Consider the following 287629-nt stretch of genomic DNA (forward strand, 5'->3'; position numbering starts at 1 on the left):
GCCCACCTCATAAGGTTGTTATGAGGATGAAGTGAGATATTGCCAATAATTTAGCATGAACCTGGCTCACAGAACACTCAACATTAAGTCAGCAGCTGTAATTAGCGTTTTCAGTGGTGTTTCCCAGCAAGTGATTGTCTGCCGGGATGGGTGCAGTTCTTGTAGACACCAGGAGATGGCGCCACGACCCCAAAAAAGCCTATTCCTGACCTGCTGCTTTCCGTAAGGGCTCGGGAAGGGTGGGACGGCTTCTCGGCTATCCTCCAGTTAGACCCCCTGCCTTCCCCGCTGCAGAGGGTAGAGGTACCCGCACTCCCCTCAGTTCCAAGAAAGAGGGGGCCTGGTCACCTTGGGAATGTCAGTGGAGCCTCAGTTTTTCATATGTAGTGTGAAAGAGCATCGCCTTCCAAGACAGCCTGGGCCAAGTTGAAGAAATGATCAGGTTGGACCAGATAAAAGATTTCCAGAACAAATGAGCATCCCAGAGCAGAGGGCCTGCGGCTGGACTTCGGAGCGCGGCCGGGCCTGGTGCTGAGGCTGGAGGATGACGCATATGAGCGCTATTCACTTCCTTTCTGGATATGAGAGAGAGCCCGGCTGCCAGCGCAGAGAACCCAGGACCGGGCTGGTAATTCTGAGTCCAGCCAGCAGACGGAGACAGAGAGCCGCCGGGGCCTCGCACCGGCCTCCTCGCAGCCGCGAGCTCGCCCTCCTGCGAACCAGCCTGGTTTGGCAGGGATCCCTGGGCAGGAGTTGACTTGTCCCGTGTCCCTTCGCTTTGAAAAAGACTTGCCCTACTCCCTCCTGCCGAGTTTCTTGGGAACAACGCGTGGGGTGAGGGAAGGGTCAGACTCAACCCTAACTCTGCATCTCCCGCTGAGCCCCACCTTCCCCGGGCCTCCGTAACCTGGATGGGGTCTGCTGGCCCCTCTAATCCTAGCAGCTCAGACTTCACGGAATGGGGTGGTGTTATTTCCCCAAGGGTAAGGATCCTCTCCCTAACCCGCCACTGGCCCCGGCCTGGATGGCCAGCTGGACCTCCGGAAGCAGGGGAGTGCCCACCCCATAGCACCCTGGCCAGTTCCTGGCATCCTCCTGGACAGGCTCCCGGAGTCCTACAAAGGCCCTCAGACAAAGTTCTGGGCCAGGCTTTGCCTGTGCCCTGGGCCCGCAGCCGGCTGGCTCTAGGCTCTGCGAGTCCCTGGCACTCCCTGTGGGACTTTGTCTACAGGCCCCGGACCAATGTATCCAGGGCCACCTTCGCTGGGGGAGTGGGTGGGACAGGCAGCTCCCAGAGCCTGGGCAATCTCTCTTCCCTCCTGCCCAAGGCCCTGCTGTCCTCCAGTGACCTTCCCCCAATCTGAGGCTTGCTCAGATGGCGCCCTTTCTCACTTGCCTTCTCTTCCTGGCTGCAAATCCAAGTCCTTGGCTTCTTCAGAGACCTGCTCATGTTCTACCACCCATTTATGCATCCATTCATTCATTTGGCAAATAAGTATTGAGCACCTACTACACTCCAGGCCCTTGCTAGATGCTGGGGTCCTGGCAATAACAAGGTAAACGGTTCCAGCGCTTCCTGCACTTTATATTCCAGGGAGGCACTAAGGAGGAGACTAGTAAAACCCATACCTAAAATTTGATTTCATCTTGTGATAAATGGGGGAAGCAAATCAGTTGTTTCTCCAGGAGGCTCCATCCTTAGGGATATTTGCCCTGAACTGTGGGGGGAGGGACTTTGTTTGGGCCCTGCCCCCGCCCCTCCCAGGGCCTGGCATCCAGGCACAGTAGGTGCTCAGCAAATGTTTGTTGAATGAATGGGCGGATCATTACTTCACAGTCAGGGGCCATCCAGTGAGGATGGCCTTCCTCCCCACTCTCCCTCCCAGCCAACGCAGGATGCTTAGGTAATGTGGGGGATGTGCAGACCCTGAGGCTTCGAGGACCCCACCCTTACCCCCAGCCTCTATGGCTCCTTGCCCAGCTCCTTACTGCTCGGCGTCCCTACCTCGGGCCTGTCGGAACCTCTCAACCCATGAGTGGGTTCGCCCATGACCTCTCGTCTATTCTCCGGCATTACTACCTTTTGGGTGCCTCCTGTATGCTGGCCCTAGGCTCAGGAGGAGCTGGGGACCTGAAGAGGACTGAGAGGGGTCCTCGCCCTCAAGGAACACGCAGGCCAGACAGTGCTGGCACAATGCGGTGCGTGCCGTGACGGGGCGGGTGTGGGCCTAGAGGCGGCAGGCCCAGCCTGGGGCACCTCCTCAGAGACGCCTTCTCTGTCCGCCTTGCAGAGGAGTCCCCACCCTTCCAGCTAGGTGCTGTCACAGCCCCCCTTTTTGGCTTCGAAACGCTTTTTACTGTCTGCAGTTTCGTTGTTAGTTTGGTCCTTTTCTGAGTGTTTTACTGAGTGCCTACTATGTGCCAGGCAATACGCTAGCCCCTGGGGATACAGAAGTGAAAGAACGAATTTCCTGCCTCCCTGAAGCTTATGGCCTAGGGTGGCAGTGGTGGTCGGGAGACAGACAATGCAGACCAAGCAAGCAAACATGTGGTGCACAGACACATATTATGGAGGAAGAGAAAGCAGGCGAAGGGAGATGTGGGTGAGGGAGGGGTAGTATGTGAGGTAGGGTGGTCAGGGAAGGTGACACCTGAGTAGAGAGGCAAGGGGGATGAGGTGAGTTGTGCAGCTGTCTGGGGAGAAGTGTTTTAGGCAGAGGGAATAGTGAGTGCAAAGGCCCTGAGGCAGGAGCATGCCGGGTGTGTTAGAGGAACAGCGATGAGGCCAGAGATGAGGCCAGCGTGGCTGGAATGGAGGTCAGAAAGGTGTCAGGGGCCAGGTCATGGAGGGCCTTGCAGCATGGCACACACTTGGCTTAACTGTTTGTGATGTGCCAGCCTTTGGAGGATTTGGAGCAGAGGGTTTCACAGGGTTCCTTTGGCTGCCATGTTGGGAAGGTTGGTAGTGGGGCTGGGTGGAAGCAGCAGGACTGGCTAGGAGGCCCCAGTGCTATTCCAGGTGAGAGGTGCTGGCGGCTCGGGCCAGGGTGGTGGCAGTGGAGTTGAGGGGAAGTGGCCAAGTTGGAACGTACTTTGAAAGGAAGCCCCGTAGCATTTGTCGAGGCATGTGGAGTGTGAGAGACAGAGGCAAGGATGATGCTTAGGTTTTCGGCCGGAGCTGAGGGGAGGTAACACTTGCTGTGATGAGGGTGAGGAGGTCAGTTTTGGTTGGGATGGGTGGTCGGGAACTCTGCCCCTGCCCCTATCCAGCTCGCCCTCAGGTGGGTGGCGGGGGTGCTGGGGAGAGAAAAGAGAAGTCACTTGGAGCAACAGGGAGAGGCTGAAGATTATTCTTTTCCCGGAGGGAGGCTGGGGAATGTAGTGCATTTTGGTTGCTGGGTGGGGGGACACGGACCCTGTTTTCTCTCAAAAGACAAAAGTAGCTGCGAGGAATAATGGCAGTAACCCCCTCTCCGAGTCCATGGCATGCACGGCACTCCCCCACGCACAGCTCGCCCGTGGCCTGGGACAGGCCTTCGCGCCATTTGAATGAGTGAGGTTCAGGAAGGGGTGTAGCTGTCTGTGGCCACCCAGTCAGGGAGCAGCAGAGGCTGGACTGGAACCCAGGTCTCCTGGTCTGCTCGTGCCCACTGCGGCAGGCTCCCAGGACTGCCAAGGATGGGAGCAGATCCTGGTCGGGGACTAGGTGCTGAGCACCAGCTGGCCCAGATTAAAGGGAGAGATGGCTGTATCTCCCTCCCTTCTCCCTCCTTTCTTTCTTCCTCTCCATGTGTATTTACTGAGCCACACTGTGTGTTAGTGCTGAGGGTACACTGAACACCACAGACCTTGCCTTCAAGGGGCTCACAGTCCACTTCAGTGGACAGGGATGGAAGGATCCATTCCCCGAGTAAGCCACTCATTACAACGGGAATAGCCATGGCTTGTTAGTGCATCTGTGTGCCGGGCATTGAGCTCCTTCCATCTGCACCCCAGCCCCTCAACGGGAGGTGCCCGTGAGCATCCTCACTGAGTAGGTGAGGTGGTGAAGAGCTCGGAAAGATGGTCCAACTATGACTTGAGGCCATGGGTCCTGAGGATGGGGAGTGTGGAAGCAAAGTCCTGCCACCTCCGCTCCCCCCACGGTCCCTACTGGTTGGCTGTTGCCACCCATCCCTGCCTACACGTAGCAGAGGGCAGAAGGGAGAGGGCAGGACAGCAGGGAAACCACGTCCCTTTGTGCCCTTCAGGAAGACCTGGGTGCCTGCAATAGCGGGGTCTCTCATATCTGGGCTTTCTGGGAATGTCCTAGGGATTGATGGGCAGTGAAAGGGTGTGGCCAGAGTGCCCTCTCAACTGCCCAGCTGTGTCCACAGGGTCAGACCTCTTGGGACCTTAAGCAAGTGGTTTATGCTTTTAGAGCCTCAAATGGTTGCAGGATTGTTTTGAGGATGAAATTTCACACATGGAAATCACTTAGTGTGGATTCTGGCACATGGTAGGTGCACAGTTATAGCAGAAATGTCGCCATGGTTGCTGCAACCTCAGCTCTCGCTGTGGCCCGGCTTGAAGAGGGAGGAGACACCGCTCAGACATTGCACCTCTGGTGACTGCAGCTCTGCACAGCTGAGACACCCTATGTAGGTCAGCAAATCCTCTCTTCTCTTCTCTTACCCTGTTCCTTAGGAATGGGGTCCCTGTCTGTGTGTGTATCGGTGGAAAGAAGGTCAGGGAGGGCTTCCTGGAGGACGGGGCATTTAACCAAGAATTTGAGGATTGAGTTGGAGTTCATTGAGCACAGCAGGATCAAAGGCCTGACCGGGCAGAAGGCGGAACACCTGCAAAGACCCGGAGGCGGGAAGGAGCTGGGTGTAGCAAACAGCCCCTGGGGGCTGCAGTGGAAGGAGAGAGGTGGAAGGTGACTTTCCCGTGGTAGGGCCTACATCTTAGCTGAGCACTCTTCTCTGTGGGACTGGGCCTGCTCGCCCTCCCCCCTTCCTCCCAGCTTCTGGTCTCCCTACATCCACACGGGTGGGGCCCTTTATTATCTCCCTGGGAGGTCTCACAGCCAAGAAGTTCTCCGTGCCTAGCCCAGGTACGACACTGTCAGATACTGTCAATCTTTTTCTTCAGAGCTAGGGTCCTGGGGCCGGGCGACGGCTTCAAGGTGGTGGGCTTTGACTAGCATGGGGGACGGTTACTTGGGAAATGGTTCCCACAGCCCAGAGCACCCTATATCTCTCTGCCTAGGGTGACCGTCCCCTGGCCTGGGTATGGTGCCGGGACTATCAGTCCTTGACTGGGGCCACTCTTCACCGCCCCAACTCCGCATCTTTTCTCTTGGTCCTTCCCTTCTGTACTCCCTGCCCCCTTCCAGCTCAGCCTCTATTCCTCCTTCTCCCTCCATATCCCAAGTCCGTCTGTCTCCGTGGTAGGTTGGCATGCCTCTGTCTCTCTCTGTGACCCATCATCGTCATCTTGGCTGCCCCCTGCATTCCGCGCTCCTTGCCTGTCAGGGGCTCGGCTCCCTGGGTGGGTAGGGGTGTGCAGGGCAACGAGTCGGACCGCCGCAGCCCGCAGGAGGAGGGCCGGGACGCCCCTTCCTTCACCTGGAGGGGGCGAGCAGACCCCGAGGGCTTGGGGCCTGGGACCCGAGGGTCCTGCCAAGGGGGGCCCGGTTAGAGGGCAGCTGGGGCCAGCGGGGCTTTGAGGGGGCGGAACCTCTGGGCGCTCCCTTCCCCCACTTTCTTAAAGGGCCGGCCGCGCCGTCCGGGCCGGGTGGGCTCGCGCGGTCCGGCCCTCGGTGCGGAGGCGTGGCGGGCCAGCTGGCTGGGGCGGCCGCGGTGGCCTCCCGCTCCACTCCCGCCGCCCGCCGCCCGCAGTCCCCCCGCCCTTCCCCGCCCTTCCCGCTCCTCCCTCCCGCCCGCTCGCCTGCCGGCCCTCCCTCCTGCCGTCAGTCCCCCCACTCCGCTCGGCTTCTCCGCGGCGCGGCGCGGCTCAGACACCTGAAGGGACAGAGGCGGGCGCGGGAGCCCCGACAGGCAGCAGCGGAGGAGCGTGGCGGTCAGCCCGACGCATGGCCCCCCCGTGAGGGGCTGGACCCACCGACCCGGACCAGGAGCGGTGAGTGGGGCTGCGGGGCCGCCTCGTCCCCAGGCCCCGGGAGCTGCCGGACCCCGCCCCTCCCCGAAGCCGGGCCGGGGGCCGGGAGGGAGTGCTGGGGGGCGAGCGAGCTGGGTGGCGGGGCGCCGCCCTGCGCCCTCCGTGCCAGCCAGGGTCTGCTAACAAAGCTGTGTTTCCAGATCAATTCCGTGGCGGCTGGAGCATCTGAAGGATATGGTTGTCATGGAGATGGGGCCGAAAGAGGAAGCTCGGGGATGGCCGGGTCTGGACCGGGGAGTGGGGCCACTGCCAGAGAGCCCCGGGCCGGCCTGCAGGGAGGGCGGGGGCGGACTGGCCCAATTGTCTCCTGGGCTCCCCCTCCGGATCCCCCTTTTGTATAATCTAAGTGCACATGTGTGCGTTGATGGGGTGTCAGTGGGCGCTGCTGTGGCCGGGGACCCGGAGTGTGGAGTGCTGGGCCTGCCAGCAGCCACCTTTACTGTGGAGAAGCTTCACGGATTTATTTCTGTTTCCAGTTCCCCAACTTTGACAGCCTGGCTTGGCGGCGGGCCTCACCAGCTCGGAGCTCTGCCGCTAGAGCAGGGGCTTGCGTGGGGGCGTGGCAGGCAGTGGGCATGGCCGTGGAGCACATAATGGCTGTGGCAGCCGCAGGGAGGGAGGGGTCCTTGGAACCTGCTGCTGGGGCTGGGGTGTGGCAGGGCGCCCAGATGTGGGGACCACCCTGTGCAGCTGGCCCCCACTGGGAGGAAGTATTCGGACTCTTGCTGTCCCTGGAGGATCTGGGAGCTGCCTGAGTCAGAATCCGGGGTATTGTCTCTGCACAGGCCCTGGGGGGGGGGGCACCACCTCAGTCCACCCCTTCATCTTGGGGCCAACTTGGGGGGCACCTGGAAGAACCAGGGGCTGAAGGCCCAGACAAAATGGGAGTGGGTCTGAGATTTTTGGCAGGTTCAAGATAAGCCAGGCTGAGCTTGAGAGGTGGGTGAATGGGGAGCAGGCCAGAGAGCTCAGGGTTTGGCCGGGGCGATGGGCAGCCTGGGCCTGGGGAGAGGCCTGTGAGCTTTCCTGGGGTCCCCAGCTCTTTCTTCCAGACATTGGAAACAAAAGCTGCTTAATGGGAGGGGTACTCAGGCAGCTTGAGGGAGAGTGGATAAAGGGCATTTGGACCTCTTCCAAGGCCAAATCGTGTCCCTGGGCAGATGCAGTCATTCCTCCACCCCTTCCCCTGGGAGGTTAGGAGCCCTACCCCCTAGAGGAGCTACATATTCTGCGACCTGTGACCACTGAATGGGAAAAGGGGCCGGCTGCCCTCTCCCCGCCACCCTGCATCTCTGGAGGACAGGCCTCCCTTCCAAGAGCTCCCCTTTCCCCTGTATACAGTGGGAAGCAGGGGCTTTTGAATGGAGCTATTGCAGTTTGGTCCTGGTAGAAACATGGCAGGTCCCCAGGCTGTAGCCTGAACCAGAGGGCTCCCCCAAACTGGGGTGAGTAGGTGGGTGCTGGCCCAGCTAAAGGTAGAAGAATGACTAGAATATTCTTGGAAGGCCTCCCTGCTGGCGCCTCTTGCAGGGGCTGAAGCCTCAGTCCTTGGGTGACTTGTACCTTGTAGTCCCAGGAGACAGAGGGGTTTTCCTCCTGCCACTTGTCCTGCTGTGACAGTGACGGGCCATGCATTCCCCAAGCTGACCTGACCCGCAGAGTTTCCTGGAGGGAGGGCACAAAGCCAGCTGGAAAGGAGGACTTCCTGCTCATGACAGGCCTGAGAGAGAGGGGTGGGGGCCAGTACCTCACCCAGCTTTCCCATCCATCGAGTACAACCACGGTGCTAAGTGCTTTCATACACACAGCCGCTTGTGAAGGAGGTGTGTCTGTTTTTTCCATTTTGTGAAAGAGAGCACCAAGGGTCAGGAGAAGTCGCTTGTTCCAAGTCACCTGTGTAGTCGGTGGCAGAATCAGGATTTGCACCTGAGCAGAACAGTCTGAGCTTGGGCCTATGTGCCCAGTCTCATTTTCTTCTTCGCAGATGCAAGTATGGAGGGAGGTGGGACTGAGCGAGCGCCTTTCCTCCCGGAGCACGGGGTGACCTTGCGGGAAACTGAGGCACTGAGTGAGGTTTAGAGAGGTGGGATGGAGACGTTCTCGTTCTGGATGTCGGCGTGCAGGAGAAAGACACTACTTCTCTCGACAGACGATCCTCTAGACATCCTTTGCCAGATGGTCTTTTCCAGGGAAATCTGTTTTGAGTGGCATCTTATGTCTGAGACTCCATATTTAGCCTGGCTTCTCACACGGGAGGATACACTCAGGCTGTCGCCCCTTGAGGGGTGTGGGGGGAGGGCTTGGCTTGGGTGGACCTGATTCCTTGTCACAGCTCAGGCGGAGGTGGGGCATGGCCCATGTTGCTCCCAGCCCTGCCCTGGCTGAGGGCTGCCCTGCTGGTCTCCCCAGGGACCTGTCTGTTCCCTGCAGAGCCCTTGTCTCCTGAGGGTGTTTGCTCACAGCTGAGTGCGCTTCCTTGAGGCCTGGACCCTCATTAGGTGGTGAGCCACCCCAGGGCCATGTCTGCCTGGCCCCTGGTGACTCCAGTGCCCAGCCCAGCCTGGACAAGGGCTGCAGCCCAGCTTGTGGGCTTCCCCCCACCACTGCTGCCCTGTCGCGTCAGGCCCTGAGCTCCACTCTTTGGAGTGTCCCCCTTCATCCCCTTCCTTCCCCCCCTTTTTAAATTTTTTTTATTTTTTTAATTTTTTTTATTTCAATCATTGCCTTCCCCCCTTTTATCACGTCAAACCTGATAGTACAATGAACCCCCACCTATGTACCCTTTACCAAGAGAACCAGGTTTGCCAACTGTTGACATTTTGCCCACATTTTTTCTTTCTCTTTGAACCTTTTGACAGTAAGCTGCAGATATCATAACAGTTCACCTATAATACTTCAGTGTGAATTTCCTGAGACAAGGACATTTTTCTACATGACTGTACTATTAACATACCCAAGAAATTAATGACACAATTTAACCTAATATGTAATTCATATTCAAATTTTTCTAGTTGTCTCCATAATGTCCTTTATAGCTGTTTAAATTTTTTTTTGATCAAGCATCACACATTACATTCAGTTATGTCTTTTCAGTCTCCTTTAATCTGGAATAATTCTCCTGTTTTTTAAAAAAGTCCTTATGACACTGCCAGTCTTAGAGAGTCCTGCCCAGTCCCCTTTAGAAGGTTCCACATTCCCAATTTGTAGTACTGCTTCCTCATGAGTAGATTCAGGTTAAACAGTTGTTTTGCAAGAACATCCCATAGGTGATGTGTGCTTTTCAGTGTGTCCCATCAGGGGCACATGTCACTAGCTTGTCCCGTAATCGGTGGTGGCGAGTTACGTCACCCGGCTCAGGAGGCCCTTTGTTCAGCCCCATTCCCGCCTCCTCACTGCCTCCGGGAGCTTCGTCCACCTGGCCATCCACGCACCTGGGCAGCAAAACCAACGGAACCTCCACTTTGGAACATACGTTGGAGAAGGGCGATTATGACACTGATGGGGCCTTCAAGGGGTTCACAGCCTCAGGGGTGAGGATAGGGTGAGCCACAGCTCAGGGGAGGTGCTGTCAGAGCGGGGGAGGGGCCCCGGGAAAGTCCTGAGGGGTACAAGGAGGGGAGATAGGAGCCGGGGGGCGTGACAGGAAGAAAGGGGGTGGGACCCGGACCGCAGATGCCCACCTGGAACCACGGAAGGCTTTTAAAGGGGGGAGTGATGGGGCAGATGTGGGTGCTGAAGAAGTCGCTTTGAGGAGGATGGGGTGGGACTGGCCAGCACACTTGCATTCGGGCTGCTGTGGGAGGCGTACAGAGGGGGCGCAGTCAGCGCTGTGGGGGCCCTGCTGCGACTGGGGCGAGGCAGGCGGTGTGGAGTAGGGGGCGCTATATGGGCAGGCTGGACGAACCGGCTCTGGGGTCCGACTGGAGGTGGGGAGGGCTGCTATGTGATGGCTTGAGAAGGTGGTGGAGAATGTGGTTTGAGGTATGTGAGGGCTGAGGTTCTTTCCAGGTCAGAGGAACAGTATGTGGGAAGCTCATTTCCCCAGGTCTTGGTGGTTACCTGTGGTCAACCGCTTAAAGCTCATTTCGGGATGAGGGCAGAGGGAAGGTCATGCCTAACCCACAGCAGGGAATGAATGGACCGGGGGCGGGGGGGGGGGCGCTCACAGGCACCAGCAGGGGAGGGACTTTGAGAAGGGGTCAGGGGCTGGCTCAGAGGCAGCTGCCACCATCCGTCCCTCGCATGCCCCCCAACTCTCTTCCCTTATTTTGTTTCTTCATAGTTGCTTGGTAGAACCCCAACCCTGGTCAGACCCATCGCCCGGCCTGCTCCACATCTGACCTATGCAGCTGGATGGGGCTGGGAAAAGCCTCTCCCCCATCTGGCCTCACTTTAAGGTCAAAACCGTGAACTTCAGGTGGGTTTTCAGTCCTGTCCTGCAGGTCCACCCTGGGTCCCGAGCCCTGCCCCTCCCTCTGCCTGATGACTACTTCACGCTTTCTCTTCCACCCTCGGCCCAAGTGCCCCTTCCCCAGTCCCCCTCACCGCTGCTGACACTGCTTCCTACCTCTTTGAGAAAACAGAGGCAGCCCTGGCTGGTGTGATTGAGTGGCAGGCTGTGAAGCAAAGAGTCACCAGTTTGATTCCCCGTCAGGGCACAAGCCTGGGTTGCAGGCCAGGTCCCCAGTGGGGGGCACATGAGAGGCAACCACACATTGATGTTTCTCTCCCTTTCTCCCTCCCTTCCCCTCTCTCTAAAAATAAATAAATAAAATGTTTTTTTTTTTAAAAAGGAAGAACTTCTGTTCCCCATTTACAGTGAAACTCCCCAGGACGCTTGTCTAGACTCAGTGTCTCCATGTCCCTGCCCCCAACTCTCTCAACTTCCCTCCAGTTGAGCTTTGCCTCCCGTCCCCTTCACTGACTGCTCTTCTCAAGGTCACCAATGACCAATTCTCAGCCCTCATCGGTGGCATTTGACACATCGAATCTCTCCCTCTTCCTTGAAAGATTCCTTGAGCTCCAGGATAGCCATATTCCTGTTTTCCTTCCACCTCACCAGTAGCTCCTCTCCTTCCCCTTCTCCCCTGCCCCCACCTCTTAATTTTGGAGGGCCCAGGACTCCGCCCTGGCCTGGCCGCTCTTCCTTGCCTGCCTTCACTCCTGTGCCCACGTCCTCCGGGCCCCAGCTTTAAGCACCACCTGCATGCTTCCAGCTCCCAAATTTATACCCCGAATTTTGACCTCTCTTCTGAGCTCCAGTAGCCTACCCAGCATCCCAACAGCCTTGTCTACTAGACACCTCAAACGTAGCTGGTCCAAAGCTGGGCCCCCAGTCTCCCTCGCCAACCTGCTCCACCTCACCTTCCCTGTCTCAGGAGTGGCAGCTCAGTCCTTTGAGGTGCTCAGCGCCCAAATGTTGGTGTCGGTCCGACTCTCTCTCCTACCCCTGGGCCGCCCATCAAAGGGTGGGGATTTTACCAGCAACCAAATCTCCCATCATGGGGCTATGGCTGAATAGGAGAGACAGGGAGGCGGTAGTGGAATGGCCCAGTGCTCACCTTTCACACCTGTGAGCTCTGTACCGTGAGATCCTGGTCCTCAACTGGCCCCAAGGGGACTACAACCTTTGTCAGACCCCTGCCGAAGTCCTAAAATGGAGAGGAGAGGATGGGGGTGGGGGGGGGAGAGGAAGAGAGGAGGGAAGGGGAGGAGGTCACAAGGGATGAGGCAGGGAGGGTTTTCTTGGGGTGGAGTGGACAGAAGATGGGGGGATGTAGAGAATACAGTGTCAGTGAAAGTTGGGCAAAGAGAAGGGAGGGCAAAATTCCTTAGTTTACCTCTCCTGGCTGTTGACCCCGATGGGGAGGCGGGGAGGCAGGGAGGCCGCTCAGAGATTGAGCCTCTGTGTTCGGCATCCTTCCCCGCACAGGCGTCTTAGCTGAGCAGGGTCGGCTGGGAGGACTTGCACTTGGTCCGCCCATTATAGAGCTCTTGGGGTTCAACTCTGAATCTGCAGGCTCATGGGTCAAATGAGGCTCAGGAAGCAGAGTGAGCCCCAGGTGTGTTTTCTGGAGCTCCAGGAAGATGAAACTGCCACTTCTTCTGAACAGCCTAGTTTTTTGTGGTCCCAGATGACGGAGGGCTCACCCCATAGGGAAGTCAGCTGGGGGCAGGGTCACCAGTTATAAACATGACATGGGATTTGACAGCAGACATTTTGAATTTTAGCAGTGCTGAGGGCTCTCCAAACCAGAATGCAGATGTATGCAAATGTTAAGCAAATGAGGGTGCCAAGTGGCTCCGGGAAGAAGAGAAGCAAGCAGGGAGATGTCAAAGGATGACCTTTGAGGAGCTGGGCCCAGGGCCTCCTCAAAGTCCCAGCAGGCTGCAGGGCATATGCAGATAAGATGCAAATGTGCAACCGGAGCCCAGCCACCTCTGCCTGCCCAATCATGAGGAAGAGGAGGCCTTCAGATCCCCAGGACCCAAAGCAAAGCTGGTTCTCTAGAGACCAAAATGAGAGGAGGAAGGCGTGCTGGTGCTGGGTTCATTAAGAACTCCAGACTGGTAGCACGTGAAGGGGATAGATGCCTTTTAAGGATGCCCCAGGCACTTGGCTGTTGACCCCGCACGTAGTGTGGCTCTTGTGTTTTGAGACAGAACTCTAGGAGGGTGCCTGGCCAGGAGTGGGGGTGTTGGCGGGGCCAGGACTGTAGAGTCCCCACCTACCTCAGGAAAAGGTGGGGTGCTCTCTGGACCACACTCCTGGGCTACCCCAGGAGCGTCTGCTGCCTCTGCCTGCAGGCTGGGCCTCTGAGGTCCCTGCTCTGGCGGGCTGCCAAGAACGCACGTCCGCTGGGGTCCAGTGGGCGCTGCCCGTGTTGCTCTCCTGGGCATTTCACACCCAGCGTGGGCAGCCAGCCCGTTCCCCTGCAGACCCGAGATGGGGTTCTGGGGCGCAGCAGCTGCTGCCCTTCCCCGAGCACCTGGGGCCAGCTCTGAGCTGAGCACTGCACCTGTGGGGCGCCTTTGTCCTCACTGCAGCCCTGCGTGGCAGATGCTGTTCGCACTCCCATTTTGCAGGGGAGGACGCTGAGGCTCAGAGAGGTGGGCCACTGTCCCCGAGGTGACACAGCTGGTGGGCAGCAGAGCTGGGGTTGGAAGCCAGTCCTCCAGACTGCGCAGCCGGGGCGCTGACCACTGCCCTGACAGTCCCAGTCTAAGACACTTGTTGCTGCACGAGGCGGTCCAAGCTGGGAAGGCCAAGCGAGTTAGGGAGGGTTGGGGTCACCTCGGGGAAACGGAGGCAAGGCAGTTCCTGGGGCTCCTGGGTGGACGCCCCCTCTGTGTTATCCTGGCACCTCCCTGCCCTGGGCTATAGAGTGAGGGGTGCAGGCCCAGGTCCGTCTTTGTCTAGGGAGGGTGCTGAGAGCTCCGGGTGACAGGCAGGTCCTGCCTTCCAGACCTCTTGGCTGGCAGAGGCAGGTGGGGGGAGCAGGGGGAGCCGTGTGATCCAGCGACCCCCCTGAGTCCCTGCTGCCCACGCTGCCAGTGGCCCAGCCGGTGCCTGGGAGTCCCAGCGGGCCCACGGATGTGGAGGCACACCTGGCTAAGGTGTGCTCTGAGCACCTATTGTGCGCCAGCCCTCTTCATTGATCATCTTATTTAACTGCCCACGTGTGTACTTGTGTGTTCGTGTGTGTGTGAAGAACCCCAGCCCATGTGCTAAAACTTGGGTGCGCAAGGGAGTCAGTACAGTAGGAACTGAGGGGGGGTAGTGGGACTAATGGAGTATTCAAGGGGGTTCCCAGTGGGCAGAGGACAGGTCTGAGAGTGAAAGGTTTTTAGCTCCCCCCGAAGCAGCCCTCATGATACTTTCTCTGAGTGTTCAGTACCACAGGCAGAGGGTCCTCGGGGACTTTCCAGGTTGGGGTTCGTGCCCAGAGCCTAAGGATGGGCGCTGGAGGTCCATGCGCCTCTCAGAAATACTCAAAATGTTGTACACACATGGGAGAGTGGGGTGGGACCCACAGCTGCATCAGATGCTCACAGAGGTCTTGGACATCGTTAGAGGTCTCTGATGTGCACGGGGTATACATGAGGGCTTTCTCCCGCCCAAGCTCCCCCCGCACCCTGGGGGCAGAACCAGAGAGTCTTGGCTCTCCTGCTGCTCCCGGGACAGCGGTGGTCTCCGCTGCGCCTCTGCACTGACGCTCCACACCGGTTTCCTCTGCTCGCGGCCTCCTTGACATGCCCTGCCCAAGCTCTGAGGCCCCACGACTCTCCCACAGCCTCTTAGATTTTGCCTGTCCTGGGTCCTTTGTCCTAACTCTGCCTCCTGGGCCCCCATTGCCACCAAGTGGCCCTGCACGGCCCCATCTCCTCCCAAACCCACCCAGCCACCCGATGCCACAGGGTCCGGCTGTGGTCAGTGTGAATGTCCGTCTTCCCACTGCCCACCCCAGCCTGAGGCACTGGGTTGTCCCTTCCCTGCCCCTGGCTCCTCCCAGAGCAGAGTGGTTCCATACCAGTTGTCCAGCGGTGTAGGTCCGGCTGCCCTGCACCCTGCCCCTAGGCTGGTGGGCTCCTCATCTCCGCCTCACCATGCAGGAACACTGCCTCCTGAGGGGCTGCCCTCCATGTGTGTTTGTGTGGTGCACGTGTGTGCATGTGTGTGCCCACACACACCTGTGCTGGACGCTCTCTCACAGACATGCACTCGGGCACCTGCACCCTCTGTCTCACAGAGCAAGCTGGGCCCTGGAGCCCTCCCTTGTCTGGCCCCCCTTCCAGTCCTTCCCTGGGGCTCCTCACAGCCCCTGGCTTGGATCCCAGCCTGGAAGGCACCATACGAGGTTATCCCTGTGATAGTCCAGCGTTGTTCCAAGCAGAACGCCCGCCTCTCCACCTTCCAGTTCTGTGACCCTGAGCACGTTCCTCAGCCTCTCTCCGCGGAGGATGATTATCACCTCCAGTTATTGAGAACCGCCCGCTGTTCGCCAGGTGCTGTGCTGGGCTCCGGGGGAGACCACAGCAAATGTGACATAGTCCCCACCCTCACTGAACTCACATCCTGGTGAGGGGGGAAGTAAGGAAACACATAGAAAAGGAGGTTCTGGTTCTGCTGAGTGATGCTGAGCAGATATGCTGCTCCGTGGAGGAGGGTGAGAGAGTGCCGGGTGGTCGCAGACAGCTTCTCCGAGGAGGCAGTGTTGGAGCGGAGCCCTGAGAGACAGGAGGCAGTCATTTAAAGATGTAGGGGAGAGCATTCTAGGCCAAGGGTACAGCTGGTGCAAAGGCCCTGCGGTGGGAATGAGCTCAGGGAGCAGAAAGAAGGCCACGTGGCTGGCGGGATGGGGTGGGGAGAGGGTAGTGAACCAGTTCAGGCAGGGCCTTTTCAGGCATGCCGAGGAGACCGGGTTCTAACTGAAGGGCAGTGGGAGCCGTTGGAGGGTTATGAGCGAGGGAGCGATGTGATGTGATTTGTTTCCACGACTCCCTCCAGCCGCCCCAGGGAGAGTGGGGAGGGGCGCGGGGTTGCCTCAGGAGCAGCTGAGACTTGGAAAGCTGGCTGGCTCGGCGTTGAGCCCTGGCCCAGCCAGTGCTCCACTATCAGCACGGACCCCATTTTGGTTGGTGCTGGAAAAGAGGCTGCTGCACCCAAGGCCACCCTAAGGGCCGTGGCTAGTGGGAGCCCCTGCTTGCAACAGGGCTTGATTCAGGCTGAGGGAGGATGCAGGGGATCTAGCTACTGCCAGCCTGTCACATGCAGGCAGCTCCTTGGGTTCGTGCCCTGTGGCCCCGCTGTGCCCACTTCCCCCGGCTCTTGCCAGCAGGGCTACAGGTAGGCAGGGTCGCTGCTTTGGGTGGACTCTTCAGTGGAAGATTTGAGGCCTTGACCTTGTGGGAGTGTCTTATGTGGCCCTAGGAAACTGGGGGCTCATCCTGTACCTCTAGCCCACCCAGGTGCGGAGGGAGGCTACTCTGAGTTCTAAGAAGCAGCCACTCACTATGTGACCTCAGGCAAAGCCTTTTCTGGTTCTGTGCCTTACTCTCTCCATCTGTCAAATGTGGTGGTGGAAAGAGTGGACCATAGCTGCCTTCCTTTCTCCTTGACCTCTGTAATGTGTTCTTCCTTGGATCGCAGCTCTCCCAACATTTATGACCTTAAGTCCTCCCACCAGCCCTGGGAAAGGAGGTGACGCCCCCATTATGGAGATGGGTCCACCAAGGCCAGAAGGGGCAGTGAGCCCCCAGGCACAGGGTGGTTCAGAGTGAGGACTTGGGGCATTTTTTCACACCTCTGCCCTGAAGCCCCCCTTTAAGTGCCCATCACTTGGGCTCATTAAGAGAAGGGGTTCCTGGCTCAGCTATTTCTAGGCTTAGATGGCCCTCAGCCCAGGCAGGGATTCTGGGCCCCCCGCCCAGAGTGGAGCTCAATGCTGCTCCTTGTCCGCTTGCCCCCAGAAGCCAAGGACACGGCCCAGTCCTGGGTGTTGGCAGAACCTCCATCCCCGTCCCAGCTGCGGGAGGACATGGCAGGGCAGGTAAGGCTGCAGCCAGCCAGAGGTAGCTGCTGACAGTTGTGGGGTGATGTGGGGGCCTCCCAAGAGGTCCTTTATTTGTCCATAACCCTGGCTTTGAGGCTGGTGCAGACTGAGCATCAGGTGCAGCCGCTTACACTCCCAAATATCAGGCCTTGCTGGGAGCTCTGGGAGAGCCCTGGCCAGAGAGGAGGCGCCCCTCCCTACAGGGCTCGGCCTCCACGTGAGGCTTCCCGATGGAATGGGGTGAAGCCCTGTGCCCCAGATCCTGTGCTCATCCAGGCCCCTGGGCTGTAAAGCCGGCCGGAGGAGCGGCGCTCAGGCAGCAGGCCAGAAGGCCCCACTCCGGGCCCCCGCCCCCCCTTGCTTTCTCAGCGCTGCCCCACCCCCAAGGAGGCTGGCTGAGGAGATGACCCGTTCTCTCCCCTCCCCTGAGCACCCCGCCCGCCCGCCCGCCCGCCCGCCTGTGGGAACACAGTGGAACAGCAACTGGGGCAGCAGGGATTTAGGGCAGGCCAGAAAGGGCCCCTCGCTGGGGCCAAGCCCCTTGGGGCTCCCGTGTCCTAGGATCGGGGCCCAGATATTCTAGAGCTTGGCTCTGCAGACTGTTTTTTTAAAAAAATTCTATGAAGGTTTTTCTTTTTTTTTTTTTCTTTTTTAAGTAAAATCCATGCTCACACAGTCTTCAGAACCCTAGGAGGTGGCATCAGGGTGAGCAGGCTGGAGCCCCAGACCCCAGTCCTGCCCTCTCCTCTTTCACTTCGTGTTTGACGACGAAGGTTAAATGAATGTGAAGTGTCCTGTGGTGTCGGGGCACCCGCAGCACCCGGAGGTGATTCCCTTTCCTCTCCAGGCTCCTGTTCTCTGAGTGGGAAGTTTCTCCTACTCTGTCCGGTCCCCATAATTCTGGTTCTGGAGGTCTGGGGGGAGGGCTTCATACCGTGTAACTGAAGTCCCTCGGGTGACACTCCTGACCAGGCAGGGAAGGCAGTATGGGTCTCACTAAGCCCTGTGTTGGCACCTGCAGCTCAGTCTGTTGCAGCCTGGGAGCCTGCCTGTCCCTCTCCTCCTGCAGCCTCTCCCGAGTCCCTGGAACGCTTTCTCCAGAGGAGCGTGGAGGTACTGTGGGGGGGGGCGCTAAGGCCTGAAAAGGGGAGGCAGGAAGTTGTTTGCGGGGGCTGCTCTGTGTCCCTGGTGGCATAGGTATTGGAGGTACAGTAGGGGGTGGGGGTGAGCATCGCCTGGCATGGGTGGGGCTGGGGCACCGTGGGATGAGGGGAGAACGGACCATCACATCTGCCCTCCCACCTGGGATCAGTTTGGGCAGGAAGCCCCTGGGAAATATGGGCTGGTTCCACTTTATTTTAAAGGGGACATGGCAGGTAAAATGGGTCTCCTGATTTTACAGAAGAGAAACAGGCCTGGAGCAGGGCAGAGGGGAGTGGGCCTGGCCTGGGTTGGGTGGGAGGAGCCCTGACCTGGATCCACGAAGAGTCCCACAGTGAGCTGGGCAGAGCAGGGCTTCCCCCTTGTACGCTCTCCCCAGAGCACCCCATGGCGGACTCCTCCTGAGTCCCTCCTCAGGGCTCCGTGAGCTCTGCAGAGCCGCCGTGTGGAAGGGACCCCCAGGCCCCTCGTCCTCTCTCCTAGCAGCGCTGGGGCTTCCGGCCGGCGCCAGGCAGCAGAGGCAGCTGCGCTCTCAGCGAGGCTCCGTGGTGGCGCTGCACCCGCCCAGCACCCTGGACAGCACCTCACGCTGGTTCTCGTGAGGGCTCACTTGGGCTTCTCTGGGGTGGCCTCCGTTCTGATAAAGCTGCGCTCAGTTGACTTCCTTGCCTCCTCTTTTCACCGCTGCTCTAAAGGCAGCCCCAAGCCCAACTCCCTCCGTGTTCCCTGGAGCCAGGGCGAGGCAACATGCAAAGAGGCGAAGAGGCTGGCTGCTGCCGGCCTGGGCTCTGTCTCCATCACTCCCTGAGGGTGAGGAGGAGTTCTGGACCCTTCCCTAGTTCCTTCCAACCAGGGTCTTCCTCAGAGGGCTTTGGCGCGTCCTGGAGAGCACAACAGAGACACAGGAGGGACCAGGGAAGGCGGGACTGGGGCCCATGGAGTGGTAGAGGGTGGGGGAGAGGAGAGTGGGGCTGGTTTGAGCAGGGCGCTGGGGACACCGTGGCATGAACCCAGACCCCGCCAAGAGGGCCCTCGAAGGTCATCTCAGTCATCCTTCTGTCCCCAGGCAGGCTGCCTGGTGCTGGGTCCACTGGGTGTTAGGCCCCCAAGCACCTGCCTTGTCTGATTCACCCCTTCCTCTCGCCATCTGCTGCCAGGTCTAGTGGAGTCCCAGGAGCAGCCGGCACGGGGTGGAAGCAGCGCCTGCCATGGAGGAGGATAAGCTCCCATCTGGACTGCCTGAGGAAGATGGCGCCACCTGGGACCCCAGCCCGGAGCCTGGGGAGGAGTCCGGGGTCCAGAATGGAGCGGCGGCCAGTGTGGACCTGAATGGCAGCCGCAGCAGCCCAGGGCATGAGCTAAGGGGCACCCTGGCAGACACCGAGGAGCCCATAAAGAGCCCGGACGTGGCCCTCCATCGCCTCAGCCTCGGCCTCTCTCTCACTAATGGCCTAGCCCTGGGGCCAGACTCGGACATTCTCGAAGATTCCACAGAGCCCAGGCCCTGGAGGGCTGGCGGGCTGGCAGAAGGAGACAACGCCCCCGGGAGCCTTTGTCCGGACACGGAGGACCCTCAGCTAGAGTAAGTCGGTGTCTCAGGGTAGGAGCTCGCCACTTTCGATTGCTCCATGCTGTGTGGCCTGGGTCTAGCCACTTAAGTCTCTTTGGTTCTTGTTTTTCTCGTCCATAAAATGGGAATTTCATGTCCCCCTTTTGCCGAGCTCCTGGGCGTTCTGGGAAAACAGAGCCTTGAGACTTCAGAGGCGGACAGGCCTGTTGTGCCCCCACCCCCTGCCCCCCCAACCATCATGGGCCATTTCTATGTGCGGCCGGGGGGCCATACTCCCTCCGCCCCAGGCTGGACGTTAGAGTTACAAAATGCCTCGAAGTAGAAGGTCATCTGGTCCATCCCTGCACTCCCTGCAGATGAGGCTCTCCCGACTCTGCAGAGGACCTCAACAGAGCAGGCTTCGTAGGTTCCTCCCAGTCAGCCACCCCTGGCCTCAGTGCCATCCGAGAGTCCTACCAGGAATCTTACTTCAGCCCTACTTGTTGGAGTTAGGGCCCCTCTTCTGTTATCCTCAGCAGGAAGTGGGGAGACCTGGTATCGTGGAGATGCTAGTTGGACGTGGAGGGTGGGGATGGGCCAGGGGAATGTCTAGAGGACCCCACGGTGGGCTGCAAAAGGACAGTATAGAAGTCTCAGTGTGCAAGTGTGTGGGAGGTGTGTGAGTGTGTGCATGGAGAGCATGCGTGTGCCTGGCTGTGCGTTGGTGCGTGTGCAGGGCTGTGTAAGCATACTGGTGCATATGAGTCTGCATGGTTGTGGGTGGAAGGTGTTTGTGTGTGGTTGGCCTGTGTGTGCCTGGGACTCCATGGGGAGGAATGTGGTGAGTGGGTTCGGTTGCCCATGTGTGCTGGCTAGGCCGTGGCCATAACAGCATTTCTATCCAGGCAGGACCCAGGGCATCGGCCGGCTGGCAGTGGTGTGCCGCGGGGGCTGGGCTTCTGGGTGCACACTGTTTGCTTGTGGGCCTCGCGTGTATGTAGGTTGGCTGACGGCGGGAGCACGCGGAAGTTCCGAGGTTGGGCTGATGGTCTTCAAGCCCCTGCCAGAACCACCCTTCAGTTCTGCTCAGGTGCATGAGAGGGTGGCAGATGGTGGGTGGGGGAGCCATTCATGGCTCTGACAGTAAATAAGGTGAGTGGCCGCCAAGGGCAGGCTCTGTGTCATTGCTCAGGTGTCTTCAGGACCCAGCCCAGGCAGAGGTGCCTCTGCTGGCAGGTTTAGGTGTCTGTTCTCCAACCCTTCTCTTCCTTCCCCTCCTACTGGAGGTCAGTAAGAGGCCACTCTACCCCAGGCCCCTGCCGGGCATCCTGCCACCTTTCAGATTTCTGAGTGCTTCCCCACTTCCTTCTCTGGCCCCTCGGGGGCCTAGTGAGCCTGCAGTGTCGGATCCTGCTGGGACGGGGATGAAAGACAGCTCTCAGGTCAGTATTTTTCTGCAGGGAATACACTGGGACCAAACCTTAGACACTGGGGGTCCAAGGAGGTGTTTGAGGGGACGGAGCACTTCCCAGTCCTCCAAGTGCCGCTCAGTTTCTGCTGGGCAGCAGGGGCTGAGGTGGAAGCTGGGATCTCACGGGAGAGAGGGCTGCGCTTCCTTGCAAATGATGGGCTGTGATTTATCAGGAACGGGCTGGGCTCAGCCTGCTTCTTTCTTTTTGTGTCTACTTGCCGCCTCTGTGTTTCTTTCTGTCTTTGTCTGCAGCTCTGCTACTCTCCGTCTCCCCTCCTCCGTCTCCCTGCCCTCTGCGTCTTGTTTCTCTTTTCTCTCCCTCTCTCCTTGTCTCTGTTTTTGTCTCTTTCTCGTTTCTTTTCTCTGGGCCTCACTCTCCTTCAGTCTCTCTCCTCTCCCTTCCCTGACCTCCCTGCTCACCTGAGCATCTCTCCAGGATGCCTCCATTCACCTGCGTGTGAAGCTTTGTTCTAGGTGCTGGAAATACTTTAGTGAACAGAACATACAAAATTTTCTACTCTCATGGAGCTTGTGGTCTAGTGTGGAGACAGATAATAAATCACAAAATTATAAATTATTGCATTAAAGTATGTTAGAAGGGGGTATGTGCTTTGGAAATACGAAGTAGGGAATGGGGCTGAGTGCCTGGGGGCAGGTCCCAGTCATCAGTGGGGTGGTCAGGGCAGGCCTCGCGGAGGAGAAATGAGGAAGGAGGCTTTGGCCTGAGGGCAGAGCTCTCTGGCAGGGGGAGCAGCTGGCACAAAGGCTTCTCCCGGGGCAGCCCAGCGCTCTGCAAGGATGGTGGGCCATGTGGTGGGCTGTGTGGGGCTACCAGCAGCTGCTCATTCACCCGGTGCCCCATGCAGCAAGGTTTGCCAAGTACCTACTGTGTGCTGGGTGCATCTGGCCTTGTGTGGGGGTCGTTGGGTGGGGCTGGGGCACAGATGGTAAACAGGGGAACAGTCAGAAGCCTTCATCCTGACAGGGGCTGGGAGGATGGAAAGAGCTACCCTGAGGATGGAGAGGAAGGAGAGGGGCCAGTGCGGTGGGCGGTGTGGACCCGCCCCCCTCAATCTCTCTGAGGAGGTGGCATTAAGGCAAAGCCTGAGAGCCGAGATGTGGTCGGCCAACCTAAGACCCTCCTGGGGTATAAGGACAACAAAATTATGACCCTTTGTGACTCTCGCTGTGATGGGAGAGCAGCCCTGTGGGCCAGGCTAGAGGACGAGGACTCACATTCATCCACTGATGCCTGCTGTGGGCCAGGCGGGGGTTGGGCTCTGCGGGGGGGCCTGACGGTCCTTATCACTGCTGCACCCCAGTAATCAGTCAGCATCTGGTAGTGCTGGCTGAAAAAAGGAACAGGCCACAAGCCATACCCACTCCCCACCCCCAGGGAGTCACGGCACCTGTGAACCGGGCCACCCTGGCAGAATGCTGACTGGCCCTTGCATCCTGCAGGCTGGATGGTCCCGGGGAGCCAGATGTCCGGGACGGCTTCAGCGCCACGTTTGAGAAGATCGTGGAGTCGGAGCTGCTGCGGGGCACCCAGTACAGCAGCCTCGACTCCCTAGATGTGTTGAGCCTCACAGACGAGAGTGACAGCTGCGTCAGCTTCGAGGCGCCCCTCACACCCCTCATCCAGCAGCGGGCCCGTGACAGCCCTGAGCCAGGGGCTTCCCTGGGCACTGGCAGCGTGGGGCCCGAGGGGGACGTGGGAGCAGCTGGCGGTGATGGGGAGCTGGGCAGCCCCCTGCGGCGATCCATCTCCAGCAGCCGCTCGGAGAACGTCCTGAGCCGCCTGTCTCTCACCGCCGTGCCCAATGGCTTCCATGAAGATGGACCCCAGGGCCCAGGTGGGGATGAGGAAGAGGAAGAGGAGGAGGACACGGATAAGTTGCTGAACTCGGCCAGGTGAGGATGGGCCCAGGCCGGGAGCTGGGAGGACCATTGAGCAGATGGGGAAACAGACCCAGAGGGGGCAAAGCAAGTGAGGGCTGCCTAGTGGCCACACAGCCCTCTCCAAGGTCATCGTGTCCTCTCTGTGCACCCAGACTCCCCACCGCAGTTCCGAGGGCCCGTTCTGCCCTTCTAGGCCTGTCTAGCCCTCTGGGGCCGGTGAGTTCTGCTGTGGCTTTGGGGGGCAGCTAATGATCTCACTTGAGGGACTTGATCCCGTCCTGGTGCAGTGGAGTGTCCTTCCCTGCTCTGGCCCATGTGGATTTCGGAGCCCTGGGGAGACCTTCCAGCACCTCCCCAGGGCCTCTGCCCCAGGGCCACTGAGCCCCACCTCTCCGCCCCGCCCTCCCTCTGCAGTGACCCCAGCTTAAAGGATGGCCTGTCTGATTCGGACTCGGAGCTGAGCAGCTCGGAGGGGCTGGAGCCTGGCAGCACAGACGCACTGGCCAATGGGTGCCAGGGCGTCAGTGAGGCTGCTCGCCGGCTGGCTCGCCGCCTTTACCACCTCGAGGGCTTCCAGCGCTGTGACGTCGCCCGGCAGCTGGGCAAGAAGTGAGTTTTCTCTCCCACACCACCCCATGCAAACCCGGTGTCTTCCTCAGCCTGAAGGGGGTGTAGGTGACTTCTTTTAGTGACTATTAGCAGTGCAGTGTCTATTAGAAGGTGACTATTCTACTAGTCACCTTCTATTAGGGGTGCCTGGTGGCTGGAGGGCCCCCAGCAGTCCCTGAGAGCTCCTCTTCCTGCCACTGTCCTCATTCCTCACCCTGCCCCACATCTGTTTCCTTTCTGGGCTGCCTGGGAGAGGCCCGCACGCTCAGGGAGGGGGGCGGTGGCAGCTCGGCCCCTCGGGGCTGGGGGACTGGCACGTGGCATGTGGTTGCGGGGCCATGAAGGATGGTAGTGAGGACAGAAGCAGGCCTAGCTCACAAGCCTAAGGGGGACAGGTCAGACCCGAGACCCCCAAGTGTGAGCTACCTGGGGGCTTAGGCCGGGGGGTTGGCGCTGCTCCTCGGTCCCTCACTGCTCCCTTTGTCCAGCTTCCTATACCTTCCACGGCCGCCACGTGGCTCCTGCCCTTGTCCTCCTGGCCCCAGCTCAGAAATCACCACAACTAGCTCCCCTTCCTGAGAGTCTGTGACCCCTGACCTGATGACACACTTCAGAAGCTTTCCTTGTGGTTGCTCCCCACCCTCCCTTGTCTCTTCAGCCCCTCCCTCGGAGAGTCTCCCCATGGCACGTAACTGTGCTGAAGTCTTCCCTCAGTGGGTCTTCTTCCTCCGGCTTCTTCACAGCCAAACATCTCAGGATTCTGTGCCCTGGGTGGCCTCTGCCCCCTCCCCTTCTCCACATTCAGCCCAGGGCTGGCTTTTCTTCCCGCCCGATCCCTTCAGAAGCCCCTCCCACTGTGTTACTAGCTGCCTGGGCCCCGAATCTGGTGGCTGTCACCTGACCTTACCTTCCACGGTGCTGACACACTGGCTGCTCCTTTCTTTCTCTCTAATTACGCTTTTTACTATGGAACTTGCAAACATGTGGAAAAGCGGAGAAAATGTATTGAACATTTATGTACCTATTCCTCAGATTCAAAGTTATCGACCATTTTTTATTCTTGTTTCCTCTACCCCGTGAGACAGTTCCCTGCCATTTGCTGGAATATCTTAAAGCTTATGCCCTGGCCAGTGTGGCCGGGGCGGGCAGGTCTGGGTGGGTGGGTCAGGGTACCGGGTACCACTGCCCACGTGCCCCTGTTGTTTGCTGTGCCCCGCTTCTCATGGACACCCCGTGCTCTCCTGGCAGCAACGAGTTCAGCAGGCTGGTGGCCGGGGAGTACCTCAGCTTCTTCGACTTCTCGGGCCTGACTCTGGACCGAGCGCTCAGGTCAGTGGGGCTGGGGCAGGGCAGTGCCCACAGGTGGGACGGGCTGCACGTCTGGATTCTCATGCCAGCTCCGTCATAAAGTTGCTGTGCAACCTTGGGCCAGTGTCTTGACTGCTCTGAGGGAGGCTGGGGAAGGGCCATCCGAGCGGCAGCCCTCCAGCGACTCCGGGAGTGCCCGCTACGTGGCGGGTGCTGAGGCCTGTGAACGCAGCGTTGCCTCGTGACTCTTTAGGAGAGGAAAGAAGGCGCCACGCCCCACCCCCCAGCCCCTGCTTCTGACCTTCCCAGAGCTGTTGATGGAGATTTGATCTCAGGTCTCGCTGGTGCTTGGGCCCAGGGAGGAGCCCTCAGGAGGGCCCACGGTGGGAGGACGCAGCCCAGTGCCCAGCAGGGCGGTGGGGTGGCCGAGGCAGCAGGGCGACACCAGGCCGGAGCCCGCAGGGGAGGGGCAGTGGTCTCTGAGCTAAGGGCTGGGTGGCCCTGCGTGTTAGACCTTCACATCATATCTCATGTGTCTCTTACACTTTTGAAATAAATGTATTTTCCATCCTTTTTTCTCTGCTCGGTTGAGCTATTTTCTGTTGTCCTGCTCAGAGTCCACTTACCCTGTTTCTGTCTCTGCCAGGGCGTTAAACCCACTTACTGGATTTTTACTTTCTGCTATTATATTTTTCAGTTCTAGAATTTTTATCTTATTAAAAATATTTCTGCCCTGGCTGGCGTAGCTCAGTGGATTGAGCACGGGCTGGGAACCAAAGTGTCCCAGGTTCTATTCCCAGCCAGGGTACATTCCTGGGTTGTAGGCCATAACCCCCAGCAACTGCACATTGATGTTTCTCTCTCTCTCTCTCTCTCTCTCTCTCTCTCTCTCTCTCTCTCTCTCTCTTTCCCTTCCCTCTCTAAAATAAATGAATAAATAAAATCTTTAAAAAAATATTTCTTATAGATGCTAATTCTCTGGGGAACCCCCCCTTTTCACTTGGTTTCTCCATTTCTCCTCTCTTTTCTTGACATATTAGTCATGGTTATTTCAAAGGCCTTGTCTGCCCATCCCAATGTCTGTATCATCTGTATCTGGTTTTTTTTTAGATTTTTATTTATTTATTTTTAGAGAGAAGGGAAGGGAAGGAAAAAGAGAGGGAGAGAAACATCAATGTGTGGATGCCTCTCATGAGTCCTCTAACGGGGACCTGACCTGCAACCCAGACATATGCCCTGACTGGGAATTGAACTGGTGACCTTTGCTTCTCAGTCTGGTGCTCAGTCCACTGAGCCACACCAACCAGGGCTTGTATCTGTTTCTATTGTCTATTTTTTCCTTTTGACTCCATCAACAAGGGTCTCTTTGTATGCTCAGCAGCGTTTTGATCAGATGCTGTGCATTTTGTATGAATTACAGCGGCTCCAGAACACCATGTATCTTTAGGGAGCATCTGCCCTGCCATTCGCCGGGCAGTTAAGGGAGGCAGGGGAGGCGGTCCTCGTCCACCCAGGGCTGAGCCGAGAATTGGTTTAGAGTTCAGCCCACCCCAGAGGGAAGGTCCCATCAGGCTTTCCACAGGGACCCTGTGTGTTCACGGGGGCCTCTCCTTTGGGTGGGTCATGAATCCAATTTTATCTCCTCAATATGGCAAGACTGTCAAAAACCCAAATCCCTCTGCTTCTCAGAGGCTTTTTGCTCCGCTCTTTGCACCCTGCCCCGCACATTCCAGAAGCTGGAAAATCCCTCAGAGGAAAACCGGCTGTGCGTTTGCAGCCCCTTGCGTCTCTGGGTTTGTCCCTTCAGCTCTGGGAAGCTACCAAATGCTCTGCCTGCCGCCTGCGCCCATGATCGCCAGCCCACCTCTCCTCTCCAGAGCCTGGGTCCTTTGCTCTTTGTCATGGTAGCGGCTTTCTCAGAGCTCCAGAGAGATGTGTCCCGTCGGGTCTCCCCATCAGTCTCAGTGGACATGCTGGTCTCCGAGAGCCTTGCCAGCCGGAGCTGAGGCTGAAGTTTGCGTGGGAATGGGGAGGACTGGTTGGGGGGAGGTGCTGGGTGCATCAGCATGTGACCAGAGGCTGGGCACTGGGCTGCAGGACCTTGTATGTCAGCCTAATAGATGGAGGCACTGGGGAGCCACAGCAGGTGCCAGGTGTAAATCAGGATTTGGGAGGCAGTGCCAATAGCTGCATGCAGGCGGCTTTTGATCCAGAGGAGCCAGGCTTCTGAAGAGGGTCAGATGGGAGAAGACAAGGCCTGGGTTTGGTGGCAGTTGTCCTGGCTTAGGCCTTAGTGAAGACCCCCAGGGAAGGGGTGTTGAGCTGGGAGTAGGGGCTGGGAGGAGTTTTAGAAAGTCCTGGTGTGGGAAGAGGGGGCAAGCGGAGCTGGGGACCAGTGGAGGGGAGGAGAACAGGGAGAGGAGGAGAACCAGGTGGCAGAGGGAGAGTTTTTGTGCAGCAGCTGATGGACTGGGGTGGTAGTGTGCTCGGCAGTTTCAGATGCCTTGGGGAGCCTCAGAGGGTAAGGGCTGGCTGAGACGGGGCTCACGGGTCCCGGTTTCCCCGAGGAGCAGCACCAGTGAGGATAAAGCAAAGTGGGCATTGCAGAGACCACGTGGACCGTTGCTAAGTTAGTAACAAATCGGCTTCAGGAACCAGGACAGACAGAGACCTAAAGTGCCTTGGCTTGCAGCTTCCCCCAGGTGAGCTGCCTCTTCCAGGTCCCCTGATTTGGGGGTCAGCTGCCAGGGACCCTGAGAGCTGGTGACCTTTGAATTGTGCCTTGGGAGGGACTCAGAGCTGCCAAGCGGGGGAGGAAGGCCTTCCAGGCAGGGCCCAGCAGGCTCAGAGGCAGCGGGCAGTGCAGGCGCCTGTCCTGTCCAGGGTGTGGATCCTGTGTGGAGAGGCAGCGGGTGGGTGTGAAGCTGCAGGGATAGGAGGGAGGTGGGGTCGCAGGGAAGGCCTGGATGTGAGGAGCGTGGACCTTGTTCTGAGGGCTCTGGGGAGCCAGCGGCAGATTTTAAGCAGGGGTGAGTTGGATGTGTGTTTAGAAAGACCGCCCGGCGTCCGCAGGGAGGATATGCTGGGGCTGTGCTGGGCGCACTTACCTAGAGGAAGAGGAGGAGGAGGAAGGACTGAGACTGGGAGTGAAGAACTTCTTGGGGACAGCTCAGACCCGGGGTGGGGGAGCAGTGAGGCAGGCAGGGCGGGGGCTGGGCTGGGGGGGTGCAGCACATGGAGTGGGGGGCGGGTCTGGGCAGGGCAGAGCAGTCCGAGGGGCAGGTGTGGCCAGCTGGGCCCAGGCTTCAAGGAGGCAGCGAGGAGTGGGCACTTGCCCCGAAGGAGAGCTGACCCGCCCTGCGGCGGGGTTCTGTGTTTGTTCCTTGCACTCCGCCCCTGCCTGCTTCCGAAGGGCCCTGGAGCGTGAGGAGGGCGGAAACTCCAGAAGCTGTCCTGGGCGCTGGGGTGCCTCCCTGGGCTCGGGTGCTGGGGTGCTAGAGCGCTGGCCCACTCGGGCAGGTGTGTTTGTGTGTATCTGTGCGCGCAAGTGTGTGCATGGGTATAGAGGAGGACCCAGACTGACTCGGGGGCTCTGGGAGACCCTCAGCATCCCTGAATTGCCCCCCAGAACCTTCCTGAAGGCCTTCCCGCTGATGGGGGAGACGCAGGAGCGAGAGCGGGTCCTCACTCACTTCTCTCGGCGGTACTGCCAGTGCAACCCCGACGACAGCACCTCGGAAGGTATGGCCCCACTCTGCTGCTCCCCACCCCCCAAGCCAGGCCCTGGCTTCTTCCTGCCCTGGCGCACCCACCACCCTGCCCTGCCCAGTAAACATCGAGCGAATGAACCACGGTGCACAGGATGGGCACTGCCCGCTGGGCAAGAGACCTGCAGATGCCGTGCCCGTTGTCATTCCCGGGCCTGAGAACCCTCCAGCCTAGAGGTTCAGCCCTGAATCTCAGGTCTTCATTCTCGCTGGTCCCTGTGGCAGTGCCGAGTCTCGGTGTGGTGGGAGTCCTGCTGTGGGGGTCTGGGTTGGAGCCCTCTTAGGGGAGGGCCCTGCTGTAAGGATGGACCTGAGTCCCAGGAACACGGGGACTAGGCCAGTTACTGGATGTGCCATACATAGGCCACGGCAGGGGCATGGCCCGGGAACTAGAGCCATCCCTGGGAATTTGGCCACAGGAGGCAGAGTTTGGGCGGGAGCAGGCCCAGGGGGTCAGGTCTCCTTTGAGGGAGGGGTTGTCCCTGACCTTGGGCAGGGAAGCAACTGCAGCGCTGCAGCAGGGGTGGGGCAGGGAGCGTCATGCAGGCCCTGGGTCCAGAGACACATTTGGCAGGCGGCTGGCCACTTCCAGTCTCCAGGACCTTCAGGCTGGCTCTGTCAGGAGACCAGGAGGTGGCGGGCGGGGGTGGGAGCGAGCTGGTCCTCACACTGAGGGAGCCACCATCTCTGATTCAGATGGCATCCACACGCTCACCTGTGCCCTGATGCTGCTCAACACGGACCTGCACGGACACGTAAGTTGGGGAGGTCGGGAGGGGGGGGTGTCCTCTTGCTGACTCACCCGGACTGTCCAGGGCTCAGCCTTCTCTCCAGCCCCTTCCTGAGACCTGCCTAGTACTCCCGCGTCCATCAGCCGGGCAGTGCGGCCTCTAGACCTGGCCCTGCCCTAGTTCACCCCCCGAGGGGGCCCTTGGGCCCCCTCAAGCAGCTCCTACCAGTCAAATGGCAGTGTTCCCCAAGGGACATTCTTGTCACCCTGCCCCCAGCAGGCGAACAGTGAAGTGACGATGGGCTCCGGGTGGGCTATGAGGCTGTGCTGGCCCGGGCCTCGGGCTGTCTCAGTGCTGCTCTGACTCAATAACTCGTTTTTCCTCCGTCTGCTCCGGGGACCCCTCTCTGGGCTCTCTTGCCTGCCCTCAGGTGGTAAGTGTGGCTGCTGGTGTGCATGTCCTGTGGGCATCGACTCTCATCTCCATGTGTCCCTTCTGTGCCCCCACCACTATGCTGGCCTCACCCATCCATCACTGCCCTGTCATGGCTCACCCCGGGTGGTCAGAGTCCCCTGCTGGGTTGGGGATATTTGAGTGACTTATGGGGACAATGGGCCATCATGTCTGGTTCCGGAGTCAATCCAGAAAGCCCAGGGCACATAGGGTGGAAGGAAGGACTGGGACAGACCCGACTTCAGATCCTACTCTTGCCTCCATGCGGTAGCTCTGTGACCCTGGACGGGACGCAGGCCCTCTCTGGGTCTCAGGTTCTGCTTCTGTGAGGTGGCGGTGATGGTTCCCCCACATCGCCCCGGGGGGGCCGAGAGGTAATACCCGCAACACCAAGTGTCAGGGTCTGGCACCCAGTAAGGGTTTAGTTATGAATAATATTGTTCTGTGAGAATAACAATAGTATTCATGATCACTGTTAATGTTTAAATGATGGAGAACCTGAAGCCCCAGCCTACAGGTCCCTCCTGCAGGGTCAAGAACGTGAAGGCCACAGTCTGTCTTATGGGAGCCCAGCATGCGCTGGGGCACCTGGCTGGCAGACGCTGAGGGCCTCGGTGACCTTGGTAGGAAGAGAAGCTGTGTGACAACTTGGGTTAGTCCGCCTGCGCCCACGGCCTGAGTGTGGGTGGGAGGGAGGATGTGCGTATTCCATTGGAATGTCACCAGAGCTAACGCCTGTTAACCAGCTAATGTTCCCCCAAGACTGGCTTGCTCTGTTTTTCCATGGAGAGCAGCTGTGGCTTGCACACCTTAAAAGGGGCATTAGGCACACCCCACCTATCCTTGGCAGGCCTGAGAGCAACCTCGGGACCCCATCACTGCTGTGCCACGGCCTGGATGCCCTCTCCATGGCCCAGGGCTGCTAAGGATGCAGCAGCCACTATTCAATGGACTCCCGGGTCAGCAACACCCCTGATGGGCGTAGCTGCCTGACCCCACATTGATGCCTTCAGCTGAAGAGAAGCATCAATGCGTTCACAGATCAGAGTGGGTGGGTGGGGTGGGACTGTTCGTATTCATAGTCACCAGACAGTGAGGATCTGCCTTTCTCTCCAGAGGTGGCATTGCTCAATGGTCAGGAGCAAGGGTTGCCGGCTTCTCCACAGGACAGCTGTGTGGCCTGGGGCAAGCTACTTAACTTTCGAGGCCTCAGTTTCCCCCACTGTAAAATTCCTGTGAGGCTTAAGGAGACCGTGCTAGTGAAGCCTTTAGCCCAGGGCCTGGTGGTTGCCGTTACTGTGAGCTCTGCACAGGGCCCCATGGGAGCAGTGGCCCCTGCCCGGTGCTTCCCCCCTCTCTTTCCTGCCTCGCGGCTGCTCCTCAAACACCCCAGGCTTTGTGTGGGTCTGTGGCCAGGCTGGCCATGACTCTTTTCTGCTGGGAGACAGAGGCTGTGGGAGGGTCTGAGGGTCAAGGGCAGGCTAGGAGGCCCTGTGGATCCAAATGGGGTAGGGGGCAGAGGAGACGGGCACTTGGAGGTCCCACGTCATCCCCCTCCCTTTGGCTTTGGAATGACCCAGGTACTGGTCTCCGTTTTTTCTTTCTGGGTACATGTCTTTTTGCCTGTTGTTATTATTAGTTTTTAAATCAGATAACTTACCTGGTCTGATTCACTTCTTGGTAATTTGTTGTCTTGCTTTTCTGTCCAGAGAGAGAGCGGTTTTAGCAGGTGTTTCACGTGGACTAGAAAGAAAGTGTGTTCTGCAGTCGTTGGTGGGAATGTCCTATGCACGTCAATGCAGTCGAGCCTTGTAATTGTGTTGCAAACATCTTATATCTCCTTAGTGATTGTTTTTATTGTGGTAAAATGTACATAACACAAAACTTACCATTTTGACCATTTTAAAGTATATAATTCAGTAGAATTAAGCACGTTCACATGATGTGCAACCGTTACTATTCTCTGGTTCCAGACCTTTTCGTCACCCTGAGAGGAAGCCCCACACCCATTAGCAGTTGCTCCCCGTTCTCTCCTCCCTCCAGCCCCGGGAAACCACTAGTCCGCCGTCTGTCCCCAGGGCTTGCCCAGTCTGGGTATCTCGTGTAAACGGAACCACACAACATGCAGCCCTTCGTGTCTGATTTCTTGTAGTCAGCAGAATGTTTTCAAGGTTACATGAAAAAGTTCTGGAGATTATTTGCACAACAGTGTAAATAACCTTATCACTACTGAACCATACACTTAAAAATGGTTAAAATGTAAGTTCTGTACATTTTGTTGTAGCATGTGTTGGCAGCTCGTTCCTTTCTACGGCCGAATAATATTCCACCGCAAAGACGTACCATATCTTGTTTACCCAGTCATCTGTTGCTGGGTATGTGGGCTGTCTCTACCTTTAGGCTATTGTGAATAGTGTTATGAACATTTAAGAACAATTTTTTTGTTTGTATACCTGTTTTCAATTCCTAGGAGTACATGAGTTTTGTCAAAGGGTAATTTCGTATTTAACTTTTGGAAGAATAGAGACACTGTTTTCCATAGTGGCTGAACCGTTTTAAATGCCCACCAGTAATGTATGAGAGTTTCAATTTCTGCAAATTCTCACCAACACTGATTCCCTCCCCACCCCACACAAAAAATTATTGGTGTCCTAGTGGTAAGTTTTGGTTTTGATTCTCATTTCCCTAATGACTGATGATGTTGAGCATTTAAAAAAATATTTTATTTATTTATTTATTTTTAGAGAGAGGGGAGAGAGGGAGAAAGAGAAGGAGAGAAACATCAATGTGTGGTTGCCTCTCACATGGCCCCCACTGGGGGACTTGGCCTGAAACCCAGGCATGTGCCCTGACTGGGAATTGAACCGGCAACCCTTTGGTTCGCAGCCCGCACTCAATCCACTGAGCTACACTGGCCAGGGCATTGAGCATTTTTTTTTTATGTGCTCTTTGTCAATTTTGTATAGTTTCTTTGGAGTAATGTCTATTCAAAGCCTTTGCTTATCTTTTTGATTTGTAAAATTTTATTTTAAAAATTGTGGTAAAAATACCCATAACATAAAAATTTACCATTTTAACCATTTTTAAATGTATGGTTCGATAGTGTTAAGGCTATTTATGTTGTTATACAAACAATCTCTGGAACTCTTTCATATTTCCTGAACTGAAACTCTATACTCATGTTACTTTTAAATTTTTGAGAAACTGCCATACTGTTTTCCAGCAACTGATCTATATCCCATTCCCACCAGCAATGCACAAGGGTCACGATTTCTCCACATCCCTGCCAAGTTGTGACTTTTCTGTATTTTGATAGCAGTCATCCTAAATGGTGTGAAGTGCTATCTCGTTGTGGTTTGGATCTGCATTTCCCTAATAACTAGTGATGTTAAACATCTTTTCATGTGTTTGTTGACCATTTATGTATCTTTTTTAAACAAATGTCTGTTCAAGTCTTGTGTCCAGTTTTAATTGGGTTGTTAGTGTTTTGTTGTTTAGTTGTGAGAGTTCTTTATCTATTTTGGATTTGCAAGTTTTCCCCCATTCTGTGGATTTGCAAGTTTTCCCCCATTCTGTGGGTTTGCAAGTTTTCCCCCATTCTTTTTACTCTCTTGATAGTATCTTTGAACTTTAAAAAAATATTTTATTTATTTTTAGAGGGAGGGGAAGGGAGGGAGAAAGAGAGGGAGAGAAGCATTAATGTGTGAGAAGGTTGCTCCTCACACGCCCCCAACAGGGGACCTGCCTTGCCAACAGGGAATCCTACTGGAGACCTTTCAGTTCGCAGGCTGGTACCCAATCCACTGAGCCACACCAGTCAGGGCTGACTGTGCCTTTTGATAAACAAAAGTTTTAGATTTTTATGAAGTCCCATTTATCAGTTTTTTTCCTGTTTCTTGATTTTGGTGTTATGTTTAAGAAACCATTGCTAAATCCAAGGTCATGAAGATGTACCCCTAGTCTTCTAAGAGTTTTATAGCTTTAGCTATTATGTTTAGATCTTTGATCCATTTTGAGTTAATTTTTGTACATCGTGTGAAGGAGTGTCCTCCTTCATAATTCTGCTTGTGGACATCAGTTGTCCCATCACCACTTGTTGAAGAGGCTACTCTTTCCCCACGGGATGGTCTTGGCACAGTTGTCAAAAGTCAACACAAAAGTGGGTTTATTTATAGACTCTTAGTTCTGTTCCATTGACCTATATGTCTGTTGTTATGCCATTGCCCCTCTGCGTTGATCACTCTGGCTTTGTAGTGAGTTTTAAAATCAGAAAGTGTGGGTCTTCTAACTTTGTTCTTTTCCGAGATTATTTTGGGATCCCTTGCAATTCCGTATGAATTTGATGATAAGCTTTTTTATTTCTACAAATATAAAAAGGCCACTGGAATCTTGATAGAAATTGCATTAAATCTATAGGTCAGTTTGGGGAGTTTTACTGTTTTAGTTATATGAAGCCTCCCAATCCATGATCACAAATTGTGTTTCTGTTTATTCAGATCTTCAGTTTCTTTCAGCAGGCCTTTGTAGTTTTCAGTCTTCCCCTCCCGTGGTTAAATTCATTCCTAAGTATTTTATTCTTCTTGATGCTATTGTAAAGGGAATTGTTTTCTTTCACTCGATGATAGTTCATTACTAACATATAGAAATACAATTAATGTTTTTAAAAAAGATTTATTTATGTATTTTTAAAGATAGGGGAAGGGAAGGAGAAAGAGAGGGGGAGAAACATCCATGTGTGGTTGCCTCTCATGCACCCCCTACTGGGGACCAGGCCCACATCTCGGGCATGTGCCCTGACTGGGAATCAAACTGGCAACTCTTTGGTTTGCAGGCCCGCGCTCAGTCCATTGAGCTACACCAACCAGGGCAGAAATACAATTAATTTTTGTGTTGATCTTATACCCTGCAACGTTGCTGAATTTGTTTATTAGCTCTAAAGTTTTTCTTTAGATTCTTTAGAATTTTCTAGTATAAGATCATATTATCTGTGAATGAAGATTTATTAATTTATTTTTCCTAATTGCTCTGGCTAGAACTTCCAGTACAGTATTGAATAGAAATGGAAAAGTGAGGGTCCTGCCTTGCCCCCGATCTTAGGGGAAAAGCTTTCAGTCTTGTACCGTGAGTACCAGGTTAGCTGTGGGTTTTTCATATGTGCCTTTTGTCGTGTTGAGGAAGTTCTCTTCTCTTCCTAGTTTGTTCAGTGTTGTTATCATGAAAGGGTGTTGGATTTTGTCAAATGCTTCTTCTGCCTCAGTTGAGATGATCATCCATTCTGCCCCACCCCATTCTACTAATGCAGTGTATTACGTTCGTAGGTTTTGTGCACTGAACCACACTTGCATTCCTGGGCTATATTTCACTTGGTCACATCCTTTTAATATGCTGCTGGATTCTGTTTGCTAGTATTTTGTTGAAGATTTTTGCATTTATAGTCATAAGAGATATTGTTTTGTAGTCTTTTTCTGTGACGTCTTCGTCAAGTTTTAGTGTCAGGGTAGTGCTGGCCTTATGGAAGAGTCAGGAAGTGTTCTCTTCTCTTTAGTTTTTTTGAAGAGTTGGAGAAGTATTGGTGTTCATTTTTCTTTAAATGTTCGGTGAAATTCACCAGTGAAGCGATCTGGTCCTGAGCTTTTCTTTGTTGTGAAGTTTTGATCATTGATTCGATCTCTTTACTCGTTACAGGCCTATTCAGATGTCCTGTTTCTTTTAGAGCCAGTTTTGGTAGTTTGTGTGTTTGTAGGAATTTGTCCATTTTATCTAGGTCCTCCAGCTTATTGGCCCTAAGGAATTGTTAACTAATTAATTGTTTAGTATTCTTGTTCTTCCTGTTACCAAGAAAGCAGTGTTAAAATCTCCAACCAAGATTGTGAACGTATCTTTCTCCTTTTGGGTCTATCAATTTTTTTGACTCTGTTATTAGTGGCACATGAATTTGGGATGCTTCATCTTCTGGTGAAGTGACCCTTTACCATTATTCATCGTCTCTGTCTCTAGCAGTATTTCCTGTCTTCAAATCTATTTTGTCAGATATTAGCGTATTTATACTGAAGTTTTTGTTAGTGCTTGCATTTACATATTTTTCTATCCTTTGCTTGCAAGATTTGTGTTTCATTATATTTGTTTATTTAATTTTTATTTCTTTATTTTTAGAGGGGGAAGGGAGGGAGAAAGAGAGGGAGAGAAACATCCATATGTGCTTGACCCTTGAGCGCCCCCTACTGGGGATCCAGCCCACAACCCAGGTATGTGCCCTGACTGGGAATCGAACCTACAACCCTTTGGTTCACGGGCCGGCACTCAATCCACTGAGCCACACCAGCCAGGGCATGTGTTCCATTATATTTAAGATGTATCTCTTGTATCATACACTTAAAAAAAATCAGGTCTGATAATCTTTGCCTTTTAATTTGACCATGTAATGAATTACCAATGTATTTGAGTTTAAATGTACCAGGTTACTATATGTTTTCTCTCTCTTTTTTTAATCCTCACCTGAGGATGTTTTTATTGACTTTTGTGAGAGAAGAAGGGACAGAGAGAGAAGCATCGATTGGCTGCCTCCTATATGTGCCTGAACGGGGACCACGGACGGAACCCACGACCTAGATATGTGCCCTGACTGGGAATCGAACCCCCAACCCTTTGATGTCTGGGATGGCGCTCCAGCCAACTGAGCCACACCAGCAATGGCAAAATACCCTTAAAGCCCTTTACCTCCTTTTATTGCCCTTTCAACTTTTATACTACTGTCATCACACATTTAACTGTTATATATTTCTATATATTTTATTCCTTAGAAAACGTTATTATTATCACTTTCCACAATCGATATTTATTCATTTAGATCTGGCCACCCTTTTTGTTGTTCTTTATTTCTTTCTGCTTTTCCTTGCTTCCCTCTAAGATAATTTTTCTTCTGTCTAAAGAACTGCCTTTACTATTTTCTTTCTTAATTTCACTTTTTGGAAGTATGACTGGGATGTTTCCCAGGGCCCCTCGTCCTTGGTGAATCCTGAACTCCAGTTTTTGTCTCCCAGTCCTGTGAGACTCTGCTCAGCCTTTTAGCCACTGCGTGTGAATTGGCAGGCGCTTCAAGGAGGAAAGCTGCTCCTTGCTGGGCTCGCCTCGCCATAGTTCCCTCCTTTGCAGGATCTTTACCCTTGAAGTCCTCACTGCTTTTATATTCCCCCCAATGCCTTCACCCAGATGTTTTATTAATATTTTGACCAGCAATTGTTTCTCCTGGGAGGGTTCGTCTGCAACAAGTTAGTTGTTGTTACTAGGACGGGAAGGCTTGCCTGGTTATTTCCTGATTCCACGCTCCTGCCTGACGGCTGAGGAAGGTTCGCTGTCTGTGGAACTCAGACAATATTATCAATGTTGTCCTATACTTTTTAATCATGGACGCACACATAAGTGGCTATATATGCACATATACACACATGTACACACATGTACATGTAAAGTATACACATAAACATGCAAAATACACTATATCAAGGTGCAGATAGGGTGTAGAAAATTCTTGCTTGTCAGCTACATGTAAAGCCTTGTGTCATTGTTTTCTGAATAGTTTTCTGTGGCGTATGAATGTCCCATATGACGTTAATAGAGTCTGTGCTAAAATGGTGCCTACATCAATAAATGTGGGGAATTGTCCATGGAATCCTCTCCTTGGAGACATCTAACACATTTAAGCATGTTAAAAACTCTGAGACATGTAAAAAACCTCATTTGATTATGAAATCCCTTTTGAGGGGAAGAGCTATTCCATTGGTAGGTACCTCTTGGGAGACACTGCCGTATAGCAAACCTAAACCCACAAGGTCCTATACCAGCGAGTGTCTGGTGTCCAAGGGTCCTTGTCCTCACAAAATGAAGTGTCATCCAGTGTTTCCTCAAATGTGGACACAGCAAGGAGAGTCTAAAAGTATCAGATGTTTGGGGGCTGGAGCCCCTTTGCTACTTAGTGGGTAAAAAGAAGGCAGAACTTGGGGTGCACTTATTCCCAGCTTTTCGTCTGCTTGTACCTCCTGGAGGAAAACCGTTTGCTGAGGTTCCCGTGCTCCCAGCCGAGCTCAGCATGGGGTATAGATGGTGGGAATTGATTTTTGGTTTTCATAAGACCAAACTCCCCCTCACTTCACCTACCTCTTGGAGGTCTTGCCGCCCCTCTGTGCAGGTGAGAGGGTGAGACAGTTGTGACGGAATACAGAGCTTCTGCTCAGGAGCCAAGAGGCCTGGGTTCAAGTCCTGGTGCTGTGTGACCTTGGGAGAGTTAACCGTGGAGTAGCGGGTGAGAGCATGGGCTTCGGTGTCAGACACACTCAGCCCTCCCACTTCCTTGCTGTGTGATCACGGGCACATCACCTTCCTGCACCTCAGTTTCCTTACCTGTCAAACGGGGATAGTAATAACAACCACCTCACCTCCTCCTTGTTGTGAGAAGGAAACAAGATAATGCATGTCAAGTTCAGTAGCTGGAACATAGCAAGCACCTGGCAAATGTCAACTATTATAATGCTTCATTCAGTCTGACTTCTTCATCTGGGCTTGGGGAGAACCTCAACCTCTCATGACGCTTCAGGGTCGAATAGAATCTTGAATGTGAAAGAGAGTTTCGTAAACTCTTGGAGACAAAGGAAGTCCTGCCCTTGGTGCCGCCTCATCCCTTCTGGCTGGGCAGGGCAGGAGTGGGACCACGCCAGCCTCCACCCCTGCCCTCAGGCAGAACCATTTCTCCATTACAGAACATCGGCAAGAAGATGTCCTGCCAGCAGTTCATTGCCAACTTGGACCAGCTGAATGATGGCCAAGACTTTTCCAAAGACCTGCTGAAGGTATAACCTGCTAAGGGTCCCCGTGCCCCCAGCTGTACCGGGGTGGATGGAGAGGAGAGAGGCCCCTGCCCCACTAAATCCTGATATTTCAGATTCTTAATACTGGAGTCAGGGCCACTATGACTTTGGGACAGAGTTCGAGGCCACACAACTCAGTGTTTGACTGTTAAGTGTTCCTCAAGCCAGGCAGAGCGGTAGGCTTTGTGAGATTTGTTTTTAGTGCTACATCATCGTTATTGCTGTCATGGTAACCACTGATACTGCCACCAATGGCCACAGCTGCCATGGCCATCACCATGACCTTTACCACCACCACCACCAACTTCACCACAGAGAAAAGCCCACTCATTCCTTCAACGTCACCAGGAATTAAGGGAACCTAGTTTTCTTTTGAGGCTGACGCTCAGGGTAGAACTCTGGCCTCTCAGTTCTTGGCCTTTAAGGAAGAAAAGCAGGGTTTTTTTGGGGGGGGGATAGAAGATGAGTTCAGTTTTAGATAGTGGGCTTGAAGGGCCTGGTGATGCCATCTGGGCAGTTGGATAGTGACTCTGGAGGTTAAAAAATAGAAGATTGTCTCCATCACTCTCTTACCATAATACTTTTTCTCGCCATCAGGAAGCACTTGTTAAGAATGTATGTGTGAGATAAAATAATCCCAGTCCTGCCTCCCACTTACCCACTTCTCCCCGTCTGCTCATGTACCCACCTACCCAGCCTCCCATGCACCCGTCCTTTCATCCACTCACCCACCAACTCATTCATTCACCAGTCACCCGCAGAGACATCCCCTGCACCCTTAAATACTGCCCCCCACACTCCACACCCAGTCATCCATCCACCATCCACCCATTTCCCCATCCACCCACCTACACAGCAACCCATCTACCTACTCATACTCCAGTCTGTCCACCCAGCCATCCACCCAGTCATCCACCCCAACCCCATTCACTTGCCCATCCAACAAACAAGTATGAGTCGAACATCTACTTTATCCCACTGGCTTAAAAGTGCTCCCTCACTGCATCCACATTGCTAGAGGTAGATGGAGATATCTTTGATTTTTTTCACCAGAACTCCTCTCTTTCTTTTTGCCCCTCTCCCAGACCCTTTACAACTCCATCAAGAATGAAAAGCTGGAGTGGGCCATGTGAGTAGTGCCCATGGCACAGGTATGGGGAGAGTGAGTCACTGGGAGGGGGAGGGGGAGTGACTGGGGGTGCAGAGAAGTCATTCCTGCCACTCTCCATGGTGCTGATTTCTCCCAACTCAGGGCCACATTGACACCAGTCCCGCTGGCCAAGCACCTGGTGTTGAGTTCCCTTTTGGGTTTCCGTTTTCTGTCCTGATAAAAAGCATGCAGTGTTTACATTGCTATGGAATAGATTGAACTGTGACTTTAGTTCTGTGATGGCCACACTGGTTTTCTGTACTGGGGATACTGCCACTATTTTTAAATGATAACTCTTTCCCCTTTGGGAAGTAGGGAGTCAGGAGGCATGAGTTTCCTTATGACCCCAAGAATATGACCATATTTAGGTGGCAACTGTTCTTGGCAGTGGGGAGGGGCACTGGCCCCTAGCTTCTTCCCCTGTGAAGGCAGTGGGTTCTGGAGGTGCCCAGCCATTTGGAAAGGGGTATGGTGACCCTGCTAGTTGGTGAGACTGAGAGGCTCTGGGGAGAGCGGCTGCCCTGCGCTGCTGTGCTCCCCAGGGCAGCCTGGGTCTTTGGATCTGTGTAGAGGCCCAAGGCAGGGATTGTTAGGAATCTCAACCCCATGGGAAAGAGCTGGCATTCTCCTGCCGAGGGTCAGTGGGGATCCTCATCTGCTGGCTGCCCTCCCTCAGTGTCTGGGGCTTGGGCAGCCGCTTCCGTCTGCCCATAAGTTCCTGATCTCTGGAGCTGGGTTTTTAGGGTTGAAGGCAGGAGAAGGAAGATCAGGAATGAGGTCTGGAGACAGTAAGGTCTTCAACTTTGTGATCAAGGGTGAGGATTAGAGCTTGGAGGTCAAAAATCAAAGATCAGAGGTCAGAGGTCAGAACTGAAGACTTGAGGAGAGGAGACGAAGGTCTGGATCTGTGATCTGGAACTGGAACCTCCTCTTCTCTGCTCTTCACCCCAACTGGCTCCCAGAGGAGAGGTTGGGGGGAGAGGGCATGTCGACGAGGGGCTGAGGCCTCCCTGGAGGTGGTTGCTCAGGCCCAGTGCTTTCCCAGTGATGAGGATGAACTGAGGAAATCCCTGTCAGAGCTGGTGGATGACAAGTTTGGGACTGGCACGAAGAAGGTGACGCGGATCCTGGATGGTGGCAACCCCTTCCTGGATGTCCCACAGGCTCTCAGCGCTACCACCTACAAGCACGGTGTGCTGACTCGGAAGACTCACGCCGACATGGATGGCAAGAGGAGTGGGTGTCAGGCACGGGGAGAGGCATGGGGAGGGGTGCTAGTCCAGATGGGTTCCGCCCCCTCTGCTGCTCCTCCAGGGATGCACACACCCGTAGACGTGTGGGGGAAGCAGGGGAGGAGGAGATATCGGGGTGGGTGGTTGTGGCCACACTACCTGTGCCTCGTCCTCAGCGCCCCGTGGGAGGCGTGGCTGGAAGAAATTCTATGCGGTGCTCAAAGGGACCATCCTGTACCTGCAGAAGGTGAGAGACTGCCTCAGTGTCCTTACCCATGAAGGGCCAGTCATTCCCCCATCCAGCCTCTGACTTGTGGTGCGCAGAGGGTCCTGGGCAGGACTTGGGGCATATAGGCAGGTAGGTGCTGGGTCTTCCCCAGTCAGGGGACTGGCTTGAGCTCAGAGAGGAGTCCTGTAAGTGCCCAGGGACTCAGAGGATACCCAGAGTAAGGGCTGTTCAGGCTTCTGGGATAAACTGGGGTGCAGGGAGGAGTGCCGGGAGTGATTCTAGTTGGGGTTGGCATGGCATCACAGAGGCAGGCATTGAAAATGGAGGAAGCTACATGGACAGAGGGAGGGGAGGGGGCTGGGGGGGTGGAGGAAATGTGTGTCTGTGAGCCAGAGCCTGGTCATGACAGAAGCTGGCCATCCCCCACCCCACCTGTTCAGGATGAGTACAGGCCTGACAAAGCTCTGTCTGAGGGTGACCTGAAGAATGCCATTCGCGTGCACCATGCTCTGGCCACCAGGGCCTCCGACTACAGCAAGAAGTCCAACGTGCTCAAACTGAAGACAGCCGACTGGAGAGTCTTCCTGTTCCAGGCACCGTAAGTAGGAGAGGGAGCCCCTCGCACCCCCCTGGACTCAGGCCTGCAGCCTGGAGCCTGCACTGCACCCCTCTTCTCATGTGCTTCCGCTTCAGGGCGGGTGCCTTCAGCTCCCCCTCCATGAGCTCGTCTGCTCGGCACAAACCTACAGCAGGGTCCCCCCAAGTCATGGTTTCCAAGTGTGGTCTCCTCAGCGTCTCCTGGAAACTCGTTAGAAATGTGGTTTCTCTGCCCACCCCCTCCCCAAGACCTGCTGAATCAGAATCTCTGGGAGATGGGCCAGCGATTGGGCTTTAATGAGTCCCCAGGTGATCCTGATGCACGCGAACTCCCCCCATATGGGGTGATGGAGTCAAGGAACCATCCTTCACTTCCAGTCGGGGTTGGGGGAAGGGGTGGGAAAGACTCACCCTACAGTTTCTCTGTCCCAAACCCCATCTTTCTATGACTTCACGTTTCACACGGAAGAGGCTAGTGGACGAGCTCTCAGGATGGGCGAGTGTGTGCCCGGCTGGGTCGTGAGGACCGCCAGCTGCCTCTAATGACCCCCCCGGGCCAGCTGGCTCTAGGATCCTTCAGCTCCACGGCCATTAGCTCTGGACCTGGCAGCTTTATTTTCACCTGAAAATCCAGGTTTTCCTGGGAGCTGGGACAGAGGGGAGCTTCTTCCACCATGTGACCAGGCCCGCCCCCCATCACCCCACCTTCCTCCCTCCCTCCTTTGCCCGCAAACACGGAGGTATTTGTGCTCTCTGTGAGCCAGGCTAGTGCTGGGTGCTGGGTGCTGGGTCAGGAAGACAGAGTTCTATTTTGAGAAACTGGTGTCCCTTCCCCTCCCGTCCTGTTCCCAGAAGCAAAGAAGAAATGCTGTCCTGGATCCTGAGGATCAACCTGGTGGCCGCCATCTTCTCAGCGCCAGCCTTCCCAGCGGCTGTCAGCTCCATGAAGAAGTTCTGCCGGCCCCTGCTGCCCTCCTGCAGCACTCGCCTCTGCCAGGTACACGCGCCTGGGTCTCAATGCCGCCGCCTCCCCAGGATGCCTCCCCTGTGCCGGGCCCCCTCATTCTATGGCCCTCCCCTCAGCTCCCGCACATTGCCCCGCTCAGAGACAAGGCGAACAGGCAGCTATTCTCTCCGGCCCCGCTGCGCCCCACCCCCCGCTGCACCCCACCCCCACTTACAGACCGGAAGACCGAGGCCACGCACAACGCCGGCCCGGCTGCGCCGTGGTGGGCAGCAGGGGTGCGCTTCCAGCCAGTGGCGGTGTGTCCTGTGGGGGGATTGCGGTCTGCGGGCAGCACGTGTGTTCGGGCACGAAGGCGAGAAAATTGGCGAGTCCTAGACAGCCAGGGATAGGGAGGCTCTGCTGGCCCTTCGCCCAGTCATCCACTCTTAAACGTTTTATTTGTAATTCTAAAAAAGCTCCAACACATCCATACTCCAATTTTTTAGTTTTTTTGTTTGTTTGTTTGTTTTTTGCAGGGGAGGTAAGTGGAGGACCACTGCTAGAGAGCGCAGGGGGAGCTCCTTCCTGCCTTTGCCAGCGGCAGGCCCTTTTCCTACTGGGCCCTTGTCCTGGGTCTCTCCGCGGAGCTCCTTGGGCTGCTGCTTATGCCCAGAGTCCCTATACATGCCCATCAGTGCACACACATCCATGCCACACACGTGTTCATGCACGTGCACATACATGCACACAGCCCACTGCCCACGTAGCACGAAGCTGGTGGGAGGGTGCAGGCCCTTGTCTGTGTGCCAGTGTCTCTGCCTGTCTTTCATTGTCTTCCCAGGTCTGTGACCATCACATGTGTCTGGCATGAGTGTAATGGAATGTGTGCATTGTATGGAGCCAGCGGTAGCCGAGACTGGGCTGCCCTTGGCTCGGAGTGTTTGTGTGCATGTGGGAGTCCGTACGAGCCGGCGGTGTGTCTGGGTGATTGTGTGTCTGTGTCGGGGAGTGTCCATGTGCACATACAAGCTGTGGGTCTCTCTTCCCCCAAGCCCGCTGGGAGGTGTTTAGGAGAGCTGATGCCACCGAGAGCAAGGAGGAAGGAGGAAGGTGGAGCGCTCCTTCGAGTCTGGAGTCTGGCCCTACCCCACGTATTGATGGCCCTGGCCAGGCCTGAGTTTCCCTGTGGCGACGCAGGTCCTGACAGGACAGGATAAATGCATCCCTATGACATCCCAAGAGTGGACCTCACAGCCCAGGACCTGTCTTTGCAGGAGGAGCAGCTGCGTTCGCATGAGAATAAGCTGAGGCAGGTGACCGCAGAACTGGCTGAGCACAGGAGTCACCCGGTGGAGAGGGGCCACAAGTCCAAGGAGGCGGAGGAGAGCCGGCTGAAGGAGCACTATCTCACGTTTGAGGTGGGCCCTCTGGGGGACAGACTGTGAAGGACAGGGCTGGGCCTAGAGGAGGCCAGGTTCCCCTGTTTCACCTCCCACCACCACCATCATTCCTGAGCCAGTAGCTCCTACTTTGGGGGTTCCCCACTTTGGGGGCTCCCCTGAGGCAATCTTAGACCATGCATAGCCTCCTGTGGCTCAGTCTGCACAATCCAGATGTCATTTGTCAATCACACAACTGTGCCCTCGCTTGTGTTTCTCATAGAGTACCAGCTGGGCTCCACCAGACACCCTCTCCCCACTCACCAGCCCTCCCAGCCCCACTCGCCTCCACTGCCCCGCAGGCCCAGCTTCTCGGGAAGCTTTCCCAAATAAGCTACGGGACTTGCAAGCCCTGTCCACGTGACTTTCCCTGCTCTGTCTCATTTTCCTCGTTCCCATGTTTCTTAAGCAGAAAACTTCATCTCTCCTTCTAAGCTCTCCCTTCATTCCGTCTTGTCTCTCTCTGCTCACTACCCGGACTTTGCCTCACGATGCTTTGCAGATGCGGCTGTCCGAGTGTCACCTTTGATGGGTGAAGGATAGGGGTTGGCTTGGGGGAGGAAGGCAGGAGCCGCTTGTCTATTTTGGACTGGCCTTTGGACAGCCCTGCACATGGGAGTGGACAGACAGACAGGGAAGCCCCCGGAGCAGGAAGTCAGCAGTCTGTCTCTGGATTCCCACACTGGTTTTCTGTCGAGGTGTAGGGGAGAGGGGAGAGCTCCCAGGCTAGATCCTGGCCTTTTGAAAAACATGAAGCTTTGTAGTTTTCGGAAGTCTTCTCAGATCCACTCTGTCTGCAACCAAAATGACGATGGCAAACGCTGCAGTGGACTGATCTCTGGTGAACTGCCAGGCGCAATTCTTACCACTTGTCTTGCATTGATGGATTTAATTCTCATATGAGTGCTGTAAAATGAGTTTCCATTTTACAGATGGGGAAACTGAGGCTTGGAGCAGTCAGATCACTTGCCTGAGGTGCACAGTTAAGAAGTTCAGGAGCCAGGATCCTCACCCAGGCGATAGATGGGCAGATTGCAGCCGTACTGCCCTGGCCCTTCTCACGGCTGCCTGGCTTGACGGGGTGGGGGGTGGGGGTGGGGAGGTGAAGCCTAGCAATGAAGGGTCTTTCTTTCCATGTGCCTGAGCTGGGCAAGAATAGTTTCCTGTCTCTTCCTCTCTACTTCTTCCAGGACCCCAGGCTCCCTCGACTGCAGGGAGGGCCTGAAGTTCAGGGTCAAGGCCCTTATACCCTGTCCAACCTCCTCCTACATGTTTCCTAAGTCACAAGCCATTTAACAGCCTGTGAATTTTCCTCTCTCTCCGTGCCTGCACCAACGCCGGACATTATTGGGTGTTTTAATCTTCGCCAATCTGATAGGTTTAACAAGTCTTGTCTTACTGCTATTTTAATTTGGATTAAACAATTTTAATTGTGATAAAATACACATAGCATAAAATGTACCATTTTAATCATTTTAAAGTGTGTGGTCCAGTAATGCTGCCTGTTCACACCATGGTGCAACCAACCTCCAGAACTTTTTCATCTTCCCAGACTGAAACTCTGCCCCTGTTAAGCCACTCCCCAACCCGCCCCTGCTCCCACCCCCACCCAGCCCCTGGCAACCACGATTCTACTTTCTATCTCTATGAACTTGATGACTTCAAATAAGTACCTCTGAAAAGTGGAATCACACAGAACTGGGGGTTTTGTGACATTACTTAGTGTAATGTCCTCAAGGTTTATTCATGTTGTAGCTCATGTGAGAATTTCCTTCCTTTTTAAGGCCGAGTAATATTCCATTGTGTCTATACACCACATTGTGTTTACCCATTCATCTGCTAGACATTTGGGTTGCTACCGCCTTTTGGCTATTAGGAATAATGCTGCTATGAACATGGCTATGCAAATGTTTCTTTGAAACCCTGCTTTCAATTTTGGGGGCTATATTCCCAGAAGTAGTATTGCTGGATCATATAGCAGTGCTATTCTCTGATTTTTCAGAACTAGCCACACTGTTGTCCACAGTGGCTAGACACCACTTTACGTTCCCGTGAGCAGTGCGAGAGGGTTCCAATTTCTCCACGCCCTCACCAACACTTGGTATTTTGTGTTTTTTTTCCTTTATAGATTTTATTTATTTATTTCTAGAGAGAGGGGAAGGGAGGGAAAAAGGGAGAGAAACATCAATGTGTGGTTGCCTCTTGTGCGCCCCCAGTGGGGACCTTGGCCCACACCCAGGCATGTGTCCTGACTGGGAATCAAACCAGTGACCCTTTGGTTTGTAGGCCAGCACTCAATCCACTGAGCCACACAAGCCAGGGTTTTTTTTTCTTTTATACTAGCCATCTCTAGTGGGTGTGAGGTATCTCATTATGGTTTTGATCTTCATTTCCCTGATGATGAGTGATGATGAACATCCTTCATGGGCTTGTTGGCCATTTGTGTATCTTCTTTAGAGAAATGTCTGTTCAGGCTCCTTGTCCATTTTTTGAGTAGGAGGTTTTTTTTTTTTTAAGATATTATTTATTTATTTTTAGAGAGGGAAGGGAGGGAGGGGGGAGAGAGAGAGAGAGACAGACAGACATCAATGTGCGGTTGCTGGGGGTTATGGCCTGCAACCCAGGAATGTACCCTGGCTGGGAATTGAACCTGGGACACTTTGGTTCCCAGCCCGCGCTCAATCCACTGAGCTACACCAGCCAGGGCTAGGAGTTTTTTTTAAAGATTGTGTGTATTTATTTTGAGAGAGAGGGGAAGGGAGAGAGAAAGACAAGGAGAGAAACATCGATGTGAGAGAGAAATGTCTATCAGTTGCCTCTCAAATGTGCCCCTGCTGGGGACTGAACCTGCAGCCTGGGCATGTGCCCTGAGAGGACTTGAACCAGTGACTTTTCACTTTGCAGGAGGACACCCAGCAAACTGAGCCACACTGGTCAGGGCAGGAGGGTTTTTTTTTTTTTTTTAAGTACATTCTGGATACTAGACTTTTAGCAGATAATGATTTGCAAATATTTTTCTCCCATTCTTTAGATTGCTTTTTTTACTCTATTGATTGTGTCCTTTGATACACAAAATTTAAATTTTATTTATTTATTTATTTATGAATGAGAGGGGAAGGGAGGGAGAAAGAGAGGGAGAGAAACATTGATGTGTGAGAGATACATCAATTACCTGCAACCGGGGACCTGGCCCACAGCCCAGGCATGTGCCCTTGACTGGGAATGGGACTGGCGACCCTTTGGTTTGCAGGCTGGTGCTCAATCCCCTGAGCTACCCTAGCCAGGGCAAAAGTTTAAATTTTTGATGTAATCCTATTTCTTTTTATTTTTGTTGCCTGTACTTGCCTATTTTTTTTTATTGGATTGTTTTTCTCCTTTTTATTGAGTTGTGAGAGTCCTCTGAATCTTAAGGAAATTAGTCTTTTGTCATCTAAGATACAAATAGTTTTTCACATTTTATTGTCTTTTGACTTTGTTTCTGGCCTTTCTCTTCTCTTTTCCCAGAAAAGCCGTTATGAGACCTACATCCACCTCCTGGCTATGAAAATCAAAGTAGGCTCAGATGACCTGGAGCGGATTGAGGCCCGGCTGGCCGCCCTGGAAGGGGACGACCCTTCCCTCCGAAAGACACACTCAAGCCCTGCCCTCAGCCAGGGCCACGGAACTATAACAGGCAGCAAAGCCACAAAGGATACCAGTGGAACTGATACTTAGTCGGCATGGATGGGCAGGCCCCAGAGGCAGGCAAATGCCCTGGAGGGGTCAGAGAGCACAATTCCAGCCAGGGGCTGCTCAGAGCAGCTCCATGCAGTAGACCGGCAGCCAGAGGGGTGTGGAGAGCCCTGTGGGCTGAAGAGATGGAGATGTCCTTCATGGCATTGGTTTTGCATCCTGGGGCTTCTCTGGACCTCAGACCCTCTTGCTGGCCCTTGAATCCCTGTTCACCATGGAGCCCAGTTGTATAGGCCAGTTGTGTGCATGCTCTAGACACCATCTCACTGGTGAAGCGGAGAGGACAGTGGACTTCCCAGGCCCTCGCCTTCTTAGGAGTTCTTCCCTCATCTCCCTTGTTTCTGAGGGCAGGTCTTGACTCCAGGTCTCAGCTTGGACTCCCACCCTTTCTCCTCCTCCTTCCTCTGAACTGACCAGCAGTAGGTCTGCAGACCACCAGCACTGTCTGCTCTCCCTCCACTCAGCAACCTCTGGAATCACACCTGTTCTCCCTGTCTCACATCGCAGTGACCCAGGACCCTCCGTGCCAAGCTGTCGCTGCCCATGCGTGCGTCCGCCTCACCTTCCATCCATTGAGGCCACTACTGCTTTCTTTTATATGAACAGAAATGTGTATATATATATATATATAGGAATTATATATATATGGACTCCCTTTAAAGATGGTTTTGGAGCTGTGATATCAGTTGGAGGATGAAATAAGGTGAAGGAAGAGCCTCTCAGGGCTGCGACCTGGCCGTCTCGTGGCCCTGGCACCCTGGGAGGGAAGGCAGAGATAGTGCTGACCTCCTCTCCATTTTTCCCCTCTTCCGGCTGACCTGTGACTTACGTTGCTCTTACAGTTGATGTTTTGGAATAAATAGTGTGTGTGTGCGCCACCCCATCTGTCCCGCAAGCATCATGGTGTGAGTGGGATAGGACCGGGGCTCTGTTTATTTTCTGGTCTTCATGTTGGTGCTGCCGGGTCTCTGAGCCCCAGAGGTGGCCTCTTGTTCAGATCTACTGTTACAGGAACAAGAGACGCTCTGCCTTGCAAACAGCCACCTGTCAACAAGCCCAAAGATGTTTGTTTGGTCAGGGAAGGTTATGGAAGCCCTTAATCCTTGGTCTTGGGAAAAGGTGAAATGACAAGTTGCTGCTTGTTTTTTAGGTCAATATTTCTTTCGTTCTTCTAGTGACTTTGAAATGCTAGCTAAGAACATGTCTGGGAAGAAAGAGAAACTTGCCACACGATGATCACAGACCAGCACCCGTTAAACCCTGCATCCCTCAGACCGTTGGTGGGGTGAAGGCACCCTCGGTGCGGCTGTGATGAGCGGGTCCTTTCTGTTTCCTAAATAGAGCACCATAGTTTGGCCAGCAATTTGACCTCACCAGTAACATGCTTAGTTAATAAGTCAACTTGCGACTAAGTACTCAGCATTTACAAGCCCACTCACATTTGATGCAGGGGATATGTGAGTCTATGGAGAGATGCAGTGATTTAAATCCAGATTACTTAATTTGGATCCATTGAAGTATATTTGATATTTGAACCATCTGGCCCCTTCATTTTGCTGAGGGGAATTAAAAGGTCATTTAAGTGAAATTGAAAGAGCCGTGTGGCAACATAAAGAACTGTCTGTACTTTCTCCATGCTGTCTCAAAGTTCATTTGATTTCTGGGGTCAGCTTCCCATTGTCCATCTCCTGAGGGCAGGTGAGTGGGAGCAGAAAAATAAGCCCTGTCCGCTGCAGGCAGTTGTGCCTCCCATCAGCGAAAAAAAAAATTTTAGTTCACTTTCTTAATTGTATCATTATTTATTGTAAATTATATACATGTACTACTGTACTAAAATATTATGTACATTATAAAACATACACAAAAATAGAAATTTAAAAAAGATGAGATGAAAATAAATCTAAATCAAAGTTCTAATATTTTTTTCCTGCATTCTAATGGACCATTATGTTCACCCCGCAACCTCTGCCCCTAAAGTAATGCCCATTTTCCAGGACTGTCCAAATCCAGGGCCTGGAGGACCCCAGGTGAGATGTTGTGAGTGGTTGCGCCACCTATTGGTCCTGGGAAGTAGCTGCAGCTCAGGGATTCCTGGGGGCTGGCTCCTTGAGACAGCTGAGAATTCGTCCTCTCATTCAATGAAGGTCACCTGTGCTGCGCATGGTGCTGGGGATGCTGTGGGGAGAAAAGGGCTGACCAGCTGTCTGTCCACATGGGGCTCACAGTCTAGAGGGGAGGAAGATAGGCAGTCACAATCACCATGTGGGACTCTGGGAGGGCTGGGGAGACAAGCCGAAAACAATCTGGCAGAGAGGAAAAAGAATTGGAGGAGTGGCGAAGAAGACTGACTCAGGAAGTCGCAGGAATGTCCTAAGTGCTCCTGGGGACAGAGTAGTAGTAAGGAAGTCATTTAACCGGAATACACCGCTTCCTGACAGGCTATACTAAAGATGCCCCAGTGCAGAAATCTGAGAGGCAGAGTGGAGATGGGCCTCTCTGGCCACACCTGCTCCCAGGTCCCTTTCACACCGGTGAAATGAATGAGTGGCTGCAATGATGAGAAAAGAGTCAAGGTTCTGACCTTAGACCCCCAGCAGGCATCCTCGAATCCAGAGCAGATAATGAAGGCACCAAATGGGGACAGTGAAGGCCAATGAGTTTACCAGTTATTCAGTTACTTAGAGGACGGTGGGTCGGTGGGTTCATTGGAATCTTGGAGGTGGTTTCTGGGAAAGTTTAGAAGGTAACAGCAACTATGCCCTCAGAAGGGGTAACTGAGGACACTAAGCGTAGTCATGAAAAGGTCAATGGGTTCACCGAGAGTTCATTCTTAATTAGTTGGGGTCATGAAAAGGCCAATGGGTTCACCAAGAGTTCATTCTTAATTAGTTGGGGGTCACACAGAGGTCAACAGGTTCATTGGAGTTCATAGAGGTGGTTTCTGACTAAAGTTCAGAAAGTAACAGCAACTACCTCTCAGAAAGGTTAAATGAGGACACTAAGAGGGGTCATGGAGAGGTCAATGGGTTCACCAAGAGTTCATTCCTAATTACTTGGGGTCATGAAAAGGTCATGGGTTCATCAAAAGGTCATTCGTAATTACTTGGGGTCACATAGAGGAATCACTGGCTTTTAGGATATTTAAAAGCCAACAGCAAACTCAGAGCCAGTAGAGGGGTCTGGATGAAAACATCGACTGGGGGTCAGCGATCTGCAGGTTTATGTAGCACTTAGTTCATTATTTTCATTTGTTTCTTTGTAATGTGTTTTTTCTTCCAGTGACCCACCATAAATACAATGACATTTTAATTTTTCTCCTTAACCTCCCTTTCAACCAGTGTTTGCCATTCTGTGTGATTTAAGAATGCAAGACACAGGATGTCCTCATCACCATCACCAGATGAGCTATTAACAGGCACCTACGGGCATACCTCATTTCACATTGCTTTACTGTGTTTCACAGATGTTGTGTGTTTTAGAAATTGAAGCCAAGACCTTCCAGCAGCAAAAAGTTTGTGACTTTATTGCAAAATTCGCTTTACTGCAGTGGTCTGGACTGAGCCTGCTGTATCTTTCAGGTATGCCTGTATCATGTGCCAGAGCTACACTGGGTGCTTTATGTATAAAACTTCCACAACAACCCTTTGAAGTAGGTATTAGCATCACCATTTCAGTTGAGGAAACTGCAGCCTAGAGAAATCACACAGCTAATGAGGGGTGGAGGTAGAATTTGAACTCAGGCTCTATTGATACCTAAGTGCTTTCGATCCTAAATCTCTCTGTCCCTCCCACCTGTAGGTCTCAAAACTGACCAGACACACCCTGGGGGCATTTGAGGACACACATCCGCAAGTCAAACCCCTGAGCAATTTGTGTAGACTTCCTTATGTTTGGCTGGAACCTAATGGCTCCTGGTGCTGGGCAATGTTTTAATAAATTAATCAATGAGGCTGAAGGCTTCTTAACCCTGGACCTCCCTCTGCCTTCTCCACGCCTGAAATCATGTACTCTTCATCAGAGACTGCGGGTTCAGACAAGCCCTGGCTCTGAGGGGTCGAGAGTCGGGAAAAGTGTAACACCCTGTGGGCTTACAAGCTGCAGCAGCTGTGGTCTTCCTGGCGGCTGAAGGTTCCTATTATCCACCTTGCGTGTCCAGACATTGCCTGTGACAGGCCTGAGGCCCCAAGGGTCATCTTGCCTCAGCAGCCCCAGTGCCAACCCCACAATCCTTCCCTCCTCACCTACCTAGGCCCAGAAATAGTTGCCTCAGTCAGCTCCTGCAGCTCCAGGGCAGGAACTGGGCCAGGGTTCTGAGGCTGAGCTTGAAGCAGACTAATTTGCGTCAGCCCCTTGGCCAGGATCCCCAGCAGCCAGAGGGGATACCTTGTGAATGTTCCTGGAAGAGGGAGGAGGGTTGGAGCCTGTCCTGGGAACTGGAGCCAGGGAGATTGGAGGGAGTGTCTTTTCCTCCCAGGGATTACCCTGGCCCTCTCCAACTTCCACCCCAACATCCATCCATCTCTACCCCGGGTCTTCATCCTCTGTCTGCCCTCCTCGCCAGGGGGCTAGGCACACACAGTCAAACATGAATTATTTCTGATTTTATTTATAATATAAAAATGTTCAAGTGTCAACAGTCAGGTGTTTGGACAATTCAGGACAGGGTTCTCATTTGTTTGGGATATCTTTTAAACAATTACCTTTTGACAAATTAGCAGTGGACCCAGTTTGGGGGAGGGTGGGGAGGACGAGGCTGGAGAGGGAGTGGAAGTCATAGGTGGGTTGGAGGCTGGGAGTCGGGCTGAGAAGGAAATGGTGATACTTTATTGCTAAAAGGGGGATCAAATAGACTGTCCAGTGGCTCTTCTCGGTCCCAGCGTGACCATGCATCCAATCTAAAGAATCTGAAATGCAAAGGACATGCAGGCGTAAAATAGAAAAGACGACCTGTAAACGAAGGTGCTGCAGAGGACGAGGGCGTCCTGGAGGCCATGGGGGAGGAGGAGCCTCGAACAAAGGGGCCCTGGCAGAGCTGCCCCCTCCCTGGGGCGGGGACTGTTGGGAAGACCTGGTGGTTCTCAGTGCCCCTTCCCTTAGCAGCTGTGAGGAGTGGGGAGGCCCCCTCCCCATTCAGGTTGCTGTCGCTGGGCCTTAGTCTCCCTCTGGACGTGACATGACCCAACTCTAGCTCCAAGCCTAGGATCCCTAGCCTTTCCTTAGGGGACCCAGGACTCAATATCTTGCAAAGGGGCAAAGGGTCAATCCATCACTGTCCCGCCCCTCAACCCCGCAGCCTCTTCTCTGCCCCTTTTCTGTCACCCCCACCAGCTTGGGATCCTACATTCCCCCCCACCCCCACCCCGCAACCCAGACTTTTCTCCAGGAGCTCCAGATTAGCGTACAGCAAAAGGCACCACAATATAGGTTTCTATTAAAGAGTCAAAAAATTGGCCCATCTCTCTTTTTTTTTGTTGTTTCTTTTTTTTTTCCGAAGCTGTAAATCAGGATGTTACATATAAATAGTTTCCCTATAAAAACGTCTTTGCCGTTAGCTAGTATTATAAGACAATTTTTGCTAAAATGAAAATAAAACATTTTGTTATACCTTTTTCCTTTTATAGAAAATAAAAATATTTTTATTTCTTTTTCTCCTCCTTTCTCCAGTCGGTAGTCTCCCTTCTCCTTAAAGACGGGGGAGGGGGGAGGGCGGGCCCTAGAGGGGCGCCGAGTCCTGCTTGGCCCGCGCGGGCGGCCCGCGGCTGTGTCTGCTGCTGGCCTGGGTGCTGTGGCTTTCCAGGGAGTAGTAAGTCCTGCTGTCCGCCGCCCCGCACAGCGGCGGCGAGTCCGAGCGCAGCGCCTCGTGCGCCGTGCGCAGGCCGAGGAAAGGCGTGCTCTCTGCTGCCAGCGCCCCGTCCGCGTCGTCCTCGTCGTCGTCCGAAGCTGACACCGAGCCGCCTCCAGAACCGCTGCTCAGAGACAGCGAGTCCCGCGCCGCGCGTGCGCGCTGCGCCGCCAGCCCGTTGAGGCGCGAGCGGCGCCAGCGCCGGGGCCCCGCCGACGTCCTGCGAGACGCACCGCGAGCGCGCGGTGGTGGCGGCGGTGGGGGCACGCACTCCTGCGTGGTCTCGTACTCGTCGTCCTCCGGGATGCGGAAGGGGCTGGCGGGCAGGCTGCCCAGGCTGCCGCCTAGAGCGCAGGCGCCGCGCCGCGGCCCTGGCCCCACCGCGGGGTAGTAGTAGCTGTCGTAGCTGCGCTGCATGTCGACACTGGACCCAGGCTCGGGGCCGGGGGGCGCCGGGTGCCGCAGGAGCGGCTGCTGCTCCGCCAGGCGGTAACTGATAGGCGCGGCCGGCGGCAGCGACACAGCGTGCGCGGAGTTGGGGGACGTGATCTCAAAAGTCGGCACCTGCGTGGCCAGCGAGTAGTGGAAGTCCACCGGAGAGAGGCGTGCGGGTGTGGTCAGGGCCGACACATACCTGTGGGAGAGGCAGAGGTGTGGGCTGGGGGCCTGGGCGAACACAGATCACGAACGCCTGCCAGAGCTATGGTGGTAATCCTCAGTGACCTTAAGCAATTTCCTTAACTTTTCCGAGCCTCAGTTTCCTTATCTGTTAAGCGGGGATAAACCAGGAGTCTGTACATGTATCAGTGGGATATTATAGCCCAATACCTACCTGACCCTCAGTAAACTTCCATGAATGGTCCTTTGCTGTGCGGATGCCCAGTCATCGGTATTCCTGAACGGTTATCCTCCCTCAGGCTCAGGCTGGGGCATTTGACAACTTGTAGAATCTCATCTAATACACTAATTCTGTAAGATCCTATGTTATCCCATATGGCATGTGAGGAGACTGAGACCCAGAAATTGAAGTCACTAAAGGTTCACACGGCCAGGGAAGTAGTTGAGGTGGCATTTGAACAGAGGGTAGGCAGGAACCAGGATTCATACTGCCCAATTCCAGAAGTCACTAACGCCATTTAGCTTCCCGTGTGACTTGGACTCACTGTTCCTGCAGGAACAATCCATCCCATGGCTGATGGCGTCAGTAGGGGAAATATTTTTTCTTATATTGAAGCTAAAAGCTGCCTCAGGGAAGTGACTGTTAACACCTCAGATAGGATCCTTAGCCCAGGGCTGATGGTTACCAAGATACCACTTACCGAAGTCTCCCTGCTCCGGGCTAAAGACCACCTCCAAAAGTTGTCCCTTGCTAATATCTCCCAATCTGGGTCCTAGGTACTTGTCCCTTTTCTTACTCCACACTCCCCTTGCTTGAAATCCATTAGCCTCTTGCTCAACATTTGTCCACTTCAGTACAGGGACCACCCACCTCCACGCCTCTCTTCCAAACTCTAGAGCCAGCACCTCATGCTCTGCGGAGTCCCCATTACTCTCTTTCTGAATTACCTGACTTGCCTCTCTTCCTTCCATCACATGCACATCCAATTAACCACCAAGTTGTACCATTCTCCCTGTCCTGGAGCCACCTTCTGCCCTACACCACCCTATCCTGGGCCTAGTTGTTTACTCTGGTCATCTCCCCCCACTGCAGGGTCTCTCCTCCTTTACTCCATCCAGTCCCCAGAGCAACCATTTAAAGTCACAGCTCTGTTTACCCACCCAAGGCACCCACTCCCCACATCTCCCCAAACGGAAGCCCAGGTCCATCAGCCATCCATCTGGCCCCAGCCTGCAGGTCCAGCCCAGCTCCTCTCCCCACAGCTCACTCTGCTCCAGGCATCTCGCTCACCAGCCATGTCCTGGAGGGCCTCTGCTAGAATAGCTGAAGATGTTCCCCGTGTGCTCTCCCCACTTCTCTACCTCCCAACCGCGAGGGAGCCCTTTTGCTACCGAAAACAATGGCTATACCTAGTGACCACCCACTCCACGCCAGTAGGAGGCAAAGAGCTCTGTGCAAGTGATCTCGGGTGGCTGTCATCAGAGCCATGATGACAGGCATTGTTCTCCCTGCTCTACAGCTGAGGAAACAAAGGCACAGAGGTGATCGACCCTCCCCGAATCACACAGGTGGTGGAACTGGGTTTGAAAAGGTTGGTCTTGGAAAACCTGGCTGCTTCCCAGAGCCTACACAGTCCACTGGTTGCTCTGCCTGGGTTGGGTGTCCTATGCTTAGCACTTGCCACATAGGCGGCTGTGAGCTTCAGGGGTTTGTGCCTGTGGCCAGGAGCTCCCTGGGAGCAAGAACCAGGTGGATCCCCCGGTAGGCCTGCCCGGCATGGGGACAGCATGGAGTTGGCTGAGTTGAGAGTAGATCATCTGCTCTTCTCTCTCCACTCTGGCCTGGAACTCCTGGCACTCTGCTCTCTTCCCACCAAACCTACTTGCCAAAGGTCACTTGAAGGCTGAGCAAGGAAGGGGCCTGGCCCTTGTGACTTCTGGCTTGGGGTCAGGGAAGGGGGGAGTTGCCTGGTCCTCACTGCACCGATTGCTTGGGAACCCAATGGTGTCTTGACCCACAGGCCCTTGTTGATACTGCTGGGGCCCGCAGTCATTCTTGGCTCACAACCTCTCCTCCCACCCTCCAGTTTGCTCAATCTTGGTGTCTTTCTGTTCCTGCTGGGACATGGGGCCCCTAGGCAACAGCAGGATGAGGCAGCCCTATGTCCTGGTTTGTTTAGGAGAGCCCCTCTTTGTTCCTGATGTTTCAGCCCCCTTCTACTCTGAAAAAAGTGTCCTAGTAGGACAATTAAATGAGGTGGTCACTGCACACCAGGGCCCACTGGCCCAGTCGTAGACTCAGTCTGTCATTAACACGGTGAAGACCCTGAGCAGATCTTTTCGAGCTCTTGTTTGTGCACCTACAACATGGGATGTCTCTGAGGAAGGGTTCTCCCTGGGACAGTGGGGCCAGCTCTCCAGCCAAGGTGGGGCACAGGCCGTGGGGTGGGCACTGACCTCTCGCTGTGTGGAGAGTCGCGCAGGGAGTCTATGGAGTCGTGGTAAGGGGGCACGGTGGTCCTGCGCTGCTCCTCCAGGCTGTAGGCTGCCGCCCGCCGTGCTCGGGCCTCCACACATGCTGGGCTGTTGCACTTGCTGGTGCCCACTGATGACAGCATGATGCCCGACTGGGAGTCGGAGGTTAGGCTCTCAGAACGCTCCAGGCTCCATGTGTGGCTCTCATGCCTGAAAAGGCCAGGAGAGGGTGAGGTGGAGGGTCCAGAAGGGGCAGGCCGCATAGCAGGTGTGGTCCTAGGCCCACTCCCTCCCTGGTTCTTCATCCCATCTCAGCCTCCCTCAGCTCACGGCCCTTCTCCACTCGGGGCCGATGTGTGGTATCACAACTGCCCAGCCCCCACACAGGGAGAATGAGGGCTGGGTCCTGTGGATGGGTGAACTGCAGCATGCACACACCTCTTCCTTCCTCCCTGTACCCCTGTATCTCACCACCCAGCCGTGGCTCTCCCACGCCCACGGTCCTTAGCCATCTATCTCAGGAGCCCAGCCCCAGGGGCTAGGACATGGGAGCCTGCCCAGGGCACACTGGTCCCCAGGGAAGAAAGGGGCCAACTGTGTTATTTCTGAGCTGTGTGAGTCTTTGTGCTTCTGTGGACAAGCCTTCCCAGCTCTGGAGAGAAGGATGCTAAGGTGGACTAGATTCCTGTGGGCAGATCCAGGGCAGGGCATTAAAAAGCTTTGGGCGGTTGGGTGAGTTGGTTAACCTGGCAGTTGGGTTTGGGTGAGTTGGCACTTTCTGCCAGAGAAAATGGTGCTAATGGGGCTCAAACAAAACCAATCATTAGGTGGGAGCGCAGTGATGCCATTGTTCCTCTGGGGGGCTGGTTTGGATGGAAAAGCGAATCTGGTCCCCTGAGCATCTGGACAAATGTTTGCCAGTGGGTTCTGATTTGGAGGACGCCACCTCAATCCTCCCACCCAGAGGGACCCTCAATACAGAGCCTGGCTGGGGATTTCTGTGTGTGTCCCCAGGCAGGTGTGTGATGCATGTGTCCTCGCTGTCTGTGGGTGCACGTCTGTTTAGGGACCTTGGTGGTGCCCACCTGTGGCTGGAAGTGGGTGTGGCCGTGGAGCAGTGGTGAGACGGAGAGCAGGAGTGGCTCCCGGAGAAGGTGGTCTCAGTCTCCCTGCGGATGACGTGGTCTGTGGCTGGCACGTTCTTGGAGATATACTGGAACAGAGAATTGGGCAGGAGGTAGTGACAGGTGAAGGAGTCGGCCCTCCCTTCTGGTGGGAACGGGGGAGCGAGGCACTAAGCTCCAGGTTGGTGGGTGGGAGACCAGTGACTTGGTGTCGGGGCAGCGATGGCCCCTGCAAGTCACCCCTCAACGCCTTTCCTTAAAGAAGTCGGCAAAGAGGGGCCAGTCATCCCGGTGAGGCTAGCAAGCAAGGCCGAGCACAGGAGGGGCTGTCTGGCCGCTGCCCTGGCCCGTCCTGTAGGGGCACGAGAAGGCTGACCACACAGCGAGGGCTCAGAGGGGAACCTGGGAACACCACTCACATCTGCCATCTGGATTTCCTCTGGGTCCAGCCGGGGGTGGCTGGGCCCATTGGCCAGGCTCCGGTTCTGATGGGCTGGACACATGTTCTGCCGGAGGTGACTGTGCATCTGCTTCCGCTGTTTTCTGCACAGGGGAAGGGCGCGTTAACCTGGCATGCCCCCACACGGCGCGTGGACGCCCCTAGCTGCCCCGCCAGGGGAACTAGTCTCCGTCTGCACTGCCGTGGCAGCCACCTGCTCGGGCTGCCCTCAGCCAGGGCCCCTCCAGTCTGCCCCCACACCATCACCACCAGCTTGAATTCGGCAGGACCTGAGTGTAGTGGTAACGAGTTTTAGCTCCGCTGAGAGAGCAGAGCTCCACTACTTTTTAGGTGTGTAATGCTGGGCAAGTTACTTAAATTCTCCATGTTTCACTTTCCTTATCTATAACATGGGGTGATCGTTTAGCCATCCTGCATACCACTAAGGATTAAGAGTAGATAAAATATTTAAGCACAGTGCTGGCCTACTCATTCACTCATCCATTCATTTGGTATTTATTGGCTTTTTACTATGTGCCAGACGCTGTTTGGGAGGAGAGGGGACAGACATGGTCCCTGTTCTCGGGGGAGCTTGCAGGTCAGCAGGGAGGCCGACGACAAGCACATAAACAAATGCATGAACGAGATACTCTCAGCCAAGTGCTGTGAGGAAAATGACAGAGTGCTGTGGCCAGGAGCCGAGGCCTGGGTGGGGTTACGTTGCTTCGGTATATATTAAGTGCTCATTAGCTTCATTTTATAATCAGCGGGTCTTAATCACGTCACTCCCCTGTTTAAAGCCCTTCCTTGGTCCTTAGTTCCTATTTCTCTCCCCAGCCCCGTCTCTCCCTGGCCTCTTCCCACCCCAGCTTGCTGCAAGCTTGGGGGGCTTGTTTCTGATCCTCTACCGGGCCCGCCCTCTCTGGCCTCCGGGCCTTTGCACATACTATTATATCAGCAGGAACACATTCTCTGCCTCTTCACTTGCTAACTCCCGTTCATCTCTCAGGCCCAGCCTAAATGCTCCTCCTCAGGGAAACCCTTCCTGCCCTCCAGCTGAGTTTGGGTGCACCTGAGCTGTGTCCTGTGACCCTGGACCTCATGCTTAGGGCACTGGCCATGGAGCAGGACCTGGTGTCCAGCAGGCATTGAATGAAAGTTTCTTGAGAAATGAGTAAGTACAGTGGGGGTTGGAATAAGGGACCTTGCTTTTTAATTCTTGGCCTCAATTTTCCTCCTTGGGCCCAGTGCCCCCTCCCTGAGCCCCAACTCCCTCCATTCCTCTTCTCTGACCTTTTTGGTCCTGGGCTCACCCAGCACAAGGCTAGCAGGGCCTTTGATTTCACATAGGTATAACAGGGTTCACGACCCGGGGCCTCAGTCCCCCAAATAGTGGCTATGCCCAGACTCTTGCTCTCCAGACAAGAATGTGACAAACCTACTATTTTCCCGCACTACATCACTCTAATCAGCTTTGTTGGCTCCCCACGTCCTGCAGGATGAATCCAGCATCCCTAGCTCGGCATTCAAGGCCCGATGGTGCCATCTGGGTTCCTGGGTTCCTGCTTGTGCTCCAGGAGTGTAGCTGACCCTCTCCCAGAACTGCCCAGCCCCCTTTCTGCCCTTTTCTTCCTCTTGCCCTAAGGTTCTACCCTACCTTTCCTCGGCCCAGGGTGGCCCAACCCCACCTTCTGTGTTCTTGCCTGGATCGTTTCCAGGTGGGACCAGTGCCTTGCGAGGTCTCTTTCCCCTGGGAACGTAGTCTGCCTCTCTGCACTCCCCGCCTGCTGTGCTCCCAGGGGGCGCTCCCTGGAGGGGGAAGATGCTCCCTCACAGCACCCTCCGTGGGACATGCTAGGTCCTGGCCATTTCACAGGAGAACTCAGAGAGATTGATCCACCAGTTTGCTCGGGGTTGCACAGGGAACGACAGAGCCGGACTCAAACCCAGATCTGTCTTCTCACGATGCCTGTGCTCAGGACCCTTCCTGTTCAGTCCCCCGAGGCCCGTCTCCCCCACCCTGTGTTCCCGCCCCTTGGCCTAGCCCTTTGGCCCCACAGGAACTGCCCAGGGCAGCAGGGGATATGAAGGTGTTGTGTGTGGGGGGGAAGGCCAGGCACCGTGGGTGGCGGCGGCGGTGAGAACAGCCTGTCCTTACACAGTCTTTGTAAGGCCCACCCCTGGCGTGGCCTGTCCTGGCCTGAGCGCCTGCCACTCACTTGGTCTTGCAGTAGGCGACCACGCAGACGATGCCCACAACCAGCAGAGCCACGCAGATGCCAGTGATGGTCAGAACCCTCTTCTGGTACAGCTCCTCGGCCTCTGCAGGGGCATGAGATGTGAGGGGGCCGGGCAGGAGGTGACGGTGGCGCAGAGACACCCCCTGCCCCCAAAGCCTTGGGCTTTTTCCAGCTCAGGTTCCGCCCCGTACCTCTCTCTCCTTCCCTCCCCAGCAGTCCCCTCCCTCCCGCCTGCTCCTGGATTGCCTTCTGCTCCCCCGAACTTTACCCACCCGTGGATCTGGGCACAAGTGACTATGCCCACGTTCACCTTCCCAAACCCCATGCCCTGCCCAGGGCACAGTGAGTGGAAAATGCAGGGCGATGGGGTGGGGGGCATGGAGGCAAATTTCCCAGGGCCATAGAGGAGGGCAATACAGCTTGGCCGGCAACCCTGGCCTGTCCCACTATGGCCTCGTGGCTGCAAAGAACCTTGAGGGGCTGGGGGAGCTGCTCTTTATGGTGGTGAACATGGCAACCCCAGGCAGAGGCCTGGTTTGCTACTGCAGCTTCTCTGAGAAGGTGGAGAGTAGCTTGCTCTGGGCTGGTGACGGGACATCTGACCCAGAGGCTGGATAGAGCAGACCAGGGCTGTGGGGAAAGGCCTTTGTTTGCCCCTGCAGCCTTGTCAGGGCTGCGGCCCCGGCCGACGCCTGCCCTCCCTGTCTCTGGCCGTGAGAAGCCCACCAGTGGCAGCACAGCCCTTGTGCTCCAGGTACAGCCCCACCCTTTCTGAGGAGCAGAGCTAGGCTGGGCCTCAAAGCCCTCAAAAAGACCCAACTGGCCCCTCCACCTCCCACTTCTTGGTAGAGCACCTTCTACCCTTCTAGAACAGAGAAAGCAGGAGAGAGGAAAGGAAAGAGGTGACAGTACCAGGCACAGTCAAGGCATACACCCCAGACACCCCGCCGCCTGCCTGCCCGGCCTGCTGGCTGCCCCTTCCACATCGCTCCTCTCCCGCCAGCATGGGGTGAGTGAAAGCTGGACCGCAGTGCCTTGGTGGAGCCCTGGGAAATGTCTCCAAACCCTCAGGCTTGCTGCACACACTATGGCAAAGGTACCTCCACCAGCAAACACCTGGGGGAACAAAGGCCCAGGCAAACATACCTACAGGACTGTGCCTACCTGACACACAGGCAGACGCCCTTCACAAAGATGCACCCACACACACACATCCAGAGAAGCACATGTGCACACGCATGCACAGGTACATGTGGTCCTGTCCACTGACACGCAGTCATGTGGCCTCTTGGACAAACAGCTCTCCACCCCAGACCCCTCCCAGCGTTCTGTGGCCCTCCTGCTTCCAGTTCTCTTCCCTGTCTACCCCTCAGTCCTGTCCTGCCAGACATGTGTCTCCATCGCTCCTCTGAGGCCACTCTGCTTGCGGTCCCTGACAGCCTCTCGGCTGACTGCCGCAGCTGGGCCCACTCCTGTTCTCACCTGGGTTCCCTCCCCTTCACTGGCGGACAGCTGTCTCAGTTGCCGCTCCCTCCTCTCCTGTGCGGGCTGCAAGGCAGAAGGGCCCGGAGCTCTCAGGCTTCTTTTTCTCCACCTGCCCTCTTTCCCTTTGTGATCTCACCCAGACTCAGACTTTAAATGCCACCTGTCTGCGGCTGACTCAGATTTACATCTCCCGCTGACTTCTCTCTGAGCCCCAGACTCCCACACCCGAGGGCCACGCCCGGCACACACACTGGCCCCGCTTCCAACCCTGCTCCCTGCTCTTCTCATCCCCTCAGTGGCAGCCCCACCTTTCTCGTTACTCAGGCCCCTCCCTTCCCTTCCTTCCCACCTACCCTGCTACCTGATCCATCAGCTCCACCTCTCAAGTAGATCTTGGAGCTGACCACTTCTCATCATTTCCACCGCTTCCAACTTAGTCCAAGAGGATGCCGTCTCTCATTGGGACAGCTGCTCACTTTCTGACTGGTTTCTCTGCTCCCACGCCTCCCCACCCTGAACACCGACCCAGTCTGTTCTCCAGCCAAAAGCCATATTGATTTACAACCATAAAGCAGATCATTTTACTTCCTGCTTAAAAACTTAACAATGGCTTCCACTGCAGCTTGAATACAACTCAAAGCCTCACCATGGTCTGTGAGGCCCCAGATTACCCAGCTGCACCATTCCTCTTGGATCTCACCTACAGTCCTCTTCCCCAGGTGTCCTGTGCTCCAGAGTCTCGGGCAATCTTTCCGCCCATTGAATGAGGAGAGCCCGCCCCAGCTCCACTGTCCTGACCGTGCCCCTGCCTCAAACACTCCCCTCCGCTGTCTGTGGGGCTGGCTACTTCTCAGGTCACTGAACGGCATCTCATTGGACAAGCCTTCCCTGACTACTTGGCTAAACCAGCTCCTAGCCCAGCTGGGCGCTATCCCATTACCTTCTTTTATTTTCTGTATAGCACTTACCACAGCCTCATGGCTTTCCAGTTTGTTTTATTGTCTGTCTCACCCTGTGAATCTGAGCACCAGGAGGATAGGGACTCTGTGTGCTGGATCGCCAGACTGGTGAATTCAGGGTTCAGCAGATGTTTGTTGACTTGGAGAGTTAATGGATGTGCAGACCACCATGACGGACAGACACATTTACACAGGCTCACACTCACCTCCGCACCCTCACAGTTCCACTGGCACAACGCTCCACCCTTGCCTGAAGCACTCCACGGCACCCCTCTGTGCCCTCCCATCCTGCCCCGAGAGACCTGACAGGTGTAAACACTTCCACCTCCATGACACACACACGTGCGCACACTTACAGGTTCACCCCTGCGGGCCCTGCTGCCACCACACCGACACCACCCAGACTCAGCCTCTCTGCTCATCCTCCCTGTCACAGGCAATGGGCAGACACACTCTCACGAACAGACTTGGCTTCAGCTTCTACTGAGAACAGCTGATAGGGGCTGGGTGCCGGGGACACTGGGGTCTCCCCAAACCTGCCGCAAGAACAGCTTTCTCACAGCTGTGGGCTCCACACCATGTCTGAGGCCTGACACTGCGGAAGCCTTGGTCCCTCCAAGCCCCCTCATCTTCCCTGCTGTAAAACATCTGGACACCTGAGGCACGGTGGAACCCCCAGCGCAAGCCAGAGAGCTGGACAGACTGACCCGTCCAAGCCCTTCCCACCGAGGTGTCTTCCAGGGGCCAGAGGGCAGGAGTGGGAGGGAGGCGAGGTTCTCCACTGAGTGGGGGTGGGGAGGTAGGGGGACAGGCACCGGAGGCTGACCCACCCTAGACCCTCGTTTACAGACGAACACACGTGCCATCGTGGGGACAGATCACGGAGGGAGTGACAGCCTCAAGCAGATGGCAAAGGCTGACCAACCCAGGGCAGGGGGCAGAGACAGTGTTCTCAGCCACCAGCCTGGCGCAGGATGAAAAGCAATGGAGATGGAAATGGGAGAAGGAAGGGAAATTGAAGTTAAGTGGGTAAAGTGCTGCCGCTCTGCACAACTCTCTAAGCCAGCGTGCCGTGGCTTCCAGGCACTGACTCTCCCAGAGGACAACCCGTGGGCTGCACACGGCTCAGGAGGCCCCCCCCCGCCCCCCAGGAGACCTCCTGGCGATCAGCCCCGGGCAAGGGGGCGCTACCATACACTGGGGCACAGTGTGACTCCCAGGGTGCCCTGCTTTTCATGAGCTTCTCTTGTCTCTCCCAAATCGAAGTAGTTTATGATTGGACACCTTGATGGGGCCAGGGGAGACTTTTGGAACTGTCCCTTTTCCATGGTTGGGAAAGGAAGCCACACACTAGCACACATGGCGTCAGAGGTTGTGGAGAGGGGCGGAGTGGACGGATGGCACTTAGTGACAAATGAAGGCTCCGTACCCTTTAGTTCAAATCCAAGGTGCTCTGGCAGTGCAGAAGAGAGGAGGGTCAGAGAGGGGAAGGGATGGAGGGAGAGATACAGAGAGAGATGGGGAAGGGTGAGGGCGGGAGAGAGAGAGAGACAAACGTTGGTCAGGACTCTTCAGACACCAGCAGCCAGCCTGTGAGGTGAAAGCAGGTTAGTGGTGTCCCCTCCCAGCTTCCTGAGCCCCTTCCCTGGCACCCTGTCCCCAAGAGCCCCTGAAAGGGGTGGAGAGAGGAAATGTTAGGATCGGCAGGCAGGGCAGGTTCTTTAGAGATGAGCTGTGGGGTTAGTACCTGGTGGAGGCAGAGGCGTAAGAGTCAGTTGGCATATGTCCCCAGGGAGGAAAGGTGAGTGGGGGTGGGGGGTCTGACGAGTCCCCATTCTCCCCCTCCCAGCTTCAGCACCAGGCCTTCAGCACTCTCACGCCCCTCCTGGGAGCAGCTTACTCAGTCCCCAGTTCACTCGTGGAGCTCGCTTTTCTGTTCAGAAGTGGGTGTGGGGCTCAGACTGGCCCCTTGCCCCTGTCCTGCCCTCACAGGCACAGCTGGCCTGCCCATCTACCAGGAGCCCGGGCATGGAGACTTGGAGTTTGTGGGGAGCAGGAGTGGGGAGAGGAGGAAGCTCCAGTCGGCAGGTCACTTCTCCACTGGACACCCCCAACACCCTGGAAGCCCTCAGGCACTGGGCCTCAAGGTCTGTGCCTGATTTCACAACTTAGCAAAGCAAACTGCAACTCTGAGAGACAGAGAGAGGGAGAGACAAGTGGGTTCACTTGTGGAACACCTGTGCTCCTTAAGTGGTGGGCCAACAGCACTCTTTAAAGTGGGATGATGTTGCAAATGTGTGAGGTATGTGCCCATGCCATCCAAGGGTCAGGGGAGAGGGTCATGGCCAAGGGTGTGACCCCAAGCACACCCTGTCTACCTAGCTCTCAGTCTCTTATCTGTTAAAGGGGGTTTGGCCTGACCATGGCCGCCTTGGGCAGTTTGCGACCTGGCTGTGCTTCAGAATCATCCAGACCAATCAAGTCGGAGTCTGGGGTGAGAGCCCAGAAATCTCAACAGCATTTTTGAAATTCTTGCCTACCATTCTCATGTAGTAGCCAGCTCCTCAGTGCAGGCCCTGAGGCTCAGATTTGCCCCCAATTTGCTGTGTGGATGTGGGCAAGTCATAATCTTTGCTTGCTCGTAGGTCTAAAGTGCCTGCACACAGTGAGGGGTTGGGTGTGAGCGGGTCAGGAGAGCGTGAGGCCCTGCACAGGAGCAGGGCCCTCGCCATGGCCTCCCCACATGCATGCAGTGAGCTCAGCTAGATCGGGGGCTGGGGAGCTTGTGTCCTGATGTTTTCATTCCCTGGGAGGAAGGGGGTCACTGGGACATCAGCAGCAAGTCCTGTGCATTGTCTGTCCTTGGGTCTCTTTCTACTTCTTCACAGGGATTCCAGAGGGTTCTGCAGTAGGAAAAGTACAGGAGAGCAGGGTGGCTCTGAGCCAGGGACCAAGGTGGCTTAGACTGAAAGAGGCTCAAGGGCGATCCTGGGCTCTGATCCCCAGTTCCATGATCCCTAAGAGACCACACCCTTGAAGCATGTGCCCCAGCCCTTCTGTGTCCTCCTGTTAAATGCAAGATTGGGAATGACTTCGGATGTGGCTTCTTTGCAGTATTACTGCTTGGACTACAAGTCACCATAGGCACAGTGAGTCCACTCCTCTCCCTGTGCTAAGTAGACAGTACAGCCTTGACAGATTGGAGCCCTCAGGGGCGATGTTCCCTGAGTAATGAAACCTCTGGTCCGAGGGACCCTCCAGGTCATTTGGGAGAGTTTGCACTGTTCGGCTACCCAGCCATGCCTGCTAAAACAGAACAGCCTAGCTTGACCATAGCACCTGGGACACTAAGAAGACTGTAGTTCAGAGAGCTTGTCTGGGCCCCCTTTTGATTATTGTCGTATTAGATGAGGTGGCTGAGGCCCAGTGGTGCTAGAACACTTTCCTAAGGTCACACAGCAAATTAGGAGGCAGAAGGGAGGCTAGAGGCCAGGTCTTGGGTCTCCTGTGGCTAAACCACGGCTATTTCTGCCCATTGGGTCTCTGGGCAGGCCTGACTGGCTAGTCCTAAGGGACAAGGACCATCCGGAGAAGTGAGCAGGGCTCGCAAGGCTGGAAGTCAGCCTCCAGGGGACTGGTGCTGGCCCTCCTGCCTAAACCGCACTCAGACAGCCACGGCAGGCTCTCTGCCGAGCGCTTCCTGTGCATCGCTTCATTTCACCCTCACAGCAACCCTACAGGCAGGAGTGTTATTAGCCCCACTTTACAGATGTGAATGCAAAGGTTGTTTTTGCATCTGTAAAATATGACACTAGTTCTGGGGTTAAGTGAGGCTCCAAAACTAGTAAGCTCAGAAGCTGGCATTTTTACTCAGACCTATCTGAGTCCAAAGCCTGCACACGTAAGCTAGCATCTCCCACCACCTTTTTAATAACGACCTACAGAGCTCTGCATGAAGCACTCTGGGCAAAGTGCTTGAAGAGTCTAACTCCTTTACCCAAGGCTAATAAGGTAACAGCAGAGATCCTGATGACATTAGGCAGGAAGGCTTAGGACTGCATTTGCGGGCTCTTTTCTGAGCTCCTGGGGCCCTGCTAACCCTCCCAGCAGATCTGAGCTGAAAGCTGAAGCAGCCCAGCTGGCAGAGAAGCCTGGCCAGTGGCCGAGTTCCGGAGGCTCTGCTGCTCTGATTCAGGATGAGCTGGGACTCCCTGTCCAGAACAGTCCCACAGGCCAGGGGGGCTCTGGACCTGAAGGTGAAAAGGAATAGGCCCTCACTGCCTCTCTCTCCGGGTCTGCCTGGCTGCTCTGCCACATCCTGAGGCCGCTCCTGACATAGGGTCCTCCAGTGGGGCTGGATCTGACTTCAATTCTTCCTGGAGCCTGTGCTCTGGAGAATTCTGGAGGGCCACATGCCCTGTCCACGGGCTCTGCTCTTATCCCCACAGCCTTCCTCTCTGGCCTCCAACGGGAAGAGCCTGGGGAGAGTGCTGCCTCCCACACTAGGAAGATAGTTGACCATCTGGGCCACCGAGCCCTCATCTCCTTGGGGCCTCTACTTTCCTCACTAAGTCTTGGCTTCCAGGCTCTGAGAAGGGGAGGGAGAGGGGAATATTTTCTAGGCTTTTTGCTGTGGTCTGAGCAGCCTTTTTTTCCCAAGGGCTACTTCAATGGCCCCATGGGTCCTGCCCTCGGTCTCTTCTGCAGCTCCAGCTGTGCAAACCCAGGGCCCATCATTGTGGTTCCTATGTCCTCATGGGATCCAGCTGTCCTTCCTGGAGAGGAGGGGGTTGGAGGGAGGGCACACAGGGGCCTGGTGCACTAGGAGGATGTCCTGCCTTACAGGCCTCAAACAGTCCACGGCAGGCCTGTGGCTTTTGCTCTGCTCCACCCCCACCTGGTGGCACTTGAAGGGAATTGCTCCTAGCTCCAAGTAAAAGCACAATTATGGCCTCATCCTTCTGTTGCAGGGCTCACTGTCCCCGCCCCAGCAAACTGTGGACACCAGAAAGCTCCAACCTTAGAAGTGGAAGAACGGAAAGGAATATGCACCTGGATGGGGACTCAGGGCACAGAGAGCCTGCAAGGTGTCACCAGTTACCGCTCAGTCCTTCTACCTTTTGGCATCGGCAGCAATCCCTCCACCCCAGTAAATGTCTCCCATCTCTGGCCACCACGGAAACCATGGCCATGGGACCTGTTCTCCCTCAACCCCCATTCTCCTCCCCCCATCACCTGAAAGCAGACCAGACCAACTCTGGCCTGACCTGACAGGCTTTCCGAGAACTCATTTCCCTCAAGCACACCAGCCACACACGCACACACTCCTTCCCGGCCACATCGGCAGCTGCCATCCTCAAACAGGCCTTCAGAGGCAGGTGAGGGCTCTGCCTGACCCCAGAAGCTGTGAGGAGGCCTGAGCGGCTCCGGCCAGCTGCATGGAGCATTTGGTGTTACTGAGTCCAGGTGGCACAGTGACGTAGGAGGGGAGGGTGGCAGGGGCGTATGGGCCTCCTCCGCACAGGCTTCTGGCGAGTGCTGAGGACTGAGAGGAGCCCAGGACACCCCTGTGTCCCCTGCTAGTCTAGCTAAGCAAGGCCCCCTCCCTCCCACGGGGGAGACTGTCCGTCACCAGGGAAGAAAAGAAATAGAAGAAAGAGACATACTGGAGAAGTTGACCATTGCGAACTGCTGACACCTGTCCCCGGTGTATCCCACAGGACACCTACCAAAAGAAAGAAAACCAGAAAGAGAGAGCCAGGATAGCAAGACACAGGCATCGCAACACCCTGGCACCGGCTCCTGCCGGTGCCAGCTGGGTCCCTTGCCAACGTTACCATTTGTACTGGCCTTGCCACTCTGCCCCTTACCTGCAGCCCTGAACTTTAAACCCGAGGATTAGGCCAAAAATGAAAAACAAAGCAAAACAAAACAAAACAAAACAAAACAAAACAAAAAGAACTAACAAACCAAAATACAGAAAGGAAAAGAGAAACAAAACGAAACAGCCAAAGATCAAAACAACCAACACCCCTGGCCCTACGCCCTACGTCGGGGTTGGGGGCGGGGACTGCACCCGGAAGCTTTCTAAGGAGCGGGGACGTGTGTTTGTATCTTCAAACATACTTTGCTTAGGATCTGGCATGTACAATCGCAAAGGCAGTTTCTCCAAACATCTCTGTCCGAAGAATCCGTTTGGACATCTGGAGAAGGAAAAGGGGAAAAATCACAGAACAAACTGGCATCATCCGCGAGGCTCAGGTTAGAAATCAAAGTGCACAGTGATGAATGAGAAAACCAAGTCGGGCGCTGGGGCACACTCATCGCGGAAGGGGCTGGAGTCAGGGCTGGGTGGAGGGCTCGGAAATCTCCTTCAAAATCTCTCTAGTAGATGTGGCTCCATGGGTGGTGGGGAGGGGGTGGGGCGGGCAGGAGGATGATATAGGGAAGCAGGGTAGGGAAGTGGGGAACTTACTGCCTAATCGTCCTAATGGCCCTTGGGATTTCCCTTCTGACCTGCCTGGGCCCCAGGAAGCCAGAACTGCAGCCCCCTGGTGTCAGGCAGTCAGCAGGCAGGGTGCTGGGGTCTTCTGGAACACCAGGTGCTGGGGGGCCACTCCTTCTAGGCCCTACCAAAGGGTTCTCTCTAGGGCTCTGGGCAGGCCTTCTGATCCATGAAACAGCTCCCAGAAAGCTCAGAGGAGAACTCCGGAATGCTGTTCCTGGACAGCAGGCCCCTGACACACGGGGACTTGGCAATTCTCGTCTGTCCTCGAGAAGAGGGTTCTATGGCCAAATAAGCTTAGGAAACCCATTCCCAGGCTTCCTTGCAGAGTTGCAGTGCCCACTGGCACATGAAAAGTTTTGTAGGAGGAAAGAGCTGAACTTTCCAGGATGTCCCAAATTTATTTGGCCATGGAAGTCTTTTTTGGAGGAACCCTTGTACCACAGGTTGTTGGAAGGCTGTCCTAGAGCAATATACGTGGGAAAAGCTCAGTGGGGTGCAGGGGCAGCTACAGAAGGGCCGGAGTTGCCAGCATCCCAAAGCTGGCCTGCTGAGGCCGGGCAGGACAGCCGGCCACAGAACTACTGTGGGAGCTGGAGTGGGCTCTCCAGGGACCCTGGGGCCCGGCCCACATCAGGAGCCTCCTGGCTGCCTGGCACCCCTGCCTTTCCCCCAGGACCTGCTCCTCCATCCCTGCGTGGCTCTGGCTGGGGCTCACTCTCTCGTGTTGCCTCCTCTACAGCTGCAAAGCACCAACCACTTCCATCTCCCTGAACTTGTCCTTCCCTCTGGGGACACGTCCTTCTGCTCTTCGGCTGCCACTCTCCCCTCAAGTGAGTCCCTGTCTCGTGGATTTCTGGGAGACATGTCCAGCCCTGTACTCTCTTCTGGACCCCAGCAAGGTCAGATACCCCAGGGAAGCTTACAGACAGGGCCAGACCGACCCCCTTCCCCTGCTCAGAGATGCATCTATGCTGCCTCTGCCTCTTCTTCCTTAGGAAATCGGGCCAGCCCACCACCAGTGTCCCCTCAGTAACAGGTCACTGTTCAGCATTAATCAAGAGGTGAGTGTACTCAACCTCTTAGTGTTCCAGTGTATACAAAGAGGTTCGGTAGCCTCTTAAGCTTATAGGAGGTGGTAGCCACTGGCTGTGACAGACACTCATGAAAACCCTGTGGCCTCTAACCCAGCCAGGAGGGTTGGGAGGGGTCAGTGAGCCAGTAGCTGGAGTTTCTCTGGGCCTTGACCTCATCTCCCTCGGGGCAGCGGGGGAGGCTGGACCAGAGGTGGCAGTGTGTGTGCAGGTATGCCTGGCCCATGGGCGGGGGGAATGGCTGGGAAGTGTGTCTGGTGAAGGTGGGAGGGCAGCTACAAGTGAAACTGATGCACACTCATCCTGCTGAAAGGGTGGCTCGGAAGAGCAGGCCGCCACCTCTTCAATACACCCTGTCTGATCCCTGGCCCTTGTCCGCCATCATCCCCGCCTGGGAAAATGGAGGTCTTGGCTGAGGCTGAGGCTTCCCAACCAGCTCCAGTCAGGCTCAGCTCTTCTTCCTCACTTGGGTTGGGGACTGAAGGAGAAGAAGTGATTTTTGAAGCAGCAGTACCTTTGAGGGTGGAGGATAAACACCCAATAACTTGCCAAAATGACTCTTGGAATCACAAAGGAACAAGAAAGAGAGAGGTTTCATTGTGTCTCATGTCTGAGATTAGCCCGGCTCTTGGAGACGGGAAAACCTATGCCTGTGTGTGTGTGTGTGTGTGTGTGTGTGAGAGAGAGAGAGAGAGAGAGAGAGAGAGAGAGAAGGACAATGGGGGCGTGCAGGAGGAAACTAAGGGGAAATTTACTGCCACTGCACCAATGCTGACAGTCCAGGAGGCTGTCCCATGGGTCTTGGAGACCCACGGTAACTAAGCACACCCCTGTGTCCCTGATCCCACACTTGCCCTGGACTAACCTAACAGAATCCTCCTATCTTCACGGCCACTGTGTCACACAACTCGAGCTGGTGCTGTGGACATGGTCTACAGCACGAACATGCCCCTGGAGTTGTGCCTTCCTGCCCTGGGAAAATACATTCTCCACTGGCTGACCAAAAGAAAAGGCGGTGGGGGATGGGCGCAGCGCGGGTGCGGGGAGGACCCATACCCGTGCTGCTCTGTGGGCACTGGCTCCTTCCCGGGGCTCCCGGACACTCCTGTTCTCTCCTTAGCCTTGCTCGTTGAGGATGAACCACCTCCACGAGGCTGGGCTTCCCTAGAGAGGGTTCTGGGGCTGGGCCTACGGCCTCTCTACCCTGCACCCAGGACCAGGTAGCACAGTACTCTGTGTGAGTGGCTGGCAGGCAGCTCCCGCCTGGATAGAGATTAACTGGCACAGGGGCACAGGGGACAGATTAGAAGGAGTGGCAGGTAACAGCCTTCCCAGCCCTTCCCTCCGAGTCATTGGCTGTGACAGTGGGAAGGCCTGTGCCCAGGGCTGGAGAAGAGCAGGGATGTGGGGGGGCAGAGAGGAGAGCCCACGGGCTGCATCTGGGGCGACAGTGAGGTTGGGACTCTGCCTCCCTGTTTTCCCACCCCACCTCCCGGGCCTCAGTTTCTCCCTTTGGTAGCCTGGGGATAATGCCATGTGTGCTGCCCTCACCCGGGGGAGGGGGAGGATGAAGGATGAGGGTGTGCCCCGGGCACTGGAGGGAGCGAAGGGTCTCTGGCCTCATGAGGGGTGGGGTGGCGATGTGGGGGGGATGAGCAGGCACATGGGTATGGGATGGGGGAGTCACCTGAAATGGGGCGAGGGGAGCGGAAGGAATGGGGGGATGAGCGGATGGGAAAGGGCGGCATGCCGCTGGTATGTGCACAGGGCTGGAGAGAGAGTCTTGTTCTGTCATCATCCCCTGAACCAGTCCCCAAGAGTCACGCACCAACCGTGCTCTACAAAAACACGGAGAGAAGAGGAGAAAGCAGCAAGAGGAAGTGCAGAGGCCCCTGTCTGGCCCAGACAGGAGACAGTCCCCTTGATTTGGACCCCCATTTCCAAATCCCCCTAAGTTTGCTTCTTAAAAACAAAATGCAGTATCAGTGACACTGTTTCTTTTGGCTCTGAATTCCAGAAAAACGGAGGGGCGGAGTGTGCCTGCTCTCCAACACTCCCTGCGGGCTCTGGACCAATACACAACAACAAGTGTCAGAAAACCAGGAAGGAAAACTGAGTTTTATAGAAACTGGAATGAAACTGACCAGTCTAGTTTCATTATCCAAGCTAAGCGGAAATGCAAAAAAATCAAAATAAAAAGTAAACAAACAGCACAAATGGTAAGACGTGAGTCCCGTTTCCTGAGTTCTCTCCTTTTTATTCCATTCAGGTGTCATCAGGAACCCCAAGAGGCCTGCCCCCCTTCCCCCCAGCTCACCCGCCCCCAGATGGCCTCTGGGCTCTGCCCGGCCCCCCGCCCCCTGTCCTTCTCCAGCACAGCTCTGAGGACCTGCCTTCCTGGTCGCAGCCCCCTCCAGGGATGCCCTTCTCCCCTGAGGGCTCAGGGAGTCGGGGAAGTGGGTTTCAGAGTGGGCTGAGATGAGGAGGTGGTGGTTCTGGGTACCGAGTTCAAGTGCTAAGCAGTGACCCCAGGTGCCCTATTAGGGAGGGGAGACGGGACACTACCTTAGCAATAGCTCAGGTTCCTGCCCTCTATTCCTCTCAGTGGAGCTGGGTGGGACCCAGGGTATCCTAAGGGTGTAGCCTCCATGGCAGGGCCCTCTGGGAGCCCATTAGCTCATCACTCTCTTTCCCATGCTAAACTGGCTAGCACCGGAGTCCTGGGCCCCCGAGGCCCTGGCACCTTCCTGGGTGGCTGCAGCCTTCCCTGTCTGGAGCCAGGATGGACTTCGGTGGCATTGCTGGATCCTTTTAAGATTCCAGGGTCCAAAGGGCTAGGGAGAGGAGAAGCCTGGTGCACGTGTGTTGGGGGTGGGGCAAGCAGGGAGTACAAGGCTGAGCTGTCTCTATGAGGTGTTCCAGAACCCTTTGAGTTTTATAAGTCTATCCCAAAGAGCTCAGAGATTATCAAAGCTAGAATGTTCCCCAGGGTCCGCAGCACTAATGTGGCAGCCTCTTAGAGGCAGAAAGAGGGAAAAGGATGAGGGACTGAGTCTGGGGTGAGAACTTCCCTGGGGGACCTGCTGTTGCTGTTGCGACTGTCCCCTGAGAATGAGGAAGGGGGAGGCGGGAAGGGGATGGCAGCAGGAGAAGGGTGGGGCTGGGAGGAAGCCAGCAAAGGAGGCCACCGAGGGCAAGAGACACAGACCTGCCCGGCAGTCCGGCTGGCCCAGCGCTGCGGGGACAGTGTGAGGGAGGCGTGGCCCCTCACTACCACTCTGTGTGCTCGGGTGGTTTTTAAAAGTCCTGGGCTAAGTCTGTAGTTAGGAGGGAGAGCAGGGTTCAAGAGCCAAGGAGTGCTGAACCTGACCTTGTCCTTGGGGAGGGCAAATGCCTCTCTCTGAACCTCCATCGATATGCTGGTGGCCTTTGCCCAGATGCCATGGGAATGGGGCAGCTTTGGCACCTTGCCAGACCCTAGGCTTGGGCTACTTTGAAAGCCCAAAGTTGTTAACTAGACCTCCCTCCCACTCCTCCTAGGGATCCTGCCAGAAGCTGGGCTAACCTCACCAAGCGCCCCTCCCCCTCCTCGTTCACTACCGGAGAACCCGTCAAGGGGCACTGTGGGCCCAGGTCCCCAGAAGGAGTGGCTGGCCTGAACAAGCCCTCTCTGACGACCAGGCTCCCACCTGTCCTGTCTGCAAGCGGAGCAGGTGGTTCTGAGCTCCTGGGAGGTCCTACTGGGGCAGCCCTGCCAGGCTGGAGAGCAGACTCTGACCTCTGGGGAGGCAGTGAAGCCCCAGCTTGAGCTTCTCTTCAACCCTGACCTCTCCCATTGGGTCACATCCAGAGCGGTGTCCCCGCTGGTACCCTTTCCCCCCATAGAGAGGGGCTAGGGACTGGAGTGGCGCAGACAGCACCCAGGGCGTATCTGTGGACGCTGGGGTCCTGCCGGGCAGGGAGAGCTGCCAGGCCCTGAGCAAGCACCGGAGTCAGAGCCCTCTTCTCCCCTCAACGCCCCAAGGGCACGCCCTCAGCTACCACGAGCTCCGGACCGGTGCTCTGCCTGACCCTGCCAGGCTCCTCCCTGCTGGGGAAGACACACCCTGGGAGACGTTCATCAGAACTACGTTTGGAGAGTTGCTGAGAGATGGGGAAGAGAGAGAAAGAGAGAGAACAAATCCAATGCCCAGGTCATAGACTGGCCTCCCCATCTCCCAAAAAGGTGTTGGTGAGACGGGGGACACTGGGAGAAGGGGCGGGTGGGGCCGGGAAGCTGGGGCTGCAGAAGCCTTGAGCCCTTTGGAGCTTACAGCTCCCTGTGTGCCAGGAAGTGGGACACACCTCCCTGTCTACACCCCTTGGGGACCCTTTGTTAGTGGCTTGAGGCCCACATTTCCTAGAGCCCTCCACTTCTGCCCCAGCCTCTCACTCTGCTTTCGCCCCCACGCCCACCCCCACTGGTCACTTACTTGCAGGAGAGCTGGTTGATGCCCTCGATGTAGTAGCAGACGCCTCCATTGACACAATAGGACTTGGCCGTCTCGTTGCACTTCCGGGCGTGCCCCGACCAGGATGACAGAGTGGTGCTCACTGGAGGTATGAGAGACATGTACCGGTGACCCACTGGGACTACCTCTGGGCCCCAGGAGCCACCTCCTTCCCGGCCCCTCACTGCCCATCTCAAAGCTGGAAGCTCAGAGACTGCGGGGATGGCTGGGTCGGGAAGGTCCGGTGGTCCCTCTCAGTCACCGACAAGGCAAAGGGGAGGCCACCTGGAGCTCTGGCTGTCTGCCCAGCATCACCCTGCACCCCTACTCTGGGCAAACCTCTGAAGGCCAGAAAGGTTTTACGGTTTTGGAGGTGGTGATAAGCTAGCAAAAACTGTTCCCTCTATTGGAATAAGGCCACCGCTGCCTCCCCCCTGCCTGCCTTCCTGGGGGCTCCACTGAGGCGGGTGAGATGCCATGTCTTCCCGGGGAGCGAAGTCACGGGGAGAAGACGCCCACATCCATCCGCACTGCTCGGGCTCCCACAAGCTACACTTTGAGGGGAAGGGCGTCCTCTGGACACTGTCATTTTCTAACGTCTAAGGAGATGTGGGGAGACCCTAGCTTCCATTTCTTGCCCCTTTGTCAGGAGGGGCGAGGACAAGCCTCCTGGGAATGTTACAAAAGTCACTATGCCCATCCCCACAAGCACCAGGGTCCTCTTCAGGTCTGCCCTCACCAGGTGGCCCCTCCTTCCCCACCCGGTTAGCTGTGGCCTCCGGAGGAGCCTCTGGGCCGTGGACAGCGCAGCCCAGGAGCCCCGGGCTTCAGGTTGCGGAGAGAAGACTGGCTGGGGAGGGGCTGGGGGCCAGCTGGCATGTGAACGCTGGGTGACAGTGAGGCTGGGCTTTGAGGCTGCTAACCCAGGCTGCACGTCTGATTGATCAGCTTCATTTGAAAAATGAAAATAACTCAAGTCCTGCTTCCCCATGGGATGGCATCCAGAAAGCTGATTCCAAGTGAAAATTCTTGCCCCAAACGTCAGTTTTCATCTGTAAGCTAACCTCCTAGGTGGCATATGTGGGTTGGGCAGCCGGAACCGGGTCCCTGCTCCCGCCCCAGCCTCTGGCTCTGGGGACTTCTCACTCTCACCCAGCAGCCGCTCCTCACTGAGGTGAACCTGCCCACCTCGGCCGGTCCTGTCTCCTCAGGGGTGCTGAGTGTCTCCCACCTCCCGTAGCAATGCGGGGTGAGGAGGAGGAGGAGAAGGAGGGCCGGCGCTCGGCGCCCTCGTGTTTAGACATGTGGGGAGACAGATGGAGCGCGGGGACTGGGAGTGTATACACAGCTTTGCCTCTGTATATGTCTGAGGAGCTCGCTGATAAAGCCCAGCGGGAAGGGCCAGCTCCCACCTTCCCCTCCACGTCGCGCCTGCTGCTGGCCTGGCATCCCAAGCCCCACCCCTGCCGAGGGCTCCTGCCTACGCTCAGCCCCACGCCCAGCTGGGACCCACGTGCAGGCTGGGAGAGGAGGCCTCCCGCTGCCTCTGGCCCACTTCTGGGTCAGTGAGACCTGGGGCACTAAGAAAGGGGTAGACGAGGGAAACAGCTGAGGTGACCACGCCTGGGAGTTATAAAATCCCGTTGCTGGAATGCCCTGGAGGTTGTCCTGCCCTTTGGTAACATTTCTAAGGAAGGAGGGAGGGAAGTGCCTGTCCAGAGTCACGACGCGTGCTGTGACAAGGCTTCGGGACTCCTGACTCCCGGCTGAGCATTCTGGCCAGCCACCAGTCCCTGTGGAGGACCACGTCAGCAGCCAGATTGCCATAAGCAGATGGATGCAAACCGATGTGGGCCACAGGCCTGGGTCCTCTTGTGAGCCCTGGCTAAGCCAGAGAAGTCTTGTCCCGGACCTGCCACGCCCAGCCGGGCCTCCCCTACAGCCGTGGGTGGCGAAGCCTGCCCATTGCTGCGCTGAGTGAGCAGCACGCAGCAGTGAGGATGGTGGCAGGGACCACAGCTGCACGCATGGGTCTGTCCACATGTGTGTCTGTGCTTATCAAGGCCCTGGGAGGCAGGGGACCACTCCTGAAGGGAGGCAGGGTCCCAGATGGGAGGCACTGGCCTGGGCTGCCAGGACTGCATTGTTATGCGGACTAGTCTGGGGCCCAGAAAGGCAAAAGGGGAGGCCAGTGGGGGGAGCCAGTCACAGAGGGTGGTGGGGGAAATGACGCAGGCCTTTCTATTTCAGAAGGGAGTACCCTGAGGCCACCCCCTGTGATGGCAGGGCCTTCCTGAGCGCTCCTGGTTCAACTCTGCTGCAGGTGAAGGCTCACACCAGGGAGAGCTCCACGCCAAAGATGTGTGCGCGCGCTGCTCCAGCACATATGTTCTCCCGTGTTTGGGGAGGTGAAGATGACATATGGGTTCCAAGTTGCAGAATCTGGCCACTCCCTTGACACCTCCTCTGGGATGGCTCCCAGCCACCCCAGGCTCAGCTGCCAGTCATCTGCCCAGCCAGTGACTGCGCAGCACGAACCCAAGACCTAGAGGGGATCTTTGATTCTCTTCCTCCTCTGTTTCCCCCAGCCGCCTGTCACCAAGGCTGTCACCAAGGGCTGCCCTTCTCCCTCCTCACGAGGGCCGTCCACATCTCACGCCTGCCTCTTCAGCCCCGGCGGCCACGGCCCTCCTTGTGCACGGCCACAGCAGCCTCCGCACTGGTCTTTCTGCCCTCACTCTTGTGTTCATCTCTAACCTTTTTGCTTCGCAGCTGCCAAAGTGGTTTTTAAAATTCTGAGCAAATGCTTCCATTATCAAAACCCACCAATGGCTTCCATTTGCATTCAGAATACAGTCCCCCAGTTTCCCCAGGTCTGCTCTGGGCCTCCTCACCTCTCCGGCTTCGTGTTCTGTCCCTCTCTTGCAGTGTATTCAGATGCTACTGGCCTCGTCCGGCTCGGCTAGCAAGCCAGGTGCCTTCAAAATACCAGCACTTCATCTCTGGGCAACCGAGTGTGAGGACCCAAGGCTTGCCGACAGCCACACGAGAGAGTTTATAAGTGATCCTGGCCCCCTGGTCCCGACCCCAAACGCCCAGGACGAGCCCCAGTGCTCTGATGCAAGCTTTGTGAGGGGCCCTGAGCTTCAGAAATCAGCTAAGCTGTGCCAGAACCTTAAAACAACAATGACAACAACACCCCAACAACAGTACACCCTGAGAAATAATAAATGCTGTTTTAAGTCATGAAAAAAAAGTCAGTATCTCAGAGAGGTTGCTCAGGACCCTCCTTACTCCTCTCGGCTTTGTATATGTGTGCTGGTAGTACTTATTCTGACATAATTAACTGACTAATGTGCAATTACCGGCTATTTAAAGCTCAGCCACTCCACCAGAACGTAGCCTCCGTTCCCATTCGGGCAGGGGCCCTGCCTGTCTTGTGTGACACTGAACCTTGGCTGAGGAGGACGTATCTTTTCTGTAGGTTAAACCATTGTTTCCTACTAAGTGCAAATATTCCTGGGAGGCCGTTAGGGAAATGCAAATCAAAACGACAGTGAGGCACCACTTCCCCCCAACTTGGGCGGCTCTAACAGGGGAGATGGATAGTAGCAAGTGGCGGTGAAGACGAGGCGCGATCGGAAGCGGCGGCATGCGCTGCCGATGGCGATGTAAAAGGGCGCGGCCACTTTGGAACACAGTCTGGCAGCTCCTCACAAACTTAAACATGGAGGCGCCGTGTGGGCCAGCAATTCTCCAAGGTATATGCCTACAACAAAGGAAAACCTATGTCCGAATAAAGACACCTACCCGGAAGACAGGCAGCATTATGCATAGTAGCCCGAACGCGGAGACAGACTTGAATGACTCACTGATGAAAGGATAAGCAGAATATGGTATATTCGTATTATGGAACATTATTCAGCTATAAAAAGGAAAGAAATACTGATGCATGCTACAACATGGATGAAACTTGAAACCATTATATTATGTGGAAGAATCTAGTCACAAAAGGCTACATGGTGTACGATTCTATTTATATAAAGTCTGCAGTGCAGGTAAATCCATAGAGGCGGGAAGCAGATGAGTGGGTGCCAGAAACTAGGGGGAGGGGGAAAGGGCGGTGACTTTTAATGAATAGAGGGTTTCTTTTTGAGGTGATGAAAATGTTTTGGAATTAGTGGTGATGGTTATACAATTTTGTGAATATACTAAAAACACTGAATTCTGTGCTTTAGAAAAGGTGAATTTTATAGTATGTCAATTAGACCTCAAAAAACTGACTCAGAAAAATGCCCGGGTAGGGCAAACCCCGAAAGCCTCCACCAACCATTAGTGTCGGTGCGGCAAGGTGCCCGGGGCCCGGGAGAGAGGGCAGGCCAGGAGGGAGCGGATGCTGCGGACGCGCCCTCCCTGCTGCCAGCTGCTTCTCCTCCACTCGTGAAGAAACCTCTGATTATCTTTCAGGGCTCAGATCCAGGGTCTAATCGTCTGTAAGGACCCCCCGCACTTGCCCAGATGCCCTCTTTCCCGTTGGTAGGTTGCCCATCCTTCCTCTTCAGTGTGTTGGCACAGGCAGACGCTTTGAGTTAAGATTTAGCTTATTGCCATTTAAGGGACTTTTTGGGGAGCCCAGACTGTGATTCCCCAGAGCTCAGGACAGGGTCTTGCTGAGGAGGGCCATGCTGAATGCGTGCATGAGAGCGCAAGCATGCATGTGTGCGTATGTGATTGAACAGTTGGCCTTTTTAAGTCCCCAGGTAAGGGACAGACCCAGAATCCTCTCCGGGACTTCCATGGTTCTGTGATACCCCAGGTCACACCTGATTGCCCTCTGGGTTTTAGGGTGAAACCAGGCCCAGCCTGACATCCTGGGGCTGGTACAGCCACCTGGAGATGAGGAAGCTTGTTTTTCTAACTCAGAAGTGGGTTGGACCAAGCAGACTGTTTTGTGAAAAGCACCACAAACTTCTTGCCTGCTCCTCATCCCAGCCAACTCGGGAATGTGTCTCTTGTGAGCTGGCAGAGCTGTGACTGCAAGAGGTGCACTGTGATTTGGGGGAGTAGCACTGGGGTCCATGGGAACAGAGGTACAAGAGGCAAAAGCCACCGCGATGCCCCCTGAGCAGCCACTGCCCCTCACCAGCGCTCCTGTGCCCTCTCCTGGCCTCCCCGCCCCAGCAGTCCTGGCTTCCCTGGGGCTCAGGCGGGCCAAGTCAACCCACCTCAGGATGAGTCAGAAGGGGGCAGGCACAGATGCCCGCTATCCACCCTCCGCCCCCCTCCCCAGGGTGTGGCTGCTGCAGGTCCTCTGGGTTCCACGGCAAAGCAGGGAGCCCGGGCATCTCTGCCTGGGAAGGCATCCCCAGGGGGCTCTGGTCCCCTTCGGTGACCCTGTCTGCCTCCCCACATCAAGGTTAGGATCTAGCCTGCTGCGGACTGGACAGGGCAACAGAGGAGGCATGGTGTGGGGTGGTGCTGTGTGTGTGGTGGCGGCCAGGTGCACAGGATGTCAGCCTCAACATCAAACACAGAACCCCAGAGGTTTCTCCATGAGCAAGGCGGCAGGGACTTGGAGATCACCCAGCTGAGCCTCAGATGGGAAAACTGACTAGGGAGGTGGAGTCACTTGTCCTGGGCTGCACCTGGGATGAGACCAAAGCTCTGACTCTTTCCACCACTGCCCTGCTGCTCTCCGGCCAGGCTGGAGGGACAAGGGGCCAGGAGCCACGTGGGAAATCCTCAGGGCCCAGCCTCAAGCTCTGCTGTCTGGTTCCCTGACTGATCAGAACACGGGCTGCAGAGGGCTGACAGGAGCCTGCGTGTGGGGTGAGGTGCAGCTTATCTGAGGGATCTCACAACAGTCCCCAGGCTTAGGCCCCAAGACTTGTGCAGGAGAGAGGGCACTCCTGTGGTTTTCTGCACGGCAGCCCTTTCCTCCTCCCCTGCTAACAGCACGCATCTAAGGAAGGGCCCCCTCCTCTCCCCCCGCCACACTGTGGTTCTGGCCGGGCCACGCTCTGCCTCTCTATACCTGCTCTGCATGCTCCCAGGCCTGGCAAAAGTGGCACCTCACCCCCTAAGCACAGTGACTGGGCCAAGGGGGACACACCACCTAAGCAGAAGCTGTCGGGACCCACCCTTGTGACTGTGGGAATGGACATGGAGACAAAGCTATTCCTTCCCCTGGGTGGCGAGTTGGGATGAGTCCACCTGGCGCTGTCTGAGGCCATGGCCTCTGCTTCCCAATCCATTCCCCAAACACTGGGGAGCCCACTTGCCAGCAGGAGGAAATGAGGTCAATGTGCAGCGGGAGGGAGTGGCAAGGGTGATGAGAACTACCCTGAGTTCTCATCACGTCTGGAGCCATGTCTCGGCACCTCAGTTTTATAACCCCTTGAATTCCTTCAGGTGGTTTTAAGTTGGGTTCTTGTCAGTTCCAACCAAGAAAGTCTTGAATAATGAAATAGGACACCTCCAACCCAAAGCAGGCCTGAGGCTGTCTGCCTGCTCTGGCTGAGGTAGCAGGTGTTGGTGCCCCGGTGAGCCCATTTTCCCAGGCTTGGGACAGGTTGGGAGGGGCAGGGGGCCCAGGCACCCCCACTACAACCATGCCCAGGCTGGGGCATGTGGGAGTCAGTCGAAGGCCTTGGAGCAGGTTCTCAGTCCTTTTATATAATATTTCCCAGGTGCCTGCCATCAGCCAGGCACGGTGCTAGGCCCAGAGGCCAGAGCAGTAAACAGCCCCACAAAGCCCCCTGGAGCACGTGGGCTCAGTGTTTGCCAACTACTTTTACATCACGAAGCTCTATCATTTACTAGCTCTTTGATTTTGGCCAGAATATTTAGTGTCTCGTGGCCTTGAGTAAGGGCTCAGGAGACAATGGGGAGCCTGGCACAGAGCACACACTTGGGAACTGTAGCTGTTATCGAAACTCCGGGGAGAAGGCATCATCCCGTTTTCTGAGCTCTTGGCTCGTGGATCCACTGGGGCAGGCATGCCCACATAGAAAGCTCAGCAACGGTGTGAGACTTGAAGATTCTAGTCAAAGGCTAGAGTTTGAGAGACACACGAGACGATGGTTGGCCAAGACATGGCCCAGGAGTGGGGCCCAGGCTGGGAGTGGTCCGAGAGCAAGGCCTCCTGGGAGAGATGACACGGAGGAGAGAGAATGATGGATGCAAGGGCCGGGCTGCAGTTAGGACTGGAAAGATCATATGGGCCTTCCCTTGAGAGCTGGGCCCAGGGACAAAGTCTTTGTTCTGTGGCTCCAGGGTGGGTGCGTGGCAAGAAGAAAGGGTCCTGAGACACCTTTGCTCTGGTTCAGGTGTCGGGAGAACACCTGGGCCAAGGCTGCTCCTGAGGTGGGGTGGGGACGGAAGGAACAGGCGTGAGAAGGATTCAGCGAGCAGCCTGACCTGGATCTACCAGAAACAGCAGCAAGGGAGACGGAGGAGCCCGAGAGGCTGGCGGCGCAGGGGATCCCTCACAAGGCGGGACGGATGAGGTCTGCGCCAGGTTTTCCTCTGAGGGCGGGGCCCAGGGCAGCCAGGTTCCAAGTTCTCTTTGGACCGTGCTGGGTGTAGACAGCCCTGGAAGGCCACATGGTGGAAACACAGGGGCGAGGACACATACGGGACGGGACTCTGTAACCGGGGCAGGACTGGGAAGCAAACCAAATAACCAGGGAGCCAAATGGTTTGCTAGGTCGGTGGGTGTCAGGAGGAGGGGAGAGCTCTGCGGGGTTTGCTGGAGTAGAAGGGTGCAGCCTGAGGAGAGGTAGTTCTGGTGATGCACCCCCGCGCAAGGGCCACAGTGAGGGCCACAGAGGGCGGCCCAGCAGGAGGCAGCGTCCACGCTCAAGCTGGAGAGGGGATGCTAAGGGTGCCTTGAGCTCTCGACCTCTCAAGTTTTCAAGGGAGAGGATTCCATGTGGGGGAGGGGCCTGACGCCCCTGCGCAGAGGCTGTCCCCAGGGCCAAAGGCACCCGAGCCTCCCGCCATGGCCCCGTGGAGACAGCTGCCTGTGCTCGGGTGCCCGGCAAAGCCACAGGCAGCAGGCAGCCAGCTCGCACACACCCTGGGCCTGCCTCTCCCCGGAGCCGGACCTGGCAGCCCGGCCTCCCATAATTGCCTTCTAAAAATATCCTTCCCCCACCCCCACCTCTTGATTTCAAAATATTTAGTTTTTAGGGTATTTAAAATGAGAGCTGGCGGCTCTTCCAGGCCCAGATAACAAAGCTAAACATTTATGCTTCGACTGCATTTCTCTGAATCGGCCCAGATCTCGGGGCTTGATATGGCAGCAGCAGGAGGGAGGGGAGTCAAGTGCAAGACGGATCATGTGCTGGCCTCCCCAGGGATGGGGGCACCCGCCTGCCCCACGGAACCCCTAGAGGACCCCTCCCTTTGCTGGGGGACTACCTACCGCTGTTGACGTAGAGGCGGCCTCGGGCTGTGTCCTTCCCCAGGATGTTCTCAGCCTCGCAGACGTACTCCCCTGCGTCTTCCACCTTCACCTTGTTGAACTGTAGTCGTGAGTTCTTTCTGGTTAGGGGGGTAATAAGAGGGGGAGAGGTGTGAGCCAGGGCCCAGGCTGGCGGTGACTCCCCAGTGGTCACCCGGAGGTCACCTCCCCCTGCAGAGCCACAGTGGCTGTGCGGCCGCGATGGGAAGCAGAGTCTGGGGTCCGGGTGGAGCGTGGATCCCCTGGAGGTGGAAGGAGATCCGGGCACTTGGGAGAACACAGGGCAGGGCTGGTGGCTGCACACGTGTCCTGAATCCAAGAACCTCCCCATCGTGTGTCCAGTGCCGGCCCTTCTTTGTAGTTAGGATTTTCTGGGGGAGGAAAGCAGGGCCCCTTAGGAAGTCACATGGCCACCCCCCTCTTCTTTTAATGCCCCTCCCCCCAGTCCCAGTGTCCTTCCCCCAACTGGAACAGGTCAGCCACGGGCTCACCAGCTCCCTCGGCCTTCCCGTAGAAGTGGCAGCCTGTCGCTCTATAGGCAAGGCCTATTGCCAGGTACCTGGGGATGGGGGCTCCCCCAGGACTAGCAGGTTCCCATGACAACTGTGTTCAGCCTCCCAGTTCTAACCTGTGGCTCTCCCCTAACATCACATTAGCCCTGCCACTAAGGGGTGTGCCTTGGCTTCTCCAAGGGGTTTTTACTCCATTCATTCATTCATTCATTCATTCATCATTCAGGGAATGTTCACTGAGTGCCTTCTGAGTGCCAGGAGCTTGGGTAGATTAGGGAACACAGAGACCCTATCCTCGTGGCCTGACTTGACCATCACGGTCCATCTGGGGGTCGACAGGACAGCACAGATGGGAAAACTGACTCCTAGAGGAGCTTCTAGACTTGCCCAAGAGCACCTGTCTGGCAAGGCAAAGGAAGAGGTGGACAAGGAGCTGCAGTTGGTGAGGACATGGACTCTCTCCCAGAGCCTGACACAGGGCTGGCCCCTCTGTGGAGCACTCCGCACTCGGTTTCCGCAAGCCAAGAGACGTGGGGGCCTGGCCTGGGCAGGGACCCTGGGGCCCTGGCCTGGGTTCTCCTCTTTTCTGAAGACCCTGCCAAACCTCTCCTTCCTTCCCAGAGTCTTTCTGCACCTGCCCCAAGGAGCCCAGGCTCTGCAGGGTCTGGTCACACCTCCCACTGCCCGCTCTGCCCCCGTGCTCTCCAGGGACTGGCCACTGCTCCAGATAAAGCCCCGGACCCCAGCCTGGCCCCCAGGGGGAAACAAGAAGTAGCATGAAATTTTCTTTCCATGATGTAATCTTCTCCTCTTTTGAATCTGTTAAAACACCAGATTCCCAGAATATGTGTAGCGGGTTGGAGGGGTGGTAGAACGGAGGTAGGGTAGCAGAGCTGCCGCTGCCTGGAGCCCAGGGTGTTGAGCAGAGCTAGGCAGGCGATGAGGTGAGGAGGACAGGGGAGCTGAGTAGAGAGGCTGGGTGGCGGGGAGGAGACGGCAAACTGACTCACATCTCTACGAGGACTGTATGTGGGTACCTGTCTCCTGGGTTCCACCTCTGCCTCTGGGAGAGGGCCTCTTCCCAGACCTCCTCACTCCAATACCCCCCAAACAAGCATCCATAAGGTTGTCTTGTCAGCAGGCCCTGTTGCTATGGCAATATCCTTCCTGATGTTATAGTGATGGCTGCCGATCCTTTTCCCTACCGCCCTGCAATTCTTCCCAGATCAAGCCGGTCTGTGTCTCCTTGGCCTGGTGTCTGCCCACAGCACTTTTCTGCCAATTCAAGTCTGTTCCCTTCATTATAAACAGAGCCTTGCAGGCCCCTCTGACTAAGATGGCATCTTCTTCCTGGCTTCAGCCCGATTAGATGCCACAAAGCCCAGCTGCCTCAGGACTGGGATTCTCTTGCTTCCCGGCCACCAGATCTCCCCTGACACTAGACAAGCAGAACAAGGGGTCACCAGGGGGTCACGGGGTCAAGGTAGAATGGACCTAGAGCCAGAACTTCCTTGTCAGCCATAGCTGAATTCAAAGGGCCTTCTTGTACATGACATCGTACGCAGCAGGGCAAGGCAGAGCTAGGCTCACAGATATCTGGAGGAAAAAGCTAGAACTGGAAAGAAGAACTTCCCACATGAAAGCGTGTGAGACCTGGGGGAACGAGGACCAGGGCTCAGGGAGAGCCGCCCCCCTGGCCCCGAGGAACCAGAAAGAGGCCAGGGGACAGGAACAGTGGCCCCCACATATACCAGCTGCGTGGCGATCTTGCCAGTCCCAGGGAGGGGCCCAGACTTGCATCAGAGGCCCTGGGGTCAGAGGTGAAGGGCGGGGCCCTGAGGGTCTCTTTGGCCCTGAAGGAGCAGAGAGAGGGCTGCAGGGGACAACACACACTGTGTTCTCTTCTCTGCATTCCCAGCCGCCTCCTGGCAGGCCTGGTGCCCCACCCCCTTGCCACCCTGACCCAGGCCTGCCCCTGTGATGGATGCCCCTTCCTTCCTTCCTCAGCCAGTTTTCTTTTCTTTTTTCTTTTTGCTGGCAGCGACGGGTTTTGGGCGGCCACGTCCTCTGCCCACACATTTTCCTCAGTGCCTACCTCCCTCTGCCTGCCCGAGGGGCCTGTTCCAGCCTGCCCCTCATAAACAACGGAGCACGTGGCTCTGCTGGGAGGGCCCCGTGCCCAGGACTTGGGGGGCCAGTTTTCTCCTGGCACGGCACGGCTTGGGTGAGACACCTCATTCGGCGGCCCCTGAGACAGACAGCACCTGCTGGGGAGGGCGTCTCCACCAGGTCAAGAGCAATGTCAAGACAGAGCGTGGCCCGGGCAGAGGACTGCTAGGAGGGCCAGAGAGCAAGCTGCAGTGAAGGGGGAAAGAAAGAGGATGCTTCCAGAATGGAGACACCAGCCCCTGCCCCTGGTCCCCATGCCAGGTGAAGCGTGTGGGGGTGGCGGCTGTCTCTGAGTCACAACGCAGGAGACAGAAGTTCTCCATCATGGCCCACTCCTCCGCCCCATCCACTCACGGCTGGGAGCCCAGGGGCAGGACGGGCGGAGCCCAGGTTTCAGGAAGGCAGCGCATAGGATGGGGCCCCGGCAGGAAGGGAACAGGGGCGCACTTCAGGCTCTCCGAGGTCCCTGATACCCAGGAGAAGGCCTGACCAGGCCCTGTTTCTGGACCAGCTGACCTATTTGTCAGATGAAACTGAGGCTTTACCTGGACGCTAAAGTGCTCGAAGGCTAGGTCCACTCAAAGGGCCACCTGCCCAGTCCTAGTGTCGCCCTGTACTTGAGAGAGGAGAGCTGGCCCTGAAAGGTTCTCATGCATTCAACACTGAGCAAGATCTCCTCTGCCAGGCGATACAGGGGAGAGGGGGTGTGTGTGGGGAGGGGGTTCTCTCTTGCTAGGAAGAGAGACAGCCCCCCCGACAATGCGAAGGAACTATGTGTTTGAGGCGGGTGATGACAGGAGATGTCATGACAGGAGGTGACGAGAGCTGCCTGGAGGACTCAGGAAGGTGTCCCAGAGGATATGACATTTAAGCTGGGCCTTGGAGAACTTTTCCAAGGACAGTGTGTGTGTGTGTGTGTGTGTGTGTGTGTGGTGGGGGGGGCTGCTGCCAGCACAGGGAACAGCCTGGGCCCAAGTCCAGGGTCTTGTGAGGAAAGAGCAGGGCTCAGGAGCGCTGAGGTATTGGGGGACAGCGGGGCAGTGACAGAGAGGCCAGGAAAAGAAGAGTCGGAAGGGCCTTAAGGCCTAGGCTGTTCCTGGCATACAGCAGGCCCTCAAGATCTGTCAAGTCAATGAATGAGAGATTGGATGTGTGCCCGTGTCAGAGAGATCATTATCCCCGTCGGAGTCATGGGAGCCCGTGACTCTGCAGACTTCTGGACTGGAAGCCAAACTGGGTGGATGAGACACATTTTTTTCCGAAGAAAGGGTGGAGGCCTTTACCTAATTCTACACTGGAAGCTAGATTAGAAACTCTGTGAAGGTCAGGTTCCTGTCTGTTCCCTTTCCTGCTGTATCTCCAGCCCCTGGCAGGGCGCCTGGCATACAGCTGATGCTATGTTAGATACACAGATGAATTCACAAAGGGGCCCAGAAGAGACGGGAATGGCCAAGAGTGGGACAGTGGAGGCAAAGAGGCTAAAAGCTGGGGGGCCAGAAAAGAAACTTGTGGGGAGAAGGGCGCCTCCCTCTGAAGAGGTGGTATGGAACAGGAGGGACAGCAAGGGGGCAGTGCTGGGGGGGTGGGGCATGGGAGGGAGAGGCAGGGCCGGGGCACTCTGGATAGGAGATGCCCCTGGGGCACCGCAGGTGGTGTCTGGTATTTAGCCGGTGGCAAGGGTCTGGAACTCAGGTTAAAGAAATGCCCTCGAGTTAGAGATGGAGGCTTGGGGTCATCAGATACGAGAGGGTGCAGCTGCCCACAGGTGGGGAGGGTGGAGAAGAGTGAAACACAGAAGACAGGAAAGTTCCAGCACATTGATCGCGACCAACAGAAACTGTCGCTCTAGGGTGGCTAGAGGCACCGGAGAGCAGGAGGACCACAGGGGCAAGGGGGTGTGTGGCGCCCGTGCCACCGGCTGCTGAGAGGCCTTGGAGGCGTGGGGCCAGGAAGCTCGCAGGTGCCTGGGTCTCTGAAGAGCCGCGGACATGGGGTGGGGAGTTGCGTTTAGAGGGCAGATGCCAGCAGAGCCAAGAGGGGCGGAGGCCAAGGGGAGTGGAGCCAGTGGGCGTGAAGATGGCTCCCTGGGGCGGCGGAGGGAAGAAGCACAGTGGGGCAGCAGCTGGAGGAAGAAAGCGACGCGAGTGGGTCTGTGAGTGGAAAGGAAAGCTGGTGTCACCAGAGAAAGGATTTGTGGGTGGCGGGGGGGCTCTGGGGGCGGGCGTGCTTGTGTGTGTGCAGTAATGTGGGTGGGAGTGTGAAGGGTCATGGGGTCAGGAGCCGGCAGGTGAGGGTGGCCAAGTTGAGGATGTGCTGCAGAGTGAGGAGATGAGGGGAACACTCTCCCTGACTTCTGTGGTCTTCCTGGAAGACGACCTCATCCTGCTTCCCTGCAACAGCGGACGTCGGGAGAGAGCGCTCCGCCCCGTCCTCCCCGAAGCAGCGAGGACAGGAGTTCCAACAGCTTCAGAAGCTCTTTTCTCCCACTTGGCACTCCTCTCGGCAGGGCTGTGGGAAGGGGTGGGGCGGCCTCAGGAGGAGAGCTTGGAGGGCAACCTGAGTTTTCACTAAACCTGTAGATTGGGGACACACGAGACCACCCCCTCCCTGGTTCCGTTAGGAAGCGGCATTCTTTCCCATCAATCTCTGATTGAAACCACATTCTTCATAAATCCCTGTTTTCCACTTGGACTCCTTTCCAGGTGGCCAGTTTTGCCTCTGCTCCCCGCTCTCGAAAGGACAGTAAGAAAACCGGAAGCACCTCTCAGACCCCTCGGCCCCACATCCCCTTTCACAGACTTGGAGACCAAGGCCGAGGGGCGAATGTGCACACTTAGGGCCACAGAGCAACCCAGGAGCAGCCTGAGCCCGGGCTTCCCATCACTTTCTGTTGGAGGGCAGGCTGGGGTCCTCTAAAACCATCCTTGTTTGCATTTGCGGGGCAGCGAGGAGGAACGGACAGCCAGGAAGAAGGTAGTTGTAAGCTCCTGCAGAGGGGCAGGGAAGACTAGGGTGACCCTCAGCCAGAGAGGGAAGTCCCCTGCCCCCGACAGAACAGAGGCCAGGGAGAGCTTCTGTTTAGCAGGCAGATGGGAGCCTCCCTTCTTGCTTGCCCTGCCTTCTAATTGCCCCTCGGGGGCTGCGGGAGGCAGGAGAGGAATGAGGAGCCACCCTTGGACTCCTGGCTTCCCTGGTGCCTGAAGCCCCTGTCCAACCAGCACGAGATGGAAGAGACCAAATTCCACAGCTGAGGCTCCAGAGCTTCCAAGTCACTTCCCTGGAAACTGACTCTGAGATTAAGGACAATCCCCACGTCGCAGGGGGAGTGTCTGAGACATAGACTCCCCTGACACTAGTCAAAGCCACGTGTCCTTTGCCCTTACCTAGCTCTCTGCCCAGGACAGATCGCTGGGCTAAGAAACCAGCCCATCCAAACACATGACCTCCCAGATGCACTCTGCAATCAGTCTTTCACCAAAGATTGCCAGATTGCCAGATGTTGGGCTTTCAGACACTGTGGCAGGTCCTTTGAGAAGTCTGAGGACAAGAGGGGACTTCCACAGGCAAAGCTGACTCTGACAGTCAGATTGCCTTTAACCATCCAGAGACATTAATCAAGCATCTACAGTTGAAGACACTGGGCCACCATAGCCAGAGGAGCCCAGAGTTACAAGGAGAAATTGGGCATGGCCAAGAAGGGGGACCGGAATTTGATCCACAGGTGGATCTGGGGGTACACCCTGGGTTCCACCAGTTCAGGCCCCTCCTTCTCAGGAGGGCAGATGCCAGGAGGGAAGGATGGCTGCTGCTCACCTGCCATTGCCGTACTTGATGCGAATGTCTCGGGTGCGGTTTAGCTCCTTGCCATCTTTGAACCAGCGGTAGGAGGGCAGGGGGTTCCCGGCCACTGCCTCGCACTTCAGCGATTGCTTCTCCCCCACCTGTCCCGTCTGACTCTTCATCTTCTTCAGCTTGGGCCGGGTGGCTGTGGGGTACAAGGCAGGGAGGTGAGCATGGTGGTGATGGGGCAGTGCCAAGCATGAGCAGTGGAGGAAGGGCAACTGGCCTTGGGCTGGGCCCGGGGAGCCACCCTTCTAGGTGTCATTTCCTAGGTCAGTTCACAGAGGGTCCGCAATGATGTCAGTGTGGCTGCTACCTATGGAGAGTCTCCTTCATGCGTGGATGGTACTGGGAGCTTTACATACATTATCTTATGAAAATAACCCCATGAGTTCACTGCAATAATCAAATCTATTTACAGATGGGGAAACGGGTGCAGGATGGTGGAGTCACTGCCTCAAGGTGACGAAACTGGGATTCAAACCCAGGTCTCCTTGACTTCAGTGCTGAGGCCCAGGGGACACAGCCAGATGACAGACAAAGCTCCTCCCCTCAGGGAAGCTGCCACCTGGCATTGATGTCACAGCATGGTTCATGGAGATATGGGGGTGCTGAAGCCTAGAGGAGCTACCCCAGCTCAGGCTGAGGGAGGAGCCAATTCAGCTAAGAGCTAAGTAAGGGCAGGGGCTTGGAGGAGAAGGAATAGGCAGGGCCAAGACAGCACTGTGACCTGGGGGGATCATTTATAGATACATACCCATTTTCATAGGCAATATATTCACATGATTCAAAATTCAAGAAGTGAAAAAGGGCATATGGCTTAAAAAAAACAGCTCTCTCTCTAACTTCTGACCACAGCCACACAGTTGCCTTTCTAGAAGGCAACCAATTTTATCACTTCCTTTTATGTCCTTTCAGAGATCTTTTATGCATATACAAAACACTCAATCACACACATTTTTAAACAAAATGAAATCATTGCCAGTAGCATACATGTACAAAACCTGCAGTGTTCACATACACTTTTTTCTATAGCATCATTTTTCAGGGTTGCATAATAATCCGGTACGAGTGTATCACAATCTACATGACCGATTCTCACGGTGGGGTATTCAGCATGACTTCTCCCCTCCCCCTCCCCACCACAAACAAGCCTAGAGAAACAGCCTTGCAGCTCTGTCCCGTGTATACATTACATATCCAATGCATACATCCAGTGCACACAGTGTTCATCCTTTGCACACATCCCCTGTACAGTGCTGCACGGGTAGTATGACTCTTGACTCAGACTGCCTGGGTTCAAACCCAGGCTGTGCTACTTGTTAGCTTTGTGTCCTCAGGTCACTGACTTCATCCCTTTGTACCTCAGTGTCCTTATCTGTAAAATACAGGTGATAACAGTTCCTGCCTTGTGGGGTGATGGCTGTGAGGATTCTATGAGATAATGTGTGTGGAGCCTGGCATGCACCAAGCATTTAATAAAGGTTAGCTATTATTGTTATTATTATCCACAATTATTTCCTAAGGCAATCTCCCTAAAAGCGGAATTGCTGCGTCAAAAAGGTTTGCAACCTTCCTCAGCTTTACGGTTGCCAAATTACCTTCTGGAAAGGTTGCGTCAATCTGTACTCCCACCAGTGAATGACAGTGAGTGGTTTTTTCCACACCCTCACCGACGTGAGGTATTATCCTGTATTTAATCTTCGCCAATTAGCTCGGCAAAAGATAACGTCTCTGTTGTTTTAATTTGCATTTATTTGATTCCTGGTGAGGCTGACCATTTTTCCTAAGTGTATTGGCCCATTGTATTCTTTGTGAATTGTCTGTTCTTGTCTGTATTCTGTTTTTCTATTGGGTGCTCATCTTATTGATCTGTACGAGTTCTTTATATATATGAAGGCCATGAAGCTTTTGCTACATTTCCCCTCCAATTACTTGCTTCTTGTATTTTATAATGTTGGGTTTTTTTTGACATCCAGGGGTTTTATGTATATCACCCTCCCAACCTGTTGGACTTTCTGAAACTTCGTTATTCTAAATGGGACTGAAGTCCTGCCTCAGCATCCTTCCCCCGTACTTACACCCTAATCTTCCTTCATCTGCTTATTACTAGTTCTTAACCCTACATGCTAATAAGAGTCATATGGAAAGCCTTAAAAATTATGTAAGTGCCAAGGACATATCCTAGACTTTGTGAAGCAGAGCCGGTGAGAGGGGTCCAGGCATGTGGGTGTACAAAATCAATAATAGAAATGTAGCATACGTGTGGGAAGGCACGCACACTGTCGACACATAGCTCATGACCGGTCACTAACTGAGCACATCTTCACAGGTGGCTTTGCTCTAAATTTGGGTTGACACCCAGTGCTCTAACCTCTCGGTCAACTGGCGATCTCCAAGTAGTCTCCTCCCCCTTCTTGGGAACTGGGGGGATGCTGGGAGCTCTTCTCGGGTTGGAGAACATTGACCTTCGTTGCGGTTCTGAGACAGGGGGTTCTCTGACCAGCCCCCGACCACAGGCCACCTTCCTCCCAACAGGTGGGATGAGGACACCTGGTGGGAGGAAGTGGCGGTCACTCTACTACCTTGTTTCTTGATGTAAGTGCTGGTGCAACGCTGTGCGCCGGGCCTGTGGCCACTGCTTAATGGTGGTGGTGATGGGGGCAGGGGGCGCAATTACCGACCCCGGAAACAACAGACGTGGCCCCAACTCAGAAGGCCCGAGAGTTGGGGACTTCGGAGTCAAGAGGTAGGCCCTGGTGGCTGACCTGTGGCTATACGAGCCAGGCAGGACAAGAAGTCTGGATTTGTCGCCCTCCCCCTCTTTTTGGATAACTTTTTATGTGCCTACCAGAAATTTTAAAATGATCTCTAGAGATCACATCATATGCCCAACAGACCAGCCCTGGTCTGAAGAATGACGAAATAAAAATAGCCATATATGTGAACCATATATGTTACGATCTTTACGAGGAGTTTTCTCTTGATCTCTTAACAGTTCCTCTCAAGAATCAGCTGAGATAAGCAATCACCCCTTATCCGCACTTTTGCTTTCTGAAGATTCAGTTACCCCGCAGTCCAAATGCATTACATAGAAAATTCCAGAAATAAACAATTTGTAAGTTTTAAATAGTGTGCCGCTCTGACTAGCATGATAAAATCTCACGTGGCCCTGCTCTGTCCTGGCCGGGATGTGAGCGATCTCTCTGCCCAGCACATCTCCTCTGCAAATGTTCCCTGACCATCTAGTCTCTTAGTAGCTGCCTCGGCTGTCGGACGGACTGGCTTAGTACGCTTATTTTATTTCATAATGGCCCCAAAGCCTTTGTGTAACTTTTACTACAGTATATTATCATAATTGTTCTATTTTATTATTGGTTATTGTTCCTTTCTTACTATGCCTAATTTATCAATTAAACTTTACCATAGATAGGTATGTATAGGAAACAACAGTATAGGTAGGGTTCAGTATATCTGGGGTTTCAGGCATCCACTGGGTGTCTTGGAACTTACCCCCCAAGGCTAAGAGGGGACTACTGTGCTAAAAACCATGTCTCCTGCTCTAGCAATGTCCAGTCCTCATCCCTGGTCACAGAAATCTTAGTTCACAGTTCTCTGAAAGCCAAAGATGTGCATTTTGAAAGGGAACAGGACCCTGAGAACAGGCTATGGCTTTTCTGTGTTTGTTTTTGCTTCGAGCAAGGCCCTGGGGGAAGCTCAGGTGGCAGGAAAGAGAAGAACCTTCACCAGTGGTACCCTGAACAACGCCTAGAGGACCTCTGCCACCTCACTCCTGGGCCCAGAGCTTTCTAAGGTGCGGAGTATGGACATCCTCCCCAAGATGGCCCTGGATTTGCTTTGCAGATGGGATGGGAAGACATCAGAGGCTTATAGGTCAGAAAAGGACTTGCTCCTACTTTGCTCCAGTGGCTTCCAGCCACTGGACCTAACACTGGCCCTTTGGGGACACCTGGGACAAAGCTAAGAGGTTGTTCACACAGCAGATCTTTGAGGACCTGGAGATAGCATTTACGGGGCCTCGGATACAACTCGGCCAGCTGTAGCCCCTGCCTGGGCCCCCTCTCTGAGCTGTGTCCAGTATTGTCTGGGTCTCTTTGATGTCCAGGGCCCAGAATGCAATGCAAGTATGGAAACCACTGTATCATGTCCCCAGAGTGTCTTGAGGCCAAAGCTGAACCAAGCAGAAGAACAGGCTTCCTGGGATGAATGGGGTCTCTCAGCAAACCACTGGGCTAGCACCGCCCCCCACTCCCCAGTCAGTCGACAGGCGTCCACTGAGTGCTTGCTGGGTGCCGGGCGCTGAGCTTTGGCCCAGACGGAAATGACTGGCCCACATAGAGTAGCCGCCCCTGCCCACAAAGACATTAGATTGTCTCCCTCTGTTATTGTTTTGTTACATAAGAAATACAATTTTGTCATAGAAAAATTACATAATTCAAGGAAGGAAAAAGAAAAACACATTTCAATCCATTCAGTTACCACCAGAGAGAAAACCACTGGCAACATTTTCAAATATCTCCTTCAGGACTTTTCTCTCTAAAATGTTTTATGTTCTACTTTTTTTCCAGTCAGTATATTATAAAAACATTTCCCCCAATCTGGAAATACAGATCTAAATCATCTTAATGGCTGCATAATAGTCCATTGTTCAGACAAATTTGCTAGGTTCTGCTAATATTAACAAGATGGCAGCAGACTTCTCTGTAAATCCTGTTTTGCAGCCAAAGGGAGGGGTCCCAGTCCTGGGGGTCCGAGCACATTTCCCCATGCAGAGGGGACTCTCGAAGGCCCAGCACCCAGGAGACGGACAAGTGAGAGGCACCTGTAGAACATGAGGAGGAAGGTGGGGGACCCCACACTCTGCTCCCGTGACCATCGCTGACACCCCGCTTCCCTGCGGCTCCTTCCCCACCTGCGGGCGGGGAGGTGGTCCCTTTGGTGTTGGGCAGCTCTGCAGCGTCTCCCTCAGCGTCTGCCCCTCCGACTGAGCCCCGTCTGCCGAGCTCTCACACTCCTGAGGCCACCTTCTCCAGCTCCCTCCCTCCCGGAACAGTGCCCACCTAAGCAGCCGGACTAGGACCCTCTGGGGTGGTGGTGGGGTGGGGCGTGGGGAGACCTCTTGGGCACTTTCATAACAACGAGAGGAAGGCCTCTCAAGAATGACCCAGGTCTCCATAAAAAGATTTCCCTTAAGGACGGGTCCTCTAAAACCTTAAGATACATTTCAGTTGCCATGAGTTGGGCCACGGGGTATCTGGTGGCTTCTGCTTCCTCATAATCTTATGCCAACCAAACCAGGGCATCTGGCCTGAGTGTGTTTGACAGGGAATCCTCGGAAGGCACCTCACTGAAGATAACAAGAGCGAGAACAGCCAGGGCTGCTCCTTTTCCACATCCCAGCCCCGAGGCCAGAAGATACCGCTGCTGCCAGCAGGTTGACCTCATTCCTCTCGGCAGTGGGCGGTGGGTGCGGAGCCCGCAGAGATCTGAGAGCAAGACAGACGCCCAGGACGTGGCCAGGCAGCCCAGCCAGGGAGGACCTGGCCCGGCCCGGCCTCGCCAGGGGGCAGGGGCAGCGGACTCTTAAAAGGGTTAATGATCTTCAGCCCATGACTAAGGCTGAGCAACAGCCTTTGCAGAACAACACCTGGAGACGATGTGGCCAGCCCGCCTGTCATCAAAGTCTCCCACTGTCCTGCTGCTGGAAGGCTTTGGGTCGGCCCCCTCCTCACCCCCTCCCACCCACAAAGTGACCTATAGCAGGTAATTACAGACTCCAAGTTCAAATGAGAAAGAAAAAACAACAACAACTAAAAACACAGCCAATGTAAGTGGGCACAGAGGGCCTCCTCTGTGAAAAGGGCCGTCACGTACTCTCCCATGGCCTGCAGAAGAGCATTTGACACTCACAGGCCAGTCCTCCCAAAGGGAGTGGCCCCTGAGCCACGTTTTCTTAGCCAACCAGGGGCCTGGGCTTGCCTTGCCCTCTTCTCATAGCCATCTCACAAGTACCCACCTCCTGCAGTCCTGTGGCACACCCGGTACCGGCTACCCAGCAGGAGTACAATGCTGAACAAGACCAGCGCGGCTCCTGTGCTCGGGCCCGGCTCTGCCTCCTGCTTAGGGCTACATGGAGACTGGCAGGGGCAGAGCCTCACTGAGGGCCACTTTCTCTGCGCCACTGAAAGCCAGTCCAGACCTGATGGGCTTTCACCTCAGCAGGATAGGTGCCTGGTTCCTTAGCTACAAGGTAGAGAAGAGGGGTCAGGGCCAGCTGGGGATGGGAGCTAGAGAGGGGAGGCTGACACTGTCCCAGGAGGACAGGTAAAGGAGGGGGGGGGGACAAAAATCGGCAGCTCCAAGACCAGTAGAAATGGTTCCTGCCTTAAAGCTTCTTGCCTGCCCACCCCAAAGCACCCCTCCACTGACACCTAATGTGCAGTGTGAGCAAAGGGCACAAACAGGCCTGGCTTGACCACCAGGGTCAATACTGTGGCCACTCTCAGCACCCTCTGCTAGGAGCCAGGCATCCTGACTGAAATGCTGGCCTCCTCGGGGCCCTGCCAAGGCAGAGCTGCCCAGCCCTGGGAGTCAGACAGGTGCATGCTGAAGTTCCTTCCCTAGGCTCAGGGCTGAGACACGGGGCCATGATGGGGCAGCAGAGAGAGGGGAAAGGGGGATATCGCCTATGTTGAGGGTGCCTGCACAGGCTCACAGGCAGAGGTGGCAGGTGCTGAGATGGCACACAGGTGCTCAACACACGCAGTTTCCCTGGTTTCCTATCAGTACTTGGGGCACAGACCAGAGACACCTAGAGACGGCCTAGATGAGACAGCAGGGGAAGCAGGCTTCATGGAGGAAAGGGTGGTGGCTGAGGGCACAAGAGTTTGGGTCTTTATTCCGATCTCCTGATTTTCCCGCTGTCTGCCTGTCAGTAAGTAGTTTAGCCTCACTGGACCTCAGCTGACTCATCTATAAGCTCTGCTCTGCCTATTTTAGAGGAATGGTGGGGTAGGAGGAAGCCCTTTGTGGAGAGATGGAGGCTTCTGACCATTATCTCTTTAGCCTCTGGGGACAGAGATAGGGACAATGCAGAGATGACGGGCCTGGAAGACCGTTACCATTTGCCCAAACTCTGTTTAGTTTTCCTAACGGGGAAGGCTGGGCCCTGGCCCAGAGAAGATGGGGAGATGGCCCACTGCTGATGCACTAGACAGCCCCTTGCTCCAGGAACCCGAGGGGATCTCAGAGTCCCCATCCCCTTTGGGATGGGCTTGCACTTCCCACCTCCTCAGTCTGGCTGGAGAAAGTTGTTTCTGAAGCTCTGGGTCATGGGAAATGTGGTGGGGGCAAGGAAAGGGGAGCCACCTTATACACCAGCCAAGACCTTCTTCTCAAACCGGGATACAGGCAAAGCCGCACGCAGGATGATCTCAGGGCCTCTTTCTGAATGGCCCGCCAAGCTCATTAATAAGGTAAAGCAGCACCTTTATATTAAAGCAAACAGACATGATGGAGTACAATGTCAAGTTCATGTGGCTTTTTAAGATAAAATAGAAGTATGAGAATTCAAAGAAATGTTGGATTTCAGGGGAAAGGTCTTAGCAGACCTTAGTAGGTAAGAATAAGGCCCATATGCTCAGCAAATGCAGATTCCCCAGTGCATGTGAGGGGCCCAGCCTGCCACAGGCCCAGCTTCCTTCCCTGTAAGTCCATCCTCAGCATGGAGAGCCCTGGCTTAGGCACTCTGGGGTCTGGGAAGGCTGAGACGTGGTCCTCATGGTCCTGGCTAGTGAGAGAGATGTGGCTGGAAAGAACGCACCCCAAATGTGTTCTTTCCAGCCTGGAAATTTAATGACTGCCTGGATATTTAATCCCTGGCTCAAACATGACATAGGGGAAACAGTTTCCCAATCTCCTCTCCCAAGACCACTCTTGCTCCTGGGATCTTTCTTTCAGTCACCTTGTCCTTTCTGACAACAACTGTCTGTCTTGACTCTCCCCAGAGATCAAGAACACCTTCCGCCAAGGCTCCTACCCTCATAGCCCTTCGTTGTCCTCCAGGCCCTGGTTTAGGCTGTACTGCTCCCACCCCCAGCCCAGTACCATTCCACTCATAATGGACACTGGACAGAGTCACCTCTTTGTGCCTCTGGCCAATCAGAAACCTTCCTTGGCTCCATGATGTCTGTAGAAGAAAGGCCACCTGCCTGCCTTGGCTGTCAGCCAGGGGCCAGGGCGGGAAGCTTGCTGGGTCAGTAAACCAGCCCCCTTCCCATGCATACCTCTCTGCTTTCCCCCTACCGACAATTCCCTGTAGGAATTGTATGTTCCAGGCAGACCAAAATCACTGGCTATTCCCCAGGCATGCCCATGCTGTTTCTGCCTGCCTCATGCCCTCTCACTCATGCTGTTCCCCACACAGAAGCACAGTTAGGAGGGTCAGACGTGCAGGCTGGGGGCTCAGACTGGTCTCAGTCTGTACCCTGGCTCTGCCTGGTGCCCTGTATAACTAGATACGTTCCTTAGCCTCTCTGAGCCTTATTTCCTTGTCTGTAAAACAAGGACAATCCCACCCACCTCTTAAGATTGTGGTGAGAATTAAATGGGGATACTGTATGTCCAGCTTAGCACAGTACCTGGAACAGAGAGAGCTCAATAGCTGGCAGCTCTGGTTAGTCTAAATCTCCTCAGATGCTACTGCCTCCACTAACCTGCCCAGCCAGAAGCAATCTCTGCCTCACGCAGACTTCGTGGGCATTTCTCCTGCCCTATTTGGGGCTTCCTACTTTGGAGCAAACCGATCTCTTCACTTCTAGACTGTGGGGACCTTGAGGAGGGGTGTGCTGGAACATTGCTGTATATTCCTCACGTCTGGCACCGAGTAGGTGCTCACTGATCACTGGCTGAACAAGTGGCCTCGTGAAGTAAGGCTGGACTGTGACTGAGGGGTGCCTCGGAGCGGCCCACAGCAAGACTGCTGGAAGTACTCAGGGGAGGGTGGGCCACTTGAGTGTTAATCCCAGAGCCCTTTCCCATCTAATACTCCTCCCAACTCAGCCCCTTCCCTCCCCCTCCACCCAAGCAGGCATCTGCCCAGGATAGCAGAGCAGACTACGAGGTTGGGGGCCTCCTGAAGGACTGCCCTTCCTCTGCCCACCGGGCTGCCGAGGTTCCTGCGGGTTCCACTGTGGGTTCCCTGGCCACAGGCAGGGAAGCTCAGCCAGGACAGCCTCTTCCCGTGAGAGTGCTCTTCCCTCTTCAAACAGGGAGAGACCAGCGAGGTCTCCATGTACAGAGGCGAACGAGCACGAGTGTGTCCTCCCTCATTTGTACGCTCAGGCATGCATCAGGCACTTGGCACACGTCATGTGCTGAGGGTCAAGTTGACATGGTCTCTGCCCTGGTAGAGGTTCTTGCTGAGTGGGGTAATGCCCGTACAGTGGGATGGGAGGTGCTGGGGGGCGGGGCGCAGAGGAGATAGCTCACCCTCCCTCCTCATCTCAGGGGCCAGGAAAGCTCTGTAGGGGGAGCAAAGACTCTCCTGAGCCTGAAGGACGACAGAAGTTGGCCAAGAGAAGACAGCGCTGCAGGCGAAGGGAACCACGGGTCCAGAGGACCGTGGCACACTCAAGAAACTGAGAGAAGTTCCATCTGCCTGGGGTGACGTGTGGGAGGCGGGGGACCGGAGGCTGCAGGCAGGGGTCTGGTGAGGCAGCAGTGCCCCCAGAAGTTGTTGCTCTCACTCTCACCTGGTGGCTGCCAAACCCTTGGCCTCGCTGGTGTATGGACTTCTCTCTTTGGGTCTCAGTTTTCCCATCAGAACAGTGAAGGAACTGGACGAGGAGCTGGGATGCAGCCGTGCCTGACTGTACCAGAAGTCACAGATAAGTCTGTTTCAGATTCAGTTGAAAATCACTGGTCTGACATTCAGAAAACCCACTGTTTGGCCCGTTGGTCTCTCCCTCCTACACCCTGTGGCCAGTGTATCTTCATTTCCCAAATGCTGTATTCTCCACTGCTGCTCAAGTGGCTTCCTCAGCTGGAATGCCCAGCCCCTTTGGATCTCCTTCCATTCCCCAGGTCCACTTCTGCCCATCCCCTCCAGAAAGCCTCCTGAATTCCGAGGCTGGGAATGAGTACTTCTTTCTGTTCTGGGTCAGCCCTTGCCAGGGTCAGTCTGGAAACTGCAACTAGGTCTGTCCACATGTCTGTTGTCCCACAAGGCGGCAAACCCGCGCCCCAAAGATGGCCTGCAGCCCTGGCACCAAGGCCCCGGGGAAAGACCTGTGAGTCTGACGGGCCCCCTCCAGGGCGTTGTTCGGGGAGGCTAGGCCACCCAGCTCTGCCAGTGCTCTCACACTACAATGCATATCACTATCTACCAGAGGGCCTTCTAAACACACATGTTGGCCCCATCCCCACAGTTTCTGATTCAGTAGATCAGGGGCAAGGCCCAAGAATTTGCATTTCTGGCAAGTTCCCAGTTTAGGCTTTAAATCAGGTTCCCGCTGACTTAAACATTCATCTTTTACACCAGGGGCTCCACAGGACTGGAAAACTACCAAGACCAGTGCTAGATCTGGCTGGACTCTCTGGACCCCTGGCTTGGTTTCCGGCTGGGCCACTTGACCTTAATAACCTCCTCCCAGGAACTCCTGCCTGTTGGTGCAATGGCAGGGCCTTGGGGCTGCCCTCCTGTGTCACTGCTCCATGGCTCCTGTCTGCCACAGTCACACTGCAAGCTCCTGGTGAGGGTAGGGACTCAACTGCTCATCTTCATAACCCCTAAACCCCCTCAAGAGCCCGGAAGGGAAATACCTGACCAGATGGGGGGACCCGCTCCTACAAGTGGACAAACAGGATGTTTTCTGCCTCTGGCTGTTTTTTTCTTGAGGGGCACAGACGGTGGAAGAGCCCAGAGCCAGGCGAACTGTGCAGGGCGAGGCAGGCCGGAGGGCAGACCTGAGATTAAGATCGCTGCCTGCTGCTAATTCATGGCTGGATCACAGGCAAGTCTTAGACTCTCCCTGTCTCAGTTTTCTCATCTGTAAAGTGGGGATGATAAAATAATACCCATACTTCATAAAGTCAGTACTGACATGTAGTAAGAGCTCAGGAAATGATAACTCCTTCCCTTCCCGTCCCCCTCGCCCATGCAAGTAGGCCTGGTCGCATTTCTCCTCTTGGAAGGCCCTTTCTTGTCCCGGTGAGCTCCCACCCACCATCAAGGCTCCGCTCAAATGCCGCCTCCTCTGTGAAGCTCTCCCCACACCCTCCCAGAAGAAGTCATTCCTCTGCTCGCCCTACATGCACGTATCTCTGGCCTCACACTGGGTTCCAGTCACAGGTATTTGTGTGACGACCTGTCTTAGGTCCTGAGGGAAGCAGCTATGATGTATTCACATAGTAGGAGCTCAACAACTGCTTGCAGCACTGAGTACACACAAGTGAGCAAAAGCACATGCAGTTTGTATAGTTACCATGCGGCCAGGACCCGGAAGTCTTGCTAAATGGATGGTGAGGCCAGGGCTGGGCTGGAGAATGAGGAGGGGATTTGCAGCCACGCACCCCTGCTAAGTTATGTGTGGTGACTACAGGCTCCGAAATGGTGCAAGAACACAGTGGGGTCATGATTCTAATGGGCCCCGAGCCTCAAATTTCAGCAATGCTTTGCTAGTGTTTTAAAAAAGATCCAACTCTTCCCTTCTGTATGCCAACTGTCCTGCGGGCCAGCTTTGTGGGCCAGAGGGCAGAAGGAGGCCTGGAAGGGTGAGTGCGGGTAACCAGGCATTGGCAGCCCCTCTAGGAAGCCACTGTGGCTGGGGCTAGGGCCTGTCCAGGCTGGGCCAGCACCGCTTCCTCCACACACTCCTCAACTCTGGCGCTGCCCTAAGGTCAGGCTTATCCTGACTTGGCCCTGAACCTTCTGGCACCAAGGGCCCCAGGTGGTGACAGGGATCACTTGGGGATTCCTGACAATATCTGAATTAAAGGGCCTCTGTTTCCTGTGAAGCTGCTGCTTCTTCATCTAGTAACTCACAGAGCCCACACAGGCCAGAGGGCCTGGTGGGAGAAAGGGCCCAACTTATATTCTTTTAAGGGGGAATATTCCCTCTGTTTGCAGCCTGAAGCCCTTGGTCCAATTTTACTTCTATCCCAGGCCTGCTGGCCACCTGATTCCCCCATACCAGGTGACCGACTGCCCTACCCCAGCCCCACTGCAGTGCCGTTCTGGAAAACTAGAGCTCTCTGTCCCCTTGTTCCACTCCCCCCACCCCCCACTGAGTGCCTGCAACCTGGGCTGAGGACTGATGAGTCCTGGTCTGTAAAGTGCTTTGAGCTCTCAGGATGAAAGACTGCTGGGAAGTACAAAGTCACTCTCTGCTTGTTGTTATTGTTCCTAATGAACCCTGAGGTGCCAGGGAGCCGGAGCAGAGTGTGAGGCGCAGGCTGCGCCCCAGAGTGGCAGGAGGATTGCTCTAGGTGTCTGGCTCGGCAGGGTCAGCCAGGGGCCAAGGCCAGAGGTGGAGCCTGCCAAAGCAACTGCCAGATGTGGCCACATTCGAATGGGCATTTTGCTACCTCTGACCCGGACATCCAAAAGATGGGAGTTTGTTCTAGAAGTCTGGACACTATTTTCACCAGAGGCAGGAGACGGGAAAGGCAGGAGAGAAAGGCCTTGCAAGGATTCTTTGCACCCATCCAAATGAGATGTCTCCAGAGTTGCCAACTAGTGATAGTAATCTACCTGCATACTCCAGGACATCCCAGTGAAGACCAAAGCTGGCCCCTTGCCCTCCTGTGGCAGACATAGATTCCCAGCCGCAGGGAGCTCCAACAGAGGGGGCCTCCCCATCAAACCCTGCCTGCTTTTTCAGGGGCATACAGAAAAGGCCAGTAACTTAGAATCCAATTTTATTCTTCAAAACAACATGACCCCTTCAGAGGTCATCAGTTTCTTTGGGACTAGCCCTGTACCCGGTCCCACTCCCCAGTCTCTCCCAGCTCTCCTCCCCTTGGAATTCTCAGAGACACAGGGCCTGAGGGCTGCAGCTCTGCCCTTTGCAGAGAGAAGGTGAGAGTTGAGAGCAGAGCATTTCCAGAGCCCCAAAGAGGGAGGGCAGTGCTAAGTTCACACAGAGGCAGAGAAGGATGGACCCCAGCTACCTTCCCCCAAATCCTCTAGGATAAGGGGCAGTGGGGGATGGGGAGAACCCAGCCCCAGGTAGGGATACCAGGCCCCACGAACTCTGTGAGTCATGGAGCAGAGCCCACACTTGCAGTTCAGCCCCACCCAGCACTCCTCTGCTGAGGCCAATGGGGAAGCCAGTTCATTAATGTCCCCTTCTCTCTCTTTCCTCTCACTTTCCAGACTCCTTCCTCCAACTAAACTGAAGACTTTAATGGATAATTTGCTCATGTGCCCCATGTCCATACCTCCCAATCTTTCTACAGAATGTGCCCCCGTTCTGGCTAAGACTGATCTCCAACTGCCCACTGCCCATGGCCTCCCTGGCTGGGGCACTCTGAGCATGCAATAAGAAGACTCTGCATCTTCGGGTGGGCTAAATGGGAGTCGCAAGGGAGGCTGTCAGCTCTGTAGGCCAGTGTTGGCTTACAGCTCTGAAGAGCTGACTGTCTACTTGGAAGCAGGGAACAAGAGGAAGCAGAGAAGGAAAGGCAGCAGGAAAGATTATAATTAGACAAGAAGAAGGACTTTCTCACCTGGAGAGAAGATGCTGGTAGCGCTCATTTAGAGGCCTGCAGCATCGCCTGCCTGTGGCCCTCTCCCATCTTTGCCCCATGCGTACTTTATCCTTAGCAGCGGGCTGCTCATTTCCCTGCCATTATCATTCCCACCAGATGAAATGAAGCCTACCAAGTGGCTTGCTTCCAGCTCAGCTCTTGCAACCTTGACACTGGGAGGGTGCCTTTACCTAGCCAGCCCTCCAAGGTACCTACAATAGAATGTGTGTGTGTGTGAGGGGGAAGTTGCGGGGGTCAGAAAGTGTTACCATTCACTGAGCCAGACTCATGAGTTTTCCTCCTGAAGATAGGCCATGCTGAATTCGTTCAGGTCACCCCACACCACAGGAGTCTGACGTAAGCTGACCCCCACACTACTCAGTGTCCCTTTCCTTAGGGAGGTCTCTTAGACACATGTCCAGCAGAATGGGTGAAGAGGCCTTCTTTTTTTTTTTCTTAAAATTTTATTTATTTATTTTTAGAGAGAGGAGAAGGCAAGGAGAGAGAGAGAGAGAAACATCAGTGTGTGGTTGCCTCTCACTCGCCCCCCCACTGAGGACCTGGCCCGCAACCCAGGCATGTGCCCTGACTGGGAATCAAACCGGCAACCATTTGATTCACAGGCTCACACGCAATCCACTGAGATACACCAGTCAGGGTGAAGAGACCTTCTTTACAAGGAGGAGAACACAGCATTGGCCTTTAAATTCCCTAGGCTACTTTTCTCTACTGGGCTGAAGGTATTGTTGACTCCTAGGCTCTTCCCAATCAAGAGACCTCAGAGGGCCCCGTCTGGTGTAGCTCAGTGGATTGAGCGTGGCTCTGTGAACCAAATGGTTGCTGGTTTGATTCCCAGTTGGGGCACATGCCTGGGTTGCATGCCATGTCCCCAGTAGGGGGTGTGTGAGAGGCAACCACACATTGATGTTTCCCTCTCTCTAAAAATAAATAAATAACATCTTAAAAAAACCCAAACAAAACAAGAGAGAGACTTCAGAAGCTTGCTACCCACTCCCTGTTATACAGAAATTCAGAAAAGACATTTGGCCAATTCTCAACCACAACTCAAGCCTCCCAACTCCCAGGCCAGTGCTCTTTCCAAGGCGTTTCTATGCTGCAGTTCTGGAGGGAACTCTGGTGGGGGGATAGAGATCCAGCAAAAAGGGCACCGTTGTCCAGAGAATTTGGATTTGAAGACCCCAGGACCTAACTTTGGGAACTTACTTTGTGGCTTCAATCTCACTCAGCCTCAGTTTCCCTCTCTGTAAAATGGGGCTAGGACCATCTGAGCCCAGGGCTATTATGAGGATTAAATGGAGATGAAGCACTCAGGCAAGCTTAGCCTGCTGACTAGTACAAAACAGCATTAACAAAATACCAAAGAGAAAAGAAGTGAGAACCCAAGGGTGTCCCAACAATACGAGCCAGTTTTTGCAGAGCAGACCTTAGGCCCATCCTCGAGATGCCCCAGATCAGTGGACTGAGTGCGGGTCCCTGGGCCTTCACCCTACAGCGGCCCACGGAGGGCACCAAAGCCTCAGTGCGACCACCCAGAGCACCTTCTCACCTCCCTCCTTGGGGACAGAACCCAAGGGTCCAAGGGAGTCACTCCTGTAGACTAAAGGGATAGGACTGCCTGACGGATTATTCCGAGGGAAATAATCTGTCACAGAAGCAGTGGCGCCCTACTCCCTGGGACTTGCCCGCTGGACTGGGCATCCCCTCCGGGTCTGGGGAGGTGGTAGGCGCTGCTGCCCCCTCTCCAATGGCTGAGCAGCACTGACGGAGGTGTGGCGCAGGGTGGGAGTGAGCCCGGAGCACACCCCAGGAAGGGAAGGCAATGACAGCTCCCCTAGCTCTCCGCCGCCGCCAGTCCAGGCCCCGTCTGCTTGTCGCTGTCTTTCCCTGCGCCCTGGCTCTACTCTGCCACTCGCTCTGCCCGCTCCAGACTCCTCACCTGCGGGCGGGTACCGCGGGCAGCGCCTCTTTCTCTCTCCTCGGCTGGGACGCGTTGGCCCCGGGAAAGGCGCGCACAGCCACTGGCAGCTCCGGTGCACAGTCCCTTACCCACACGGCCACGGAGAGGTAGCTCGCGCGCAAGCATTCACGCCCCTCGGTGCCTGTCACCTCTGCCTCCGTGGTGGCTCGCACAGTCCCAGACTCACCCAGCCTAGCGCTGCGGGCAGGTGAGTGGGGCAGCAGGTTTCTCCCAGCAAAACGGGGTTTCTGGGTAAGCCGAAGTACCCTACCTTTCTCCCCGGGGTCAGGCTCCCGCTCCGGTTCTCGCTTCCTCCCCTCTCGGTTCTTCTTGCCTCGGCCTTGGCCTTGGCCCCTCTTCCTGGGCTCGGACATTCTGCCTGGGGTCCCGCAGTAGGACAGACCAGATGCGAGGTGCGGGAAGGCAGGAACGGCCTTTGCTGCTGCCGCCACGCTGCGCCCCCCGCCGCCTGCAGCCTCAGTGCCCGGCGCGCGCCTGTCTTATAGGCGGTCACACCCTCCGGGGGAGGGGAGACGAGAGCCTTAACTCTTCCCCTCCCACCGGGCACCCGCTGCCCTCATCGCCCCCCCCACCCCAACACCCTCCTGAGCTGCGCTGTGGGAAGGGGGCAGGGAAGGGGATCGCTGCGGGCGCCCACTCCGAGCCCTGGGCTCTCCCTGGGCCCACCGATTGAGGGAGCCAGCGAGGCAGGACTGGCGCCTCCGCAGCAGAGTGCCACAGACCTCCTCACCGGAGAGGGGGCTCGAGCCGGGCTGGGGGCCTGAGCCACGAAGGGGGTGGGGGGGCGAACAGAGATCCCGCAGCGAGGGCCAGGCTAAGGACAGCATGGGGGTGGGGAGACAGCAAGAGGAGGGCCCAAAAAGGGACCAAAATGAAGCCCACTAGACAGCCCAGCAGGGTAGGAAGCTGTCTCCACCGCCTGGTGCCACCCTCCCACCCCCAACTTTACAAGCAGTTCCCCTGAGCCTCCTCCTCCTTTGCAGCCTGACCCCAACCCTATGGGATGCCACCATCTGGGGCAGCGTCTTTTATGCAGCTGCCATTTGTGCTTGGTTGCAGGGGTCTATGGCCCAGAGGCCTCTCCCAGTCAGGGTCGCTGGGGCCTGAGGGAAGCCGGGATGCCCCGGGGGGCTTGTAGCCCCCTCCCACGCACACTCTGACCTCCCAGGCTGCCAACACCAGCTGGCATCGCTTTTCAAGGCCTGTGGAGGTGAATTCAGACACTGACACCCTGCCCCCCAAACAATACTTCCCACAAGCCACTGGACAAGGGCTGCCAAAACGGACAGTGTCCTGCCTCCTGCTTGGGCGTGGTGCTGAAAGGGTTACATAGCAAATGCTCTCCCTCTTCTGGCTCCCAGAAAGCCTGAGCCTGCGGTTTGCCTGCCTCTCTCCGCCTGAGGTGTCCCCTTACAGCCATCCCAACTGGAATCCCAGTCAAAGATCATCTCAGCCAGTCCTCTGCCTCCTCAAGAGAGGGTCCCAAGGCCTCTCTGGACAGTGTCCTCCGTGGGAGAGCCTGGAGCAGGCTAGGACTCTGAGTCCGGGCCAGGGACTCTAGTGCTCTGGGGTGACCTGGGGGTCTGACTAGACCTTGAGGCCAAACTTGGGGGTGGACACGGAAGGAGAGAAGATGGAGGTAATGTCCATGCAGGGAGTTGATCTCTGGTACTCTTGGGGCCTCCAGCCTGTCCCATGAGGGGCCATCGCTGGGGAGACCAAGAGTAAGATAGGCCTCCTCTCCCATATCCCAGCCGAGAGTGTGAACGCTCACCTCCATCCGTGTGGGATCACTCTCCGTGCGGTGGGCAGCGAGGGGTCCTGGGCAGGGGCAGAGGCAGAGCCCAGGTCTTACTCCTGCTCCACCCCCCTGTTCATTCAGCTTCCAAAATGGCATTCACATCCACCCCAGCCATCCAAACCCTGCTTCAGTCCTCTTTCTCCTCCTGTGCCCCACACTCTGACTTCCTCAAGGTCACCAGAACGAGCTTTCTGAAATTTAAACCAGATCACTTCGCTCACTATTACTCGTGGGTTAAACCTAAGCTCCTTGTTGGAGCCCAAAGCCCTCTTCCATTGGGCTCAAGCTCATAGCCTTCCAGCCCCCAATGCCATGCCTCTGCTACATCTACCTGCAAGCCACACACACTGTTTCCTCTCCATAGCTTCGTCCATACGCTCTCTGCTCAGAACGGTCTTCCCCACTTCTCGGCCGGCCCGGCCAACCTCTCTGTTCATTTACTTAGTAACTATGTACTGTAGTAAGGCTTCCTGTGTTTCAGGAACAGTGCTATGTGCTGGGGACTGGCCGTGAGCAAGATGGACATGGGCCTCCTTACATGAAGCTTATGGTCTCGGTGGGGATGTACAAACAGCTAGTTATACAAACAATGAATTCATTAAAAGTTGTGTTCAATATCAAAGAGGCATATTCATTCAGTAAACATTTCTATGCGTTGACACACAGGTCGACAGAGTAAACAAACTGTAGGGAGGAAAGGCTTCCCCTAGAAAACACCTAAACTGGGATTTGAGACACCAGAAGGAGCTGGCTGGACAAGGGGGCTGGGGAAGAGCATTCCTGGCGGAAGCAACAACACGTCCGAGAGCCTCGGGGCAGGAAAGAGCTTTCGTACCTTCGCAAAACCAAAAAATGGCCTGTGTGCTGAGTGGTGTGTGTGTGAGAGAGAGAAAGAGAGAGAATGTGTGTAAGGTACATGTGTATGTATACGGGGTGTGTGTTGGGGGTGGGGTGGCACACACGTGTGCGAGGAGCGCAGAGAAGCGGTGAGCAGTGGTCAGTTCAGACAGAACACTGGAGGCCGAGTCTTAGACGTGGGGGTTTATCTGAAGAGCTACGTTCTGCTACTAGAAGCTTTTAAGTAGAGTCTATGAGGGGCTGGAGAGGGCAATGATTGTATCTTCTTCCTTAGCACTGTTTATGTATCTCTATAAGAATGCACTCCTTTGTACTGCTGTCAGTCTTAGAGTCAGGCCCCTCTAGGGCTGGCAGCCCAGCATCTGGCATGTGCCAGGTGGTCAGTACCTCCCTGTGGGGCGGATGAGTGAGTGGCCCCACCCTCCTGGTGAAGAATGGCCCAGGGCAGTAGCAAGACCAAATGGCTCCAAGTGGGATCCTGCAGCCAGCTGAATATAACATCTGGGTAGAGCACTCCTGGAGTCTAAGATGGTTCAGGGCTTCTCTCAATGCTTGATATAAGTCAGAGTGCTCACAGGGGACATGGGCATGCTCCATGGGCTGGGGTAAAGCGCAGTGCGGAGGGAGGTGGGGCTTGAAGAAGGTCTTTAAGGATGGGGAGCATTTCAGAAGAGGGGGGTGGGTGAGGGGTTCTGAGGGGTGAGATATGGCGAAGACTAAGGGGAGAACTGCCTGGACACTCACTCAGGAGACAATAGCACACCAGGTGTATGTTCGGAAACTCGGAGAGCTACTATTAGTAATTAATACAGCAAACACCTACTGGGCGCTCAGTAGATCTCACGGTGCTGAGAACCTTATATGTGTCATCTTTTATCATCAACACAACACCTTGTAGGTAGGTTCCATCATGACCTCGGTGTTAGTGAAGAGGGACCAAAACCAGGAATGAAGAGATGACTCATTCAGCGTCGTGGAGCTGGGAAGCCACCGAAGTGAGGATGCACACTGCAGCCACCTGGTACTAGCGCCACGCTCGTCGCCATCGCACCGCAGCACTGCGCGCAGGCCAGAGGCGCCCTCGAACCTCCGGGCTGAGGCTTCGGGACTTTATTTAGCAAATAAGGGGAATTCACTGATGATTTTTTTGAGGAAGGAAGTGACACATGCATTAGAAAAATTAATCTGACTGGCATGTGTAGGATGGATGGAAAGGGGAAGAGACTGCAGGTTAGTGAACCATTTAAGCAGGTCAACCCTTAAATATTTCTTTAGACTCTACGACATGCCAGGACCTGAACGTTGTGAGGGTCACGAAAGGAAGGCCTTAACCCGAGACTAAAGGCAGTGGAAATAGTAGTAAGAGTAGCTAACCTTGTATTTTTAATATACAATTCTTTACAACAACATTGTGAAGACTATTATCTTCATTTTGAGGGAAGTGAGACACAGGAGGGGAGGTTACTTTTATTTGTCCAAGTCAAACAACTAGGGAGTGGCAGAGCAGGTTAGGAACCTATGCAGCTGGGGACCCAGAGCCAGGCTCTGGAGCACAGCTCCGTGATGTTGCTCAAGAAGATGTGGAAAAGGGATAGAGAGCAGAGAAAGGGCCTTTTCAAGGCCAATCACTGGCCTCAGGCACTGCACAGTCCCTGCAGCTCTGTGACCGATGCTCAGTGCCTATGTCACAGGCAGGTGGAGAGAGCCACACGGCATCGCAGGGCATGCCGGCAGGGTTCCCGCTGCCCTGACCTCCCAGGGCCTGCAGCAAAGGCTTCTGGGGGGAAGGACAGCAGGCACTTGGAGCACCCCCAACCCAGACTGGGTTCCTGCCAGGAGCCTGCAAATGACCCTGGGAGCTGGGCTTATTGCCATGGGGACTCCATCCGCTTAGCACAGGTTGTGCAATGCCGGTACAATCCCATGTGGGTGAAGAGCCGAACCCGGGGATGTGCCGGAGACCACATCACCCTGAGGAGAAGCCTCTCCTCGGCCCTGGTTTCACGATGGGACACTGATAGTAACATCACAAGTTAATTCAATCCCTTTACAGAGCGAAAACACAATGTTTAACCGCCTAACACATTTCTCTTTTCCTTTTTAACATCCCCCCTCCGCTTTGAGGCTGCGCCATGGGCAAACTTTGAAGTTTAGGAAAGTTTAGACTTGTTTGAGTCATGTGCAAAAATGCCTTTGAGTGAAAAGGGGGAAAAATCACCCTATGCTGCCCCTTCCCCCACCTGAGACTTTGGGGCTCCAAGAGTCCTGTCTGTAAAATTCTCCTGAAAAGGGACCTTGGGGACCAAAGCCCTTTCTCTTGGACTCACTCCCTGGTGGGAATCCTCAAGGTGAATATCAGTGACCCCAGGCTAGGGAGAGCCTGCAGCAGTTCCTCAGTACCACCTCAGCATCAGGAACGGGCACCCTGAACCACGCCTCCTCGGAGAAGACGAAGCTACCCTTACCCTCAGCCACCCTCAGATTAGTGCCTCCAAGTCACGAGACTCCTCGACCTCACTCTCCAGCCAGGGAGGCTGCCAGAGGAGGACACAGATCAAGATGCCACTCCCTGTAGGACCAGAGAGATTCCCCGTCACCCTGGAGGATTAAGCAAGGCCCAGGAAGCCCCAATACCCCTGTGACTCTGGGATGCAGTGAGATTCTGGCTGGAGTCAGGTATGCCCTGAGGAGAGGGGTTCATAGGGGGCCAGCTCCCAATTGCCAGGCCCAGAGAGCGCCTCTGCCTGAAGCCACACCCCGGCTGCAGCTGAGCATCCCTGTAAACCACTCCGGAGTTCTCTCTCCCCCAAGTTTACTCATGCCTCCACCTCCAGACAGCCTGCAGAGAACTGAGCAGGCAAGAAGAAGGGGACAGTGTGGTGTGGACCAGAAGGACTCAGTGAGATGCTACAGCACCTGGGCTGGAGCCCAGTTTTGCCCCTGAGATCAGGTTAGTCTGAGAGGATCACTTTCTACACTAGCAACTCAAGCCACAAGATGGGCCCCTAGGTCCCTCTGCTCCAGCCCAGCGGGGCCACAAGAGTCAGGGTGGTTGACGGAGAAAGGGACCCGAGATCATTGTGGAAACGCACTCAGTTACCAGGAGAGAATGCTCCTGGAGCCACATACAGATGTGTAAACCCTGGCTATTCCTCTCAAAATCGCGTCCACCTGTTCACCACATATGCTCAGCCTCAGTGCGTGAACTTCCTTCCCTGAGCCCCGGCACTGCACAGACTGACGGCAGTCTGCCCACCCCAGCCCGAAACCAGCCCTCCATTCATTTCTGATCCTCCAGCGTTGAGCACAGTGCTATGGACTGCACCTCCCTGCCATGCCCCTTTGATGCCCATCCCCTTTCCCTTTGCTCCGGTGGGACACAGGTCAGCTGTCTCAGAGCCTGAGCTGGGCCCTGGCTGTGGGGCTGCCATGGGTGGGTGCCTCCACTCCCACCCTTAGAAGGCTTCTCCTGCTTCGGCCCCCCCAATCCCAAACCCAGAAGCAAATTCAATCTTCCTGCCCAGGAGTTTAGTCTCTTCCCTTCATTTCAGACCCTCTTGGGAGCAAGAAGACAGTGGAAGGAAAGGGGCAGCCCATCCCAGGAGGAGCCCCAAGACAAGCTGGGAGGAACCCGGAGAGAAAGCATTGGCCAAAGAGCGGGTGGGGAGCCTCCCCTGGCTCCAGGGGCCGGGAGAAGAAAGCAGAGGCAGCAATGGGAGAGCAAAGGAGGGAAGAGGTGAGGCTACAGGCAGGCCCAGGCAGAGCAGGAGGCAGGATGGGTGAGAGGAAGTGAGAAACTGGAGCAGCCCGGTGAGGAGGGAGGGGCAGCCGGAGTGTGAGATGACAAAGGAGGGAAGGAGAACGGAGGCTGGAGGGAGGGAAGCCAGAGGAGGGAAACCAGAAGCTGCTCTCAGGACCTGTGCTGGGTGTCCTCGGGGAAGTTCCTTTCCCTCTCTGGCTCGCCTCCTCATCTGGAAAATGAGAGGCTGAACTAGATGATCTTGATAGGTCTGGCCCTCTGAGGAGCGGTGGCATCCCCAGCTCTCCAGCAAGAGAGGAGAGGGCTGGGGGGACTGAGTGATGGCCCCGGTCCCACAGGTGGGGACTAGATGTAATTGGTCCACAGGCCTTTCTCCCAGCCCCACGTTCTCCCTCAGCCCTTACCTTCTGTGGCCTCTTGGCCTGGCAGAAGCCCTGAGTTGTCTGCGAGCCCCTGTGTTAGGCTGGGGGGAGATAATCAGGGGTTGGCAGAAAGCCTGAGGCATGCGTGTGTATCAGGTGAGTAAGCCTGGATGCCTGCCGCCAGCCTCTTCAAGGGCCTGGCCTTGGGGGAAATTGCTCCATCTGCGTGGAGACGGCTAGGAGGCTCCGGCACTTTATCTTCTGTGACCCAGAGCCACAGTTCTCCCTGGGGTGAGAGGTGGGAGCCTTCCCAGGGTTGGGGGTGATTCAGTCCTCTGCCTGCCTCCCTCTTCAAGCTAACTGTGTAATTACACAGCAATAATGCTAACTGGCACTTATACACCAAGTCCTGTGTAAGTACATAATTTATTTATGTAATGACATAATGACTTCTTTGCTGGCCTGCGGGCTGTGGGGACCATGCACAAGGGCTTAGCTACTGTCTACACCACCCTAGGGACACGTGGATCCATGTCTCCCAGAGACAGCTGTCCCCTGCCCTGAGGGTCCTGTCCTAGGGTAGCGGGGGTACTGAGGGGCCAGCCTACTCCATGAAGTTTGTTTATAACTCTCTATCCGGTCTAGGAGGTTGGGTTGGAGGGGCCAGGGCTGTTTCCCATCCCCTCGAAGACCGAGGGGGCTCCTCTAGAAGGCTGCAGTCCCTTTCTAGGCAGGAGGAGACAACTCAAGCCAGGCTGGCAAATTTGGAGAGACTTCTGGTCACCACCCAAGGAAACAAGAGGCCTTGCCCAATATAGGCATTTATAAGCCTGGAGGCAAGAAATTCTCTCCTCTCTCTTAGCCCTGCCCAGCCTAGCCCTACCCAGCCCAGCCCTGCCACCCGAGCCTTGGCTGCGCCTGGGACCATAGCCCAGCTTCCCTGGCCTGGTCTGGGTGCTGGTTTTCCTGCCAGGCTTAGGCCTCTTGGGACCTAGTGGACATCCTCCCAGATGCTGACTTCGCAGTGACTGTGGCAGGCCCCGAAGACCCAACTCTGGCTCTGTCTCCTTTCTTCTCACCACCCCAAATCACCCCTTCCCTTGCCCTCAGAACCCCCACTCACAGATTCTGAAAGTTCCAGCACTAACTACACAGCAAGACTCGCCAGAATGTTGAGAGGTCTTTAGATCTCAGGGCACCCTGGAGCTATGAATGCCATAATTCACCCAGAAGCAAGATATATAAATTCCAAGTAGATAAAATATCGAGATAGGGTTATGGAACTTTTCTCCTTTCAGCTTGGCCAGGTTTTTTTTTTCTTCTGGTGGTTTCTGGGGCATATTTTCCCTTTGGGTCTTGGTGTCTATTTACCTGTGAACCAAAGGAAACCAAAACGCTCTCCAAGGACCACTCTGGCAATAGACTTCAGGCAGAAATAAAACTCAGAAGAGCTCTGAGTCTCCAAGTATGGTCCCAACTCTGGAAACTTCATCCCTCGCCCTCACCTGCTGTCCCTGCGGCCGGCCCTCTAGCAGCCCCCCTTCCACCTGTGGGAGGGGGTCCCCTATTGGTGCCAGAACCTCTGCTCTCGCAAGCCAGCCTGTGGGTGTACATGGGGATGCTCACGGGAACCGGCACGTACACCAGTGGGCTCAGGAGCTCCGAGCACCTGAACCTGCCCACTTTGCTCCAGGATTCTTTGCCGTTTTCCTAGGGTTGCAGGCCACAGCATCAAATCAACCCTCCTCCCCCTCATCATGACAATGATGACAACCAGGAGGAGGACGACAGCGATGGAGGCCTCCACAGCTGGCCTTCTTGGCCATACCCACCCCCAGATCTGTTTCCTATACCCTGCCCAGTCACACCCCGGCTTCTGGTGAATCTGACTCCTTCTCCCAGTGGCTCTGAAGGAGTGGGTTCTGAAAGCTGCGGTCAGTGAGTATCTACCACAAGCCTTTGTCTAACTAGCCAAAGGGTTCTGACTGATGTCCAGCCAAGTGCTTCCTTTATGTAATTTTGCACATGGTCTCCTCTCCTAAGTCAGCTAGCAGCTCCAATGCCACCGACCCATTCCCGGTCCCGGGGGCTCACCTAACGGCCAGTGGCTTCAGGAGCTCAGCTGCCTGACACGATCCCTACCAGAGCCTTTGCACCCTCTCTCTGCCTGGCCTTTGCCTTCTCCTTCCAGTTTCTCTCTCAGCACCTGTTCTGTGACAGGCACAGTGCTGGGACTGCAGGATGCAAAGGCTCTGTCTAGAGGGAGGACAGCACTTCCAAGGATGGACAAAGATTACACAGCTGCAGCAGCTTATGGGTAATTTCCTTCGAGAGGATCAGACTAAATATCCTGGACATTTCTTGGGGAGACAGATAGTTGGGTGACCTGGGGTGGTCAGTCAAGGTGGGTTTCCTACAGGAGGGGAAGATTCTCATTAGCAGAAAGGGCTGGAGGTGCGATGTGAGCCAGGAAGGGGTATGGAGGCCAGGGGAAGGTGCACTGACTTACAAGGGGAACTCTGGGGCCTCAAGTCCCACATCTGTGCCCTCTGGCCACTTCCCTGCCCCTACCACCTCAGGACCAGGGAGTCCACCCATTCGGAGTGGTCTGAAGGCCACCCCAGGTGCCGGGACTCAGCCTCACATAGAACTACCTTATTTTATCAGCTTTCCAGGGGTGCACAAAGGACACCCCCTCCCCAAAATGCACATGTACACAAGCACACCCACCCCAAAGACAATGGCCAAACCCCCCAGAATGCCCCTTCCCTCTCTCTCATTCACTCGCACCAGTATCCATCTCGCAGCATCATCCCTCCTAGCATATCCCTCCCATCCCTTACATAACTCTGTTTGGGATTATTTGTGCCCAGAGGTATGAGCTGCATTTCTGCATATTTAAGCTGTCCTTGATTCATTCCTGCCCGTTTCTTAGTTCTGTTTGCCCAGGTGCCTGCCCCACCCATAGGCTCTGAGGCCCCTGGGAACATGCCCACATTGGGTTCAGCTTGTCTCATAGTTACTGGCGGCTTACTCCAGGTCCAAAGGAGCAGACACAGAGCGACACGGGTTGGGGAGGGGGCTGGCCTCGGGTGAGCCCTAGGCCATGGTAGGCTCTGGGGCTGCTTACACTGGAATCACAAAAATTCTCATACTTTCCACTACTCTTCATTCTTTCTTATCAGTGATGCTTGACCCTTGTATCTCCTCATTTTCTCCATCCCCTATGTCTCTACCCCCAGCTCTATGCCCTATGGTGCAGCTTCAGTGATTCTAGGGGGAGGGGGCAGTGGGAGAAAAGAAAAAAATGCTAATTAATGGTTTGTTTTCTATTAGCGTCGCACAAATAGAATGGTTTAATAAAATTACTGAAATGGTTGCAAGGAGGCTTTTTGTTGCATTGTAAAACAATCATCTGATAATCGTTATTTTACTTTTAAGAGCTCAATGCCAAATAGAGTGTAATCTGCCCTTTGGCCTTCTCTCCTGCTGTGGAGACAGAGATGAGGGAGGTGATGTGGTGGACAGTGGGGTGGGGGGCCTTTCCACTGTGGTCCACAGTTGAAATGAGAACTCAGCACAGCAGCTTCCAGCTACTCGCGGAGCGGGCGCCGGCAGAGCTGCTGAGGCTCGGCAGGCTTGGTGGGGTCAGGGCCCCTCAAGTCCTGCACACACTACAGCGGCATCTGATGCAGATCCTGATCTCTGGGTCCCAGGGAGGACGTTGAACTTCTCAGGAGCCACTGAATTTTGCTCCTGGCTTGCCAGCACTACCATCTCCATATCTGCATCCTGTTGCGTGGTCTGGGGGCCCTGTTGCGTGCTACCTTGCTCAGTTATTACGTTCCCATCATGTGCCAGGCTGTGCTGTCTGATCAACATGTATTCTCTCATAACTCTGAGTATTGTTATCTGATTTACAAGCAGCTGAATTACATAGTTGAAAAGTTAATTAAAGGGCGTGTGGTAAATTCTACATGATCATCTAGTTAAAATGAAAGGAATTATGGTTAAAATTAAAAGAATTATGGTTAAAAATGAAAGGATCGCGGTAGCATTTGTATTGCAAAACATGAGCTGGGAGTATATGAAATGTTTCCCTGGATCATGGGACAGCCTGGGCAAAGGCACACGAGTAGGAACCCACAAAGTGGGTTCAGGGGATGATGAACATTCCAGTTAGACCGACATAAAAGACTTATGTGGGGAGGCCTGGGAAATAAGTCTGGGAAAAGAAGGTAGGAACCAGATGGCTTCAAGTTCTTGGAGCTCCTGCCAAGGAAATGAGGAGACATAGTTTTCTGAGCAAGGAGGTGACCAGACCCAAGTTCTCCTCTTGGAGGCTGATCTGGCAGCATTGTGGTGCAGGGCAGAATAGAGCAGGAGGATCTGGAGGCGGCAGGATCGACGAATGCAACATCTTTCCCCACGGGCTGTAGCCACCTGCTGCAGCCTCACTGGGGTGCTTGCTACAAATGCGGAGTACTGACACCATCCAACACATTCTGGATTGCTGTCTCTGGGAAGGGGCCAGACTTGGTATTTGTGACTATTCAGATGCAGATGGTAGATGAAACACACTTTGAGAAAACACCCTAGAGCATCCAGCCTCCACTGCTTAGCCTAGCATTTACAGCTTTCGGTAACCCTCCCCATCCATTGTTTCCTTACAACTGCATTTTTAAAGTTAATTGAGATATAATTCACATACCATGCAAGTGACCCATTTAAAGTGTACAATTCACTGTTTTTGGTATATTCAGAGTTGTGCAACTATCATTACAATCAATTTTAGAACATTCTTATCACCCCCCAAAGAAACCCCGTACTCTTCAGCTCTCCTTTTCCCCTTCCCCTGTAGCTCAAGGCAACCTCTACCCTCCTTTCTGTCTCTATAGTTTGCCTATTCTGGACACTTTATATAAATGGAATCATACATGTGTTCTTCTGTGACTGTCTTCTTTCACTTAGCATATTGTTTTCAAGATTCATCTATGATACAGAATGTACTTCATTCTTTTCTATGGCTGAATGACATTCAATTGCATGACTATACCATTTATTACTTATATATCCATTCACTGATGAACTTTTGGGTTATTTCTATTTTCTGGCTATCATGAATAATGTTTTTTTAAGACTTTATTTATTTATTTTTTAGAAAGCGAAGGGAGGGAGAAAGAGAGAGAGAGAGAAACATCAATGTGCCGTTGCTGGGGGCCGTGGCCTGCAACCCAGGCATGTGCCCTGGCTGGGAATTGAACCTGCGATGCTTTGGTTCACAGCCCACGTTCCATCCACTGAGCTACACCAGCCAGGGCATGAATAATGTTTTTATAGGAACATTTGTGTGCAAGTTTTTGTGTGAATGTATGTTTTAGTTTCTCTTGACTATATATCTACCTTGGAGTAGGATTGCTGGGTCATATGGTAATTCTGTTTAACCTTTTGAGGAACTACCAGATGTTTTTTCAAAGTAGTTGCATCATTTTTTATTCCCATCAGCATTTATGAGGGTTCTAATTTCTCCACATTCTTGCCAACACTTGTTCTTAACTGACTTTTGATTTTAGCTAGCTTAGTGTAAACTGGTATTTCACTGTTTGTGTTTTTAAAAGTAGCTTTATTGACATATAATTCATATATCATACAATCCACCCATTTATACAATTAAATGGTTTTCTTTGAATATTACAGTATTTCATTGTGGTTTTAATTTGCATTTCCCTGATGAATAATGACATTGAGCATATTTTCCTGTGCATATTGGCCATTTGTCTGTCTTCTTTAGAGAAATGCATATCCAGATTCTTTCCTCATTTTTAATTTGGTCATTTATCTTTTTAAAAAATTCTTACTCAAGGATATTTTTTTTGATTTTAGAAAGAGAGGAAGGTGGGGGAGAGAGAGAATGAGAGAGAGAGAAACATCAGTGTGAGAGAGAAACATCAACTGGCTGCCTCCTGTATACACCCCATTTGGGGATTGCCCCCACAACCTAGGTATGTGCCTTGACCAGGAATCAAACCCACAACCTGTTTGAGGTATGGGATGACACTCTAGCCAACTGAGCCACCCAGCCAGGGCTGGTCATTTGTCATTTTATAATTGAATTATTAGAGTTCTTTATATGTTATAGATATAAATACCTTATCAGATATGTGATTGGCAAAATGTTTCTTCCAATCCGTGGGTAGTTGTCTTTCACTTGCTTAATGGTGTCCCTCAAAGCACAAAGGTTTTTAATTTTGATAAATTCCAATATCTCTATTTTTTTCTTTGGTTGATCATACTTTTGGTGTCCTATCATGACAACCATTACCTAATCCAAGGTCAGCAAGATTTATGCTTATTTTTTTCTCTTAAGAATTGTGTATTTTTAGCTCTTACATTTTTGCCTTTGATCCAGGTTGAGTTAGTTTTTGTATACAGTGTGAGGTATCCTTTTGCATGTAGACATTCCGTGGTGCCAGCATCATTGTTAAAGAGACTACGATCGCATTTTCATCAGTCCCTCTCAGCAAGTCTTGTGTAGACTATAGTCTGAGAACCATGAATTAGAGGATACAGAACTAGGCTAGGCAATGGGGGTCATATCAAGAATTGAGATAAAAGGACAAATGGGAGATATAGAGGTGAAGAAAATGGTAATAAAGTGGCTGTAGTGACCCATGAAAATGTAAAGATGATGATAATACCATGATGATACTATTTCTTTGTGTAGGCTTTCACAGCTTAAAGTACATCTCCATAGACCTTGTCTCATTCAGTTGCCTTAGTGAGGTGGAGAGGGCATTACCATCTCCATATAACAGATAAGGAAAGTGAGGGTCCAAAATGTGGGTCATAAGCCACCCAAACAGGACAGACCCCAAGGTTCTGAACGTCAGTGACTAGGTCACTGAGGAAAGTTGGGAAAACAGGGGCCAGAGAGCCTTGAGCTGTTTCTACAAGTTGGATTTGGGCTGTCGGCCAAACATGTTGAGCGGACATCAGAAAATGCACTGGTAGAGTCAGCTCAAGAGATGCGGATTGAAGACAGGGTTCAAGGAGCCACTGTTGAAGGGCATCACTGAAGTCATCAGGGCAAGCACGAGGCCAGGAAAACACTGCAGAGAAAAAATCGAAGGGCTGAAGCAGAGACTCATGAGAAGAGGCCCGTATTTAGAGGCCAGGAAAAAAAATCATCAGAGGATAAGACAATGAGGGATCAAAGGAGTAAATAGGGGAGGTGGTAGGGGAAGAATTTTCCTAGCCAGCAGGGTGAGACTTCCAAAAGGCAAAGGTATGTGAGGGAAGGGGCGGGGAAGTGATATCAAAGGTCATTGCTCTGAAGAGTTGGCTGTTGGGTCACCCTTTATTGCTTGATGGGGCTGTGTTTCTTGAAGGAAATGCTTCTTAAATTCTTTTAAAAAGCCAATAATCACTCTCTGATATTTGTTTCCCTCTCTCTCAAAGAGAATGTTCACACAGAAGTTTTGCTTGAAGCTAGCTATGCCTGCCTATGGCAGGGAGGACAGCATGCTTCTGAAATGCCCACCCTCCAAGGGCAGAGGAGTCGGGCCAGGTTGCTTCAGTCTGAGTGTAGACTAAGTAGGCAATTCTATGAGTTTTGAGCTTGCACTGCATTCAAAGTCAGGGAAATGACAGGTGTGGGGTCACTAACCCTATCCTCTCCATGACCCTCTAGACCCTTTATGGCCCTGTGTTACCAAGAGCAAGAAGCACTTGCCAGGGACCTGACCCTTATGTTTAGCTTGTGTGTGTTAGCTGTCAGAGAAGATAATCTTCAAGGTTCCCTGAGAGATGCAATGTTAGAGCGATCAAGCATCTGGATACTCCCTTGTGGGTTTAGTTTGAATCAGGGTAGAGGTGGGGCGTGAATTAATGGCTAAATGCCTGGCTTTGTGATAATTTAGTTCTATTGAGCAGGGCTCTCTGAGCATCTGGTATGTGCCAGCTAAGCACCATGGGGGACAGAGTGATGCTGACAATAATTCCAGTCTTGAGGAGCTCACAGTTGCCATACTAACAGACAAGAGATGTGGTCTCTTGTACATACTTGCATACAAACTTGAATCAGAACAGACAATACAGTGGTCTAAAAGAGAAGCAGTGAGTGTACATCATGGAATACCAGGTAACCACTTCAATGACAAATACGTCGGCTACAGCAAATTACAAAGATTGTAAATAAAATGCAGCCATTGGATGAGGCAGGGACCATACCACAGACAGCCGTGCAAAGCTCTCAACCAAAATCACAGGAACTATGGGCAGTAAGGGTTACCTCTTTGGTATTCCATAAATTTTCTTACTGTAAACTTACATAAGTGCCCTGACCAGTGTGACTCAGTGGATTGGTCTTGCAACTGAAAGGTCACTTGTTCTATTCCTGGTCAGGGAACATGCCTGCGGTTGAAAGACACGAGCTATCAAGCCATGAAAAGTCATTGAAGAAACTTAAATGTACATTACTAAGCAAAAGAAGCCAATCTGAAAAGGCTCCATACTGTATGATTCTAACTATATGACATTCTGCAAAAGGCAAAACTATGGAGGCAAGTAAAAAAACTAGTGGTTGCCAGAGGACTGGAATGAACAGGCTCAGAGGATCTCAGGGGATTTTCAGGACAGGGAAACTATTCCGTATGATACTGTAATGGCAGACGCATGTTGTTATACATTTTCAAAACCCATAGAGTGTACAACACTAAGAGTGAACCCTGATGTAAACTATGGATTTTGGGTGTTAATGGAGTATCAGTGTAGATTCCTCAACTATAACAGATGACAGTTATGGGGAGGGATGTTGTTAGTGGGGAGGCTATGCATTTGTGGATAGGAGTATATGGGAAATCTCTGTACTTTCTACTCAATTTTTTTAATCCAGAGAGAGAGAAACATCGATCAGTTGCCTCCCATACACGCCCTGAATGGGGATGGAACTCACAACCTAGATATGTGCCCTGACCGGGAATGGAACCCATGATCTTTCAGTGCATGGGCTGATGCTCCAACCAACTGAGCCACAATGGCCAGGGCTCTGCTCACTTTTGTTGTGAACCTAAAACTTATCTAAAATAAAGTTTATTAAGTAAAAAAAAAAAGCAAATGGCAATTATGAAACAGTGCTGTGCCACATAATCTCTCACTAAAACGTATCTTGTGTTCTCCAGGGGTCTCCTAGGCATGTGTGTGGTAGACAGCCCCGAACTGGAAGGACAGAGCATGACGAACACAAGGCAGAGGCGAGCTACCAGGCCTTGCTAAGAAACCTTGGTTCATGTCCTGCTCAGACACTAATTAGCTCTGTGGCTTCGGACAGGACTCATACGCTCCCTCCCCCCTCTCTGGGGGCCAGTTCCTTCCTCCCCAACAGTTTAGATGGTCTGTCCTTTCATCAAGGTCCCTTCAAGCTCCCACGTCCTGTGCCTATGCCAAAGAACTTGGGAGCTCTGGCTCTCTGGTACTCAACTTGAGACAACGCCCTTGGAGATCAACCTCTGAGGAATCAGCCAAACCCAGAGCCCCAGTTGTAATTCATAAGGCTTGACAAACAAGAAACCAGCAGGATCCTGAGGGCTGATGAGATCCATTTGGCTTGCTGGGGATTGCCATGCTTGGGCCCTCTGAACTCCCAGAAAGGGACAGCAGCTCCACCCACAGAAGTGGATCCCAGCATCCTGTGGCCAGGTGACTCGGTGCTGTGGGTCATTCCCCCTGGTGCTGGCTGCCAACAGGGCTAGCTGGAAAGACCGGCTCTGATGGCTCCAGAGAGCATGCACTGCACTAGGGACTCCCAACTCCGAGCGGGAGAAGAGAGGAAAAGAGAAGAGAAGAGAAGAGAAGAGAAGAGAAGAGAAGAGAAGAGAAGAGAAGAGAAGAGAAGAGAAGAGAAGGGAAGAGAAGACAGTGAGCAAAAGAGAAGACAGTGAGCCCTGCCCAGGGTCCCTGGACTGGACGAGTGAGGCCTCGTCCCACCTTCCGCTGCCACCTCCCATAGCCCTGCAGACAGGCACTGAAGGGACCTCTGAGGGGCCGCGATCTTGGGTAGGAGAAAGGCCCTGGCTGCCTGGACTCAAGGGTCTCTGGTGAATTTCCATCTTTTCTGATCAGAACTGAACTCTCTTCAATAGAACATCCTGGTGCTAAATTAATTAGGTTTTGACAAGAATAAGTCTTTTTGGTTTGTGGGGCAATATCAAAAGCACAGAATTTCTGGTAAACGAAAAAAAGAGAAAAAGCCTGAATATTTTTCTCAAGGGCGATGAATTATGTCTTCCTTTTTGTGTCCTACAGACAGAATTACTCAACTGGCTTGTTCTGTTTTAATTAACCCAGCTAATAACTTCCCTGCTGGATTCCCTTGTTCATAACTTCTTGGTTTCACATAATAACGTGTTTGTTTCTCCCTTTGTGTGTTCTAATGAAATGATAATAACCTTCCCTGGCATTCATTTCACCTTTAATATCCGGAAATTTCATTAATATAAACCCTCTTTCCATCTGCTCTTGCTTCCTTTTAAAGGAAACATTTCTGTGTTCTTTCTACTTCTCTTCTTTGAAGAGCCTCAGCTAATCTGTTCTTTCCTCCAGGAAGGATCTTTCCGTGAGGTTTCCTTGGGCGACGGAGCTGCACAGGTTCTGCTGGTCACCTCCCTTTCCAGGGCCTCACTGATGTCTCCGTTGCTGCTTCTGGCACCAAAATCATCGCTCGCTTAGAGCCTACCCCTCTGGGGAAGGCAAGGGCACTAAGTTGCTAACACCTTCAAGATACAAGAGTGAAATGACCTTGGTGTGGGGGTCCTGTGCTGTCCCAGGGCCTATCCAAGTCCTGGGATAGCGGTGTGTGTTAAGGCCAGAAGCAGCCCATAGGGACGGCACTGGAAGGCGGGAACAAGAGCATATGCGGAGGTCAAGGAAGATGTGAGGCTAACCAAGGTATTGGGATGAAGCAGGAACACACCGCCTGTCAGTTCATCAGTAACTTCTGCTGTCTGGCTGTCTTCTTCATGGTTTAGCTCCATGGTCAGGACCTAAATCCTGAGTACAAACCAGTGTCAAAATTCCAATGGAATGAAAGTCTGGGTTCAGAATGATACCTCACTGAAACATCCGCTGGGTGACCAACACCCCGCACCACACGACTCAGCACCTTTGTGTATGTAGTCTGCTGCTGCGGCTGGGTGGGGGGAGCCCCGCTCTGCCCTGAAGAGTTTCTATACTGGTGGGAAACTGAGACCATATTCCCCCAAACACCAGCCACCCCAGGTCCTGAGGGCTGGTGCCCACTGAATGCACATACCCTCCCTGATGGTCCCAGAAGTGCAACTTTCCTTGTAGCCAAGGGGAAAGGAAAGGCTTCTGCTCTTCCCTAGTGCCCATTTACTCCGATTTCCATTACCATCTAGGCTAGGAGTCCCTCCAGGGCTCCTGTTCTGTAGCTAATCTAGCCCCCAGAGCTGGGAACTGCTGGGAGCACAGCAGTTCAGGCCCGTGGACTTACTGATTAAGGGGGAAAGCACAGACTGTTTAGCCAAACGAAGCTAGTGGGAGAACTGCCTGCAGCAAACCTGAGATCTGTTACAGGACTCTCGCCGGGACCGAGGGCTTGAGGGAAGATGGCAGAGTTCAATTATGGTCTGTCTTTCCTCAGCTGCCTGGCCAGCACAGCCTGGCAGGCCTCACCACTCTACCCACTCCACAGGGTCTCCCAAGCAGCCATCCACAGACACAGGGAGACTGCTCCTGCCAGCTGGCAGGGCCCACTCTGGCGGCCCAGGGCTCCTTTACCTTGTTTACTTCCACCAGACACGCACCCCTGCCCCGTGCACCCAGCAGTCACAGCGAGTGTGGCCACTGCAGCCAGCCTCTGAGTCATCCCATTGCCCCTAACATGGTGGCAGGATGTGGGGAGATCAGGGGCCTGCCTCTGACACCAAAAGAGAGAAGAACCTTTACCACCACAACAGATTTACTTCTTCAGGACCCTAAGAAGTAATGAGCTACATCACACGCTCTGGCTGCTCTGCCAGGGTCAGCACGCACGGATGTGCGCTTCTTGGCTCCTTGCATTTAACAGTTACCTCTGCGTGGGTGTCAGCGGGGGGGATGACGCCACCGAGGCAGTGGGGTAGGAAGCACCTGTGTACACGGGCCCCCTGCAGGGACAGTGCACACAGCACAGGCACGGCCACGCTCGGTCATGCATCATGGTGTAAGTCTGGCTCTCAACAGGCTGGCTGCAGCGAGGGATGCTGCTGTCCTTATGGCCTCGGGAGCTGGGTCCCCGTCCTCATGATCTGTCCGGAGGTGTGTGCTCCAAGGAGGAATGAGCAGGTCTCCCGCGCAGTGATACCGCTGGGCAGGAAACCAGCCTAGCTGCGCTGTTTTGCTTCCTTACTGCATGAGGCTAGCAGCGGTCAGCCCCCAGGCTCAGGCAGGCCTGCCTCTAGCCCACAGGTAGTATGTGAGTGATCAGGAAAGCCCTCCAGGAATGGAACCCCCACTTCCTCTCCTTTGCGAGGTCTCACTTCACTAATAACAATTCTCCTTCCATTCCAAAGTGGAGGCGAAGGGCCCCATCAATGAGGTGTATCACCTGAGCTCACCTTCCAAGCACGTTCCATCCAGCCCTTCCGCCCAGCAGCTTGACACAGCCCTCTCTGTGACCGTGGAAGGAAGAAACACCGCCTGGTTCAAGAGGAGACGGAGCTCAGGCCTTGTGCCTACTACCGGGACTTCACTGTTGGGACATCCCTACTGCAGCCTAAGCCTAACTTCTTCCACAGAGTCAGGACTCGCATGCAGTCTTGTTCTAGGAGGCCAAGCAGAACCTAATAAAAGGATGTGGTACCTGGCAAGGGTCACAGCTGCCTCTCCAGGGGACCACACTAGGAGAGCGTGCTCGTGGGAGTAGCAGTCTTTCCTCCTCCCCCCTCCCCTCTCCCCTCTGTGGTTATTCTTGGCTCACTCCAGGCCCAGATGCCTCACCCCTGCCCTATTGCCCCATCCTATTTGGAACCTTTACTGAAGTGAGTTCCAAGCAGCTACTCTCCCCCTCCCTCCTCTCACCCTACCTTTAATCTCCGTCCTATGCCCGAAGCCCTCCAGTTACTGCTTAGAGGCTGTGGGACAGTGCCTCAAAGAACACATCAGACAGGAATTACCAAAGAGAATTACCAAAAAGAACTCTGACAAAGGGTATAGGACAAGTTTTGAATCCTCTCTGGTACCACTGTCCTCTTATCTGATGTCCAAGGAAAACCACCCCTGCATTTACTTCACTGGCCTCGGACCGGATGGCAGGCAGCTCACAGCTTTGTCTACTCTCTCCTTGGGAGGCCAAGATGCAGACTTCACAGAGGTGGGGGCTATGTCCTTACTGCGCCCCTGGCCCCAGGAAAAGCCTTTGTCTTTGTCATCTCAGTCCTCACACTGTCGCCGCACGGCATGCTCTGCAGCCTTTCACCACTGGCCAAAGGCGAGAGACAGAAAGGAGCTCCCTCGCCATCAGTCAGCACCGCAGGGCCAGTGCCCGCACAGCAGGGGCGGCTGCTATGAGCCGGCAGGAAAGACGGGTGGCCCGGACTCCCATCACTGAGGCAAGCTATGGACTTGCTCAGCGCACAGCAGCAAAGCCAGCCATCCTGGGATCTGCACTTTCCTGTAGCCACACTGTGGGCCACCTCCTTCCTGGAGGTTTCCTTTCCCATGTCCTCTTCCCCCAGGGCCATTCTCTTAGCTTTCTGAAGTCTGTCTGTCTGTCTGTCTGTCTGTCTCTCTCCTTCACTGACATATTTTGCCTTTTCCCTCTCACTCTATACATGTAAGTGCTTCTCAGGACTCTGTCCTAAACTCATTCAACCATCATTTATTTCTCCCTTTCATAAACATGGGATTCCTGCTCTGGGCCAGGTACTGGGCTGGGCTTTGGCCATTTACTTCCCACTCAAGGACTTCCACGATTCCTGCAGCAATAACCACCATGTCTGTGTCTCCAATGCAGGCCCTTCCTGAGGATCAACCCTGTGTTCTTGATTCCAGTTGGACACCCGACCACAGAAGACGAAGCTCCGACACTACAAAAGGCACTGAACATCATCTCCCTGAGCCTGCTCTTTCCGGTTCCTGCCTCTCTGACTTCTATTACCTGTTTCAGCATTTTCTTGGTCACTGGAGCTGAAAACCAGAAGTTGTCTCTAACTGACAGCTTGGCATCAGATCCAGTCGCCAGCTGTGCCTGGCTAATTCTGCCAACACAATGTTTCTCGAATGCATCTGCCGCTTCCTCTCTACTCACTCCATCACTGCCATCACCATCTAGCCTTCCACGCCTTCCTCACTCTCCCAAAGTCCCACACAAAGTTGCTAGATTAATCTTTCCAAAAAGGCTTTTGTCTTGTCATTCCTCTTCTCAAAAGCCTTTTTGAGTTTTTAATCACCTCTCAGGTGGTGCCCAAATCCTGTGGCCAGGCACTGAAAGCATTCATATTGTGTCTTTTCTAATTGTTCTGGCCACATGGTGCCTAAACACACCCTCCTTTTCGCCAGCATTGCTTATTCTGGTCCCTAGACCCTTTATGCCTTCTTCGTTATTTCCCATCCCCAAAGGATAGGATCAAATATTGCTTCCCTCCCTTGAAGCCTTCCTCAAGCACACTGTGCTTCTGCTACAATGATCCCTTTGGCCTCATTGCCCGGACCAGACCATACTCTTAGTTTACAGGACCTTTTCTCCTTCCTCACTGTACTGCTCCTAGCACCTAACACAGTGGGTGTCCACAGTGTTTGTCAGATGAATGAAGGTACCATTTCTGCTCCCTGGGGAAGGCAGTAGATTAAATACGATTGGGTATGGGCTATGGGCTCCTCAGGAGAAAGGTATGGAGAGTGGTCACTGTTGGACAGAGGCGTCTGCCAAGCAGAGAAGCCCTACCTCCACTTGAGGAACAAAGAAGTGGTACTCCCTAGGAGGCTACTTGTAGGACTTTCTCTACATGTTTTTAAACCATAGGATTGCTTCTCCCCTTTGTCAGAAAATTGGATACCACAACTTCTCAAGGACCCCTCCAATACTCATACTCTCCCCTCCAGTGGGGGTTGGCACCTCACAAGTCCCTCACATGTCAACTCTGCCATCAGCTGCTGGGTCACTCTGTCAGTGAGAAGAGTCACCTCCATGTTCTAGTCAATTCTTGACTTACCTTAGGGACAAAGGAAGAAAAGCACCACATGGGCCATTCATTTGTTGGAATTCATGATAACACTTTTTTTTAAGAGAGAGAGGGGAAGGGAGGGAGAAAAACATCGATCAGTTGTCTCTTGCTGAGGACCAAACATATAACCCAGGCAAGTGCCCTGAGTGGGAATCAAACCAGTAACCTTTCACTTTGCAGGACGATGCTCAACCAACTGAGCCACATAGGTCAATGCCATGATGCCACTTCTTAACCCAAGACACCCACTTCAGCTTCAGAGAGGGCTTCTGTACCAACGCGGCAACATGACTGTAGAACAAACGGGGGTTAGAGTGCTTCCCCATAGTGCCCTCCCCTTTTCCTCAGTTTTCCCACTCCCAGTCAGGACTCGACTTACTCCCTCTTAGACTTAGGCAAAAAACCAGCCTAAAGCACAATGGGCATCTTTCTTCTACAAATTTGCTGTTTCATGGTTTCCCTGGGGTGGGGTTAGTGAGTTGGAAAAAAGGGTTTCTCTTCCAGTGTACTGATGCTGGAGTAAACCAAAGGATTTGGCTGAGCAGCAAAGAGGCAATCATGTCTATAATGCACTGAAAGCAAGATGTTTCCTCAAGAACTCCTGCAAAGAAAGGGGGTGTGTGTTATCTGTTTTAGCTGTGTGGAAGGTATATTTGGAAAATGATTCAACAAAGAGAACCAAACTCCTCCAGTTCTCAGAGACAGAAAAGGAGCAGAGTTCAGTTCAAACTTGAGATAGGTTCCCTTTGGTTTGCGTTTCCTCTCCTGGCGGGAGGTCTGCTTTCCATCTCTACAGAACACACTTCTGCTTCTGATAACTAAGGGCATGTCTCACTGTGAGACACCCACTGTGTCACCCCTGCTCAGGGCCTCACTTGGTAAAAATGGCTGGAGAAAACCCATCAGGGGACAACAAAGGTCTTGTGGGTTACCAGGTAGGGGTTCGGGGGGTGGCAGCCCATGGATGGATCCTGATGGTAAGGGTAGCCTCAGCTAGAGCAGACAGACAGGTAGAAGATGTTTGCAGAGCATGCTGGGCCATCGGACACCATCCCGAGAACCGGTTTATCTGGGTCTGTTCCACCTGGTGACAGACAGACCGATGCCCAGCAACAGCAAGAGGTTACAAGTCCCACTTGAGTAAAAAGCCAAGGGCACTTGGGCGTTGAGTCAGATGGACCCAGATTTGAATTGCTATCCTGGTCTTTCATTCTCACTACCTGGTAGATTTGGAATCACCATCTAACCTTGCTGATCCTTAGTTTTCTCATATATAAAACAAGGGAAACAATACCTGCCTTATAAGGCTGTTAATGAAGATGAGATGAGATGATAGGATACAGTGTCCAAGATAAGACCTGTCACACAGAAGGAACTCAACCTGCTAATATTTTTTTTGCTAGAAAAAAAAATCCAGTCCTGAAGGAGTTTATAATCTAGTTAGGCATACAAATTGCATGAACATTAGCAAACAAACAGCAGATGATCAAGCCCTAGATTGTGGGGTACAGCTTAAAGGTGGCAGTTCAGAAGTAACAGGATCTCTGATGGTCGCAGTCATCAGGGAAGTCAATCTGGAGAAGGCGGGATGAGCGTAAATCCTTGAGAGCCAAGGCAATGCTGGGGCCAATTTTAAAGAGTGAAGCCCAAAGGGCCAAGTATAGCCAAGACAATGTCTAAAAACATGTAGAGGGAGAATGGGCTTTGTAGGCTTGTTCCAGGTGCTTGGGGGTACAATGATGAACAGTGAGTCTCGTGGGTGAAACAAGCCATGTAAAAGGTGCTATGATAGCTTTCATACATTGCTGGTAGGATGTAAATTGGTGTAACCTATAAGGAAGGAAATTTGGTAACATCTATAAAAAAATTTTTAACTGCTGTTCAAGTACAGTTGTCTCCATTTTCCCCCTACCACTCTTTCCCACCTCACCCACCCCCAACCTCCAATCCTCAATCCTGTCCCCCTTTGGCTTCGTCCACGGGTCATTTATACATGTTCCTTGACAACCCTTTCCCTTCTTTACCCTGTTATCCCCTCCCCACTCCCCTCTGGTTACTATCAGTTTGTTCTTTATTTCAATGTTTCTGGTTATATTTTGCTTGCTTATTTGTTTTGTTGATTAGGTTCCACTTATAAGTGAGATCATATGTTATTTGTCTTTTACCACCTGGCTTATTTCACTTAGCATAATGCTCTCCAGTTCCATTCATGCTGTTGCAAAAGGTAGAAGCTCTTTCTTTCTCTCTGCTGTGTGGAATTCCACTGAGGAAATGTACCATAGTTTTTTGATCCACTCATTTACCAATGGGCACTTAGGTTGCTTCCAGCACTTGGCTATTGTAAATTGTGCTGCTATGAACATTGGGGTGCATAGGTTCTTTTGAAAAAATTTTAATGCATTCATCCTTTGATCAAGCAATTTTCACTTATAGAAACTAATGATGTTCATTCATAATTTCATAGCAAAAGATTGGAAATAACTACCTATTAAATAAAACCCCAATAATCTTAACTAAGTGTCCATGGAACATTCCACTGAAAAACAGAACATATTCATTTCAAGTGTTCACAGTGTATTTACCAAACTATATCATATTCTGGGCCATAATATAAATCTCAATAACTTGTAAAAGATTCCACTCATACAAAGTAAGTTCTCTAATCATAACAGAATTAAATTGGAAATCAATAACAGAAAGATATATGAAAATCCCCTAATACTTGTAAACAATAAATTTTGAAATAATCCATAAGTCAAAGAGTAAATCTACGTGGAATTTAGAAAATATTTTTAATCAAATAAAAATATGACATATCAAAATCTGTGGGATGCAACTTAAGCAGTATTTAGAGGGAAATTTAAGGAATTAAACCCTTATGTAAGGAAAGAAAAATGGTCTCAGTCAGTGACCTAAACTTCTACCTTAAGAAACTGAAAAAAAAATAGAGCAAGTTAAGCCCAAAGTAGACAGCAAAAAGGAAATAACGCCCAAAAATCAATGAAAACGAGAACACCAATAGTAGAGATCAATGTAACTTTTAGTTGATTGGTAAAATTCATTAGACCAGTTGGGGAAAAAAAGGACAGAAGACACGAATTAGCGACATCAGCAGTGAGAGAAGGGACATCACCATGGCCCACAAGGACACTGAAAGGAAAACAGGGCACATCGTGAGCAGTGGTATGTTAGTAACTCAGATGAAACAAAAAGTTTCTTTGAAAGGAAGAAACTGTCAAAACTCACTTAAGAAGTGGATAACCTTAACAGCCATATTATCTATTAAAACAATAGAATTTGTAGTTAGAATCTTTTCCACAGACAAAACTTTAGGTCCAGATAACTTCATGGTAAATTCCAAAAAACATTTAAGAAAGAAATGATAGCAATTCTACACAAACATTAAAAAAAATAGAAGACAAGGGAACACTTCCCAACTCATTCTACGAGGCTGGCATTGTTCTGACACCAAAATCAAACAAAGACATCGAGGAAAAGAAAACTACAGACCAATATGCCTTATGAAAATAGATACAAAATTCATTAATTACTTTTAGAAAATTAAATCAAACAATATTTGAAGTATACTACAAATGAAATTTATCTCCAAATTGCAAGACCAGTTTTAACATAGAAAAGTAATGTAATTCACTCTGTTAACAAACTAAAAACTTATCATCTCAATAGATGTAGAAACAACATTTAATGAAATCCACATCTATTCATGGCAAAACTTCCAGGAACAAAAGGGAACTCCCTCAATCTGATAAAGAGCATCTGCAAAAAACCTTTAGCTAACATCATCCCTAATGGTGAGAAAGTAAATGCTTTTTCCTTAAGACTGGGAACAAAATCAAGAATAAAGCAGGAATGTCTGCTCTTATCACTTCTGGTCAGCACTGAACTGGAGGTCCTAGGCAGTGCAAAAAAGCAAGAGGACAAAGAGTATACCCATTGGAAAAGAAAAGTAAAAGTGTCTTTCTTCACAGATAACAGCATTGTGTATGTAGAAAATCCTAACGAATCTACAAAAAAGCTACTAGAACTAGTGAGTGAGCTTAGCAAGATTGCAGGATACATCACCATTATACAAAAATCAAATATATTTTATTTCCATATTTACTCTCTTAGTGATTAACCAGGGCAGAAGGAAACTATTTGGGATAATGGGAATACTCTATGACATGATTGAAATTTAAACAATAACACAGACAAATGGAGGGATTTTACTGCAGACTGTATATTGGATAATATTGTATATTTAGGTTCAAGTTCTTGGGTGTGGAAAACAAAAGTTCTTGGGTGTGATCATGGTATTATGATCATGTAGAAGAATGTCCTTGCACAGGAGATATATACTGAAGATTTAGGGGTAAAATATCTTGGTGCCTGAAAAGTACTTTCAAATGGTTTAGCAAAGTGTATGTGTGTATGAGTGTTTAGAGAGAGAGAAAAAACAAATGTGGCTAAGAGTTATTAATAGGTGACCCTAGGTGAAGGGTATATGTGTATTCTTTAAATTTTTCTGGTCTTCAAATTTGAAATGTTTGAAAATGAAAAGTTGGAAAAACACCTAAAAAAAAAAAGAAATTTAAACGAGAACATAAGCATAAAAATATAAAAACCATAGGAAAAACTTTGACAAAAGGTGTATAAAACTACACACTGAAAACTATGAAACATTGCTGAGAAAAATTAAGACCCAAATAAACAGAGATATATTGTATTCACGAATTGGAAGACTCAGTATTTTAAGATGCAAATTCTCTCTAAATTGACCTACTGATTCAATGAAAGTCTAATAGAAATCCGAGCAGTCTTTTTAGTAGAAATTGACAAGCTGATTCTAAAATGTATGAGGACATGATTTCACTTACATGCGAGATCTGAAGAGCAAAACAAACTAACAGTACTGAAACAGACTCGGGCACGGAGAACAAACGGATGGTTACTAGAGTGGGGAGGGTTGGGGGACCATGTGAAAAGACGAAAGAGAGGTTAAGAAGTACAAATTGGTAGTTACAATATATTTGTGGGGATGTAAATTACAGCATAGAGAAAATAGCATAACTATGACTATTAGTTACATAACTATCACATAGTGATAGTTACCAAGTTATGTGATAACTATGTGGGTAGTTGTAACATGGGTGCCAGATGGGTAGTGGAAATATCAGGGGGAACACTATGTAAGTATATGATTGTCTAACCACTACACTGTATACCTGAAACTAATACAAAATAAATATAAACTGTAATTGAAAAATAAAATAAAAAAAATAAAAATGTGTGTAGACATACAGTGGACCCAGGAGAGCCAAAGCAATTTTGAAAAGAAAGAAAAAAGTTGAAAACCTGTTGCCACTTGACTTCTTAGAGACTTATTTCTTATAGGCTTACTATAAAGCTATAATAATTAAGGCAGAGTGATAGACGTACACAAATAGACACATAGATCAATATAACACAATAGAATATCCAGAAGGAGATCCACACATATACAATCAATTGATTTTTAACAAAGCTCCTAAAGTTATTCAAGGAATTCTTGGGGGAAAAGTCTTTTCAACAAATGGTGCTAAAACAATTGGGGAACCATATTTAAAAACATGGACTTCGACCCTTGTCTCACACCATATACAAAAATTAACTTAAAATGGACCACAGACCTAAGTGTAAAAGCTAAAACTAAAGAAACTTCTGAGAAGTAAACATAGGAAAATTCTTAGTAACCTTGGGTTTGGCAAAGATTTCTTAAACAGTACTCAAAATATGAAATATAAAAGAAAAAAATTAATAGGACTTGAAAATTAAAAACTTCTGCTCTTCTAACAGTACTAAGAAAATGAAAAGGCACACCACAGATTGGAAAAATGTGCAAAACCTGTCCGACAAAGGAACCATGTCTAGAATAGATAAAGAACTCTTGTACTTAAGTAACATAAACACAAACGGCTCAATCAAAAAGTGGATAAAGATTTAAACAGACACTACAACAAAAAGGATATACCAATGGCAAATAAACACATGGAAATATATTTAACACCATTAGTCACCAGGAAAATGTAAATTAAAATCACAGTGGAATAACACTATATGCCCCCAAAACAGCCAAAATGAGAAAGAATGATCAGAGAAAAGGTTGGGGAGGATGTGGAACAACGGGAACTTTAATGAAATGCTGCTGGGAAAGTATAAAATGATACAGTTTGGTGGTTTCTTAAACAATTAAAACACGCACCTCCTTATCGCCCTGCCATGTCCCTTCTGGGCATTTACCCAAGAAAAATAAAAATGCGTCCTCACAGAGATTTGTACTCAGAAATGTTCACAGAAGTTTTAATTGCTCCAAACTGGAAACAATCAAAATGTCCATCAACAGGTGAATGGATAAACACCCAAGGTACACCAATACAATGAAATACTACTTAGCAAGAAAGCAGGAGAAACATAAAACAAGCAACAACACAGATAACTCTCAGAAACATTATGCTTAGTAAAAGGAACCAGAAACAAAGAATACATACACTACATTTCATTTAAATGAAATTCTAGAAAGACCAGCTTAATCTGCAGTGACAGGAAGCGAGTCAGTGGGGGCAAGAGGGAACGCTTTGGGGTAGTGGAAATGTTCTCTAACACGATGGTGGTGGTGTTTTACATGTCTGTATACATCTGTCAAAACTCAGAGTTGTACCCTTAAAATTAGTAAAATTTACTGTATATAAATTCTATCTCAATAAAAAAAGATGAGGCAGTTCTATCTGGTACACAGGGAATAAACTTCCAAGTTTATAATAAGTGGAAAAAAAAAACAACCCAGGTGCAGAACTATGTATATAGTGGTCTATTATTTGCGGGGAAAAAGAAAACATATGGGCAGACTTTATTTCCTATCATGCATTCTCGGACTTTCTGCCATGCACATTTGCTTGAAGATCACTGATGCAGGGAGGTGCAGGGTGTCTCGGAAGTTCATAGGAGGAATATCTACCTCACGTAGGTGGGGAGTGTCAATAAATACGTCCTTGAAAAAGTTCTGTCTAAGCTAAGACCTGAAGGAAAATAAGAGTCCTTCAGGTCTTAGCTTAGCCAATGGGAGTGGGGAAGATGAGGAAGAGCATTATAGGCAAAGGGCCTGGGATGTGCAAAGAAAATAAGACAGTGTGACATCAGGTAACTGTGGGATTGTTCTGAAGAGCTAGAACATTAACGGACAAAGATGAGGTTGGGAACCTAGGGGGGGCTAGGTTTTCATCTTGCAAGCTGGAGGTCAGCAATTCTTTTTCAATAAAGGGCCAGATAGTAAATATTTTAGACTTTGTGAGCCAAGAGGCAAAATTAAGCCTATACTGTAGATACAAGAAGAGAAAAAATTAAATTCTATAATTTTTATTGATGAAATTCAAAATATAATAATTGAGTACAATACTTTGTAATATGAGCTTCTAGTGAGAATAATGGAATTCTTTTCTGGTGGAGGGAACTAACATTTCGTTTAACTGGGGTGCACAGTCAGTGTGCCCTCTCATCAAAACCGGCTGCACATGCTCACCTGTTAATGCAGACCTGCAGGGAGGTTTCGTGTACTGCATCTTTGAAAACGTCCTTTCGCACGGGTAAGCACTGCCAAGTATCAATAGCAGTCCACAAGCCTATGATTTGAATTGGGCATATTCATCACTTAGAAGGTATTTTTAGAATTCTATTAGATTCTTCTATTGATATTTGCCTTTTCGCCTGTCATTACATTGGAGATTAATCACTTCCATTTGAAGGTCACGTGGAAGCTCCTCAACGCACAGTTAAAGGAATTCTGAACTGCGGAAATTCCCTTTGCACTTGCATCACCGTTGGAAAAAACACTGGAACTGTAGTTTGAGCTAGAAGATACTTCACTTCAACTTTCTGTGGGAATGAAGATCCTGCTTCTTATTTCGGCTTCTGCCAGCATGGGAAGTACATGAAGCAGCTTGACATTGCTTGTGATTCAAGCGAATTAGTCATAGCTGAGATTATTTCACCACAATACAAGTTCCACAAACAAGCATTGTTTCACTTTGTAATTTTAGGTTTAATTTGTTGATAAATATATAAAGTCTGCAGCAAAAGCTAAATTCCAAAGCCATGTAGGTTTGATAATAGTAGTGGAGGACCATTTTTCTCCTTCAGAAAAATTTCTATCTTGGCTCTGAGCTCAAAAAAATCACAACAAAACTTTACTACATTAAGCCATCAAAATGCTGTATGTAGAAGTTCATATACTCAGCTCTTATTTCTGACAAAAATTCACGGAATTGTCAATGATCAAGTTTCCAAGTGTGTGCATCTATCTATCTATCTATCTATCTATCGCCTATATATATGGTCTATAGACTATATATATATAGATAGAGAGGGGGGAATATCTATCTATAGTATACACATTATGAACTTCACTGTTGACACTATTGGTTAAATAACACGATAGATTAAAATATTTTCCTCAAAGTACCTGCCAATGATAATACAATTAATAATTAGAGGCTTTAAACACCTTTTATATTTTCACAAGTTTTATAAATTTGCCCAACTAAGCCTTTTTCCACACATATTTTTGCCACACATATCATTAGTTATAACACATCTTAGCAGATTCCATTCTGGGTTGTACTGAATATGTGTTTTCTCCGATATTCTCACCTGTAATTCTCCACACAGACTATCCTTAGAGGCTAATTCTTCAGTCACTTCAAACTTGGCGTCGACCCCTCGAACAAACAATAATAACTGGCCAGTATCATTAACATCTGTCAACTCATCACGAGCCAAGAAAAACCTCTTGGAATCATTTGTCTTGTCTTCTAATTTACTGTTTATGTTGCTCCGAATGTCGTCAGCATTTTGAACAACTATTCTTGCCGAAAGGCTAATAGTCTTAAGTGAGTTTATTTTCTCTGGACATATTCTTTTGTTGCTACAATCAAACACAATTTAATTAACTTGCCACTTGTAAACAGCTTTCCTTGCTTTCCTAACAAATGAGCCGCTCGGAAACTTAACTTTGGTTGCGGTCCGATTTTTGTTTTTTATTTTCGTGAAGAAATCCTGCTGGGGTGAGATATCCCATTTTAAATTTTCTAGTTTTTCTAACCATTGCTTTCCTGCGAGTTGGGAGTATTATGACAAACGTTTAGTTTGGCAACGTTGATGCATTTTGTGTTCTTTTAGCATAGCTATAGTGTCATTGGGTAATAAACAATTGTCACTTAATTTGACAACAAAACAACCCCCAGCCCACCGCAGCCTCAAAAGCAAGGCATTCAAAGTCCACTTTCTTCTTCTTTTCTTGTTTTGACACGTGTGTTTACTGGTAGTGGAGAATAAAATGCCACAGTACAAAGGTATGCACGTTGCTTGAAACACTGTGAAGCTGGAGGTGCACAGCCGTGCCTTGCGGTGCAGCAGCGCAGAGCAGTGACAGTGTCATATACGGCTCTTGTCGCAACCACTCCGCTCTGCCGCCATGGAGAAAAATACCCACAGACACTGTGTAAACAAAAAGACAGGCTATGCAGTCCTAAAAACTTCACGGCATTAACATTTAGATTTCATAAAATTGTCACATGTCAAAATATTGTTCTCTGATTTTTTTCAACCATAAAAATGCATAGGCAAGAAAATGAAATAAAAGGGATCCAGATTGGAGAGGAAGAAGTAAAATTATCTCTATTTACAGATGACAGGGTCTTACATACAGAAAACCCTAAGGAATCCACTATTAGAATTCCTAAACAAGTTCAGCAAGTTTGCAGGATATCAGACATATCTGCACCCCTCTCTCTATATACATATAGATATGTACGTATGTGTATGAGATATATATTGAATAGATATATATTTGTTAGAATATATATCAATTGTATTTCAATTCACTTGCAATAAACTATCAAAAATGAAATTAAGGAAATAATTTCATTTATAATAGCATTAAAAAGAATAAAACTCTAGGGATAAATTTGACAAATGAAGTACAGAACTTAAACTCTCAAAATTATGTTGAAAGAAATTAAAGATCTAAATAAATGAAACCATCTTATGCTCATAAATCAGAAAACATAACATTGTTGAGATGACAAAATTCCCCAAATGTATAAAGAATGCTTACAATTTAATAATAAAAAGATAAACTATTCAATTTTAAAATGGGCAAAGAAAAATTCAACAACAACAAAAACCAAACAACTTGATTAAAAAATTGGCAAAGGACATAAATAGACATTTTGCCAAATAAGATACACGAATGGCCAATAGGCGCATAAAAAGATGTTCAACATCATTAGTCATTAAGAAAATACAAATCAAAACTAGGAGACAACACTTCGTACTGAAGAGGATGGCCAGAATACAAAAGACAGGTAATGACAGGTGCCGGTGAAGATGAGAAGAAACTGAGAACCCTCACATACCGCTGCTGACAGTGCAGGATGGTTTGTCTGCTTTGGGACACAGTCGTGTAGCCCCTCAAAAGGTTAAATACAGAGATGCCACACAACCCAGCAATCCCACTCCCAGGTGGGTATGTACTCAAGAGAAATAAAAACACATGTCCATATAAAAATTCATACACAAATGTTCATAGGAGCACTATTCATAATAGCTAAAAAGTAGAAACAACCCAGATATCCATCAACAAATGAATAAATAAAATGTGGTGCATATGTAGGCATATGTACATACAATGGAATATTTTGGCAATAAGAAGGAGCAAAGTACTGATACATGTTGCAACATGAATGAACTTCTGAAAACATTAAAGATGCCGGTCACAAAAGACCACATATTGCATAATTCCATTTATGTGGAATACTCAGAATAGGTAAATCTACAAAGAATGAAACTAGACAGGTGGTTGCCTAGGGCTGGGGGTGATGGGAGTGACAGAAGGCTAAAGAGTACAGGGGTTTCTTGTTTGGAATGACAAAAATGCTCTAAAATCAATTGTAGTGATAGTTGCACAACTCTGTGATTATATTAAAAACCATACAAACTTTAAAGGGTAAACAGTATGGCATGTGGACTTTATCTCAATAAAGCTTGCTGGGATATACCACAATGGGGAGCAGGCTCCTTTCCTGGGGGCAAATACTCTCCATAGCCAAGGCTGAACTGGAGTCCACAGAGTTTCATTGCCCCTGACCTCTGGTCACATCCAACCTCAGGGCTCCCACATATCAACCCTTTTAGAAATGAGAAAGAAGTTCAGCTCTGGACTCCCTAAGGGAACTAACTTGAACAGACCCCCGCCCCCTGCCACTCGTCCCCCAAATAGAAATCCACTTCAAAAACCATGGCTACCATCGCTTTGATGGTACCACTCACCGCCACCACTCCAGCCCACCATCTCAGTCCCTATCCCAGTCTACACCCCAGCTCCTAGCCCAGCCCACATCCGGGGCAATAGCCGCTTCCATGTGTTGGGCACCTGCTACCTTGTCTCTGATCCTTATTGCCAACCTGCATACCAAGAAGTTTGGACTTCATACTGAGTGTTATGGTTTTAATCAGTATAACCATAAGGTCATTCCTGCATTTTAAGATTTACTTTGACTGTAGCATGGAGAATAAATGTGTGACTGGACTAGACCAGTTAGGAGGCCATTGTGGTAATTCCAGGTGACATAAAGGGGAAGACAGCCAGGATGAAAAGAACTGGTACAACTGTAAGAGACGTTCAGCAGGTGGAACATATAACGCTGGATTTTGGATTGGGCAGGGGGGATGAGATAGAGGCTGGAGTCCAGGTACCTTTAGCACAGGCGACTTCAGCAGCTGAGAGTGGCCGTCTCCCACTAACTATCAAGGTCTTTGAGTCAATGATCCTTGAGGCTCCCAAGAGCAGATCACCAAAGGGTCTAGTATTAGGATTCCTCAAAGATTCCTCATATAGGCATCCCATTCAGTGAGGAATGAGACTGACAGAATTAATCTGACCACCACAGAAAGGGTCTCCTGTTTTTCCTTTCCTTTCAAGAGAAAAAGGAACTCTTTACTCTGGATACCAAAGGATCTCCAGGAGGCCTAGTCTTCTTCCTACCACATTTCTATTATTTCCACTTTTTGTCAGTCCTTAAAAATCCTTCAATCAGTCAATCTCACAGACATCTGATGGTCCTGCTGGGTAGCAGGTACGACACACTGTGTGAGGTTGAAGGGCTCGGAGATGGTCTCCCCCCGGCCAGCACATCCTACTCTTTGGAAAGGACGCTGCGCTGGTTTTCACCGCAGCACAGACGAGTGGTGTCTTAATGTGATCTTCCTTTGGGGGGAATTTGAATTATTTTTTTTTTCTTATTTCAAAAGCAACTCATGGATAAATACAAACAAGACATAAAAATTATGAGAACTTCCACAACCTAAATACAATCATGATAGTCATGTAGATCTTTCTCTTGCCAGACTTCATGCTATTTCTTTGTTCTCTGCTTGTGTTTTATTTTAACTAGGGAATTTAAATTCTACTTAAGAAGAGCATCTTAGGATAAAAAACGGTCCCAATGTGGCTGCTATGTGGTGCAGAGAGCTTTCTTGAGCCCTCAAAAGCCACATCTCTAAAGTCGCCACATATGCAGTTGTTTCTGAAGGAGGCCAGGCTGGATGCCTGGCCATGGTGTTAATATTTACCAGCTTCCTCTATGCAAGCTCTGCCCGCTTTGGTTTTGGACTACAAAAAAGAAAAGTAACAGACAGCCTCAAAGCCAGGCCAGGGGCTGGTCATGGGGGGTGAAGTGTCCCAAAAGGCAGCTAAAATTGCTACGTTCTTTGCATGGCTCCTGCTTCTGTCTAAACAGCAAACCGCTGCAAGGACCGGGCGCGTCCATGACAGGGACAAGTGAAAATCTGTTAAGAGAATGATGTTCCAGACTCGTCCTAGGGGAGACTGATTCAGAGGATTATTTCAAAGGATCATTAGTAGCAAAGGAATTTCAGGCTCCCCAGGGTAGAGTTGCCTTTGAGCCAGGCTGTTTCAACACTTCTAACATGTCCCCTAGAAGGTCAGTTGGAGTGAGCCACACACAGAGACCAAACTCCCAATGCCAGGGACACAGATGGTCAATGCTGGCCCCGTCCCTGTCTGGCTGCAACTTCATGGTGGACCCCAGGGGAGAGCCGGGGAGTCTGCCCATCCCTTGGGAGTGGACTGTAGGTTCCAATACTTCCCTCACACCCAGGGCCAGGATGTGCCTTCCGTAGAGCATTTAGCTTCTTTTTAAGTAGAAAATTCTTAATGCTGAGAGAGCCAAAATCTCTCCTTTCCCTGAAGCCTGAGAGCACCTTCCCGTGCTCAGCTCTTTAGGGAGGTGCTGGTCCCGAAGCTGTGCTGTGACCTGCGCTGTCCTGGGGAACTGAAGGCGTGGTCCTTGATGTCCCCCAGGTAGATTTCTGGGGCAAATACTCTACAGCCAGGAGCGAACCAGGCTCTACACAATCTCACTATACTTGACATCTGACTATATCCAACCTCAAGCCCGCACGTACCAACCCTTCTGGTGGTAGGAAACAAGTCCAGCTCTGGACTTCCCGAAAGAGCCAACCTGAATGGACCCCACTTGTCCCCCCAAACAGGGATCCACTTCACAAATCCTTGTCACCATCACTTTATCACTGCCACTATTCTAGCCCCTACCCCAGTGACCATCTGAGCTGCGTCCCAGCTGCTAATCCAGTCAATATCCTGGGCACTGCTGCCAACAATAGCTCCCATTATTAGGCCTCTGCTATGTTGTCTCTAATCCTCACTGCGAGCCTGCAAATTCACTGATGAGGAAACCGTGGTTCCACAGTGTCGGGTCATGGCACAGAGAAGAGGTAGAACTGGGCTTTCAATCTGGTCTGGACAATCCTGAGTCTGTGTTGCTCCCAGCACCCCCGCTGCCTCCCGATGGTGGGCTAAGCTCTAGATACAGACTATGAGGGATAGTGTACAAATATGCTGGCTATGTGACCTTAGGCAAGTCACTTACCTTCACTGTGTTTTACTTTCACCTCTATAATGACAGTTTTCTCTGAGGCAGTGTTTGTGTATGTCTGCAGTTGCATCTGTGTCTGTTTTGGAATGAGGAGAGATAGCGGTGAGGCTGTCATTCCTGCCTAGGGCAGCCAACCAATGGAGCTACCACGGGGATCTAGTCAGTCATGGTCAGGCTGGCGGGCGCCTACCCTCGAGGGTGCCACATTCTTTGGTCAGGAAGACGGGCCCTGGGGATGCAGTGGGAATGTTCCATCTTCTGGGAGCCTTTGGAGGGCTGATGGGATGATAAGGCAACAACAGTGGCCTGGGCTCTGTGGCTCTCTTCTTTCCCTCTAATGAGGTTCCTTCTGCCCCACAGCCATGGAAAGCTCCCAAGTCCCCTAGATGCCTCCCTGCTCCTTCTGCTTGTTTTTTATCCTTACACCACCCAGTTTTCTCAACTCCTAATTGTGTTTTGGAGCCCTCCGTCCCCAGGGCCTTGGCCAACCAGGCAGTAAATCCACAGGTTACAACACCACGACCTCAGCCCAGCATCCCCTGGCTGCACACCATCTCCCAGCTCACCCTGACAGTCCCACCTGGTCTGGCAGGAAGGCCAAAGTTTATAGCCTCGGGTGTCTGTAGAGTCCAGTGGCCAGGAAGGAGGACCTGTGGATGGTCAGAGGCATTCACCAGCTAAGTTGCCAGGAACACAGCATGGCATAAAGACATATAATTTATAGTCAAACAGACTAGGCTTAGAATTCTGGCTCTGTCTTTTCCTAGGGCAAGAGATTTAAGTGTACCTTTCTGAGCTACACTTTCCTCCGGTGTAAAACAAATATAATAATATTACCTTGCAGGTGGTTGCGAGGATTAACCAAGGTAATATATTTAAAGAACCTAGCTCAGTGCCTGACACACAGTTGGCACCTCATAAATGCTGGTTTCCTTTCCTTCCCCTGAACCCCCTACCCAGCTTCTGCCAACACCAATGGGCAAATCGGGCAGACCACGTCTCAGTTATCTGAGGAACCAGGGCTTAGCTGACATATCTGTCGTCCTTTCAACTGTGCAAGTTGTGGACAACAAAAGGTGGGGAAAAAGGAAATGAGACAAGGTGAGAAGGTGGGTGGGCAGCAGAAGGGTGCAGAGGGGCCCCTCAGCATGAGACAGAAGAGCTTGTGTGGCTTCGGGCCCTGAGTGTGCCTCAGAAATGCAGGAGAAACTTGTTAAAAGCAGCCGGCACCTGGGGGGGTTGGCGAAGAGGTCAGGTAGGCTCCAGATTCAGAGCCTAGTTTTGGGTAGGTCATTACCATTGGCCTGTCCAGGCTGGAAGCAGGAAACCTGATGGTTACATGCCTCTGCAGATGTGCCCCCACAGCCTGCCTGCCCCACTGTGGCGCACGGGGAAGACTCACACCAAGGCCGCACTCCCCTAGGAGGGCCAGATGACCTCTGTGTGATCAAATAGAGGGGGGCGGGGGGAGGGTGTTTGTGTGTGTGTGTGTGCGTGCACGCACACAGAGGAGGCTGCAGGCCTGAGTTTGGAGGGATGCAACATCTGGCCAGCTGTGAGCCTCAGCCAGATGTGCGCCGGCCAGATGTAGGGCAAGCTCCCCTGGGTGGGGGCTGCACAGGCGGGAGTCATAACCTCATTGTGCAGCCTAATCCTGAACATATTACTCTGGAGTATGTGCACCTTCCACAGCATTGCCTTAGAAAAAAAGGCCCTCAATAAAGAGGAGAGGAGAGAGCAAGGCCCAGAGTGTTGTCAGCAGGCCCCTACACACTTTCTGGGGCAGGGGCCAGCCGAGGAGAGAGTGTGGGCAAACGCTTAATCCTAGGCCCTAGGCATGTGCTCGTGAGGGGAGGGTGGGGGGCTGAGCTAGGAGAGGTGTCTCCCATCCCATTGACAGAGCTATTGAAAGCTCAAAGTCGTGGTCATGGCCAAAAAGAGCCTTTGTGACTGAGGTCAAATGGTTAATGGACCCTGGGGAAAGGGGCGCCTGAGTCTAGGAAGAGCTAGAAGTGAGCCAGCGATCAACTCTGGGCCCCTTTCCGGGGCCTTCCCGAAACTAGGTATTCTGGATGCTTCAGACAGGGAAAGCACCAGAGTATCTATCTGCTCCCCCCCTCTCCACTGTCCCCACTCTCGACCCCACAACTCCCGTCTGGAGAGAACCAGCCAGGCCAGCCACGGAGATGCAAAGCCAGGATATCAGGGCCGGGGGCACTGGGCCTGGCTCCAGCCAGCTTTTCGGGAACATCGACATTGACATCATGAGGTGGTCACAGCAGGCTTCCTGGATGGTGGATAGGGAGCTTTCAAAACATTAGGGGAATTTGGCTAGATGATGAGAAGAGGACAGCAAAGGAGGGTGTCAGGCCCTGAGAAGCTGAGGCAGAGAGGGAGAAACAAAGGAAGAATGAAAGAAAAAAAACGAGAACCAGACAGACCACAGAGCCCATGGACCCAAGCCCTTTACTTGACAATAGGGAGGAAGAGAAGAAAGAGGTGTACTTAGCAGGAGGGAGCTGTGAAAGGAATCCCCAACAATGGGCTTACAGGCACTTGGGGAATCCTGACGCCACCCCAGGCAGCTTCACTGCCCTGGAAACCCAAAGAGAGCCAGGCAGAAGGGGCCAGGGCTGAGGGCAGGTGGACTGTTCACTGGGAAGGAAGGGGAGGTGGTGGCTGGAAGCTGATGAAGAATGGGACCCAGAGAGGGGTGGGAGACACGCACAAGCCAGCAAGGGCCTGGGCTGTCCGTGTCCCCCCCGCCCACAAGTTTGAGGCAAACACAACTGCTTCTCATCAGCAAAAGTGACCGTGGAGGAGAAATCCAGCCCAGCCAAGGTCATGGTCACAGCCCTGAGCAGCCAAGCCAGAGAGGGGCAGGCTAGGGCCCCAGGAGACCTGCAGCTGCTGTCCAGCGCTGGGGTCCCCGGGCCACCCATGTCAGCACCTTTCGTGGGCAGTGACGACAGGGAAGGACTGAAATGGCTGGAGGAACAGAAAAGGAAGGCAGCTGTGTTACGTCAGTGCCCTCCTTCTGGCCTTCTTGCCTGTTTATTTCCCTCCGAATTCATTTATCAGCATCTTAGCCAAATCCGACCCCGCCAATACCCTGCTGAGAAAGTGACAGTGGCTTCCTAACACCTAGATTAAGACAAACTTCTGAGCCCAAATCTAAAGGTTCTCTGTGATGCGGCCCCTGAACTTCGTCGGATTTCACCCCCAGGGCTCCCTACACACCAAGCCCTCTGCTGCGGCCGCCCTCCGCGAGGTCCCCGTGCCCTCCCTGCCAAGCCCCTCTGTGTCTCTGCTCGCACAGTTTTCTTCACATAAAATGCCTTTTCGCCTCGACCGACTTATTATTCCCCTTTTACATTCCACTCATCTGTAAAATTGGAAGGGTAATAATGCCCACCTCATAAGGTTTTTGTAAGGATAAAATTAGAAAGTGCTTGGAACAGAGCCTGGCACACAATAACGTTAGCTATTTGTGTGGTTATTATTGTTCTGTTCACTCCCGTCCCGTCTGAGCCCAAGTTCCACCTTCTCCATACAGCACTGGCTCCCCGATCTGCCCACCCATGGCTGTCATCTCCCCGCTTCTCTCCTTTACCAGCTCAGCTCACTTCTGTGCAAACAGCGTCGGCCAGGCAGGTGCCCTACAGGATGCTAGTCATCACGCTCAGCCCCAGGGAGGAAACGGGGAACGAGACAAGTGCGGTCCTGCCCTCAAAGGGCTTACAGCCGAGGGAATCAAACAAGCGAAAGACAGTTATAAGAGGGCATGCAAGTGCTGAGCTCAGAATTCCTGTGCACAGAGTGCCATGAGAGCACAGAGGTAAGACCAGCACTGAGGAGCAGGGAAGGCTTCTTGGAGGAGGTGATAAGCAAGCGGGCATCTGCAAGCTGAGTAGAAGTCAGCAGGGTGGAGTGAGGGCGAGGAGTTGAAAACAGCAGGAACAGCATGAGGGGAGGGGAAAGGTGATGGGTTTGGAAACCACCGTGAGCTCAGTAGGGTTAAGAACGAACTGTGAGGAAAGCTGAGCTAGAGAGGTTTGGCAGGAGTGAGATCTGGAAGCTGGAACTAATGCTGGGGCCGAGTCCTGTGGGCAATGGGGAATCATGGGAGGGGCTGTGCTGCTCACTTTGGCCCTTAATGTACGTTTCTGGAACTATTTTTAACTGTTTCACATCTGTCAGACTCGTCTCTCAGGAGATGTATAACCTGATGCCTTTTCATGTGCCTTTGTTAATGAGGTAGCATGCAAACAAGTAGGTAGCTCTTAGATGCCTCCTGAAGGCAGACCAGACTGCACTGGGTTGTGCACGGAGCAGGGGCTGAGCACATGCATGGGGCCAGGTGGTATCTGAGGGGCGCTCTACACTCAATGGGGGGACCTGGATCAGCACCCAGCCACAGGCAGCCCAGGGACAAACCATTTGAATGGCCCAATACTCAGTTTCTTCCCCTATAAACTGAGGACCACACCACCTGTCTACCTGCCTACCATGAGTGAGAATGCAGGTGGAAGCAAAGGTGCCCGAAGGAGAAGCAGAGGCCAAGAAAGAGAGAAAGGCTGAACCCAACAGCAGAGCTCGCTCTGGAGGCTGAGGAAAGGATCCCAAACCAAGAAGAACAAGAAACAAATGTGGTCTCTCAGCAACTCCCCCACCCCGTCCCCAGTGCCTTCTCTGTCCATGTCCCTCCAGGACATGGGAATCACCATCAACCCTGGAAGTCGCCCTTTCCCAACACATACTGCAGTAACTGGGGACCTGCAGGTGTCAGGTTAGAAGGCTCCAGGGTGTGCCTGTCCTGACCGGTCAGCACCTCCTTTAGGAAGCCTTCCCCGACCCCCCACTCACAGGGCGCTCCCCCATCGCTGACGTTCACACTTCCACGCGGCACCATTCATGAAGTACATGACTGTGACTTCCCTCTAAGGACTCCAGACCTCAGAGGACCCCTCCCATCCTCCAGACTCCTCAGGACTCTAAGATCCTTGAGGACAAGATCTGGTCGTCGCCCCTCCACCACCCGCCATGGTCCCCAACACAGCACAGGCTTCCCAAAGGCGCTGGGTGCTGGTTCCTGCTCCTTCCCCTGTGAAGCTGAAGAAGAGGATCTGAGGGTCTGGATGATGGGCCAGAGCTGGGTCCCAGGGATGGCGAAGGGGAGAAGAGTGCCTCGCCTGACATACACCCAGCCTGCTTTCACCAGGCAAGGGCCATAAGCTGGGAGCAGCGCTTACGTAGCTGCCAGATGAAAAGGCGTAAGAAGCTGGACAGCAAAGGCCAAAATCCCAACCGGCAGGATGTGCATGTCCCTGGAGGCCAGGCGATGGGGCAGGAGGGGAGGCCAACAGCTGCCCAGTAAGAGACTGAACTGTAGGAAGGCTCTGGTGCCTGATAATGGGCCTAACGCAAGGCTTCAGTCCAGGAAGCTGCCCCAACCCCCCGCCCCGAGGCTTCATGGAGTAGTAGGTGTGTCCAGAGCAGAGAAGCGCAGATGAAAAATGGGCTACCATCTGGAGAAGGCGACAAGGTCTGCAAGACAGTGTCACCACACGACCTTCTCCCTGAAGCAATCAGGGCAGGCCTCATCAGCACTTGGAAATAAGTATCTGGCTGGTTCCAGATGTGGAACCAGATGTGAGAAAATGACATCCTGGCATTGGCTGGTCTGTTCCCTACCCTCCCGGCTGGCAGGGCTTTCTCAAGGTCTTTCTGTCCGTGCCCCTGCTGGCATACCTCCCTCGGTCTCATGTGCCCCGCTGCAGGACTCTAGTGGCTGGCCAAGGGGCTCCTCATGCCTGGTTTCAGTCCATCCCAGAATTAGTTTATTCTCTTGTTCCACTGAGATGGGAGCTAGCTGGTCACCATCCCCCAGGCAAAAATTATGTGTGTGCGTGCATGTGTGTGTAGGTGTATACATGCACGTTCATATCCCAAGTCAGATCCCTGGCCCTGAAAGGGGCTTTGGAGAGGATGCAGCCCCTCCCACCTGCTACCCAGGTAAGGACACCACGAAGGAGAGGAGAGGTCTGCCGGGGGCACTCAGGAAGCAACGAGCAGTGGACCTAGCACACTTAGATCTCAGGCATCAGGCTCCCCATGTTCTTTCCACACTGCCACCTCTCCCCCACCCATCCCACCCCCAAACCCGCCCAGCTCCCCGTTTCCTGGGCTGAGGCTCTCACTGTCAAGCGCTGTACAGATGTCAGAGGAAGAGGTGCAATTGAAAGAAGGCATGTCCTCTTCCAGTTTGGACTAATCAGGATTAAAAAGAGTTTGAAAAAAGCCAAGAGGGATTTGGGGCAAAAGGCAGATGATAAAAGAGAGGCCCCCAAACACTGATTTCTGAGGGATGGAGCTCAGGCCACGTGGCCTGATGGGGGCGGTGCCCTTTCTCACCTAAGGGAGAGCCATCCGTTTCCTGTGGGGACTTGAGCCCTCATGCCTTCATTCCTCAGGGGCTAGCCCTTCTGGATTCTCCCCATGGTGGGACCTGGAACTCGCTGTAAGGTACCTCCTGGCCCTGACTGGTGTGGCTCAGTGGGTTGGGTGTTGTCCCGCAAAGCAAAAGGTCACTGGCTCAATTCCCAATCAGGGCACATGACTGGGTTTCAGGTTTAGTCCCTGGTTGAGGGTGTGCAGGAAACAACCAATTGATATTTCACAAACACATCGATGTTTGTCTCTCTTTCTTTCTCCCTCCCTTCCCCCCTCTCTCTTTGTCCCCCTGGGACAAAGACCTCAAAGGTAATCTTTTCAAAGACCAATTCATTTCATCTTACAAAGCAGTGCAAGGCCTGACTCCAACTTTGCCCAGTCTCGGTCTCTTAGTCTGTGAAATAGGTACAGACCACCCAGAGTGGGAGAGGAAATGGTTAGCATCTTCAAACAGAACATGTGGCCCCCTGGCCCCCAGGTCACTCCCATGAGAACTACGGTCCGAGACTCAGGGTCTACCCTGACTTCTTAGGATGGGTTGCTGTACAGGGCAGTGAGCTGGCAAGGAGAAATGAATGTGGGGTTTTTCAAGCATTGATGATTTTCTGAATTTGAAACCTCACTTTTTTGCAGCACATATTGTACAGTCCCTTCGTACGGATTAATTAGAGCCAACTTTGAAGTCTTTGGAGTTGTCTGGGAGTTACATGAGCTGAAAAAGAAAACATAACTATGTTGTTTCTTTTCTAAATAGAAAAAGGATTTTTTTTTTGTGGATGTTTGCAATACTCACAAACAGCTGAGGGGGGTTTTACTCTATCTTTCCAAAAATCATTGCTCTAGGCCATGACCAAATATGGAAAAAATGACCAAAAAATAAAAATCCCCAGACCACAAACTTTTCAGAAAGTTACAAATAGTTGAAATAGAAGCACGTAATAGAAACGGCCCGTGACCTTGCCTAGTTCAATTTCCCTGCATTTTCTGCCCTCCCTGCCCACCATTCATGTCTGTGAGGTGCCAGGCATCTCTCAAGAGAGTTTCCCTTCTAGGCATCTGGGAGCCAAGGTGCCAGGCACGAAGCTGCATTATCATCCTCATTTCACAGGTGAGGACACTGAGGCCCATCAGAGGCTTAAGCGACTTGCCCCAAGGCCCCATAGCCAAGCTATGGCGGAACCAGATCCCCAAGCTGGCTTTTACCGAGCTGTCCCCCGATCCCCCAGAAATGGTTCAAGGCAGACCGGGGAGGGGTGGGTGTAACAGGTAATGGGGAGCAAATGTAAGGAAACAGAAAGAAACTAGACTCTGGGTGTTGAACACGCAAGTCAATGTACAAATATTGAATTATAATACTGTATACCTGAAATGCACATAATGTTGTTAACCAATGTTATCTCAATAAAATAATTATGCACACAAATACCCAACGAATGGGAAAACATTAACAAGGAAACATTAAGTGAGTAAAACTGGAAATTGAGTAAAACTGGAAAACGAAAAGAGGCCGCCTGTGGCTGGGCCCGAGTCACGCAGAGCACTGAGAAAAGGCGGGGCTTGCAGAGAGGAGGGTGTGGGCTGAGAGAGAGGAAGACTTCTTCCCTGACTTGGAAGGGGAGGGCAGGAGGCTGTCATGGAAGAATATATTCACCGTGCTAGCCCCTGCCCCAGGTAGCTCGGGAACCCCTCTGCCCAGCTCCTGGACAGCTGGCGTGAGGGAACGATGGCAGGGGTTGGTTGTACCGCACCCTCCCCGGGGTCCCTGTCTCTGACTCCCCAGAAACTGTGTCAGATCAGGAATCTCCTCCACAGCATCCCTATAACCAAGGTCCAGGCCAAGGCTTCTGAGACGTTGCTCCCCAGACCAGTTTTCCCCAAGGAGAGAGAGAGAGAGAGAAGCGGGGCCGGGGTCTCCTCCCCTCAGAGCGGAGGCACAGGAGTCTGCCCTAGGCGTGGTCCAGAATGGGAATGCGATGTTGAAGTTCAAACTCTGGCACCAGACAACTGGGCCTTGAATCCTGACGCAGATGCTTGCTAGCTGTCTGATCTGAAAGATACTTAACTTTTCTGTGACTCGGTTTTCTCACCTGTGAGTAGAAGTAACCCCATGCCTGTGTCTCTGGTTCACAGTAAGTGCTATGGAAGTTGTGGCTATTCTTACTGTTGCTATCTGCTCCATATTGGCAACTCACGGACGAAAGAATAAACAAGTGGATACCTAAGAACCCAGAGCCTACTTCCTAAGTTGGATAGAACCCGCCCGCTCCCAGTCTCCTACCGGCTCCTCCGTGAACTCTGAAAAAGTTGCCAGGCTCGTCTGGGCCTTGGTTTCTCCATCAGTAATATGGGGATAATAGAGCCCTTTGCTGTTCTGTCAAGTTCTTTGAGAGGCTCGGATGAAAGGCACCAGCAGTGGGGTGAGATGCTGCTATTACAGCTAATGACAGAACCGCACGCTCATAAGCTGCTGCCCAGCTCTGACTCAGGCTGTTTACGGTTCCAAGCCTTGCTAGTGGTGAGGGGGGCGGGAGGTGCTGAGTGGGTCTGCAGTCGGGGCGAAGGGGGAGCCTGGGCCGGTGTCCTCACCTGCCCTACTGCAGTGAGTGCGCCTCGGTGACCTGGCCGCCTGTAGGGCTTCCTCCCTCTGGGCTGAACCCCTCCTGCCCCGTCTCCCTGAGAATCCCAGCACCCCTTACCCCCATGCCTGCCCCCGCTCCTTCCCTCCTGCCAGGACTCCGGCTCCAGCCCTGCGTGTGACACATCACTCCAGAGGACAATCAAGTCTGTTTAGAAACATGTGGAAGCCATGGTCTTAGGCTGCTGCAGCCAGCATAAAACATTCCTGAAGGCTAGGCCCTCCCTCTCGCGACAGCCCAGGGACAGTGGCCCAGAAGGGGACTGTCCACGTGGGGATGGACTCCGTCTGTGACCTCCACATCTGGTCAGATGCTGCAGCCCCTCCCCCACCCCCCACCTCCCAGGGAAGCTTCTCATGGGAGGCTGACCAGGGAAGGGAGGCTTTCGTAAATAAGCACCCCCTCCAGAAGGCCGTGCTGGACCTCCTGTTTTGTGTCACCTACTCAGTGCCTAGGCTGGGGTTGCCCCCTGGTCCCCTATAGGAACCGGAGGTGGCAGGGGGCTGGTGAAGCCAAAACAATCGATGTCCAACCGTCCCCCAGACCCCTAGGAGAAGAGCCCTCTCCTTGGCAGCTTGGTCCAGCTGCAGGAGGCGCTGCAATAGCCTCTGTCCTAATCCTAGGACTAGCCTGGGGACAGGAAAACTTGTTCAACCTGGATCCCAAGGTGACTTGGGGCAGAGGCAGCCCTGAGCAAGTGCCCCTTGATTTCCCAAAGTGTCTCCTTCTCACCAAAGCTCTGGCTCTCCTCACTAACCCAAAGAGCAACAGGTCACTGGATGGCCAGGTGGCAGGAGGCACTGCAGCCAGGGTCACCCCACAAGCTTCTTCCAATCGCTCGCTGGCCCCAAGAACTAGTCCCCAATCCCCGGGCATCCTTTCCCTCCTCCCCACCCTTCCTTAGGCTCCTGCTACTCCCAGGCCCAGCCCTGACAGTCCTTCCTTCCACCAGCAGTGCTGAGCCCCTACAGCAGATCATGTGGCAGACCCTGAGTGCCAGAGCTGGGACAGCCAAAGCAAGCACAGAGAGGAACGCTAATGCTGGAGGCAAGCTATGGAGGACGGAGACAGGGAGAAAACTGAACCTCCAATGGGAGCAGCGCTGGCCGGAAACCAGTGGGCTTCAAACAGTCAGGACAGAATGGGATACGTGAGGAGAAGACTGGGGAGAGCGTTCTGGGCAGGGGTAGTAACACCAGTAAGAAATGGAGGAGGGAAGTCACGTGGCTTCTCCAGGAGAATCAGCTCCTAGAAGGCACATGGGCTGGGGCGGGCGGGGGGGGGGGGGTTGCATGGAATGGAGAGGGACCCCAGACTGTGCTCTGGAGATCCTGGGCAGTGAAGGCAGCACCTGGACTCAGGTAGGGGTGAGGATGTAGCCAGGGAAGTCAGCTCACACTGTCTTCACAGGAACTCCCTGGAGTGAAAAGATCAGGGCCTCTTCTTCAGAAATCCAAGCAACCTTAGAGAGGAGGGCCCCTTGCTGTCCCCAAACCCTGGAAGGCAGGGAGGACCTGAGAAGTACACTTTCATCACTGTTTAACAGAGAGGGGAAACTGAGGCTCATTAGTGCTTAGTCATCTACCTAATGTCTTAGAGTAAGTCAGCAACCAAGCCGGTGGAATATTTTAGATGCGCAGGTGTAGACAGGTCCTTAAGAGGTCAGCTACTCCACCGCTTGCCCCAGGCATGCCAGATCCCAACAAATGGGGCTTCTGCCTATGCCTAACCATGTCAGGAAGCTTTTTGTCTTTAAACCACCAGTGCCAAATATTTGCTGAACTCGAATCTAGCCTGAATCCTTCCTGCTGAGTTTGAACATACAACTTGTCTGGTTCATAGGCAAGATGGAGTCATGTAAAAACCTCTCTAGACTCGGTTACTTTTGGTCTCCCCCTTAGATTTCTCATCTCTAGGTTCAATCTCAACAGTTTCTTTCTCCATAGGCCCAAACCTGCCATGATTGACAGGACACACATACCAGGTGCTTTCCATGACAACCAAATGAATGGATGGATGGAGAATGAGTGAACAGACAAATCAATGGTCTCCAGAAAAGCACAGCCCTTGGACCCCCATGAAATAGATCTCAAACCCAGCCCCCAACACCCCTAAACCTGCTTCACGACCTGACATGTAGAGCCACTGCCCACGGGAGTTGGGAGGTATTCTTGGGCCATGTTCTTTGACAACGTGGGTATCTCCCCTCCTCATCTACCTCAGTGCTTTTCCATCTTCAGAGCTTTTGCCAGTATGGAGCAACATGTTTTCTCATTGCCTCCTCAACCCCACACTATCCCCCACCACACACACACACACGTACTTTCTGTACCAATAAAGTGTAGGCGCCAGCCTCTGGGGAAAAACCCATCCCAGTCATAACCGGGTTGGTAGCTCTGCTGGGGTCTTTTGATAAAGAGGGTTACTTCTGTAGACTGCTAAGGCCTACCTCCCTGAAAACCCTCCTTATCTTCACTCCTACGATCCTGATATATGGGAAGAATTGAGCCCTATATAAGTATCATTTATACTGGCCATGTGACAGGCATCGTGCCAAACACTGTGTATTTATTTTCTCACTTGGTCCTCACAACCACCCTGCAGGTTCCAGGAGGGGAAACAGACTCAGACAGGTGCAGTCTGGCTAGGAAATAACAGGCAGGCTCAGACCCCGGTCTGCCTGACTCCAGAGCCCACTCTGGTACCTTGCTTTCTGCCCTGCCTCTCCCTGGCTCCGGGATGACCAGCCCCCGCCCCCCGCCGCACACAGAACCACATCTAGTAAGAACACTCAGTCACAACAGTGGGTGTTGGTCACATCCAGCAAGTTGCCTTTGTTCAAACTGGTTCCTTTTCTGGTTGTTTCCTTTGCTCCTAATCTCAGATTGAAGACCTATTATTTCCAAGCCAGGAAAAAAGAACAAGGAAAAAAAAGGGAGCTCTGTTCCAGGAACTGTAACATCTCTCTCCGCGCTGCCCAGTTTCTCACTTCTTGGGCTCTTGGACAAGCCCGGCCGTGCCTGGCCCTCAGGTTTGGCAGGGCCACTGGTCACAAAGCCTTTTCAGGGTCTTCCCGCCCCCCCATTACCTCCAGGCCAAGACAGGGGTGAGAGAACAAGGAAGGAGGGGAAGAAAAGCGGGTTAAGGAAAGCACTGGAAAACGATGATACATTCTAGTTCCCAGTCTGGCCCTCCACTGTGCAGCCCCTGCTCTTTCGGGACTCAGCTGTGCATCCCCTCCCTGGCCTGGAGGAGGCGCTCCAGAGTCAATGCGTGGAGTCACACACAGAAACACAGGTGTGCGTGCACGTGCACGCGCACACACACACACACACACACACACACACACTGGTGCCCACACCAGAATCAGACAGCCGTGAACACATATCCCAGCCTGCTCTCACTCACAGCGGCACTCAGAGCCTCAAAGGACACAAACCTCCTTGAGCCCAAGACACACATAATCATAAGCATATGCACTCTCCGTCACGTGTCCCTGGACACTGCCACAGACATGCCCTTTCTCTTAGGCACAAATATCGTCACATGCACGCGTAGGTCTCTGGACACAGGCATTTGTGGACAGGCCCAAATAACAAAGAGTCTAGGGCTGGACCAAAATCAGAGGGGTCCCCAACATTCACGGAGCCCCTATTTCTCAGCCCCCACTCCCTTTGATCTCTGGAGTTAATGAACTGGCTGGGCCCCATCCAGTACAGGGAGGGAGGAAGGCCCTTCCCAGCTCTGGCTATGACCCCCCCCCCCCACCCCAGAGCCCAGCCCAGCTACCCTGAGCCCACAGAGGTCAAGCTTATGCCTCGAGGGTGGTTTGTGCCCAAATGTCAGGAGACGCCAGCGTGTCTCCCTGGGAGAGGAGTGGAATTTCTGGCCTCAGGCCAGTGGGAGCTTCTAACCTGCAGCTGGCACCCACTTTCCTAGCTGAGGGGGAGACAAAGGCGCCTTGACGCAAGGGCACCACAATTGTTGGTGGCAGGAGACACGTCAGCGCTGCTCCAGGGCAGGAACCCTGCCACCACCCCGTTAACCCCACACGGTCAGGCTGGCCCTCCAGCCTCCTCACCTGACTCCACACAGCAAGGGCCCCCTTGCCCTGGGCCCAGACTGGCACGTGCTCCCACCCGAGACCTCGCAGAGCCTGTATGAGCAAGCCCCAGGGGAATGGGGTGGGGGACAGCGGGGAAGCCAGACGGCTCACTATGTTCCACACTGGGTCAGGGGAGAGCACCCGCGAGGGACACTGCAACTCCCTCGACATGAGCTCACCCAAACCAAAGCCATGAATTTTCCCAGAAGGCAAACAGCTGTTCAGGGGAGAAAGCAGCCCATACCAGCACGGCTGCCAGTGCAGCTGGAGGCACTGTATTCTGCAGCCCCAGGCCAGGCCAGAGAGCAGTGACTCGGTCCTCCCGGATGGCACCCGTGGCAGCAGCTCCAGGTGCCACCTGGAGCCTATGGCTTTCAGGCCGCCCCACACCAGCTCTGCTGACACTCCAGTGGGTAATCAGGAACCAAACATGTCACCCAGCCAGACCCCAGATGGAGGGACTCCAAGTCTGCTGACTGGTCCAGGCCCTCCTGAAGGCCACCCCAGCGGCAAAGCCAGGGTGCCCTCGCTGCCCAAATACCTCTCCCCTCCACCCCGGAGAGCCCGTCACTCCAGCCACAGTCAGTGCTAAGGGGAAAAGCTCCCAGGAGTGCTTGTCAGTACAACTCTCGTTGGGGTCAGAGTGTGACCCTGAGGTAGAGCCAGCAGAGGTGTGACTGTGGGGGCTGGAGCCCCCGCAGAGGAAGGAGGTGTGCTGGCCACAGGGCAGAGCGGATCTCGGGGGCCGGCCCCTCCTGTTGCCCCGTCAGAGCACCTGAGTCAGCCCAGGCATCTCCTTCACGGGCCTTACCGTGAATATGCACTTGTGTTATTTTCAGATTTGCTTCCTTATTGTTTGTTTTCTCCACTAGGATGTAAGCTCCGTGGGTTTAGGGACCATGTCTGTTTATTTACTGGACTTAGTAATATTTTCTAAACGTATGAATGAGTGGTCTCTACCCACAGAACCTCTGCACACTGAACTCCACTGCCCAGAAACATGGGACCGCAGCCCCCAGAGGCCCAGAGGATCCAGCTCAGGAAAGGCAGCAAGTTCCCTGGTGAAGGTGTCCCCCCTCCCCACTCCCATCACCCATTGGCTCACACCGCATGCCACAAACCTATCCTGACACCTGTTAGGTGATGCTGGGAGCTGAGGACACCTCTGCGGAATTAAAACAAAACCCAAAAACCTGGCCCTAAGAAGACAGCACTTGGGTGAGGAAGGCACATCAGAGAACAAATGACTACAGCTCAGTCTGACGAGTGCCATCCGAATGGTGGGAACAGAGGACCCAGGCTAGTCCTAGGGAGCTGAAAGTTTCCCAGAGAAAGGGACGTCTGAAATGAGCCCTGGGGAGTGGTATGAACTCCTCAGCAAAGGCAGGGGAGGGAAACAGGGTTTCATGAAGAGGGATCAGCACGCACAAGAGTCTGGAGGTGAGAATGTGCGGGTTAGACAAGGGGGAGGGAAGCTCAGTGCAGCCAGTGACAGTGAGGAAAGGCCAAGTCAGAGCACAAAAGCTGACCACAACGCTGCTGCAGTGTATGAGGTGGGCGCGGAAGGCAGTTCGTGACCAGGTGCGAGGAGAAGCGGAGACACTTCAAGGAGAGGCTGGTGACTTCGGGCCCTTCAGAAGCAAGGTGTCGCCACAGCTGCAGGAGGCCCAAACTCCAGACAGAGGTCAGCCAGTGACCCCTCTTTGGAAATTTTGAAGCCTGGGCCTCAATTTGTTTTTAACCCATAAAAGGATAATAGGACTAGGTAGTCACTCAGCTCCTTCCAGTGCTTTGAACCAGTGGGGAGGAGGCTGTGTTGGCCCCTAACCAAGGCCTCCGATGGAAATAGCTTCTGCTTTCCTAGTAGACACTGGCAGCCTCCTTCCTGCGAGGCCTTCCCACCCTCTGGTAGTCCCTGTTTCGGTGAAATGCCGCGGCTGGTCCCAGCATGGCTGTATTTATCAGACTATCTGAGTAAGTGCTAAAGGGGAGGAGGTGGAAGCAAGAAGTTAGAAGCAGCTGTTGACACAGAAAAGAAAAAGAAAGGGACTCGGTGGGTCTGGGCCCTGAGCTGAGAGGGCCTGGGTAAGGGGGCTGGGAGCCCCAAGAGTTTAGGTGCAGCCTGGGACTTGAACGACCTCCCCACAGACGAGGCCCGCAGAACTCTGCCAGCTCGCCTCGGGAGTGGCCTTTCTCCCAGTTGTGTGAAGGGAGGAACCTGGTGGATAGGCGTGAGTGGGGAGGGCCAGAGAGACAGCAGCAGCCTCCCTCCAAGACCTGCAGGAGCTTGGAAGGAGGAAGGAAGGCTGGAAAGGGCAGAAGGGGTAGCACCTGAGCTGGAACATCAATCAGCCGCCCACCCTGGGAGGTTTCCATTCAACTAACCTGCACGGAGCGCCTGCTCCCATTAGGCTGTATTCTAGACACCACTCTGCTGAGCAACGTGGTAAATTCTCTAACAGGCTGCATAGGACTCAGACAGCAAGGCCACCAAGAGCCCCACTCCACTGCCTCCACAGGGCAGCAGAGGCACCAGCTGGCCCTCAACCGGGAGGGACGCCAACCTCTAGGGAGCACCTGGTTAGGCTTTCCTGGTGGCCTTAGCCCAGGAGGAGGGGCCTCCTTCCAGAGGGCAGCTCAGGAGCCGATATGCAACATACCCTGCCTGCCACCTGGTGGAGAGAGAAGGAAGGTGCTCCAGACTATGCTCAGACCCGGAGTGCCCTGCCACCTGGTGGAAAGCCAGGTGCTCACGGAATCGGCCCCAGCAGCTGAGCACCCAAACTTGGCACCTGCTGTCCGGACACTAGAGGATGCAGACTGTAGCCTCTCTCCCAGTCCTGCGATGTGATCCCAGTCCTTAAGGACTCACAGTTGTTTGGGGGGGGGGAAACAGCTCATTTACATGAAAGATTAGACAATACAATTGTACATGCTGGATTATTCAATTCAGTTCATCCACCCATCCAACCACTCATTTATCCATCCAACCAAATACTTAGAAGCTCTTACTAAATGTAAGGTACTGTGGAGATTTTTTAAAAAATAAAAGTTACAAGACTTTATCCCAGACATCAGGGAGCTTCAGCACTAGCGTCCTTTGGAAGACTTGAAAAAGAACGTGGATTTCCACTGGGCTCCAGTGGCCAAAGGAAGGGAATAGAGGCAATGACTTGGTTTGGGCACTGGATAAGGTCTGGGCACATGGCTGGACCTTTAGGCCAGGTGCATAAAACTATGAATAAACAGGTGGCCTTTATAGGACCACTAACACTAGAGCAATGTCCCCACCTCCATTGGAGGGACACTCAGTGAGACACCAGAAAATGCAGGCAAGGCTTACTTGGGCTGTGCTCTGAGTAAGACTGACCACAGGGTTCTAAGTTCCACTCCCCACTCCAGCCCTGTCCATGGCCATGTGGCTCCTACTACTTCCCCATCCCTGCATGTCTCTCCTGAACAATTCAAACCCTACATCACTCTGCTGGGCTGGTCCCCCCTAGGACAGCTCTGGGGCCACCTTCTACTCCAGCATGCACCCTGTGTAGGAAAGACCAGAAAGCAGGGAAGAGGGGGTGACCATGGCAGGGAGCTGTGGGAAAGTGGGAAGATGAGGGTGTTCATCACTGGGAAATAACCCTCAAAACACAGAATGAAACGGCAGTGCTAATTTGTAACATTCAACCAAAGCAGAATGCGTAAAACCTCAATCAGCACTATCCACCAAATCTTTCCAGACATGTTTGCTTCAGACTTATAAAGAATCCAGTCTCCATAACCGGTTTTTCTTTTTTCTCCCCTTGAGTCTTGAAAGTTAACGAATCTCCGTCCTTTTTAGAAGGAGCACACAGCTGCAACACCACCATCCTGGAGTCCATTTGATTTGCCTGACCCCAGTTTCTCTAATATGGGGAGAAAAGGAGTGGATCCAGCCCTGCCTCTGGACTGCAGTCCAGATGCCTTCACCAGCTCCAGAAGCCAAGGGGATGGCATTGAAAGGCCCTTAAGGTTTCCTGAGAGCTCCTAGTGTTGGCACCAAGTTTAATCTAAACTCTCTACCTGACAGCTTTGATGCACATCTGTTTTTCACTAGATGGTGAGCCACTACTTCTCTGGGGTCCAAACGGCTGGGGTTGGAGGAGGGAGAGGACTGGGTGGGCATCTGTTCCACCTCACGTTTTAAGAGGCATCTGACAAGGAGCCGAATGTGCCTGCCCGTCTTTCTCCAAACTCCATGCTACAACCACAGGGAATGACAGAGAGGAGCTACGGCTCAGATCCAGAAGGAAATTAAACAGCCTCAAATTAGGTCAAACATGCTTTTGGCACAGACCCACTGAAGGGAAAACCAGAAGACAGCGTATTTCCCTTCCAGTTAGAAAATCAATGTGGAAAAATCGGGAGCTCTCATGTATATGACCAATATGCAGTCGGAAAATATACCAAAACACCATCCCGTGAACAACGTCAATAAAAATATAAAGTGGTAAGAATAAGGTTTGTAGGAAATGTACAGGACCTACCAATGGAAAATGAGACTCTAGCTTTACTAAAGGAAACAAACAAATACACATGATTGATAGGAAAAAGCAGTACTTCACAATGTAAATCTTTCCTGAGATAATCTCTAAATTTAACACCACTCCAATCGAAAACCCAAGGGCATAATCGATTCTCAGATTTGTCTGGAAGAAAAAATGTATGCGAATAACCCAGAAAAATATTGATAAAGAAAAACAAACCAAGAAAAATGAGGTGGAACTTGCACTGTCAGTACTAAAATGTACTATAAAGATACAAAAACTTAAAACGTGTGGACCAGGCACCAGAATGGATTGATGAATAGAATGTATTGTAAAGGCAAGAAACAGTTGCAAATGTCTAACAAAGCCTTCATCAAGGGTGTTAGATAAAATGTAATAATATAAATACACATAGGGTGTGTTTAGTTTATAATTTTAAAAGTACTGCTTAATAATACATTGTTATAATTTTATATTAAGAGAAAAAGAAATGGATAGTCCAATAATGGTGCTGGAATAAATTAACTACATTTTTAAAATACCATACTTATAATACACAGAAATAAATTGTAAATAATTAAAAGATTTAAATGTTCAGTAAACACTAGAACATTTATTTAGGTGTTTATGTTACAATGTTTGTGTAACATAGGAGTAGAAAAGTCTTTCTATAGATCCAAAGGCAGTCTAAAAGTGAATATTAATATCTGACTACATTAAAAAATGTAAATCTTCTATATCAAAAAATGTCACAAAACTAAAGGTAAATAATAAATTGAAGAGACTATATGCAACATTTATCAAACAAAATAAAGGTTAATACTCTTGATACAAAAAGAAACTTGCAAACCCAAAAGACAAATACCTCAATAGAACTATGGGTAAAGACATAAAAGAAGCACAAAAGCACGAATAAATACTACAACGTTTAACTTCAATAGTAATCAAAATAAATTAAAATGCAATAACATGTTGCATATCAGATGTGGTAGCATGAGAAAGAACGCTGGTGAGCACCCGAGGAAATGGGTGTTCGAGAGCTGGCGGCGGGGCATCAACTGACATAATCTTTCTGAATTATAATTTAGCGAGAGGTCAAAAGCCTTAAAAGGTGCCATCTGGGAACACATCCTAAGGGAGAAAAAATATACAAAAAACTTTATCTAGAAGCACAGCTGGCATAATAAAAAATCGAAAACTAAATTTCTAATAATAAATAACTGATAAAATAAATTAGAGTTGTATTTATAAAATGAAGTATATGTGAACTTTAAAAAAATGGTCGAGTTTACAGGTCAACTATAATTAAAAATAAATTTTAAAAAATAAAATGATAGCAAAGAAATGCAGCTATTGCCACAAAAAGATGTTTCTGATTACATTTTAAATGAAAAACCATGGGGTATATTATGAGATCATAGGTATAGTATGATTCCATTTTTAAAACAATGTTTATAGATAGTAAAAGGCCTGGAGGAATTTATTGCAAAATGTTTACATTTTGTGGCTGGGTGGTAAGATTATAAGTGTTCATGCTTTCTTTTTTTATCATCCATATTTTCTAACTTTTCTGTATTTAGGCACTTCTTGTATAATATTTAAATTATTAAAAAGAAAAAAATTGGGAGCCACAGGCAATTCCTAGATACTCAGTCCTCCCTGGCCCTGTTTGGTCTGGGGATAAAAAGGCTTCACTAAGGAGAATTGATCTAAGAAAACTGCCACAAAAGGCTTTGATATGACAAGGACTCAAGCTTCCCCCTTTTCCTCCTCTTCCACATGTCCTGTCCCCAAAGAAAGTGCCTCTGGCCCTGGTAAAATGGGATGCCCTGGGCCTCGGAAGGCAGCAGGGTACTCCAAAATGCATAAACCAAATGGGTCAGGGGAAGGTGTGAAGGCCATGGGCCAGCAAAGGAGGACTTTGGGTTAAGTTGGCAGTGCAGGAACCTGAGCGCCAGGAGTGGCCACCTAGAGTTGGGGTGACAGAGATCAGGGCTGCCTAAAAGGCTGGAGGCAGAAACGAGATATCATACACTCAGCTAGGGTCATAATTAAACAGTTTTGATAGAGTAATTTACCTATAGTTTTTTCTGCCAGTCACAACCTAGATTAAACATTTAAAAATCTAGCCTCTTCTTTTCCCCAGCTATTACCATCCCTCACTGCTCTTCTCCACATGGATGCAGGCCTCAGAAATGGCCTAATCATCACCCCAGCCTCAGGGCCACCCGTTCTCAGCACCATGGCTGGGACAGCAGCTCTCCAAAGGGGGCTTCACAGGGGCTCCTGCCCTGAGAGGGCCTCTGCTGGCAGGCCGAAGATCCAGGTCGCTTCCTTCCTGAACCCAGAGGGGGTCAGACCCACGGAAGGACTCCTTAGATGTGATAAATGTTCCTTGGATGTGGAAAACCCATTTCCTGGTCTGTATGTGGGCCATTGGCCTCCCACGTGGGCTGGCAGCCAACCCGCCTCTGGAAAAGAGGTTCCTCAATGCTGACACACACGCACCTCCAGTGTGTGGGTTACAACGGCGTATTGTGTGCATTACACTGGCATGTCCAGGCTGCCCTCCTTAACACAGCAATGCTCCTGTGCCTGCCCCTTAAATCTCTTGGAATCACTCAGCCAATTCTAACCCCAGGCAGTGAACTTGGGATCAAAATCAAGTCCAGCTCTGCTGGCGGGCAAGTTAGTTGGTTGGAGCATTGTCCCATGCACCAAAGGTTGCAGGTTCAATTCCTGGCCAGGATACATAGCTAGGTTGTGGGTTCCATCCCTGGTTGGGGTATCTATGTGAAGCAACTGGTGGATGTTTCTCTCTCACATCAATGTTTCTCTCTTTCTCTCTCCCTCCCCTCCCTCCTACCCCTCTCTAAAATCAATAAAAACATATCGGTGGGGGAGGATTTAAAAAAAAATCAAGTCCAGCCTCTGTGATGCTGTGCTTTCTGGTGAAAAAAGGGGGGGCCTGGTCTAAACACCTTTCCCAGCACTGCCAGAACTCACAGTGAGATCCCTCTGTCCCTATTGCGCCAGACGCTGGGGCCTGAGAGACACAGATGGGACCACCTGCTAGAGGAGTCAGCCCAGCTGGGTGGCCCAGCTGGGCCCAGCCTTCTACCCTTGCCAGGGTCCTGCCATGATGGAAGGGTTGCTCTCACTCCCCTCCCTGAGCATGGTGTCCAGGACCCCAGGCAGATACACAGCACTTAAGCCTCCCTGTGGAGAGCCAGAGAGGTTGACTCAGAGCCAGGTGCCAGGACTGGGAGGCACCCTGCAGCAGGAACTCTGTGGACGGTCTTGTTCACCTCGTTACACAGGGGAGGTGGCCCTCCAGAGCCCACAGGCCATCTGGGGAATATCAGGCAGCACCCAGGCAGGCTGGCTGGGGCAATCAGGGCCGGACTGGGCCGGTCTTGTCAAGGCTTCCTTTGCAGCTGGTGGAGAAGGACCCCCTCCACCCCAGTATACGAAAGTAAAGCTCTCTGTAGCTCAGAGCCAAACTGCTTCTCTGCAAATGGAGCTTTCTAGCTACTTGGAATTCCAGTAGGGCAACAGATCTCAGAGTCAAAGAAAGAATAATTTTTAGAGCTAGAATTAAAATTGGTCGATTCAAGCAAATCCTAAAAACAACTGCTACTTATTTATTAAGCACTTATGAGTTTAATTAAGAATTGTACATACACTATTACATGTAATCCAAAGAATAACTCCATGAGGTAGCTATGCTTATATTTTCCTTATATTACAGACGATGAAATGGAAAACCAGAGTTGTTGAGAGACTTGTTCAAGGTCATCAGCTTGTGAAAAGTGGGCTGTGTCTGTACGACTCTCAAGTCCACGTTCTTCACCCCTCAGGGACACTGCCTCCGGGGATCCTGACAAGTCACTCTTTTATGGTCTGTTCTGTGCTTGTGCTCCAAGAGTGGGTTTCTTTTATGTTTCAGAAAAAAACACTCTTCAGAGTGGCTTCTCTAGAGGCCTTATTCCTGAAGGCTCTTGGACCAGTTAAGGGCAGTAAGCTCAACACAGAGCCCACAGCCTTGGGGTCTTCCTTGGTGGGCAGCCTGGCGACTGGATCCTACTCAGTGACTGATCTGTCATACCCATCTGCAGACTCATTTCCCAGGTGCCGATGGAGCTCGGTGCATGGGTGAGCAGGACCCGCTTCCTCCCCAGGGTTCCCACCAGCAGCCCCAGATCCTCTGGACAAGGGCTTGGGGATAGACTGACGGTCGCAAAAAGTCAGAGGCAGAAGAGGTCCGGGGCCATTAATGCAATCCTGTCAGCCCACAGATGAGAAAGCTGAGACTGAAGGAGTTGGTCACTAAGACAGCCAGTCTCCTGGTTTCCTCTTATCTTTCCCATAAACTTAACCTTGCCTCCTTACACAGGGGAGGTGGCCCTCCAGAGCTAGTGCTTATGTGAGTGATTCCCTCCTTGGGAGCAGAGTGAGGAGGAGAAGCACGCAGGGTTAAGAGCACTACACGGGTGACAGACACCACAGTTCAAATGCTCACTTTGTCTCTGCCCAGCTCTGTGACTTTTTCAGGTTACTTCATCTCTTTGGGCCTCACTTTCCTCTTCTGTGAAAGGAGATGGTCATAGTGTCAACCTCACAGAACTGGTCTGAGAATTCATCAGAATAATGTATAGCCCAGTGCCTAGCTCAATCACAAAGGGATAACAAGGAACTCTGAATAAAGGATGGACTTTAGTGAATAATAATGTGTCAGTGTTGGTTCACTAATAGTAACCAATGTGCCACAGGAATGGAAGGTATTAATAACAGGGAAAACTGGGCTGGAATATACGGGAACCCCTTGGACTGTCTTCACAACTTGTCTGTCAATCTAGAATATGTAAAGGAAAGGTTTATTTTAAAAACTAAAAGGAGTACAGTAGAAGGTGCCCTTGTTACAGAAGGGGATGACCATGAGCCATGTCCAGAAATAGCCAGAAAGAAGCAACATCAAAACCCCTCACACTCAGTCAACTCAAGCTGGCTCCAGCCCCCAGCCACGGATACCAACAGCACAGGTGGGACGGCGTCAAGGCACCAGAGAAAGGCTACTGAACCTGAAGTCGGACAGACACCGAGGTTCAAGTTCTAACCCATCCCTCAGTATCTCTGCGATCCTGGGCACAGCCCCTCCACTCTCCAGAGTCCCTTTCCTCCTCACCTGTGGACCGTCTTTCCCTGTCTGGAGCATAAGGGTTGTGGTGAGGCTGCAATGAGAGATGTGACAGGCAGCCACTAAGTTGGCCCCCCAAGTCCCTGTCTCCTGGTATTTATGCCCTTGTGTCATTTTCTCCCCTTGGGTGTGGGCTGGACTTATTATTGACTTGCTTCTAGTCAGATATGCAGTGATGAACGATGGGATGTCATCATTTATACCATGAGGTTAAGGTATAAAAAGATTGTGGCTTCCCTCTCAGATGGCTTGTCCTGGGGAAAGCTAGCCGCCATGCTGTACGGGGGCCTTGCGGAGGGGCTCACGTGAGTGAACTTGGAAGCAGACCTTCTGAAGCCTGCCAACAACGCACAGATGAGCTAAGATGCAGATCCTTGAGTCCCAGTTGGGTCTGGAGATGACGCAACACTGGATGACAGCTGCACTGCAACCTTAGGAGAGACCTTGAGCCAGAAGCACCCAGCTAACTCATATTTGGATTCTCAAAACACAGAAACTGTATGAGATAACAAATGTTTGTTGTTTTAAGCCATTAAGTTTTAAGGCAACGGTTTATGTAGTATTATGTAACTAATTCAAGAAAAAAAAAACTATGAAAATACTTTGTTGAAAACTAAGAAATTTGGTAAAGCCAGAGACCAAACCAAACCAAACCAAACCCTAAGGCCCATCAGATTCCACAAAGGCCCCTCCGCATCGTCACATCTCATGCCATTTCTCTCCCTTCCTCTCACCCCCTGAACCTCTGGGCCCCTGAAAACAGATGGGTCTGGTGAGGACAGCCTGTGAAATCTCCCACCCAGGGAAGAACTCAGCCACTCTGAGGCCAGGAACACTCAGGCGAGGCAGCTTAGCTCTGTGCTGACTGGACAGAGGGGTCCTGCTTCCAATCCAGCCCAACAGCTGCCCCACAGAGAACTGAGGGATTGCTCTCCGTAATTCACAGAATGTCCACCGCACCACCGTGTCTACCTTGTTTAGCTCTAAGGCTTTCCTGAAGATAAAGACAAATCCTTGAAGTTAGAGTCCAAGCCTTACACCTGCGGGAGTAAACGCTCTGCCGCCAGCACGAGTCGGTGCCAGCGTGTTCCCTCCAGGACAGACACCCCACTTCTGTGCCCACTATTCCCAGGCAGACATCCCTGAAGGATGAGGAACAGGAAGATTGTCCACCTTCCAAGGACTCCAGGTCCGCCAGCTGCCATTCAGCACCCCCAACTCCACTGAGCTCTGTGGGGAAAGAAGGATCTCGAAAGGATGAGGGCACCGTGGAGAGAAAACTGACTGTTCAGACAAGATGGGCTCCACCTAATGCCAACACCAAACTCCACAACCATTTGGCTCCAATACAAGACCCCCGCCCCAGTTTCTTTCCCTGCCTGTCCCTCCTACCACTACAAATCCTCCCCCAATTTTTCTGAGCTCACCAGGCAGCCCGTTTTCCCTGGGGAATCTCCCTCCTACTTTCCAAATGGCTGAAATCTCTGCATCTCTTGACTTGATTACCCCCTACCAGGGACCTGGAAGTGCAGAGAAGAGATTTCTGTGGATATTTCCCTGAGGGGACAGAAGGGAAGTGGAGACACTAAGCCTGAGCTCCTGGGGTGCAGCTGTGGCTGTGAAGAGCTGGCAAAAGCGTCAACAGTGACAGTGGCTCCCCAGGCAGGGCTTTCCGTGATGTGACTGATCCAGAAATGAGGGCCTGTAAGACAGCCGGCAGGATTCAGGCTGGGTTCCCTGCATATGTGCTGAGGCCTGCAGGAGGGAGCAGCTGCAGAGCACGTGGCACCTGCTCACAGCTCGCACCAGCCCGAGAGCTGCTCATCTTGGGCTGAGCCCAGCCCCCGACCCTCACTTCTCCTCCCAAATCCCCTTATCCAAGGAGGGGCTGGGATCATTTTTCCCATACCTAGGGCTGGGGTACACAGGCAGGAAAATGTAGCCCACCCACTCTACATAGCCATGGGGGAGGGGGCCAGTCTTCCAGCAGCCACTTCCCTCCCTGCTCTGGATGTCCCTCACGTGGCACTCTTAACAGAGCCTAACCCTATCACCCCGGGCAGAGTCATGCTTCTACAGCCTTCCCCCTTCTCTTAACCAGGGGTGCTAATCTGGAAGGGATCCAGGTAGCTGTGTAAAGCTAGCCTGAAGTTCTGTTTCTATCCCAGGCCCTCAAGAAGAAGGGAGTCATCAAGGGGCAGGTCTCGGAACTCCCAGAATGCCACCTGGAGCTCCACAGTTACAGGATGCTGTGAGGAAGACCCAGTTCGGCGTTGGAGGCTCCAGACTGTGAGGCCCAAGGACAGACACGTCTGTGCCCCAGCACAAAGCCTAGTCCAGAGCAAGCCCCAGCATGTCTGCCCTCCTTCCTGCCCTCACTTCTAACGAGCCCTAGCCTGCCGCCCTAGAGGAGATGTTAGTGCAGAGGAGAGTGAAGAATGAAGCGGAGAATACAAACATGAAAAGGATGGAGGTGTGCTGGAGAAGGAGGGCCTCACAGCTGTCCCCAAGGCTATGTCAGCCACAGAGCATGCATGCTTGGGGCAGTACAGCTCAGCACTCAGAAGATGCCTTATATAGCTCAGGGGGGTTTAGGCAGCCTCACTGAGGACAAAAAAGAATTAATTCAGTGGGAGTAATCAGCAAGACATGGCTTCCTACACTTCCTCACACTGGGAGTTCTTTCTACTCTCTATTTGCTATAGAGTCAAGACTAAACTTTTCTGCCTGAATCCAAAGCAATCCACAATCTGGCCACCTCCTCACCCTCCCACTGCTTCTCCACCCCCAGCAGCTGGTCCCCAGCATCTCTGCACAATCCTGGGTACCAGCGGACTGGCTCATTGCTGTCTGTCCCTATAGATTCCTATCCTTGCTAACCTGCTCCTTTCCCCCTCCCGTCCTCTTTACAACAGATCCGAACCTTCAAACACTGGATCCTGGTCCTGTTCTCTGTGAAACCTGTTCTAATCACTTCAGCCCACACCAATCTCTGCCTTTTCGGAACTCCTACAGCATGCCTAGCATGCACCATGTGACCAAGCCCATTTATAGCATCTCGCATTGCTCATTAGCTGCTTTTCCTCAAGTCATCATCAACTAGAGCAGAAGAGCTGTGCGAGGACCAGCAGAGTGCCTGTCAAGTTTAAGTTCACAGAGTAGGAACCATGTTTGGATTGTTCTGTGTCTCTCTTGGCTCAGGGCGGGCTCAGTAAATGCCAATAATGATTTCTTTTCAGGGACTATCCTCCTCTCATCCCCCTGCAAGGGACCTTGCTTTCAGCCAGGACCATGATTAGGGTCAGGCTCTGAAGACCAGCCCTTTTTGTGGGACTCTAAGCTGGCTGAGGAGTAGCTTTGCCCAGGGGCGACTTGTCTTTTGCCTCACTCAGAGGCTGGCTTAACAGGGGTGCATACTGCCATCTCCGCGGTGCCTACCTCTTCCCACCCCCCCACCCCCCCCCCAGCATTCCCCTTCATCAGCCTTTATCAGCTCCGTTCCCATCTCCACCAGGCAAAGCCTGTTTCTGGGGGATTAACTCATCCCCAGGGCTCAGTACCTTAGCCTCTGTTTATGACCCCTGGTCTCTGGCCCCTGTGAACTGGGGAGTGTTGCACATTCCTGTGGACAAGGAGGAGCCGTTTCACACGAGATATTGTGTTGGAATTTTCACAGTTGCTGTGCTGGAGATGGGTAGCGGGGCCCCCTCCTGTCCCCTCCCAATTTCCCCAGCCCAGGAGCCAGCCTATCTGAGACCAAAAGAGGAGGCGGCTGTGAGCTTGACCAGACAGGCCAAGAAAAATGCCTTCCAGAGAGTTGAATCCCAAGATGCCCACTGTCCAATGAGAAAGGCCTCTGTGTCTTGGGTGGCCTCCCTAGGGCCTTAGCTGGGGAGTGGGCCCCAGGACAGAGCTGGCCCAGTGTGAGGTTCATCCTGAAGGGTAGGCTGGCCCATCATGGGGCTGCTCCTTTGCAGGGCTTTTCCACGCCAGGCCTCCACCACACTCCTCCTGAGGTTTCCTGGCCTTACTTTCCTCTCAGTCCCTCAGACTCTCACCCTCATTGTCTGTTTCTCTGTTGTTCTCCCACTCCCATCAGCCCTCAGTCTCATCATGAGAAAAGGCAAAAGAACCACCTTTACTACACTGGTATACTTTCAATGAGTTCCCATATACTCAATTCTCGACCTCTCCACAACATTCCTTCATGTCAGGTAAATTAAGGAGTAGTCTCCCCAAGCCCGAGAAATAATGCGACTTGCTCGTTATTAACAACTTATATAGGGTAGTGACTGGAAACCAGAGTTTCAGACACTTAGGTGGGAGCTTGCTTGTTTGTTCTTTTCAAGTACTGCCTTGCCTAAACTCCCTGCCCTCTCATCCTGAAAACCTCCTTAGCATAAATGATTTGTTCTCCTGGCATAAAACAATTCTAAAGAGAGAAATAGACACAAATTCTACTGGAAAATTCATCCCTTCCCCTCCCCTCAGGATCACGGAGATATCCACCTCACATACCCAGAAATGCCTGGATTGCAGTGAGTACATGAGATGCATATGCACAGTGAAGGAACAGGTATTCGTCATCGTTCTCGTCAATGCCTCCCGGTGCTATATTTGTGTGTATGTGTGTGTGTACTTATTGAATTTTATCAGCCTTACATTTTGGCCCAGTAACCTTGGTTTTAAGAATTTATTATAAGAAAAGAGAGATGTATAAAAAGATTTGCATACAAGGTTATTCAACATCATTATTTATAAGAATAATAAAATATTTAAAAACCACTTGTAAATGGCCTATATTTGGGGATTTGTTAAAGTTTGGTTCTTTCAAATGATAAAACATCAACCATTAAAAAGTCAGGATTCTGAAGAACAGTGAATGGTGTGGGTTAATAGTCACTAGGTAACAACAGGTGAGAGAGCAGTGCATACAATTATATGAACACTACGATCTAACAGGGAGGAAAAATTACATGCATGGAAAAATGATTTGGATACAGATATTGAATCATAATATTGTGCTCCTGAAAAGAAACATGATGTTATATGTCAATTATGCCTCAATAAAATGAACAGATAAAGAAACAGATAAATAGAAAAAAGAAAAATGAGGATATATTTCAACATAGTAAAATTGTAAATGATTTCTAATTTGTAATATAGTTCTTGGTTTTCCATATTTCCTACAATGAGCATTTATTACCTTTAAAATAAGAAAACACAAAAAATGTTTTCTTATTTTAACATGAAATTAACATAAAAATTTTTTGTGAAATTCCTTTTTATTTTTTATAATAACTGCAGTCAGCATTTAGGACAGGGAAAGTTAGCTCATTTTACAGATTAGCATGAGAAGCACAGAGAAGCTAAGTGACAACCAGTGTCACAAAGTGATTTAAGGTCAACATCAGGATCGGGAGGGATCCCAATGTCCTCAAGTTCAGCTTCAGACCCCTTCTGCTCCCCAGATGGCCTTCCTGAATGACGGTTTCCCTAGAACATACTCACGCTTTTACTTTCAGCCCAGAGACTTGCATGGCTCACCACACTCAGGCACGTGCATGTCTTCTGGGGTGTGCCCACATGGTTACCAGCCTCCCTTAGGGCCAAAAGCCTGGGAGGGTCAGATGTCAGGGCTAGGGGAGGGAGATGTAGGTGAATCAAGAAGCAACTTAATTCTACCTCAAGGGCTGGACACAGTGCTGAGCAGAAAATTCATGCAGGCTTATACACACACACACACTCTCACACGTAATTCATGGAGGTTTACAGACCTGAAGCCAAGCAAAGGTCCCAGGCTCCCAGGCCTCAGCAGACAGCTTGCCCAGACAGTGAGGAAACCGGGCCTCTCTGCAGAGGCCTATCTGGAGTTGCTCCTTCCTTGCCCTTTCAGCTAGACACCTCTTTGCCTCAATGAGCCCTAATTGGCTCCCCTCTGGGAAGTGACTCAAGGCCATTATCCTGCCTCCACCCCTGATGACCCACTGGGAGAAGAGGGGAAGTGACTTTATAAAGAGAGTCATATCATGAGTCAGTACACAAACCAAGACCGGAATGTGGCATTTGGGGCTTTTTAATTTATTTATTTGTTTTATTTTATTTATTTGTTTTATTTTATTTATTTTATTTAAGCCACTGGGAAGAGGTGCTTCTCACAGCAGAGTGTGGACAAAGGCAGATGCTGACCACCGCCCCAGGAGAGTAGAAAGAAGACAGCATTTGGAGCTGTATTACCACTAAGCACTCCTTTCTTGCATTTCCACAATGCTTAGGAGCAGCTCCATCCTCGAGATTCTCAAGAAGAAACTGAAGCAAGAGGAAGGAATGAAGAACTGAATTTTTGGCTCATCTGACATTCTTCCTCAGGACCACTGCAGCAAACCCAGGACACCCTCAGCCTGTGTGCCCATCAGACCCTGCCCTGGAGGAAAGGGGCTTTGGCCAGGGATGGTCAATGTCATGAACTAGTGACCAGATTTCTCTTAAGAAACACACACACAACTCTTAAAACCTAACTGTCACAGAACTAGAGTCTCCTGCCCAAGGCCAGGGAGGCAAAGGTAAAAAACAAAACAAAAAACCCAAAAACCAACCAACCAACCAAACAAACAAAAAACAACCAAAACAACCTAGGTACATTGAGAACTGACCTGGTTCAGCAAGGAGAAAACTAGCAAGTCATAAAATTGATAGCAATAATGTCCACCTACCCTCACTGAGCATCCCAACCCCATACCTAAAAGGACCCCTGGGAATATTTCCTGAGCAACCCAACTCCTGCAGAGCTCTTCAATAGAACCTCATGTGATGCTGAAAACATTTCATATCTGTGTTGTACAACATGGTAGCCACTGGCCACATGTGGCTATTGAGCACCTGAAGTGTGACTAGTGTAAGTGAGGAACTGAATTTTATTTATTTTTAATTAACTTAAATTCCAATTTAAATTGCCCGTGTGGCTGTTGACTACTGTATGAGGCAGCATAGCTCTGGAGACTCTGAGGGAACATGAACTTGAGTCATTAATTGATTAATTCTTGCATATGCGTGCTTAACCTTTACTCAATGGACCCAGAAAAACTCCCAGGTTCATTAGAAATCCCCAAGGCGTTCTGAGTGTGTGCTGGGGGTGGGCAGCGTCTGAGTGAAAGACTTCTGTGCAAAAAAGAAGGGAAAGGGTCTCTTTGATTCATATATGAAGGAGCCTGCCCCAAGGAGGGGGAGACTATACCATCTCATGTCCCGGACTGCATGCTCCCGGGGGCGGGGCCAGTCCAGTGCATGCATCCAAAGCCCTGAGAATGCCCACTGTAGGGAGCAGGGCATATTCTGTGAGTGGTAAGGATTCTGGCCACAGGGAGACTGAGTAACCACAAAAACCATTCCAGGGGAAATTACTAGGAAGATGCACATGCTCTCAACCATCAAGGAGACCATTCACGAGCTGTCCCTGGATGCAGAGCTCTGGATGGAGAACAGAAGGATAGAACAAGCCTCCCCGAGGGTACTGGCTCATACTGCTGGCCGGAACTAAAGGAAGCTGTTCAGGAAGGTAAGTTGGTAGAATGTCTTAAAAGCCTTATTAAATGCTCATATCCTTTGGTATCACAATTTCACTTCTGAAAGTTGAATTTAAGAAATTTGCTCGATTGATTGAGATTAAGCTACAAGGCTGTTCATTTTGATGTTTTGTGGAGCAAAAATATTGTAAACATCTACACGTACAATGACAGCAGATTGTTAAATAAATTAGGGTAGCTTTTGTGTAAGAGACTATTCCTCACTTCCCACACCTATGTCATTAGAGCAAGTCCCCTATTACCTCCAAACTATGTTCTGATTCTGTCCACTCCTCTCCATTGCAGTGCCATGCCCTCGCACCTAGACCACGAAACAGCCTCCTAACTGGTCACCCTGCTTCTGCCTTTACCCCTTTCAACCCACTCTCCACACAGCAGCCAGAGCCAGCTGACTTGCTCACTGCCTCCCTAGCCAACTGTTGTAATGTAATAAGCACTCATAAACCCACCACCTAAAGCAAAAGCTAGGAACTGGACCCCTACCCATTCCATCACCTTAGTGCCACCCAGGCTAGGCAGCCATTACCCTGAACCTTCATTTGCTTGCTTTCGTTTTTGTATGGTGTTATCGCACCTATAAGAATACCTAAATATGCATATTTTTATTATAGTTATTTTTAATTTATTAAAGGAACATCATGTGGTATGCAATATTTTTGCACCTAGTAGTATTTTGCTAAGATTCATGCATATTATTGCATGTCACTATAGTTCATTCATTTAAACTGCTGTCTAAAATTCCTCTGTGTTTATAGACATGGTTTATTCAATCTCACATTGATGAGCATTTAGGGTTTTTTCCCAGGTTTTTATTATTGTAAACAATGTTGCTGTGAACATTCTGGCCCATATCCTTTATTATATATGTACGAGCGTTTCTCTTCTATATATATCTAGTGTGAAATGTCTGCATTTTAGGGTATGTGAATGTTAAACTTCAACTGTTTTCTAAATTGTTCACCAATTTACACTCCCATCAGTAATTTTCAAGACCCTGTGGGTCCACTTCCTTTCCAACACTTGGCATTATAAATCTTTTTCACTTTGGCCAATCAGAGGGGCACTAAAAGTTATCTCACTGTAGCCTTAATTTGCACCTCTCTGAGTGCTAATGATGTTGAACATCTCTTCGTATTTTTATTGATCTTAAGTGTTTCCTATTCTGTGAAATTCTTGTCATTTGCCCCCCCCCCCCTTTTCCAATTGGGTTGTTTGTGCTTTTCTTAATTTGTAGTTGTTTTTATGTATTTCTAACACCAATCCTTTGCTAGCTGTGTATATTGCAAAAAGATCTCAGTCTGTAAACTGCCTTTTCACTTTCTTGAAGATGACTTTTGGTATATAAAAATTCTTAATATTAATATGGTTAATCTATCTATATTTCTTTTGTAGCCAATATTTTTGTGTCTTATTTTAAAATCTTTCTAAAAGAGAATCATCTATATTTTCTACGAAAAGTTTTAAAGTGGTGGGTTTTTTTACATTTCTATCCTTAAAACACCTGGAGTAGATTTTTACATGTGTTTCAAGGCAGGGATCCAATTTCACCTTTTTGCTTATGAATTTTTTCAAGTTCCGCTTGTTATAGCTCTTTAGTTCCCTACTAATTTGACATCCTACTTCTCTCATATCCCAAGTTCTGTATCTATGTGAATCTGTTCCTGAGCTCTGTCATCTATTTTACTGGTTAGTTGGTCTGTCCCTGTGCCAATACCACCCTGCTTTCATCACCTTTGCTTCATAGCAAGTCCTGCTGTCTGGTGGGGCAAGTCTTCCCTCCCAAATTTTCTCTTCAGAATTTCAGGACCACTATCAAGTGACATGAAAGACCTTGTTGGGGGTTTAACTGGAATCTGTAGGTTAAATGGGGAGAAGTAGAGAAGTGATACCTTATGGTATTAAATTCCCCATAAATAAATTCACTATCTCCCTCTATTTATTTAGTTCTCCTTTTAATGTATCAGTGAGATTGCACTTTTTCTGTAGAAGACTTGAACACCTTTTGTTAGATTTATTCTTAAGTATTTTATTTTCTCTGATAGCATTCTTAATGTGTCTCCTTTTTACGGTTTTTGGTTTGCTATTGGTATATAGAATACTGATTACTTTTACCTACTAATCTTATATCAGGTTAACTAGTTAAATTATCCTATTATTTCTAATAACTTGTCTGTATATTGTTTTTGATTTTCTATCCAAATCATGGCTCTTTTATTTCCTCCTTTCTAATTTTTATGCCTTTTGTTTATTTTTCTTGAATTTTGGCATTGGTGATGATGGGTACCTTTGTTACATTCCCAGTTTTAAAGTGTGTTACTCCTAACATTTCTCCATTTAGAAAAATGTTTGCTCTAGTATTTTCATCTGGTGAGAAAGTTCCCTTTCATTTTATATTATGGTAGTTTTTTTGCTTCTTTTTAACTTATAATAGCTCTACATGTGTCCCTTCCAATTACAGCCCCTTCCTCCCCCTACCTAAAAGTAACTGTTCTGATGTTTTGGTAATCACCTGTTTACTTTTTCTTTAGTAGTTTTACCACCCCAAACTAACCCCTAAGCACTGTAGTTTAGTTTTGCCTACCTTTTTCTAAGTTTTAATTACTAAGACTTTACTTTTTAGAGCAGTTGTTAGGTCCACTGCAAAATTGAGGGGAAGGTACAGAGAGCTCCTGTACACGCCTGTCCCCATACATGCCACAGCCTCCCCATTACCCTCACGCCTCACCAGCGCGGCACACTTGTTACAATTGATTAACCTACATCAATACATAATAATCATCCAAGGTCCTCAGTTTTCATTAGAGTTCATTATTGGTGTTGCACATTCTACAGGTTTGGACAAATGTGTAACGACAGAATCTACCATTGTGGTATATCATACAGAGCGTTTTCACTGCCCTAAAAATCCTCTGCGCTCTGCCTTTTCATTCCTCCCCCAGTCCCAACCCTTGGCAACCACCGATATTTTTACTGTCTCCATAGTTTTGCCTTTTCTAGAATATCATCTTGTTGGAATCATACAGCATGTAGTGTTTTCAGATTGGTTTCTTTCACTTAGTAATATGCATTTACCTGATTTTTAATATGCTTTTTGAATCTCTATTTTTCTCCCTCTTACAGTCTATTTGGTGAAGACACCAGATCATTTGTGGTGTTTTCCTCTGTTGGATGTTGATAATTATCAAAGGTTTTCTTTGAATCTGAGTTGCTTATGTGGGGTTTCTATCTCTCTTTTAATCTCTCTGTTAATGAGGTAAATTACACTTACAGAAGGAAATCATCCTAAAACAAAGTCCTTCAACAGCTTCTCACTGACCTTAGAATAAAATCCAAAGTCTTGACCATGGCCTACAAGGCCCAACAGCGTCCTACAAAAAGCCCCATCTACCGCTACCTGTCTGACTTAACACATAATTTCCTTCTTCCTCACTGTTTCAGCCACACCAGCTTCCTCATGGTTCCTCAAATGTGACACGTTATTCCCAAGCTTTGGTTCTTGTATTAATTCTGTTTCTGAAATGTTCTTCCCCTGATCTCTACATGGTAGCTCCTAGTATCACTAAAGTCTCAGTTCAAAATTTCCTTCCTCAGAGACCTTGAACCATCTGATCTAAAGCGGCACCCTACTCAACTCTCACATCGCTCTTTTTTTTTTTTTAAAGATTTATGTATTTATTTTTAGAGAGTGAGAAGGGAGGGAGAAAGAGAGAGAAACATCAATGTGCGGTTGCTGGGGGCTGTGGCCTGCAACCCAGGCATGTGCCCTGACTGGGAATCAAACCTGCGATACTTTGGCTTGCAGCCTGCGCTCAATCCACTGAGCTACACCAGCCAGGGCTCACATCGCTCTTAATAACCCTTGTCAGTACCTGGAATTATTCTGTTCACTCATCTATTTTATTACCTTCTCTCCCTCATTCCAACCCACAAGGGAAACTCTAAATAAGATTTGTTCATTGCTTCCTTCCTAATATCTACATTAGGAAGGCTGTTCTCAATAGATAAATTAGGTCCTCAATAAATATTTGTTGTATTAAAATTATATTATAATGGAATTTATCTATTGACAGGTAAAGATATTCAAACCACATTAAGCTGATAAAAGGGGTATGTATCCATGGCAGGATTTTATTTTTGTTAATTTCACGTGCCTGAATTTGAAGAGCCCCGTGTCAGGAAGGACAGAAGCACAGAGCTGACAGCAGTGGAGTCTAGATGAGTGAGACTACATCCACTACTGGCATTTACATTCTTTTGCTTGTCTGTATTTTCTGTCTTTTTACTTCTTTGACAAGCACATACTGTGTTTATTATAAGACAAAATAATGAAAGTAACTTTGTTATGATAAAAGAACCAACGAGGTTCTTTCTTTTTTTAAAAAATTCACTGTCTAGTGGAGAACACATAAAGATCCCTGAAATACTCAAAACTCATTGGCATCTGCCGTCCCAACAACACAGAGTGTGTGTGTGTGTGTGTGTGTGTGTGTGTGTGTGTGCCCAGCCCTCCCCCCGGTGTCACAGGGAACCCGAGGACCGCATCTGCATTTATATAGTCATGATATTTGGCCTCCTGCCAAAAAAGGACTTGTTGTGGCTCATAGGAAGGTCCCTCTCATGTCGTCTATTTAGGGAGATGAGACATGCACAAATGACAAAGCTAAACTCTACTCAATAACAATTGCAAATGCTTCACGCTGGGCGGCTGTGTCTCATCTAGCTTCACAGTCCTCTAGAGCCTACCAAGGACTTACCTGGTACACTGGCACTCACTAGATGTCAGTTGAAATAAACAGTTCAGCGTTTATCATATCAAAACACGGTCCTTGATGTGAGCTAAATAAGTGATATGGGGAGTCGGTGTTTAATGGGTATAGAGTTTCAGTTCTGCAAGATGAAAATAGACTTAATGTCACTGAACTGTATACTTAAAAATGGTTAAGATGGTAAATTTTGCTATGTGTCTTTTTCAACATTGTTTTAAAATGCCGAATAAAGGGGTGCAAACTGGTACAGACCACAGTACTACAAGCACCTAGCCCAGGAGAGAGATCGCCACACACGAGGGGTCTGGAGGAAGGACTTGAGCCGGCCGGGGATGGAAGTGGAGCGCTGGTTTCCACCAGACAAGGGAGGCCAACCCAGAGAGGCAGGGCACACAGAAGCCGGAGTGCAGGTGTACTGGGGGCCAGTGAATAAACATCACCCCCTTAAACAGATCGATCAGCTCTGATGAACAACAAAGGACGTAAGGAGGTCAGTCGTTGGAACAAGGGGGTGGGGTCAGAGTGTGAATGTCCTTGGATGCCAGTCTGGACTTGAGCCTAGAGTAAATGAGGAGAGACGAAAGATTTTAGACTCGGGAAATGATATGATAAAAGGAGTATTTTAAAAATACTAATTAGCATTCAAATTAGAATATAGTACACATTAATCTCAAAGCTGCTGAAAGGGACAGAAAAGGAAGCACCAGGTCTTCTAACGTGACATTCAGATGACAGCTATTGCTGAGACAGACAGAGTCTAGACCACATGGGCCACCTGAATAAGCTCTACAGGGAAGACAGACTGTGTCCCTACCACTACGGTGAGAAGATGGAGGCCATCACTCTTGTCTGGTAACTTTTCCCCAGAGAGGCTCAGAATCTCAAAAGCTCCTCTTTCTCCCCAGCACTGTAATTACCTAGACAGTGGGAGCAGTGATGCCCTGACTAAAATGCAAAGTATCAAGAAGGCTGGTTTCAAAAAGTCGGGCTGCCACTTAGGCTCACAGGGGCAATCAGCCCTGCCTGCAGGCCTAGAGAACACGCAGGACCCCACAATGAGAAGGGGCCCTTAGCGGCTGCCTCCCAGGCATTGCTTCCTGGACCAGGAATGAGCCAGCTCGCCAGTAGCTCTCGTCTCTGGCCAGCTAACTTGTCACTTCAGGAACTAAAGACCAGAGTGGGTCATGGGCAGCTGTCCCCTCAGAATAAGGGACATGTCACTCTACTGGGTCTGCCCACCCACAATTGGTATGAGACATTTCAACACTTTTCTTGAAAAAAGGGGAAAACATTAGAAGTTACTTTATTTACAAGTTAATGCCTATGTAGCAAAAAGATAGAAAATGGATAAGCAAAAAGATTTTTAAAAAGTCAAGTTTTAGCATGTTACTATGTTAACAAATATAAGTGGACTCGCATTGGACATACTATTTCAGAACCTGATTTGTTCCCCCACTGGACAAACTAATGTAAATGTTTTTTGATGTGAATTAGTGAGCTTCTCCAAAAATGACGTGTGATGGTTGCACAGCATCCCACAACATGGGGAACGTGGGAGACCGCAGTCCCGTTAACCAGTGTCCCATTGTTGGACGTGTCAGTTGTTCCAATCTTCAGCTACTATAAATAGCACTAAGATGAACATCTGGTAACTATAACCTCATCCCCAGGATCCTGATGTTGTTCTCGGTGGGGAATGTGTTTAAAATGTGCTATGAAGTCCTACTCCAAAGGGAGACACCTGTAACACCTACAAGAAAAACAGCACCCGTCCCTTCAGGGACCTGACTCAAATCTCATTCTTTCCAGGAGAGCTTCTCTTGACCAGATCAACCCAGGGGGCCTTCTCTCCCTCCCGGGTCCTCTGATTGGCTGCTTAGCAGTCACGCTGTCTCTTTAGCACTCAACACCTGCCTGGCCTGGCCTTTGCCAAGTGTCCCTTGTCCCTCCAATTACACCAGAAGCAGTTTAAAGGCAGACATCACATTGACTACTTCTTTGTGGTCCTAAAAGAATGGCACATATGATTCTCATGCAGTGAATATTTGCCAAGTTATTTCATTTAAAAGCTTGAGGGGAATTGAGGAGAGAATAATCCTTGAATTCTAATTAGGGCTTATGGGTGGTCACTGGGAATGAGGAACTATGTTTTTTACTTCATTTTTCAATTACAGTTTACATTCAGTGTTATTTTGCATCAGTTTCAGGTGTACTGCATACAGGTTTGACAATCATATACTTGACAAAGTGTTCCCCCTGATATTTCCAGTACCCACCTGGCACCGTACATAGTTATTACAGTAGTATTGGCTATATTTCCTATGCTGCACTTTACATCCCCATGGCTATTTTGTGACTGCCAATTTGTACTTCTCAATCCCTTCACCTCTTTCACCCGGTCCCCCAGCACCCCTCCCCTCTGGCAACCAGCAGTCTGTTTTCTGTGCTATGAGTCTGTTTCTGTTTTGTTTGTTCATTTATATTGTTCTTTGAGATTCCACATATAAGTGAAATCATAGGGTGTTTGTCTTTCTCTGACTAAGTTATTTCACTTAGCATAATACCCTCTAGGCCCATCCATGCTGTCACAAATGGTGAGATTTTGTTGTTGTTTTTCAGCTGAGTAATATTCCACTGTATGTAGGTACCATGGCTTTGGTATCCACTCATCTATTGATGGGCACTTGGGTTACTTCCAACGCTGGCTATAATAAATAGCACTGCAATGAACATAGGGGTGCATATGTTCTTTTGAATTAGTGTGTTGGGTTTCTTTGGATATATACCCAAAAGTGAAATCACTGGGTCATAAAGCAGATCCATTTGAAATTTTCTGAGAAACTTCCATACTGTTTTCCATAGAGGCTGTACCAGTCTGGGGAATGAAGAACTAGAAAAAAAAAAGCCCACCCTTCCTTTGCTCATCCAAAAGCACTGCTGGAGCTCAGCACCCTGCCTCTGACCTGTCTCACCTCCTTGGCTCCAAATGGACACAGCACGGCTACTCTGCCAGAGGGCAGACATAGGCGGAAGTCAGTCCCCAGAGCAAGGGCTCAGCAGTCAGTGGGGATACCTTCGCTTAGCCTGCGACAGACCCTGGAATGAAGCAAATTCCCAGGAAAAGCGAGCAGGTGAACTTCCAAGTCTGCTGCCCACAGACTGCGGTCTGTCACGCAAGGATATGGGCTCCCTTTAAACAGCCCTAGGATTAAAGGAGTGCCAGGGGCCAGGGTCCTACTTGGGAGAAGCCAAAGTTAATCCTGGTGTGCCGCTGCTCTGAGCAGTGTCCCTGCCTGTAGATCAGGAAGCATGTCACATGCTGTCTACCTAGACCTGGGCTAAGAACAACAAGGTGAGCGGGAAATAAAGTGGGCCCTCTCTTTATAGAGCTATAATCTTCCCAGAGGTCAGAAGTTCCAGATACGACAAAGAACAAAAATGCTGTTTCTGTGTTGGTGGCCAGGGGCAGGTATTCGGGGTGGGGAGGAGACAGTCAAGAACTCTAGGAGGAAGTCAGGAGGCCTTTGTTTTAGTGCATTCTGCCACCAGTGAAAAATGACACAGCTTTGGGTCAATCATTTAATCTCTTTAGTCTTGTAGTTTCTACACCAGAAAAAAGAGAGACCAATCTCAATGCTGCCCACAAAAGAGCTAACAGGTCAGAACATGGTTCTGAAAAAACCTCCAAGGGCTGCAGAAATGCTCTTATTGTGGTCAACGCTTACATATTTAGACTAAACCAAAAGCCAAGAAAGCTGTGGAAGCTGCCGTCTCTGCATCTCAGGCACAGTCAGGTAAGCCTCTTTCAGGGTTTCCTGGCAGACCAACCCCATGCCAGAGCCACGCAGAGCGGGCTCCATATCCAAACTGCAGCCCCACCCAGAGGGCATCCTGCAGCGCAAGATAACCTGCCTCCTCTTCTACTCTGCTCATCCTCTGTCATTCTCCCAGTCTGATCTCTGCTGGTGTTGCAGCAAAAATTGCAGAAGTCAAAGCCACCTGAGGGGGACATCTCAAGTCTCAAGAAGCGAAAACTCACTCCTGAAAAGGCTAAAACAGAATTATGAGCTAAGGATTTCAGAACCTGGGAGGTGGCTGACAAAGAATACCATCTACCACCCAGAGTCAAAAAAACAAACTGGGGCAAGACCAGAGAATTGTAGAAATAAAGGAAGACAGGGAAATGAGGTGAGACAGGGGAAAGGGCTTGCTCAAATCAGTGAAACCAAGAAAGGTTCTAGACTTCTAAGTTACAGCAGGAGCCCCACATCACATCCTCCTGGCCCACCTCCTGCTTCTTCATAGCCACCAGCATCACGACTCAGCACACAACCCCCTGAGATCTCTTCTGACAAAGCTCAGCCAGTGGAGAATGGGAGCTAGTGGGTATGTGCTCTGGCTGAAGTCCTGGAGCCAGACAATTCCATGAGTCGCTCTGTGTGGTTGCCAGGAGGCCCTGGAAGAAGGGAGTCCTTACTGCACACAGTAGGACTCTTCATACCATACTCTCATATTGCCTTCCCCTCCTCCTCGGCCTCATTCCCATTCATGCTGCTCCCTCCTTCCTGCTTCCTGCAATTTTCTCTCAAATACACTATCTGTACCCACATCTTCCCCTCAGACTCTTGCAGGTGAACTTGAACCAAAGATATTGGTAGAGAATCTGGTGTTTACAAGCTGATGAGAGAGTTCTAGGGGAACTTGGAATCTTTTTTCAAGGGAAAGCACGTTGCTCTGGAAAGCTTTCTCCATAATGCTCATGGCTCTCTCCTCATCCACCGGGTCTGGTCACTCAATTGAAAAGAAAATCTAGCCCACCACTGCCTTATCCAGCAAGGCTCATGGGAAGAGGAAAGGGACTGAAAGCTTTCTACTTGTGCTCTGTGGCTCTCTGCAATTATTCAGGAGGCAGATTTAGTGTAGAACCTCGATTTCATCTTCCCCACTGCACACTGTCCCATGCTGAGCTCCTCCAAACACCACCCGCTCCTGGAAGAACCAACTGGCTTTTACAAAGGAGCATGATCCCATTTTTGAAAAAAGGAGAGTCGGAGGGAAATTCCCCAGACTGCATGGGAAATATACTCAAGGTGAGAATATCTGGGTGATGAGGGTACGGGTCCCATTCTATAACCACCCAGAGGGAGCCGGGGAGAGGACATGCATGTGTGCTGCACGCAAACATATATATATATACCCAGGACAAAAAGCAGGGGAAAGCCCTGGCTGGTGTAGCTCAGTGGATTGAGCGCGGGCTGCGAACCAAAGCATCGCAGGTTTGATTCCCAGTCAGGGCACATGCCTGGGTTGCAGGCCACGGCCCTTAGCAACCGCACATTGATGTTTCTCTCTCTTTCTCCCTCCCTTCCCTCTCTAAAAATAAATAAATAAAATAAAAAAAGATTAGCAGAAAAAAAAAGCAGGGGAAAACAGTATCAAAATATTAGCCATAATTCTCTCTGAGTAATTGGGAACACTGGGTCAATTTTATTCTTTTCTTTATACTGGCATTCACCTTCTATAAGAATGTATTAATACTCAGGTTTTTAATTATAAAAGAATGACACTTGTCCCTTCTACACCATGATATCCACAGAGCCCTAAACGTGACCTACAAACACCCACAGATTTAGTTATCAGGTAATCTGGGGCAATGCAGACTCTAAATCTTGTGCTGGGATGTTCTTTACCAAGAGAAGTGGAAACACAAAATATTATCATTATTAAGCATTTTCTCCCTCAGTAACTTCATCTTTCAGAGTAAGTGAAGCACAGAAATACAAGTCAATTGCCTGCACACCGCTGTGCCTGAACTCTGACATTTGCCATCACCACCCCACTTTGCTTCCAGCTTCTGCGCCACTCTTTCAGCTTCCCCTGCCTATAAGCCATGAGGGAACCAAGCTTAGCAATCTGGCCACCCCAGGGACTTGCGCATCCTGCTGAACAGGGAGAGGGCCGAAGGGCAGCAGTCAGTGAGCTGGGGAGCCCCAAACCAAGCCAGTTGTTAAGGAGGCGTGAGAACCCATCAGCTGGAAACACCGAAGGCGGGCAGGCAGGCGGAATGATTCTGGGTGAAGGAACATTGTAAATGTTGTCACCCAAAATAGAGCTGAGCTGAACTTGGCTCCCAGGCACTGAAAGCCTCCTTCCTGCTCCCTGCTGGCTCCCTTCCGAAGCCTCAGAGATGCTCCCCAGGCACCACACCTCCTCCTCCCTGCTGCCCAGATTGGCTTCCTCTGGGCTGCTACCTGAAGTGGAAGACAGTGGAAGAGTTGCTACTCTGACCTGGAGCTCCAGGGGTCAGCCCAGGGGACAGGCTCAGTCCTTCCTGACCCAGCAATCATACCAATTCCGTGGGCAGACATCAGGGAACCCAACGAGACCAAAGGCAGATCTACCGGGACGGTAACATGGACCTCCTTATGTCTGTCATCACTTCCTCCTCACCACTGCTGCCATCTTGACCTCCAGCTCTATGTTCTGTGAACCATCCAGCCACCCAAGTTAGAAACCTCAGCATTCTCTTCAGTAAGTTCTTTTCTCTTACAGCTACACGTAATTATTCACCCAGATGTACCGACTCCTCTTCCAACTCTCTCCAATCTAGTACCTTCTTTGATTTACGGCTTCTGTTGTCCATCAGGCCTATGTTGTCTTCCCCTGGATTACTACAAAAACTTTTTTAAAAAGATTTTGTTTTTTTAGAGAGATAAGGGAAGGAAGGGAGAAAGGGAAAGAAACATGAATGTGCACATGTGAGAAGTATCGATCGGTTGCCTCTCGCACACCCCCAGTTGGGGGCCTGGCCCACAACCCAGGCATGTGCTCTGACTGGGAATCAAACTGGCAGCCGTTTGTTTGCAGGTCGGCGCTCAGTTCACTGAGCCACACCAGCCAGGGAGATTACCGTAGAAACTTTCTAACTGCTCTCTCCACCTTCAGTCCTTTCTACTCCATCATCAGGTATGATCCAACATCATGAGTGGTCACTTCAATCCCCTCTTCAAAAACTTCTCAGGGGCTCCACCCCACCTACAGAATGAAGTCCAAACTCTTTACTGTAGGACTCAGGCCCTTCACTACCTCTCTGTGACCTATTTCTAGCTTTGTCTTTTGCCTCCTCCCCACCCTCACACCCCATGTTCTAGCTACATCAGACCTCTCAGAGTTCCTTGGATTTTCCAGACCCAAGGTGGTCAGGTGAGACCTTTCACATGAAACCCACCACTATAGGCCCCACTGACAAACCCCTCCCCCTTGGATCTCCTGTCAGCATCCATACCACTTATTTGGCACTTGGCTCATTTAGTCAGTTAGAGCTTTTTTCCTTTGCGTCATCATAACTAACCTAGAAGAGCTTGAAAGAAGAAACTGTGTCTTCATATTTGTTTTTCCCTAGCATTTACACTGTGCCCTATACTTTCTAGTATTTAATATATCCTTATAGCTTCTGATGATGATACTATTACTTATGTTTCCACATTGTGGGTACCTTGTTACTGCAATGAAATTATAAGCAACTTGAAGATATAGGCCATGTTTTAAATTTCTTTGTATATGCCTAAACATAGAGCATAGTGCCTTGTATACCTCACAAAGTAATTGATAAATATATAGCACAATTATAAAAGCAGACATTCATTCATTCCATAAATATTTATTGAGCACCTGCTATTTGCCAGGCACGACTCTAATTATGAGAGATGGGGCAGAGAAAAAGTAAAAAAATCCTTGTCCTTTTAGAGTCTGTAATTCTAGTGCAAGGAGACAGACAACATTTATAAGATACACTGGTTAAACGTACAGTAATGCTAGATAATGATAAGAACTATGATGAAAAATAAAACAGAAAGAAGAACAGAAAGTGACACAGAGTTGTACTTCTAGGTAGGATGGCCCGAGAAGTCCTCACTGAGAAAGTATCACCTGCAGAAGTGAAGGATCAAGGGAATGAGCCACGCAGATTTCTAGGTGAAGCATATTCTAAGTAGAGAAAACAGCAAATACGGGGATGCAGAGACAGGAACGATTCTGGCGGGTACAGAAAAGGGAAAGAAGGACCACAATGAGTAGTGTGGGAGAAACAAGGGGAGAAGGAAGGAGCTGGGGCCAGAGAGGTAACAGACCAGAACATGCAAGAGCACCTTTCATCATCTTGCTCTGAGCGAGAAAGAAAACCAGTTGGGGCTTTTAGCAGAAGAACCTCCCAAGCTGACTTATTTTTCATTTTTTCAGTCTGACTGCTGTGTTCAGAACAGACTGAAGAGGGGTAAGGGTGGAAGCAGAGAGACCAATTTGAAGGCTATTAGAACAACCAGGCAAGAGATAATAGTGGCTTAGATCGAGTGGATAATTGGGGAGGTGATGAGAAAAGGGGAATTTATTGGTTGATGGGCAAAATTGCCTGGCTGTCTCCTGTAATCTTCTCCAATTCAAAAAACGGCAAACCAGTTGTTCAGATCAAAAACACTGGAGCACTCTTCCTCTCTTCTCCCACTCCACATCCAGTCCTTTCATGAGTCTTGTATGTTCTACCTTCAAAATATGTCCAGAATCCAACCACTTCTCATCACCTCCCCAATTATCCACTTGATCCAAGCCACCATTATCTCTTGCCCAGTTGTTCTAAATGGCCTTCAAATAAACTAGATAATTTCCTACTTTTGATAATTGTACTCTGGTTACATAACAAGTTAATATTAAGGGAAGTCAGGTGGAAAGTGTACAGGAGCCCTCTGTTTTGGTTTTCTTTTTTGAAGGTTTTCCATGAGCACCAACAGGAAACTAATATATGGAGGTAGGAAATAAATATATCATATTTTGGAAAGAGCTGCTGTTCTTGAGTAAAGTTTTGATCAAGAAATAATATCTCATCAAGATTATGTCTCTACATTGAAAGTAAGAACAAACTGACAGCAGCCAGAGGGGAGGTGGGAGGGGATAATGGGAGGATAAAGGGGAAGGGTTGTCAAGGAACATGTATAAAGGACACATGGACAAAGCCAAAGGGGAGTAGGATCGAGGGTGGGAGGTGGGAGTGGCTGGGGTTGGGGGAAGTGGTGGTGGGAAATGGAGGCAACTGTACTTGAACAACAATAAAAAGATTCAAAAATAAGATTATGGGGGACTTCCGGCAAGATGAAGGAATAGGTGGACACACCGTACCTCCTTGCACAACCAAGATTAGAAAAACAATAATTTACAGACAGAATAACACTCAGAACTGACAGAGGATTTATCGGAATGGAAGTCAGGCAGCCAAGAAGTTGAAGTAGACGCGTTCATCCAGACTGGTAGGAGATGAGCCGGGTGGGTGCGGGGCTGGCGTGGGTCGGTGGCGCATGGAGGTCAGGGAAAATTTGGCGCGAAATCGGCGCAACAGCCATCCGGGGCGCAAGAATGCAGCAGTGATCCCTGAGTATGCAAGCTACGGCTGGCAGACCCAGAGGGGTAGCGATTGTGGACCAGGGCAGAGCTCGCAGCCCAGGATCCCAGAGAAGGGACTGAGCCCAGGAGAACAGAACTACCACCATTGTTCCCTCCCATCCCTGCTCCCGCCCCTGCCCCCATATATAATGTCACAATCTAGCGACTGGGGTGCCCAGCCCCGGTGAACACCTAAGGCTCTGCCCCCCACCGTAACAAGAGTGACCAGACCGGAAAAAAAAAAAAAAAGGAGAGACAGGGAAAGATGTAAGATATGTTTCCAATAGAACAGATCAGTCCCCCAGGACTCATCCTTTTGAGCGACCAAGAAATAGCCAATCTATCAGATGCACAGTTCAAAACACTGGTGATCAGAAAGCTCACGGAATTGGTTGATTTTGGGTGCAATTTAGATGAAAGGATGCAGGTTACCATAAAAGAGATGAAGGAAGATATGCGGAGGAGAGCCAATAGTGAAAGGAAGGAACCTGAGTCTCAAAACAATACAGTGGACCAGAAGGAAGATAGAATCAACCAAGCAGGAAAGCATGATGAAATAAGAATTCAAAAAATCGAGGAAAAGCTTAAGAGCATCCAGGACACCTTTAAACGTTCCAACATCTGAATTATAGGGGTACCAGAATGGGAAGGGGAAAAGCAACAAATTGAGCACGTATTTGAACAAATAATAAAGGAGAACTTCCCCAATCTGGCAAAGGAAATAGACTTCCAAGAAATCCAAGAAGCTCAGAGAGCCCCAAAGAAGTTGGACCAAGAAGAAACACACCAAGGCACATCATAATTACATTAGCCAAGGTAAAAACGAAGGAGAGAATCCTAGAAGCAGCAAGAGATAAGGGGACAGTAACCTACAAAGGAGTTCCCATCAGACTGTCAGCTGATTTCTCCAAAGAGACCTTACAGGCAAGAAGGGGCTGGAAAGAAATATTCCAAGTCATGATAGACAAGGACCTACATCCCAGATTGCTCTATCCAGCAAAGCTCTCATTTAGAACGGAAGGGAAGATAAAGTGCTTTTCAGATAAGGTCAAGTTAAAGGAGTTCATCATCACCAAGCCCTTATTTTATGAAATGCTAAAGGGACTTATCTAAGAAAAGAAGATAAAGAAAAGACATGTATAGTAAAAGGATAGCAAACTCACAATTATTAACAACCACACCTAAAGCAAAACCAAAAGAAACTAACAACTAGAACAGGAACAGAACCACAGAAATGGAGGACACATGGAGGGCTAGCAGCAGGGGGGTGGGAGGAGGAGAGAGGGGGAAAAGGTATAGAGAACAAGTAGCATAGCATGTAGGTTGAAAATAGATAGGGGGAGGGCAAGAATAGTACGGGAAAAGTAGAAGCTAAAGAACTCATAAGTATGACACATGGACATGAACTAAAGGGGGGGAACGTGGGTGGGAGAGGGGGTACAGGGTGGAGGGGAGAGAAGGGGGAAATGGAACAACTGTAATAGCATAATCAATAAAATATATTTAAAAAAAAAGATTATGTCTCTAACTCTACCTTATAGCAAGTACAATATCATATTCTACAATTAATACATGTAGAAGGCAAGAGGAAAGTAGAAAATTACCATCAGGCAAACACCACAACCAACTGTTGCAACAGGATCCACCAATGGATGCTAAAATTAGTAGTCAAAAAGGATGTACATAGCTTCAAAGTATGTTCTTCAAGATGTTTATTAACTATAAAGGGTAAGATAATAACTTAACAGTGCAGAAAGTCAACAGATACCACCTAGCCAAGTGACCAAGGTTATCCTCAGCAGTAAGAAGCATTGAGAAGGACACAAGCTCATTTCTGCAGTAATCTTGTCCAAAAGGCATAGCCTCACTCCAATAATGAGAAAACATTAGACAGATCCAATGCTCTTCATAGATGTCAAGGTAAGGGAAGACAAGGAAAAATGGGAAGACTGGTACAGAGTAGAGGAGATAATGGAGGAATAACAGCTAAGTGTGACGTGGGATCTCAGGTGGCTGCTGGCACAGAAAAGGGACACGAATGGAAAACAACAGACGAAGTTCAAATAAGGCCTGCAGTTGAGTTAATAATATCATACCATGGTTAATTTTCTAGTCTTGATCATTTTACTCTGGTTATGTAAGATGTTAATATTAGGGGAATTTGGGTGATGTTGTCTATGGTAACTCGGCACTATTTTTGCAACTTTTCTGTGAGTCTAAAATTAGGCCAAAATAAAAAATTTAAAACAAAAGATTATGTCTCCAGATTTACCATTGATTAAACATCACCCCACAACTCCAGGCACGTTTTCCTCAGTTTTATCTGGAAAATAAGATGAACTTGATGTCCTCTCAGGAAATGTGTCATTGGGTGAGACTGTGCCAAAAAGTCTATTAGGCCTTGAGCTCCCTAGGGCCAAAGTGAGGATTTGAAGGAAAGATCCCAACGCTTTAAATATGTCCCTTCCCATGTATGATAGCTCCTCCTGTGGACATCAAAGGACCTGATGATAAATCTGAAATTGCCATTAATGAGCACCAGTTAGCAGTTTACGGAGACCTCCCCCTTCAATTCCACTGGTCACAGAAAGGTGCTCGGGGACTAGAAGCTAGTGCTCTCCCAGATGTGGGCACACAGCAGCGCAGCTAAGGCCAACACTGATCTTCCTTCCGAATGTCTGTCTCCATAGGAAAGGTGCTCCTGGTCTCAAAACCCATGTCTCTGACTGCATTACTGCCTGCCTCTGTGTACCTCCTATTTCCCACAGGGACTACATTCTTGGACAGAGACAGCCACGGAAGGAGTGCTTCTGGTCACCAAAACCAGAAAGGCCATCAAGGTCATTTCCACAACCACAGACACTCAACCTCTCAGGTGCCGCATGCCCACTCCATTGCCCAGTCTATCCCCAGCCCTGCAGGCATCTCAGGCTCATGTCAAGATGAGAAGCTGAGCTCACAGCATGGCTGTCCCCAAGAGAGGCTGCAATGCATTTAAGAGCTGGGGGGTCGGAAGGTGGAGAATGGGTGAGTGTAGGGTGCGGGGAGGGGCAGGGAGGCAGGCGCTGACACTAGCAATGCTCCTACTCAACTCTCTGTCAGATGTGAGTCTCCAAGCCTGCCACACAGGCCATGGAATTGTTACTGGAACACCACATGCCAAAGATGTCTAGGGCACAGGCTTTGAAAACCAGTGGCCCCTCTGAAAGGACAGTTCAAAAAGGGCCATTAGCACGTATCTCCCCTTCCTGGGGCCAGGCCAGGAAGAAAGGATTCCCCCATGGCATGAACTGCTGAGAGCCTTCCAGTCTTAGGTCTTAGTTCGGTCAATACAGTGGTACCTCAGTACTCATCATTAATTCATTCCAGATCTCGTGACTAGTGCCAAAACTGACGAGTACCAAACGATGAAGCATTTTCTCTTTTGGGGCAGCATTGTGACTCATACAAATTCTAGCAAGTGTGATGAGTCCTGAGCAAACGCTGAGTGCTGAAACATGTTTTTCTTGTCAGAATGCTATGAGTTCAGGGTTTGACGAGTTCTGAAGCTGATGAGTACCGAAGTATGACTGTAATTCCAACATGTGCCATCTGTCACCCATCCTGGTCAGCACGCATTCTGTCCGGCTGACAGCAGACCAGCGCGGTGCTGTAGAGGCCTCTTGTGCGCTATAGCAAACATAGTGGGGATTGTTTAGCTGCAGCAGGAGCCTGAGGTGTTGAAGAAAGCTTTTATGTACAGATCGCCCTCATTTAGCTCTTTCACACATGGCTGAGACGAAATGGCACAACCATTCAGGAAGGCAACTTGATAATATGCATCAAAAGCCCCCTCAAATGTTCCCATCCTTTGACCCAGCAATCCCACTTCTAGGAGTTATCCTAAGGAAGTTAGAGTTGCACACAAAGATTAAGGTATGAGGCTGGCATCCTGGTACTAACAGCAGTAAGAAAAGCTGCAATAACTGTTATACAACCAAACATTGATTAAGTAAAATATAGGCCATTCATAAGATGGCCTTCTATGTGTACATTAAAAATCCCATTTGCCCTGGCCGGTGTGGCTCAGTTGGTCAATGCATCATCCCATAAACTGAAAGGCTGTGGGTTTGATTCCTGGTCAGGGCACATGCCTAGGTTACAGGTTCCATCCCCAGTCAGAGCACATATGAGAGGGGACAGTGAGAGGCAACCAATTGATGTTTCTCTTTCACATTGATGTTTCTCTCCTTCTTTCTTTCACTTGTTTCCCCTTTCTCTAAAATTGATAAGCATGTCCTTGGGTGAGGATTAAAAAAAATGAAAGAAAAAACAATTTTCTAAATCCTGTTTTCCAAGAGCGGTTTGCCATACATTATGATCTGAACCTGATCTGGTGTGGATGTGGTGTGGAAGAGGAGAGGTATGCAAATTAAAATGCAAAAAGAAAATACGCCTCAGTAGTAGTTATCTCCAGGTGATTCAGATGCTGAAAGATCTTTTTAAATTTTCTTATACTTTTCTATTGCTTCTAAATTTTCCCCAACAAAAATATATTACTATTCTAGTAAGCAAAATGGATAGCTCCTATTTTATAAGTGAATAAGCACTTTCAGAACGTCTCCTTAATTTGCCCTAGGTTCTTCAGTGAGTCAGAAGTAAAACCAAAAATAAAGAGCCTGGTCCTCAAAAGCCTCGCTCATTTCACAGGCTGCCAGCATGTGCTCCATGGTGGCTGGAGGACAGTGGTTCTTAACTGGGGCAATTCTGCCCCTCAGGGGACAGCTGGCTTGTCTAGAGACATTTTTGTTGGTTGGGATGGGGGGAGGGGCATTACTGCTGCTGAACATCTTACATTGCACAAGACGGCACCCCACAACAGGGAATTAGTTGGTTCAAAAATGTGAATACAGCAGGTTCTCAGATAATACCATTTTGGTCAATGTTGTTTTATTATAACTTTGATGAAAAAAAAAAAGATCCATTCCCATCCCGGATCATGTCTATGTGAGTTTGTACCTTCTTTCCATGCATGCATGTGTTTTCTCCGGATACTCCAGTTTCTTCCAACATCCCAAAGGTGTGCTCACGAAGTGAACTGGCGTGTGCACACCGTCCCAGTCTGAGTGAGTGTGGCTGGGGGTGTGAGTGGCCCTTGATGGAAGGATGTCCTGTCCCGGGTGGGCTCCTGCCTTGTACCCTGAGCTGCTGGGACAGGCTTCGGCCACCTGTGACCCAGAACTGGAATAAGGGGGTTGAAAAATAATGATCTTACTTGTTTTCTTAATCTTTACTAAGCGTGTACACAGCTCACATTTATTTCAATGTTTAATACCGGAAGGGCTTGGGGTCTTTATTTAAAAGTTTGGTGATGTTTTTGTATCCAAAAATATGCCCTAAGAACTTAAGTCTTGTTTCTGTCAATTAGCCCATGGGAAAATTGGTTTCATTATACATTGCTTCACTTAAAGTGGCAGTTTCCAAGAACCTACCCACGACTTGAAGTGAGAACTTAATACAGTGCTACTGTCAGAAGCCCTGATGTAGAAGGAAGACACTGGTTTTATTCCTCCACCGCTGGACTTTGAAAATGCTCAGGAGGCTCTAAAATGCATCAGGCTCCTCCAAACTGCTTACCATCCTGCGCCGGCTGCACTGCCTTCTGCCTCAAACAGGATCTGACTCCGCAGCTAACGAGCCCCAGGGTGCAGGACACAGAGGACTTTATTACTTATATTAGGCATCCTTCCTCTTCCAAATGGAGAAAAATAAATTGTTCATTTCACTCCAGAACTACAACAGACACAAACAGAACATAGCTTAGGATCAAGTGCCCAAATAGAGGAGATGAGCCAGTGGGGACAGGTGGAGGGAGTGGCACTCTGACAGTGTGACGCCAGCTGGGCGGGGGAGCAGGAGGCCTGTTTGCAGGTCCTTCTCAGCACCTTCACTTTCAGCACCTCAGGAGTCCTGGGTGACATAGCTTCCAGACTTAGCTTGCTAAGTATCTTTAGACTAGGAGAGAAGGAAAGAGTCACACCCAGACCCTGAGAAAGATTCCTTCCCTCTCAGAAACCCTTTTCTCCATCAAAGGGGCCACTAGCTTGGACTTATCCACGGGTGTCCAGGGGACATGGATGTGACACTAACACTTCCTGTGCTCTTGGGCCCAACTTAGAGACTCACAGGACACAAGAGCTGGAAAGACACTTGGCCAAACCCCCTCTTTTTAGAGATTGGGAAACCAAGTCCCAGAGAAGCTAAGGATCAGGCCCAAGTCACATAGGGACAGAGTGAAACCTGAACCCAGACAGTCCATTCTGTCTGCTCCTTCCCAGCGTCTCAGCTGCCAGAAAGTCTGGTGCCACAGGACCACCACCACCAGTCCTCTCAGAAGAAGTTCTGTCAGAGGGACCACCCTCCAGTGGCACTGCACATAAGAGCGGGCACGGGGGACCCGCACAGGAACGTGTACACAGTGGGGAGACTGTCCTCTGTGCATCCGGCTTAGCTGCAGGCCTGAGGACAGGCTCAGGGTCTGTGCAGGAGACGGGCGGGCAGGGAAACCAGAGACACCTCCCACAGCGGGCGGGAGTCTCTAGTGCTGCTACTGCCTCCTCCTCCAAGTAGCCTAGGAAACATTATTTTCGCTGGTTTCTTTCACTGGACGGTTGACCACACAACTGTTTGCTGTACTTATTCTACAGGCATTTACTGAGCATCTATTATATGTCAGAAATCAAACTGGACACAGGCCTTTTGGGACTGATCTAGTGTCTCTAAGATCCAGCCCTGTTACATTCCCCTTCGTGGAACGTTTCAGGATCCCCTACTACTCACCACTCCAACTTTCCCTAAAGGAAACTCGTCTGTGCCTGAGCTACCTTAAGACAGTCTCACTTTGGCTTGTGAGCAAAGGACCCAAAGAGCACAACTAACATCAAATGCAGTGTTTCTATACTGCAGTGGATTCCAGAGGGGTCAGCATAAAATGCCAACTTAAAACCTAGAAGGAGAAAGAATAGCCTATTTACTCTAGCAGTAGGGGAAAAATAATCTTCTGACAAATGATATGATCAGAGATAAGACTGGTGGACTTAAAAAAAATAAAAGCATGAAGACAGGGAGGTATGATAATATGGTTAGAATATGATTCTAAGGTCAAACAGGCCTGTTGATACTTCTAACTAGCTGTGTGGCCTTGAGCACATTATTTAACCTCTCTGAGTATCCTATGTGAAAAACAAGATAATAGCAACAGTGCCAACCCCCTAGGGTTGCTGTAAGGACTGAGTGAGATAACATGTGCTAAAGGATTACACAGCGCTGGTACCTCTTCAACAGCCATTCTTTCTGGCACTCGGAAGCTACTCAGCACTCACCCTCTAACCTGATCCTACCCTTTTCCAGAAGACCATAGCAAAATGGCACCACAAACTTCCCTGGGCTGCAGCATTCACTGCCCTGTGGATTAACACCACCATACCTCGCCACCCTCTCGGGTCCAAGGAACCCTGCCCAAACCAGATGGCAACTTGGAGTCCAGAACTATCTTGGGGTGACTTGGGCCCCTTCAGTGACCCAGAAATCCTGGGAGGCTGGTCTGGAATGCGGTAAGAGGAGGATGGAAGCCCTTGCCTGGCTCAGCAGTGCTGCTGGGCCGTGAGATGCACCACACGTCAAAGACCCACAGAACACTCAGCAGTCCCTCAGAGTGCTGCTGCTCCTGCAGGACGGGGACACGTGAGTCTCTCACCTGCCTGGCCTCAGAATGCAGGTGTCCTCACAGTCAGAGTGTCCAAAGCCTAAACTAGATCTCCTTTTTTCTAGAACCAGGCTGAAGGTTCTTCAAGAGAAAGACCTCATCCTCTATATTCCCAGTAACGCTCTGAATGAGATTCCACACACAGGATCTCTTTGAACTAAATACAGCATCCGGCAGAAGTAATGCATGCTTGAGTGTGGTTGGTAAGGTATGTGAATGTCTGTACGAGATGGACAATAATTTGAACATTTCATCTAAAATGTCATATGGTGTTATGTTTCAGAATTATATGCTTATGATTTTATAATAAAAGATTCTGAAATAAAAAAGGGGGCATTATTTGTGCTGGACCCTGTAGTTCTTTACTGTCAGCAAATGGAACAAGGAATGTGTACCTTAAGTTCATGTGCAAAGGCCAAGGGAGTCAGGACTGATTTCCCCTCCCATCCACAAGGGGCAGTGCCTTACTCATGCTGGATTAGGCTCTTCCTGTTCCAGACAATCCTCAGGGATCCAGGTGGAGAACTTCAAAAGCTCTGATACAGGAGGCTATCCAAGACTTGTTAATTATTGTTTAAATAGCCTTTAAATCTGGCTGACATTCACAAGGCCCATTGCCATTCCCTCGGCTCAGGTTCTCTTCATCCACTGGGGGGCACTCTGTCACCAGCCCCTCCCAATCCCAGGAGTGCAGTACACAGCCATCAGGGACCAAAAACTACTCAGGTCACTTTCTTATCTAAAAGCCTTCAAGGGATTTTCTCTTGTACAAAGCAAAAACCAAACTCTTCCAGTGTAGCACAAGACACCGTTTCCAACAGGCCACTGTCTGTCTTAGCAGCAGTATTCCCACTGCTTTGGACACAGAATGCATTGCAGCTTTCATGCCACTGCCTGTGTTCTTTCCTCTTCCTTCAAATTCTTCTGCGCCATCTCCTAGTTCTTCATCTTTCTGGCACACTCCTTAGCCTTCCTTCAGGACTGTGGCAGGCAGCTTCTGCAATGGTCCCCAATGTTCCCACCTACTACTATCCCTGCCCTGTGCCACGCCTCACCAGTGAGTGTGGACTGCACTTACTGACTCACTTCTAATAAATATGACAAGAGTGATGAGATGACACATCTGTGGCTGAGTTACAAAAAGACCATGGCTCTTACTTTGCCCGCTCTGAGGGAATCCAGCCACTGTGCCATGCACTCTATGGTAAAAACCATGTGACAAGGAACTGATGTTTCTGGCCAACAGCAGCAAAGACCTGAAGCCTGCCAATGGCCACGTGAGTGAACTTGGAAGACCCCCTATTGAGACTAGAGATGACTGCAGCCCTGGCTGGCATCGTAACTGTATCCTTGTGAAAGTCCCTAGCCAGAGGACTCAGTCAAGTCAAGTTTCTCAGGAACCAGGAATCTGGTTCCTTGTCCCACAGAAACTGTGAGAAAATAGATGTTTATGGTTTTAAGCCGCTAAGTTTTGGGGTAATTTATTATACAAACTTAGCTGATATGAGGGCCCAACACAAAAGTCACTCATCTATTAAGCATTCCCCAACACACTCTTCTATCCCTCAGTCCATCTATACTTCTCCCATTGCTTATGGGATAAACCCAAACTCCTTAATACGAGGTCTGCCCAGAAGGTATCCAGCCATGTACTATGAAAAATAGAGACATTTATTGAAGAAGATACAAGAAACATTGTGCATAGGACAATGATGCCTCAGTCCCCCTCAAAGTAGGCACCTTGGGACCTCATTGTTTGCAGATCTTTGTTAATTGCAGCCCATACACGTTCAACATTCTCAGGTGTTCTATTTGTTAAAGGCCTTCCAGAACGTGTATCACTTTCAACAGATTCTCGACCATCTTTGAAGCATTTGTGCCACACTTTTATTTGCACTGCATTCATTGCATTGTCCCTGAAAGCCTTCTGAATCATCTGAATAGTTTCTGCAGAGCAATGTTCAAGCTTAAAGCAAAATTTTATCAGATTAGTTGCTCTACTCAGTCATTTTGAATGTTACAACCACACAGTACACATGCTCACTCAACGGCATCTACAGCCACTGATTAGTACAGTGAAGTCATCATTGTTCACACATGCACATTCCAGTCCACTCTCCTTGGCTGCTGGGTTACATCAATGACATGCAAGCTGTTCCCATTACATTAACAACGGCTGGACTTTTTCTGGACGGGCCTCATTGTATAATCTCCAAGGTCCCACATGATGATTCAATTCAGCTCACCTTCTCAACTTCACCCTTCACCACCACACCTGGCACCCGGGGTAACTGACCTTTCAGCTACTCCAGCTTGTCCCACTCTCCCCTTTACCTCTGTACACACTGTTCCCACTTTCTGGAGTACTTCTCTCTCTTTACCTAGCTAACTTCCATGTGTTTTTCAAAGTCCCAGCTCAAATCTCTTTCCTCCAGGAAGATCCTCCAACTCCCAAGGCTGGTTTAGGTGTCTCCATCTGTCCTCCCCCTTCCCTGTACTTTTCTAATCAGAGCATCTACCACATTATGCTTTCAACACCTTTGACGTGCTTACCTCCTGGACTAGACTGTAAGCTCTTTTAAGGCAGGGCACATGTCTGTCATTCATAATTGTATGTATACTGGCCCTGTCTTAACTTTAAGAAATTTCATTATATTCATAAGTAGTCCCTCCAATACCTTGGCTTCTCGGTTCCTTGAATTCTTTTCCAGTGTCCTTGTGCTACACCCTACTCTAGCCACTGACTTGTTCACACACCCAAGTTCCTGCCAGCACCAAGAACTGCAACCTTCCATGACCTCAAATGTATGCATCCACTCTCCAACTACCACGTCATACTTTCCAGCTCACTCCTTCTAGTATTTCAACTCTAACAATTCTTTTATCCTAACAGGGTCTCCAGTCCATTAAAACTATGGTCTTTCCACTGGGCTTCACCGTGAACATGATGTCCTGCCTCCCATTCTCTCCTAGCTTACATTCATGATCAGTCTTTCTAATAATCCCCATTCTTTACTTTGCAAAACCACAATCTTAGTTAAATCCCGCCCCATATCTGCACCCATGCAATTAAATGTAGCTGGAGGTAAGTACTCAGCCACGCAGACTACTCTCACTTTAAATCCGTGACCATGAAGCAAAGATGGGCCCTTCAAGATGCCTAACGATCATACCTGTAGTTCGGCGATTTTCCACCTTTTTCACCCCATGGCACACATAAACTCATTACTAAAATTCTAAGGCACACCAAAAAATTATAATTTTTGCTGATCTGACAAAAATAGGTATAATTTTGATTCATTTACAAAAGAAATATTAGTAATTACCTACCCTTTTTGCTCCAAAGTGACTTTAAAAAAAAATCAGGTGCCTATACTTATACATAAGGATTTCTGGTACCAAGAATTAACCAATCAAATACAACCTTATTATGCAATGTGACCAATAACAAGCAAGTTATATTATAGTTCAAGTCAGAGCATTCATACTGGATGGCTATTGTTTTGTTGTCTGTTGTCATTTTTTTATTTGACGATGTAAGGGAAAAGAGGTAAGTGCCCCTGACTACATAGTTAGGTATTGCATGTTTTAAAAATTCTTGTGGCACACAGGTTGAAAATCACTGCTCTAGCTTATCTGTTCACTCATCTATTCTCCTAGATGACTATTTACTGCTTCTTTGTCTAACAATTCCTCCCCCGTACTCTCAGCTGATGACTTTGTTTCCTATTTCACTGAGAAAACTGAAACAATCCGAAGAGAATTCCCAGACTCCCACCACAATACTGGTGCCTCTACCAGCAGCCACACGCACAACTCCGCCTTCCTGCTCTCACTAAGGATGGGTTACCCGTGGTCCCAGAACGAATCCCTCTCCCTGTGCTCCAGACCTCACCCCGCCCTGCCCCCACATCACTAATTTCCCTTCTCACCTGGGTTGTTTCCACCAGCATATAAACATGGCTGCCCTTTCTCTCATACTACAAAAATGTAAGAGTTTCAGTGTGGGAAGATGAAGTAGTTTTGGAGATGGATGGTGATATGGTGGTACCAATGGTACAACAATGCAAATGTACTTAATACCACTGAACTGTACACTTAAAAATGGTTAAAATGGTAGTTTATGTTATATGTATAATCACCAGAAAAATAATAAAATAAAGCCCCTCCTGATTCCACTTCCTCTACGAGCCATCATCCCATTTCTCTGTTCCCTTTTGCACCAAATTTGCAATAAATTCCTTCTCCTTCATTTTCTGTTAAATTCACTGAAATAAAATTTAACCTCTCCCCCACCCCTCCACCCCCACCGACTACTACACTGAAACCACTCTTACCAAGAGCGGCAAGGACAACCCCGGTTCGCCAAATGCAGTGCTCCTCTCACCTGACTCCTCAGCAGCGTGGGGACGGGCCTCTCCCCCTACCTGCTGTACTTTCTCCACTTGGCTCCCAGGTCATCACGTGCACTTGGTTTTCTTCCTCCCTCACTAGTCGCTTATTCTCAGTCTTCTCTGCTGGTTCCTCCCGCTCCTTCCCCCTAAACTCTCAACATTGCGGTGCACAGGGCTCGCATCCTTGCTCTGCCTTCTGCTCTACCTATCCTCATTCCTTTGTTGATCTCATCTACTTTCTTGGGTTTCAATACTGTCTATATGCCTATGATTACTATAGACTCCAGCCCATATCTAACTCTCCACTTAACACATCCAAACGATCCAAACCTGAATTTTTTATCCCCCCCCCCAAATCTGGTCCATGTACAGTCTCCCTGATTTCAATGGCATGATCACACTGCCATTGCTCAGTTAAAAAGCTTTGAATCACTCCTACTCCTCTTTCTCTCTCCCACTCTGTATTTTGTGTGTCTGGAAATCCTTTGGGCTCTATCTTTTTAAAACATGCAGAATCCAAACCCTTCTCATCCCCTCCTTTGTCACCACCATACACCCAGCCACCATCCTCTCTCAGCCTAGATGTCTGCAGTGGTTTCTCCATTTTCACCCTTTCTCCTGCAAGTCTGGTCTTGACATAGCAGACTTTGTGATCTCTTTCAACTATAAGTCAGACCATATTACTCCTTTACTCAAAACCCTCCTGTGGATCCTTTTTTCACTACAGGAAAAAACCAAACCTTCACAACGGCCTACAAGGCCCTACTTGACCCAGCACCCAGCACCTGTTGCCTCTCTGAGCCCAGCTCATTCCACTCTAGACACGTGAGCCTTTCTGCTGTTCCCTGAAGCTGCCAGGCATGCTTCCCTTCGCTGGAATCCCCTCTGCCTGAAATTTCTTTCACCAAGATATCCATATTTCTAACTTCCTCACCTCCTTCAAGTCTCTGCTCTAATGTCACTTGTAAATTTTGTCTTTTAGAACCACCCTGCAGTCCCCCTACCTTGCACTCCCTTTGTCCCCTTCTGTTCTTTGTTTCTTTTTACAGCATTTACCAATTCTAAACACTATTCAATTTACTTATTTATTATGTGTATTTTATATTATTGATCTCTCTCCACTAGAAAGTAAATTCCAGGAGTGCCAGGATTTTTGTTTGTTAATATTTCAAGCACCTGGAAGAAGTCCTGATATAGAGGAATTCAATGCTTCTGAATGAATGAATAAGCCCAGCATAATGCCTGGCATGTAACAGACGCCTACCAAATATTTTATTAGCTGTGAGCTTCCCAGGGGCAGGGATGTGACTTGTTCATCTTTGTGTCCTCAGTACCTGAGACAAATGAAAATTCGATAAATGTTGATTAAATAAAAAGAAAAAAAAACCTGAAAATGAGGGAGATGAGGCTGGAAATGTGAGGTGCCAGCATTGTTCTAAGGTTCATGTTCTAGGTACCCTGTTTCCTCCCTGCCCACTCCCAGCCTGTGGCTTTCCATTTCTGGATCTTTCAGGATGTAATTATCAGTGACTAGGATGAAATGGTCAGGCAAACACGATGGAGGATGAGCCATCGTACTAAATAAAGATGAACTTCCCTGCAGCCTCTAGCTAAAGCTTCACCATCAGACCACATTGGTAGGGCTTCCAGGTGGGTGCCCAGTGAGCCTGTAAGTAATATACACGGGCCAGGCTCCCATAAGCTTTAGCTCCAGTGTCAGGCTTTGGGGCACCCAATTTTGATAGCCCAGAAACTGGAAAGTCAGGTTACTTCAACAAACACATCCCTTGTGTTTCTCCTTTCAGGGCTCCACATCTCAATAGGCGGGGCTGGCATTGACTCAGATACCTTTGCAGCCCATCACTCATTTCTCACATTGGGGACTGGGGAGTGAAATGGCTCCTTATGCTGCAGCTGAGGGACACGCTGCCCCTACCTGCCACACCCTCCAGTCAGGAAGGAAGCGGTCAGCCTTCCTGATGCCAGAGCCCTGCTTGCGACTGGAGAGCATATAGGCTGTCACCTGTAAGGGAGGCAGGAGTGGGGGAGGGGGTGCAGGAGAGCTAGTGCCAGCTTGGAAGCGAGGCAGGAGGAGGTAGAGCTCTGCTACTTTCTCATTCTGTGACCTTGGGAAAGTGATCTCACTATCTGGGCCTTCGTTTCCTCATATTTAAAACTAAAATTTTGAAGAGCATTTGAAATCTTGCTCCCTGGGATGTGTTGTCAGTTTAGCTCAAATAAACACAAAAATTCAAAAAACAAAAATAAAAAGTTTATTTAACCAGATGATCTAACTATATGATTCTCATAAAACGCAACTATTACTGACCTCTCTAATTTGACAGTTTGGGAAGATAGCATTATCCCCATAGACCTCCCTGCAAGTTCATCTTAACCGCTTCACCCCGAGCTCAGCTGTCACTCACTCATAAAAATAAGCAATCTCGGTGTCAACGATGTGCCAGGCATTGCACTAGGACTGGGTGGGTAGCTGTGAGTATGACAGACACAGTCTCCGCTCCCAGGGTCTCGTAGTCTGGCAGGATTAGGGACGTGGAGTTCACTTAGAGCAGTTTTGATGGAGTAGGAATTGGGGAAGAAGCCACATGTGTGTGAGAGGAGAGGCTGTGAAATAGAGACAAGGTGTTTAGACAAGAAGTTTGGATGTGAAAAATAACAGAAAAGTTCAGCGGTCACTCAAGATGGGAGAGACTTGAGTATGTTGTAAAATGGAGAGACAGGATTCAGCAGAGATGGCGACGAAGGCGGGACCGTTGAGAGGAAGGAAAGTCGACAGTGCCAGGCTCCTGAGATGGTGGGAAGGGATGGAGTGCAAAGCTGGAGGACTGGCCTCAGATAACAAGGGACGGGCCCTTTGTGCTTCTAAAGGGAGGGGGAGAGCATGATGAGTGAGCAGGAGTATCCGTTTATACTTGTCCCTCCAAACATACAAAGTCATAAAGGCAGCTCTGCTGTCTCCCAGGGAAAACCTCCCCATTCTTGGTGAGCAACACAGACCCCAGGAAGCCTACAACCTCTACGGGCCCCACCTTGACACCTAATGCAAATGACATCCCCTCCTCTGCCCAGCTTCTGAGTCAGAACAGGGCCAAATGGGAGCTGCTTCCAGCCCAGGTGCCCACAAGAGATGTGACAGCACCTCTGGGAGATGGCCCAGGTATAACCAGGTCAAATCTGGGGAAATGACAGAAAACAGCAATAACGGAGAAGAGAAGTCACAAAATGCCAGCATGCGGGTAAGAGATCACATGAGCCTGTTAGGAGGGAAGAGGCCCACTCCTTCTCACGGTAACTTGGGAAAGGGGCAGAGGCTGCCTACCAGACTAAGCTCTCATTTGACACACTCTAGTCCACAGTGCGGTGCCTCCCAAGTCACTCACGGCCCAGGCGCCTAACCTATTGCTGCCCTAAGACTGGAATTGGGGGTAGTTTCTCCAGTTCATTGTCTCATAGCCAGGACTGCAACCCTAGAGCCAGGATTCAATAAGCATTTCCTAGGTCAATGTGTAGAAACAGCACTAGAACACAATGATTTCAGAGGGCAAGTGCTTGTCAAGGTCACAGACAGCATAAGACCAGACCAGAGGTCAAAATGAGCATTCTCTTTTTGAGGTTGGCACCTGATTCCTGCAGATCCAAGCTGATAGCCCCCTCCCCAATCCAGGACTTGCTCTCTCAGTCTGCTCTCTTCCCAGCCCTTTGAGGCACTCCTCCTGTGGACCACACAAAGGATACCCATTTATAGTGCCAGTGCTTCTAACAAAAGCTCATCCCTGGGGGAAAATCAGCAGAAAGGCTTAATTCCAAATGAAGAACTGTAAGAGGAGCCTATTTAGAATGCTGCCTCCTAAGTCCCTGTTACCCAGAGTCCCCAAAGCATTGGGGAAGACAGAAGGAGAAGAAAAGGCAGGGAACCACAGGGAGGTGATAACTGAAACTTAGCAGGCTGCCTATAATAAGCAAGTGACATAATAGAAATAAACAGCTTTGGGGCGAGGTGCTGCAAGCATTGCCCTAGCAGGCCCAGGGGCTCCAGGGAGTCATGCTGGGCTAGAAACCCGGTTATTTCTAGGGCGCCAAGCAGCATCTGACCTGAATCAGGAGGCTCTGGAAGCAGGGCCAGAGGGCCGATCAGAGGCTGAGAAACACAGCCCACTCCAGTCGGGGGACTTGATCATCCGCCCACTTCCAGAGTTGGGCAGGGAAAAGAAAAAAACAACACACACTGAATTCTTCAATCTCCCGAGTCTCCACATAAGCCAGGGGGCGTTGCCTGTTTAATCAGTAAGAACAAGTAATCCCCTTATCACTTCTCTTTGTTTTCAGACTGTCTCTGCCTAGAAAGCATGGATTCAAAAGAACTCCACCTCTTATAACCAGGGTGGCCAGCTTGGAACTCACCTAATTCTACGGTGCCTTGAAGTTCCTAGATGTAACACTGGGAAGGGAACACTCACCTTTTAGGTTGTTGTGAGATTCAAATGAATAATATCTGCAAAAGTACATGCTTAGTAAGTGTCAGTGCCTCTTTCTTACTTACCCTGCTTTACCTGAGGGTTTGCCTTCACAACTCCAAGTTCTTGGTCTGCATTCCCTGAACCTACAGCACACAGCAAGAAGGGCGTGGCTCAGAAGTCTTCTTGCTACTCAATTCAAAAGGTAGAAAGGCCACACCCAGATCAACCATAGGAGAAAAACAAGAATTGGCACTAAGAATTTGCCATTGAATCTGAAGAGCTTTCAAAGGTAAAAGAAGCAAGAACAGAATTCATCCCAAAGAGAAGCTTCATGAAGAGTGTACCTGTTGGCCTGTCTCTTGGAGGAGTTTTTGTTAGGAGTTGACAGGACAGGGACAGGAGACCAGAAGCTCACCTTCTAACATGCCAGGGCCCAAGACATCAAATGCAGGTAACATAAACAATCCATTCACCAAAATGCATCTTGCCTTCCACTTTCAGAGGAAGCAGGATATAACCACAAAATTGCCACTTGAGTTTGTTGTTTTTGTTTTTTCTTTAAAGCAACAGGCAGGCTATGCTCCAAGATCAAGACATACATGTTCAAGCTAAACTTCCGCTTCCAGAGATCTATGCAGTGAGAAGGGATGACCATGATATGAGGCAAGGTGCTCAGAGACAGACTGAATTCTACAGTTACTGAAGCAGCAAATTTCCCCCATGCATTTCAGCAATACACGTAGAAAACAGAAAGTTTGTGGATGTGGTCCACTTGGCTCCAAGAAAAGAGTTAGCTGATTTCATCATAACTATTATGCCTCCAAGTTGTAAAGCACAGCCAAATTTCAGAGATGTTAAGGGACGGGTTTTGCGGGGAGAGGGAGTGCGTCATAGAGCCGATGAAATAGAATATGTCTGCCTGAGGAAGTATTTTATGCTGCATCTCAAACTCCCATTCTGCGGCCTTGCCCTTTAAGTCCTTGGCAGAGGGACTGTAAAGAAGTTATGCAAAAGAGCATTAAATTAAGAGTGAGCAGGCCGTTCTCCCTCCTGGGAGCATGCCTGTGCCTTTCCCTTCTCCCTTCCCTTCCCCCACAGGCAAGCCTCTCCTAAACTCTAAGGGTCCCCACAGACTTGCTAACAGGGGAGCAATGGGCAGCAGCAGCTTATCCAGGGCCAATCCCCTGAACCCGTCCCCAAAGCCCCTTTTTCTCTGACTCCCCAGTGAGCTGACAGCAGACCCGCGTTGGCTCACTTCTTTCCCACAACGTTCCTGGACAGCCAAAGCAGCCCTGCCTAGGCTCTCCCCTGTCGCTTCTTCTATCCCGGGCCCTTCCTGGTTGCACTGTCCCCAGCTTTAATAAACGTACTCTCAAAATTTAAGAAGAAAAAAGAGTGAGCAAACTGATTAGTAGTTGTAGCAATATCAGCATACTCTGATACAGCACTTTGCAACCTCCAAGCACTTTCACAGATATTTCCTCCAAGCCTCACACAATCCTGTTGGTAAGAAAAGCCAGTACCATAACCCTATTTATCAGTGAAGGAAACAGGCTTGCACAGGTCAGCTGTCCCAAGGTCACAGAGATAAAGTGGCAAATTGGAGTTTAAACTGACATCTCCTAGGACTAGGCTGTTTTATGAGATGAAGTCTGAGGTTAGGGCCACTGAAGAAGTCCCCGAGTAATGCGTGACCTCTGCATTTTTAAGTTTTGTCCCTACTCAACACTGCTTTCCTAAAAATGATGCTTAAAGGCCTCACAGGGTATGGATTATGAGAATGGACCACACTCTGCTATCCTCTGGACGTCACCGCCCATGACAATAAGAGAATAATGTCAACCACTTTAAGTCTCACACTACACGACGAACTCATATGAGTCCTTGAAACGTCACTTCTGCTCCTGTAATGTGTACATGGCCTTGTATTTTTCCAATCCCTTCTTGAGTCCAGGCAGAAGGGTCCTAAGGATTCCTGTCTACATCTACTTGGGGGACTAGGACAATGAGAATTTCACTTATCCCAGGTGAGTGGGAGACCCCTGAAGAACAAAAGCAGAGAGCCGTAAACCGGTCTCCTCATCTAGGAGAGAAACACCACCTCCCATAAGTCAACAGGCCTTATCTTAGGAAATGTTTGGGCTCCTCCCAAAGTAAGAATAGTCTACCTATCTTCATGCGTAAGAACGAAAGGTCCATCCTCAGGTCTTCCCTCCCTGTGGTCTTCCCTCCGGGAGTCCTCTGCTCGTCCAGCACGGGCTCCCCACTCCTCATTTGCAGACAATGGACTTGGAATCCTGCATCTCCGGTCTTGTCCTCTCGGGCTCCAGCCCTCTATCAAAGGAGCCCCAGACTGCTCTCTCTTTTTAAGATTTACTGGTACTGTTTTACCTTTTAAAAAGAAGTTCATTTTCATGATTCATTCATAAGAAGGCATATCTGGTGAACTAATTTTCAACAAAAAAATCCAAGAAAGTACAATGGAGAAAGGACGGTGTCTTCAATCTTCAATGAAAGGCACTGGATACCCAGCCTTCTCTCTAGTGCTTCTCTGATTTATACTTTGTGTTGCAGCCTGAAGAAAACATCTCCGCTCCTAGTTCAAGTTAAACATCTGCTGAGCTAGGGTACGGGACAGTGTGCTGATCCCAGAAATGTTTGAACTTTCTTTCTTCCATGACTGGAATCAAGCCTTTATCTCTGCCTCTGCCAGGAATGACTTTCTCTTCCTAACAACTACCAAAGTCCACTTAACCCATCTTTTAGGGTTTAGCTATAATTCCATCTCCTTCTCCTTGGAGTCTTTTCTGACATCTCTAACTAGATATGTAGTTGTCCCCCACTCCTCTCTCCTTCTCTCCTGTAGCATAAAACGTAGCACCCTTGACCATGATGTGATGATCTGCCGTTCCCTCACTAGAGCTTTGCAAGCTCATTGATGGTATATTCACGCTGTATTCATTGTTACATTTCCTGCAAGGAGTTCTGCAAAAAGAAAGCACCCCCCAAATTTTGATCTCCTACTGTCCACTGTATTTTCTACTTGTGCCTCTCAGCAACAAGAGGAAGCCTAGCATAAACTGCTGGGGTTCGGAATCCTGCCTCTGCCATTTATTTACAGCTTCATGACCTTGGGAAAATCGTTTAGCTTCTCTATGTGTGTTTTTCTCAGTGTAATAAAGAGGATAATATCAGTATTTATTTTATATGGTTATGAGAACTAGATGAATTAACATTTATAAAGTGGTTAATACAGTGCTAAGTACATTGTGTCACAAAAGCATTTGTTAAGTAAATAAAATCATTGCCAAATTCATCATTTTCTCCCTTAAAATTACTTTTCCTCACAAGTTCTCCATTTTTGCTAATGGCACTATTATTTTTCCCAGGTTTCCAAGATCAAACCTTGACCCCTTTCTCTCCTTCAGGCCTGCTACCCAGCTCATCACCAAGTCTCATAGAATCTGGAAAAAAACAAACAAACAAAAAAAACCCAACACCATCTAGTTACCAGACTCTTCCCAGGGCTGCAAGGACTTTATAACGCCCTACTTGATCTCTTCAGTATTTATCTCTCTCCAACTCCAGTCTACTCCAAATTGTGTCTGCAAAGTATCTGCAAACATTCTTCTCTTCATATCATATCTCCACACCAGTACCTACAATAGCACCGTATCTCCCCTAGAACCCAGCACAAACTCCTCTGCCTATCTCTGGAGACCCTCTTTAATCTGTTTTGCCCTTCTTTCCTAATCTCATTTCCCCTCTATCTCTACCCCAACCACATTAATCTCCTCGTGGTCTTGTAAAGACAGCATGCTTGTCTCTATTCTGTTCATATTGCTCTTTTGGCCTAGAAGCCTTTCCCTTATCCTCCTGAACCACAAAAACCCACTCATTCACTCATTATTCTAGACTGACCTCCAGTCCTAACCTTGTCCTGGAAAATTTTAGCCCTTAATTGATCTTCCCTATCTTTGAATTGTATAGTCTATTTTCCCTCTTTGCAATTATTATGTACCTTTTGCTTTATGTTGTTTGTTATTGACTCACATTCATCTGACATCCCCAACTAGACCATAAACCTCTTAAGAGCAAGACACATGACTACTAGACCTCCCTAGCATCCTTCAAGGAACATAACAATAAAGGAGCTAAAAAAACATACCTATTAGCCAATATTTGATGACGATCTTGCCTCTCCCTTCTTCGGGAAGCAGAGTGGATAAGAACAGGACCGCATGCCCGTCTAGCTGATCCTATATGCTGTGTTCACAGATGGTGTGGCAACCCTACCTGAGGGATTAGCTATAGCCAAAAAGCCCGCTTTCTCTGTTGACGAACGCCAACAATCATTGTAATCTAGGCTGCCATATGGTTCACCCAGCCCTGCAGCAAAATTGGTTTCTCGGGGATATGGAGAGACCAAGCAGGCCAACCCTCCTATCTATGGAACAGGGAGAGATCACCTTGAACTAGCCCTACCAAAAAGAACAAGGCACAGAGTCTCCAAGGACAAACCAAAGGTCGAGCAGATGTAAAACCCACTATATCCTGAGGCTCCTCTGAATTGAATCTACCCTCTCCCTGGGATCTAGGGACATGGGCCCAACAAGCCCCCTCTCTCAAAACTCTTGAGACTCCCCTAGGGGAACCCATGGCTGGGCCGGGGCAGAGAGAAGAGGTTACACTGCCCTCACTGGATGCAGAGAGCTGCCCAAAGTCGTAGTTTAATTTCTGTTTCCATAGCATCTGGTTCTGAGGGCCATTAGCAGAGTAAAACGATTTTGTCGCTGAGCCAGCTGTCCTAATTTAGGAGGGACACTCCCCATTTTTTGATCAACTATTCATCATTTTCCCCATTCTCCCTCCTTTGTGGATTCCAAAGGCAGGAAGAGGTCAGGCCCCCATCATCTTCCTAAATTGCCCCAACCCCTCCCATCCAATTATCACAATCACAGACTCAGAGAGGCTTCCCGGGTTTGATACTCAGAATGGAATACAGGGGAAGTCCAGCTTCAAGAAGGATATTCAGTATTCCAGACAACCATGCACCATAGGCTGCTGGGAATTTCCCAAGTTCACACAGCTAGTAAGGAGGAGAGTCAGAATTTTAATAAAAGACTCAGCCTAGGACCTTGCTAAAACTTTCAAAGAAAAACTATAAACCCATGTAGGCTCTATTTTGATGCCAAGCCACTTACCTAATTGTCTTGAAACCCTCTCTCCACCCCAGTTCTCATAGCTGAAAAAGAAACCTCCATTTGTCAGCTCAAAACATAGCCCAGGGTGTAAGTACAGCCTGCGAAAGGTCGTATAGAAAGCACAGTGCACTGAGACTGGACCCAGGAAGGCTGGTTTCTGGCAAGGATTCTTATTATTTAAAAATAAAACAAACAAACAAACAAAACCCTGACAAAGCTTAAACAGTCTCCTCTTCCTTAGCTAAGGACACAGCCCAGACACCCCTCCTGGCCACCTAGGAGAAGCTCCTGTCACTTCTGACTGCCCAATTCAGATCGCAATTCTGCCAATTACTTGCCACCAATCACCCTGCCTACCTCCCACAGCCCTAATAACTCCCACTCCGCTGTGGCAAAGCAGTACACTCTGAGAATCAAGAGGACCCTAGATAAGTCACTTGTGACAAATAAGCCTTCTCTTAACTTGAGCTGACTTTTGAAGAAGCACCCTCAGCTATGTTCCTCGAGTACGGCGCATGTAGGTACCCTAGAGTCACACGGGAAATCATTCTCCTCATTTTTTCCTTAACTGATCTTTATTGAGCTCCTATTACATGCCAAGTACCATGAAGGTGATAGGGATACAGTGGTGTGTGCAAAACAGCTGAATTCTCCTATCCCTGCATAACCTTTTCAAAGTGCTTCCCATAGAGACTAATAAAACACACTCCACTCCGCACATCACAGATTTGGTGTTCATTGTTATAAACAGCAGGAACAATGACAGTAAAGAGACCAAAGTTGCACTCTATAATTAAACCAACCCCCTGTTTTCATCTAAAGTGGCCACCTCAACTTACCACTTTGGTGTCTCTACCAACATTTCAGATAGGGCACCTCAGCCAATCTCCTCCCATGAACCAGATGCTTATTTCCAATTGCCATTTTATTCCTAAATTAAAATTCATTCTCTTCTCAAGTCACTAAGCAGTTGTTAGCCATCTAAGTTATATAAGGACACAGAAAATAAAGAAATAAGATGCATCCTTTGCTCCAGTTCCCTTTTGCACTCAAGAAGCTCAGAGTCTGGAGGACCACACACACACACCCTCCACCCCCATCTGACTACGCTAAGTGATAGAATGGACCAATATGATTACAGAAGGACAATGAGCAGCCACAGAAACATAGTGGATGCCACGTTTCATTTGGACTGAGGGAGTCAGAAAAAGCTTTGAGGAGAAGTGGGATCTGAGCTGAGCCTTGAAGGATAAGGAGGCTAGCGACTGACTGAGGAAGAAAGAAAATTCATACCAAGCCAAAGAAACAGAATGTGCAGAAGTGCTATGAAGAAAAATGAAAATGTGTTAGAAACTTTCAAAACATTACATTTTGGCTATGGCGAAGAGTAAGTGTGGAAGAGTGTGGGTTAAAGGCTTAAGGGCAGGTAGGGATCAAAATCTGGAAGGCCTTGCATGCTATGTGAAAGGGTTTTCACTCTGGTCTCTAGAGAATAAGCTATTGAAGATTTCTGGGTTGGGGAGATAATTAATTTGTTCTAGGAAGCTAATGCCAGCCATAGACTAGAGCTGGAAGAAAGCAGAGACTCTGAAAATAGGAAATTCCATTCAGCAACTACTATAGTAGTCCAGGGAAGAAATAAGTGTCCAACTAGAGCATCATGAATGACAGAATTGAACTGAAGAAATTTTGCTGTGGTAAAAACTGTCAACACTTGACAACATACCGCTTACAAAGGAAGAGGGTGGGAAAGGAACCAAAGATGATTTTGAGGTCTCTAGTGGTTTGAAAGACTAGACCAATGCTGTTATCTGAGATGGTCGCCCCACTCAATAGACTATGGGACAGAAGATAATGAGCTCAGTTTGAGACATTTGGGATTGTATCCTTTGTTAAATCTCAGCAAGATCAAAGGCAATGCTTCCGAGAATCTTGGCGATAGACAAAAGGCCCCCTAAGAACCCCAAGGAGGTGCCTCCCAGGTCCTTCCGTTAAAGAATAGGGATTCCCCTAATCTGAAGGATGTTGCACCACAGCAGCCTCACGGGAAGCTCTAGGTAGAGGGGTTTATTTTGATAAGATTTGAGAATGTGGCTTTTGTCTAAGGTAGTAAACCCAGGTAAGAGTCATCAGCAAACCACAAATATTTCGAAAAACTGTACTAGCAGGAGCACTGCCAGCTTGGACTAAAGGGACAAGCAGTGTAAAATGAAAAGAAGTCTTTGGACTCCCAAATACTCCCAACACTTCTACAAGAATAGAGCAAGCTGAGTGTACTGCTTATAGTTTTTATATTCTATATATTATGATGTTTCCACAGCTTTTAAAACCCTTTCTAGGAAGACACTGCCCTCAGGGTTAGCCAATCCTTAAAGATAGCAAAGGACTCCGCCAGAAGCCTGTTTTTGATATGCAAACTAACTAGTCCAGAACTACACCTCCTCTAATCTGACCCTTAATCATTCTAGGACCAGGTATCAGGCCACCAGAGATTTATAATTTAGAACCCACAGAAATTACTCAAACTAGCCGATCTTAATTTGTCACCCTGACCTTTCTGCCTTCTCTAAGGAAACCCCAGTAAAGACTCTAACCTAATGCCTCTCTTCCACTTCCTGTCTGCTGCCACCTGACTAAAACCTGGCACTTCCCTTGTGGCAGTCGTGTGTGGCACGCAGTGGCTCCCCTGTGAGTATAGTAAATTTGGTTTTTTTTTGTTCCTCTTCTGTGTCTCCTCTTGTGGCCACACCTGACTGACCATCACCTGAAAGAGCACAGAACACTGAGAAAACTACTTAGCTGCAAACACAGGCTGCTACATTTCATGGAAAAGGAAGGGTAATTCCGAGGGCAAAAACAGGAGCCCACAGGGTAGATGTGAGAATAGCAGAAAATCACTCTTGGGCAGTAGGACTGAGCTCACTCCCGTGCCAAGCTGGATTTCAGGAGCTATGGACTGGTGACTGCTGGCTTCCCTCTTTCTAAATGGGAACATCCACGCCAGAGAGAAAGCTGAGGAGACAAGGCAACTAAATGTGATGGATCCTGGACTAGCAAAAATTCATTAGTAAGAGAATTGACAAAATTTGAATGAGGCCTATAGATTAATTTAACAGTATTATATCAGCACTATTAATTTCCTGGTTTGATTGTTTTACATGGTTGTATCATTTGTGGAGGACAAGATTCTTTGTACTGTCTTTGCAGCTTTCCTGTGAGTCTGAAATTATTTCAGAATTTAAAGTAAAGACATATAAATAACATTGTTCTAAAATGTTTAAGTATTACCAATACAGGAGCATCCATGGCAGTTACCCTGAGCCTATTCCGGCATTGTGTGCGTGTGCGGGGGGCTGACAACCTGTCCTGTTAATGTACTTCTCCAGATCGAGGGGAGCAACATTCAAGTTGCTCTACTCAGGGAACTGCATTAGAGAAGCTTCGTATGTACCTAGACCCGATTTAGATGAGGAGACCCTGGCTCCTGAGCCTGAGTCAGCCATAATGGATGAGACTTTTTTGAAGAAGAAGGATCTTAGGTGAAGATGAGTGTACTTTTCATGTGTGAGGCACATAAATAATTTGTGATCAGAAGGCCAACTGTAATCGTTTCAAAACATGTCCATCAGTTCTTTGACAACCTTTCCACCAAGAGGCGAAGTTTAATTCAGGTCTTAGTAACTCTCTTTTCCAACAAAAAGAATGTGGTGGACCTATGAGAGGAACTAGTGAACAAAACAAATGAGCTAAATAGAACCGGAGGCATGGAAACAAGGAACAGACTGACAGCAACCAGAGAGGAGGGGGAAAGGGGGAAAGAAGGGGAAGGATCAAGTCAAGGAACAGGTATAAATGACCCACAGATGTGGACAACAGGGTGGGGACTGATGTGGGAGTAGGGGTGGGGGTGGGGTGGGTGGATGAGCAGGGCAGGGCAGGGGAGAGCAATGGGGGGGGGAGTTGGGACAACTGCAATAGAGCAATAAAAAGAAAAGAATGTGGTGGAAGTGACACTAGTAACTTTGGAGGCTGGATCATAAAAGGCGACAGCTTCGGCCTGGCCCTCCCCTGGGATGCTCACTCTTGGGCCTTGCCACCGAGTTATGAGGAAACCCAGGCAAGGTCCCTGGTCCCCAGCCCCAGCTAAGCTCCCAGAGGAAAACCAGCCAGAATCAACTGCTAGATCTGCCAGAGAGGAAACTTTGAAAAGACCCAGACTCAGCTACTGTCTGACTGCTTGGCCACCATGTGACTAAACTACATAAAAGATACTGAACCTCCGAGCTTGGCCCAGTAAATCCCTAGAGCTGAGAGAAATAATAACTAAAAATTATTGCTGTTTGAAGCCACTACACTTAGCGATGGTTTGTTATGTGGCCATAGATAACTGAAACAATGCACCATAGGCTGTTGGGAATTTCCAAAGTTCACACAGCTAGTAAGGAGGAGAGTCAGAATTTTAATAAAAGAATCCAAAGTCATTCTCGTCTCACCACCAACAGACATGACAATAACAGTAATTGTAGGTAGTCTGCATTAAATGTTTTCTATAAGCAGGTACTGTTCTAAGCACTTCACATGAAGTGACTCAGTGAATCCTTATCATACTACTATGAGGTAGGTATTATCACTAGCCTCATTTTACAACTGGGGAGCCTGAGGCACAAAGAGGTTAATTAATTTGCCCAAGGTTATAGAGCTAGTAAGTCACAGAGCCAAGATTCACCCTTGAAAGCTGGCTCCAGAGCACGCAGTCTTAACCACTGTGCTCTGTGCAGTTGAAGCTTCCAAACAGACTACATAAACTGAGAAAAGAACCAAGAAGAGTCCCTTAGGAACTGTAGGCTTTACAAGGTGGTCAAAAAGAAGAGCCAGCGATGGAGTGACCTATGAAGGAGGGAGAGCGGAGAGAACCAAACACTACACCTACAACATTACTTGAGAAGCCCATGAAAGGATCCACAAACTAGCTTTGATCTTCAGGAGTGATCAGGTCAAGCCCTGGCTGGTGTGGCTCAGTGGACTGAGAGCTGGCCTGTGAACCAAAGAGTCACTGGTTCAATTCCCAGTTAGGGCACAAACCTGGGTTGTAGGCCAGGTCCCCAGTAGGGGACATGTGAGAGACAACCACACAGTGATGTTTCTCTCCCTCTCTTTCTCCCTCCCTTCCCCTCTCTCCAAAAATACATAAATAAAATCTTTTATAAAAAATGAATGATCAGGTCAAGTACAAGTTAGCCTTGATACCCCTCCCCAAACACCACGGCTGTCAGTAACAAACTCTTCTGAGGAAAGTGATCTTTGAGGAACAGAAAGGAGGGCGATGTCTATTGGATTACCCTGAGTCATGCAGACAGAGCAGCACTATTACCCTTCGCCATTCTCCTCTTACAATGACAAGACTTACCCCCACCCGGGAATGATCAGGCTGTTACTTAACTTCAGAGATGAGAAGAGCAAACTCTTGAATTTACTTTAAAAAGATATAGTTCATGGCCCTGGCTGGGTAGTTCAGTAAGTTAGAGCATCATCCCAATATGCCCAGGTTGTGGGTTCAATTGCCGGTGAGGGCATATAAAAGAATCCATCAATAATTACATAAATAAGTGGAACAACACATTGATGTTTTTTCTCTCTCTCCCTTCCTCTCTCTCTCTATAATCAATCAATCAATCAATAAGAAGACATGGTTCATGAAGGGGGCCCAACTTGATGTTTTCTTTTAGACACAGCTCCCGATACTAAAGTTTCCAAGTGACCCCTTCGCAGAACTAGCCTAGACCAATGTCTTTAAGCCTTACCTGTACAACAAGCTCTGGCCTAAGGCAGGTCGTTCATCAGAGCCCCTGAGGTGGTGACACCACACAGGAGGAGCACAGAGCCCACATTACACGTGGGCAAAGGTAGAAGCTGGGGTAAAAGCAGCAGGAGTGAAAACAGTATTCCCAAGGGAACCAGTCTCGGCTCCAGCTCCCATTTACCCTCTCTGTGAGCTGAGTGCAAACCACGCACAGTGGAAACCTACTCACATAATTTACATAATGAGAAACAAAGACAGCAAACTCCCTCCCAATCTGGGGCTCCCCATGTGCCTCCCTCAGACCTACCAATTAGATTCGGCCCAGCAGCAAGGAGTTTCTCTCAGAGGTGGTGATATCTCGCTCTGCCCGGAGTGGGAGACTACCCAGCTCCGCATCCTAGGGCCTCCTCAGCATTGGCCCGAATCATCTGGGCTGGGCCTCAGAGGTACCATCTGAAAGGGATTCTCGTCAGCACTTGGCCAAGACAACTTATTACACATGTCACTAAGAGGCCAGTGAATGTTACTAGTCTTTTTGGAGAAAGTATTCCATTTTGAAAATGAGACCTGGGAGTATGGGAGAGGCCTTCTTGGAAACATACCAAGTTTTTTCCTAAACAATCAGACCTGAGAGAAATTTAGCCAGATTTGTCAAATGTGTTTCTACCCTACCCCAGGACTTTTTCCTACCTTCCCACAAAGTCTGTCAGACCTAAAGTCCAAGGAAGGGTGGGAAAGTTTGTACTAGAAATTTGTACAAACTCTTCTGGTTCTTGGGAATGGGAGCTTAGGAACGGGTGTTACATTTATGACAAAAGCAAGTATGACGGCAGCCCTAAGGAGGAAGTTGGGGAGCATGGAAGGATAAAGTAGGAGAGGTGGAGCCCCAAGTAAGAGGGTCTCAGGAATAAAACCGCCCATCTGAACAGACTATGAGAAGGAAACCAACTAGGGGTAAGCAGTCTGTCCGGCTGCCTTGGGAAACCCCAGGGTCCTTTGAAAGAAACTCGGCACTTATGAGTCTGGTTTCATTGTGACAACTGGATCATGTTGTGATCTGAGACTCCTCTCTTCCTTTTTAAAAAACTATTCTTTTTGTTGATCCCCTCCCCCTCCCCAAATCCAATCAACCAATGACAATGCTGGTTTTTCTCATTCAGAGACAGAAAGTCAGACATGACAGATCACCAACTGAATCTACTTGTTTCACCCTGACTAGTAAACAAACTCTCCTCTCTGGAGAGGATTACACGGTTGCTCCAGAATAGAGTCATCAATGGGGCAGTGTTTATGAGATTCATTATTGGCCTAAGCAACAGGCTGGGGTACTGCACTGAGATTATACTAATGGCCACAGGCACCAGTGGTCAACGCTGTGGACCCTGATTTGAACAAGCTGAATGCCGTAGCAAGGTGATGACTAGCGGTCCTTAGGAGCTTTGAGCTGGAAGACAACTCCCCCTGGAGAACCCCACCCCCACTGGATACTTCTGCCCGGCACACATAGGAGAAAATGTCTCATTTCAAGGAAACAGTGAAAGAATTAATATGCCTGAAGAGAGACGTGACAAATCATTGGGGTCCCGCTCCCTACTCTTTTAGGAAAAAAAATCTATGAACCAAAACTGGCCTCCAGACATCCCTAAGCTGCCTACTAGGCAAACCATTCCTAATTTGTGACCTCAGCTCACTACAGAAGACACCTGGTCATACCTCTTACCTCCTAAGCTATTCAGCTTGAAGCACAAATAGGCCAGAATACCAGACATTCCAGTGATAGACCAGAATGGGGAATATCCAAAAAGCTCACATAGCAAGTGAAATTGGAAAACTAATCAAGACAGAAGGAAAACATAAGCCAAAATATTGACATGCATGAGGAAAACCACCTAGAGGCAGTTCTAAAATTTGAGAGAATTACTTGCAAGGAAATAGAGCTGTGGACTATCATGAAACAGAAAACTGAACTGAAACATAACTGAGAAGCAACGTTTCTGCCCTTTATCAAAATGTGTGAAGATGCTTTCCATGGTTGGTCTGTCACTGAGCCCGGGCTGTCATTCGAGGAACCCTGAAATTTGTCTAGGATGTCAGTGGTCAGCAGAGAAAGCACAAGGGATCACTCATTCCCTTCTTTCTTGGCAATAGCCATTAATCAAATATTTATTTGGCCATGTTATAAGTTACTGCCCCCAATATCTTACAATCAGACAAAGAAGATAAGATACTGACCCATCAAAAAATAATTATTAAAATGCATGACATTAAATGATAAGTGTCATGTAAGTGATACAGGCCAAAATACTAAAACTCCAAGAATAAGAAAAAAAACGAGGAATAGTTGTCCGTTTCTCTCTTTCATCCTGGTTATTTTCTGGATTACAAACACATCCCTCTGCTACTCTGCATGGAATCAATCTAATCAGTCAATTTCGTCTCTCTCTATCCAGAAGCCACCCCAGCTTCTCTATATTAGAATCCTGTCTCAAACTACTTCTCCAAGAAACTTTCTTTAATCCTCTACCCAGGTCTAATCTTCCTTTTATGGCTCTTCCCTTTCTCCCAAAAGCACTATGTTGGTATATTTTATGGCATCCACCATATTCTGGATTGAATGACTGTTGTACAGTTGAACTTCTAGACTGGAAGCTCCCTGAAGACAAGGACTGTGCCTGATGCAACTTTCCCGAGGTTCCTAGTTCTTGACACAGAGCAGTATTCAAACATTTGTCAAAGCAAACATTCGAAAGATAGAACTGAAAGAAAGCTCTTTTAGTAATGCAACCTTTGGGATACCAAATTATATCACTGTCACAATTGAATTGATGTCCTGATTTGCCCATGGGCTGGACCAGGTATCTGGCCATGTGGTGACCTTCCTCTCATTCATTCAGTTCTGAGGAATGTTAGCTCAGCTTGGCTTCTGTTAGTTGGACCAAGATCAGGATCAAGACCAAGTAAAACATCCCAGCCTAAAGGACAAAGACAAATCCTCAGTCTGTATAAACAGATCAGGGAGGGAGAGAGGAGGGGAGGCCAGTGTGCTCCGCACAGGGCAGGAAATCTGTGAAGGAAAAAGAGAACCATTCAGGATTCTGTTTCTGAAGAGAAAATAAAAAGTAACCTGAACATCACATCTTGGAGGTTGATGTTGCTAGCAGAATACAGAAACCCTCTAGGATACCTGTGCCTTGGCCACTCTGGAGACCTCTGCAAGGGTAAAAGAAATGTTAACTACCTCCAGCCCCAACCCCAGGAGGCAAGCAGCACAATCAGGTCCTGAGCAGAGGTACAGCGAAGAGCTAACAGGCTCTCTGTCCAGAGAAGGTCCCTGGAGAGGCTATTTGGATTTCACTGCATGTGCAAAGTGGGAAGGGAATGTTACTGTTGCACGAAGCTCGTATACCACACTCTGCCGGCAGCAACTAGCCAGAGAAAGAAGGTGCCTTAAGTTAACCTCATTTCATAATTACCAAAAACATCACAGCTGATTAGCAGCAAATGCTCCCAGTCAGTGTGAATCTGTCTTTTTGACCCCAGATTGGCAAAAGCTCCCCAGCCTTTGCCTGGGTACAGCACGTTCTCTTTCATGTCATTCTAATGCCTTTTAATCACCCTCCGGGTTTGCTTCAGTTCCACAGCCTTCCGAGGAGCTCTCGCTCACCACCACTCCTCTGTGCGCTGTTGTTATTAAAGGACTCATTTTACGTAAGACGGTCATTCTTTTCAAACTTGTCATAATTTTGTACTCCCAGCAGTTAATTCATCGGCTTTCCCCAGTTTTCCAAAGAGTTCCTTATATCATCTCTTGAAATTCATAAACTGGATGTATTGCTAGGTACACATTCCAATCAGTAAAGTGAGACAGGAGGGTTAATTCGCTAGAAACAAGTAGGACAAAAATCCCCACTTCACAGACATCCAACCAAACTCAAATTTGGGGGGAAATTTCTTTTACCGTCAGTGAAAATTATACTAACAACACTTCGGACCTTGAAAAGAAAGACCCAGGAACAAGTTGTTGAAGACTGCACAGGTGGGGACCACATTAGTGTTGACGTCATTGTTCCTTTTCCAAATTAATGTTGGAAGTTGCCATGTACCATTAAGCCAACAGGATTCAGAAGGCTAACACTGCTCACTGTTCAGATTTGCATATCTGCATTTTCCCCATTTCTCCAAATGGCAGTTCCCTGATCCTTTGACATTTTAGCACTATGTTCAAATCAGTTACCTTAAACGCAGTACTGCAAACCAGTATGTGAGGGGCTAATTCCCCCTGGAATCAAACCAACTGTGCAGGAATATGGTCAAAATCAAACTCTCCATCAGCAACTGGGGTCTTTGGCTTCTAAATGGAAATCAAAGCATTCATGCACTGTGGAGTTTTCTCTTTCCATGCATGGAGTCGTATGATCGCCCACATGGATGCTATCGTGCGACTCGCAGGCACGTGAAACAGCAGGAACTGCTGTGCAGGCACAGCAGCAGCCGCAAAGCTCAGTGACAACCCTTTGGCCCTCTCCTTCGAGCATCGCAGCTAAAACTCACTCACCAAACTCATCATCGGGGAAAACTTCTTAATGGCAAAGTATCAGAGAAGTTGGTATTTTCACTTCTGGCCCTAGAGTTATATTTAAGATGTAAAATACTGATTAAGATCTTGGGTTGGTTTTTAAAAATATCTATTACATGGGAAGAATTTACCATAAAAATTAGCTTAATAGCAAAATTAACATTCTCCATCTGTTAAAAATATACACGACTACTTTGAAAACAGTCTGCTTTTTAGAGAAATACCTATTTTAAGAATATGTTCTTTTACAATTGCCGTAGAGCTGAGTAGCCAAGGACAGAGTGAGAAGGAGACTTTCCACCATATAGTCTGACAAACTTTCTGAACTTTGAGCCATATAAATGTGTTACGTATTCAAAAGTATAATACAATTTTATAAAGAAAAAACAAACTTGATTATTTGCTGTTAGGAAGTAAGTTTAAAATGTCCTCAATAATAAAAGACAGTAAGAGGAAGTTAATCACCTAGTTAGTTAATAACCACTCTCTCTAGTTTACCATTTATTAATTCAAACTGATAGTCCTTTTATTGTTTAAATGTAGGTTGAGAAGTGGTAATCTGCCCTCCAAAAAAGAGGGTCTTTCTTCTCCAGCAAGACTTTTATTCTCCACTGCCTAAATCCCATTAACGCTAATCAGCACAGTGGTTAAGCGCTTTGTGGTTAAGTGCTCCAGTTGATAATGACTCCTATGGAAGAAAGCTTCCCGCAGCACAGGTAAAGGCTATCATCAAACTCAGCTTTTCAGCCAGGACTTAGTGTCACAGATCTGCAAGTTAAGATTACTTTAGTATTAATCTGGAGGCTTGCTTTTTTAACTTCACTAGACTTCTTCCGTTCAAAAGACACTTATGAGAGTCTCACTGTAAGCCAGGGGCAGCCTCAGATGCTGAGGGCAGGAGAGCAAGGAGAAACAAGAAATCAAAGATAAAATATGGCTCCTGCCTCCAAGAATCCCAGTCTGCTGAGGAGAGCAGCCACTGAAAGAAATAAAGACATTATAATGGTAATTCTGTTTCTAAAGCTATAACCAAGCCTTGTCCTCCTCACGACCAGGACTGGTCAGTTTCTAATCTAGTTTCACTTTCCCATCTTCAAGCTGCATCACAGCTGGGTTTCCAGCTGGCTGAGGGAGAACAGATTCTTTAAATAAACAGCATTTTAAAAATATGCAGTCGCTTTTGCTTTACTGAATTGTGTGAACCACCTTCCTCTAATACGTGAATCTAGGTGCCAAATGAATTAAAAACGACCCTAAAGAATGTGAAATCCCCCAGGAATACACCTTTTTCGTCTTCAACAACAAAGTACACTTTGCCTTGGAAGAAAACTTCAAATCAGAAAGTCCCCAAAACAGAATGATCTTTTTTTTGATGCTATCTACTATGTCTATTCAATAAGAGAACAGCTTAAAATCATATATATAGGAAAGCAACAAGTTATAGTGTGGTTATACCAAAAATATATGCAACCATTGTTAAAAATGCAGACTATTTGCAGAACAGAATGCTTTTAATAGCACTGTGCAGAGTTGCAAATTCTTGAGCGTTTTTTTCAAACTAATTTTCCTCTCCTTTTCCACAAAAGATACAGAGAACCCCCCCCCCCCCATGTATTTAATCCTCTTCGAAGTGCAAAGATTTTACTCAACTCTTTACTTTATCACCAGAGGTAGTCATTATGGATGAATGATGCACATTAGATCATAAAAATGCCCCTCTGGCAGGCAATGCTATTCGAGGAGGACTTCACAGGCTTCAAGTCAACACTTCACAGTTGCAGTGAAATTAGCCACTTATGAGGACCTTTTAAAAGGGGTCCGGTCTGACCCCTGAATTAATGCTACTGAGGCATGCCAACTTTTAAGCATAATATACCCTTCTATACAGTACATTAGCCCAAAGTCCTGGTGCACCAAAACACAGCTTTTTAGATCATCTCCCTAGGAACCACGCCTTTCAGGACCCAGAGCACTCAGAGCTGAAACCAGCTGAACAAAGTAACAATTCAATCATAGTTGCTCAACATGACGGCCATGATGACAGTTTCTAAGTGCCAGTTTCCCTATTTTGCAATGGGCAAACCCGCTCCAAGGAGAAAATGTTCCTGATGCCCCTGTGGCCCAGAGGGTTTTCTTTAGAGATAGAAAACAGAAAATGAGTTTGTTGGTTATTTCCTGCTGAGTACAAGGAAGGTGTTGTGGTTAGTTAGGATGATTTTGTTTCCTTATTTAATATACCATTACCAGTCCATGTTTTCTTTAACCACATGGTAGAAAATAAGAAAATGCAGTTTATGTTCTTCTGTTATATTATCGCCAGTTCCACAAGTTACTTCTCACAAACACATCCTCTAATTCCTGCTCCCCTTATGTAATCCCCCCAAACTGACACGTACCTACTTACCACCAATTCAAAGCAAATGTGTTTGCATTCTAAGATGTTTACTGCCATACCATTCCCTCTTGATAATGTGTGGTGTGTGAGGGCCTTTTCTTGAGTAGTGATAACAGTCCTAAATTTATCTTTTTGAGAGATATACTACACGTGCTATTTTAATCCTACGAGATGACCACAACCTAAAAGCAGACTATACATGGGACCCTCAGATCTGTCATAATCTCCACACTCAACTAGTCAACTCTTAAATGCTCACTAAAACAAATAAGGTGTAGTTGATGGGGGAGGGGGGCTGGAAGCAGAGAAGACAGTTACTCCATGGGGCTGTCTGACAATGACCGTCGGTCTCAGCAGACAGCACTGGCGACGTGCTCTCTGCATATTCAGAAGCAACTCACCAAAATCTAAAACAGAAGCTGTCCTTGGACAAGGTTCAGTGAATGTTTTCACTATTTCCCACTGCATAATACCGTTCCATAGCTCCCTAGAGTGGCTCAGATAAAATGCTTAGCAGAATAAAAAAAATCAGAAATTCTTTACTGGTCTCAACTTGTCAACATAAAACATTTCAGAACATAAAACCAACATTATAGAGCAGTCAACAGTATTCCACAGAACAGTGTCAGGGAGAGAGCTGCTGTTATCACCAAATGTTTTTCCCTTCTCATTAAGACACTGCAAGATTCTTCTCATTAAAGTGATACAGTTGAATTTAATACCTAGCTGTACTCCCATCACTAAACTAAAATTTGCCTTTTGAAGGACAGGGTGGGAGTGGTGGGAGTGGAAGGGGGCGAGGAGACAAGCTTCCAAAAGCCAAAGGCATTGAACTAGGAAGATGAAGGCAGCAGAACTTCCTTGAGCTGTTCCCACATTCTTTGCTACTTAACTCAAAGCTTCATTACACTACCCAGAATCAGCAAACTGGGAAAACATACCAACTTCTATGACAGTCCAGGGCATCTATCACAATTCAGGGATTACACAGCCCAAAGTCACACCACAGGCACCAAATTCAGCCTTAGTTGGGACAAAATGAAACCCCAACATGAATAAGCATTAAGACAAGCTAACTCCAAATACTCCAGCATGGGGACAATTTGGTTTAAAATACCTTCCTAAGAAGTGAGTACTGTAAAAATAAATAAATAATATATTTAAAAAAAAGAGAAGTAGTAAGTACTGGATTCAGGGACAAGAAGAAAAAGCTATTCCACTGACATTTCTTTGACTTGTGACATGGGAGACCTCCATCCCAGCTGCACAGATCTACAGATCCAGTGTTCTGTTTCTCGTCGCCTGCATCCCTGTGCAGCACCCAGCATCGCGAGGATGAGAGATGCAGTCAACACACCCTGTCTGTGGGATGTCAGAGCTGAACTTACAGCGTTTGTCAGAAGTTACTCTATTTCATCATCATCACCATTAACAGACCTGGTAAAATCTCCCAGGAACAGCCCAAAGAAGTGTCTGTTCGCTAGTCCTGGAGGTTAAGAGAAGGCTGTGCTTACCCGCTGAGCAGGCAATCACGGCTGAGAAAATCACGGAGAAAAGAAAAACAACCCAAAAAACCTGAGCCACATGGAGGTCAGAAAACAGTAACAGAAAAAGTCCAACTCTGCCTGCGCCAGCGGTGGGGATGAGCAGAGCCGGGAGCCCAGGAGAGGAAGGAGGGGGCGGGGGCCACCATTCCCTAGGAGAACTTGTAAGCGGAGGCCTTCAGAGCCTGGGAGTCTGCCCAGCTGTTCCTGCAGACCCTGCCAGCCTGGGCAAGGCAGGCCCGTGGGAGCAGAGCGGGCAAGGCCTCCGAGGGTCACTCCTGATTCCCTGAACCGCGGGCCAGCACCACCCCGACCTCTCCGTTTTTCCTGACTCTGCTGGGCTATGATGGCAGCTTTCCAGCCCCACATGCCATACATCAGCCGCAGATCCCTGCTGGCACAGGCCAGCGCCTCCCTCGGCCCTTCCCCACCCCTGGCACACTTTGAGCGTGATCCTCCTTCTCCCCAACCTCAAACCCCTCACCCACCTTGCCAGGCGCCCTGGCCAGGGGCGGCCCCACCCCCAGTGGCCCAGCGCTGCCAGGCCTGGGCACCTGCAGCACCTCTACGCCCCACCCCCATTCTCCACCAGCTCGCCCCTCCCCCCTTTCTCCAGCAGAGAGAGGGGGCGACTCACCGCAGTCAGTGCACAGGATCTTGCCCACCTCTTTCTTGAGGTTTTTGCCGTTGGTGTCGAGGGGGGCAAAGGCCGTCTTAAAGACTAAGGGCTGCTCCGTGGGCTCCAGGAAAAAGATGTAGCGCTGGTTCCTTTCGAGCGGCGCACAGGAGCCCACGCTGATCACCTGCTCTCGCTGCAGCCCCCCGCTCCGGAGCGGCCACTTGTCCAGCACCTTCACCAGCGCCACTCGACCGGAGGCGGGCGGCTCACGGGTGCTGTTGGAGCTGGATCCGCCAGCCGGGGCCAGCCCCTGTACCTTGCCCTCCACCACCACGGGTGCCTTGTATGCCTGGTCCTGCACGGACTTGAGGCTAGGCGAGTAGCAGGCAAGCGACACACCGAAGAGCAGCATGGAGAAGCCGGGGGCCGGGTCGCGCCTCATGCCGCCGGCGGCTGCGGCTCGCGAGCGGGCGGCGGCTCTCCGGGTTGCGGGGTTGCGGGGCTGCGGCTGTTGCGGCGGCCGCGGCTCTGGGGGCGCAGCGGGACGGGAGATGCTGCTGCTCCTGCTGCTGCTGCTGCTCCTGCTGCTGCTGCTCTCGCTGCTGCTGCTGCTGCTGCTGCTGCTCCTCTTGCTGCTGTTGCTGCTGCTGCTGTCGCTGTAGTTGCTGCACGGAGCCTTCTCCAGTGGCGGCGGCGGCAGCGCTGAGCAGCAAACCTGCCGCATCTGGCCAGGCCATTTGGGGGGCTCCGCCGCTCCGCCGCCGCCGCCTTGGGAGGGGAAACAGAGCCTGCTGGAAAACCGGAAACAGCGTAACGTTAGCGCCTCGTAGCCCTCCACCCGCAGCCCGGGGACGTGGCCCAGCTAGGGCAGGGGGCAGGCGGCAAGCGGGCCGCGATGCGCAGCGCGGAGCCGCGCAGCGCTCCCACCCAGCGAGCCAGGACCTGGAGGAGGATGCGGAGGATGGGACGCCCGCCCACTTGCTCTCTCGCGCCCCCTCTACCTCCGGACCGAGTGAGGAGCGCGGCTTCTGCAGGGGAAGCTTGGGACTGCACTGCTTTAGAGCCCAGGTTCTGGGCCCGCAGGGGCGCGGAAAGGATCGTGCAACCCTTTGCTCTTGGGATTTATCTGCGCGAGAGTGGAGTAGTTCATGAGGAGGGGGCGGAGTAGAGATAACGGATTCTGTCTCCGTCCTATGAACAAGGGAGTGGGACACAGGGCGTGTCCCTGCCTTTGGCCACCCGCTGTAGCTGCCAGGGAGGTTGCCGCTGACGCGCTGGCGGTCCAGTCTCCCGTTTCCAGGGTTGTCTCCTTCCCTGGGAGGACCCCAAAAGCTGGCCCCTAATCGAGCTCACGTGCTCGGCCCTGCCACCGCCAGGTGAGCGCTGGAGATTCGAGTTGAGCGGAGGAGAATCCCAGCCCCGTCTTTTGGTAAAGAGTTGGGGCTACATGAGGTCTTGTCTCGGCATTGAGGCCACTTAACCAGGGGTGGTGGTTGGGAGAGGGTCCAGCCCCCCAAGATCTGGGCTTTCTCCAGCCGCCAGAGGTGACCAGGCTGCAACCTCATCTTTTAAAAAGCCGCTCCCTAAGGAGGTGGGGGCTTCCTGGAGCCAACCTGAGAGCCAGAGGCTACTCCACAGGAAATGGTTTCTTTTTAAAAGTCTGGTACTTGCAAGAGGCAGGAGAGTTTGCTTACACAGAAGCCAGTATCAGATTTTAAAAATCAAGTCCACGACCTATTCTATTACTATCAATAAGGATCCAGGAAGTTTTCAATACCCAGCTTATCTGTTTGAAGAATGTGGAACTCAGAAATTCCAGTGAGATTTTGGAGAATTCTATCCCTGACTGCCACCCACCCCACCCCAGGAGACTGGCCCATGGATGGGTGACATAGACCGGGATTGCTATTCTGGGAAGGAAGGGGGGAGCTAGACCTTTCCTCCTGGCTAAGAGACCCCTCAGACTTAACATCCCCAAAGCCAGTGGCACTGTCTTTCCCACCCCAGTCCAGATTCCCTGTAATTATTATGGCACTGTTTCATACTAGGCAATCCAATCTATTCAGATAAATTCTTTAGCCTCATCCTCTCCTCCCTCATCTAATCAACCACCAAATCCTTTGGCTCTACAGTTTGAGATACCTCTGATTCACCTAGCTGCTCTCCAACCCTGCCTTGAGTACTGGGGGTCCGAGTGCTCATCCTCTGGCTGGGACTACTGCAGAGCCTCTAAATGGGTTTGTACGCCTCACCTCATCACCCCCCTCTATCATGCACTGCCAGCATGATCTTTCTAAAAATAAAACACAAATAAAATCTGCCAGTGCCATTGCTCTCCAGAGTCAAGTCCAAGCTCTTCAGCATGACTCTTCATGGGCTCCCTTGACCTAACCAGCTCCACACTCTGGGAGCCAGCCTCCTACCCTAGCGATCCTCAGCACACTGTGCGATTTCCTGGTGTGCTTCTGCCCATCATGTCTCATGTCCAGGAAGTCTCACCGCTACTTTGTTCACCTAGAAAACCATTCTTTCCCCAAGGCCCAGCATAGCATTTCACCTCGCCCCTCCCTTCTGTCCCCATACACATGCATGATGGAAGGAATCCTTCCTCTTCTGTGTTACCATGTGCCTCACACATATTACTACACTGACCTACACTGCACTTCAAGCAACCGTTAACAGGGGCTACATTAGACCCATCAGACCAGTCATTTTTTAAAATGATTTTAGAAAGAGGAAGGGAGAGAAAAACAGAGAGACAGAGACAGAGAGAGAGAGAAGCATCAATTTATTGTTTGATCTATTTATGTATTCATTCTTGTATGTGTCCCGACTGGGCATAGAACCTACAAGCTTGGCATATCAGAATGATGCTTTAACCGGCTGAGCTACCCAACTCAGGCTCAGACCAGTCATCTTAATGGGAGGGACTATGTCCTATTAGTCTTTGTATCCTTCCCCAGTGAAACAACCAACACGGTGCCTGGCTTTAAAGGAGAAGCAAATCTTTAGCGAACTGAAAATCAACTCTCTTAAATGCACAGTCCATCTTGTTGGTCCCTTCATTGTCCCCCTTTTCATTTCACAGATCACAGATCTTGTATATCACAGAACAACATTATAAAGATCACTAACTCCATCCTCTCATTTTTTTAGTGGAAAAAAATCAGTCCCAGGTAGAAAAAGGGACTTACTCAAGATCATACACAACCAAGACTATATCCAGCCTTCTGTTTGTGAGAGCAAAGTGGTGGGGAAGATCTGGCGCTCTGGGATCAAGCAGAGCTGGGCTTCAATCCAATTTTTTAACTTACTAACTTTGGGGTGAATCTATTTCACTCTCCAGGCCTTAGTTTTCTCACCCATATAATGAAGGCAGTAAGAGGATCTACCACATAAAGTTGGGGTTTTGTTCATTATGTGCATAGTCAGTAAATATCCAATCAAATGACTCCTCTGTGAAAAGCACCAAAGCACAGTACTGGTCATTGGGTAGCCTGCAGCGACCCAAACTGATACTGTCTCTGCCCTCAAAGCTCGTACTCTAGAGGAGAAGACAGCAGTTAACAAGTAAGTAGGTGAATAGGTAACTAAATTACCTAGAGTAATACAAGTCCTGAGGGAAATAAACAGGATGCAATGATAGGGAATAATGGAAAGGGGAGATGGTAGATCTACTTGGATAAAGGAAGGCTTCTCTGAGGAGATAACATTTAGACTGAGCCTAGAAGGATTCAAGGGATGTAGATTATGTGAGATAAGTGTAAAGTGCTTAGAACACTGCCTTGTGTAGAGTAATGGCCAAAATTAATGTTGAATATTATTGATATTTTACTTATATCAGTGGTTTCCAATTTAAGAGCTGGGAATCTCTCAGTGGTGTGTAGTTATTGCACACTAAGACTTCCTATATATTTAAAAATTCAGTGCAGCTTTTCAATTGTAGATGCCACTAGGAAGAATAAAAATACATATTCTCTTTTTTTCACATGTCCATTTTAAAGCATAACAAGACACTATCTAGTATGAAGAAGACTGAATCAAGGTGAAGAAGAGTGGCAAGATATGCTACCACTTTTTAAAGGATAAATATATAGCTTTCATTGGTGTGGCTCAGTTGGTTGGGAATTGTCCTGCAAAGCAAAAGGTCACTGATTTTACGCCCAGTCAGGGCACATGCCTGGGTTGTAGGTTCGGTCCCTGGTCATGGCACATAGAGAGGTAACTGAATGATGTTTCCTGCTCTCATGAATGTTTCTCTCCCTCTCTTCCTCTCTCCTTTTCCCTCTCTCTAGTAAAATAAATAAATATTTAGAAGATAAATATACAAATATTTGCAGAGTATAGATTGCCTTGGAAAGGACATAGTACAAATTAGAACAATAATTGACCCTGGAAAGGGCACTGCATGACTGAGGAATGGAGCACAAGACGGATACTTTTCATGGTATTCCCTGTTGTACCTTGCAAATCTATATCAAGTTTATATACTGCCTACTCAAAAAGATGTTAAGAGGGGATTCTCTAAATCAGGGGTGTCAAACTCATTTTTACTGGGGGCCACATCAGCCTCATGGTTACCGTCAAAGGGCCAAAATAATTTTAGGACTGTATAAATGTAACTACTCAGTAACTGTTAAGGAGTTGAAATTATATTCAGCCCTTTGAAGGCAACCAGGAGGCTGATGTGGCCCCTGGTGAAAATGAGTTTGACACCCCTGCTCTAAATTTTTATTGTTGCTTAATTTTTATCCTGTATTTTCTCAATCAAAAGCTCCTTAAAGTAGAACTATTGTTATATGGGATTCCTTGATTTTTTTTTTACCTCTAAATGAGATTCTCATGCTTAAAAGGGGTGGGAATGACTTTGCTATAATTTTATTTTCTTTAGCATGCAAAGGTAACTTTTGAGATCCCAAGTCTAGAACTCCTGCAGCCACACAAGGCAGGACTTAGGCAGAGGCTCCTGAAGGGAAGAAGGGCACCTGTCCAGTTTTCCTCAAGGTGTGATATGTATGAGGACAAGCTTCCAGAATTAGCCTCAGTCGTTTAGTGTAAAAGAGCAGGGTATTGGGCTTCCTAGCCCAGACTAACTCTATATTCACTGTTTCCTGGGGATAGAACTGAATTAACAGGTGTGTCTTGGAAAATAAAGCTTGATATTCTAAACCTGCTAACCCTTCATCATAAATTCAATAACTGATAATAAAAACAATAGCTGCCATATATTAATGGCCAATTGCATCTGTATTTCCATGCCTTGATGACTTTGCATTTTACATATTGAACAGACTTATAGAAGTTTAGTAACTTGCCCAAATGACAGAAATAGGCTCCCACTGAGGCTTGCCCATTGTCAAAATGCTCACTTCATGCGCCATGACATCTGAGTGGGAGGCGTCTCGCAGCCTCACTTTCATTGTTGTCTGAGAGGTCTCTCATGTCACCAACGTCAGGCTATTTGAAATTAGAACAGTATAGAGCAAGTGGTATGAGAATCATTTCACAAAGAGATGAGAAAAACTGAGACACTGAGAGAATTTAAATGACTTTCCCAAGACCATAAAACTACTGATGGGGCCAAGACTTATTACAAACTTGAGCTCACACTTTTGGGTTTTTTCCCCCCTTATTTATTTACTTCAATTTGTGCAGCCTTGCTGAGGTACAATTGATGAAATTGTAATGTATGTATTTATTTGTTTTTAAGTCGATTTCAGGACTTTAAGGTTTACGAAGGAAACGCAAATTGACATATTAGCACAAATAACTCAGGTATAACTCAGCTGTGTTTTCATTTCACAGATTGCCTTACACAAATATTTTTATAGTGAAGAGTCATAATTTTGCTATTAAGTGCCACATGTTGTACTTTGAATCATATTTCTTCCGAGGTAATCAAAGGGTGTGAGGATGCCCACTGGGACACTGGATGAAACACGGAGCACTTCATGGATCTGCGTGTTGTCCTTGCACGGGGGCCATACTAATCTTCTTTGTATCATTCCAGTTTTAGTATATGTGCCGCCAAAGTGAGCACACAATATATTTAAAGTGTACAAGGTGATGATTTGATATATGTTGTGAAAGGATTTGTACAATTGAGTTCATTAACACATCCATCACCTCATATATTTACCCCCTTTTTTTTAGTGAGAACATGAGTTCTACTTTCTTAGCAAATTTCAATTACATAATATATCATTAGTCACTATGTTATACATTAGGTTTTAAGAGTTTATTCATTTTAGCCCTGGCTGGTGTGGCTCAGTGGATTGAGTGCTGGCCTACAAACCAAAGAGTTGCTAGTTTGATTCCCCTTGTAGGGCACCTGTCTAGGTTGTAGTCCAGGTCCCCAGCAGGGGGTGCACAAGAGACAACCACACATTAATGTTTCTCTCCCTCTTTTCCTCCTCCCTTCCCTTCTCTAAAAATAAAATCTTTATTTTTTTTTAAAAAAGAGCTTATTCATTTTATAACTGGAAATTTATATCCTTTTACCAACCTCTCCCTCTCCTAATCCTGGTACCACCATTCTATGCTCTGTTCTATAAGTCTAACTTTTTTAGGTCTCACATATGATACCATGTAGTATCTGTCTTTCTCCATCTGAGATATATATATGTCTGGGAAAAGTCCAGCCATTATTAATATAATGAGAACTGTTTGCATCACATCATTGTAACCTGGCAGCCAAGGAGAGTGGACTGGAATGCACATGTGTGAACAATGATGACTTCACTGTACTAGTCAGTAGGGTCAGTACTTTACTGAGTGAGCATGTGTACTGTGTGGCTGTGGCATTCACAATGAATGAGACAGTGGAGCAATGAATCTGCACAGATTTTGCATTAAGCTTGAACATTCCTCTGCAGAATCTATTAGGATGATTCAGAAGGCTGCAGCTATGGGCAACTGGTGATTGACAGCTTCATCATGACAACGCACCCACTCATGCATCACATTGTCTCATGTAGAGTTTTTCAGTGCCTCATCCAGATGCCTCAGCCTGGCTACAGTCCAGATTTGGTGCCCTGTAACATCTGGCTTTCCTCAAAACTAAAATCACCTTTGAAAGGGAAGAGATTTCAGACCCTCATTGAGATTCAGAAAAATACGATGGGGCAGCTGATGGTGATTGGGAGAACTGTGTGAGGTCCCAAGGTGCCTACTTTCAAGGGGACTGAGGTGCTATTGTCCTATGTACAATATTTCTTGTATCTTCTTCAATAAATGTTTCTAGCTTTCATAGTGCATGGCTGGATACTTTCTGGACACACCTCACTGTATATCACACCCATTATTATCCACTCATCCAGTGATGGACGCTTTAAGTTTTTTCCATACTTTGATGACCGTACACAATGTTGCAACAGACATGAGAGCATAGATTTCTCTTCAAGATAATGATTTCTTCCCCTTTGGATCAAGCTCACACTTTTTTTTTAAGATTTTATTTATTTATTTTTAGAGAGGGAAGGGAGGAAGAGAGAAGAAGAGAGAGAGAGAGAGAGAGAGAGAGAGAGAGGGAGAGAGAGGGAGAGAGAGAGAGAGAAACATCAATGTGTGGTTGCTGGGGGTCATGGCCTACAACCTAGGCTTGTGCCCTGACTGGGAATCAACCCTGCGATGCTGTGGTTTGCAGCCCGAGCTCAATCCACTGAGCTACGCCAGCCAGGGCAAGCTCACACTTTTGAACAGAACCACACAGAGAAATGGAAGCCAGACCTGTTCATCACCCACCGTGGCTCGCACAAGGCTGTGACAAAGCCAGTTCATGGTGGCAGTGGATGGTATCACTATATAACAACCACTGAGAACAAAACCAGAAGCAGACAGAATGGTATAGACATTCTGAATTCAAGATAGAACACCCACATGAAAAGCTCGGCTTCTTCTCCCAGATCCTTCCCACACAAGATGGACTTCCTCCAGCTTTAGCCAATTCAGCAGCCAGAAATGGCCACTGACCCAGGTTACAAGACTGACCCCTATCCAGGAGCACTGGCTAGTGAGTGAGCTGTGCATGGCCTTTCTGTGGTCACTGAGTCTCACAAACCAAGCCAAACACTTTGCAGGGGAGTCACATTCTCTGAATAAAGGCATTTTGTAAACTTATTTTTTTTTATCCTTTTGAGGTCTGTTTTCTAAATTTGGCTTCCACAGTCACTCTCAGGTTCTGTGTGGTTCATTTCTTTTCCTCCAAGGATTTTTCAAACAAGGAACTAAGTAGAAAACAGATATTGAGAATCTGAGAATGTTAGCATTGGGAAGGACTTTAGCAACCATGTGGCCCAAAGTCCTCCTTTCGCAGAGGAAGGTCTAGAGACCATAGAGGTTATCTCATCTGCTCAAGGTCACACAGCCTCCTTAGTGGCAAAAACAGCATGAAAACCCTGATTCTTTGCCTAGTGCTCTTTTGTCCACATTTCAAAATCCGGGCTCCACCCTGCCTGCAATGTGGGCTTAGGCGAGTCACTTCTCCTTTGTCAGCCATAGTTTCCTTCCCCAATAAAATTGGGATAATAATAACTCTACCTCTTACGGATTTTGTGAGGATTCATGTTTTTGGGAGATAATTCATGCAAAATGCTTCACAGCACCTGGCACAGAATGACTGGCTAAGGTTGTGGGCAGTGAACTCGAACTGCCTACCTCTGAAGTTCAGTTCTGCCACGTGTTTAATCGACATTTGGTCTAGTTACTTCACTTTTCTGTGTCTTGGTTTCCAGTTAAATGGGTTAAATGATAATAGTTCCTACCTCATTAAAATTGTTGTGTGTTATTATTTTATAAGTAAAATAATATATATAGCCCATGCAGAGTAATGCTCGACATGTTAGCTATTACTCGTCTGACTAGAATAACTTTTCTTTATTTCAGTAGCCATACTTTACTTCAAACTCTGTTTTAAAACTACCCATTTTCATAGGTTTTGAACACATGCTAAAATTCTTAAGAGTAGAACCTGATGTTCAACTTTATGTCTTTTTAAAAAGTCACATCAATGGTGCTCCCAGCTCCCAGTCAGGAGGAGCTGATTCAACCATGTACAGCCTATGTCAGGAGTTCAAGGGCTTCCACTCCCCAGTTTGTTGAAAAGGGTAGCAGCCCTTCTGTCTGAGTTGTTCCATCTGGGATAATAATACTTATTTCTTTGTAAAGTGCTTTGAGACCTTTGGATGAAAAGTGCTATGTGAGCACAAATTGTTATCTCTTTTCCAGATATTACTTTTAGATACAAATCCAGAAGCTCCCTAAAAAGACCACAGCAAAGTATCATCTAGATATGCCGTATCTTTCCTGTAGCATCACAAGCAGTTAATACATTCACATTTCGCAACATCATTAGTTTTCTTTTGCCTGTCACAGCATATCTGATTTGGATTGAGAAAAAATAAGATGTCCTCAAGCTGGATTTTGTGCTGTTTAACATGAAAAGATCTTCCTCCCTCTGTTTTCCTGATTTGTGTATTTGGAATCCTCTCCCGAGGTCAACAGGAACTTTGAGGTTGATTCAACTCTGGGGGCGTGAAGCAGGATGAGAAGAAGAAATTATTCTCCTATTCCCAAACCTTCCTCTCTCTCTTCTCTCTTCTCTCTTCCTTCTCTTCTCACTCTCTCCTCTCTCTTCTCTTTCTTTGAGCGTCCAATCCAACCTTGCTTTATAATTTTCTAGATTACGTGCATTCTTTTTCATTTGCTTCCCAGACACTTCCAAAATCAGCCATAGTCAGAAATTTTAAGACTTTACTTTTCCTGAGTTTTTTTTTACAATTCATAAATTTACTTATTCATTCTACCAAGAAGCATTTCTTGAAAACCTACTTTGTATATGGACTCAGATGCTAAAGAAATACTAGCCAAGGTTCCTGTCAGAGCTAAAATCTAGGCAAAATTAGAGGCAGGAGCGATTACCAGTTGAGCAAGTGCCTGCCTTGGACCTCCCAGCCATACCCCACACTTTTTCCTTTAATGTCATCCCTCCCATTTGTCTTTCAGGCTCAGTGTCCCACTGTCCTCTCAGCTCTCCCAGTTCTGAGGGCAGAGAACATACACTCTGCAAACACTAGGTGCTCAATGTTTGCTGAACTCGACAAATTCAATCACACTAAGGGATTAATATCTATCAGGGCCTAATGCCTACAAACTCCTTAAGTTATGGCTTAGTTTCTAAGCGATTCCATATTATTCATTCCAAAATGAAATTACTGATTTAAAAAATAGTTTTATTCATTCTTTTAAAAATCTATTTGATTAGTATCCATTTTGCAATTTATCACTCAAAACTACAATATTTTCAGTGCCTACTCTGGACCAAGCTTTTTATACCAGACACTGAGAATGAGGGTACAAATTAGATACATGAGATCTTACTCTTTTTTTTTTATTATTGATTTGTGAGAGAGAAAGGAAGGGAGAGAATGAAACATCAATTTGTTGTCCCACTTATTTATGCACTCATTGGTTGCTTCCTGTCCATACCATGCCTGGGTATCAAACCCACAATGTTGGTGTGTTGGCATGACACTCCAGCCAGCTGAACCAGCCAGGGCTGCTCCCACTCTTGAAGATGTTACACTCTTTTTTTTTTTTAAAGATTTTATTTATTTATTTTTAGAGAGGGAAGGGAAGGAGAGAGAGAGAGAGAGAGAGAAACATCAATGTGCAGTTGCTGGGGGCTATGGCCTGAAACCTAGGCATGTGCCCTGACTGGGAATCGAACCTGTGATGTTATGGTTCACAGCCCTTGCTCAATCCACTGGGCTATGCCAGCCAGGGCATATGTTACATTCTTAAAGGGACACAGGCACACAAAAAGGAAACAAATACATAAAATATTTCAGTAAGATAAAGAAAAGAAGAAGAAAAAAGAGTGTGTATGATTAGATTGAAAGTGACTAAGACAGAATGGCACTTGCAAAGGTAGTTTCTTTAAAGAGGCAATGTTTGAGCTGAGGTCTGAAAGATCAAGATGAGTTAGCCATACAGAACGCTGGGAGCAGTGCATTTGAGGCACAGGAAAGAATTCTGTATGGAGGGCCTGAGACAGTAACAAACTTGCCATCAAAGTATGGGGAAAAAAGCCAGCGGGGTTAAAGATTCTTAGAACAGGAGTGGCATGAATGAGGGCAGGGAGATAAGATCAGATTTATCCTGGGCCTTGCTAGGGTAGGTTTGGATTGTGTTCCAAGTACAGTGGGAAGTCATTGGAGAATTCAAGTAAAAGAATGGTATGTTCTAGTTTATATTTAAAAGAGTTCACTCTACTCTGAGGGCAAAGGCCAGACTCCAGTCCACCAATGGTCCCCCCGTGGGTTGAATCCTATCATGAAGTTTCTGGCCAAGATCGTGGAAGCGGCCTGTTTGAACCCCTTCACACATGTCAGTTTCATGGTGGCCAAGCTCGCCAAGCCTGTACCCTGCCCATGGGCCCACATAAGCTCAGTTTTGTCTATGGCAGGTGGTAGGACGAGCATGTGCTGCGAGCTTCCCCAGGGGAACGTCAGAGAATTCCAGGCGGACAGTGCTCCAAGGAAAACAATGAAATTTACGTAGACATCACAATCGCCAGAGAGCCGTTATCTGTGTTGAGCAGTATTTGCATGGTGGCCTATGACAGCACCATAAAGGTTATTCCTAGGAAACTGTGGAAGAATTTACAAGAACCACAGTCCCAGACTCTGATGTTAATAGATATTTGCCAGCCTTGAAGACTATAATGAGCATTGTGGAAAGAATGAAAAACATCAGCTATCATCTTATATTGAGGCAAACCTAATGGAGATTTTAAAATAGGATCTGAAATAGTGTGTGTACAACTTACTTTAGAGATCTTAGAAGTCCTCCATTAAGTACCTTGTTACATCCAAAGATATTCCTGTCATTTTAGCCTCTGAAACACTTTCAGGACAGAAACCCAGACCAGATGGTGGAAGTACATATAGATATTAGGAAGTTCCTGCAGTTTCTTGCTGGACAAGTAAACCCTACAAAGGCCGTCTGCAATGTCCTGAGTCACAAGATGGTTCACTTTGATCTGCTCCACGGGGATGTGTCCCTGCAGTATTTCATCCCTGCCTTGTCATAGCACCGCTCCACTGCACTGGGGCCCAGGGACTTCTGCTGTGACCTGGAAAGGGACCTGGTGATGTGTTCAGTCATTTGTCTGTGTCCTCACAAATTCTGTACATTTTCCTTATTTTTCTCTCTATAACATTTGAACAAGAAATGGAATTAATGAACCAGTTGGATAAACATGCTACTTAATATTAAATCACTCTGCAATAGGGAGCAGAGACTATAACGGTGCAAGAGTGGAAGCAAAGAGCAGTTCGGAAGCTGTGGCAGTAGTCTGAGTAGAAGTGACAGTGGGTTAGACAGGGGTAGTGGCACTGGAGAGGGGAAAAAATCGATGGAATTCAAAGTATAATTTGAAGGTGGAGCGAACCAACCAAGAGTGGATGAAGTAAGTAAGGAAGGTAGAGTGATCAAGGATGACTCGATTTTTTATTTAAGCAACCGGACAGATGATGCCACCATTGATTGAGATGGGAAACTTAGTAAGCAACATAATGAGGCTAGGGGAAACAGGAAATTCCATTTTTTTAAAGGTTTTATTTATTTATTTTTTAGAGAGAGGGGAAGAGAAGGAGAAAGAGAGGGAGAAATATCAATGTGTGGTTGCATCTCCCATCCCCACTACTGGGGACCCGGCCTGCAACCCAGGCATGTGCCCTGGCTAGGAATCAAACCAGCAACCCTTTGGTTCACAAGCTGGTACTCAACCCATTGAGCCACATGAGCCAGGGCAGAAATTCCACTTTTGACACATTAATACATGTTAGACATTCACATGATAATTTAAGTTAGCTGGATATATAAGTCTAAACTTCAAAGGAGAGGTCAGAGTTAGAGGTCTAAATTTGGGAGTCAACATAGCTATGGTATCTAAAGCTATGAAACTAGATGATGAAAAGAGAAAGTTGATAAGAAAGAGGACCTAGAACAGCACTGTCCAACAGAACTACATGTGAGCCACATATGTAATTTTGAATTTTCTATAGCCATGTCAAAAAGGCAAAAAGAAACAGATATAATGAATTTTAATAACCCAATATATCCAAAATATTTAATATGTAATCATATAAAATTATTAGAGATATTTTATAGTCTTTTAATACTAAGTCTTTGGAATTCAGAATGTATTTTATGCTTACAGCATATCTCATTTCAGACCAGCCACATTTCAAGTGCTCCATAGCCACACATGCATGATGTACATCTAGAACCTAACCCTGAGGCAACCCAACATTTAGAAGTTGAACAAAGGAAGAAAAGTCAGGAAAGGAGACTGAGAAAATGGTATCATGGAAGCCAAGAGAAGAAAATATTTTAAAAAGAGACTGGTCAACTGTGTCCAAAGTTTGTAAGAGGCCAAATAAGATAGGAAAGAGTGATCGAATTCAGCAACGTGTAGATCACCGATGATCTCGACTAAAGCTGTTTCAGCAGAGTGATGGCTTCCTGGACGAAGCCAGAATGGAGTCAGCGTAAGGGAAGGAAGTGGTGCCATCCATATACACAACTTTCCCCAAGTGTTTTGCTGTGTTGACAAGCAGAGAAATGAAGTACTAGTTGGAGGTGGATGTGGAGTCAGGGGAGGGTTTTTACCGAAACTGGAGATGCTAGCGCATGCTTGGATGCTACTGGGAATGTTCAGTGAGGGGGAAGCAAGTATTGTGGGAGAAAGGGGATAAATGGAGAGGGAAGCCCTTCAAAAGCCAGGAGAGGGCAGGCACAAGAGCATCCAGAGAGGGGCTGCTCTTTGGCAGGAAAAATGATTCTTCTATTACAACAAGAAGGAAGACAAAGAATGGGTACAAAAACAGAGCAGAGATACAGATTAATTTGTAGGGTAACAGGAATTTTCATTTTAACACAGGGCTGAAGCCATAAGAAAAAAATACATACATAAAAATAAAAGAAGGCATTGTTAGCTCTAAAAAAGAAATAATAATGTCCATAAAATAACAAATGGTAAAATTTTTATTAATGTCTAATATAATATGTTGTGTAAATAATTATCCAGTAACTATGTGAATTTTAATAAAACAGAAATATCTGTATACAGTACAAAAACAAGATACGTATTAGAAATATAAACCAGAAAAGGAAATAGATTTCCAGGAAGTCCAGGAAGCTCAGAGAGTCCCAAAGAAGTTGGACCCAAGGCACATCAGAATTACATTACCCAAGATTAAAATTAAGTGTTACAGATCCCAGAAGCAATCCTAGAAGCAGCAAGAGAAGGAGACAATTACCTACAAAGGAGTTCCCCTCAGATTGTCAGCTGATTTCTCAAAAGAGACCTTACAGGCAAAAAGGGTCTGGAAAGAAGTATTCCAAGGCATGAAAGGCAAGGACCTACATCCCAGATTGCTCTATCTAGCAAAGCTTTCATTTAGAATGCAAGGGCAGATAAAGTGCTTCTCAGATAAGGTCAAGTTGAAGGAGTTCATCATCACCAAGCCCTTATTATATGAAATGTTAAAGGGATTTATGTAAGGAAAAAAAGATAAAAAATATAAACAGTAAAATGACAGCAAACTCACAATTATTAACAACCACACCTAAAACAAAAACAAAAGCAAACTAAGCAAACAACTAGAACAGGAACAGAACCACAGAAATGGAGATCACATGGAGGGTTAGCAACAAGGGAGTGGGAGGGGGAGAGAGAGGGAAAAGGTACAGAGAATAAGTAGCATAGATGGTAGGTAGGAAATACACAGGGGGAGGTTAAGAATAGTATGGGAAATGTAGAAGCTAAAGAACTTATATGTATGACCCATGGACATGAACTAAAGGAGGGGAATGTGGTTGGGAGGGGGTGTGCAGGGTGGAGGGGAGTGAAGCGGAGGAAATGGGACAACCGTAAGAGCATAATCAATAAAATATATTTTTTAAAAAGAATAAAAAAAAGAGAAATACAAGCCAGAAAGAAAAAGAAAGGTAATATGTTATGGAAGGGGGAAGGTGGGAACTGTATTCTTTTTCTTTTCTTTCTTTAAAAATACCAATTTGATTAACATAAGAGAAGTCTATATTTTTTCAGAGTCTGGAATGTCGTTGTCCACACTCCAAGGTACCTCTTTCTTTGAATCAAGTTACCAAGGAAACCAATTCAGTAATCACAAGATTGCTTGATAGTCAGAGTCTTAGGGCCAAGGGAATGAATGAACTTGAGGTCATTTCATTCAAGCTGTAAAAAAGAAAAAGCCTGATGACCTATCTCCGATACATATAATGGGGACACATGTCTGTCACATTCAGTCTCTTTCCCCTAAATAGTGTTGGAAACAGAGTGATAAAATCTCCCGATCCAATTTATGGGACAATCTACCTGACGCCTATTTAATTTTATACCTATTTGGAAGTCTAGGCCTCTTCCATGCCTTTAATTTAAAATACTGCTAGAGGGGAAATATACCAAGGCAGCGTCCTACTCGAAACAATTTACTGAAAATAATGTATTAAAGAGACTATTTATAAAGATGTGAGCAAAGTTCAAGGAAACAACAGTATGTAGTGGAACCCAGGGACTAACAAGAAGAGTTTGTCAAACCTTCCAGTCCCTATAGAGACGGTGGGGGCGGGGGGCAGGGCAAAGAAAGTGTTACAGATCCCAGGGAGTGCTGGACCACCTGGGCTGTCAGGCAGCTACTGCAAGAACATGGCAGCTAAGTAGGGATGAAGGAGGAAGAAGAAATACACCAATCTTTCTTCCTTTCTTCCTCCTACCCCTGTGCCAAGCTTCCACTAAACCAATTGGAAGTCAAAGGGTGAGGGAACCAGGGTCACCCTCATAGAGGGAAGAGGGTGTTGTAACCCATAGAGGTCAGTGCTCCAGGGGTCAGGGCAGAAAGGGTGGAGAGTGAATCTGGGGGGTGGGAATGCGTGAGAGCAGGCAAGCAGAGTATAATTAACATGGGAAGATAAGATACCTGTACAAGAAACAATTAGAGAAATGACTAACTAGGAACATCAATTATGGACTATCTATGGATCTCTAAACAGGTGATAGAGATGAGGGGAGGGAAGAGGGAAAGCGAAATAAAACTAGCTAATTCACACAAAGACTGTAGTAACTCTTAGCTTTCATTAGTCTTTCTTACTACACCAGACACTTGGAAGAGGAGGCTGATTATTTTGTGTTTTGTTTACTAAAGAAAGGTTTCATTTCCCTCTTATGTACAAGGCAAAAAAAAAAAAAAAAATCCTAGAGATAAAAATATATATTTGTTTAACTTTCTGAGAAAAGAAATCCTGTGCTGATTTTTACATCCTACTGTTCTTGGGCCTACTATTCCCATGTCCCTCTACCTGCACCATTTGAAAGAGGCCTAGACGCCAGGACACGCTGGCTGACTGAAGCTTACATTGAAACGGAAGCCTGATGCAGATGTTGGAGTTCACTTGACTGTGTCAGTGAACACAGGACGCAAAAAGCAAGACAGCACTGTGGTTAAGAACGTAGGCTCTAAAGTCGGGTTACATGGATTTAAATACTTGCTCTACTAGGTCCTAGCTGTATAACCTTGGGTTGGTTAGTTCTCTTGTCCTCCATGTCACAGATAACATGGTGATAATAATAGTACTTATTCCATCTGTCATCTTGTGAGGAGTACTTAAGATACTGTCTGGCACAGAGTAAATGCTTAAGAAGAGTCTTGTTAATAAAGCCAATGTTCTGATTCCAAAGTATTCTGCAGCCAACTTGATTTTTCTTTAATAACCTTATCTTGGTCTCCTTTCTATATCTTCAAATATTCTCTCTCTCTCTCTCTCTCTCACACACACACACACTCACACACATACACACACACAGAATAGTGAAGTCCTCATTTATACCAAAAGTTTAGGGATATTTTTAGATTCATTCATATACTCATATATTAATTGAGTACCTATTGTGTTTCAGATACCGGACTAGGTCCTGGGTGTAATATAAAAATGAGGAAAAAAAAAAAACCAATTTCAGCCCTTGTCCCTAAGGATCTTGTGATCCAATGAGGGATACAAACATTAATCAAATTACTACAGATAAAAGCTGTATGATAAGGCAATGCCTATTAGTGAATTAGGATATTGAAATTCAGTCTTTTTCAAGTGCTAGAGAAAAGGAGGTGAGCAGAATTCTGTGAGCTACCGGTGAGACATCAGGCTGTGCTGTCCATAGCCATCCTGGATGTATGTGGCTAGTTAAATTGTAATTGTAAGCAATTACAACTAAATAAAATTGAAAATTCTGTTCCTCATTTGCACTAGCCACATCTCAAGTGCTCAGTTATATATGACTACAGGCTACTGTATTAAACAGTGAAAATAAGGATGATTTCTATCATTGTAGGGAGTCTTTGGGAGACTCAAGTGTGAAGGGAATTCCCATGGTCTGGAGAACAGAGGTTGTGAGTAAAAGGAAGAAAAGTGCTGTAAAATACAGAAGCCATGGCGAACACAAAGTTTTCCTAATAGAAACTATAATTTCTAGTAGACGTAAGGCTACAAGTATGGTGCAATATTACAGTATCACCTGGACTGGTTCCCCTACTAATAACCACTTCCTCACCAAAGTGATGTTTTCCAATGGAGCTTTATATTTAGTTTCAGGTAAGTTTTAGTTTGCAATTTTGGGATGTAAGTCCAGGAGAAAACAGAAATCCATTAAAATGAATTATAATGCTTATAATTCAACTTTTTTGAAACAGAAAACTATAGATGTATCAGTATGGGCCATGTAGCTTTAAACCAGAAGCTACATTTTTTTGTACCTGTCAGTATTTTATTTGTATATGAATCCTTCGTATTTTACTGACTACAGTTTCTTACTCATGAACATACCACTTTTTCAGGTTTCCTTTCCTCCATTCTCTCGGGAACACAAAGCTTTGAGTATAATTTCACGTCGACTGTGTTTATATCCACGGAGTCAGAAGCAAGAGCTCTTCATTGCCCCTGTGTGCAATCATTCTTTCCATGCTCCCTTTTTTTGGATTTGACAGTGTGTCAGAAAAGTGCCGTAACTGGTATGGGAAGGAAAAGGAACTTTAAAATGTTGCACTCAGGATAAATCTGTAACATGCACAGGAAAATAAGAGGATTCGTTGACAGGTGGCAGTTTTCTACCTGGAAAAAGAAATTCAAGTCACCAAAGGAGAAATAAAGCTTTGCTTATTTTCTAGGTCTAAGAAAAATCATAGCTCTTGCTATTGTTGTTATCATTAAGAATTCTTATCATCCAGTTTTAATTAGCAAGACAAAATATGGGTATGGTTTCCCAGCTAGACTGTATGGGTAAATTGTAAAATGTGGTCCCCAAAGCTGAAACTACCCTAATATGGAATCCCCTCCAAACATCTCACTGTCCAACATGTAAGAAGCTTCTCTCCCTTGAGACCACCATGCTGTGAGGAAGCCCAAGCAACTGTGCGGAAAGGCCCACACTGAGGAAAGGCAAGGCCCCTGGCTGACAGCCCAGCTGCGCTTCCAGCCAGCAGCCAGCACCATCTGCCAGCATTTGGAGTGAGGCCATGGTGGATATTACACCTTTCTTAGCACTTCAGCCAACACTATGTGAAGCAGAAGAATCAGGAGATTCAAAGAATGGTGAGAAATAGGAAATTGTTGTTTCAAGCCACTAAGTTTGGAAGTAGTTTGTTAAGCTGCAATAGAACTGAAAGAGTGTCTTATGCAAGACCATCTAGAGACTACACAGCTTACTTCCTTTATGCACATTATACACAAAGTTAGACATGGATTTTGTTTTGATGAACTCAACTCTGCTGCGGTAAAAGAAAGAAAAGATCTGACAGTCATTCCCCATCCTTACCCACCACCCCCATATACACCCACCATCCCACGCCTGTACTCACACTCTGCCTTCCCTCTGTTACACTGGAAGAACTGTCCCTGTTCCTATCGAAAGTCAACACTTCTGATTGTGTTCCAGATCCCATTCTTCGTTACCTTTTCAAGGACTTGCTTAATTACCTTTTCCTTCTGTTATATCATCAGTTTCCCCTGTCTATGGACTCACACCTATCAGGATATAAACATGACTTGATATCACCCATTCAAAAAATTTCTTCATGCACTGACCACTGTGACTCAGTTGGCTGGGCATCAGTTTGCAAAGCCAAGGGTCACCTTTCAATGCCTGGTCAGGGCACGTGCCTGAGTTGTGGGTTTTGTCCCGGTTGGGGCATGTGCGAGAGGCAACCCATTGGTGTCCTCTCTCACACCACTGTTTCTCTCCCTCTCTGTCTCCCTCCCACCCCCTCTATCTAAAAATAAATAAATAAATCTAAAAATAAAAAAAGTCTTCAACCCCAGACCCCCTTCACCCTTTGTCCTACTTTCTTATTCCCATCCATAGCAAAACTTCCTCAGTCAGCTGTCTGTGGTCCACATTCACATCTGCTGTTCTCTCAGCCCACTCCCACAGGGTTTCTATACACATCATTTTATTTAAATTACTCTAGTCAAGGTCACTAATGACTTCCACGTTGCCAAATTGAACAACCATCCCTGTCCTCATCCTCCTACTCAGTACATCTCTCAGCAGTATCCAAAACAATTTATCGTTCCTTTTCTTGAAAGGTTTTTTTTTTCTTTTGGTTTCTGCTGTACCTCACATTGCTGATACTTATCCTATCTCACTGGTCATTCATTCATTTTATTTTTTAAAATTTTATTTCTTGATATTTAGAAAGAGAGAGGAAGGGTGGGGACAGTGAGAGAGAGGCATAGATTTGTTGTTCCACTTATTTATGCACTCACTGGTTGCTTCTTGTATGCGCCCTGACAGGACATCAACCCTGCAACCTTGGTGTACTGAGACAATGCTCTCACCAACTGAGCTACTTGGCCAGGGCTTGCTGTCATTCTTTTAGAGTTTCTTCTTCTGGTTCATCCTCCTCTGACCAGCCTCAAATTGTTGGGATCCCCCAGCATCACCCCTTCTTTTCTCCATCTAGTCTCACTCCCTAAGTAATCTCATGGCTTTAAATATATTTAAGAGCTAATGACTCCCACATATCTATACCTATCTCCTCTCTGAACTCCAGAATCATATATCCTATTGCCTACCTGATGTCTCCACTAGGAAGTCTACAGGCATCTCAAATTTAACATTCTTAAAATACAGCCTCGATTTCCAATCCCATCTCCAAATTATTTGTCACCATTCTGGCAAATTGCACTGCTCTCTAATTAGTTGCTTAAACCAAAATCCTATAAGACATTGAATCTACTCTTTCCCGTACCACCCACATCTCATCCAAGTCTTGTCAACCCTACCTGCAAAATATATTACAAATCCTTCCACTTTTTCCTCTCTCCATTGCTACATCACTTAGATAAGTCACCATCACCTCTGCCATGGACTACTGTAACCATCTCTTAAGCACTCCCATTTTCTACCTTTTTAAATGTAGATCACATGTCATTCTCCTGCTCAAAATTCCCCAAGACTTTCCATTACATTTAGAATAAAATCAAAATGTCTTACCCTGACCTATAAGATCTTATATTACCTAGTTTCTGCCAACTTTCCCAACCCTATCTCCTGTCACTTTCTTATAGTTTAGTTCAGTTCCAACTGCACACACCTGCTTGCTGTTCTTTAAACACATCAAGCTTGCATTGGCCTCAGGGCCTTTGCATTTGCTATACTCCATAGCTGAAACACTTTCCCTCAGGCCTTTGTATGACTAGATCCTTCTTGTCATTTAAGTATCAGTTTGGATGTTACTTCCTCAGAGAAAATCTTAAATAATTACTTACCTGAGGTGAGATCCCAATCAATCTCTACCACATTATTTTTATTACAGCAATTCTCACTCAGTGATAATAGTTTCCTTATTTATTTGTTTTCTTGTTTATTGTGTTTCTCCTCACTAGAATGCAAGTTTTATGTGAAAAGAGACCTTGTTGGTTTTAATATTGTCTTTCTCAGAGGCTAGAAAAGTAGCTGGCACATAGTAGGCACTCAACAATATGTACTGCATAAATTAATGCTAAATAAGAATAGTAATTATAGTAATATCATTCCTTAACCTTAGTTCTGTTCAAGAACTTTATATGGAAAAAAGAAAAGAAGAAAAACTAAATTACCTATAGTCCAACCAATTATTATTAACATTTCAGAGAATTACCCTCTAAGTGTTTTCCTTTTTAAAAAAATATTAGAGCCTTTTGGAAAAAGATAAAGTTAGGCTCATTCTTCACATTATACATAAGAATAAACTCTAAATGAATCATAGACCTAAATATAAAAAATCCCATAAGTTCTAGAAGAAAACATGGGTTAATTCCTCTTTAACCTCTGTGTGGAAGAAGGCTTTGTAACTATAGTATAAAATACGGAGGCAAGACAAATAAAGTATTAATAAATTTGAATAAAAATAAGTGTTTTGAATGGCAAAACATAAGCAAAGTCAAAAGCCAAAGGACAACGTGGGACATAATATTCACAACACGCATCAGAAAGGGTTAATATTTCAAATGTATTTCTTTAACAACTCCTTAAAGTAGAAAAAAAAGGACCAAAAACCCTATGGAAAAACAGGCAAAAGGCATGAACAGACTTTTCACAAAGAGATACATAGAGCTTTTAAACATATTAAATGATAGTCAATGTCATTCATAATAAGAGAAATGTAAATTATTAAAGCATACTGAGACATTGTTTCTCAATCATTAGTTTGGCAAAAAACCCAAAAGATTGACAGTACACTCAGTTGGTAAGGATATAGGAAAACAGGTACTCTTGTACATTGCTGGAGGGAATATGACAAAACAACATACAAATTTACCCTTTTGTACAGAATCCCACTTGTAGAAATTTATTCTAAAGTTATACCTCCAATAATATAAAAATACACATGAGCAAGATTATGCATTGCAGCATTATTTGTAATTTCAAAATATTGGAAACTACCTAAGTATCTAAATGAAGGAAGGTGTTTGAGTAAACTGTGGTACATCCATACAGGGGAGTACTATGCAGCTATCAAGGAAGAATTAGGAAGATCTTTATGAACTGATATGAAATAATTTCTAGGATACACTAAATGAAAAAGCAAAGTGCAAAAGAGTATGTACATTATGCTACCTTCTGTGTAAGAAAAAAAGGAAAATAAGAAAATGTGCATTGTCACTGCAAAAAGAAATATAGGAAGGATAAACCAGAAAACAATGAAATGTGTTGTAGAAACATATTATTAACTTGGTTTCTAATACCATTCCCCACTAAAAAGAACCTGGGTTCCATCAAGAAATGGTTGATTCCAGGACTGGGGCAGGCAGGTACAACTGGAGCCTGGAACATCTTGTTATGCCAGAAAATACATGCTAAAATATGATGGGAACATTTTGCAAGGACATGGAGGCCAACTTGAAGAGGTTTCCCATTGGCCAAATCTGGGACAACTGGAACACCAAACTAGGTAAAAACATGAATTATAAATGATTAGAAAATAGAAAATTTAAGTTCATATAATTAACAGATAACTGAGAGAGAAAAAGAAGGGAGGAAGGGAAGGGAAAGGGGTAGAGGGAGAGACAGACAGACAGACAGACTGACGCGGGGAAGAAGGGAGGTCTCTTGCTTAGAGCAGAATGCTGCGGGCCCAGAGCCAACTTTGCCATTAGACACAGCGTCTAAAGCCCATGATACTTTTAAAGGCCCATAAACATGTTTTCATTTTTATTTCTTTTAAAATAAATCAGAAGAAAAATAACATAATAACAACAAATCCAGCTTAGATCATATTCATCTGTATACCAACACTGTCATAAAATATAATTAAAATTTTTTTATGGAGAAAGGGAACCACAAAAGCAAAAGAGCCAGGGCTCATGAAAGTCACCATGGGGCCCCAGGAGGGATGACCAGTGTGTGTAAAAATTGTCATTTGAAAGCTTCATGGCAAGAATCATCAATAGATACTAGGTATAAGGGAAATTTTTGGTGAATAGGATATTTACATGGTCTTGAAGTATTCTCCCCCACATACTTCTTGTTAGTTGCAAGAAAGAGAAAAAAATTATACAGTCGAGAAATTGGGCACCACCTTGACTGAGTGATCAAAACTATCACAGGTGAGAGACAGATGGATGCCATGTGCCTACAGATGTAATGGTCTGGGAAGGTTGTATCATTGTCTATGCAATCTTCCTGCTAAAGGTGGATGAACTCAATATAATCATGAGAAAACAAACAGAAAATGAAAATGCTCTATTTTCATGGAGCAAAAGGTGGTAGAGTACAGGAATTATTCTTCAAAAATGTCAATGTCAAAAAAGACAAATACTGGGAAATGTCCCAGGTTTAAGGTGGCTCAAAATACATGACAACTAAATGCAATACCTGACCCTAAAATTGAACCTGTACTAGAAGAGGAAAACCCTATAAAGGTCATTATTACATTAACTAAAATTTGGAGTATGGACAGTAAATTATATAAAACTGTTACACCGATGTAAAAGTATAAAGTCAAGAACTATAGAGCAAAGCCCTATTTTTCAGAAATACATGCTGCAGTATTTAGGGATAAAGAACTGTGATAGTTCAGAAAAAGTGTGTGTGTGCATGTGTGTGTAAAGAAAGAGAGAAAGAAAGAAAGAATGATAAAACAAATGAGTTAAAATGATAACAATAGGTGAATTTTTGTAAAGAGTATAGGAACGTTCCTGGTACTTTCTTATGTTTGCAACCTCTTGCCTTGGCTGTATTTTTTACACTGTTAATGGTTTCCCATGTTATTACCTAATCCTTTAATCTATCATTTTAAATGTTCGCTTAACACTATCCAATTGACACTAGAGTTTACCAGGTCATGTCCTTACTGTTAAACATTTAGATTATTTTCAATTTTGCCTAATTTAAACAATGTTTGCAACAGTTAAGTTTAAGAGCTGTAGAAGCATATTACTTATACGCAAATCTCAGTTCTGTTATGTACTCCCTTTGAAGCTTTGGTAAATTACCTGTCCTTCTATGCCCCAGTTTCCTCTTCAGGCATAATAGTATTCATAGGGTTGTTGTGAATATTAAATGAGAGGTTCATGAAAGAACTTAACAGTGGTGCCTCGCACACAGTAAACGTTCAATAAATATCAGCTATTTGAAGATGGAGGAATAGGTGGACGCACTGTACCTCCTCGTACAACCAAAATTAGAAAAACAATAATTTACAACAATAATTTACTATCAGAATAACACCCAGATCAGGCAGAGGATTTATCTGAATGGAAGTCGGGCAGCCAAGAAGCTGAAGTAGACGCGTTCATCCGGACTGGTAGGAGAAGACAAGCCAGCGGGCGCGGGGCTGGCGGCGCGCGGAGGTCGGGGGAAGGTTTGGCGCGAAATCGGCGCAAAAGCCATCCGGGAGTGCAAGGAGGCAGCGGTGACCCCTGAGTACGCAAGCTGCAGCTGGCAGACCCAGAGGGAAAGCGATTGTGGACCAGGGCAGAACTCGCGGCCCAGAAGCCCAGACAAAGGTCTGAGTCCAGGAGAACGGAACTACTGCCATTGTTTTCTCCCGCCCCGCCCCCACATATAACGTCACAATCTAGCGACCGGAGTGCCCAGCCCCGGTGAGCACCTAAGGCTCTGCCCCCCACCGTAACAAGAGCAACCAGACTGAAAAAAAAAAGGAGAGACAGGAGAAAAAAATATGTTTTCAACAGAGCAGATCAGTCCCCCAGGACTCATCCTTTTGAGCGACCAAGAATTAGCCAATCTATCAGATGCGCAGTTCAAAACACTGGTGATCAGAAAGCTCACGGAACTGGTAGATTTTGGACGAAATCTAGATGAAAGGATACAGGTTACCATAAAAGAGATGCAGGAAGATACTTGGAGGAGAGCCAATAGTGAAAGGAAGGAATATGAGTCTCAAAACAATACAGTGGACCAGAAGGAAGATAGAATCAACCAAGCAGGAAAGCATGATGAAATAAGAATTCAAAAAATTGAGGAAAAGATTAAGAGCATCCAAGACACCTTTAAACGTTCCAATATCCGAATTATAGGGGTACCAGAATCGGAAGGGGAAAAGCAACAGATTGAGCACGTATTTGAACAAATAATAAAGGAGAACTTCCCCAATCTGGCAAAGGGAACAGTCTTCCAAGAAATCCAAGAAGCTCAGAGAGCCCCAAAGAAGTTGGACCCAAGAAGAAGCACACCAAGGCACATCATAATTACATTAGCCAAGGTAAAAATGAAGGAGAGAATCCTAGAAGCAGCAAGAGATAAGGGGACAGTCACCTACAAAGGAGTTCCCATCAGACTGTCAGCTGATTTCTCCAAAGAGACCTTACAGGCAAGAAGGGGCTGGAAAGAAATATTCCAAGTCATGAAAGACAAGGACCTACATCCCAGATTGGTCTATCCAGCAAAGCTCTCATTTAGAATGGAAGGGCAGATAAAGTGCTTCTCAGATAAGGTCAAGTTAAAGGAGTTCATCATCACCAAGCCCTTATTTTATGAAATGCTAAAGGGACTTATCTAAGAAAAGAAGATAAAGAAAAGACATGTATAGTAAAAGGACAGCAAACTCACAAATATTAACAACCACACCTAAAGCAAAACCAATAGAAACTAAGTAAACAATTAGAACAGGAACAGAACCACAGAAATGGAGGGCACATGGAGGGTTAGCAGCAGGGGGGGTGGGAGGAGGAGAGAGGGTGAAAAGGTATAGAGAATAAGTAGCACAGAATGTAGGTTGAAAATAGATAGGGGGAGGGCAAGAATAGTATGGGAAATGTAGAGACTAAAGAACTCACAAGTATGACATATGGACATGAACTAAAGGGGGGAAAAGTGGGCGGGAGGGGGGTACAGGGGGGAGGGGAGAGAAGGGGGGAAATGGGACAACTGTAATAGCATAATCAATAAAATATATTAAAATAAAAAAAAATATATCAGCTATTTGTATAATTTTTGTGCATTAAGCCTTTTCCATTTGGGGAGGTCTAACCTTCTTTAATAATAGTTTACAATAAAGGCAATACTAATATTTTTGGGATATGAATAAGAATGCATAATATAGAGATAAGAATGGCAATATTCTGAACAATGACACCAATGGTTTTATAATCCTTGCTTTGTTTAATTTAAAAAAGTGTACAGGAATGCATCTAACAAAACATATCCTGCCATCTTAAAGTATACCACCAGATGGCAGCAAAACCAATTAGTTGACAATATTAATTTAAACAGGTGATTTTCAAACAAATTCACAAAATCCCAAAATAGAAGGAGAGTTCTTTGAAAAGAAGCTGTGGTCATAGCAAGCCCATTAAATCTATGGCTGGTGAATTAGCTGAGATACATCTGTCTTACTAAGTGTTAGGTGGCCAGGCATCTCTGAGCAGATTCCTCTTTTTTTATGACTCCATACCCACCCAGCTTAAAATCCCTGTTCTCCCCCAAACTTCCCCATCTCAGTAAACAGTACTGCTACCATACACTTAATTGCTTAGGGCATAAAGTAAAAGTCACTGTATTATAGGGTGTGGGGCTTTTTGTTTATTTTTAGTTTTGTTATATTATGGTAAAAAAATAATGTGATTTGTATCAATTATTTTGTTATTTCTTGAGACTGGCTTTGCAGTAAAATTTTATAAGTTTTCCTCTGTGTGTACTTGAGAAGAACATGTACTGTCTGTTAGGTGACGGATTCTGAAATCAAGCTTGTTAACTGTGTCATTCATATCTATTATATCCTTATTAACATTTTGCCAGCTTTTTCTGTTTCTGTAGAAAATGTAAAAAAATCTTCCTCTGTAATCAAAGATTTGTTCATGTATTGCAATCCTGTCAATGGCATTTCTGCTTTAAATCTATTGAAAATATATTATGACATATAGATTCAGAATTGCTATATCTCTTTGATAAGTTATTTCTTCATTATTTTTAAAAGTCTTTGCTCCTAACGGTGCTTTTTACCTTAAGGCTTATTTTGTCTGGTACTAATATTACTACACTAGCATTCTTTTGGGTGATTTTTGCCTGTCATATATTTTCCATTCATTTCCTTTCAATCTTTTTATGCCTTTGTTTTAGCTATGTCTATGATAAACAGTATATAGCTAGATTTTTTAAATACCTAACATGCACAGTTCTGATTTTAACTGACAAATTTACTCTATTAATATGTGAAAATTACTAACATATTTGGACCTATTTCTACAATTCTATGTTTTTTATTTATAATTATATTCTTTATTTTCCCTCCTTGCATGCTTTTTATTAGAATTATCTGGTTTTATTTATTCATCTTCCTTTAACTTATTGGCCTATATTTATAGGCTCTTGGTAATTATCTCTGCATTTTCAACATGGTCATTAGAAAGTTTAAAGTAAATTAATTTATTCTCCTTGATTAATCAAGATTATCCTGAATAGTCAAGGGCCTCACAAAGCTTTATCTCCAATCACCCTCCCTCCTGTCTCGCTCACTTGTTGTAGTCTAGTATTTCAGTTTTAATTTCTCACATTATGTTATTCCCTTGACTAAAATCCCTCAGTAGCTTCACCTTAGAAAGAATATCTGAACCCTTTGCTATAGTACATACACTTAGCATGGCCTGGTCCCTGCCCGCTCCTCCAATCTCCCGGTATGTCCATCCCTCTTCCGCATGGCTCACTGCCCTCCAGCTACAACCACTTCGCAGTTCCTGGAACAGGCTGTGATTGAATACCAATTTCTGTCCCACCTCAAATCCTGGCCACGCGCTTTTCCTTCAATTCAGTATGGTCTTCTTCAATTCTTGCTATTGCTGGCTCTCTCTCATTCTTCTCAGCTTAAATATAATCTTCTCAAAGAAGTTTTCTCTTGCCAATCTATGTAGATTAGGTCCTCTCCATCCCAAAATTTTCTATAATAGCACTGTTTATTTCCTTCATGTACTTATCACAAGTCAGTTACATATTGGAATATGTGTTTCCTTGTTTAATGCCTGCCTCTCTGACCAGATTTGGCTTTCTAAGAACATCAGTAGGAATGGAAAAGTAAATGTGAATGAGAAACATTTTAAAAGAAGGATTTATACAGTTTTATATCTAATTAGATGAGAGAGAAAATATTAATAAAGGAAAAAGTTAAATGTAATCCTCAGGTTTCTCCTTGGAAAATTGTAAGAGATATCACTTGACAGAAATCAAATAATTGGGAAAAGAATTCAGTTTGAATAAAATTGAGGAGGGAGAAATTACTTTTGCCAATATTACAGCTAAAGTAACAGTGGGACATCCATGTGAAGATATGTCATAGAAAATCAGAATTATGGTGATGAAACATAGGTTAGAGATCAGGACTAGAAATGTAGTTGTGAGAAAACATATTTTTCATTCCTTATCACTTTAATATTCATTTTTCTCATCGAGCCATTCCAAACCTTCTGCCTTCTCCCCATTTATTCAACAAATATTCTTCCTGGCTCTGTGCTAAATGCAAATACCTTTGCAATAGCTAACTAATGTGGATGCTATTTCTGCCGTCATGCAGCTTACAGAGCAAAGAGAGAGAAAGACAATTAAACAAGCAGATGCAATAGAGTATGATATACCCCACCACAGGAATTAAATAGGGGTGTTATTAAGAGCATGTAGCAAGAAAAATTAACCTAATTTATAGAGTCAGGAAAAGTTTTCTGGAGAAAATAATGCTTCACTGAAACCTAAAAGAGAATAAAGAGTTAGGGAGAGAAAAAAAGAGCAAAGAGACTCCTTAAGTAGAGGAAACATGTATGCGAATTCTTTAAAGCAACAAAGAACATACATGATCAAATATTTTTACTTTCATCAAGGAAATATTCTCTATCCAATCCTTAAAGGATTTTTTAAGTTGATTAAGTTATAATTTACATATAGTAAAATTCATCTTTTTACAGTGTAAAATTCTATGAATTTTGACAAACTTACACAGTTTGTCATTGCAAAAATTTTAACAATTGCAAAAGTCAAGATATGTAGTGCTTCTATTACAAAAAAAGATTCTCTCATACCTTTGTACCTCCCTTCCCTTGGTCATCTGGCAACTGCTGACTGGATTTCTGTCCCCATAGCTTTCCCGTTCCAAATGTCACATATTGAATAAACAGAATAATACAGTATGTTGTGTTTTGAATCTAGTTTTCTTCACAGAGCATAGTATTTTTGACTCATTAATGGTGCTGCATCCATCTTCCTTTGTATTGATGAACAGCATTCTATTATATAGCTGTGCCGTAATTTGTTTCACCAGTTAATGAACATTTGGCATATTTTCAGTTTTTGAAAAATATGGACAAAGTGCTACAAATATTCCCACAGAGGTTGCTTGTTTGTCTGTCTGTCTGTGTGGGTATAAGTCTTCATTTCTTTTAGGTAAATACCTAGGCATGGGATTATTCTGTCATAGTAAATGCACATTTAACTTTGTAGGAACTGCCAAGTGCCCCCCAAAGTGGCTGGACCATTTTGCTTTCCTGCCAGCAGCGCTGAGATTTCTAGTTGTTCTGCGTCCTCATCAACATTTGACCTGATCAGCTGTTGCTATTTTTCATGTGAGCCGTTCCACTAGGTGTGTAGTGGTATCTCATTGTCATTTTAATTTTCATTTTCCTAACATCTGATAATACAACACCTTTTTGAGTACTTATTTGTCATCGATATATTGACTTTTGTAAAGTGTTCCATCTTTTGCCCATTTTTCCTTTATGGGATTGTTTTCTTTTTATTGAGGGTAGAGAGTCTTTTTACATAGTCAGGTTACCAATACTTTATCAGATATATGTTTTGCAAATATTTCTTGCCAGTGTGGGGCTTGTCCTCTCATTTTCTTAGAGCGTCGATCAGAGAGCAGAATTTTTTTTTTCATTTTGCAAAGTTTAATGTTTTAATTTTTTCTTTTCTACCCAACCTCTTGATCCTATTTCCTTCCCAGGATTCTTTTCTAGGACAGTCTTCTTTCTCTTCCAATCATGCAGAAGTTTCCCACTTTTTACAGAGATCCTCACTTGCACGTATCGCCCTTTCCTCATTGTTACTCTCCTTCTTCTCCTTTATTTCCCTGCCAAATGTTTGGAATAAATGTTCTCTAGGAGCCACCATTTCCTTACTCTTGAGCATTCCTTAAACCCTGAGATTTTGCTTCCGTTCATACCACACTACCAAAACTAACCTCTAGGTGTCACCAAAAAACCTCTCACGTGTGAGTTCCAATACTATTTTCTAGACTAATTCTCTACTTCCTTTTGGCATAACCCTTCCTTACAAGAATTATTTTTTAACCTCTCACTTGCAACTTTTCCAAAAGGCTGATCTAAAGCTGTATAGTATTCCCTTAGGGATTAATTCAAGTGTTATTAATGTCACATAAACAAGAATTTCTCTGCTGAATAACTTCAACTTTTATTTGTTCTGAATTCAGACTGAAGCAGTAAACATCAAATAGGTGTTAAATTATTTATAGGAAACTGGCTCTCTTAAATGAGTTGAATATCACCATTTGTTCTTTCAATGACTTCTTGTCTCTCTTTTTTTAACCTATACAGCTATACACTGCATAATGACGTTTTTGTCAATGATGGACAGCTTATAAGACGGTATCATAAGATTACAATGAAGCTGAAAAATTTCTACTGCCTAGTGAAGAAGTCACATAAGGTCTTAGCACAATGCATTACTCATGTGTTTGTGGTGATGCTTGTATAAACAAACCTACAGTACACAATACTTGATAAAAACTTATAGAATATGGATATAAAGAAAGTTTTTGTACAGCTGCACAATGTGTTTGTGTTCTTTTTTAAAGATTTATTTCCTTTTAGAGAGAGGGGAAGGGAGGGAGAAAGAAAGGCAGAGAAACATCAATGTGATCGCTCAGTTGCCTCTTGCACGCCCCCAACTGGGAACCTGGCCCACAACCCAGGCATGTGCCCTGACTGGGAACTGAACCAGCAACCTTTCAATTTGCAGGCTGGTGCTCAACCCACTGAGCCATACCAGCCAGGGTTGTGTTTAAGCTAAGTGTTCTTACAAAAGAGTAGAAAAGTATTTTTTAATTACAAGTTTATAAAGTAAAATGTTACAGTAAGCTAAAATTATTTATTACTGAAGAAAAATATTTTATAAATGTACTGTAGCTTAAGTGTACAGTGTTTATAAAGCCTATAATAAGGTTCAGTAATGTCCTAGGACTTCACATTCCCTCACCACTCACTCACTGACTCACCCAGAACAACTTCCAGTTCTGTAAGCCCCATTTATTGTAAGTGTCCTATACAGGTGTAGCATTTTTTCTTTTTTATACCATATTTTTACTGCACCCTTTATATTTTATATAGCTTTAAATACTTAACCATTGTGTAACAGCTGCCTACAGTACTCAGTACAGTAACAGGCTGTACAGGCTTGTAGCCTAGGAACAATAGGCTATACCACACAGTTAGGTGTGTAGTAGGCTATACCATCTGGGGTTGTGTAAGTGCACTCTGTGATGTTTACACAATGACAAAATCACCTAATGACACATTTCTTAGAATGCACCATTGTTAGGTGATGCGTGACCATATTCCCAGTGACATAAATTTCAGCATGGCCTATGACTGACTTTTATTAAAAATGCTGAGTTAGTTATCAGAGTCCAAATGAATGAAATTTTCTTCTAGTTTTTTAATTTTATATACATATATATACTTTATTCCCCAATACCCTCCTCTACTTCCCTCTACCCAGCACCTCCTGGCAATCACTACACTGTTTTCTATGTCCATGAGTTTTTTTATTTTTTGCTCAATCCCTCCACCCTCAGCACACTGCCCCATAGCTCTCAGCCTGCTCTCTATCTATGAGTCTGTCACTATTTTGCTTGTTAGTTCATTTTGTTCATTAGATTCCACATATGAGTACAACCATATGGTACTCGCCTTTCTCTGACTGGCTTATTTCACTTAGCGTAATGCTCTCCAGGTCCATCCATGCTGTCTGAAAGGATAAGTTTTCCTTATTTTTTTATGGCTGAGTAGTATTCCATTGTGTAAATGTACCACAGCTTTTTTATCCACTGATCAACTGATGGACACTTGAGCTGCTTCCAAATCTTGGCTATTGTGAATAACACTGCAGTGAGCATAGGGATGCATATTTCTTTCAAATTAGTGTTTTGGATTTCTTTGGATAAACTCCTAGGAGTGGAATCACTGGGTCATAGAGCAGATCCATTTTTAATTTTTTGAGGTAACTGCATACTGCTTTCCACAGTGACTATACCAGTCTGCATTCCCACCAACGATACACAAGAGTTCCCTTTTCTCTATACGCTCACCAACACTTTTTTGTTGATTTATTGATGATAGCCATTCTGACAGATAAGAGGTGATATCTCATTGTGGTTTTCATTTGCATTTAGCTGATGATTAGTGATGTTGAGCATCTTTTCATATGCCTATTGGCTATCTGTATGTCCTCTTTGGAGAAGTGTCTAGTCAGGTCCTTTGCCCATTTTTTTAATTGGATTGGGTTTGTATGTGTGTGTTTGTCAAAAATTATAAGTTCTTTATAAACTTTGGATAATAGTCCCTTATGAGACATACCAGCGAATATGTTCTCCCATATAGTGGGTTGCCTTTTCATTTTGTTGGTGTTTTCCTTTGTTGTGCAAAAATTTAATAGTTTGATATTGTCCCACTTGTTTATTTTTTCTTCTGTTTCCCTTGCTGGAAGAGATATATCAGAAAAAATATTGCTACAAGAAATGTGCAAAATTTTATTGCCTGTGTTTTCTTCTAGAACTTTTATGGTTCCAGGTCTAACACTTAAGTCTTTCATCCATTTGGAGTTTATTCTTATGTATGGTGTAAGAAGATGGTCTAGTTTCTTTTTTTCATGTACATACTGGTCCAATATTCCCGACATCTTTTATTGAATAGACTGTCCATACCCCTTTGTATATTTTTTGCTTCCTTTGTCAAATATTGACTATAAAGATATGGGTTTGTTTCTAGGCTCTCTATTCTGTTCAATTGATCTATGTCTGTTTTTATGCCAATACCACACTCTTTTAATTACAACAACCTTGTAGTACAGTTTGATATCAAGTAGTATGATTCCACCAACTTTGTTCTTCTTTCTCAAGATGGCTGTTGCTATTCAAGGTCTTTTGTGGTTCCATATAAATTTTTAGAGTATTTGATCTAAATCTGTGAAATATGCCATTGGTATTTTGATAGGAATTGTGTTGAATCTATAGATTGCCTTGGATAGTATGGACATGTTTATGATGTTAAGTTTTCTTATCCATGAACACAGTACATGCTTCCACTTATTTGTATCTTCTTCAATTTCTTTCTTCAGTGTCTTATAATTCTGAGTACAGATCTTTTACATCCTTAGTTAAATTTATTCCTAGGTATTTTATTCTTTTTGAAGCAATTGTGAATGGGACTTTTTTCTTAGTTTCCCTTTCTGATAAGTCATTATTGTTATATAAAAATGCAATGGCGTTTTTTATACTGTTATAAAAATTTGTATCCTGCTACTTTACTGAATTAATTGATCAGTTCTAGTAGTATTCTTGGTGGAGTCTTTAGAGTTCTCTATATACAGTATCATGTCATCTGCAAATAATGACATATATACTTCTTTTCCAGTTTGGATGCCTTTTATTTCTTCTTCTTGTCTGATTGCTGTGACTAGGACTTCCAGTACTATGCTGAAATAATAGTAGTGAAACTGGACAGCCCTGTCTTGTTCCCAATCTTAAGGAAAATGCCTGGAGGTTTTACCCACTGAGTATGATCTTGGCTGTGGTTTGTCACTTATAGCCTTTATTATGTTGAGGTATGTTCCCTCTCTTCCAACTTTGGTGAGCATTTTTATCATAAATGGGTGCTGGATTTTATCAAATGCTTTTTTTGCATCTATTGATATGATTATATGGTTTTTAACCTTCATTTTATTTATGTGGTGTGTCATGTTGATTGACTTGCAAATATTATACCAACCTTGCATCCCCAGAATAAATTTCACTGGATCATAGTGTTGATCTTTGTAATATATTGCTAGATCCAGTTTGCTAATATTTTGTTGAAGATTTTAGCAACTATGTTCATCAGGATTATTAGCCTATAATTGTCTTTCTTTGGAGTGTCTAAGTCTGATTTTGGAATTAGGATAATGCTGGTCTCATAAAATGAGCTTTGGAGTCTTCCCTCCTCTTAAATTTTTTGAAATAGTTTGATAAGGATAGATGTTAGCTTTTCTTTGAATGTTTGGTAAAATTCACCTGTGAAGCCATCCAGTCCAGGACTTTTGTTTCTTAGGAACTTTTTGATTACTGCTTCAATTTCACTACTTGTAATCTGTCTATTCAGATTCTCTGATTCTTACTGATTCACTTTTGGAAGATTGTATGTTTCTAGAAATTTATCCATTTGTCCAATTTGATGGCATATAGTCGTTCGTAATATTTTCTTATAATCTTTTGTATTTCTTTGGTGCCAATTGTTACTTCTCCTCTTTCATTTTTATGTTATTTATTTGGATCCTCTCTTTTTTTCTTGATGAGTCTAGTTGAAGGTCTGCCAATTTTGCTTATCTTTTCAAAGAACCAGCTCTTGGTTTCATTGATCTTATTTGTAGGGGTTTTTTTAAGACTCTATTTTCTTTATTTCTGCTTTAATCTTTATTATTTCTTTTCTTCTACTTGTTTTGGGCTTTTTTGTTGTTATTTTCTAGTTCCATTAAGTGTAAGTTTAGACTGTTTGAGATTTTTCTTGTTTCTTAAGGTAGGCCTAAAATGCCATGAATTTCTCTCTTAAGACTGCTTTTACTGTGTCCCATAGACTTTGGATCATTGTGTTCTTTTTTCATTTGTTTGAAGGTATCTTTTGATTTCTTCCTTGAACTCATTATTAAGCTATTCACTGTTCAGTAACATGTTACTTAGCTTCCATGTCTTTGTGTGTTTTTCAGTTTTTTTCTTGATTGACTTCTAGTTTCATACCATTATTGTCAGAGAAGATACTTGACATGATTTCAATCTTCTTAAATTTATGGAGACTTGTTTTGTGTCCTAATATATGTCTTATCCTAGAAAATGTCCCAGGTGCACTTGAAAAGAATGTATATTCTGCTGCTTCAGGGAAAAATACTCTGAAAATATTAATTAAATCCGTCTGATCTAGTGTGTCATTTAAGGCTGCTGTTTTCTTATTGATTTTCTGTCTGGAAGATCTATCCATTGATGTCAGCAGGATGTTAAAATCCCCTGCTATGACTGTAGTACTGTAAATCTCTCCCTTTATGTCCATCAAGATTTGCTTTATATATTTAGGTGGTCCTATGTTGGGTGCATAAATGTTTACAAGGGTTATATTTTCTTTTGGATAGCTTCCTTTATCATTATGTAGTGTCCTTCTTTGTATGTTATGATAGCTTTTGTTCTAAATTCTATTGTGTCATCCCTGGCTGGGTAACTTCATCCCAATACACCAAGGAGGCAGGTTCAATCTCCAGTCAGGGGACATACAAGAAGCGACAAACAAATGCATAAGTGGAACAATAACTCAATTTTCTCACTTTCCCTCCCTCTCTCTTTAAAATCAATCAATAAATTTTTTAAAAAACAAAGTCTCTTTTATCACACATAAGTATTGCTAACCTTATCACAGCTATTTTTTTCATTTCCATTTGCATGAAATATCTTTTTCTATCCCTTTACTTTTGGTCTGTGTGTATCTTTCATTCTGAGGTGGGTCTCTTGTAGTCAACAATATAAGGGTCTTGTTGTCTTATCCTTTCAGCTACCCTGTCTTTTTATTAGAGCATTTAAGCCATTTACATTTAAAGTAATTATTGATAGGTACATATTTATTATTTTTTCTTTTTCTTAAAGTCCTTTAACATTTGTTCTAATTCAACTATAGTTATAACGAACTCCTTCAGCTTTTTCTCATCTGAAGCTCTTTATTTCTCCTTCAATTTTAAATGATAGTCTTCAAAGTAGTCTTGGTTATAGGTCCTTGCTTTTTAACACTTTGAATATTCATGCCAATTCCTTCTGGCCTGAAATGTTTTTGTTGAGAAATCAGCTGACTGCTTTATGCGGGCTCCCTTGTAGGTAACTAACTGTCTTTCTCTTGTGACTTACAAGATTCTTTCCTTGTCTTTAAGCTTTGCTATTTTAAGTATGATGTGTGTAGGTGAGGGCCTGTTTGGGTCCATTTTGTTCTGGACTCTCTGCACTTCCTGGATTTGTGTGTCTTTCCCTTCACTAGGTTAGGAAAGTTTTTGGTCATTATTTCTACACATAGGTTTTTGGTCCTTTGCTGTCTCTTCTCCTTCTGGAACCCCTATGATGTGGATGCTGTTATGCTTCATGTTGTCCCAAAGGTCCCTTAAACTATCTTCATTTTTTAAAATTATTTTTTCTTTTTGTTGCTCTGATTGGGTATTTTTTTTCTACCTTGTCTTTCAGATCACTGATTCGCTCCTCTGCTTCATCCAACCTATTGTTTATTCCTTCTGGTGTATTCTTCTTTTCAGATATTGTAGTCTTCATTTCTGATCTGGAGTCAGATGCACTACCATTGTGCCACAAGGTCCTTATTTCTGATTGGTAATTTTTTATGGTTTCTATGTCCTTTTTCCATGCTGTTGAGTATCCTTATAACCATTACTTTGGATTCCATATCTGATAAATTGTTTGCCTCCATTTCTTTTAATTCTTTTTCTGGAGATTCCCCCTGTCCTTTCATTTCTGTTCTGTTTCTTTGTTTGCCCATTTTGGCTGCCTCTTTGTGTTTGCTTCTATGTATTAGATAGTTCTGCTCTCACTCCCAGTTTTTGTGGGGTGGCCTTATGTAGTAGGTCTTCTGTGGAGTCCAATGGTGCAGTCTCCTTGATCATCTGAGCTGGGTGCTCCAGAAATGTCCCTTGTGTGGGTTGTGTGGGCCCTCTTGTTGTAACTGAGTCTTGATTGCTAATGGCCTGTTTTTATGTGGGATCAACCCTCAGGCTGACTGACTGTGAAGCTCAACACCAACCATGGTGTATGAGCTGTTGTGCAGGGGCTGATCACACAAAGCAGAATTCACCTAGTAGGGTTTGGTGCCTACCGAGATCTCCCTTTGGATATGCTGCCTGTGAAGCTTATTGGATCCTGCTCTCATGTGGTCTGAAGCTGGCTATTGAGTGTGTTGGTTCTGGGCCTCTTGGGAGAGACTGTGGTACAGGCCAACGTAAGATGTTGCCCGTGACTGGCCCTCAGCAACCTGTTTGGAGCTTGTGGCTGCCTTTGCTGGGTCTGGGTGTACGCAGGAAGGACCTTTCATTATATTTTAATTTCTGCCTATACATATTATATAATATATTAAGAAAAAATACAGTCCATGGACAATCTCCTAGGCTAGGGAGAGAAGTAGTTATCCAAATCACAAAGGTTGTTTCTTATATATATACATACACACACACACATATATATACATTTTTTTTTAGGTAGTGAAGCTAAATTACACTGAAATAGATTTTCCCCCTAAAGTAAAATCATAAAGAGGTACAACAAAGAAGTTTCAGTTTTGATTTTGCCACATTGGAACCATTAATAGCAAATAGTTTCATTCTTTTCAGGTATTTCCCCAAGCACCACCCTTTTCCTTTCTATTTGCCTTCTCTTTCTTTTCCCCTTTTTATTTCCTCTAAATAGCATAATAACCAGAGAATATGACTGAATTAAATCACTTCTCTCAACTCTAGGTCAAGATCATTCCTTCTTATTATCCCATCTATCTCTTCTGCTGGCTCACATTACCTACTAGAAAGCTTGCTTTCAGATAGATGGCTCCTGCTTCTTTCTTCTTGGACCAGAGCAAAACAGAACAATGACTACAGTTTTCCTGAAATGTCTTAAGGCCAGACTAGGGGAATCAAAGCCCTGAAGTCTTATGTGTCTCTATCATGATGATATCAATGCATTCTGAACACACTGGATAGCAGTATAATATGGTAGAACCAACTTTGGAGTTAGAAAGACCTCAATGCAAATCAACTCCGACCATCACTTACTAGTTTGTTTGTTTTTTTTTTTTTACCAGAAAGTCAATAAACCATCTGAATATGTTTCCTCATCTGTGAAAGAGAGTAATAATATCTACTCTAACAGGAAACATGAGTAAAAAATTTTCTATTTAGTAAGTACTTAATACATTTTGGTCCATTTCACCCTTTTCCCACAATAATATTTTATTTAGTTGAGAATGACTCTTTAAAATGTCATCCTTTTCTTGGTGCATTGATGTAAGGCAAACTCCTTGGGGCTTTCCGTAGATGTACTGACATGACAGATAAGGGAATACGCTGCATTCTGACTATATTTGCATCTTAACATGGACTTCCAAGATTGGAATTTTGGGTATGGCAGGGGCTAGTGGTGATTTCTTTGTTATGTTCTGGGAAATCTAAACTTCCTATGAGGCATCTCAAGAAGTTTTTAAAAGCATGGATATAAGATACATATTTCATTTCTGCCTACTCTGTGGCCCACAGACACCAGGTTAACAATAGGTACATTAGTATCAGCCTTCAGTTGTACTACTTTACACAGAAAGGGTATACAGGGTTCTATGAAGATCACAAAGAAAGTTGAAGTTACCTTATATAGCTTTTTCTTTGTTTTAAAATATTGTATGTATAGTATACAAAATAAACATTAATTTTAAATTATATTTGTCATACTAAAAGTACACATGGTCTTTGAGCAATATATTTCTATGAATCTCTCCTAGAATATACTCACACATGTATACAAATATATATATGTAGAAGCATATGCATTGCAGCTTATTTGTACTAACAGAGACCAGAAACAAACTGTTAAGTATTATAATCATACAATGGAATAGTATGAACCCATTAAATAATAAACACTTATTACTTAAATAACAACTGCATGCCCAGAATCTTATTAAGTGCTGAAGGAGAACCGGGGTGTCCAACCTTTTGGTGTCTCTGAGCCATACTGGAAGAAGAATTGTCTTGGGCCACACATTAAATACATTATGACATGTGATCACACAAAAAATCTCACAAAAAATGATTTAAGTAAATTTACGATTTTGTGTTGGGTTGTATTCATAGCCATCCTGGGCTGCATGAGGCCCATGTGCTGCAGGTTGGACAGCCCTGGATAAGCCATGGCTCTTATCCTGGAGGAGCTTATGACCTGGCAGGAAAGGGTCAAAGGTACACAGATCTCTGGTTTTAAATTATGAGTCTTCTATGTGAGTTGACATTTTTGTGTTCTTGAAGAAGAATCTTCTGGCCTAGGAGTCAGCAAACTATAGTCCACAAGCCAAATACAACTCCTTGACTATTTTGTAAATAAAATTTTATTCAACACAGCCATGCCTATTTATTTACATATGACCTATGGCTACTTTCCTGATACACAATTAAATAGTTGCAACAGAGACCATTTGGCCTACAAAGCCAAAAGTACTTACTAAATGGCTCTTTACTGAAAAAATTTGTGAACTCAGTTTAGGGCTTTAAAAAAATACCTTAAAAATTGCTTGCAATCAAGCTTGGTGGTTTTAAAATATGTCCATAAATTCTCTGATACACCTTCCCTTAAAATATGAAAGTTAATTCCACTCTCTTTGAGTGTGGGCTGAATTTAGTAACTTTCTTCTAACAAACTGAGTATGGTATAAATAAGGGTGTATGACTACTTGAGACTAGATCATAAATGATGTTACAGTCTCCTTCTTTGTCTCTCTCAGATCACTTGCTGAGGAAAGCCAATGGCTATTTTGTGAGTACACTTAAGTAGTCCTATTGAAAAGTCCATGTGGCAAGGGACTGAGACCTCTTGCCAAGAGCTAGGCACTAAGGCCTTCTATGAGCAACCATGTGAATGAACCATCTTGGAAGGATGCTTCAGCTCCAGTTAATCCAGTATCTTCAGATAACTGGAGTCCTGGCCAACATCTTAACTGCAACCTCATAAGAAACCCTAAGTAAGAACTACTCGGTTAAACCACTCCTGAATTTTTGACCCACAGAAACTGTGAAACAAAAAATATTTGTTTTCAGCTGCTAAATTTTAGGGTAATTTGTTATTCAGCAACAGATAACTAACCACAAAGCTAAAAACTATAGATGCTGTAGAGCAGTGAGTCCATAAAACACTTTCTTAAAGGGTCAGACAGTCAATATTTTAGACTTTTGGACCATATGTTCTCAATCCCACTCTGCTCTTATAGCAGGCAAGCAGCCATACATAATAGGTCAACAAATGGACATAGCCATATTCTAATAAAACTTTATTTACAAAAATAGGCAACAAGCCTTGTGGGCCATGGCTTGCCAGCCTCTAAAATAGAGAAATCTATTTTAATAGTATTAGGCAATGATTAGAAGTTTGTGATAGAAGCTGGGGGATTTCTCAGAGTAATGCTGCAAAACCAACTACTAAGGATATCCTTGATTACAAAAGGGTACGTGTAAACTCTAAAAAACTCTATTTTACAAATAGAGTTTTTAATCTTTCCCTGTAAGTTTTTGCCAAGAGAAGAAGAGAAATTAAATATTTGAAAGATTGATGGGACTTTTCTCCTAAGAAATCTAATTGAATAAAGACTGAGTACCAACCAGATAAGAGAATAAGAAAACCAAAAATAGGGGAAAACTGCTCTTAGAGTCTTTTTACCAAACTGCTAAAATCTTCAAGCACCAGTGCCAGAACTGGTATTTTAAACATGCAAAGCAAGCTTGTTAAGGATGGAAGGAAGATAATTTTACATTAATATCTGGAAAGAGAACAAGGAATTAAAATGTAGTTGATAACTATTAATAGAAATTAAAAAGTGACCCAAACTTTGAGTCTATTTCCTAACATTTTGCTCTATGTATACTACATTTTCTTTGTGGTCCTTAAAAGTTAGTAATTGTTCAGATCTATAGATTTATTAAATATAATGTTATGAGAAAAACTCATAACATGCTGTTAGAAGGGAGCCTGATTAGATCTTAGCATTATAGTCAGAAGTCATTGTTTTTAGTGGCAACTCCTCAAACTATAGACTTCCCATGCAGCCAGGTGTTTATATAAGAAATGTCCAAACCTGAAGAGAATTTTTATGAGTTTATTTGAGCCAAACTGACAACAATTACTGGGAACCAAAATCTCAAAAGATTTAGAAAACACTCCATAGAATGCAGTTTTGTGACTCATTTTATATATTAGAACAAAAGGAGAAGTGAGGAGGGGTACATGAAATCTATTGGTGTTAGAATAAGGAGGCAGGAGAAAGCAAAGGGGAGAAAATCCCTCAGATTGGATAAAAAGTGAAAACAGAGAGATACACACTTCTTTTACATTGGTACAAGATTGTTAATAATTAACATTTACAGCAGCACGTAGAGATGGATGTGGAAAAACAAGATAACCATGAGGTGTTCCACAGTGGTAGTGCCCCTCAGCAAAGGTGAATACTCTGACAGTTCAAAGATCTGTCATCAGACGCAAAAAGACAATAAACAGGCTCAATCAATGTAAAGAATGACCTTTGTCAAGGAAGCTACAAACCTAGGACCCACCATTTTTATGTTCAGACCATCCTATGTGGTTACCTTCCATCTCTGAATTTGTAAGGCCAACCATGCAGGCCTCTCCTGAGTTTGTCAACTTTAGTATGTGGTCCCTTTTTTTCATCCACACACGCAACCCCAGACCTAGTATAGTCATGGCTGATGTATATCAAATCCCTAGTAAACACCAGGCATGTTACATGTGTTATTTCATTTAATCCTCCTAATTACCCTATGAGGTCAGTGGTAGTATTATCCCAATATTAGGGATGAGAAAACAAGTGAAAACACTACTACAAACACAATAGTAACGATCATTCATTACTATACACTGTAATAGCATTGATGGACAAGCGTTCTGTTTTTTCAATACATAAGGAAAAAAACTAAACATAGATAAATTACTCTAAACATCCTTAAAACTGTTCATCAAGTACAGTTCTATAGACACAGCTTTGTAAGGGAACAACAAGGGAACAACAGACATATATCTCCCTTCTCATGCTCACTCTGGAATAGAACCTCATTTTGGGAAATGACTCAGTTTTATCTTCAAAATCTAAATTCCCTCTCTTTTCTTTCTCTCCTTTCCACCCTCCCTTTCATTGTGTATAGTTGAATGTACATAATTAAAAAATACTTCTGATATTATTCCATTGTAATGCAAACCTAGAACAGAACATAAATATTTAGGTAACCCAAAGTAAAAACCATTAATAAACCCCCTTTTCTAAACCCAGCACAGGCATAAGTACCTCAGAGATATTTTGATATGTCTCTGACATGGCATGTACACATGCCTATTCTTTTAAGCAAGCCACCTTACCCTACCCTGTGAGTGGTAGGCATGGTTCAGGCATAAGAACCTCCGTCACAAGCAGAGCAAATTTCTCTTTCCTCCTAGTTGTCTAAAGTCAGTACAGAGGTTGATGGGCTTTTTGAGATGACACATGACAGATCTTAGCTAGCTGGAATCAAGAAATTTAGGAGTCTTTCTTCATTTTTGCTAAAAGGACTCATGGACATGGACGACAGTATGGTGATTGCAGGAGGCGGGTGTAAAGGGACTAAATGGTGATGGAAAAAAATACAATAAAAATTTTTTTAAATAGCTATTTAAAGAATTATAGAATCATGTATACAAAACTTAAATGGATGTTCCTAATAAAGAAAAACTTGTTTTTATACAAAGAAAAGACAGAAAGAAATTTAGGAGACATTGTTTGGAAAAAGAAAAGAAAAGCAAGAAGAAGACAGGAAAGGACAATGAAGACTGCCCCTATTCCAGCCAAGATGGAGGTGTGTGTAAAGATGCTTTGCTTCCTCACACAGCCAAAAGGATAACAACTGATTTAAAAACAATAAACAACTAGACTGCCAGAATAGCAATCTGCATAGAACTCTGACAACCAAGGACTTAAAGAAACATTCATCCAGATTGGTAAGAGGGGCAGGGAGATAGGCAGCCAGGCAGGTGGACAGGACCCACAGCAAGGGGGCGGACCATGAGGGCCAAGAGGAGCTGACTCACTAGGAAACTAAAGACTCAAAACCTCCAGCTGTAAATACTGTGGAAGTTGTGAAGGTGGGAGAAACTACCAGCCTCACAGGAGAGTTCTTGAAAAGTGAGGCTAGAGCAGAGTAAGTGAGAGGCATTGTTCCCTCTCTGACCCTCCCCCACAGACAGTGCCACAGCAAAGAGGGTTGTGTCGCCCAGGCTAATGCCTAAGGCTCCACCCTCTAACAACTTCACAGCTCTACTAAGACAAAGAAATATGGCCCAAATGAAAGAAGAGATCAAAACTCCAGAAAAAGCTAAGCAACAAGGAGATAGGTAATGTGTCTGATGCACAGTTCAAAATACTGGTAATCAGGATGCTCACAGAATTGATTGAGCTTGGTCAAAAAATGAAGGAAGAAATGAAAGCTACACAAAGTGAAGTAAGCAAAATATACAGGGAACCAATAGTGAAGGGAAGGAAACCAGGGCTCAAATTAATGATTTGGAGAAAAAGGAAGAAATAAACATTCAACAGGAACAGAATGAAGAGAAAACAATACAAAAAAAAATGAGGAGAGGCTTAGAAACCAGGGACAACTTTAAGTGCTCCAACATCCAAATCATAGGGCTGCCAGAAGGGGAAGACGAAGAGCAAGAAATTGAAAACTTATCTGAGACTTCCAGCCAAGATGGAGGCGTAGGTAGACACACTGTGCCTCTTTGCACAACGAAAAGAAGGACAATTTAAAAACAAAAAAACAATGAGAACTGACAGAAAATCGAACTGTATGGAAGTCTGACAACCAAGGAGATAAAGAAGATATATTCATCCAGACAGGTAGGAGGGGTGGAGAGGACTTGTGGCAAGGCAGTGGCTGGCAGACCCAGTGAGGTGGCAGATTGTGGAACAGGGTGTGGCACACAAGGTGGCTGGCAGACCGGATGGTCCCACATTCACACGCAGATAAACCAGGTGACACTGGGTAGCAGGATAGACCGCACAACCCAGGGTCCCAGTGCAGGGAAATAAAACCTCAAAACACTGATCGAAAACACCTGTGGGAGTTGAGGTGCAAGGAAAAACTCCCAACTTCACAGGAGAGTTCCTTGGAGAGACCCACCGGATCCTAGAACTTACACAAGCTAACTCACATGGGAATCAGCACCAGAGGGGCCCAGTTTGCTTGTGAGAAGCAGGGGAAGTGACAGAAATCCAGCAGAGAGCAGAGCAAGAGCCATTGTTCCCTCTTGGACTCCTTCCCCACATACAGCATCACAACGTAGGGACGTGGGTTGCCCTGCCCTGGTAAACACCTAAGGCTCCACCCCTCACTAAGTAACAGGTGTGACAAGACAAAAAAAAAAAATGGCCCAAATGAAAGAACAGATCAAAGCTCCAGAAAAAACACAACTAAGCAACGAAGAGGTAGACAACCTATCAGATGCACAGTTTAAAACACTGGTAATCAGGATGCTCACAGAATTGGTTGAATTTGTTTGCAAATTAGATGAAAAAACAAAGGTTATGCTAAGGAAAATAAAGGAAAATAAAGGAAATAAAGGAATAAAGGAAAATATACAAGGAAATAAAGGAAAATATGCAAGGAACCAATAATCATGGGAAGAAAACTAGGACTCAAATCAATGGTGTGGACCAGAAGGAAGAAAGAAACATCCAATCAGAAAAAAATGAAGAAACAAGAATTCAAAAAAAATGAGGAGAGGCTTAGGAACCTCCAGGACATCTTGAAACGTTCCAACATGCGGATTATAGGGGTACCAGAAGGGGAAGAGGAAGAGCAACAAGTGGAAAAGTTATTTGAACAAATAATAAAGGAGAACTTCCCCAATCTAGCAAAGGAAATAGACTCCAAGAAGTCCAGGAAGCTCAGAGAGTCCCAAAGAAGTTGGACCCAAGGAGAAACACATCAAGGCACATCATCATTACATTACCCAAGATAAAATTCAGCAGAGAATCCTAGATAAGCAAAAGAAAAGGAGACAGTTACCTACAAAGGAGTTCCCATCAGACTGTCAGCTGATTTCTCAAAAGAGACTTTACAGGCAAGAAGGGGCTGGAAAGAAATATTCCGAGGCATGAAAGGCAAGGACCTACATTCAAGATTGCTCTATCCAGCAAAGCTATCATTTTGAATGGAAGGGCAGGTAAAGTGCTTCTCAGATAAGGTCAAGTTAAAGGAGTTCATCATTACTAAGCCCTTATTATATGAAATGTTAAAGGGATTTATGTAAGGAAAAGAAGATAAAAAATATAAACAGTAAAATGAGAGCAAACTCACAATTATTAACAACCACACCTAAAACAAAAGCAAACTAAGCAAACAACTAGAACAGGAACAGAACCACAGAAATGGAGATCACATGGAGGGTTAGCAACAGGGGAGCAGGAGGGGGAGAGAGGCGGAAAAGGTACAGAGAATAAGTAGCATAGATGGTAGGTAGGAAATACACAGAGGGAGGGTAAGAATAGTATGGGAAATATAGAAGCCAAAGAACTTATATGTATGACCCACGGACATGAACTAAAGGAGGGGAATGTGAGTGGAAGGGGGTGTGCAGAGTGGAGGGGAGTGAAGGGGGAGAAATGGGACAACTGTAAGAGCATAATCAATAAAATATATATATTTAAAGATTTTATTTTTATTTTTATTTTTTTGAGAGGGAAGGGAGGGAGAAAGAGAGAGAGAGAGAAACATCAATGTGTGGTTGCTGGGGGCTGTGGCCTGCAACCCAGGCATGTGCCCTGACTGGGAATTGAACCTGCAATAAAATATATTTTTAAAAAATTATTTTAAGAAAGAAAACTTATTTGAACAAATAATGAAGGAAAACTTCCCCAATCTGGTAAAGGAAATAGACTTCCAGAAAGTCCAGGAAGCTCAGAGAGTCCCAAAGACATTGGACCCAATGAAGCACACACCAAGTCACATCATAACTAATTTACCTAAGATTAAAGATAAGGAGAGAATCTTAAAAGCAGCAAGAGGAAAGGAGAGAGTTAACTACAAAGGAGTTCCCATAAAATTATCAGCTGATTTCTCAAAAGAAACCTTACACTCTGGCTGGCGTAGCTCAGTGGATTGAGCATGGGCTGTGAACCAAAGTGTCGCAGGTTCGATTCCCAGCCAGGCTACATGCCTGGGTTGCAGGCCGTGACCCCCAGCAACCGCACATTGATGTTTCTCTCTCTCTCTCTCTATCTCCCTCCCTTCCCTCTCTAAAAATAAATAAATAAATAAAATCTTAAAAAAAGAGAGAGAAAGAAACCTTACAAGCAAGAAGGAGCTAGAAAGAAGGATTGGGAGTTATGAAAGGCAAGGACCTGCATCCAAGATTGCTCTATCCAGCAAAGCTATCATTTAGAATGGAAGGACAGATAAAGTGCTTCCAAGATAAGGTTGAGTTCAAGAAGTTGATCATTACCAAGCCCTTATTAAATAAAATGTTAAAGGAACTTATATAAGAAATAGAAGAAGATAAAAAGCTATGAATAATAAAATGACAACAATTTATAACTATCAACAACTGAACCTAGGAAACAAAAATAAGCAAATAACTAGAACAGGAACAGAATCACAGAAATGGAGATCACACGGAGGGTTATCAATGGGGAGGGAGAAGGGAAGAATGGGGGGAAGGTACAGGGAATAAGATGTGTAGTTGGTTGGCATAAAATAGGCAGGGGTAGGTTAAGAATAGTATAGGAAATAGAGAAGTCAAAGAACTGATATGTACTACCCATGGACTTGAACTAAGGTGTGTGTGTGTCGGGCGGGGGGGGATGCTGGAGGGTGGGGGGTGCAAAACAGAAGGGCGATAAATGGGAGAAAAATTGGGATAACTGTAGTAGTATAATCAATAAAATATACTTAAAATTTTTAAAAAAAAGAAGATGAAGGGGAAGCACAGAGACAGAGAATTGTTGCTGCATCTACTAGCCCAGGGACACCAGAAACTGCCAGGAGCATGTAGCAGATTCTTCCTGAGAGGACCCCAAAAGAACCAGCCCTGTTGACACCTTGATTTTGGACTTCTGACTTTCAAAACTGTGAGACAATAAATTTTTGTTGCTTTAAGCCAGAAAAAAAAAAAGTGCCCTGCCAGGGAACTGATTTCAGAGAAAAAATGCAAAGAATGGAGGTGAAATGAACAAAGCTTAGAAAAAACTAGTACATCCTGCATATTCCCAGTTCTGATTATATTAAGTAAAGTTGAGGAGAGAGCTTGTTCGCAAGCAGCAACATCATAAGGTTAAAAAAAAAAAAAAACAGGAGAGATTCAAACAGGGTCGGAACTAGGGTAAGGTGAGTAACACACTTCCCTTGGGAACCAAATTTCATAGGTACCAAAACAAAACCCTTCAGTAATCAAGATAAATAATATTTTGATACAGGAGTTTTTAAAATAAAATTGGAAAACTATAGTCAGCCATCTGCTTTGCAAATAAAGTTTTATTGGAATCAGGGTCAGGTTTAGGGTGAAGTGACTAAAGCAGGGTTGTACAAGTGCAGGACAGAATTCTGTCTTTATTTAAAAGTTTGACTTCTTTTCATCATGGGTTTTTTTTTTTGCACTAATTTTGAATTTTAAAAAATATTACATTAAAACATTATCTTGATTACTGAATTTTGGGCTCCCCTTAAATTTTGTGCCTCATTCACTGCACCCTTGTCCTGGCCTGGGCTGTAAGAGAGGAGAGGAGGCAGGAAGAAAAAATCAGCAGTTTAAAGACACTGCAGGGATTTGGGGTCAAGACCTAAAGCATAAAAGTTGGAGATTCCATTTTATCCTGCTCTATGCATTCTGTACCCTGGGTGCCCTCACGCTAGTGAAGGCCGTTCTTTCATTGAGCTCCTTCACTTTCCTTGGCAGCTGCACTCACTTTTATATGCAGGTTCTGGAATGCTGGGAGCTGTATGGCAGCCAACATCTCTCCTCTCCCTTCTCAAACATGACGTTCTGTGTAATTCGGTTACAGACACCTCTTTCCTTAGCCTTCTCACCCAGGGAGCCCGATCAAGGAATCTAAGAACTAAGTCTCATTTGCCTTCTCTGGGTATGCAAGTGAATTTGCATATATCTTGTGTCCATTTGCATTCCCCTCACATGGGGCATTTAGAATAAAAACAACATTCATGAATCAAAATGAAGCTTGTTTCATTCTTTTTTTCTGTCAAAGTATGGCGTAAGTAAAAGGATACTGCGATGTGAGAAAAGAGCTGAAATTATATTTGCCAGGGTTATGTGTAGTTTTAAAGGCAATCCAATTTGGTGGCATTTACCACCACAAAAATTGGTGTTTAATATTTATAGACTTAGCCTTGGAGAACATAATCACTCATGACTAAAATAGCCACCCCCTTCCTCTACCATTCTTGTAGAAATTAGAGCCGAGAGCCCCTAAAAACTGAAATTGCCATCTTTTCCTCCTTCAGGCCACCACTTAAGGGGCGGTAGGTCTGATGGTTCCAGTTAACTGACTTCTCCATTTGAGGCGAAGTGAATAAAGAACCAATTAAAAGGGGAAAAGGAAAGAGTGTTGCCCCTCATCCTCCCTCAGCCCCTTTGAGAGCTGAAAGAACTAAGGAAAGAAGTAGTCTGGTATGAATGCTGCACAGGTTTTCATCTAAAGAAACAGCGGACAGTGGATTAGCAGTCCAAAATGAGATGCGACCCCAAATGATGGAACCTAATATCATAAATAGCAAGGGCAAGTTCACTGTAGAGTTGTTTTAAAGAGTTGAACAGATAAGAAAGAAGATGTTACCATGCCTCCAGCACTAAGAGAACCAGAGGGTGTGAACCGTGCAATCTGCATGACAGGTAGATAGTTCAGTGAAGAAGGATGACTCAATCCTTCACAACTTGAAAAAAATCCCTTTAGTGCTTTTAACCTCCTTATTTTAAGATACCCTGATCTTGAATCAACTTTCTGGTTGTTGGAAAATTTTTAACCAAAAAAGGGGGTGCTCTGGACAATGGATATATATTTTCAAACAGATACACCTCTTACTATAATTTAATGAATTAGCATACTGGTTTATAATTCAGAGCTTTGTATGAATTGATGACCATTCCAACTCTTTGTTGAACTTACAAAAATCAAGCCTCTGACCAATTTGTCACCAAGCCTTATCATTTCTTCCTTTAAAATGTCATACACATCTAAAGAAATACTACGACAAGCCTGCAGAGATATACGAAACAGAGGGGCTCCCTTATCACTGTTCTAATAGCCATACAAAAAAAATCTTGGAAGTAACTTAATGTCCATTATTAGGAGACTGGTTAAATATATTATGGTAAATTCATACTGCGTAAAATTCTGACACTATTAAAAAGAATAACACACATATAACAACAAGCAAATATTTCCAAGATCATAAAATAACATACATTTCAGAACAGTATAAATAGTATGATCCAATTCAGGTAAAACTAAATACACACACTCACACAGTATGTGTATGTGTGATGTATGTTTATAATCAAAATTTTCTGGAACAATGTCAATATTAGTAGTTATTTGTTTAGAGTGGGATTGAGTAAGGATTAGGGGAACAATAGACTTTCATAAAGTACTTCTGTAATCATTTAAATTTTTACAAAGGCCACGTAATCCTTTTATATTAAAGATTAATTTATAGTGATTGTTATATAACTGAATTAATTAATATACTCTATATTTATGTGGATTTAGTACTTCACATATATTACAAATACACACAGTATGACTGCAAGAGTAAGCACTAATTCATGAAAAAATAAAACATGCCAAACAATTATGGTATTTTTCATAAAGTAGTGGGATACTAGATGATTTCTATTTTCTACTTCAAAAATTATTTTTCTAGATTTTTATAATGATCCTAGGATACTTTTCTCAGTATGAATAGCACTGTTTAGTTTTTTCAAGCTACAAAAATATTCATTTTCAAAGTAGAAAACTTAGAAAATAGCCCTGACTGGTGTGGCTCAGTTGCTTGGGTGTTGTCTTGCAAAGCGAAAGGTCATGGGTTCAATTCCCTGTTAGGGCACATGCCTGGGTTGCAGGTTTGGTCCCTGGATAGGATGCATGCAAAAGGCAACTAATCAATGTTTCTCTCTCTCTCTTTCTCTCTCTTTCCCCCTCTCTCTAAAAATAAATAAATATATATTTTTTAAAACTTAGAAATGACACATAAAGGAACACTATCAAAGTTCACCTATAACTTCAACATACAGAAATAACTATTGCTAACCTTTTACTATATATCCTTCTGGTCCTTTTACAGATTATTTTCTTGTTAAAAAGATGATCATTACATCTGTTTTGTGATCTATGTTTTTATTTGACATATTATCCAGAACATTTCCCCATGTCTATAAGTACAGTATTCTCCAATATGACTTTTGATAACTGTATATTTTCCCATAATATGGAGATATCATAATTTACTAAGCCAACTCCCTACTTCTGAACTGTCCCAATTTTTTTACCACTCTAAATAACCAATCAGAGAGCATCTTTTTTGGCTATGTCTTTGCATCCATCCCATTATTTCCTCTGGGTGAATTCCTAAAATGGAAATTTCTGGGTCAAAACATAAGGTGCTATTTTTTAAAAGATTTTATTTATTTATTTTTAGAGAGGGAAGGGAGGGAGACAAAGAGAGAGAGAGAAACATCAATGTGCGGTTACTGGGGGTCATGGCCTGCAACCCAGGTGTGTACCCTGACTGGGAATTGAACCTGCGACACTTTGGTTCGCAGCCCGCGCTCAATCCACTGAGCTACGCCAGCCAGCGCTAGGTGCTATTTTTTTATTGTGGTAAAATACATACAGGGTGGGGCAAAAGTAGGTTTACAGTTGTGAGTATGCAAAACAGAGTTTATTCTTGTATTAGATATTAATTATTGTATCATTTTTCACATGAACAACTGTAAACCTACTTTTGTCTCACTCTATATAACATACAACTTATGACTTTAACCTTTTAAAGTGTAAACTTCAATGGCATTGAGTACAATTTACAATGTTGTGCAACCATCACCACCATCTAGTTTCAGAACTGTTTCATCATCCCAAACAAAAACCTTGTACTCATTAAGCAGTCATTTCCTACTCCCTCCTTCCCTTATCCCCTGGCAACCACTAATATGCTTTCTGTCTCTACTGGGCTATAAATGTTGACTTATCTCAGCATCCAGATTTGCCTTTTCTAGATGGTTCATATTAATAGAATCATATACTATTTTGGCTTTTATGCTTGGTTTCTTTCACTGAGCATAATGTTCTCAAGCTTCATCCATGTTGTAGCATGTACTAGTATTTCATTTCTTTTTGACTAATATTCTATTGTATGGAATATGCTACATTTTTTTATCCATTCATCTATGGTAGGCATTTGGATTGTTTCTATCTTTTGGTTGTTATAAACATTGTGAACATGTTTTTGTTTAAACACCTGTTTTCAATGCTTTTGGAATCATATCCAAGAGTGGAATTACGAGATCATTTGTTATTCTACATTTAACTTTTGGAGGGACTGCCAAACAGTATTCCACAGTGGGCTGCATGCACTTCTATCAGTAATGAATGACAGTTCCAATTTCTTCGCCTCCTCACCAACACTTGTTATTTTCTTTTCTTTTTTTTAATGACCATCCTAGTGGTTGTGAAGTGGTATCTTTTTTGATTTGCATTTCTCCAAAGACTAATGATGTTAAGCATCTTATCGTGTCCTTGTTGGCACTTGTATATAGTCTTTGGAGAAATATCTATTCAAGTTTTTTGTCCATTTTTTAAAGATTTATTTATTTTTAGAGAGAGGGGAAGGGAGAAAGAGAGAAGGAGAAATATTTGATGCGAGGGAGAAACATTGATCTGCTGTCTCTCACATGTATCCTGACTGGGGGACCAAACCCGCAATCCAGCTATGTGCCCAGACCGGGGATAGAACCAACAACCTCTCACTTTGTGAGACAATGTCCAACCAACTGAGCCAAACTGGTCAGGGCTTTTCATCTATGTTTAAGTTTACTTGACTTTCCATTGTTGCATTGTAAAAGTTTGTTATATAGTCTGGATACTAGACTAGACCCTTATCAGGTATATGACTTACAAATAATTACTTTCATTCTGTGGGTTGCATTTTCACTCTTGATAATGTCCTTTGATGCACAAAATATTTAAATTTTTATGAATGAAGTTGGATCCCAAACTCACTCCATATACAAATTTTTATAAAGTCCAATTAGCTATTTTTTCCTTTTTATAATTTTATTTATTGATTTTAGAGAGAGAAAAAAAGGGAAAGAGAGAGAAAGAAACATCAACCTCTTGTTCCACACATTTATGCATTCATTGGTTGAGTCTTGTATGTGCCCTCACCAGGGATTGAACCCACAACCTTGGTGTATGTGTATGACTCTAACCAACTGAGCTACCTGGCCAGGGCCTTTTCTTTTTTCTTTTTTTTTTTTATTTTTCAATTACAGTTTACATTCAATGTTATTTTCTATTAGTTTCAGGTGTACAGCATAGTGATTAAACAACTGTATACTTTACAAAGTTTTCCCCTCAGTATTTCCAATATCTACATGGCACCATATAGTTACTACAATATTATTGACTATATTCCCTAATTTGCACTTTGCTTCTCCTGACTATTTTGTAACTACCATTTTGTACTTCTTAATCCCTTCACCCTTTTCACTCAGCCTCAAAACCCCTTCCCTCAGGCAACCATCAGTCTGTTCTGTTTCTATGTCTATTTTCTTCTTTTATTGCTTGTGCTTTTGGCGCCACATTTTTAAAAAAATGTCAAATCTAAGGAAAAATATGACACTGTTTTCTTCCAAAAGTTTTATTGTTTTTATTAAATATAATGATTCATCCATATCTTTGATTTATTTTGAATTAATTTTTGTATATGGAGTGAGATAGGGCCCGAACTTCCTTTGAGTATGTGGATATTCATTTGTTCCAGTATCGTCTGTTAAAACAATTATTCTTCTCCCCTATTGGATGTTCTTGGAACCCTTGTTAAAAATCAAAGTATTGGACTTCTAGTCAAGATTGAGATGTAGGTAGATACACTGTGCCTCCTGGCACAAACAAAAGAAGGACAATAACAATTTTAAAAACAAAAAAACAACCAAAACTGTCAGAAAATCGAACTGTATGGAAGTCTGACAACCAAGGAATTAAAGAAGAAACATTCACCCAGACTGGTAAGAGGGGTGGAGATGGTCCGCAGGGGTGGAGAGGACCCATCACAAGGTGGCAGCAGGAGGACTGGGGCAGACCTGGCATGGCTGCGGCCGGCAGACCAGGCAAAGAGGTGGCTGATGGAGTGGGCAGTTCCATATTTGCATACTGGAATAAACTGGGAGGAACAGCTGAGGAGCGAGACAGACTGTGAAACCCAGGGTTCCAGCAATGGTAAATAAAACCTCAAAACCTCTGACTGAAAAAATCTGTGAGGATTAAGGCAGCAGAAGAAACTCTCAGCCTCAAGGAGAGTTCCTTGGAGAGACCCACAGGGTCCCAAACATACGCAAAACCACCTACCCAGGAATCAGCACCAGAAAGGCCCAATTTGCTTGTGGGTAGCAGTGGAAGTGACTGAAAGCCACCCAAGAGCCAGTCGAGCTGCATTGTTCCTTCTTTGACCCCTGCCCCACATACAGTGCCACAAAGCAGCAATGGTGTTGCCCTGCCCTGGTGAACACCTAAGGCTCTACCCCTTACTACATAGCAGGCACACCAAGACAAAAAAAAAAATGGCCCAAATGAAAGAACAGATCAAAGCTCCAGAAAAAGTACAACTAAGTGATAAAGAAATAGCCAACCTATCAGATGCAAAGTTCAAAACACTGGTAATCAGGATGCTCACAGGAATGGTTGAGTATGGTCACAAAATAGAGGAAAGAGTGAAGGCTATGAAAAGTGAAATAAAGGAAAATGTACAGGGAACCAACAGTGATGGAAAGAAAACCAAGACTCAAATCAACAATTTTGAACAAAAGGAAGAAATAAACATTCAACTAGAAGAGAATGAAGAAACAACAACAAAAAAAATGAGGAGAAGCTTGGGAACATCAAGCAAAACTTTAACCATTTCAACATCCAAATCAGAGAGGTGCCAGAAGGAGAAGAGGAAGAGCAAGAAATGAAAAACTTATTTGAAAAAATAGTGAAGGAGAACTTCCCCAGTCTGGCAAAGGAAATAGACTTGCAGGAACACCAGGAAGCTCAGAGAGTCCCAAAGAAGTTGGACCCAAGGAAGCACATACCAGGGCACATCATAATTACATTACCCAAAGTTAAAGATAGGAGAGAATCTTACAAACAGCAAAAGAAAAGGAGATGGTTACTTACAAAGGAGTTCCCATACGACTATCAGCTGATTTCTCAAAAGAAACCTTGGAGGCAAGAAGGGGCTGGAAAGAAGGATTGGAAGTCATGAAAGGCAAGGACCTATATCCAAAAATACTCTATCCAGCAAAGCTAACATTTAGAATGGAAGGGCAGATAAAGTGCTTCCCAGATAAGGTAAATTTAAAAGAGTTCATCATCACCAAGCACTTATTATATGAAATGTTAAAGGGACTTATCTAAGAAAAAGAAGATAATCAAAAATATGATAATAGTAAAGATGATGATCAGTAAAATGATAACAAACTCACAACTATCAACAAACAAACCTAAAAAAAACAACAAAAACTAAGTAAACAACTAGAACAGGAATAGAACCACATAAATGGAGATCACACAGAGGGTTATCAGCGGGGAGAGGGAGAGGGACAAATGGGGGTAAAAGTATGGGGAATAAGAAGCATAAAAGATAGATACAAAATAGATGATGGAGGTTAAGAATAGCATAGGATGCCCTGGCTGGCGTGGCTCAGGGGATGAGCAAAGGCCTGCAAACCAAAGGATCTCTGGTTCAATTCCCAGTCAGTGCACATGCCTGGATTACAGGCCAGGTCCCTGGTTTGGGGTGCTCAAGAGGCAACCACATGTTGATGTTCCTCTTCCTCTCTTCCTCCTTCCCTTCCCTGCTCCCCCCCAAAAAATAAATAAATAAAATCTTTTTTAAAAAAAAAGAATAGTATAGGAAATGTAAAAGCCAAAAAACATATATGTACAACCCATGGACATGAACTAAGGCAGGGCAGTCCTGGTGGGGGGCGTGCAGTGCAGAGAGGAATAAAAGGGGGAATAGGACAACTGTAATAGCATAATTGATAAAATATATTTAAAAATCAAATATTACTTTTAAATCAGTAAAAAAATTAATAAAAATGCATATATAGTAATGTTTTTCCTCTTTTGTTCTTTATCACCTCTATTCATTCAGGTTCGTATGCCCTCATAGTCAGATTAGTGCAATAGCCTTCTAATGAACTTACCTATAAGTGACAGAGTATTATCTTTTTACTACAACCGTGTTATTTCCTTTCTCAAGGGTGTATCTAAAGTGTTATTGGTTACTAGACTCAGAGCATAGTTACTCCACCAGATTACAGTCATCTGTGGCTCTTAGCCTAAAAAAAATGAGCCAGTCATACCCATAGCTTCTACTATAGATGGATTAGAAGGAAAATTAGTTAAAATATATTCAAGATAAAAAATGTAAGGAGATATATCCTTTTGAACAGGTAGTAAAAAATAGCATTTTGAGCTCAAAATCAAATGTCATTTATTCTTTCCACAAACATTTAATGGACAGCTACTATATGACCCAGTATTATAAGAAGAAATAAAATTCAGATGCTGTGCTCTAATTGCTCACAGTTTAGAAGAGAAGACAGTAATTTGAAAAGATAAATTACAACCCAACATTGTAAGTGCAATAATAAAGGTGTGAATAAAACACTGTGGCAATGCCACAGTGCAGCAACTTTAACAGAAAGATTCCTTTTTTTTCTTTGATAGATCTGTTAAATTGCCACTATAATTATCTAGAAATATTTTTATAGTATTTCCCCATCCCGAGTTTATCTTTTAACTCATTTACAAATATTTACTTATTGCCTACTTAAGACAGACAAAGGGACAAAGATATTTCTAACCTGGTTGGGATTGAGTTATGACATGTAAAAAGCTAAAAAGTAATATAACTGTGAAGTTTTCAGTCACATTTTCCAGTTTTGTGATATGTTATAAAATTACATAAAATTCACACATTAGAATAAGAATAATATAGTATGAGTCAACAGCACAAGAGCTCTGGCCTAAGGTAAGAATCAGGTGAGCAGACTAGATTAGCAATTCTCAACCACAGTGCCTCAGTAAAATGGTCTGTCATTATACATTGGATAGCATGTCACAGTAACATGTATCCATACTATTTAGGGTATCAGAGTTTCATATTAGTTCACACACACAGGACTGAAGATTATTCTCACAATAACACCATTTTCACTTATTTGCATGCTGATATACTTACTTAAGTGGTTTAGCTAATGAATTCTCAAAAGGCAAATTTTGATGTATCTGGGAGAGACTCCATGAAGATTTCAAAGAATAGGTAGTAATTAGAGATAAATTGGAGGAGAGTACATCCCACTATGTGGCAAAGATGAAATGTACAAGATATACTAGGAGGAAAAAGGAGACTGGCCTATCAGAACAGAGATTTATAGAGGGGACGATAGCAACAAATGAGTTAGGAAATCGTATAGTGGGTAATTGTTTCCTTTTAGCCTTCTCATAATAAGACCCTAATTTCTTCTTACGGTGTATCTTCCTCCTCTTTTCTGACTAGGTAATCTTTGGCTAGAGTTGACTCCAAGTCACAGTCCAGAGGTGAGTAAATGACTCAAACCTGGTAAGTCATAATCATATTCCCCAAGTTTCAAAGATGGTTCAAGAACAAAAAATAAGATGCAATGAACTTTTACTTAGAGAGCTATGTTGTCTTTTCTTCTGAAAGTACTAATAATAAGAATGCTGTAAGCTTGAAACTACTAAGAGGTCAGTACTTTGTGCCAGGAAATATTTCTAATTTGACAAAAGACAGAATGAAGAGATAAAGAGAAGGAATAAGTCCCATTGACACTATCTAGCCCCTGGATCAAAGCATGACTGAAATCAGTAACCCCTAGACTTTTAGATCATATTAGCTAGTAAATTTCCATATATACTTAAGCCATTTTAAGTCAGATTTTCTGTCATATGCAACAAAAGAATACTAAATTATTTAGGTCTGTTGGGGCTAGTTATTAAGGATCCTATGTGACAAGGTTAAAAATTAAGACTTTACTCTATGAGGAACCACTAAAGGAAAGGTCTTTAAAGCAGATGTGGGGCATAATAAAAGGTATTTGGTGCATATACTTTTTTTTAATTTTCAAGGGAGAAAATTACCACCAAGAGTAATTTGTTTTGGCAGGATAGCATACAGGAGCAGAAATGAGATTATGTCTCAGACTTCTTAGGCTCTGGGACTTAGGGTGCTTACCCTCTATGTAATTCTGGTGTAGCTAGAACTTAGTACTTCTAAAATATGTAGACTTTGAGACAAAAAAAAAATCATTAGGCTTTGAGCAAGTGAATTTCTTACAGTATGGTCCATCTTTATAATATGTCAAGATAATATGGGTATGAGTGAATCCATAGCAGCGATACCATTGTCTACTTCAACAATCAATGAAATGAAGTGGAAATACAGTGCCATATGAATGGTACATCTAATACCACTCCACTAATTATGAAACCCACGTTTTCATTGTATTTCAATAATCATATAATATCCAAAACTGATCTGTGAAAAAAGTTCAATGGCATAGTGTCTTACGCATGGTTCCTTAACAGTTTTGTGTAGTTGAGTAAACCACTTTCTTTCTCTATGACTCAATCTCCCTACTTAAAAGATAGGAAAATAATAATACTGAACATAAGATACAAGGAGATTTAAATATGGCCTCAATCATCTTCGTCTATGTTCACCATGCACTTAAAGAACATCAAGGAACAATACTCTGGGAATATCGTAATAATAACAAAAGTCAAAATTGAGTACTAATATGTTCTAGGTATCATTCTAAATGTTTTCCATGTATTAAACCATTTATGCCTTATACCAACCCTATGAAGTAAATATAATTATTATTCTCATTTTGCTGAGGCACAGAAAAGTTATGATTCTTACCCAAAAGCCCAGAGCTAGTCATGATTTGAACCTAGGAAGCTCTATATTGCCTTTCTAATTATCAAATAGTGTACTAGATAATCTAGAATAGAATAATAAACCAAAAAGAAAAAAACTTTGAACATCCACACAAGATGTCAAAAGTTTTTAATGTCTTTCATTATGTCATAGGGAATTCTCTCAGCTCAAGGCGTATTGATTTTTATCTTAGCACAATTTTAACCGGTATGTTGCTATTTTTTAAACTCATGGGAAATTAAAAGGAACAAGTAAAAATGTTTATTTCTAAGAGAAAAGTTCAGAATAGAGGGCAGCAAAAATGAGAATGCTAACAAAATAACAAAATGCACAAGACTTTTTAAAGGTATGGAAAACACACACACCTACTGGAACAGCCAATGAGGATATCATTGTTATGGTACATATAGCTACTGTTCCTAATAATTATCCTGAGTCATCAATTAAAAGTTAAATTATGGTCAACACTCCAAGACACAGGTGGCAAACACAAGGCCCGCGGGCCAAATCTAGCCTTCCACCTTGTTTTATCCAACCCAGCACCTTGTTTCTACCCTGCGGCAGCGCTGAGCTCCTTGCCCCTAGTTAAGGAGTAGTTACATTTATACAGTCCTAAAATTACATTTGGCCCTTTGAGGGCAACCGTGAGGCTGATGTGGCCCCCAGTGAAAGTGAGATTGACACTCTTGCTCTAAGAGAAGGTCAAGGTTCAGACCAGAGGTCCTTCTCCCAAAACTTCATCCCAGAGAGAGCATGTAACAAAGGGAAACCTAAGGATCCTAGAAAGACTATTTCTAACCAAGTAAATGAGGTCAGGTTTATATCCTCTGAAGGATATAAACATCTTTTCAGAGAATTTTCCACTACCTTTGATGGATATGATCAGCAAGTGGGACTTGACAAGAACCTCAGCATCAGACACTGGAGAAAAATTTGAGCTGAAATAATCCTAGTTCTTTAAATTAAAACAAACTCTTCTTTTTTTCTGCTAAGCAACTTAAAATTTAGGCTACCTTAAAGAATGAAAAACAAAACAAAGCAAAACAAAACAAAATCATGTCCCTTTTTTTCAATCCAAAGCAGATATAAAAAGAAAATCCAGTAAAGGTACCACAAATACAGAAAAGCTACTGAGGAAATAATACTAGCAAATAAAATTCAGCACCAATTTAAAAGAATCTAACAGCAGATGAAATGGAATCACATCAGGAATGCAAGGATAGTTTAACATTAAAAAGTTTATTGTAATAACTAACCATTTAAAAAATCAAAAGAGAAGAAATATGGTACCATCATTTTCAGTAAATTATTTTTTGATTCCTTCAGCCAAGAGATTTTCATTATGCACCTACTATGTACCACCAGGTTCTATGCTAGGTTCTGGGAATATGGCAGTCAACAAAAATGGAGAAAGTCTCTGTCCTAAAGAGCTTATATTTTAGTCAAGGCTGAAAAGTAATAAACAATTAAGCAAATAAATATATAATATTTGGAATTATATGTTATGGAAAAGTAAAGGGAGCAATAATGGTAAGGGTACTATTTAATATAGGGTAACCAGGAAAGGTGTCTCTGTTAAGATTACATTTGCCCTGGCTGGCATAGCTCAGTGGATTGAGCGTGAGCTGCGAACCAAAGTGTCACAGGTTCGATTCCCAGTCAGGATACATGCCTGGGTTGCAGGCCACAACCTCCAGCAACCGCACATTGATGTTTCTCTCTCTCTCTCTTTCTCCCTCCCTTTCCTCTCTAAAAACAAATAAATAAAATCTTAAAAAAAATTACATTTGATCAAGACCTAAAGGAAGTGAGGGGATTAGCCAAGAGAATATATAGAAAAGAGGGTTCTGGGTAGAGAGAAGAGCAAATGCAAAGGCCCAGAAGTGGGAGAGAGCCTAGCATTTTTCAAAAATGCCAACATGGCTAGAGTAGAGTGAGCAAAATGGAGACTAGAAGAACACAAGGTCAGAGAGGCAGAGGACAGAGAGGACACACCATGTATGCCCCTGTAGGCTATGGTAAGGACTTTTTTTTATTCTGACTGAAACCTGTAATCACTAGAAGGTTTTAAATAGGAAAGTGAAAAGATCTGGCCTCCATTATAAAAAGATTCTTCTGACTGTTAAGTTGAGGTAATTCTCCAGGGATAAAGGTAGAAAAACAGGTGACTAGATAGGGAAATGCTACAATAGTCCAAGTAAGGAATGATGGGGGCTAGCACCAGAATGGTAGTAAGGGAAGGTAAGGAGAGGTGGTTGTATTCTGGATATGTTATGAATTCTATTATACCATGAAGCTGTTTTTTTTTTTTTAATTAAAGTAGAAAAAAATGATATTTTCCTTACATCAGTTCAGTTTTCCACAGAACTATCCTCTTACTTCTTGTCTGGAAGTAGCAAGAGTCTGGTTGCTAGCTTTCTGAAGCTGAGTAGGGAAGAGGACTGTGAGTTCTATCTAGAATACAGACTTTAATGTTTTCATCCCATACCTTTATTTTCATATTCATCCTCAGAGACTGATATAACCAAATCCAGAGGTTCTCTAGTTCAATTTCTTCAGAGAAGACACCCCACCCCGGCCCCCACCTCCTGTATGGTGAAGAAGAAAGCATCTGACTACTTGGAGTGGCAGTGGAGGGTGAGGATTTGGGTTCTCCCTGATCCTTATACAGGCTTTTAAATAATCCACCCCTGTTCAGCCCCTTCTCCCCCTGCACATATTCTTTACCACTCTAATTCCCGTGGCTTTCTGAGGTTCCATGGGACAAATCTGTGTGCTTATTGCTGGTGTCCTCCTCCTCTGCAGTACCTAAGTTTTTACCTTTCTCTAACTTAAATCACTTGTTAGTTCTCCATCCACTTTTAACTTTCATATTTGATGCTTTGGATTTAAAGATGTTTCCTCACATCACTGAATATGGCATTCATGTTTTTAATTATTATTCTCCTACAACTGCCTTTAAACATATTAAATATACCTAGTATCACTCTTAATAGGAAAGTGCAAATTAAAACTTCATTAGACACCACTTTCCACCTATACAGGATTAGCAAAGATCATTGACAAGGTTATTTGATTTGGCAGGCTTCAGTTCCTCACTGACTGTTAGCTGAAAACCTTAGTTCCTTGCCACATAAGTCTTTCCATAGTTAGGTTGCCTGAATGTCCTTGAGACACGGCAGCTGATTTCTTCCAGAACAAGTCATAGAAGAGAGAGAAAGCCCAAGACAGAAGCCACAGTCTTTTTCTAAACAGCCTTATTGAGCTATAATTCATAAACCATACAATTCGCCCTTTCAAAGTATATAATTCAATGGCTTTAGTATATTTACAGAGTTTTGCAACCATCACCACAATCAGTCTTAGAACATTTTTATTACTTCCAAAGAAATCCTGAACTAAGCCATCACACCCAACCCCACCCCCAACCCTCCAGCCCCAGGCAACTGTCAATCTACTTTCTGTCTCTATAGATTTGCTAATTATGATCATTACATATAAGTGGAATCATACATTATCTTGTCTTTTGTGACTGGCTTCTTTCATTTAGCATGTTTTAAGGTGTGACCATGTTAGATCATATATCAGCATGTCTTTTTATTAGGTGCTCTCTTTTTTTCCACTATCATTTAGTGAAATTCCTACTTATTTCTACTTACATATCTAGGTTTTTCTCTCTCTGACTTTTTCTAGATCCATGAAAGACACAGACCTTCTTGGCTCAGGATCGAGGTTAGCACTTCACAACCTCAGAAACAGTTCCCTTTAAAACTAGTTGAGCCCTGGCTGGCGTAGCTCAGTGGATTGAGCGCGGGCTGCGAACCAGTGTCGTAGGTTTGATTCCCAGTCAGGCCACGGCCCCCAGCAACCACACATTGATGTTCCTCTCTCTCTCTCTCTTTCTCCCTCCCTTCCCTCTCTAAAAATAAATAAATAAAATCTTAAAAAAATAAAACTAGTTGGGGTTCCAATTTGACCTGTGATTTCTGTGTCCTTGAGTCTTTCAAAACCTAATCTTGCAAGTGACATACCTCTACTTCTGCCATATTCTGCTGGCCATACAGACCATTCCTTATACAATGTGGGAGAGGACTATATAAAAATGTAGTAATACCAGAAGGCAGAAATCACTAAGGGCCTTCTTGGAGGCTGCCTACTATGGTGAGGATGTTGTCATGTTGCAATCCATGTGAGAAGTAAAGACTTAACCTCTTATCTTATGGATAACCACTTACAAAATAACAAAAGCAAGCAAACAACAAAAAGCTTACTTACACTGCATGATAGAGAAAGAAAAAGGCCCCACTTGAAGGGAGCTTTGCAGGAGTCAGTCTTCCTTCAGCAGCTCCTTGATCAGTACAGAGGTGAATATCTGGCATTATGGAAATGATGAAATGAGAATTAACACATGGCTTGAAAAGAAAACATAAAAAGAAACCAAACACTGATAAGCAACTTTACTAAACACAGTTTTAGCTATATAAGTAAAATTGAAAAGCACTCACTTGGCATAAATATATTCACCATGATGAATGATTATTTCCAATAATAACTACAGACCATAAAGAAAGTAAACTACAGCTTTCTCATGCTTTGGTCATGAATATTCACTCAGTCATTTTGTCAGTCAACAAACATGGATGGTACAAAGGAGACTTTTGCACTCAATTCATATCTCTGAGTTCCCCCCTGGGATATGACACTATACTTAACAATATAATAAAAAAAACATAAAACAAATACACAGCTCCTTCCTTCAAAAATCTTTCATTCAAAGGCAAGAAAAAATAAACAAATGACAACCTAGTGTTTGTTTTTAAAGACAATAAACACTAGGAGCTATCAAAGTTCTTTAAAAAAAATATATATATAGCCATTTATCTTGGTTTCTCTTTTTCCATCTCCAAGTGTTTTTAGTTATTGATGAAAACCATTATATATAAGATGGCTTTTTCAATTTTAAAAAACCCCACACGTTTGTAGGCACAATGTAGTAGTACCATCTGTTTGGGTTTATTTTCCTGGTCAATGTGTGTATCAATTCAGTGGCTAACAGTAGTGAGATGAACATTTGGAGTTTTGTAATTTTTTTGAGACACTAATTTGTGTTGGCTCATATAACTGTGTCAAGAGAGGTTAAGTTGAATCTCTTTGGTACAATTAAAATACAAGAAAATATATAAAGATAGCTTTACTAAACTTGAGTTAGTAAAAATATTCCAGATCACAAGACTGAAGAAAACTTTTATTTAAACTAGTTTTACAGATAGGTATAAACTCAAGACCAGATTAATTTGCAATGGGCCAATAGCAAACAATATAATTTAACACATTTCCATTTCTGTAGAGTATTAAAAATAAATTTTTATCTGTGTATAATTTGGTTTTTATATAAGACCAACTTAAAAGCAACTTTCAAACAATCCAGTTAGCAGTCTCTACCAAGTACTCCATCTCAGCTTTTATACCCTTAGCATAAACTACCACACAAATAAATGGTTTCCTCTTAACAGAATCCCTAGCACAGTAATGTCAAATCAGGCAGCAAACTCTTAATATAGAAAGAAAGAGAAAGTTTTAAAAGCTTTAGATAAAGATGACTCTTCCATTCTATAAAAAAATAGGTATATAACATTGTACTCCCACTAGACTGGCAAAAATTAAATGTAAAAGTAACCAATAATTGAGGAGTAAGTGGAATTCTTATGAACTGTGGAAGAGTAAGAAAAGATTTGGCATTAATTATCTCACAAAGTTGAATATGCCCATACTCCACAAACCAGCAATCCTACTCCTAGTATATAACCAAGAGAAACACTGGTATGTAAGACCAGGAGGCACGCATAAGAATTTTTAATGCAGCCCAGGCTGGTGTGGCTCAGTGAATTGAGCACAGGCCTGAGAGCCAAATGGTCGCTGGTTCAATTCCCGGTGGGAGCACATGCCTCGGTTGCAGGCC

General features: G+C 48.0%; 2 protein-coding genes, 1 long non-coding RNA gene, 1 other non-coding gene and 1 pseudogene across 9 annotated transcripts; 2 read left to right on the plus strand and 3 right to left on the minus strand.

Annotated features, from left to right (window-relative positions):
* Positions 1-5439: 5439 nt before the first annotated feature.
* Positions 5440-49608, plus strand: PSD2 (pleckstrin and Sec7 domain containing 2). Of its 3 annotated transcripts, XM_036013955.1 has the most exons (16): positions 5440-6123; positions 10445-10579; positions 19034-19458; positions 22358-22810; positions 23213-23407; positions 24656-24736; positions 28344-28456; positions 29179-29237; positions 38420-38509; positions 39613-39656; positions 40723-40913; positions 41086-41156; positions 41579-41736; positions 42588-42732; positions 43956-44099; positions 47625-49608. In XM_036013955.1, the coding sequence occupies exons 3-16, from the start codon at positions 19085-19087 to the stop codon at positions 47832-47834; spliced, it is 2328 nt and encodes a 775-aa protein (XP_035869848.1). In that variant the 5' UTR covers positions 5440-6123; positions 10445-10579; positions 19034-19084; the 3' UTR covers positions 47835-49608. The 3 variants fall into 3 exon arrangements, with proteins under 3 accessions (XP_035869848.1, XP_028384154.1, XP_035869847.1); XM_028528353.2 differs by lacking the exon at positions 10445-10579; XM_036013954.1 differs by lacking the exons at positions 5440-6123; positions 10445-10579 and adding an exon at positions 16640-16712 and having other exon boundaries at positions 29179-29239; positions 38419-38509.
* A 2830-nt stretch (positions 49609-52438) lies between these two features.
* NRG2 (neuregulin 2) lies at positions 52439-224454 on the minus strand. 4 transcript variants are annotated; one of them, XM_028527486.2, is made up of 12 exons: positions 224339-224454; positions 223356-224128; positions 90085-90256; positions 83552-83670; positions 75106-75226; positions 68701-68759; positions 64464-64487; positions 60570-60672; positions 58331-58454; positions 57873-58000; positions 56770-56997; positions 52439-54328 (listed from the first exon to the last, which is right to left on the minus strand). In XM_028527486.2, the coding sequence occupies exons 2-12, from the start codon at positions 224059-224061 to the stop codon at positions 53566-53568; spliced, it is 2547 nt and encodes an 848-aa protein (XP_028383287.1). In that variant the 5' UTR covers positions 224062-224128; positions 224339-224454; the 3' UTR covers positions 52439-53565. The 4 variants fall into 4 exon arrangements, with proteins under 4 accessions (XP_028383287.1, XP_035869844.1, XP_035869846.1 ...); XM_036013951.1 differs by lacking the exon at positions 224339-224454 and having other exon boundaries at positions 223356-224291; XM_036013953.1 differs by lacking the exons at positions 64464-64487; positions 224339-224454 and having other exon boundaries at positions 223356-224291.
* Positions 203411-212219, minus strand: LOC118497883. Its single transcript, XR_004900395.1, has 2 exons — positions 208325-212219; positions 203411-208263 (listed from the first exon to the last, which is right to left on the minus strand). It is a non-coding gene; the product is annotated as an uncharacterized LOC118497883 (long non-coding RNA).
* A 4816-nt stretch (positions 224455-229270) lies between the features above and the next one.
* On the minus strand, positions 229271-229377 carry LOC114510535. The gene has a single exon (XR_003685695.1). It is a non-coding gene; the product is annotated as a U6 spliceosomal RNA (small nuclear RNA).
* Positions 229378-234668: 5291 nt separating this feature from the next.
* Positions 234669-235428, plus strand: LOC114510447 (annotated as a pseudogene).
* Positions 235429-287629: the final 52201 nt, after the last annotated feature.

This window comes from Phyllostomus discolor, chromosome 13 (assembly GCF_004126475.2).
Source record: "Phyllostomus discolor isolate MPI-MPIP mPhyDis1 chromosome 13, mPhyDis1.pri.v3, whole genome shotgun sequence".
NCBI lineage: Eukaryota > Metazoa > Chordata > Mammalia > Chiroptera > Phyllostomidae > Phyllostomus > Phyllostomus discolor.

What these genes read in the sequence shown, in the direction of transcription:
- NRG2 (XM_028527486.2), bottom strand. Translation starts at nt 224,061, where the DNA reads ATGCGGCAGGTTTGCTGCTCAGCGCTGCCGCCGCCGCCACTGGAGAAG. An exon ending in ATCAAGTACGGCAATGGCAG is followed by an intron (nt 83,671 to 90,084) that starts GTGAGCAGCAGC and finishes CCCCCTAACCAG; the next exon opens with AAAGAACTCACGACTACAGT. An exon ending in ACACCCACTTCCAGCCACAG is followed by an intron (nt 56,998 to 57,872) that starts GTGGGCACCACC and finishes TGGCCTTTTCAG; the next exon opens with GCATGAGAGCCACACATGGA.
- PSD2 (XM_036013954.1), top strand. Translation starts at nt 19,085, where the DNA reads ATGGAGGAGGATAAGCTCCCATCTGGACTGCCTGAGGAAGATGGCGCC. An exon ending in CGACGACAGCACCTCGGAAG is followed by an intron (nt 28,457 to 29,178) that starts GTATGGCCCCAC and finishes TCTCTGATTCAG; the next exon opens with ATGGCATCCACACGCTCACC. An exon ending in TTTCCAAAGACCTGCTGAAG is followed by an intron (nt 38,510 to 39,612) that starts GTATAACCTGCT and finishes CCCCTCTCCCAG; the next exon opens with ACCCTTTACAACTCCATCAA.